The sequence below is a fragment of the Anomaloglossus baeobatrachus genome, chromosome 9, assembly GCF_048569485.1.
Source record: "Anomaloglossus baeobatrachus isolate aAnoBae1 chromosome 9, aAnoBae1.hap1, whole genome shotgun sequence".
Taxonomy (NCBI): Eukaryota; Metazoa; Chordata; class Amphibia; order Anura; family Aromobatidae; genus Anomaloglossus; species Anomaloglossus baeobatrachus.
In genome coordinates, this window is record NC_134361.1 from 176439815 (window position 1) to 176728172 (window position 288358).

Here is a 288358-nt window from a genome sequence, read left to right on the forward strand (position 1 = left end):
AGACCCCGGCTGACCAAGTGCTACAGGGGAGCATTGCACACAATGGGGGTCAGTGGAACCTGCCGGTGGAACAGTATCACATGCAGGAAAAGCAGCATAGAAAGCCTGTGTTGCTTTTTTGCTGCTGTATTCTAGTCATCTATGCAATGTACAGCATACAAGCATAAACACTTCAGCACATGCAATACAAGCAGCATAGAAAGCCTGTGCCTTGGCACCCTTGCTTTTTTGCTGCTGTTGTCCAGCCATCTAGGAGAATATAGCCCAGAGTAGCGACCGTACAGTGCAATGTATAGCATACAAGCATATATACAAATGAACACTTCAGCACATGCAGTACAAGCAGCCTATAAAGCCTGTGCCTTGGCACCCATGCTTTTTTGCTGCTGTTGTCCAGCCCTCTAGGAGAATATAGCCAAGAGTAGCGACCGTACAGTGCAATGTATAGCATACAAGCATAAGTACAAATGAACACTTCAGCCATGCAATACAAGCAGCCTAGAAAACCTGTGCCTTAGCACCCTTGCGTTTTTGCTGCTGTTATCTCGCCATCTAGAAGGGCATATAGCCAAAGATAGCGACCTACAGTGCAGTGTATAGCATACAAGCATAAAATACAAATGGACACTTCGGTATTTAGTGGGGTCAGCACTTCAGGTGCTGCTTACCGCCCGCCTATAACGCGGGTGTGTGGTCGCCAGAGCCCTGTGTTGGTTGCCCAGAGCATGTCTCCGTTCCCCAGCTCGGACTGCGTGCAGGAATGGCTTCCGGCGTCCTTCTCCAGCTCGTGTGACGAGGGGCGGGCCGTGGGCGTGCCCCAGACAAGAGCGGGAAACTGGCGTCCCACTGTGTCCAGTGAAGGGGGCTGGAGAATGCAAAGCAGACTCCAGCCCTCGGCGCTGACTGTCTGTACAGCGTCCCGCCTCTCCCCTGACTGGCAGGGCTGGAGGCGGGAACGAAACGAAAACTAGGCCGCAAAGCCGGGGACTCGAGTAATAAGCGCGGCCGTCCATGTGCACGGCCAGCGCGGAAGTCCCCGGCGCACCACAAGTCCCAGCCGCGCCACAATGTAAAAAACACCCAGCAACGGCCGGCGCGGCAGTTCCCAATACATAAAGTCACTCAGCAAAGCTGTAGTGACTAATAGCACGAGCGCTCTGCGCTGTTGCCCCCGGCGCACTAACACTCCCAGCAATGCTGGTGTGTGTGTGCGCGCTTGCCCGGGGACACAGAGTACCTTAATGTAGCAGGGCCTGTCCCTGACGATACTCAGCTCCATATCCAGCAGGTTCTCTGGGTCTGTGGATGGAGCCCGGTCTCAGTGCCTGGAGACCTGTAAGATCCCACTTCACCCAGAGCCCTGAGGGGGGATGGGGAAGGAAAACAGCATGTGGGCTCCAGCCTCCGTACCCGCAATGGGTACCTCAACCTTACAAACCGCAAGTGGGGTGAGAAGGGAGCATGCTGGGGACCCCATATGGGCCCACTTTTCTTCCATCCGACATAGTCAGCAGCTGCTGCTGACTAAACAGTGGAGCTATGCGTGGATGTCTGACCTCCTTCGCACAAAGCAGAAAACTGGTGAGCCAGTGATCCCACTGGGGGTGTATAGCCAGAAGGGGAGGGGCCTTACACTTTTTAGTGTAATGCTTTGTGTGGCCTCCGGAGGCAGTAGCTATACACCCAATCGTCTGGGTCTCCCAATGGAGCGCCGAAGAAAAAATAATTGCTAAAATTCTGATATTTTCACAAATAAATGCACAAAAAAAAAAAAAAAGAAGGACCTAAATTTATCAATAACAAAGTACAATGTGTCATGGATAAATAATCTCAAGATCACAGGGATCCGTTGAAGTGTTCCAGAGTTATCACCTCAAAGTGACACTGGTCAGAAATGTGTCCTGATCAGTACGGTCAAAATTGGCTCCGTCACTAAGGCCTCTTTCACACGTCAGTGAAAAACACACACGTTTTTCACTGACGTGTTAAAGGTGTGTATGTCCCTCCGTGTGCCGTAATTTTGGCACACGTGTGATCTCCATGTGGTATCTGTGATAATACACAAAGATCAGGTACTTATATTCACCTGTCCCCGTTGCTGATGTCTCCGGCCGCCACTGTCTCCCCTCTGCAGCTGCTTCCGGGTCAGCTATGCAGTGAATATGCATGAGCATAATTAGCTGGCCTGGAAGCAGCAGACAGCAGCGGCTGGAGACAGCGTCGCTGGAGACAGGTGAGTTTTAAAAGCTTTTTATTTTAAATCTATGTGTTTTTCTGGTACGTGTTTCACAGATGACACCATAGTGTGGTCCGAAGCACATCAGTGATGCCAGAAAAAAACGGACTTGTCTCATTGCGTGTACGCCGCACGAAAACACATCAGTGAGAAAGCACTGATGTGTGAGCAGACTCATTGATTTTAATGAGTCTGCGTATGTCTGTGATTCTGGTATGTATAAAAACTGCAATATAAGTACCAGAATCACTGACGTGTGAAGGGGGCCTAAGGGGGTAAATGTGGCCTCAGTGTAAAAGCTGAAATTTTGCTTGAATGCTGGAACGTCTTGTAATTCTACTACAACCTTCAGTTTGATGCCATCACTCCATGCTTCCATTGAGTAGCGTCTGTCCCTTTTTTGGTTGCGATTGACCCGTCTAGGATCTAACGTTACCCCATTTCACAGTCACAAAATAAGCCATTTGCATATTATAGATAATTTCCAAAACCTTTATTACAAATGATTCATATTTTATACAGTCCTCAACAAGAACAATTTCAGATGTTTTTTAACTTTAACCACAGAAAAGATCGATCATACATTATCACGGTGTATTGCACATGGGCAGATTTGCTCCTTCAATCTATACATTGGCTATCCTTGATTTTCTATTGAAATCAAGATTAATTTGGATGTGACCAGACTGAACTGTTATGTCCCAACGGGGTAATGAGTTCCATTCCTTTTCAAGTCCTCCATTTATTTTTTTTCTTAACATTCAAACTATTTATTCCTCATGGATGTTAAAGAGTTTGGCTACTTCATTCAAGTCGGCATGATGCTCGCCATCCTTTATTATCTGAAAAGTCAATCAGAAAGACACACAATGAAGACAGATGAATGATCCAGTGTATATATTGTACTGTGTGCAATAAATAAGAGTATTCTGGTGGAGATTCACAGGGAGGTACATCTCATTTGAAAAAATACAAGTGCTGGCTGGTAAAGCGGAGTGGTGGGAATATGCAGGCCTACCACGAGGCAGAGAAGAGGCCAGAATAGGAGGATTTTTTGAGACATTTTAGGAGTGCAATAATTACCGTATATACTGGCGTATAAGACGACTTTTTACCCCCTTAAAATAATGGCTACAGTGGGGGTCGTCTTATATGCCGGATATACAGCATTATATCATATATGCGAGGATCGAGCTTTCAATTGCATCGGCATTGCAGGTGCCGATACAATTGAGAGCAATGATGAGAGAGTGAGCGGCGCGCTCTCTCTCTTATCATTCTCCCCGCTGTGACTGTCGGCGTTCTTCTGACAGCTCTGCAGCGAGCGCGGTGACGTCATCACTGCGCGCCTGCTGAGAGCTCAGCGAGCGACAGCAATGGACGATGCGCCGAGGAGACCGGATCAGCGGGGGAACGAGAAGTGAGCCGCCCCTCTACTGACACTGGGCTCCCCTGACTCACAGGCCGGCCACTACACAGCGGCACTAGTACACATAGGGGCCCGGCAGCCGCTCTGCGTCTATGTGTAGTGCTGCTGTGTAGTGGCCGAACTGTGAGTCAGGGGAGCCCAGTGTCAGTAGAGGGGCCCCTGACCTGGAGAGGCCACCAGCCATGTCTGAGCTGCAGGAGTGCTAGTCCTGACCTGCACAGCAGACGGAATCTCCATCCTGCAGGACCTGCGATGATGTCACGCCCATGTGACTGTGGGAGGAGACACAGGATGCCGGGCAGAAAGCAAGAGAACTGAATCCTGAAGGAGATTTGGACACATGACTGGTAATAAGAAAAGAGGGGACATGAGGGTGAGGGGGGCTGCAGGGTGAGGGGCATATGAGGGCTGCAGACTGACAGAAGCATGTGAAGGGGTGCAGAGTGTTTGAGAGGGGTAAGTTGGGGTACAGGCAGGGTGAGATATGTGAGCAGGGTGTGTGAGATATGGGGGTGTATTGTGTGTGATATGGGGGGTGCAGGCTGTATGGGAAGCAGGGTATGTGACATATGGGGGTGTAGTGTGTGAGATCTGGGGGATGCAGGCTGTATGGGAACCAGTGTGTGTGTGTGGGATATGGGGGGTGCAGGCCGTATGGGGAGCAGTGTGTGTGTGATATGGGGGGTGCAGGCTGTATGGGAAGCAGGGTATGTGACATATGGGGGTGTAGTGTGTGAGATCTGGGGGGTGCAGGCTGTATGGGAAGCAGTGTGTGTGTGTGTGTGTGTGTGTGTGATATGGGGGGTGCAGGCCGTATGGGGAGCAGTGTGTGTGTGATATGGGGGGTGCAGGCTGTATGGGAAGCAGGGTGTGAGAGATATGGGGGTGTAGGCTGTATGGGAAGCAGGGTGTGTGAGATATGGGGGTGTAGTGTGTGTGATATGGGGGTGCAGGCTGTATGGGGAGCAGGGTATGCGACATATGGGGGTGTAGTGAGGATTTTGAAGGCTTTTAAAGGGAAACTGTCATGCCAGCAAGACCTGTTACAATATCGCAGCTTACAGTTATGATCACCAGGCACTTGCTCTCTTGTTTGTTTTGCAAAGTTTTAGCTTTACCGTACATGTTTCAAACAACCTTATGTTTATAAGTGACAGTTTTGCTGCTATATACAGTACCTGCATGTCATATGCATTTGAATTAAAATTAACATGTTGCAATCAAAGCAGACTTTTTTTCATTTGGGAGCGGGGTAGTCTTATACAGTGAGTATATCCCAAATTCTATATTTTTAGGGCAGAAGTTGGGGGTCGTTTTATACACCCAGTCGTCTTATACGCCGGCATATACGGTATGCAGAATCGCATGTCCCTCGGCTTTCAGGCAGGAGGGCGGATAGATAGTGAAGGCTGTACTGAACCAGAGATCAGAAGAAAGGCTATGCTCATAAGGCTATGCTCATGAAGAGATTTTGGTGAGTTTTTGATGTTGCAGATTTTCTGCATCTATTAAGTATCTTGCATATTAAAGGGGTGGTTCACCCATATTTTTTATTGTCTAGTTCGATATTATATTGAGAAACAATGTTTCTCTCAAATACCTTCTGTTGGCAATAGTGCCTGTGAGAGGCGCTATTGCAGACCGCTCGCTGTTCCCCGCTCCAGTGACGTCATGTCAAGTTCCGCACACATCACATCCCTGCGGTCGGCTGCAGTCTTCCTGACTCACTGAGCTGTGGGCGGTGTTTCACCGCTATCACAGCACAGTGTGTCTCCTGCTTGCAGCGTTCTGCTGTGAGGGAGGAGGGAGCAGATGAGCTGTGACGAGCGGTGCACCACCGCTCACAGCTCAGTGAGTCAGGAAGACTGCAGCCGACCACAGGGATGTGACGTGTGCGGAACTTGACGTGACGTCACCGGAGCGGGGGAACAGCGGTATGCAATAGCGCCTCTCATGGGCACTATTGCCAACATAAGGTATTTGAGAGAAATATTGTTTCTCAATATAATATTGAACTAGACAAAAAATATGGGTGAACCACCCCTTTAATTATATTTTTTTCATTGCATTTTTGATGTTGTAGTTTATGTCTCTTTAGTATATGACATTTGAGCACAAGTCATGGGGTGGATGGTAAGCTAAAGAATTGCTTGTGGTCTGGTGATGGAAGCAGTTGATCTGCAAGTGTGCTGTGTGATGAAGCGAGATTGGCAGATATTTTTAGTGGGCTGGCTCAGTGGAGAAAAGTCTGGTCAGGGTCTGGCAAATGTCGCTTATTATTTACCCCTGAAATAGACTGGAGTGGGCAAAATAAACAAGGGTGAAGCAAAGTGAAGACTCAAGAAATAGCAACATAGAAAGACTGCCTATAGTATGGCAGATGGGTTGAATGTTGTTCTGAATGTCTCTTACAAAATGTTATGACCGTCGTTCCCGGATGGCAGGCAAAAGGGAAAAAAAAAAAGTCCAAATGCTTTCAGTCTTACCTTGCGTGCGATCGGCATGCGGTTGAAGACGTTCCACAGCACAATGCCGACCACCACATTATCTCGGAGGTAGAAGACGACTCCCTTTCCATAGGAATCTCCCTGCTGTGCTGGAGCGGGTAGCGAAGGAGCCGCCGCTGCGCTGTCACTCACTGCTGGTATCGCACCCTGATCATCACTCTCCGAGCGGATCCCAGTGCCTAGGTCATATATAGGGACAGTCTTGTAATATAATCAACTATGCACTCTAATACATACTAATGTATATAACCAGCAACAGATAAAAGTATTACAGAAAACAATGCCCTCAGCATCAGACAGGGGTGGGCTGGGGCAGAGGGCAAATAACTCCCCCGGGCCGGTCACTCCGCAGCGGATAAGGGCCACCTACTGCTTCAGCAAGTGCCGCACCGTGTTCCTGCCTGAGACGTGCCTACGCATCAGGCGTGCCTACGCATCAGGCGTGCCTACGCATCAGGCGTGCCTACGCATTAGGTGTGCCTACACAGCACGATGTTCATGGCCATGTCCTGTCATGTAAAGCACCTGAATGAAGGAGACTCCAGGCTGTTTTCTCTACAATCCAGGACCTATGTAGTGCTCAGTTCCTCTCCTCCCTCCACCTGTGCTGTGATAGGTAGATAGAAGGCAAGAACCTGTGCTTAGGTCCACGGTAAAAAGAAGGGAATTTTGTTTACTTACCGTAAATTCCTTTTCTTCTAGCTCCTATTGGGAGACCCAGACAATTGGGTGTATAGCTTCTGCCTCCGGAGGCCACACAAAGTATTACACTTTAAAAAGTGTAACCCCTCCCCTCTGCCTATACACCCTCCCGTGCATCACGGGCCCATCAGTTTTGGTGCCAAAGCAGGAAGGAGGAAACTTATAAATTGGTCTAAGGTAAATTCAATCCGAAGGATGTTCGGAGAACTGAAACCATGAACCAAAAGAACAATTCAACATGAACAACATGTGTACACAAAAGAACAACAGCCCGAAGGGAACAGGGGTGGGTGCTGGGTCTCCCAATAGGAGCTAGAAGAAAAGGAATTTACGGTAAGTAAACAAAATTCCCTTCTTCTTTGTCGCTCCATTGGGAGACCCAGACAATTGGGACGTCCAAAAGCAGTCCCTGGGTGGGTAAAGAATACCTCGATAAAAAGAGCCGAAAAACGGCCCCCTCTTACAGGTGGGCAACCGCCGCCTGAAGGACTCGCCTACCTAGGCTGGCATCTGCCGAAGCATAGGCATGCACCTGATAGTGTTTCGTGAAAGTGTGCAGACTAGACCAGGTAGCTGCCTGACACACCTGCTGAGCCGTAGCCTGGTGCCGCAATGCCCAGGACGCACCTACGGCTCTGGTAGAATGGGCTTTCAGCCCTGAAGGAATCGGAAGCCCAGACGAACGGTAGGCTTCAAGAATTGGTTCCTTGATCCACCGAGCCAAGGTTGACTTGGAAGCCTGCGACCCCTTACGCTGGCCAGCGACAAGGACAAAGAGCGCATCAGAACGGCGCAGGGGCGCCGTGCGAGAAATGTAGAGCCTGAGTGCTCTCACGAGATCTAACAAGTGCAAATCCTTTTCACATTGGTGAACTGGATGAGGGCAAAAAGAAGGTAAGGAGATATCCTGATTGAGATGAAAAGGGGATACCACCTTAGGGAGAAATTCCGGGACCGGACGCAGAACCACCTTATCCTGGTGAAACACTAGGAAGGGGGCTTTGCATGACAGTGCTGCTAGCTCAGACACTCTCCGAAGTGATGTGACTGCCACTAGGAAGGCCACCTTCTGCGAAAGGCGTGATAGAGAGACATCCCGCATCGGCTCGAAAGGTGGTTTCTGAAGAGCCGTTAGCACCCTGTTAAGATCCCAGGGTTCTAGCGGACGCTTGTAAGGTGGGACTATGTGGCAAACCCCCTGCAGGAACGTGTGGACCTGCGGAAGCCTGGCTAGACGCTTTTGAAAAAACACGGAAAGCGCCGATACTTGTCCCTTGAGAGAGCCGAGAGACAAACCCTTGTCCATTCCGGATTGAAGGAAAGAAAGAAAAGTGGGCAAGGCAAACGGCCAGGGAGTAAAACCCTGATCAGAGCACCAGGATAAGAAGATCCTCCAAGTCCTGTGGTAGATCTTGGCGGACGTTGGTTTCCTGGCCTGTCTCATAGTGGCAATGACCTCTTGAGATAACCCTGAGGACGCTAGGAGCCAGGACTCAATGGCCACACAGTCAGGTTGAGGGCCGCAGAATTCAGATGGAAAAATGGCCCTTGAGACAGCAAGTCTGGTCGGTCTGGGAGTGCCCACGGTTGACCCACCGTGAGGTGCCACAGATCCGGGTACCACGACCTCCTCGGCCAGTCTGGAGCGATGAGGATGGCGCGGCGGCAGTCGGACCTGATCTTGCGTAACACTCTGGGCAGCAGTGCCAGAGGAGGAAATACATAAGGCAGTCGAAACTGCGACCAATCCTAAACTAATGCGTCTGCCGCCAGAGCTCTGTGATCTTGAGACCGTGCCATGAATGCCGGGACTTTGTTGTTGTGCCGAGACGCCATTAGGTCGACGTACGGCGTTCCCCAGCGGCAACAGATCTCTTGAAACACGTCCGGGTGAAGAGACCATTCCCCTGCGTCCATGCCCTGGCGACTGAGAAAGTCTGCTTCCCAGTTTTCTACGCTCGGGATGTGAACTGCGGAGATGGTGGAGGCTGTGGCTTCCGCCCACAGCAGAATCCGCCGAACTTCTTGGAAGGCTTGACGACTGCGTGTGCCGCCCTGGTGGTTGATGTACGCAACCGCCGTGGCGTTGTCCGACTGTATTCGTATCTGCCTGCCCTCCAGCCACCGCTGGAACGCCTTTAGGGCTAGATACACTGCCCTTATCTCCAGAACATTGATCTGAAGGGAGGACTCTGTCGGAGTCCAGGTTCCCTGAGCCCTGTGGTGGAGGAAGACCGCTCCCCACCCTGACAGACTCGCGTCCGTCGTGACCACAGCCCAGGATGGGGGCAGGAAGGATTTTCCCTTCGACAAAGAAGTGGGAAGAAGCCACCACTGAAGAGAGGTTTTGGCTGCCCGTGAAAGGGAGACGTTCCTGTCTAGGGACGTCGACCTCCTGTCCCATTTGCGGAGAATGTCCCATTGAAGTGGACGCAGATGAAACTGCGCAAAGGGAACTGCCTCCATTGCTGCCACCATCTTCCCTAGGAAGTGCATGAGGCGCCTCTGTGACCGCATTAATCTCAGACAGACAAGCTGAGATAGCTTGGAGTGCCCACACGGCTGCGAATGCCGGAGCAAAAGACGCGCCTATGGCTTCATAGATGGATTTCATCAGGAGCTCTAATTGCCTGTCAGTGGCATCCTTGAGCGATGAACCATCTGCCACTGATACTACGGATCTAGCCGCCAGTCTAGAGACTGGAGGATCCACCTTGGGACACTGAGCCCAACCCTTAACTACGTCAGGGGGGGGAAGGGGTAACGTGTGTCATTAAGGCGCTTAGTAAAGCGCTTGTCCGGAAATGCTCGGTGCTTCTGGACAGCATCTCTGAAGTTAGAGTGATCGAAAAACGCACTCCGTGTACGTTTGGGAAACCTAAACTGGTGTTTCTCCTGCTGTGAAGCAGACTCCTCTATAGGTGGAGTTGGAGGAGAAAGTTCTAGCACCTGGTTGATGGACGCTATAAGATCATTTACTATGGCGTCCCCTTCAGGTGTATCAATATTGAGAGCAACGTCAGGGTCAGAGCCCTGAGTTGCGACCTCCGCTTCATCCTCCAGAGAGTCCTCATGCTGAGACCCTGAGCAGCGTGATGAAGTTGAGGAAGGTTCCCAGCGAGCCCGCTTAGCCGGTCTGGGACTGCGGTCCGTGTCGGAGTCCTCACCGTGGGACCTAGGTGTCACCCCAGGAGCACTTTGCTGCGCCGACCGAGGGGGGCCTGGGGGCGATGAGCTCACAGTGCCCTGGGCCTGTGTTACCGGTCTGGACTGCAAGGCTTCTAGTATCTTAGCAGACCATCTGTCCATAGACTGAGCCATGGATTGTGAAAGCGACTCAGAGTTTCTCAGCCAAAACTGCAAACTCTGTCCCTGCCACCTGGACAGTGGAAGCCGGTGGTTCTACCTGAGCCGAGGGTCCCACCAGTGCCTGAGGCTCCGGCTGAGTGAGTGCCACAGGGGCCGAACATTGCACACAATGAGGGTAGGTGGAACCTGCAGGTAACATAGCCGCACAAGAGGTACAGGTTGCAAAATAAGCCTGTGCCTTGGCACCCTTGCTCTTTGCGGACGACATGCTGTTGTCTCCTCTTAGAGTAATCAGTGAGGGTATATAGCCAAAAGCAATAATGCGGCCGAACAGAGAAAATGTATACAATATATCTATATATATATACACTTCGGCACCCAAGGGGGCCAGCACCTGGTAACCGGTGCGGCTTACCGACCGCCCAAAGCGGTTGTGTGTCCACCAGATTCCCTGCCTGGGCCTCCCAGAGCTGTGGAGCTCGTTCTGAAGTCCTCCACCGGCAGAAGTGATTATAACAATGGCTGCCAGCGTTCTTAGGAGAGGAGGGAGCCGTGGGCGTGACTAATAAAGTGCGGGAATCTGGTGCCCCACAGTGCTCAGTGAGGGGGGAGGAGGATACCTAAGTATGCTCCAGCCCTCACTGCCGACGTCCAGTCGAGCATCCCGCCCTTACCCCTGACTGGCAGGCCCGGGGGCGGGAGTTATGGTACTAGGCCGCAGAAGCCGGGGACTAAATTTAATAACGCGGCCGGCAAACAGGCGCGGTCGGCGCGGTAGTCCCGGCGTCACAAAAAACACAGCAGCCGCTGCAGCGTCTGTTACACAGGCGCTCCATGCGCCGTCCCCAAGGGGACACAGAGTACCTCTTAGAAGCAGGGCCTGTCCCTGATGATACCCAGTCTCCTGTCCGTCAGATTCCCCCAGGGGCTGCGGAGGGAGCCCGGTCCCAGTGCATGGTGACCGGTTAGGATCCCACTTCTCCCAGAGCCTCTAAGGGATGGGGAAGGAAAACGGCATGTGGCTCCAGCCTTTGTACCCGCAATGGGTACCTCAACCTTAACAGCACCGCCGACCTTAGTGGGGTGAGAAGGGAGCATGCCGGGGGCCCTGTGGGGGGCCCTCTTTTCTTCCATCCGATAAATCAGCAGCTGCTGCTGAATAAAATGTGGAGCTTGCGTGAATGTGTGCCTCCTTCAACACAAAGCATAAAAACTGATGGGCCCGTGATGCACGGGAGGGTGTATAGGCAGAGTGGAGGGGTTACACTTTTTAAAGTGTAATACTTTGTGTGGCCTCCGGAGGCAGAAGCTATACACCCAATTGTCTGGGTCTCCCAATGGAGCGACAAAGAAAAATAAATACTGGAAAACCCCTTTAATAGCATGCAGAGGTTAATCTGGATGCTTTTTACTGATACCATTTTGGGGTATATATAATGTTTGCAATAACCAAAAAAACTAATTCTGGTGTTTTGATTATTTTCTCGTTACGCCGTTTACTGATCAGATTAATTCACTTTATATGTTGACAGATCGGGCATTTCTGAACATGGCGATACCAAATATATGTATATTTTTTATTATCGTTTTATGTTTAATGAGGCAGATTTGAACATTTATATTTACATTTTTTTTTTAAACTTTTTTTGTTTAAACTTTATTGTTTTCACTACTCTTCTTAGGGGACTTAAAGCTGCGATCATCCGATCCCTTGTTCTGTAAAGAACATCAGTATCGCTATACACAGCAGAAATCTCGATCTCCTATGGATGTCGCTCACAGCCGGCGTTCACAGGAAGATTGTGATAACAGACAGAGGGGTCATAAGCTGTCATGACAAACCCATTCACACCTTGTGATCATGTGACAGGGCCGCCATTAGTGGTGGGATTAGTGACACGATTCCTGGCAGTGTGTGTTAAGGTGGCTTTACACACTACAACATTGCAAACGACATCGCTGTAACGTCACCGGTTTTGTGACGTAATAGCGACCTCCCCAGCGACATTGCAGTGTGTGAAACACATCAGCGACCTGGCCCCTGCTGTGAAGTTGCTGATCGCTACAAATCATTCAGGACCATTCTTAGGTCCTTTGTTTCCTGCTGTGCAGCATGATCGCTAGAAAGTCTCAGTGTGTAAAGGGGACTTAAAACACTGGAAACGAGTGATGTGTCACAATATCTGTCAATCACTATTCTCTGTCAGTCGGTCTCTCCCTCTCGGTTTCTATTCTCTCTCTGTTGGTCCGTCACTATCTCTGTCCCTCTCTCACAGTCTGTCGGTCATTTTCCTCTCCTCTCTCATACTCACCGATCCCCGGCGCTGCACGGCACTCACACTGCTGCGGCGGCTTTTACTATTTTGAAAAAGCCGGCCGCTCATTAAACAATTTCGTATTCCCTACTTTCCCCACCCACAGGCGCCTATGATTGGTTGCAGTGAGACACGCCCCCACGCTGAGTGACAGGTGTCTCACTGCACCCAATCACAGCAGCCGGTGGGCGTGTCTATACAGTGCAGTGAAATAAATAATTAAATAATTAAAAAAAAACGGCGTGCGGTCCCCCCCAATTTTAATACCAGCCAGATAAAGCCATACTGCTGAAAGCTGGTATTCTCAGGATGAGGAGCCCCACGTTATTGGAAGCCCCCCAGCCTAACAATATCAGTCAGCAGCCGCCCAGAATTGCCGCATACATTATATGCGACAGTTCTGGGACTGTACCCGGCTCTTCCCGATTTGCCCTGGTGCGTTGGCAAATCGGGGTAATAAGAAGTTATTGGCAGCCCATAGCTGCCAATAAGTTTTAGTGTCAAGGGAGGAATTTGCATTGAAGACTGCTAATGGAGTCCTCATTTGGGATATCCAGAGACGGCGCCGTATTGCCATATATCAGTGCCAATATATATATATCCATGTATATAAGACAAAGAACACAGACATGCTCTCTTTTCAGCCAGCATCACCCACTGAGCTCGTATATTACGATAGATCCAATTATACAGTAAGTAAGCATAAATAACCTTGAAACTAACGAAGGAGTGTGTTCACTCCCCAATTTCTCTCATCCCTCCTGCCCTCCCGTACATTCCTTTTGTGTGAACATTACTGATAAGAGTTTATAGCTTCACATTCTGGTTTCATCATCTTTAGTTAACTCCTTCATAATTATACAACTTTGAATTATACTATAGGTCTGTGCAATTGCTACACAGACAGACAGATAATTTTGCATCTACATCTACATTTTGATTTAGTTATATACACAGATATTCTTATTACGTTTGAACAAACAAGCTATAGCTCAGTGCCACCTCCACATTAGATTAATCATGTCAGGCGTCTCCCCGAGATACCTTCCATGATTAATCTGTAAATTACAGTAAATAAACACACACACACACACACACCTGAAAAAATCATTTATTAGAAATAAAAAACACAAACACATTCCCTCATCACCAATTTAATCAGCCCCAAAAAGCCCTCCATGTCCGGCGTAATCCACGGACCTCCAGCGTCGCTTCCAGCTGTGCTGCATGGAGGTGACAGGAGCAGCAGAAGACACCGCCGCTCCTGTCACCTCCACGCAGCAATTGAGGTGAGTAGCGCGATCTGCTGAGGTGTCACTGAGGTTATCCGCTGTCACTGGATCCAGCGTTGGATGCAGCGGTGGCCGCGGGTAACCTCAGTGACAGCTCAGCTGATCGCGCTACTCACCGCCGCTCCAGTCAGCTCCACGCAGCAACTGAGGTGAGTAGCGCGATCAGCTGAGCTGTCACTGAGGTTACCCGCGGCCACCGCTGCATCCACCGCTGGATCCAGTGACAGCGGGTAACCTCAGTGACAGCTCAGCTGATCGCGCGGCTGTCTTCATTAGCTGCGTGGAGGTGACAGGAGCGGCGGTGTCTTCTGTAGCTCCTGTCACCTGCATGCAGCAGAGCTGGATGCAACGCTGGAGGTCCGTGGATTACGCCGGACAAGGAGGGCTTTTTGGGGCTGATTAAATTGGTGATGAAGGAATGTGTTTGTGTTTTTTATTTCTAATAAATGATTTTTTCAGTTGTGTGTGTTTATTTACTGTAATTTACAGATTAATCATGGAAGGTTTCTTGGGGAGACGCCTGACATGATTAATCTAGGATTTAGTGGCAGCTATGGGCTGCCAATAACTCCTTATTACCCCGATTTGCCAACGCACCAGGGCAAATCGGGAAGAGCCGGGTACAGTCCCAGAACTGTCGCATCTAATGTATGCGTCAATTCTGGGCGGCTGCTGACTGATATTGTTAGGCGGGGGGGCTCACCATAACGTGGGGCTGCACAGTATAGACACGCCCACCGGCTGCTGTGATTGGGTGCAGTGAGACACCTGTCACTCAGCGTGGGGGCGTGTCTCACTGCAAGCAATCATAGGCGCCTGTGGGCAGGGAAAGTAGGGAATACGAAATTGTTTAATGAGCGGCCGGCTTTTTCAAAATAGTAAAAGCCGCCGCAGCAGTGTGAATGTCGTGCAGTGCCACGCCAGAGATCGGGGATCGGTGAGTATGAGAGAGGGGGGGAAACTGACCGACAGACTGTGAGAGAGGGACAGAGATAGTGACGGACCGACAGAGAGAGAATAGAGACCGAGAGGGAGAGACCGACTGACAGAGAATAGTGATTGACAGATATTGTGACACATCACTCGTTTCCAGTGTTTGACAAGCTAGGTCGTTCTGCAGGTCCGGATCGCTGTTGCGTCGTTGGCCAGGTTTGCCTGTTTGAGAGCTCACCAGAGACTTTGTAGCGATCCCGGCCAGGTTGGGATCGCTGGTGGGATCGCTGAAAGTCTCAGTGTGTAAAGGGGCCTTTAAATGTCAGAGACTGATAATGACACGAACGAGAGTCTAAAATGCATTTTTTGGGATTGTTTTGCATGTGTTTTTAATACCTTCTTTGCTTTGTCGAACGATTTGTGATTTTTAATATGATCTAAGAAGTCTGAATGGCAGATTCCCCTCTTTCCTATGGATGAATCTCATACGGACGAGCACGGTTTAGTTTGCGCACAGCTTCCTGGATGGGTGAACTGATATTTTTTTTTTTTTTTTTTTTACTTTAATACTTGGAACCCATCCATACAATGTAAAATGCAATGTATCAACCAGAACTTGTCCTACAGAAAAAAAGCAAGCCCTCATGTGGCTAAGATGATGGCAGAAAAAAAAAAAAGTTATGGCTATTGGAAGGGGAAGAAAAAAAATTAAAAATGTAAAACCAAAAATTGGCTGCGAAGGTGAAAAGTTCTAGATTCACTATTTTGTGTTTATATTTTGACTCCTTACCGCTTTCCTCGGCCGCTCTTTTCGGGGTGTCTTTCTCTGTTGCTTTGGCAAACACTCCAACTGTAGGAAGCGCACTGTCCACAATGCCAATGGCTTCATAGCCAACTTCAGGGCCCAGGTCGCTCCTGAACGAGGACAATATTGTAAATCTCAAGATTGTTTTTTACTAAAATATTCAATAAAATGTAATGTTTTTTGGGTAAGGAAGCAGTCTGAAAATGATCTATGAGACCACATCGCTCACGCTAATGTTCCCTATAAATACAGGGCTTTACAGGCTGGATTGGCGCTGTTTATGGTAATCATACAAAATGTTTTAGCAGTACTTAAAGAGGTTGTCCACTACTTTTATATTGATGGCCTATCCTTAGGATTAGTCATCAATGTCTGATCGGCCGGGGTCCGGCATTTTGCACCACCACCGATCAACTGTTTTCGGTCCTGGCGGCGGCAGCAAGCGGCTGGCAATGCACAGTTCCCCGAGCTGCCCCGTCTTCTGATAGCAGCCATGGTCGGGTGCCGCCCATCCTCCTCCTATTTAGATCAATTGCAGGTGGATGTGCAGGACACGGCCATGGCCACTGAGAGGCATCAACCGGCTGCATTGTAAATGGCCAGTGTGTTTTGCAGAAGCGTTGGTACTCTGCAATGTGAAGTTGGTTGGGACCTGTGGTTCCACGGATTGCATTACATGCAGAGTCATGGAGGTGTGCTGGGAACGGTGTGTGAAGCTGGTTAAACACTCCTTACCACCTGTGGGTGTGTTTCCAAGGGTTAAAGCAATCCTGTATTTCTGAGACTGGGTCAGTGTGTGTGTGCTGCAGAGGGTGAGAGGAGAAGCAGGATGTTTGCTCTGCTAAAGAGACGCTTCTGGAGAAGGTATGGGCTGGAAAGTCCATGTATAAAGCCTGGCCGGAGCCAGGGGGAATTCTACCAGGGTCCTGGAAGGACACGGCCCTGCTGCAGCACATGGTGAGGCGATGTGGGGAGTGTGCTGCGACTCCTAAATAGATATCCGCAGGAGAAGGGGGTTAGGAGCTGACTGGGTGTCAGCAAGTGAAGACTGCCATATTTGTCTATGCTCAGATACAGCTGAGAGGTCAGTGAGTAAAGGCTGTGATGCTGGAACTGGGACGCGGTGTGTATGAAGCCTTGCAGATATACTCAGTATTGGAACAGACTGGGGAGAGTGGCATGTTCCTGTAATCGTGTTGAAATGAACTATAACAGCGACTAATGACGTGCTTGAATAAACCGCATGGACTGTTTAAGTGACAAAGTGCTCCTGTGTCCCTCAATCCCGCTGCCAGACATGTGGCCCAATACATTTGGGGCACAGGTTATCACACCACTATCAGAAAACGGGGCAGATCCGGAACGGAGCATTTCCAGCCTCCACCAGAACCGAGAGCAGCTGATTGTCGGAGGAGCGGGGTGTTGGCCCTCGACCGATCAGACATTGGTGACCTACCCTAAGCATAAACCATCAGTGTAGAAGTAAAGTACAACATCTCTAAGTAGATCATCCAAAAGTCATTAAGAAAATGTAACATAAATAGTAACAAAAAAAAATATGCCCCATCACTGTGGTCTCCCACCAGTTATCTTCCCCTGAACACATTTCCTCCGTGCTGCTCACCAGAACATGGATTGATGCCAGTAAGGTTTAGCAGCTCCGGTCATGTTTTCTCCTGCAAGACGTCCGCTCACTACCGCATGATCGTGGTGCTCCACTCTCCTCCTGCCGAGCTTTATGTCATAGAAGCAGGCAGCGTCCCCGGCCTATAAAATATATAGAAACAAAGCCCACCGTAAACTAGCAAGGAAATCGATGTGCATAATACCACAGCGCTACGACTAACAAAGGGCCCATCGTAATCTCTTTTTAATAAGGAATTGGAGGATCTCTTTGATCTGTTTTGGGCTATGTTCACATCATGTTTGGGTAACAGGTTTGCAACTATCTGAAGCCCTGAAAAAAAAAAAAAAAAAAAAGGAATTTGGACAGAACTCCCGATGGCAGCCATCACTAAGAAACATTCAAGTTGTGTACATCCAGCCTCCATTTCGGCAGTATCTGCCTTTTTCGGGTGGGCAGTAAAGCATAGTCGATCATGATTTTGTGCCCGCCTTAAATTTAACATCCTGTTCAGATTTACCAACTTCTGCTTAAGAAGCGAACCAATGATGTACGTGATGTGACAAATCAAGGATAGGTTGTTCGGTGTGCATTGCTCTCAACAGCAACTGCTGAGAATGATGATCTTTTGGAGAGATGAGAAGATCATTTCACCCAACGAACGAGCGTTTTGATCATTCATCAAGTGAGCAACAGCCTTTTTAAACCACAGGATTATCACAAAACGATAATCCCTAGGAACGCTCATTTCACGAACACCATGCAATGTAAATGCATCTTAGCTACTTTCCAATCGCCCAAAGACTTAACCTTTTCCTATCCTGAGTCCCTCCGGTGGGGGGGACATTCCAAAAAAGAGAATTTTGTTTACTTACCGTAAATTCTTTTTCTTATAGTTCCGTATTGGGAGACCCAGACCATGGGTGTTTAGCTTCTGCCTCCGGAGGATACACAAAGTACTACACTAAAAAGTGTAGCTCCTCCCTCTGAGCTTATACACCCCCTGGTGAGCAGACCCAGCCAGTTTAGTGCAAAGCTGAAGGAGAATAGCCACCCACAAGTAGAACAGAGCAAGAGCCGGAACAACCGGAGACTCTGTCCACGACAACAGCCGGTGAGAACACGCGGAACAAGAAAAAATTGCCAACAGGCAACAGGGAGGGTGCTGGGTCTCCCAATACGGAACTATAAGAATAAGAATTTACGGTAAGTAAACAAAATTCTCTTTTTCTTTATCGTTCCTTTGGGAGACCCAGACCATGGGACGTTCCAAAGCAGTCCCTGGGTGGGAAATAAACCGAACAAAGTAAGAAGTAGGCAGAACCTAACTTCACAAATGGGCGACAGCCGCCTGAAGGATGAGTCTGCCCAAGCTCGCATCTGCCGAAGCATGAGCATGCACTTGGTAGTGCTTCGAAAAGGTATGCAGGCTAGTCCAAGTGGCAGCCTGACAGACTTGTTGAGCCGTAGCCTGGTGCCTAAAAGCCCAAGAGGCACCGACAGCTATGGTCGAATGTGCCTTGATCCCCGGCGGGGGAGGCACCTGAGTACTCTGGTAGGCGTCCGAAATGGTCGATCTAATCCAACGGGCTAAGGTCGGCTTAGAAGCAGAGAGACCCTTGCGCCGACCTGTGGTTAGCACAAAAAGAGAAGTGCACCGCCTAAGTGCAGCGGTGCGAGACATATAGATCCGGAGAGCACGCACCAGATCCAGAGTATGCAGCGCTTTTTCAAAGCGATGAACAGGAGCCGGACAAAAGGAAGGTAGGGTAATTTCCTGGTTAAGGTGGAAAGGAGAGACCACCTTAGGAAGAAAGTCCGGAGTCGGACGGAGAACCACCTTGTCTTGATGAAAAACCAAAAAAGGTGACTCCGAAGAGAGTGCAGCCAAATCAGAGACTCTCCTGAGGGAAGTAATGGCCACCAGAAAGGCCACTTTCTGTGAAAGACGATACAAGGAAACTTCCCTAAGAGGCTCAAAGGAGGGTTTCTGCAAAACCGTGAGAACCAAATTAAGGTCCCAGGGATCCAAGGGCCGCCGGTAAGGCGGAATGATGTGAGACGCGCCCTGCATGAAGGTGCAGACCTGAGCCAGCCGAGCGAGACGCCGCTGGAACAGAACAGACAGAGCTGAGACTTGTCCCTTGAGAGAGTTGAGGGACAGACCTAGCTGCAGACCGGACTGTAGAAAATACAGAAGGGTCGGCAAGGAGAAAGGCCAAGGAGGATGGTCGGTAGAGCGACACCAGGATAGGAAAATTCTCCAAGTCCTGTGATAGATCTTAGCGGAGGAAGACTTACGGGCCCGAGTCATAGTGGAGATGACTTCAGGAGGAATACCAGAAGCCGGCAAAATCCAGGACTCAAGAGCCACACCGTCAATTTGAGAGCCGCAGAATTCAGGCGGAAAAACGGACCTTGCGAGAGAAGGTCTGGACGGTCCGGGAGATGCCACGGCATCTCTACGGGCAGATGGAGCAGGTCTGGATACCAAGCTCGCCTGGGCCAGTCCGGTGCAATGAGGATGACTCGACGGCCCTCCATTCTGATCTTGCGCAGGACTCTGGGCAAGAGAGCTAGAGGGGGAAACACGTAGGACAGACGAAACTGGGACCAGTCTTGAACCAGAGCGTCCGCGGCGAATGCCTGAGGATCGTGGGAGCGCGCCACGTAAACAGGAACTTTGTTGTTGTGACGGGATGCCATTAGGTCCACGTCCAGAGTGCCCCATTTGCGGAAGATTGACTGAAACACTGCCGGGTGCAGGGACCACTCGCCACCGTCCACGGTTTGACGGCTGAGATAATCTGCCTCCCAGTTTTCCACGCCTGGGATGTGGACTGCGGATATGGTGGACTTGGAGTCCTCCACCCATTGAAGGATGCGTTGTACCTCCAACATTGCCAGGCGGCTGCGTGTCCCGCCTTGGTGATTGATGTAGGCAACCGCTGTCGCGTTGTCTGACTGGACTCGAATGTGCTTGCCCGCCAACAGGTGGTGAAAAGCTAGAAGAGCTAGAAGCACGGCTCTGGTTTCCAGCACATTGATTGAAAGGACTGACTCGGACGGAGTCCAAGTGCCCTGCGCTCTGTGGTGGAGACATACCGCTCCCCAGCCGGATAGACTGGCATCCGTGGTGAGGATCACCCAGGACGAGTCCAGGAAGGAGCGCCCCTGGGACAGAGAGAGGGGCCGAAGCCACCACTGAAGAGAGCTCCTGGTCTGTGGCGACAGAGCGACCAGCCTGTGTAAGGAGGAAGGCCGCTTGTCCCAACAGCGAAGAATGTCCAGCTGCAGGGGGCGCAGATGGAACTGGGCAAAGGGGACAGCTTCCATTGACGCCACCATTTGACCCAGCACCTGCATCAGACGCCTGAGGGTATAACGGCGGGGCCTCAGCAGAGAGCGCACTGCCAGTTGGAGGGACTGCTGTTTGACTAAAGGCAACTTCACAAGTGCCGGCAAAGTCTCGAACTGCATCCCTAGGTACGTGAGACTCTGGGTCGGAGTCAGTGTGGATTTGGGAAGATTGACCAGCCACCCGAATTGGGCTAGAGTGGCGAGAGTGAGCGAGACACTCCGCTGACAGTCTGCGCTGGATGAAGCCTTGACTAGAAGGTCGTCCAGGTAAGGAATCACTGCCAACCCCTGTAGGTGCAGAACCGCAATCACTGCAGCCATGACCTTGGTGAATACCCGAGGGGCTGTGGCCAACCCGAAGGGGAGAGCCACAAATTGGAAATGATCTTCTCCGATTGCAAAACGTAACCAACGCTGGTGTGAGACTGCAATTGGCACATGCAGATAGGCATCTCTGATGTCGATGGACGCCAGGAAATCCCCTTGGGTCATTGAGGCAATGACTGATCGCAGAGACTCCATGCGAAAGTGCCGCACCTGAACATGCTTGTTGAGAAGCTTGAGATCCAGGATGGGCCGGAAAGTACCGTCCTTTTTGGGGACTAGGAAGAGATTTGAGCAGAAACCTCTGAACCGTTCCCGGGCGGGCACCGGTACAATTACTCCGTTGGCCTGCAAGGATGCCACGGCCTGTGAGAAGGCGGCGGCCTTGGAGCAGGGGGGGGGGGGTTGAGAGAAAAAATCTGTTTGGCGGACTGGAAGAAAATTCTATCCTGTAGCCGTGGGAGATGATATCTCTCACCCACTGATCGGAGACGTGTTGAAACCAAGCGTCGCCAAAGTGGGTGAGCCTGCCACCAACCAAGGACGTTGCTGGAGCGGGCAGATAGTCACGAGGAGGCTGCCTTAGTGGCAGCACCTCCTGCCGTCTTCTGTGGACGCGCTTTTGGGCGCCAGTTGGATTTCTGGTCCTTGGCTGAGTTAGTGGACGAGGCCAAAGGCTTAGAGGACGACCAGTTGGAGGAACGAAAGGAGCGAAACCTCGACTGATTCCTACCCTGGACAGGTTTCCTGGTCTTGGTTTGTGGCATGGAAGTACTCTTCCCGCCAGTAGCTTCCTTAATAATTTCATCCAGCTGTTCTCCGAACAGCCGGGACCCAACAAAAGGGAGCCCAGGAAGGTACTTCTTAGAAAAAGCATCTGCCTTCCACTCTCGAAGCCACAAGATCCTGCGGATAGCGAGGGAATTAGCCGAAGCCACCGCAGTGCGGTGAGAAGCCTCCAGCATGGCAGACATGGCATAGGATGAAAAAGCTGAAGCTTGGGAAGTCAAGGCAACCATTTCGGGCATAGATTCCCTGGAGAGGGAATGCATCTCCTCTAGAGAAGCAGATATGGCTTTGAGAGCCCACACTGCTGCAAAAGTCGGGGAAAACGAGGACCCCGCCACTTCATATACGTATTTGGCAAGAAGGTCAATCTGGCGGTCAGTGGAATCCTTAAGGGAGGTGCCATCAGCCACCGGAACAACAGTCCGGGCTGAGAGCCTAGACACCGGGGGGTCTACCTTTGGGGACTGAGCCCACTCCTTGACCACCTCAGGTGGAAAGGGAAAACGGTCATCAGAACCGCGCTTTGGGAAGCGTTTGTCAGGGCTTGGACACAGCGGCCTGAAAACTGGAGTGGTTAAAGAACACACTCTTTGCCCTCTTAGGCGAGGTAAACTGGTGCTTTTCTGCCAGAGAGGGTTGCTCCTCTGATACTGGCGGATTAAGATCCAGAACAGAATTAATGGAAGCAATCAAGTCACTAAGATCTGAGTCACTTTCGGACAGATCAATGGGGTACATGGAGTTAGCCTCCGAGCCCCCTGTAAAGGCATCCTCCTCATCCTGCGAGTCCGCTCTTGAATCAGAGCCGCGGGAGGAGGAGGGAGAGGGAACCCTACGTCTCTTCTTAGGAGGACGGGGTCTGGGACCTGATGATGAATCCTTTGTGAGCTCCGGTCCTGAGAGAGCCCTAGCAGCAGAGGCACCCTGTGAGGGGGGCTGATGCATATTCAGCAAAGTCCTGGACAGAAGTCCCATGGACTCAGCAAAAGACTGGGAGATAGCCCTAGAAAAGGATTCTACCCAGGCCGGGGGCTCAGCCACAGGAGCAGGAGCAGCCTGAGAGACCACTGGGGGAGAGACTCCAGGCTGTGGCACCGCCAAGGTAGAGCAGGCATCACAATGTGGATAGGTGCTCGGTTCAGGCAGCAGGAGCTTACATGCAGCGCATACAGAGTAAAGCTTTGGAGCCTTGCTCCTCGTGTGAGACATGCTGCTGGAGTGGGGGCTCTGCCAGAGAATGAACCCCAGAGAGTATATACAGAGGTCCACAACCAGAGCCGGTTGTGGCTTACCAGACCGCTGTGCTGTGCAGAGCGGTGTTGTGTGCCCTCCAGATCCCGAAGCCCGGACCCCCAAACACAGCACCTCAGCAGGGATGCAGAACGCAGACCAACGCTGAGAGAACTCTGAGAAAATGGCCGCCGGAGTGAAGAGAGGGGGCGGGACTTGCATGAAGAGCGGGATCTGGAGAGCCATAGAGACCTACAGGGGAGGAGACACGCACAGCAGTGGGGAGTGTCCCTCCCCTGTGCAGAACGGCCGCCGGGAGGAGCCGCGCTGTCCCTCTGCATGAGTGACATGCGAGGGCAGTGAAACGAAACTAGGCCTCCGGCGAAGCCGGGGCCTAAATTTGAGCGGCGAGGCCGACGCGCAGGCACCATCGGTGCGGTTCTCAGGCGACAGCTAGAGAACCCGCCGGAAATGTCAGAAAATACAATAAGCACACTCTCCCCCAACAATAAAGCACAGGGACCCCCAAATATAAACGTCTCAGGTACTTAGCTGCTGAGACGCAGGGCCATGTCCCTGGGGATGAGTGCTCTGGTCCAGCAGGGTCCTGAAGGGCTGCGGATGGAGACCGGTCTCCTGCCAGGCATGGAGACCGTGCTGGCTCCCACTTCAAGCCAGAGCCCAGGAGGGATGGTGAAGGAGCACGGCATGTAAGGCTCCAGCCTAGGAAATCAACCTTACAACACCGCCGACACAGTGGGGTGAGAAGGGACATGCCGGGGGTCCAGACGTGGACCCACAGTTCTTCAAACTCATTCCAAAAGGGAAAAATCATATGAGAATGCATGTGTGGATGTATGCCTCCTGAACACAAAGCGATAAACTGGCTGGGTCTGCTCACCAGGGGGTGTATAAGCTCAGAGGGAGGAGCTACACTTTTTAGTGTAGTACTTTGTGTGTCCTCCGGAGGCAGAAGCTGAACACCCATGGTCTGGGTCTCCCAAAGGAACGATAAAGAAAATTCTGTTACGCTCCTTTGTCCCCTGTCAGGGGACATCAATAATTCATACGCATTTTACTGTCCCAAGTCCCTTCTAGCGGGCCACTGAGTGGAAAATCCCTTTTCTAAGAATACCAAGCAGGACTTTGCGCATAGTGCTATTTTTGGCAGCCAATGATTTCAATGGGTAGAACAGGAAATTTTATTGGATAGGAAAAGGTTAAAATATTTGAGTAATCTGCATTATAATCTGTAGTAATGTTCTAAGCCATCACGGCACAATGTAACAGGAAGCCAAATTAGGAGACCCAATCATCTACAGCTATTCAATTCAGCTAGGGCCCGAATTTCCCCTGTAACTGGGGCCAATATATAAAAGCCCAAGTTGCAGGAGAAATAAGGTTTGTTTTTTTAAACAAACAGTATTTAAATGTTGACAAAGGTCTTTATGAGCTTACAGGGCACAGTGTGTGATGTAAATTAAAAACAAATAAAAAGCTGGGTGAAAATAAAAACACTGCCAATTAAAAATACTGTTACTAGCCACACACACACACACCTCGTAAGAAAGAAAAAATTGAAACATCTTCAACATATAAAACTAATTCTTATAAAAAGAAGAACAAATTTTAAAATGTATTTGTACAAAAAATTATATATAATTATATATATATATATAATTATATATATATATATAATTATATTATATATATATATATATATATATATATATATATATATATAATACAAAAATTAGAGCCTGCGTATCACAAAACATTTACTTTGGAGATTTTTTTGGGAGGGGGTGATTGATATTTGATTGAATTCTCTTCCATATGACGTTCTAATTATCGCGGTCTGGAAATTCAGTTTAAGGAAATTTGTCACCTCCAAAACACTAAACCACTGAAGCTGGTATGCCACTACCACAGTGCTCCTGTCTGCAGCTCGGTATCATACTGCAGACAAGAGCGAGCAATGGGAGAAAGTGTAGTTTAAAGGGCTCAGGAGAAACAGATTAAGAATCATGGAGCGCACATACACGCCAATGATTATCCTTGTCAATGGAGATTAATCAACGTAGACGGAGTGGATAGATTGGTGTTCGTTTCGGACAAAAATCGGCCTGTGTAAAAGGACCCAAACATAAAATGCACAGCAAAAAGCTGTACTGTAGCACCTCTGGCACAGAACTTTGGATCTAAAGTATGGGGCACTGACACAAGTGGGAGAATTGTTTAGTAAAAACCATAGACAATCAACTCCCTTAGAATAATCTCAATACTTGCCCTTTGCATATAGGAGAAGCATAACATTTTTAAGCTTTAAAGGGTCAGTCCAGCTCGGCTCACTTCTGCATTTAGAGGTGTGTGGAGCCGGCAATCTCCCCACTACTGATACTTATTGAGACGGGCACCCATCCCAGCAGGCAGCTGTAGACTTGACATTACCCGAAATGCTCACCTCTAAATGCAAAAAAGTGTGTCGAGCTGGACTAACCTTTTAAAAGTGACATTTCTAAATATGTTTTTTTTGGTTAAAACAAAACAAAAAGAAGGGAATTTTATTTACTTACCGTAAATTCCTTTTCTTCTAGCTCCTATTGGGAGACCCAGACAATTGGGTGTATAGCTTCTGCCTCCGGAGGCCACACTTTAAAAAGTGTAACCCCTCCCCTCTGCCTATACACCCTCCCGTGGATCACGGGCTCCTCAGTTTTGGTGCAAAAGCAGGAAGGAGAAAACTTATAAATTGGTCTAGGGTAAATTCAATCCGAAGGATGTTCGGAGAACTGAAAACCATGAACCAAAAGAACAATTCAACATGAACAACATGTGTACACAAAAGAACAACCAGCCCGAAGGGAACAGGGGCGGGTGCTGGGTCTCCCAATAGGAGCTAGAAGAAAAGGAATTTACGGTAAGTAAACAAAATTCCCTTCTTCTTTGTCGCTCCATTGGGAGACCCAGACAATTGGGATGTCCAAGAGCAGTCCATGGGTGGGTAAAAGAATACCTCAATAAAAAGAGCCGAAACGGCCCCCTATTACAGGTGGGCAACCGCCGCCTGAAGGACTCGCCTACCTAGACTGGCATCTGCCGAAGCATAGGTATGCACTTGATAGTGCTTCGTGAAAGTGTGCAGACTAGACCACGTAGCTGCCTGACACACCTGCTGAGCCGTAGCCCGATGCCGCAATGCCCAGGACGCACCCACGGCTCTGGTAGAATGGGCTTTCAGCCCTGAAGGAAGCGGAAGCCCAGAAGAACGGTAGGCTTCGAGAATCGGTTCCTTGATCCACCGAGCCAAGGTTGACTTGGAAGCCTGCGAACCCTTACGCTGGCCAGCGACAAGGACAAAGAGCGCATCTGAACGACGCAGGGGCGCCGTGCGAGACACGTAGAGCCGGAGTGCTCTCACCAGATCCAAAGAGTGCAAATCCTTTTCACATTGGTGAATTGGATTAGGGCAAAATGAAGGCAAGGAGATATCCTGATTGAGATGAAAAGGGGATACCACCTTAGGGAGAAATTCCGGGACCGGACGCAGAACCACCTTATCCTGGTGAAACACCAGGAAGGGGGCTTTGCATGACAGCGCTGCAAGCTCAGACACTCTCCGGAGTGATGTAACTGCCACTAGAAAGGCCACCTTCTGCGAAAGTCGTGATAAAGAGACATCCCACAGCGGCTCGAAAGGTGGTTTCTGAAGAGCCGTTAGCACCCTGTTAAGATACCAGGGTTCTAGCGGACGCTTGTAAGGTGGGACTATGTGGCAAATTCCCTGCAGGAACGTGCGGACCTGCGGAAGCCTGGCTAGGCGCTTTTGACAAAATACGGAGAGCGCCGATACTTGGCCCTTGAGAGAGCCGAGAGACAAACCCTTGTCCATTCCGGATTGAAGGAATGAAAGAAAAGTGGGTAAGGCAAACGGCCATGGAGGAAAACCGTTATCAGAGCACCAGGATAAGAAGATTTGCCAAGACCTGTAATAGATCTTGGCGGACGTTGGCTTCCTGGCCTGTCTCATGGTGGCAATGACATCCTGAGATAACCCTGAAGACGCTAGGAGCCAGGACTCAATGGCCACACAGTCAGGTTGAGGGCCACAGAATTCAGATGGAAAAATGGGCCTTGTGACAGCAAGTCTGGGCGGTCTGGAAGCGCCCACGGTTGACCCACCGTGAGATGCCACAGATCCGGGTACCACAACTGCCTCGGCCAGTCTGGAGCGACGAGAATGGCGCGACGGCAGTCGGACCTGATCTTGCGTAACACCCTGGGCAACAGTGCCAGAGGAGGAAACACATAAGGCAGTCGAAACAGCGACCAATCCTGAACTAACGCGTCCGCCGCCAGAGCTCTGTGATCCTGAGACCGTGCCATGAATGCCGGCACTTTGTTGTTGTGCCGTGACGCCATGAGATCGACGTCCGGCGTTCCCCAGCGGCAACAGATCTCTCGAAACACTTCTGGGTGCAGAGACCATTCCCCCGCATCCATGCCCTGACGACTGAGAAAATCTGCTTCCCAGTTTTCTACGCCCGGGATGTGAACTGCGGAGATGGTGGAGGCCGTGGCTTCCACCCACTGCAGAATCCGCCGGACTTTGTAGGACCGCCACGACGGATGCCATGACTTTGGTGAAAACCCGTGGGGCTGTCGCCAGGCCGAAAGGCAATGCCACGAACTGAAGGTGTTCGTCCCCGATGGCGAAACGCAAGAAGCGTTGATGTTCGGGTGCGATTGGCACGTGGAGATAAGCATCCTTGATGTCGATCGATGCTAGGAAGTCTCCTTGTGACATCGAGGCGATGACCGAGCGAAGAGATTCCATCCGAAACCGTCTGGTTCTCACATGTCTGTTGAGCAGCTTGAGGTCCAGAACGGGACGGAATGATCCGTCCTTTTTTGGCACCACGAACAAGTTGGAGTAAAAGCCGCGACCACGTTCCTGAAGTGGAACGGGGGTCACAACTCCTTCTGTCTTCAGAGCGTCCACTGCCTGAAAAGGTGCGTCGGCCTGAGCGGGGGGCGGAGAGGTTCTGAAGAAACGAGCCGCAGGACGAGAGCTGAACTCTATCCTGTAACCGTGAGACAGAATGTCTCTCACCCATCGGTCTTGAACATGTGGCCACCAGGCGTCGCCAAAGCGGGAGAGCCTGCCACCGACCGAGGATGCGGCTAGGGGATGCCGAGAGTCATGAGGCCGCCTTGGAGGCAGTGCCTCCTGCGGCCTTTTGGGGGCATGACTTGGACCGCCACGCATAGGAGTTCCTCTGGCCTTTCTCCGGCCTGCTGGACGAAGAGGATTGGGGCTTGGCGGAGGGACGAAAGGACCGAAATCTCGATTGTATTTTCCGTTGCTGAGGTCTCTTAGGTTTGGACTGGGGTAAGGAGGAGTCCTTTCCCTTGGATTCCTTAATAATCTCATCCAATCGTTCGCCAAACAAGCGTTCGCCAGAAAACGGCAAACCGGTTAAGAACCTCTTGGAGGCAGAGTCTGCCTTCCATTCGCGCAGCCACATGGCCCTGCGGACTGCCACAGAGTTAGCGGATGCCCCAGCTGTACGGCTAGCAGAGTCTAGGACTGCGTTCATGGCGTAGGAAGAAAAAGCTGACGCTTGAGAAGTCAAAGACGCAACCTGCGGAGCAGAATTACGTGTGACAGCATTAATCTCAGCCAGACAAGCTGAGATAGCTTGGAGTGCCCACACGGCTGCAAAGGCCGGGGCAAAAGACGCGCCCGTGGCCTCATAGATGGACTTCACCAGGAGCTCTATCTGCCTGTCAGTGGCATCCTTTAGCAATGAGCCATCTGCAACCGATACCACAGATCTAGCCGCCAATCTAGAGACTGGAGGATCCACCTTGGGACATTGAGCCCAACCCTTAACGACTTCAGAGGGGAAGGGGTAACGCGTGTCAGTGAGGCGCTTAGTAAAGCGCTTGTCCGGAACCGCTCTGGGCTTCTGGACAGCGTCTCTGAAGTTAGAGTGATCGAAAAACGCACTACGTGTACGTTTGGGGAACCGAAACTGGTGTTTCTCCTGCTGAGACGCCGACTCCTCTACAGGGGGAGGCGGGGGTGAGAGATCCAACACCTGGTTGATGGACGAGATAAGATCATTCACTAAGGCGTCCCCTTCAGGTGTATCAAGGTTAAGGGCGACGTCAGGGTCAGAGCCCTGAGCTGCGACATCCGCCTTGTCCTCCAGAGAGTCCTCAAGCTGGGAACCCGAGCTGAAGAAGTCGGGAAAGATTCCCAGCGAGCCTGCTTACCCGGTCTAGGACTGTGGTCCGGGCAGGAGTCCTCCACGTGGGACCTATGGCCCAACCTGGGAGCGCGCTGCGGCGCAGAACGAGAGGGGCCTGGAGGCGACGATCCAACAGGGGCTGGGGCCTGTGTAAGGACCGGTCTGGACTGCAAAGCTTCTAGCAGCTTGGCAGACCATTTGTCCATAGACTGAGCCATGGATTGTGAAAGTGACTCAGAGTTTCTCAGCAAAAGAGGCGAACTCTGTCCCTGCCGCCTGGACAGGGGGAGCAGGGGGGTCTACATGAGCCAAGGGGCCCACTAGTGACCGAGGCTCCGGCTGAGCAAGCGAAACAGGGGTCGAGCATTGCTCACAGTGAGGGTAGGTGGAACCCGCAGGTAACATAGCCCCACAAGAGGTACAGGCCGCAAAAAAACCCTGTGCCTTAACAGCTTTGCTCCTTGTGGACGACATGCTGTTGTCTCCTAGGAGAATGATCATTGAGGATATATGGGCAAAAAAAAGGTATACAGCCCGACCGAACAGAAATATATATATAAATATGTATCTATTCCGGCACCCTAGAGGGGACCAGCACCGGGTGACCGGTGTGGCTTACCGACCGCTAACAAGCGGCGTGTGTGTGTCCTCCAGATTCCCTGCCTTAGGTCCCCCGGAGCTGCAGAGCTGTTCCTGAGAATCCTCCACCGGCAGAATGCCCAAAAAATGGCTGCCGGAGCTCTCAGGGGAGGAGTGGAGCCGTGGGCGGCGCCAGGAAAGTGCGGGAATCTGGGGTCCCCACAGTGATCAGTGAGGGGGGAGGAAAAATGCAGGATGCTCCAGCCCTCACATCTGACGTCAGGTCGGCAGTCCCGCCCTTACCCCTGACAGGCAGGCCCGGGGGCGGGATTTTTGCGACTAGGCCGCGATGAAGCCGGGGACTAAATTTGAGACCGTGCCCGACAAGCAGGCACGGTCGGCGCGGAAGTCCACCGGCCTTCTCAATTCAGCAGCTGCCGCAGCGTCCGGGAAGAAGGTGCGCTCCCTGCACAGTCCCCAATGGGGACACAGAGTACCTTAGAGTTGCAGGGCCCAGTCCCTGAGGTTGAATAGACTCCGGTCCGGCAGATTCCCACAGGGGCTGCGGAGGGAGCACGGTCCCAGTAAATGGATGACCGCTCAGGATCCCACTTCTCCCAGAGCCGCTAAGGGATGGTGAAGGAGACGGCATGAGGCTTCGGCCTTTGTACCCGCAATGGGTACCTCAACCTTAACAACACCGCCGACGTAGTGGGGTGAGAAGGGAACATGCCGGGGGCCCCGTGGAGGCCCTCTTTTCTTCCAACCGACATAACTAATATGAGAATGCATGAGTGGATGTGTGCCTCCTTCCACACAAAGCATAAAACTGAGGAGCCCGTGATCCACGGGAGGGTGTATAGGCAGAGGGGAGGGGTTACACTTTTTAAAGTGTAATACTTTGTGTGGCCTCCGGAGGCAGAAGCTATACACCCAATTGTCTGGGTCTCCCAATGGAGCGACAAAGAAAAATAAAATAAAATACAAAACAATAATAAAACATAAAACAAAGTATAAAACAAAATCTAAAACAATAATATAAAATAAAACTAAAAATATAAAATAATATAAAACAATAAAATATATAATAAAAATCTAAAAAACAATACTAAAATCTAAAATAATAGTAAAACTAAATAAAATGTAGAACAATATAAAACAATCTAAAAACAATAATAAAATAATACAATCTAATATATATATATATATATATATATATATTATAATAATAAAATTAACAAAATATAAAACAATATAAAACAATACTAAAATATATAATAAAATCTAAAATAAAAATATATTAAAAAAATCAAAAATAAAATCTAAAGTATAAAACAATAAAATAAAAAATAAACAAAGATGAATAATAATAATGAAATAAACTATAGAAGGTGAAGAAACAAAGACCTTTTCATAGTCCTATACATAATTTTAGTGGAGTAACAAAAAAAACCCCAGCATCCCAGAGACCACATAAAGGAGAAAAAGACTGCACTCAATGCCATTCACGGTTATATAAAAGGAACGTCACACAAATCATACTCACCACCCACACATTGTTGCGCGCCTGTAGCTCTGCATTAACCCTGTACCCTCCAAAATCCCCATCCAGCTCCAGACCAGCCGATTTTGCCAATTCAGTGTTCGGTTCCAGACCGACTGCTGCCACAATGTGATCCGTTTCAACCTAGAGAAGGAAAGAAAAGCTTCACGAGTCTGATAAAGTATATAAAAGCTCAGATATGAAAGAAGGGAATTTTGTTACTTACCGTAAATTCCTTTTCTTCTAGCTCCTATTGGGAGACCCAGACGATTGGGGTGTATAGCTACTGCCTCCGGAGGCCACACAAAGCATTACACTAAAAAGTGTAAGGCCCCTCCCCTTCTGGCTATACACCCCCAGTGGGATCACTGGCTCACCAGTTTTAGTGCAAAAGCAAGAAGGAGGAAAGCCAATAACTGGTTTAAACAAATTCACTCCGAAGTAACATCGGAGAACTGAAAACCATTCAACATGAACAACATGTGTACCCGAAAACAACCAAAAATCCCGAAGGACAACAGGGCGGGTGCTGGGTCTCCCAATAGGAGCTAGAAGAAAAGGAATTTACGGTAAGTAACAAAATTCCCTTCTTCTTCGGCGCTCCATTGGGAGACCCAGACGATTGGGACGTCCAAAAGCTGTCCCTGGGTGGGTAAAGAAATACCTCATGTTAGAGCTGCAAGACAGCCTTCCCCTACAGGGAGGCAACTGCCGCCTGCAGGACTCTTCTACCTAGGCTGGCATCCGCCGAAGCATAGGTATGCACCTGATAATGTTTGGTGAAAGTGTGCAGACTCGACCAGGTAGCTGCCTGGCACACCTGTTGAGCCGTAGCCTGGTGCCGTAATGCCCAGGACGCACCTACGGCTCTGGTAGAATGGGCCTTCAGCCCTGATGGAACCGGAAGCCCAGTAGAACGGTAGGCTTCAAGGATTGGTTCCTTGATCCATTGAGCCAGGGTGGATGTTGCAGCCTGCGATCCCTTGCGCTGACCAGTGACAAGGACAAAGAGTGCATCCGAGCGGCGCAGGAGCGCCGTGCGGGAATGTAGATTCTGGGTGCTCTACACCAGATCCAACAATGCAAAGCCATTACATATCGATGAAATGGATAAAAGGAAGGTAAGGAGATATCCTGATTGTGATAAAAAGGGGATACCACCTTAGGGAGAAACTCTGGGATCGGACGCAGCACTACCTTATCTTGGTGAACACCAGGAAGGGAGCTTTGGATGATCGCGCTGCTAGTTCGGACACTCTCCGAAAAGACGTGACCGCTACCAGAAAGGCCACTTTCTGTGAAAGTCGAGAAAGTGAAAACAACCCTCAGAGGCTCGAAGGGCGGCTCCTAGAGAGCAATTAATACCCTGTGCAGATCCCATGGGTCTGACGGCCTCTTGTACGGAGGGACAATGTGATAACCCCCCTGCAGGAACGTGCGTACCTGAGGAAGTCGTACTAGGCGCTTCTGAAAGAATACCGACAGCGCTGCGACTTGTCCTTTAAGGGAGCCGAGCGACAAACCTTTTCCCAATCCAGATGCAGGAAGGGGGGAAAAAGGAGACAATGCAAATGGCCAGGGAGACACTCCCTAAGCAGAGCACCAAGATAAGAATAACTTCCACGTCTTGTGGTAGATTTTGGCAGACGTCGGCTTCCTAGCCCGTCTCATGGTGGCAATGACGTCTTGAGATAATCCTGAAGACGCTAGGATCTCGGACTCGATGGCCACACAGTCCGGATCAGGGCCGTAGAATTCAGTGGAAAGAACGGCCCTTGGGACAGTAAGTCTGGCCGGTCTGAGAGTGCCCACGGTTGGCCGACCGTGAGATGCCACAGATCCAGGACCACGACCTCCTCGGTCAGTCTGGGACGACGAGGATGGCGCGGCGGCAAGCGGAGCTGAGCTTGCGTAGCACTCTGGGCAACAGTGCCAGAGTAGGAAACACATAGGGTAGCTGGAACTGCGACCAATCCTGAACTAGGGCGCCTGCCGCCAGAGCTCTTTGCTCGTGAGACCGCGCCATGAAAATCGGGACCTTGTTGTTGTGCCGAGACGCCATTAGGTCGACGTCCGGCATCCTCCAGCGGCTACAGATTTCCTGACACCATACTGGGTGCAGAGGCCATTCCCCTGCGTCCATGCCCAGGCGACTGAGGAAGTCTGCTTCCCAATTTTCTACGCCCGGGATGTGAACTGCGGATATGGTGGATGCTCTGTCCCCCACCCACATCAGAATCCGCCGGATTGCCTGGTAGGCTTGGCGATGCGTGTTCCGCCTTGGTGGGCGATGTCTGCCACCGCTGTGGAATTGTCCGACTGAATTCGGATCTGTTTTCCTTCCAGCCACTGCTGGAAGGCTTGCAGGGCAAGATGCACTGCCCAGATTTCCAGAACATTGATCTGAAGGATGGACTCCTCTGGAGAGAGTCCTTGACCGTCTGAGAAGGGAAACGTTCCTTTCTAGGGACGTCGACTCCCCAACCCATTGGCAAAGCATGTCCCATTGAAGTGGACGCAGATGAAACTGCGCGAAAGTGACTGCCTCTGCATGAGGCGTCTTAAGGGGTGTGACTGGCCTTGAAGGAGAGACTGCACCCCCGTCTGTAGTGAACGCTGCTTGTCCAGCGGAAGCTTCACTATCGCTGAGGGAGTGTGAAACTCCATGCCCAGATATGTCAGCGATTGGGTCGGTGCCCGATGTAACCTTGAAAAGTTGATGATCCACCCGAAACTCTGGAGAGTCTCCAGCGCCACGTTCAGGCTGTGTCGGCATGCCTCTTGAGAGGGTGCCTTGACAAGTGGATCGTCCAGTAAGGATCACAGAGTGACCCTGAGAGTGCAGGACTGCTCCCACTGCTGCCCTGAACTTGGTGAAAACCCGTAGGGCTGTCGCCAGACCGAAGGGCAGTGGTACGCACTGAAGATGCTCGTCTTCAATAACGAAACGTAGCAAACGCTGGTGCTCTGGAGCAATCGGCACGTGGAGATAAGCATCCTGATGTCTATTGATGCTAGGAAATCTCCTTGAGACATTGAGGCAATGACGGAGCGGAGGGTTACATCCGGAACCGCCTGGCCTTCACGTGCTTGGTGAGCAGTTTTAGGTCCAGAACGGAACGGAAAAAGCCACCCTTTTTTGGCACCCCAATAAGATTGGAGGAAAAAACCGTGTCTTGTTCCTGGAGAGGAACAGGGATTACCACTCCTTCTGCCTGCAGAAGAGCATCGGCTCGGTGGGGGGAGGGGGGGGGGGGGGGGGGGGAGTTCTGAAGAATCGAGCCGGAGGACAAGAACAGAGCTCTATCCTGTACACGTGAGACACAATGTCTCTCACCCACCGGTCTGTGACCTGTGGCAGCTAAATGTACCCAGAAGCGGGAGATTCTGCCACCAACCGCGGATGCGGGGAGAGAGAGCTGAAATACATGAGGAGATCGCCTTGGTAGCGGTTCCTCCTGCTGCCTTCCTTGGGCGTGAATGAGCCCGGCCGGAATCTGAGCCCCTCTGAGCCTTTTGAGCCCTTTTAGACGAGGACAATTGGGACTTGCCCGAGCCTGGGAAGGACCAACCTCGACTGTCCCCTCAGGACAGCATTACTAGGGTAAGTCGCAATGCAGACATTGCGAGGTTAAGGACACCACCTGCGGCACAGATGTACATGTGCTCAAGACCAGCTGCGCAAGACCAGCTGAAATAGGTTAGGGTGCCCATACGGCTGCGAATGCCGGAGCAACCGACACGCTGATAGCTTCACAGACAGATTTCAACCAGAGGTCTATCTGTCTGTCAATGGCATCTTTAAGTGAATTCCCATCTCCACTGCAACTATGGATCTAGCCGCAAGCCTGGAGATTGGGGGATCCACCTTTGGACCCTGGGTCCAGGGCTGTACCACATCAGGGTAAAGGGATAACGTGCATCCTTAATACGTTTGGAGAAAACGTTTATCTGGTAAGCGTGGTGTTTCTGAACTGCGTCTCTGAAGTCAGCGTGGTCAGAAAAAGTACTCAATCTACGCATGAGTACTGAAAAAGGATTTCTCCTGCTGTGAAGCTGACTCCTCCACTGGGGGAGCTGAGGGAGAAACATGCAACATTCCATTGATGGACGCTATAAGATCATTCACTATGGCGTCACCATCCGGTGTATCCGGATTGAGAGCGGTGTCAGGACCAATGCCCTGATCAGCTACGTCTGCCTCATCATACAGAGAGTCGTCCTGCTGGGACCTTGACCAGTGATGAAGCCGAGTGTCGCACCCAGCGAGCTAGCTTAGGCTGTCTGGGACTGCCGTCCGTGTCAGAGCCTTCACCCTGGAATGCCTGGGACCCCCCCGGAGCACTGAGTACGTTCCAAATGAGGGTGGCCAGGGAGCATTAATCAAGATTGCCCATGGCCTGTCTGGACTGCAAAGTCTCCATCCCATGACAATCTCCGTCCCTGTCCCTGGACAGGGTTCACAGGTGGTTCCTTTGGCCACCTCTAGTAGAGACCCCGGCTGACCAAGTGCTACAGGGGAGCATTGCACACAATGGGGGTCAGTGGAACCTGCCGGTGGAACAGTATCACATGCAGGAAAAGCAGCATAGAAAGCCTGTGTTGCTTTTTTGCTGCTGTATTCTAGTCATCTATGCAATGTACAGCATACAAGCATAAACACTTCAGCACATGCAATACAAGCAGCATAGAAAGCCTGTGCCTTGGCACCCTTGCTTTTTTGCTGCTGTTGTCCAGCCATCTAGGAGAATATAGCCCAGAGTAGCGACCGTACAGTGCAATGTATAGCATACAAGCATATATACAAATGAACACTTCAGCACATGCAGTACAAGCAGCCTATAAAGCCTGTGCCTTGGCACCCATGCTTTTTTGCTGCTGTTGTCCAGCCCTCTAGGAGAATATAGCCAAGAGTAGCGACCGTACAGTGCAATGTATAGCATACAAGCATAAGTACAAATGAACACTTCAGCCATGCAATACAAGCAGCCTAGAAAACCTGTGCCTTAGCACCCTTGCGTTTTTGCTGCTGTTATCTCGCCATCTAGAAGGGCATATAGCCAAAGATAGCGACCTACAGTGCAGTGTATAGCATACAAGCATAAAATACAAATGGACACTTCGGTATTTAGTGGGGTCAGCACTTCAGGTGCTGCTTACCGCCCGCCTATAACGCGGGTGTGTGGTCGCCAGAGCCCTGTGCTGGTTGCCCAGAGCATGTCTCCGTTCCCCAGCTCGGACTGCGTGCAGGAATGGCTGCCGGCGTCCTTCTCCAGCTCGTGTGACGAGGGGCGGGCCGTGGGCGTGCCCCAGACAAGAGCGGGAAACTGGCGTCCCACTGTGTCCAGTGAAGGGGGCTGGAGAATGCAAAGCAGACTCCAGCCCTCGGCGCTGACTGTCTGTACAGCGTCCCGCCTCTCCCCTGACTGGCAGGGCTGGAGGCGGGAACGAAACGAAAACTAGGCCGCAAAGCCGGGGACTCGAGTAATAAGCGCGGCCGTCCATGTGCACGGCCAGCGCGGAAGTCCCCGGCGCACCACAAGTCCCAGCCGCGCCACAATGTAAAAAACACCCAGCAACGGCCGGCGCGGCAGTTCCCAATACATAAAGTCACTCAGCAAAGCTGTAGTGACTAATAGCACGAGCGCTCTGCGCTGTTGCCCCCGGCGCACTAACACTCCCAGCAATGCTGGTGTGTGTGTGCGCGCTTGCCCGGGGACACAGAGTACCTTAATGTAGCAGGGCCTGTCCCTGACGATACTCAGCTCCATATCCAGCAGGTTCTCTGGGTCTGTGGATGGAGCCCGGTCTCAGTGCCTGGAGACCGGTAAGATCCCACTTCACCCAGAGCCCTGAGGGGGGATGGGGAAGGAAAACAGCATGTGGGCTCCAGCCTCCGTACCCGCAATGGGTACCTCAACCTTACAAACCGCAAGTGGGGTGAGAAGGGAGCATGCTGGGGACCCCATATGGGCCCACTTTTCTTCCATCCGACATAGTCAGCAGCTGCTGCTGACTAAACAGTGGAGCTATGCGTGGATGTCTGACCTCCTTCGCACAAAGCAGAAAACTGGTGAGCCAGTGATCCCACTGGGGGTGTATAGCCAGAAGGGGAGGGGCCTTACACTTTTTAGTGTAATGCTTTGTGTGGCCTCCGGAGGCAGTAGCTATACACCCCAATCGTCTGGGTCTCCCAATGGAGCGCCGAAGAAATGGTAGATTGTGTGTATATATCTAGTATACTTAACACTAGAAGTCCCATAAATTTCGAGCTCTATGGGTTCCAAAGGTAGAAATGTTAAATGACCCCTCTCTGGGACTTCTAGCGTTAAAAGGGGTCTCACGTTCATAAAGTGCTTGTAAAACTTTGCTATATACTCCCTACTAAGAATGCTATGAATTCTCAAGAACAGAGGGATGTTTAATTCTTTAGTTTACAGCTTGTAATCTAGGTTATCAGCCAGCTTTGCAGGCAAGCAGCAAGTGTTTGCAGGCTGTTGGCTATACAGCTTGTAAGTGCTGCTCTGAAGTTGGCCAGATGGGTGGACTCTGACGTCCGCGGAGCTCCTGTACTGCAGAGACGTAGCAGCATTGCAGAGCGTACAGTGCTGCCCATCCGTGCTGCCATGCTCCTAGTCTGACCGGTCAATCATCAGGACCATCAGGAGTGCACTGGCCCCTTCCCCTGACAAGCAGGATATACAAATATTGAAATGATTGCAAAGTATCTTCATACATAAGAATCAGCAACACACATCACTCCAGCTGTTGTGAAGCTCCAGCTCCAGCCATGCCAGAAGCTGTAAACACATGCCTGGAGTTGTCTTTCGGAAGAGCTGGCTTTCTGCAAGTTACTGACCCATCTTAGGGACTGTTCATGTTTGTATTCACTACATTCACTGTACAAAGTCAGGGTGCTGGCATGTATATATTGCACGGAGGAGTGAGGAATTTCATACAGTGGTATCTGTCACCCATAGAATGCAACGGCTACAAAATCTATGCCAAGCAGTATACTTCGTAACCAAAGTCCACAGGATGGAATAGTGTCTCATACAATATTATATATATATATATATATATACACACACACACACACACACACACTTTAGTATGCTGAGAAATACTGGCCACAGAAATGCCAAAAGGGACAGACATTTGGCCTATGTGCAGCTTGTGTAACCCTAGGAACATGTTTGGATTAGGGCTATAACTATAGAGATTACTAGGGGGAAGATTGATGAATGAGTGTTTCTAGAGGCGCTCGTTTCCAGATGATCAAGCAGTGTAAACAGATGGCCGATCACACATTGAATGAGCAAATGGGTGGGTACAGTGCCTGGAGTCAACACCCCCCCTTTCCCTGCACCCTCCCACACATTTCATAGTGCAGTGGTCTCAAAGACGCTACCTGTAGCGGGCGGCCCCTGATCCTTCTTGCGGCGCACAGGCTCATGGCCCCCCTTGATGATCGCTGCCTGTGCTGGGAGCCTGTGCAGTCAGCGCTTTATATCAGATGACAGATTTCCGGGCGCTGCGCAGTTGCGAGCTCTGTATACAGCTACTGCAATGATTAGCTGCTGGCCAATCAGAGGCCAGCAGCAGATCACTGGAGAAGCTGTACAGAGAGCTCATCCCTGCACAGCGCCCAGAAATCGGTCATCTGATATAAAGCTCTGTCAGCAGTGGCCCCTGCACTGGCATCAAGGGGGCTGCGGGCAGCAAGAAGCAAACAGGACACCAAGGGAACAGAGGACAGGTGAGGAGAATTTGTCTTTGTTTTTTTGTGTGTGTGAAGAATGGCAGACTAGGAGGCAATTCTACAGGAGAGAGCATTGCTACAAGAAGAGGACCAGGAAAGGGGACATTATTACAGGATGAGCAGAAGGATATGTACATTACTGCAGGATGGGCACAAGGATGGGGCACATTACTATATGATGGGCACAATATTACAGGATGGGGCATATTACTATAGGATAGGCACAATACTACTGGATGGGCACAAGGATGGGGCATATTACTATAGGATGCGCACAATACTACAGGCTAGGCACAAAAATGGGGCACATTATTACAGGATGGGGGCATTACTATAGGATTGGCACAAGGAACTACATTATATGTGCCCATATTGTCCTCTGTAGTAATGGGCCCATATTGTCCTCTGCTAAAGGTCTGTTCTGGGCAGAATACTGACAGCCAATGAGTGTGCAGAGGGCGGGGCTGGACAATGAGGCTGGGCGGTGCCAGCTCTGACTGTGAAGTTTGGCAACCAAGCACAGGAAAAGAAGGGAATTTTGTTTACTTACCGTAAATTCCTTTTCTTCTAGCTCCTATTGGGAGACCCAGACAATTGGGTGTATAGCTTCTGCCTCCGGAGGCCACACAAAGTATTACACTTTAAAAAGTGTAACCCCTCCCCTCTGCCTATACACCCTCCCGTGCATCACGGGCTCCTCAGTTTTGGTGCAAAAGCAGGAAGGAGGAAACTTATAAATTGGTCTAAGGTAAATTTACTCCGAAGGATGTTCGGAGAACTGAAAACCATGAACCAAGAGAACCATTCAACATGAACAACATGTGTACACAAAAGAACAAACAGCCCGAAGGGAACAGGGGCGGGTGCTGGGTCTCCCAATAGGAGCTAGAAGAAAAGGAATTTACGGTAAGTAAACAAAATTCCCTTCTTTGTCGCTCCATTGGGAGACCCAGACAATTGGGACGTCCAAAAGCAGTCCCTGGGTGGGTAAAAGAATACCTCGATAAAAAGAGCCGAAAACGACCCCCTCTTACAGGTGGGCAACCGCCGCCTGAAGGACTCGCCTACCTAGACTGGCGTCTGCCGAAGCATAGGTATGCACCTGATAGTGTTTCGTGAAAGTGTGAAAACTAGACCACGTAGCTGCCTGACACACCTGCTGAGCCGTAGCCCGGTGCCGCAATGCCCAGGACGCACCCACGGCTCTGGTAGAATGGGCTTTCAGCCCCAAAGGAAGCGGAAGCCCAGAAGAACAGTAGGCTTCAAGAATCGGTTCCTTGATCCACCGAGCCAAGGTTGACTTGGAAGCCTGCGAACCCTTACGCTGGCCAGCGACAAGGACAAAGAACGCATCTGAACGGCGCAGGGGCGCCGTGCGAGACACGTAGAGCCGGAGTGCTCTCACCATATCTAATGAGTGCAAATCCTTTTCACATTGGTGAATTGGATTAGGGCAAAATGAAGGTAAGGAGATATCCTGATTGAGATGAAAAGGAGATACCACCTTAGGGAGAAATTCCGGAACAGGACGCAGAACCACCTTATCCTGGTGAAAAACCAGGAAGGGGGCTTTGCATGACAGCGCTGCCAGCTCCGACACTCTACGGAGCGATGTAACTGCCACTAGAAATGCCACCTTCTGCGAAAGACGTGATAAAGAGACATCCCGCAGCGGCTCGAAAGGTGGTTTCTGAAGAGCCGTTAGCACCCTGTTAAGGTCCCAGGGTTCCAGCGGGCGCTTGTAAGGTGGGACTATGTGGCAAACTCCCTGCAGGAACGTACGGACCTGCGGAAGCCTGGCTAGACGCTTTTGAAAAAATACGGATAGCGCCGATACTTGTCCCTTGAGAGAGCCGAGAGACAAACCCTTGTCCATTCCAGATTGAAGGAATGAAAGAAAAGTGGGTAAGGCAAAGGGCCAGGGAGTAAAACCATTATCAGAGCACCAGGATAAGAAGATCCTCCAAGACCTGTAATAGATCTTGGCAGACGTTGGTTTCCTGGCCTGTCTCATGGTGGCAATGACATCTTGAGATAACCCTGAGGACGCTAGGAGCCAGGACTCAATGGCCACACAGTCAGGTTGAGGGCCACAGAATTCAGATGGAAAAGAATGGAATTTTGTTTACTTACCGTAAATTCCTTTTCTTCTAGCTCTAATTGGGAGACCCAGACAATTGGGTGTATAGGCTATGCCTCCGGAGGCCGCACAAAGTATTACACTCAAAAGTGTTAAGCCCCTCCCCTTCTGCCTATACACCCCCCGTGCTCCCACGGGCTCCTCAGTTTTGGTGCAAAAGCAAGAAGGAGGAAAAGATTATAAACTGGTGTAAAGTAGATTCAATCCGAAGGAATATCGGAGAACTGAAACCAAACAACATGAACAACATGTGTACACAAAAAAACAGGGGCGGGTGCTGGGTCTCCCAATTAGAGCTAGAAGAAAAGGAATTTACGGTAAGTAAACAAAATTCCCTTCTTCTTTGTCGCTCTATTGGGAGACCCAGACAATTGGGATGTCCAAAAGCAATCCCTGGGTGGGTAAAATAATACCTCGTAATAGAGCCGTAAAACGGCCTCTTCCTACAGGTGGGCAACCGCCGCCTGAAGGACTCATCTACCTAGGCTGGCATCCGCCGAAGCATAGGTATGCCCCTGATAGTGTTTCGTGAAAGTGTGCAGGCTCGACCAGGTAGCCGCCTGACACACCTGCTGACCCGTAGCCTGGTGCCTCAAAGCCCAGGACGCGCCCCCGGCTCTGGTAGAATGGGCCGAGAGCCCTGAGGGAACCGGCAGCCCGGTAAGCTTCGAGAATTGGTTCCTTGATCCACCGGGCCAGGGTTGATTTGGAAGTCTGTGACCCTTTACGCTGGCCAGCGACAAGGACAAAGAGTGCATCCGAGCGGCGCAGGGGCGCCGTACGAGAAATGTACAGCCTGAGTGCTCTCACCAGATCTAACCAGTGCAAATCCTTTTCACATTGGTGAACTGGATGATGACAAAAAGAGGGTAAGGAGATATCCTGATTGAGATGAAAGGGGGGTACCACCCTTGGGAGAAATTCCAGAACCGGACGCAGAACCACCTTGTCCTGGTGAACACCAGGAAAGGGGCTTTGCACGACAACATTGCTAGCTCAGACACTCTCCGAAGTGAAGTGACTGCTACTAGGAAAATCACTTTCTGCGAAAGGCGTGAGAAAGAAATATCCCTTATTGGATCGAATGGTGGTTTCTGAAGAACCATCAGCACCCCGTTCAGATCCCAGGGTTCTAACGGCCGCTTGTAAGGAGGAACGATATGACAAACCCCCTGCAGGAACGTGCGTACCTGTGGAAGTCTGGCTAGGCGCTACTGGAAAAAACACAGAGAGCGCTGAGACTTGTCCCTTAAGGGAGCCGAGCGACAAACCCTTTTCCAGTCCAGATTGAAGGAAGGACAGAAAAATGGGCAAGGCAAAAGGCCAGGGAGAAAAACCCCGAGCAGAGCACCACGACAGGAAAATTTTTCCACGTCCTGTGGTAGCTCTTGGCGGACGTTGGTTTCCTAACCTGTCTCATAGTGGCAATGACCTCTTGAGATAATCCTGAAGACGCTAGATCTAGGACTCAATGGCCACAGTGTCAGGTTGAGGGCCGCAGAATTCAAATGGAAAAACGGCCCTTGAGACAGCAAGTCTGGTCGGACTGGTAGTGCCCACGTTTGGCCTACCGTGAGATGCCACAGATCCGGGTACCACGACCTCCTCGGCCAGTCTGGAGTGACGAGGATGGCGCGGCGGCAGTCGGCCCTGATCGTGCGTAACACTCTGGGCAACAGTGCCAGCGGAGGAAACACATAAGGGAGTTGAAACTGCGACCAATTCCGAACTAAGGCGTCTGCCGCCATAGCTCTGTGATCGTGAGAGCGTGCCATGAATGCCGTGACCTTGTTGTTGTGCCGGGACGCCATTAGGTCGACGTCCGGCCTCCCTCAGCGGCAACAGATCTCCTGAAACACGCCCGGGTGAAGAGACCATTCCCCTGCGTCCATGCCCTGGCGACTGAGAAAGTCTGCTTCCCAGTTTTCGACGCCCGGGATGTGAACTGCGGAGATGGTGGAGGCCGTGGCTTCCACCCACATCAAAATCCGCCGGACTTCCTGGAAGGCTTGCCGACTGCGTGTTCCGCCTTGGTGGTTGATGTAAGCCACCACTGTGGAGTTGTCCGACTGAATTCGGATCTGCTTGCCTTCCAGCCACTGCTGGAACACTTTTTAGGGCAAGATACACTGCCCTGATCTTCAGAACATTGATCTGAAGCGAGGACTCTTGCTGAGTCCACGTACCCTGAGCCCTGTGGTGGAGAAAGACTGCTCCCCACCCTGACAGACTCGCGTCCGTCGTGACCACCTCCCAGGATGGGGGTAGGAAGGATTTCCCATGCGATAATGAAGTGGGAAGAAAGCCACCCCCTAAGGGAAGCTTTGGTTGCCTGAGAGAGGGAGACGTTCCTGTCGAGGGACGTCGGTTTCCTGTCCTATTTGCGTAGGATGTCCCAATGAAGAGGACGCGGGTGAAACTGCGCGAAAGGAACTGCCTCCATTGCTGCCACCATCTTCCCCAGGAAGTGCATGAGGCCCTTCAAGGGGTGTGCTTGACCTTGAAGGAGAGATTGCACCCCTTTCTGTAGTGAACGCTTGTTGATCAGCGGAAGCTTCACTATCGCCGATAGGGTATGAAACTCCATGCCAAGATATGTCAGCGATTGGGCTGGTGTCAGATTTGACTTTGGAAAATTGATGATCCACCCGAAACTCTGGAGAGCCCCCAGAGAAGCGTCGGGGCTGTGTTGGCATGCCTCTTGAGAGGGTGCCTTGATCAGCAGATCATCCAAGTAAGGGATCACCGAGTGACCCTGAGAGTGGAGGACCGCAACTACTGTAGCCCTGACCTTGGTGAAAACCCGTGGGGCTGTAGCCAGGCCGAACTGCAGTGCCACGAACTGCAGGTGTTCGTCTCCTATGGTGAAGCGCAAGAAGCGTTGGTGCTCTGGAGCCACCGGTACGTGGAGAAAAGCATCTTTGATATCGATCGATGCAAGGAAATCTTCTGGGGACATTGAGTCGATGACTGAGCGGAGGGTTTCCATCCGGAACCGTCTGGTCTATACGTGTTTGTTGAGCAGTTACGGGTCCAGGACAGGACGGAAAGACCCGTCCTTCTTTGTAACCACAAACAGGTTGGAGAAAAACCCGTGACCCTGTTGCTGAATAGGAACAGGGACCACCACTCCTTCTGCCTTCAGAGTGCCCAGCGCCTGCAGAAGAGCCTCGGCTCGCTCGGGAGGCGGGGATAACCTGAAGAATCGAGTCGGGGGACGAGAGGCGAACTCTAACTTGTAACCGTGAGCCAGAATGTCTCTCGCCCAACGGTCTTTTACCCTTGGCAGCCAGGAGTCGCAAAAGCGGGAAAGCCTGCCACCAACCGAGGATGCGGATTGAGGAGACCGAAAGCCATCAAGAAGCCGCTTTGGTAGCGGCACCTCCGGTGGTCTTTTTGACTTAGACCGCCATGAATCGGAGAGCCCTTGATCTATTCAGAGGCCTTTTGGACGAGGAAAATTGGGACCTGCCCGCGCCCCGAAAGAACCGAAACCTCGACTGCCCCATCCTCTGTTGGGGTATGTTCGGTTTGGGCTGGGGTAAGGATGTATCCTTTCCCTTGTATTGTTTGATGATTTCATCCAAACGTTCGCCAAACGGTCGGTCGCCAGAAATTGGCAAACTGGTTAAACGCTTTTTTGGAAGCAGAATCTGCCTTCCAGTTCCGTAGCCACAAGGCCCTGCAGAGTACCACCGAATTGGCGGAAGCAACCGCCATACGGCTCGCAGAGTCCAGGACAGCATTAATAGCGTAAGACGCAAATGCCGACGTCTGTGTGGCTGCGTCAATTTGCGCTTGACCTGCTGAGATAGCTTGTAGCACCCATACGGCTGCAAATGCTGGTGCAAAAGAAGCGCTGATAGCTTCATAGATGGATTTCAACCAGAGCTCCATCTGCCTGTGAGTGGCATCTTTGATTGATAGACGCTATAAGATCGTTCACTATGGCGTCCCCGTCAGGCGTATCAAGATTGAGAGCGGCCTCAGGATCAGAATCCTGATCAGCTGTCTCCGCTTCATCATCCAGGGATTCCCCCCGCTGAGACCCTGACCAATATGAAGATGTCGAGGGAATTTCCCAGCGAGCTCGCTTAGACGGTCAGGGGCTGGGGTCTGTATCAGAGACCTCACTCTGGGATCTATGAGACACCCCGGGGAGACCTCTGGTCCAACTGAGGTGGGCCAGGGAGCAATGATTCAACAGTGCCCCTGTGCTGAGATACCGGTCTGGATTGCTCAGTGGATCCTGCCGGCAGAGGGGTCGTACATGCGGCGCAGGCAGCATAGTAAGCCTGTGGTTTGGCGCTCCTGCCTTTTATGGGCGCCATGCTGTTGACTTCCCTGAGCAACACAATATCTATACAGAATCAACTGTGCACCATACAGTGTAAAGCATATCTTATAAACATATGATTTAAAATTACACTCCTGCACAAATGTGGCTAGCACCACAGATGCTGCATACCCCCCGCATAAAGCGGTTGTGAGGCCACCAGGGTCCCTGCCTGGGTCTGTCAGAATTTGTCCCCCTCTGCAGCATTCAAGGAGCTGACAGGAATGGCTGCCGGCTTCTGAGGAGAGGACAGTGAGGGGGGTGGAGCATGCAAAGCATGCTCCAGCCCTCAGTGCTGCTCATCCTGTGCAGCGTCCCGCCCTTCCCCTGCTTGTCAGGGCTGTGGGCGGGAGGAAGAAAGACTAGGCCGCAAAAGCCGGGGACTCGAGTAATAAACGCGGCCGCCGTAAAAGCGCGGCCGCGCGGAAGTCCCCGGCGCACTACAAGTCCCAGCCGCGCCTCAGTGTCAAAACATGGCGGCGGCGGTCAGCGCGGTAGTCTCCCTACATAAACACACTCAGCGATGCTGAGTGTGTAATGGCACGGCTGCCGGCGTCCTGAGAGAGGAGGAAGCCGTGGGCGTGACCCTTAGAAAGTGCGGGAACTGGTGCCTCACAGTGCAGTGAGGGGAGTGGAGTATGCAAAGCATGCTCCAGCCCTCACTGCAGCTCGTCTGTAAAGCGTCCCGCCCTTCCCCTGCCTGTCAGGGCTGTGGGCGGGAGGAGGAAACACTAGGCCGTACAAGCCGGGGACTCAAGTAATAAGCGCGGCTGCCATAAAAGCGCGACCGCGCGGAAGTCCCCGGCGCACTACAAGTCCCAGCCGCGCCTCAGTGTTAAAAACATGGCGGCGGCGGTAGTACGGTAGTCCCCCTACATAAACACACTCAGCGACGCTGAGTGTGTAATGGCACATTAACCCGGTCAGCGCCGCGGTCCCCGGTGCACTAGCACACCCAGCAATGCTGGAGTGTTGCTGTGCGCGGTCCCCACAGGGACACAGAGTACCTTCAAGTAGCAGGGCCATGTCCCTGAACGATACTCGGCTCCTATCCAGCAGAGTCTTAGGAGCTGTGGATGGAGCACGGTCTCAGTGCCTGGAGACCGGTAAGATCCCACTTCACCCAGAGCCCTGAGGGGGATGGGGAAGGAAAACAGCATGTGGGCTCCAGCCTCCGTACCCGCAATGGATACCTCAACCTTAACAACACCGCCGACAAGAGTGGGGTGAGAAGGGAGCATGCTGGGGGCCCTATATGGGCCCACTTTTCTTCCATCCGACATGGTCAGCAGCTGCTGCTGACCCATCTATGGAGCTGTGCGTGCGTGTCTGACCTCCTTCGCACAAAGCAAAAAACTGAGGAGCCCGTGGGAGCACGGGGGGTGTATAGGCAGAAGGGGAGGGGCTTAACACTTTTGAGTGTAATACTTTGTGCGGCCTCCGGAGGCATAGCCTATACACCCAATTGTCTGGGTCTCCCAATAGAGCGACAAAGAAACGGCCCTTGTGACAGCAAGTCTGGGCGGTCTGGGAGCGCCCACGGTTGACCCACCGTGAGATGCCACAGATCCGGGTACCACGACCGCCTCGGCCAATCTGGGGCGACGAGAATGGCGCGACGACAGTCGGACCTGATTTTGCGCAGCACTCTTGGCAGCATCGCCAGAGGAGGAAATACATAAGGCAGTCGAAACTGCGACCAATCCTGAACTAATGCGTCCGCCGCCAGAGCTCTGTGATCTTGAGACCGGGCCATGAATGCCGGGACTTTGTTGTTGTGCCGTGACGCCATGAGATCGACGTCCGGCGTTCCCCAGCGGCGACAGATCTCTCGAAACACGTCTGGGTGAAGAGACCATTCCCCCGCGTCCATGCCCTGACGACTGAGAAAATCTGCTTCCCAGTTTTCTACGCCCGGGATGTGAACTGCGGAGATGGTGGAGGCTGTGGCTTCCACCCACTGCAGAATCCGTCGGACCTCCTGGAAGGCTTGACGACTGCGAGTGCCGCCTTGGTGGTTGATGTATGCGACGGCAGTGGCGTTGTCCGACTGGATACAGATCTGCCTGCCCTCCAGCCACCGATGAAAAGCCAATAGGGCTAGATACACTGCCCTTATCTCCAGAATATTGATCTGAAGGGATGACTATCGGAGTCCAGGTTCCCTGAGCCCTGTGGTGGAGAAAAACCGCCCCCCACCCTGACAGGCTCGCGTCCGTGGTGACCACAGCCCAGGTTGGGGGTAGGAAGGATTTTCCCCGCGACAGAGAGTTGGTAAGGAGCCACCACTGAAGTGACGTCTTGGTTGCAAGGGAAAGAGAGCCGTTCCTGTCGAGGGAAGTCGACCTCCTGTCCCATTTGCGGAGAATGTCCCACTGGAGTGGCCGCAGATGGAATTGCGCGAAGGGCACTGCCTCCATCGCTGCCACCATCTTCCCCAGGAAGTGCATGAGACGCCTCAAGGGGTGTGACTGACCCCGAAGAAGAGATTGCACCCCTGCCTGCAGAGAAAGCTGTTTGTCCAGCGGTAGCATGACTACCGCTGACTGAGTATGAAACTCCATCCCGAGGTAAGTCAGTGATTGGGTCGGTGTCAACTTGGATTTTGGGAAGTTGATGATCCACCCAAACTACTGGAGAGTCGCCAGAGCGACGGTAAGGCTGTGTTGACACGCCATCTGAGAGGGTGCCCTGACCAGAAGATCGTCTAAGTAGGGAATCACCGAGTGGCCCTGAGAGTGTAGGACCGCCACAACAGATGCCATGACCTTTGTGAACACCCGTGGGGCTGTCGCCAGGCCGAAAGGCAATGCCACGAACTGAAGGTGTTCGTCCCCAATGGCGAAACGCAAAAAGCGTTGATGTTCGGGTGCGATCGGCACATGGAGATAAGCATCCTTGATGTCGATCGATGCTAGGAAGTCTCCTTGTGACATCGATGCGATGACCGAGCGGAGAGATTCCATCCGAAACCGTCTGGTACTCACATGTCTGTTGAGTAGTTTGAGGACCAGAACGGGACGGAACGAACCGTCCTTCTTTGGCACCACAAACAAGTTGGAGTAAAAGCCGCGACCATGTTCCTGGGGAGGAACAGGGATCACAACTCCTTCTGTCTTCAGAGCGTCCACCGCCTGAAAAAGTGCATCGGCCCGCGCAGGGGGCGGAGAGGTTCTGAAGAAACGAGTCGGGGGACGAGAGCTGAACTCTATCCTGTAACCGTGAGACAGAATGTCTCTCACCCATCGGTCTTGAACATGTGGCCACCAGGCGTCGCAAAAGCGGGAGAGCCTGCCACCAACCGAGGATGCGGTTCGGGGATGCCGAGAGTCATGAAGAGGCCGCCTTGGAGGCATTGCCTCCGGCGGGATTTGGGGACGTGGCTTAGCCCGCCACGTATAGGAGTTCCTCTGGCCTTTCTCCGGCCTGCTGGACGAAGAGGATTGGGGCTTGGCGGAGGGACGAAAGGACCGAAACCTCGATTGTATTTTCCGTTGCTGAGGTCTCTTCGGTTTGGACTGGGGTAAGGAGGAGTCCTTTCCCTTGGATTCCTTAATAATCTCATCCAATCGTTCACCAAACAATCGGTCGCCAGAGAACGGCAAACCGGTTAAGAACCTCTTGGAAGCCGAGTCTGCCTTCCATTCGCGCAGCCACATGGCCCTGCGGACTGCCACAGAATTGGCGGATGCCACCGCTGTACGGCTAGCAGAGTCTAGAACTGCGTTCATGGCGTAGGAAGAAAAAGCTGACGCCTGAGAAGTCAAAGACGCAACCTGCGGAGCAGAATTACGTGTGACCACGTTAATCTCGGCCAGACAAGCGGAGATAGCTTGGAGTGCCCACACGGCTGCAAAAGCCGGGGCAAAAGACGCGCCCGTGGCTTCATAGATGGATTTCACCAGGAGCTCTATCTGCCTGTCAGTGGCATCTTTTAGCGATGAGCCATCTGCAACCGATACCACAGATCTAGCCGCCAATCTAGAGACTGGAGGATCCACCTTGGGACATTGAGCCCAACCCTTAACTACGTCAGAGGGGAAGGGGTAACGTGTGTCAGTAAGGCGCTTAGTAAAGCGCTTGTCCGGAACCGCTCTGGGCTTCTGGACAGCATCTCTGAAGTTAGAGTGATCGAAAAACGCACTCCGTGTACGTTTAGGGAACCGAAACTGGTGTTTCTCCTGCTGAGAAGTCGACTCCTCTACAGGTGGCGGCGGGGGAGATATATCTAACACCTGGTTGATGGACGAGATACGGTCATTTACTATGGCGTACCCTTCAGGTGTATCAAGATTGAGAGCAACGTCAGGATCAGAGCCCTGAGCTGCGACGTCCGCCTCGTCCTCCAGAGAGTCCTCAAGCTGGGAACCCGAGCAGCGTGAAGAAGTCGGGGAAGATTCTCAACGGGCCCGCTTAGCCGGTCTGGGACTGTGGTCCGGGCAGGAGTCCTCCACGTGAGACCTAGGTCCCCCCCTGGGAATGCGCTGCGGCGCGGACAGAGAGGGGCCTGGAGGCGACGATCCAACAGGGCCCGGGGCCTGTGTAAGGACCGGTCTGGACTGTAAAGCTTCAAGCAGCTTGGCAGACCATTTGTCCATAGACTGAGCCATGGATTGTGAGAGTGACTCAGAGAGTTTCTCAGCAAAAACGGCAAACTCTGTCCCTGCCGCCTGGACAGGGGGAGCAGGGGGGTCTACCTGAGCCGAGGGTCCCACTAGTGACCGAGGTTCCGGCTGAGCAAGCAAAACAGGGGTCGAGCATTGCTCACAGTGAGGGTAGGTGGAACCCGCAGGTAACATAGCCGCACAAGAGGCACAGGTCGCAAAATAACCCTGTGCCTTGGCACCCTTGCTCCTTGTGGACGACATGCTGTTGTCTCCTAGGAGAGTGATCACTGTGGGTATATGGGAAAAGGTATATAGCCCGACCGAACAGAAATATATTATATATATATATATATATATATATATATATATATATATATATATATATATATATATATAATAACTATATATATATATATATATATATATATATATATATATATATATATATATATATATATATATATATATATATATATATATATATATATATATATATATTATATAATCTATTCCAGCACCCTAAGGGGACCAGCACCGGGTGACCGGTGTGGCTTACCGACCGCTAAAAAGCGGAGCGTGTGTCCTCCAGATTCCCTGCCTTAGGTCTCCCAGAGTTGCAGAGCTCTTTCCTGGAAATCCTCCACCGGCAGAATGCCAAAAAAATGGCTGCCGGAGCCTCTCTGGGGAGGAGTGGGGCCGTGGGCGGCGCTAGAAAAGTGCGGGAATCTGGAGTCCCCACAGTGATCAGTGAGGGGGGAGGAAACATACAGGATGCTCCGGCCCTCACATCCGACGTCAGGTCGGCAGTCCCGCCCTTACCCCTGACAGACAGGCCCGGGGGCGGGAGTTTTGCTACTAGGCCGCAATGAAGCCGGGGACTAAATTTAAGACCGCGGCCGACAAGCAGGCGCGGTCGGCGCGGAAGTCCGCCGGCCTTCACAAATAAGCAGCTGCTGCAGCGTCCGGGATGAAGGCGCTCCATGCACAGCCCCCATGGGGACACAGAGTACCTTAGTGATGCAGGGCCCGGTCCCTGAGGATAAATATAGACTCCTGTCCGGCAGATTCCCACAGGGGCTGCGGAGGGAGCACGGTCCCAGTGAATGGATGACCGCTCAGGATCCCACTTCTCCCAGAGCCGCTAAGGGATGGTGAAGGAGACGGCATGAGGCTCCGGCCTTTGTACCCGCAATGGGTACCTCAACCTTAACAGCACCGCCGACGTAGTGGGGTGAGAAGGGAACATGCCGGGGGCCCCGTGGGGGCCCACTTTTCTTCCAACCGATATAACTAAAATAAGAATGCATGAGTGGATGTGTGCCTCCTTCCACACAAAGCATAAAACTGAGGAGCCCGTGATGCACGGGAGGGTGTATAGGCAGAGGGGAGGGGTTACACTTTTTAAAGTGTAATACTTTGTGTGGCCTCCGGAGGCAGAAGCTATACACCCAATTGTCTGTGTCTCCCAATGGAGCGACAAAGAAAGTCAAGTTTGCTTGAGCTGCAGGTAAATAACGTGACTGCAGAGAATAAAGTGATAATTCAAGAGGAACAAAAAGGCATAAAAAAAATGTATATATATATATATATATATGTTATTTTAGATAACAATACAGCACAGATTTGCTTAAAAAAAATGTTGGAGTTTGTCGGATAACATCTTTAAGTAAGAAGGCTTTTAGGCACAGCTAGTAAATGTAAACAGACCCCAAGTAGTAAAGGAAGGGGAGAAGATGCAACATATTCAAGAAGTCTAATTGGATTTGGGTGAATGCTCTGATTTTGTGAGAGATCTCATGTTGTCTAGCCTCCTGGTTGGCGAGTCGCTCTAGTCTTTAGATTTTAGGGTTTGTAGTTAGTACTAAGGCTATGTTCACACTAGAAAAATGATTTTTCTTAAGAAATTTCTTAAGAAATTTCTTAAGAGTGCACCTGTGTTAAAAAACGCACCAAAAACGCACCTGCGTTTTTGCCGCGTTTTCGGTGCGTTTTTGGTGCGTTTTAGGTCCGTTTTTGGTGCGTTTTTACCGCTGGTTGCTCCCTGCGTTATTGTGCCAATTATCTATGGCAAAAAACGCAGTTAGCTGCAGAAAAGAAGTGACATGCTCATTCTTTTTCTTAAGAAAATCTACTGAAAGAATTTTCTTAAGAAAAAAACGCAGTGTGTGCACAGCTAATTTTTTTTGCCATAGGTTTTGCTGGGGAATGTCTGCAGAAAGGTTACAAGAATTTCTCAAGAAATTTCTGCAGCAAAAACGGACCAAAAACGCAGGTAAAAAACGCAGTGTGTGAACACAGCCTAAAAGCTTATCTGCAGGTAACATTACTGATGTTAAGGGCCATGGCTCTTTCAGTTTTGTCGGATTTTTCGAAGCAACTATTCCATGGTGATGACCAATAAGGCTGGAGAATGGGATCATCCTTGTCTGGCTCCGATTGAGAAGGAAGGCGGAACAGTCGATTAATACAGAGGTTAGCACTCGGTGGGAAAGCAAAAAGATTAGCTGGCGAGGGAGAGGGGGAAGGACAGCTACATTTAAGAGTAGCAGGTTGATCAGGTTTGACACAAAAGTATCACTCTGTTACTGCAGGTTTGTGCATGCTCATCTCGCACACTGCCCACTGTCAGGATCCTCTGGTGCCGGGCGATCATGTGACTGTTAGGCTATGTGTCCACGGTAGAATGTACCTGCGGATTTTTCTGCCTGAAAATCCGCGGATTTGCCGCGGATTTTGATGCGGATTTTTTTTTTTTTTTTCCCCATTCAAAACCAAAAATCCGCACCAAACAATTGACATGCTGCAGATTTTTCCGGATCAAAATCCGCGGCAAATCCGCAGCGGAAAAATCCGCAGCATGGACACAGCATTTCCAAAATGCCATTGAAATGGCTTGGAAGTGCCGCTGCTGCAGATTTTCGGGAAATCCGCGGCAAATCCGCGGCAAATCCGCGGCAAATCCGCGGCAAATCCGCGGCAAATCCGCGGCAAATCCGCAGCGTGGGCACATAGCCTTAGCGTGCAATATGCATACTTCTGGCCACATTTTGACTAGACATGTGCGACCTTGCTCAATTCACTTGTGTTGACTGAAGCCAGCACTGAAGAATCCTGACAGCATATACACTGTGTGCAATGTGAGGATTCACAAGTGTGCAGTCACAAAGGTCCAAATCTGGACAATCCCTTTAATTATCAATTTTTTTTTTTAAACGGTGTTAACGTGGTATCATTTGACGAGTCTGCATAGTAAATGGTGATGATTAGTCGGGTGGTGTTATATTCACCTTCTCTCTGGGGTATTACACCCACTTGCTCAGGGCCTATTTCTGGAAGCTAGCAGCTTCGCCCACCATTTCAGGTCAGTATTTAATAGAGATTTTGGTTTGAAACTCCCGCAGTCAATGGCGTCCTTCTATTATAAAGTGTGACATGTGAGCACAAGTTAGAGGTTTACCAGATTAAAGGGAACCAACTACTAGGATTTTGTGATATGAGATAAAGGCAGGGCCATACAGGCAGTAAGATGCTGAATCCAGGCATACCTGTTATAGAAAGATCGGATGCTTGGTTGCTGAAATATCTTTAATCAAAGTTCCAAAAAGCACTTGACTTTGATGTGTGCAATGGGCCGGGATATTGTGGGTCGAGTTCTCGGCGCTTATTTCTCCGGCTTGCCCCTTCTCTTTATTTGAATATCACACCATGATGGCTGTTGCTGGCGGCGTGTGCACACTGCCACAGTAATTATGTCTTCATTAAAACAGCACCGAAGAATGCGCATGCACGTACCACGATCTCCGGTGCCATTTTATTGAAGACACTGTGGAGAAGACTAGGAGAGTCATTGGTGCGTGTGCAATTTTTTTTTTTTTTTTTTACATCCGCATGTGTGCCGATGCCTCTCAGTCTTCACTAAAATGGAGCTGGGGATCGCTCTAGGTGCATGCGTGGACTCCGGCGCCACTTTAATGAAGACATCATTTTTCTGGCAATGCGTTCACGCCGTCAACTGTAGCACTGGTGGCATGACATTCAAATAAAGAAAAGGGGGCAAGCCAGGAGGATGCTGGAGAATGAACCCGACCCACAAAGGCCCGCCCCCGCTGCACCCGTCAATCAAACTGCAGTGCATTTCTGCAACAATGATTAAAGATATTTCAGCAACCAATCATCCAATCTTTCTATAACAGGTATGCCTGGATTCAGCATCTTACTGCCTGTATGGGACTGTCTTTACCTCATATAGCAAAATCCTGCTGGTCGGTTCCTTTATGTGAATACAGAACACTGTGGATCATCTTTAACTTCAAAATTAAGCTGACGAGAAACTTCGTAAGACAAATATAAAATAAAAAGGAAAAATAAAGACATTTAAAATCCGAATTTAACAGTGTGCTGGTATTACCTGTCTTCCATCCTTTAGAGAAATATGAAGTTTCCCACTTTTGTAGCTGACAGACTTGACGACAGCATCGGATATTACATTCACGCCCTCTAGACAGGAGATGAAGGACAAAAGGAAACAAAACATAAGAGTAAAATCTGTAATAACAAGCCTACGAGACTTTAAGGGGGTAAAGATTGTAATAAGGTGCCTATGAGACTAAGGCACACTTGTGGGGGTAAAGATTATAATAAGGTGCCTATGACACTAAAGGCTGCTTTACATGCGTCGATTTCATGTGTGATCGCACCCGCCCCCATCGTTTGTGCGGCATGGGCAATTTGTTGCCCGTGTTGCACAAAGTCAGTAACCACCGTCACACATACTTACCTCCCGAACGACCTCGATGTGGGCGGCGAACATCCACTTCCTGAAGGGGGAGGGACGTTCGGCGTCACAGCAACGTCACACAGCCGCCGACCAATAGACGCGGAGGGGCGGAGATGAGTGGGATGTAACATCCTGCCCACCTCCTTCCTTCCGCATTGCCGGCGGCCACAGGTAAGCTGCAGTTCATCGTTCCCGGGGTGTCACACGTAGCGATGTGTGCTGCCCCGGGAATAATGAACAATCAGCGCACAGAAGGAGGACCGACATTATGAAAATGAGCGACGTGTCAACGAGCAACGATAAGGTGAGTATTTTTGCTCGTTCACACTCGCTCGTAGCTGTCACACGCTATAATATGTCAAACGATGCCGGATGTGTGTCACTAACGACGTGACCCCGACAACATATCGTAAGATATATCATAGCGTGTAAAGCCCGCTTAAGGCACACTTGTGGGGTTAAAGATTGTAATAAGGTGCCTATGAGACTAAGGCACACTTGTGGGGGTAAAGATTGTTATAAGGTGTCTATGAGACTTTAAGGCACACCTATGGGGGTAAAGAGTACAAACTCACCCCTGGTAACTTTATCAGTGGTCCAATGACTTAGATACTCTGGGAGGACCTTCCCCATGTTTCCACTTTCAGGAAACATCTGTATAACTTCAAGCTTTGACTTTTGTGCTGCAAAAAAAAGAACAAAAAACAAAAAAAGGTAGTTTTTTTTATATTTTAATGATTATCTTGTAAATAATCCTATGTTCTTACAGTCATTAGAAAACTCTGCAAAAATACATATATCACACTCACCTCTCCTTCCCAGGGCACAAGCCAGTTCACTTCCCAGGAATCCACCTCCTATGATGGTAACAGAGCCAACCGAAGAAGAAAGGCGTTCCAGAGAGCGAAAATCAGAAACCTATAGGAAGACATTGTTTAGAAAATGTTAAAAACTGCCAGGAAAGATGTCTTTCAAGTTCTATATAGTGATAAGCATACCCGTCTGAATAGTGTGGTTCTCTTCTTCACCTCCTCACTAGCCCGCTCTATGGCAGGAAGGTTACGAGGGGTTCCTCCTGGAAGGGTAAAAAACAAGGATATGTGCTTTATGACTCGCGCCAAGTATTTGAGACACTCAGCGGCCTGACTGAGAAGCGGGTAGGGCTTATTTGAAATTGGGTGCGTTTAGGCTTAAAATGGTTGTGCAACAATATATGAAATATGTCCTGGCTACTAATGTCTACACATCAGCCTGCGTAGTAGAGAAATGGGAGTAGTTGTCTGCGCTGCTGAGGACCCAAGAATCCCAGTAGGAAACTGTTTCGGAGCTTAGCTTCTTCATCAGGAGAACCACAATAATACATCTATTGTAACGCGCCTGAAGAAGCAGACTAAGCTTCGAAATGCGTAGAGAACAATTTTTCCCTACTGGTTTCCTTGGATTCTCTTGATAACTTTTTATTGCATATTTTGTGAGAAGGCGCAGTGAAAAAAAAATAAAAAAAATCCGCATTTGTGATTTTTTTTTCTTGATCCCATTTAGTTTAGATTTTCATAGACCGAACTTTCATGAACATGAATATATATTACACTTATGAAAATTTAACATTTTTAGTCTCACTAGAGGACTTGGTCCAGGAATCAGGTTGCAGCATTTTGCAATATAAAGTAGTAATAATGATCTCCTATGCTAACCCTGCCTATGATTGCTTCATGGAATTACAAATATGGCTACCCATTGACAACCAGTAATTGGATTGCTGGGTGCTGGAATGGTTGTGCCACAGGATTGCACCATGTGCTCAGTTTCCTTCATTTTTATTTATTTTTTTTTTTTTTTAACATCTTACTACCTGCAGCACTTTTCAATGTGTGGAGACTCATGTCCTTGAAGGGAACTTGTCTTGTTTAAAAAAGAGAATTTTGTTTACTTACCGTAAATTCTTTTTCTTATAGTTCCGACATGGGAGACCCAGACCATGGGTGTATAGCTTCTGCCTCCGGAGGACACACAAAGTACTACACTAAAAGTGTAGCTCCTCCCTCCGAGCATATACACCCCCCCGGATGACAAATCCCACCAGTTTAGTGCAAAAGCTGAAGGAGGACATCCACCCATAAGTAGAGATAGAGTCAAACCCGGTAGAACCGGAACCTCTGTCTACAACAACAGCCGGTGAAAAACACACGGAACAAGAAAGCTGCCAACAGGCAACAGGGAGGGTGCTGGGTCTCCCATGTCAGAACTATAAGAAAAAGAATTTACGGTAAGTAAACAAAATTCTCATTTTCTTTATCGTTCCTATGGGAGACCCAGACCATGGGACGTCTCAAAGCAGTCCATGGGTGGGAAATAACAGAAACTTAGAAGTAGGCAAAACCTAACTTCACAAATGGGCGACAGCAGCCCGAAGGACGCGTCTGCCCAAGCTCGCATCTGCCGAAGCATGAGCATGCACTTGATAGTGCTTCGAAAAGGTGTGCAGACTAGACCAAGTGGCAGCCTGACAGACCTGCTGAGCCGTAGCCTGGTGCCTGAAGGCCCAAGAGGCACCGACAGCTCTGGTCGAGTGTGCCTTAATCCCCGTCGGGGGAGGCACCTGAGAACATTGGTAGGCATCGGATATGGCCGACCTAATCCAACGAGCTAGGGTCGGTTTAGAAGCCGAGAGACTCTTGCGCTGACGTGTGGTCAGCACCAAAAGAGAGGTGCACCGCCTAAGAACAGCGGTGCATGACACATAGATCCGGAGCGTCCGCACCAGATCCAGAGTAAGCAACGCTTTCTCAAAGCGATGCACAGGGCCCGGACAAAGGGAAGGCAATAAAACGTCCAGGTTAAGGTGGAAAGGAGACACCACCTTAGGGAGAAAGTCCGGAGTCGGACGGAGAACCACCTTGTCTTGGTGAAAAACCAAAAAGGGTGATCCCGAAGAGAGCGCAGCCAAATCAGAGACTCTTCTGAGAGAAATTATGGCCACCAGAAAGACCACTTTCTGTGAAAGACGAAACAACGAAACCTCCCTAAGAGGCTCAAAGGGGGGTTTCTGTAAGGCCGTGAGGACCAGATTAAGGTCTCAGGGATCCAGAGGCCGCCGGTAAGGCGGATGATGTGAGGTGCGCCCTGCATGAAGGTGCGCACCTGAGCCAGCCGAGCGAGACGCCGCTGGAACAACACTGACAGAGCCGGGACCTGTCCCTTGAGGGAATAGAGGGACAGTCCTAGCTGCAGACCGGACTGTAGAAAGGACAGGATGGTCGGCAAGGAAAAACGGCCAAGGAGCATGGCCGGAAGAACGACACCAGGACAGGAAAATTCTCCAAGTCCTGTGGTAAATCCTGGCCGAGGAAGACTTCCGAGCCTGAGTCATAGTGAAGATGACCTCGGAAGGAATGCCTGAAGCCGTAAGGATCCAGGGCTCAAGAGCCATGCCGTCAATCTGAGAGCCGCAGAATTCTGGCGGAAAACGGACCCTGTGAGAGAAGGTCTGGGCGGTCCGGGAGATGTCACGGCACCTCTAAGGACAGACGGAGCAGGTCTGGGAACCAAGCTCGCCTGGGCCAGTCTGGGGCGATGAGTACGACCCGACGGCCCTCCATTCTGATCTTGCGCAGGACTCTGGGCAAGAGAGCTAGAGGGGGAAACACGTAGGCCAGACGGAACTGGGACCAATCCTGAACCAGCACGTCCGCCGCCAAGGCCTGAGGATCGTGAGAGCGAGCCACGTAAACCGGGACCTTGTTGTTGTGCCGGGATACCATTAGATCCACTTCCGAAGTGCCCCATTTGCGGCAGAGTGACCGGAACACTGCCGGATGCAGGGCCCACTCGCCGCTGTCCACGGTTTGAGGCTGAGATAATCTGCCTCCCAGTTTTCTACGGCTGGGATGTGGACTGCGGATATGGTGGACTTGGAGTCCTCCATCCACTGAAGGATGCGTTGAATTTTCAACAGGGCTAGGCGGCTGCGAGCCCCACCCTGGGGATTGATGTAGGCAACTGCTGTCGCGTTGTCTGACTGGACTCGAATGTGCTTGCCCGCCGACAGGTGGTGAAAAACTACGAGAGCTAGGAGTACAGCCCTGATTTCCAGCACATTGATCAAGAGGGCTGATTCGGACGGAGTCCAAGTGCCCTGTGCTCGGTGGTGGAGAAACGCTGCTCCCCAGCCGGATAGACTGGCATCCGTGATGAGAATCACCCAGGACGGGGCCAGAAAGGAGCGTCCCTGGGACAGAGAGAGGGGCCGAAGCCACCACTAAAGAGAGCTCCTGGTCTGTGGCGACAGAGCCACCAGCCTGTGCAAGGAAGAGGTCCCTTGTCCCAACAGCGGAGAATGTCCAGCTGCAGGGGACGCAGATGGAACTGGCAAGGGGAACCGCTTCCATTGACGCCACCATCTGACCCAGCACCTGCATGAGGTGCCTGATGGAATGACAGCGGAGCCTCAGCAGAGAGCGAACCGCCAGATGAAAGGACTGCTGTTTGACTAAGGGCAACTGCACAAGTGCCAGCAGAGCCTCGAATTGCATCCCTAGGTACGTAAGTTCCTGGGTCGGGGTCAGAGTGGACTTTCAAGCGTGGCGAGAGTGAGCGAGACACTCCGCTGAGAGTGAGCGAGACACTCCGCTGAGAGTGAGCGAGACACTCCGCTGAGAGTGAGCGAGACACTCCGCTGAGAGTGAGCGAGACACTCCGCTGAGAGTGAGCGAGACACTCCGCTGAGAGTGAGCGAGACACTCCGCTGAGAGTGAGCGAGACACTCCGCTGAGAGTGAGCGAGACACTCCGCTGAGAGTGAGCGAGACACTCCGCTGAGAGTGAGCGAGACACTCCGCTGAGAGTGAGCGAGACACTCCGCTGAGAGTGAGCGAGACACTCCGCTGAGAGTGAGCGAGACACTGCGCTGAGAGTGAGCGAGACACTGCGCTGAGAGTGAGCGAGACACTGCGCTGAGAGTGAGCGAGACACTGCGCTGAGAGTGAGCGAGACACTGCGCTGAGAGTGAGCGAGACACTGCGCTGAGAGTGAGCGAGACACTGCGCTGAGAGTGAGCGAGACACTGCGCTGAGAGTGAGCGAGACACTGCGCTGAGAGTGAGCGAGACACTGCGCTGAGAGTGAGCGAGACACTGCGCTGAGAGTGAGCGAGACACTGCGCTGAGAGTGAGCGAGACACTGCGCTGAGAGTGAGCGAGACACTGCGCTGAGAGTGAGCGAGACACTGCGCTGAGAGTGAGCGAGACACTCCGCTGAGAGTGAGCGAGACACTCCGCTGAGAGTGAGCGAGACACTCCGCTGAGAGTGAGCGAGACACTCCGCTGAGAGTGAGCGAGACACTCCGCTGAGAGTGAGCGAGACACTCCGCTGAGAGTGAGCGAGACACTCCGCTGAGAGTGAGCGAGACACTCCGCTGAGTGAGCGAGACACTCCGCTGAGAGTGAGCGAGACACTCCGCTGAGAGTGAGCGAGACACTCCGCTGAGAGTGAGCGAGACACTCCGCTGAGAGTGAGCGAGACACTCCGCTGAGAGTGAGCGAGACACTCCGCTGAGAGTGAGCGAGACACTCCGCTGAGAGTGAGCGAGACACTCCGCTGAGAGTGAGCGAGACACTCCGCTGAGAGTGAGCGAGACACTCCGCTGAGAGTGAGCGAGACACTCCGCTGAGAGTGAGCGAGACACTCCGCTGAGAGTGAGCGAGACACTCCGCTGAGAGTGAGCGAGACACTCCGCTGAGAGTGAGCGAGACACTCCGCTGACAGTCTGCACTGGATGAAGCCTTGACTAGAAGGTCGTCCAGGTAAGGAATCACTACCAACCCCTGGAGGTGCAGAACCGCAACCACTGCTGCCATGACCTTGGCGAATACACGAGGGGCCGTGGCTAACCCGAAGGGGAGAGCCACGAATTGGAAATGTTCCTCTCCGATTACAAAACGTAGCCAACGCTGGTGTGAAACTGCGATTGGCACATGCAGATAGCATCCATCGACAGAGATGTCTAAGAAATCTCCTTGGGTCATTGACTGATCGCAGAGATTCCATGCAAAAATGCCGCACCTGAACATGCTTGTTGAGAAGCTTGAGATCCAGGTCGGAAAGTACCGTCCTTTTCGGGGACTAAGAAGAGATTTGAGTAGAAATCCCAGAACCGTTCCCAGTCGGGAACTGGTACAATTACTCCATTGGCCTGCAAGAATGCCACGGCCTGTGAGAAGGCGGCGGCCTTGGAGCAGGGGGGAGTTGACAGAAAAAAATCTGTTTGGCGGGCTGGATAGAATTCCATTCTGTAGCCGTGGGAGATGGTAACCCACACCCACTGATCGAAGACGTGTTGACACCACATGTCGCCCAAGAGGGAGAGCCTGCCACCGACCAAGGACGTTACTGGCGCGGCCAGATAATCAAGAGGAGGCTGCCTTGGTGGCAGCAGCTCCTGCGGACCTCTGAGGACGCGGCTTCATGCGCCAGTTGGTTTACGGACCTTGGCTGAGTTAGTGGACGAGGCCGAGGGCTTAGAGGACGACCAGTTAGAGGAACGAAAGGAACGAAACCTCGACTGGTTCCTGCCCTGGACAGGTTTCCTGGGTTTGTGGCATGGAAGTACTCTTCCTGCCAAAAGCTTCCTTAATAATTTCATCCAGTTGTTCACCGAATAGACTGGTCCCAGAAAGGGAGTCCAGCAAGGAACTTCTTAAGAAGCATCTGCCTTCCACTCTCGAAGCCACAGGAGCCTGCGAATAGCGAGGGAAGTAGCCGAGGCCACCGCAGTGCGGTGACAGTCTCCAGCATGGCAGACATGGCATAGGATGAAAAAACTGAAGCCTGGAAGATAAGGCAATCATGTCGGGCATAAAGTCCCTGGTGAGGGAATGCATCTTCTCCAGAGAAGCAGAGATGGCTTTGAGAGCCCGCACTGCTGCAAAAGATGGGGAGAACGAAGCCCCTGCCGCCTCATATATTGGCCAGAAGGACAACCTGGCGGACAGTGGGATCCTTAGAGATTACTGATACAACTGTCCGGGCTGAAAGACTAGACACCGGAGGGTCCACCTATGGTGAATGAGCCCACTCCTTGACCACCACTTGTGGAAGGGGGAAACAGTCATCAGAACCACGCTTTGGGAAGCGTCTGTCAGGACAGGCTCTGGGTTTGGTCACAGTGGCCTGAAAACTGGAGTGAATAAGGAACACACTCCCCGTCTTCTTAGGCAAGGTATACTGATGCTTTTCTGCCAGAGAGGGGAGCTCCCCTGATACAGGCGGATTGAGGTCCAGTACAAATATAATGGACGCAATCAAATCATTAGCATCTGCGTCACTTACGGACAGATCAATGGGGTACATGGAAAAGCATCCGAGCCCCCAGTAAAGGCATCCTCCTTGTCCTGCGAGTCGGCTCGTGAACCAGAGCCGCGGGGCGAGGAAGGAAGGGGGACCCTGCGTCTCCATTTTAGGAGGACGGGGTCTGAGACCAGATGAAGAATCCTCTGTGAGCTTTGCTGAGCGAGCCGTAGCAGCAGAAGCGCCCTGGGAAGGGGGCTGATGCATGCTTAGCAGTGTCCGGGACAGCTGTCCCCTGGAGAGAGGGATTCTACCCAAGCCGGGGGTTCAGCCACCGGAGCCGGAGCAGCCGGAGGGACCACTGGGGATGAGCCTCCAGGCTGAGGCACCACTATGTTAGAGCAGGCATCACAATGTGGTTATGTGCTCGGTACAGACAGTACGAGTCTACATGCAGTGCATATTAAGAACAGCCTTGCAGCTTTGCTCTGATGTGAGACATGCTGCAGAAGTGGGGGCTCTGGCCAGAATGACCCCCAGCAGAGTATATAAACAGAGTATATAAGCAGCAGCACAACCAGAGGTTGTGGCTTGCCAGACCCTTTAACATAGGGACATATCTGTGCCCTCCAGATCCCCCAGCCCAGGCCCCCATTTGTCACAATATCGTTATGCAGACATTGAGAACGCTGAGAAAATGGCGCAGAGAGCGAGGAGAGGGGGCGGTGCCTACTCTGAGAGCTGGATCCGGAGGGCCAATGAGGTATACAGGGGAGGGAATCTTTCCTCAGTGAGGAGTGTCCCTTCCCTGTGCTGAACAGCCGCTGGGCGGAGCCGCACTGTCCCTCTGCATGACTGACATGCAGGGGCAGTGAAATCGAAACTAGGCCTCAGGCGAAGCCGGGGCCTAGATTTAAACATGCGGCCAGCGTGCAGGCACCATCGGCGCGGTTCTCCAGTGAAAACTGGAGAACCGGCCGGAAATGTTAACACAGACATATAACACACTCTCCCCCACAAATAAAGTACAAGGGACCCCTGGAAAGACCACTTTCTGTGGTAATAACATCTCAGTACTTAGCTTGTGAGACGCAGGTGCCAGGTCCCTGGGGGGTGACCGCTCCGTCCGGCAGGATTCTGAAGGGCTGCGGATGGAGACCGGTCTCCTGCAAAGCAGCGAGAACCGTGATGGCTCCCACTTCAAGCCAGAGCTTCAGGGGATGGTGAAGGAGCGCGGCATGAAAGGGCTCCAGCCCTGAAATCAACCTTAACAGCACCGCCGACACAGTGGGGTGAGAAGGGACATGCCGGGAGTCCAGATTGGACCCGCTTTTCTTCCAAATCTTTGATCAAAAATCAGAGAATGCATGTGTGTGTGTGACCTCCTGAACACAAAGCATTGAACTGGTTGGATTTGTCATCCGGGGGGGTGTATATGCTAGTACTTTGTGTGTCCTCCGGAGGCAGAAGCTATACACCCATGGTCTGGGTCTCCCATAGGAACGATAAAGAAAATGCTATTAACCTACAGATATAGGATTAAGCTTCAGGTTAATAGCATTCTGCTCCTGGCTCACACATACACATTGAACCCTGCTGCCGGGAGGATATTACTGTTAATCCTCCCGGCAGCAATGCTATTTCAGTCATGGAGGCGGGGCCGCCGCAGGTTCAGTCACTGTTTTGTGTATGGAGAGCAGCAGCTGTAACCACACCCCTTGCACTGACTGACAGTGGGTTATAATGCTGAGTGGCTGTCAATCAGTGCGTGGGCGCGGTTACAGCTGCCACCCTCCATACACAGAGCAGTGACTGAACTAGCGCCAGCGCCACCATGACCGAAACCCAAATGCTGCCAGGATGATTACAGTTCACTTTCCTCCGGGCAATGTGCATACATCGGGCAAGTTCAGAATGCTATTAACCTGCAGATTAACCCCATATCTTCAAGTTAATAACATTATATCCATGTGACAAGTTCCCTTTAATTTCCAAACCAAATGCTCCAGAATAATCCATAATAGTGGAGGCATATTATATACATAGGGATATCTTCGTATAAATGCATCTTAATGCAACACTGACAATATTTTTAGATTTTTATTAAAGGGACTCTTGCACCAGGTTTTTACTCCTTCATCCGAGAGCAGCATAATGTAGAGACAGACCCCGATTCCAGCGATGTGTCACTTACTGAGCTGTTTTCTGTCATTTTGATGAAATCAATGTTCTCTCTGCTGCAGATCTAGCAGTTATACAGAGCTCATGAATATGCTGGACTACTTGCAGAACGCCAAGTAGTCCTGTAATGATAATCACCTGCTAATTAAATAGGGATTTTATCAAAACTACACTTAGCAGCGCAGTAAGTGACACATCGCTGGAATCAAGATCTCTGTCTCTACATTATGCTGCTCTCAGATTAGGTGGCAAAAACTTGGTAACAGATTCTCTTTAAGTAATAAAAACAAAAAAATCTCGGAGATCCATAAACATTACCTGTGGCGATCAAGCACTTGTCATATGAGATTTGGGTTCCGTCATCCAGTTTCACCTTGTTCTCTCGGACATCCAAGTGTACTACCTAAACAAATATTAGAGACGTCAGAAATCTTTTTTAATTACTGTACAATTCAGTTCACCTACTCTTATCATTCGAGGATGCGAGGGGTCTTTTATGGACCAGAAGGGGCTTGGGAAACATCGAAAAAGTAAGCAATGGCGGAAGAACCTAGAAGACTAAACCTACCTAGAAGACTAAACCTAAAAGTTTTTGTCCACCCTAAAACCCCTTTGAAATAACAAAATTAACCATCCCAATAGTATATGAACATTATTATTTGTATTCTTCTCCAAATGATATTGTTCTTACCTTTTTCCCTGTAACAACTGAAACGCCCCCATGCTCCGCAGACATCAATTCTTCTGGAGCCACATAGAAGGACGGGGGTTGGAAAAAGATACTGTACAGAAGATAGCAAACTTTTAGTACGCTACCATCTCATACATTAATTGCATGTGATCGAATAAGCTAAAATATTCTTCTTCTAACCTCCTTTCTTTCCCGTTCCATTGCTTAAAGCGCAGAGTATCCGTAACATCAGGGTCGTCTGAAAACCAGAGTTCTTTGGAAAGAGGCGGTCGCATATAAGGAGGGTCCAACTCATCTGATACAATCAGAACCTTAAAAATAAAATTAAAAAAAAGAAGAAGATTTTGGGTACTCACTGTAAAATCACTCTTTGAGCTTTCATTGGAGGACACAGGAAACCATGGGTGTATGCTGCTGTCACTAGGCAAAAAAATTAGCTCCTCCTCAGGAGGTTACACCCCAACTAGAACCAGGTGGTAGGAGAAGCAATAGTAAGGCAAGAACAGATCAAGGTCAAAACAAGTAGTTAAACAACACAAAAGGGAGGGTACTGTGTCCCCCCAATGAAGGTTCCGAGAAAGATTTTTACGGCGAGTACCCAAAATCTTTTCTCCATCGCTTCATTGGGGGACACAAGAAACGATTAGACATCCTAAGGCAGTCCTGGGGGGGAGCGGGGGGGGGGGGGTCGTGAGAAAGGAGCCAGGCTCACGCATAGTTAGAATGAGCCGTGGCCCCGAATGGGAACTGTCTATCCCTTACTTAAAATGCTTCCAAGATGGCAGATTGGGTTCATAAAGCCATGGTGGCCTTGGTGGCGAGTAGCCCCATGTGACGGCCATCAAGAATCATGAACAGGGAATCCAAACATCTGAAAGATACTGTCCTGGAAAGAGTTGGATAGCTTTGATGAGATCCAGATTGAGTAAGGATCGCTCCAGAGGATGAGGAGACTGGCAGAACAAAAGGAAGAACGATATCTTCGTTAAGGTGGAAAGTAGAAACCACCCTAGGAAGAAATAGAAAGAAAGGATGCCAGAGGACGTAAAACAACCTTGTTCTGATCGACAATGAGAAAGAGAAGATGAATCAGCAAGTTCTGCAACTCATCTGAGGAGGTGATCACCACCAAGATAAAAGTGTTCAACTTGGTTATTTTCAAACCAGAAAATGTACAGTACAGTTCAAAAGACAATTTTGTCTTTTCCATGAAAAATCATACTTTTATTTATCAAATGAGTTGCATAATGCATAGAAAATATAGTCCAGAAATAATGATTTTTACTTGAAATAATAATTTTCTCCTTCACACTTTGCTTTCGGCACAGAATACTCCTTTGCAGCAATTCCAGCTTTGCAGAGCTTTGGCATTCTGTTAATTTGCGGAGGTAATCTGGAGATATGTCACCCCATGCTTCCCTCCTCCTTCTACCAGTTGGATTGGCTTGATGGGCACTTTTTGCGTACCTTACGGTCAAGCTGCTCCCACAACAGCTCAATAGGGTTGAGATCTGGTGACTGGGCTGGACACTCCATTACAGATAGAATACCAGCTGCTGCTTCTGCCCTAAATAGTTCATGCATAATTTGGAGGTGTGCTTGGGTCATTGTCCTGTTGTAGGATGAAATTTGCTCCAATCAAGCGCTGTCCACAGGGTATGGCATGGCATTGCAAAATGAAGTGATGGCCTTCCTTATTCAAAATCCCTTTCACATTGTACAAATATCTCACTTTACCAGCAGCAAAGCAACCCCAGACCATCACTTTACTTCCACCATGCTTGACAGATGGCATCAGGCAATCTTCCAGCATCTTTTCAGTTCTTCTGCGTCTCACAAATGTTCTTCTATGTGATCCAAACACCTCAATCTTCGATTCGTCTGTCCATAACACTTTTTTCCAATCTTCCTCTGTCCAATGTATGTGTTCTTTTGCCCATATTAATCTTTTCCTTTTATTAGCCAGTCTCACATATGGCTTTTTCTTTGCCACTCTGCCATGAAGGCCAGCATCCCGGAGTCGCCTCTTCACTTTAGATGTTGACACTGGCGTTTTGCGGGTACTATTTAATGAAGCTGCCAGTTGAGGAGCTGTGAGGAGTCGATTTCTCAAACTAGAGACTCTAATATACTTGCCTTGTTGCTCATTTGTGCAGCGCGGCCTCCCACTTCTCTTTCTACTCTGGTTAGAGCCTGTTTGTGCTCTCTTCTGAAGGGAACAGTACACACCGTTGTAGGAAACCTTTAGTTTCTTGGCAATTTCTCGCATGGAATATCCTTGATTTCTAAGAACAAGAATAGACTGTCGTTTTTCATATGAAAGTTCTCTTTTTCTGGCCATTTTGAGAGTTTAATGAAACCAACAAATGTAATGTTCTATATTCTCAACTAGCTCAAAAGGAAGGTCAATTTTATAGCTTCTCTAATCAGCAAAACTGTTTTCAGCTGTGCTAACATACTTGCACAAGTGTTTTCAAGGGATTTCTAAACATTCATTAGCCTTCTAACACAGCAAACACAATGTACCATTAGAACACTGGAGTGGTGGTTGTTGGAAATGGGCCTCTATACAACAAAACTAGATATGGCATTCAAAACCAGACGTTTGCAGCTAGAATAGTCATTTACCACATTAACAATGTATAGAGTGTATTTCTGTTTAATTTAATGTTAGCTTCATTAAAAAAAAATGTGCTTTTCTTTCAAAAATAAGGAAATATCTAAGTGACCCTAAACTTTTGAAGTGTAGTGCAGGCCTTCCATGTGCAATGGTAGATATGGGAGAAAGAGGGCTTCCTCACTGTGATCATGGTCTGAATGACCTGATCGGAAAAATCTCGTCTTTAAAACTGCAGATTGAATAGCCATGCTGTTAAATTGAGAGACTGTGAATTCTAGTGGAAGAGTGGAAACTGGGAAAGAAGATCTGGAAGCATCTAAGGAAGGTCTGCAAGTAGATTGATCATTTCTACGTAGCAGGCTCTTCTGGGCCAGTCTGTAACTACGAGGATGACTGGGAATCATTCCACCTTGACCTTCTTGATGATCTTGGTTATCAGAGGCAAAGGGGGAAAGGGATATGGAAATTAAAACTGGTACCATGGAATTGCTAAAGCATCAAAATCGAAAGCGAAAGGGTGGCGGGATTAAGACATAAATCAAGGGACCTGGTTGTTTCTTCTGGACGCCATAAGATCTACAACCGGTGTGCCCCATCTCTGACAGATCTGGTCGAAGACTGCTGAGTTTAGAGATTATTCACCTGCTTAGAGGTCATCACAACTTAAGAAGTTGACAGCCCAGTTGTCCACTCTGGGGTTGTGATCTGCTGAGAATGCTATGGCATTGTCGCACTGAATCTGGATTGTGTGGTTCGAGAGAAGGCCCTGCCAATAATAGAGAAAAAGAAATATGGTTCCAAGTACTAAAATGTTGATGAGAAGAGAGGATTCTTAAACCTTCTAGCCGCCCTGAACTGTGTAGATCCAAAACACAGCCCCCAGGAGAGAAGGCTGGCATCCATCATCACGATATCCTGCATATAGGGAGGAATGATCTCCAGCAGTGAATAACAGGGGAGAGAGGCAACCAGCTTAAGGACCGTCAAACCCGGGGAGGAAGGAGGACGAGTTGGTCCTGATATGATGTTGTCCTATTCCATAAAGACAGGAGCGCAAGCTGAAGAGGACGGGTCTGAAACTCTGCAAGTGGGACTGCTTCCATTGCAGCTACCATCTTCCCCAAAACGGTCATGCAGAACCGAAGCGTATCCCCTGTAACAGCGGTGAAATCTTTTATTCTGTAAGGAAGAATCTTGCACGTGCAATATCCAACAGCATTCCTAGAAAAATCAGATACTGGGCCGGGATCAGAGACTATTTTGATCTGTTGATGAGCCAGCCGAGTTGGGTTATGTTGTCGAGATTGATATAAAGACTCTCAGAAGAGGCTACAAAAAAGGAAGCCTTGATCTAAAGGTCACCAGGTAAGGGATGACTACAATTTCCCTCGTTCGGAGAATGGACATGATCGCAGCCATGACCTTGGTGAAGACTCAGAGCCGTGGCTAAGCCACAGGAAACAGCTGCAAACTAAAAGTGAAAGATTTCCAATTGCAAAGCAGAGAAATCTCTATTATGCTGGAAAATTGGAAATATGAAGGTAAGCATCTTGGATGTCCACTGAACAGCGAAACAATGCTGGCTCCATTGAGGCCATCACAGAGCGAAGGGACTCCATTCTGAAATGCCATAGGCGGACGCACTTATTTAGGCATTTGAGATCCAGGATGGGTCGGACAGTGTCATCCTTCTTCATGGCTACAAACAAGTTTGAAAAAAATCCTGAAAAATGTCTGATGACCAGAGAGAAGAGATGGTCTTGAAAAACTCATGAACCAATGAGGGGTCCCTTGATGAGGAGGACTCAAATAAGTTGGACCAAGGGAGAGAGGAGAACTTTTTGGTAGGCAGAAGAGACTACCTGCCCAAAACAGGCATCTTCGTCCCGAAACAGAAGTAGATGACAACATACCCTGAGAAGTTCCTCAGATCGAAGCATACTGTCATGTGAAGAAAAGTCTCTGAGATCTATATGTTGCCGATCTACTTTGATACCCGTGTGACCTCCAGGAAGGTGATAGTCTAAAAGAGGGTCTTTTTCTTTCCTGTCAGCGGGAATTCCCAGAAGATGACAATTGACGGAAACAGCTAAACTGAAGAGTCAGTCTTCTGGAAGGGGGGAGCTTGGGCTTTCCTTGGGTAAGTGATGTGCTCTTCCCCTTGCTGGTGTCTGAAATTATTTTTTCCAACTGGGTTCCAAAAAGCTGGGAACCCTGGAATGGAAGGCTGGTGAGAGACCATTTGGAGGCCACATCAGTGTTCCATGCCTTAAGCCAAAGGGACCGGCGGATGGCCATGATATTGCTGGACACAAAGGCCGACCACCTGGCAGTGTCTATGGAAGCAGAGAAGAGATATTTTCCTGCGTGTGCCAACTACACAGAACCGCTAGTTCGTCAGGTGGGGCCCCAGATAGAATACCTGACATAATAGTTTAGCCCAAACAGAAAGTGATTTTGACATCCAAGCAGAAACAAGGGCCGGGCTGAGTGTGGATCCTGCAGGTTCAAATGCAGATTTGGCTAGGGGCTCATTACGTCTGTTGGTAGGAATCCTTGAGTGAGGCACAGTCAGGAAGGGAAAGCACTGTATTGGTGAAAAGGAGGGAGACCGGAGGATCCACCACTGAAGACTTAGTGCATTTCCTGAACAGGTCAGGAGAAAAGCGGTACAGAATATCCATTCAGCCCCTTTTTTTGAAACAGTTTCTTGAGATGCTCCCATTCCCTGCAGAAGACCTCGTCCAACTCTTTGTGGTTAGAAAACACTCAAGGAGTTTGCTTGGCTCCCTGAAAGGATACAACCTGCTCAGGGGATCGTCTCCCTTTATGTTTAAGATCTGATTCACTGCAAGAACCAGACTATTCACTACGTTACATTGTTTGGAAAGCTGTTTGGAGCCTAGATCCAAATCAGACTCCGGAAGAGGATCTGTTTATTGAACAGCCTGTGGTGCAGGAGAGGAAAACAGATATGGAAGCCATCCTGGAGGAGGTGGAAGGAGCGGGAGACTTAGAAGAGGATTTCTTACGCGATCTGCCATGCTGGAGTGTATGGGCTGGAAAGCCCATTTGCCCTGAGAAGCAATTGGAGCCCCAGAAGCAGATGAAGAAATAGTCAGATGCTCAATGACCAAGACCAAAGTCTGGGAAACCTTGGATTAAGTTTGCCACTGACTAATAGCGCTGTGGCTCACTCAGGACGTGCAGGCGAGCTCTCACTGTGGGCAATGGGAGGCTCTTGTCAGTCCGATATAGAGGGATACTGCAAACGGAACAGCAGACAGCTGTGGGCTGACCTGTTGGCAAACGTTTCCTACAGGATGAGCAGATGAAATGCAAGACTACAGGGGGTTGGAAGGCAAGAGTGATTCTCCTAAAGATTAGGAAAAGATTTCTGATAAGGAAAAGAAGGGAATTTTGTTTACTTACCGTAAATTCCTTTTCTTCTAGCTCCAATTGGGAGACCCAGACAATTGGGTGTATAGCTACTGCCTCCGGAGGCCACACAAAGCATTACACTTAAAAGTGTAAGGCCCCTCCCCTTCTGCCTATACACCCCCCGTGGGATCACGGGCTCCTCAGTTTTAGTGCAAAAGCAAGAAGGAGGAAAGCCAATAACTGGTTTAAGAACAAATTCAATCCGAAGGAACCTCGGAGAACCGAAACCATTCAACATGAACAACATGTGTACCCGAAAAAACAAAAATCCCTAAGCAAACAGGGCGGGTGCTGGGTCTCCCAATTGGAGCTAGAAGAAAAGGAATTTACGGTAAGTAAACAAAATTCCCTTCTTCTTTGGCGCTCCATTGGGAGACCCAGACAATTGGGACGTCCAAAAGCAGTCCCTGGGTGGGTATAATAACCCCTCGTGATAGGACCGTAAAAACAGTCCTTCCCTACAGGTGGGCAGCCGCCGCCTGAAGGACTTGTCTACCTAGGCTGGCGTCCGCCGAAGCGTAGGTATGCACCTGATAGTGTTTGGTAAAAGTGTGCAGACTCGACCAGGTAGCCGCCTGGCACACCTGCTGAGCCGTAGCCTGGTGCCGTAATGCCCAGGACGCACCCACGGCTCTGGTAGAATGGGCCTTCAGCCCTGAGGGAACCGGAAGCCCAGCAGAACGGTAGGCTTCAAGAATTGGTTCCTTGATCCACCGAGCCAGGGTGGATTTGGAAGCTTGCGACCCTTTGCGCTGACCAGCAACAAGGACAAAGAGTGCATCCGAGCGGCGCAAGGGCGCCGTTCGGGAAATGTAGATCCTGAGTGCTCTCACGAGATCCAACAAATGCAAATCCTTTTCACATTGATGAACTGGATGAGGGCACAAAGAAGGCAAGGAGATATCCTGATTGAGATGAAAGGGGGATACCACCTTAGGGAGAAACTCCGGAATCGGGCGCAGAACCACCTTGTCCTGGTGAATCACCAGGAAGGGAGATTTGCATGACAGCGCTGCTAGCTCGGACACTCTCCGGAGAGACGTGATCGCTACTAGAAAAGCCACTTTTTGTGAAAGGCGAGAAAGGGAAACATCCCTCATAGGCTCGAAAGGCGGCTTCTGAAGAACAATTAGAACCCTGTTCAGATCCCAGGGCTCTAACGGCCGCTTGTAAGGAGGGACGATATGACAGACCCCTTGCAGGAACGTGCGTACCTGAGGAAGTCGTGCCAGGCGCTTCTGAAAAAATACAGATAGCGCTGAGACTTGCCCCTTGAGGGAGCTGAGCGACAAACCTTTTTCCAAACCGGATTGCAGGAAGGAAAGAAAAATGGGCAATGCAAATGGCCAGGGAGAAACTCCCTGAGCAGCGCACCAAGATAAGAAAATTTTCCACGTCCTGTGGTTTATCTTGGCGGAGGTAGGCTTTCTAGCCTGTCTCATGGTGGCAATGACCTCTTGAGACAATCCTGAACACGCTAGGATCCAGGACTCAATGGCCACACAGTCAGGTTCAGGGCCGCAGAATTCTGATGGAAAAACGGCCCTTGAGACAGCAAGTCTGGTCGGTCTGGTAGTGCCCACGGTTGGCCTACCGCGAGATGCCACAGATCCGGGTACCACGACCTCCTTGGCCAGTCTGGAGCGACGAGGATGGCGCGGCGGCAGTCGGACCTGATCTTGCGCAGCACTCTGGGCAACAGAGCCAGAGGTGGAAACACATAAGGAAGCCGGAACTGCGACCAGTCTTGAACTAAGGCGTCTGCCGCCAGAGCTCGGTGATCGTGAGACCGTGCCATGAAAGCTGGGACCTTGTTGTTGTGCCGAGACGCCATTAGGTCGACATCCGGCATCCCCCAGCGGCGACAGATCTCCTGAAACACGTCCGGGTGAAGAGACCATTCCCCTGCGTCCATACCCTGGCGACTGAGGAAGTCTGCTTCCCAGTTGTCCACGCCTGGGATGTGAACTGCGGATATGGTGGAAGCCGTGTCTTCCACCCATGTCAGAATCCGCCGGACTTCCTGGAAGGCTTGCCGACTGCGAGTTCCTCCTTGGTGGTTGATGTATGCCACCGCTGTGGAGTTGTCCGACTGAATACGGATCTGCTTGCCTTCCAGCCACTGCTGGAAGGCTTGTAGGGCAAGATACACTGCTCTGATCTCCAGAACATTGATCTGAAGGGTGGACTCTTGCTGAGTCCACGTACCTTGAGCCCTGTGGTGGAGAAAAACTGCTCCCCACCCTGACAGACTCGCATCTGTCGTCACCACCGCCCAAGATGGGGGTAGGAAGGATTTCCCTTTCGACAATGAGGTGGGAAGCAGCCACCATCGAAGAGAATCCTTGGCCACCTGAGAAAGGGAGACGTTCCTGTCGAGGGACTTCGACTTCCCGTCCCATTGGCGGAGAATGTCCCATTGCAGTGGGCGCAGATGAAACTGCGCGAAAGGGACTGCCTCTATTGCTGCAACCATCTTCCCTAGGAAGTGCATGAGGCGCCTCAAGGGGTGTGACTGGCCTTGAAGGAGAGATTGCACCCCTGTCTGTAGTGAACGCTGTTTGACAAGCGGAAGCTTCACTATCGCTGAGAGAGTATGAAACTCCATGCCAAGATATGTTATCGACTGGGTCGGGGTTAGATTTGACTTGGAAAAGTTGATGATCCACCCGAAACCCTGTAGGGTCTCAAGCGCAACGTTCAGGCTGTGTTGGCATGCCTCTTGAGAAGGCGCCTTGACAAGCAGATCGTCTAAGTAAGGGATCACAGAGTGTCCCTGAGAGTGCAGGACTGCAACTACAGCTGCCATGACTTTGGTGAAGACCCGTGGGGCTGTCGCCAGACCAAAAGGTAGGGCTACGAACTGAAGGTGTTCGTCTCCTATAACGAAGCGCAGAAAACGCTGATGCTCTGGAGCAATCGGTCCGTGGAGATAAGCATCCTTGATGTCTATTGATGCTAGGAAATCTCCTTGAGACATTGCGGCGATGACGGAGCGGAGGGATTCCATCCGGAACCGTCTGGTTCTCACATGGTTGTTGAGAAGTTTTAGGTCCAGAACGGGACGGAAAGACCCGTCCTTTTTTGGTACCACAAACAAATTGGAGTAAAAACCTTGACCTTGCTCCTGAAGAGGAACAGGGATCACCACTCCTTCCGCCTTTAGAGTGCACACCGCCTGCAGAAGAGCATCGGCTCGGTCGGGAGGCGGAGACGTTCTGAAGAATCGAGTTGGAGGACGAGAACTGAACTCTATCCTGTACCCGTGAGACAGAATGTCTCTCACCCAACGGTCTTGGACCTGTGGCAGCCAAATGTCGCCAAAGCGGGAGAGCCTGCCACCGACCGAGGATGCGGAGGGAGGAGGCCGAAAGTCATGAGGAAGCCGCCTTTGTAGCGGGTCTTCCGGCTGTCTTTTTTGGGCGTGACTGAGCCCGCCAAGAATCTGAACTCCTCTGATCCTTTTGAGTCCTTTTGGACGAGGAGAATTGGGACCTGCCCGAGCCTCGAAAGGACCGAAACCCCGACTGTCCCCTCCTCTGTTGGGGTTTGTTTTGTCTGGGCTGAGGTAAGGATGAATCCTTACCCTTGGACTGTTTAATGATTTCATCCAAACGCTCACCAAACAGTCGGTCACCAGAAAATGGCAAACTGGTTAAGCATTTTTTGGAAGCAGAATCTGCTTTCCATTCCCTTAACCACAAGGCTCTGCGTAAAACCACGGAGTTGGCGGACGCCACTTCCGTACGGCTCGTAGAGTCCAGAACAGCATTAATCGCGTAAGACGCGAATGCAGACATCTGAGAGGTTAAGGATGCCACCTGCGGAACAGATGTACGTGTGACCGTGTCAATCTGTGTAAGACCAGCTGAAATAGCTTGGAGTGCCCAAACGGCTGCGAATGCAGGAGCAAACGACGCGCCGATAGCCTCATAGATGGATTTCAACCAGAGCTCCATCTGTCTGTCAGTGGCATCTTTAAGTGCAGCCCCATCCTCCACTGCAACTATGGATCTAGCTGCAAGCCTGGAGATTGGGGGATCCACCTTGGGACACTGGGTCCAGCTCTTGACCACGTCAGGAGGAAAGGGATAACGTGTATCCTTAAGCCGTTTGGAGAAACGCTTATCTGGATGAGCGTGGTGTTTCTGGACTGACTCTTTAAAATCCGAGTGGTCCAGAAAAGTACTTAATTTACGCTTGGGATACCTGAAATGGAATTTCTCCTGCTGTGAAGCTGACTCCTCCACTGGAGGAGCTGGGGGAGAAATATCCAACATTTTGTTGATGGACGCGATAAGATCATTCACTATGGCGTCACCATCCGGTGTATCCAGATTGAGAGCGGTCTCAGGATCAGAATCCTGATCAGCTACCTCCGCCTCATCACACAGCGAATCCTCCTGCTGGGACCCTGACCAGTGTGACGAAGTAGAAGGCCGCTCATAGCGAGCACGCTTAGGCTGTCTGGGACTGTCGTCCGTGTCAGAGCCGTCACCCTGGGATGCATGGGACACCCCCGGAGCCCGGAGCTGTTCCAACTGAGGGGGACCAGGGAACAATGAATGAACAGTGCCCATGGTCTGAGTTACTGGTCTAGACTGCAAAGTTTCTAGAATCTTAGTCATAGTCACAGACAAACTATCAGCAAAAATTGCAAACTCTGTCCCCGTCACCTGGACAGTATTCACAGGTGGATCTCCCTGGGACACCTCCAACAGAGGCTCCGGCCGAGCAAGTGGCACAGGGGCCGAGCACTGCACACAATGGGGGTCAGTGGAACCTGCCGGTAGAACAGCCTCACAGGCGGTACAAGCAGCATAGAAAGCCTGTGCCTTGGCACCCCTGTTTTTTGCGGACGACATGCTGTATTCTCCACTGAGCAATCTAGGAGGGTATATAGCCAAGAATCACCAGCGACCGTTTAGTGCAATGTATAGCATGCAAGCATAAAAATACAATTGTACACTTCGGCACTAGTGGGGTCAGCACCGGAGTGCCGCTTACCGCCCGCTAAAAGCGGGTGTGTGGTCGCCAGAATCCCGTGCCTGGGTCTCCCAGAACTTGTCTCCCCTCTCCAGCTCAGACTGCATTCAGGAATGGCTGCCAGCGTTCTGTGAAGAGGGGCGGACCGTGGGTGTGCCTCAGACAAAGTGCGGGAAACTGGCGTCCCACTGTGCTCAATGTGAGGGCTGGAGTATGTAAAACAGAGTCCAGCCCTCGGCGCTGACGTTCTGTACAGCGTCCCGCCCTTCCCCTGACTGGTAGGCCTGGGGGCGGGAACGAAAGGAAACTAGGCCGCAAAAGCCGGGGACTCTAGTAATAAGCGCGGCCGTCAAATATGCACGGCCAGCGCGGAAGTCCCCGGCGCACCACAAGTCCCAGCCGCGCCGCAGTAAAAACTGCTAGGAGCGGCCGGCGCGGCAGTTCCCCACACAATAACTCCTCAGCAAGCTGTAGGAAGTGTGGCACAATCGCAGCGCTGCTGTCCCCGGCGCACTATCACACCCAGCAATGCTGCGGTGTGCGCGCGGTCTGTACGGGGACACAGAGTACCTTGACGTAGCAGGGCCTGTCCCTGACGATACTCCGCTCCATATCCAGCAGATTCCCCAGGGGCTGTGGATGGAGCACGGTCCCTTGTGCCTGGAGACCGGTAAAATCCCACTTCACCCAGAGCCCTAAGGGGGATGGGGAAGGATGCAGCATGTGGGCTCCAGCCTCCGTACCCGCAATGGGTACCTCAACCTTAACAAACACCGCCGACAAAAGTGGGGTGAGAAGGGAGCATGCTGGGGACCCTAGTATGGGTCCTCTTTTCTTCCATCCGACATAGTCAGCAGCTGCTGCTGACTAAACAGTGGAGCTATGCGTGGATGTCTGACCTCCTTCGCACAAAGCTTGAAAACTGAGGAGCCCGTGATCCCACGGGGGGTGTATAGGCAGAAGGGGAGGGGCCTTACACTTTTAAGTGTAATGCTTTGTGTGGCCTCCGGAGGCAGTAGCTATACACCCAATTGTCTGGGTCTCCCAATGGAGCGCCAAAGAAAGAAGGGGGGATGGGGTAGCGAAAACCCAAAAATGATAGAGCATACCCAGTTCCTGAAATGTAGAAGAAACTGCTGAGAAACCGTGAGGGACGATCCTGAAGATAAGAGGAGACCAGGAGACTGGAACTAAAATGGCGATGATAGAGGAGGAAGTGGGCATGGAGAACGCTGATCGCGAGCGCAAAAATTGGCTTGGAGAGAGGAAGGCTTTGATAGTCCAAGGAGGGGTGGGCAGGAACGAAAAAGGAAGCAGACAGCCCACACATGCATCATTGCAGGACGTTGCTGACTAGGCCTCAATGCAACAAGGGCCTAAATTATCAGGTATATCCGCCAGAGGTAGCGGGCCAGTGCGGTGATAACTGGAAAAGGTAGGATGGGCCTGAAAATGGAGCCTGTTGGTGTTCAATGAAACTAGAACCCCCTCACTGATGGAAGTACCCTGGAAGAAGAGCGAAAGTACCTTCTCCTGAAGGTGAAATTCAGCTCTTTCTTCACAGACTTGGAAGATGATCTTCAGGAGCCCCGTGGAGGGGAGTCTCTGGTACGGGTCTGTCTTCCCTCCCTGTGACATCTCACTCAGGTGGGCAAGTGGTGCTGTAAATAGAAGGCAAGGACCGTCCGCCTGGATGCCACTAAACACCGAAGTGTTAGGGGTAAAGGTCCTGCTGGACAGACCAGAGAGGGTATGATGTGGATGAGACCACACTGTTCTCCCGGTCTCTTAGAGGGTGACAGAATGGCTCTCCCACTCTGTTTATCCAATCACAAGCAAAGCATGAAAAATAAAAAAAAAAGCGAGAAATGAAACGAAAACAACAAATCAAGGTAGAAACAGTTCCAAGGGGAACAGTGTCTGCCTCCTACAGACACTTATCAGCTTGATTTCAGTTGGTGGGTGTAACTTGCTGAGGAGGGGTTAATTTTTTGCCTTGTGGTAGCAGCATACACCCATGGTCTCCTGTGTCCCTTAAATGAAGCGACAGAGAAAATAAAGTTAATACATAAAATATCACAGCCAAAAATCCAGAAAACGTCTACTTAAAAGGTACATGCTCACCTTAGCACCGGGATCTCTTGCACGTATGGATCGCGCTGCAGCAAATGAAGCGGTACCTCCACCAATAAGAAGGAACGGTATATGGGTCGGCAAAGCAGCAGCGGGTAAAGCTTTTTGGGTTTCTTTATTTAAAAACAAAAAAACTAAATGTCAAAACAGACAAATAATAAAATGCAACATTCGACACAAGTGCTGCACCCCAATTCCTTACCTTGTTTATCCGCACTAACTTGTCTGGATTCTACTTTTCGGCATAAAAGAAAACAATTAGCAAAATATGAGATTATTATTGGCAAAAAGAAAGAAAAACGGAGCTAAATATATAACGTATGCACACATCACTTACCGCTGCTACCTGAACTACCCTGATTTTCTGCAGGAAGAAAAAAAGAAAAAATATATGAAGACGAGCAGACGAGACATATCACATCCTTGCACGTAAAGGGCTAGTACAATCTTAAGTATTTATGGCATGTAGATAGGATATGCTATAAATGCCTGAATGGTGAGGGTGTCATTGGTGGGATGTTCATTTGGAGAATAGGGGTGCTATGATCACAAATCGTGCACACTCCTTCCAACTGAGCAAGCAGCTTTGAAGTGATTCGAGTGGATGAAAATCTGTGTTTAGAAATCTCCAGACCCCATTGTTGGTTAGGGTAGTCCCCAAACCTACCATGAATTGGCCAGAGATGATATTTCAAGATTTCAGAATATCAATGAAGATGGGCAAGCGTGGGTCAGACAGGGACCAAAAAACAGCCACATAGGAGCAGCAAGGGACGGGTATGGAGAGTATTAATAGGAACTTGTCATGTCCAGAAATGCTATTTACTAGCAGATGTAGAGTTCATATGCAGGCAAATAAAACTGCAATGATGACTGGAAGAGAGCAGCTGCAGGGAGGATACAAGTTCATTTTTTCCCTGTAGCTGCTGCTCCAATAAGACCTTTAGGCTTTCCACACTATTTACCTGCAGATTAACACAGGTAAATTCCATTTCTGGACATGACAGCCTTTTGATATATTATACTGTGGTTCGTAAAAAAAATAAAATAATTGATTCTGAATAAACCCCCTTTAAATTTAAGGGATTGTTCAATACTTACATATTGATGACCTACTCTTTGGATAGCTGGGTGGGGATCTGACACCAGGCACCCCAGTGATCAGCTGTAACCACAGCCGGATGTGCACAGTGTATGGAGCAGAACACCCCAGTTCTGTACAACTTAGTGGCTGCTGTTGGGTACTGTATATAAGTTCTTATTGAAGAAAATAGAAGCCGGTCTGCAATAACTGGGAGCAGCCAATAAACTATGGTTTCCCTTTCTGTACACCGTAAATCCGGCCATGATATGATCAGTAGGGTGACCTGGTGTCAGGTCAATCTTCTAGTGATAGTGGTGACAGCTAATGGATGGGTTCCAAAAGCTGGACCTCCACCGATATTATATAGGCAATGCCAAGGATAGGTCATCAATGTCAAAGTAGTTGACAACACAAATATATTAGCCGGTGACCTCTACTGACCTATGTTTTCTCTAATGGACTTGATAGATGAGATCCGGTCATTAAATCGGGATTTATCTCTGTGTAACGTTCTGTATAGCTGGAGAAGGAAGATGCAAGTTAGATAAAACTACAGAGAAGGTTTTATATCAAACATACTTTATATAAAGTTCAGGATACTATAGAAGATCTGATATTTTGGTTCTTGGAAAGTATAATGATACAGAAGACAACTCAATAAAAATATATGAGAGCCTTGTTCTGGATCTCATAGACTTGTATTCAGCACTTATGAAGTAATGTCTGAGCACAAGATGGCGCTGCAGGACCAAAGTGGTGTCGGTAGAAAATGAAGATGTGGAGGGTGAGAATAAGACAGGGGGCTTAGATGTAATGCACCCTATTACCGCTAAAAAACAAAACTGCTGGAGTGCAGCGCCACTCTTAACTCAATGTGATGCTCTCAGGAACTCTATTGGATAAGGTGGAGATTTCAAAGGGATCCTGTCAGGTCCAATATGCACCCAGAATCATGAGCAGTTCTGGGTGCATATTGCTAATCCCTGCCTAACTGTTCCTGTATACACTAGCATAGATAAAAAGATCTTTAGAAAAAGTATTTCTAAAGATCATTTATGATATGCTAATGAGCGCAGGGACTAGTCCCAAGAGCATTATTTCCCCCGACTAGTCCACCGTCACAGGAACGTGCTACCAGATTATTTAATGCCCACTGCCCAGCGTCATCAGCGGTGACGTGCGTACCTGTGTCCATTGTCACCGACTCAGACGCCGGGTTTAAGGTCAGTGCGCATGATCAGAAGTCCTGGCACTTCCAGCTCACTATGAAGCCGGGAGTACACGTCCCAGCTTCAGAGAGGTCTAGTCCTAGTACCGGGACTTCTGATCATGCGCACTGAGCCTAAACCCGGTGTCTGTGGCGGTGACAATGGACACAAGTACACGCGTCACTGCAGATGACGCTGGGCAATGAATAGCATTTTAGTACAACCTCTGTGGGCGTGTTAATTTATAAAGAGGATGGAATGAGTGCAGGAACTAACTAGTCCCTGCGCTCATTAGCATATCATAAAGGACCTTTAGAAATACTTATTTCTAAAGATCTCTTTATGTATGTTCCTACATTCTGGGACGGTTAGGCAGGGATTAATAATATGCACCCAGAACTGCTCGTGGTTCTGGATACATATTGCACCTGACAGGTTCCCTTTAAGTCCATGCTCTTAAGCCATTTATTTTCTAATGTTTAAAGGGGGTTTTCCCATCTTGCACATTTATGGCCGATCCATAGATAGATGCAGACCCCACCAATGGCCCTATTGGAGCGGTGGTAGGAATTCCCATACAGGTGAATAGGAGATCTGACTGATCAGATTGTAGTTTATAGCCATGGATCAGGATACTCTTCCTAGATGGTGTCAGTTGTTTGTGGTTTTAAACTGACAATAATAAACCATAATAGACCCTGGATATTCCGTCATCTGACACTGCTGCGCTGCAATGTCCATTTTGATCATTACTGAACTCTTCTCTATAGCTTATAAAACAGTGTATATACATCGCTAATCTTCTGTGTCCATCATCAGTTTTTTTCTTTTTGATACAACCAACCTTAAGAGGGAACCTGTTGGCTGCCCTAACCGTTTAACCGCTACCATGTCTGTAAGGACGCCGTCAGCGCACTACCCAGGGAAGCAGCGGGGCCACACATCTCCATCAGCACACTGCCCAGGGAAGCAGCGGGGTCGCACATCTCCATCAGCACACTGCCCAGGGAAGCAGCGGGGCCGCACATCTCCATCAGCGCACTGCCCAGAGAAGCAGCGGGGCCACACATCTCCATCAGCGCACTGCCCAGGGAAGCAGCGGGGCCGCACATCTCCATCAGCACACTGCCCAGGGAAGCAGCGGGGCCACACATCTCCATCAGCACACTGCCCAGGGAAGCAGCGGGGTCGCACATCTCCATCAGCACACTGCCCAGGGAAGCAGCGGGGCCGCACATCTCCATCAGCGCACTGCCCAGAGAAGCAGCGGGGCCACACATCTCCATCAGCGCACTGCCCAGGGAAGCAGCGGGGCCGCACATCTCCATCAGCACACTGCCCAGGGAAGCAGCGGGGCCACACATCTCCATCAGCACACTGCCCAGGGAAGCAGCGGGGCCGCACATCTCCATCAGCGCACTGCCCAGGGAAGCAGCAGGGCCACACATCTCCATCAGCACAATGCCCAGGGAAGCAGCAGGGCCGCACATCTCCATCAGCGCACTGCCCAGGGAAGCAGCTGGGCCACACATCTCCATCAGCACACTGCCCAGGGAAGCAGCGGGGCCACACATCTCCATCAGCGCACTGCCCAGGGAAGCAGCGGGGCCACACATCTCCATCAGCACACTGCCCAGGGAAGCAGCGGGGCCACACATCTCCATCAGCGCACTGCCCAGGGAAGCAGCTGGGCCACACATCTCCATCAGCGCAATGCCCAGGGAAGCAGCAGGGCCGCACATCTCCATCAGCGCACTGCCCAGGGAAGCAGCTGGGCCGCACATCTCCATCAGCGCAATGCCCAGGGAAGCAGCAGGGCCGCACATCTCCATCAGCGCACTGCCCAGGGAAGCAGCAGGGCCGCACATCTCCATCAGCGCACTGCCCAGGGAAGCAGCGGGGCCACACATCTCCATCAGCACACTGCCCAGGGAAGCAGCAGGGCCGCACATCTCCATCAGCGCACTGCCCAGGGAAGCAGCGGGGCCACACATCTCCATCAGCACAATGCCCAGGGAAGCAGCAGGGCCGCACATCTCCATCAGCGCACTGCCCAGGGAAGCAGCTGGGCCACACATCTCCATCAGCACACTGCCCAGGGAAGCAGCTGGGCCACACATCTCCATCAGCACACTGCCCAGGGAAGCAGCGGGGCCACACATCTCCATCAGCACACTGCCCAGGGAAGCAGCGGGGCCACACATCTCCATCAGCACACTGCCCAGGGAAGCAGCTGGGCCGCACATCTCCATCAGCACACTGCCCAGGGAAGCAGCTGGGCCGCACATCTCCATCAGCACACTGCCCAGGGAAGCAGCGGGGCCACACATCTCCATCAGCACACTGCCCAGGGAAGCAGCAGGGCCGCACATCTCCATCAGCACACTGCCCAGGGAAGCAGCGGGGCCACACATCTCCATCAGCACAATGCCCAGGGAAGCAGCGGGGCCACACATCTCCATCAGCACAATGCCCAGGGAAGCAGCGGGGCCACACATCTCCATCAGCACAATGCCCAGGGAAGCAGCTGGGCCACACATCTCCATCAGCACACTGCCCAGGGAAGCAGCGGGGCCACACATCTCCATCAGCACACTGCCCAGGGAAGCAGCGGGGCCACACATCTCCATCACCACACTGCCCAGGGAAGCAGCTGGGCCGCACATCTCCATCAGCACACTGCCCAGGGAAGCAGCTGGGCCACACATCTCCATCACCACACTGCCCAGGGAAGCAGCTGGGCCGCACATCTCCATCAGCACACTGCCCAGGGAAGCAGCTGGGCCACACATCTCCATCAGCACACTGCCCAGGGAAGCAGCAGGGCCGCACATCTCCATCAGCACACTGCCCAGGGAAGCAGCGGGGCCGCACATCTCCATCAGCGCACTGCCCAGGGAAGCAGCGGGGCCACACATCTCCATCAGCACACTGCCCAGGGAAGCAGCGGGGCCACACATCTTCATCAGCACACTGCCCAGGGAAGCAGCAGGGCCGCACATCTCCATCAGCACACTGCCCAGGGAAGCAGCGGGGCCGCACATCTCCATCAGCGCACTGCCCAGGGAAGCAGCGGGGCCACACATCTCCATCAGCACACTGCCCAGGGAAGCAGCGGGGCCACACATCTCCATCAGCACACTGCCCAGGGAAGCAGCAGGGCCGCACATCTCCATCAGCACACTGCCCAGGGAAGCAGCGGGGCCGCACATCTCCATCAGCACACTGCCCAGGGAAGCAGCGGGGCCACACATCTCCATCAGCACAATGCCCAGGGAAGCAGCGGGGCCACACATCTCCATCAGCACAATGCCCAGGGAAGCAGCGGGGCCACACATCTCCATCAGCACACTGCCCAGGGAAGCAGCGGGGCCACACATCTCCATCAGCACACTGCCCAGGGAAGCAGCGGGGCCGCACATCTCCATCAGCGCACTGCCCAGGGAAGCAGCGGGGCCGCACATCTCCATCAGCACACTGCCCAGGGAAGCAGCTGGGCCACACATCTCCATCAGCACACTGCCCAGGGAAGCAGCAGGGCCGCACATCTCCATCAGCACACTGCCCAGGGAAGCAGCGGGGCCGCACATCTCCATCAGCACACTGCCCAGGGAAGCAGCGGGGCCACACATCTCCATCAGCACACTGCCCAGGGAAGCAGCAGGGCCGCACATCTCCATCAGCACACTGCCCAGGGAAGCAGCGGGGCCGCACATCTCCATCAGCACACTGCCCAGGGAAGCAGCGGGGCCACACATCTCCATCAGCACAATGCCCAGGGAAGCAGTGGGGCCACACATCTCCATCAGCACAATGCCCAGGGAAGCAGCGGGGCCACACATCTCCATCAGCACACTGCCCAGGGAAGCAGCGGGGCCACACATCTCCATCAGCACACTGCCCAGGGAAGCAGCGGGGCCGCACATCTCCATCAGCGCACTGCCCAGGGAAGCAGCGGGGCCGCACATCTCCATCAGCACACTGCCCAGGGAAGCAGCGGGGCCACACATCTCCATCAGCACAATGCCCAGGGAAGCAGCGGGGCCGCACATCTCCATCAGCACACTGCCCAGGGAAGCAGCGGGGCCATACATCTCCATCAGCACACTGCCCAGGGAAGCAGCGGGGCCACACATCTCCATCAGCGCACTGCCCAGGGAAGCAGCGGGGCTGCAGTGGCAGTTTAGGGAGTCTAATGCAGTTGCCAGGTTCTCTTTAAGCACATCACATATTAACCCTCCCATTATCCACCATTTTCATACTTACATATATTCCCCCTCCTAGTGTAGCGACTGCCACAAATATTCCATACGCAGCCTTTCCAGGGGACGGGACGTTGGAGAGGTTCCCGGAGTTCCTTAATACCTGATTGTAGGGGGAGGTGAAGCGCTGTAACAAGCAGTCTGGAAGAAGAGGAGACGGGTTAGAAAGAGTCCAGAGCGACCAAGAAACGCCCAACATTTCCAGACCAAACAATCAGCATCTTCTGTAAGTTTGGGCCCGATTTACATTCATCCTCTATGAAATTTACAGCTATAAAAACAATCTGAGGATCGATACTGAAGCAATATTAAAATCTAAAAGGGTTTCTCGTCTGTTTCTGTACCTCCTGTAGACGCTAATGGAGAACTAGTGGGTAATTACACAGGGCGCTGCCTGCAGTGTCTCCAGACTCGCCTCCCATCGAGCACATTGGGGAAGTTAGTGGTCAGCAATTACACAAGGCTCTGCCTGCAGTGTCTCCAGACTCGCCTCCCATCGAGCACATTGGGGAAGTTAGTGGTCAGCAATTACACAAGGCTCTGCCTGCAGTGTCTGCAGACCCGCCTCCCATCGAGCACATTGGGGAAGTTAGTGGTCAGCAATTACACAAGGCTCTGCCTGCAGTGTCTGCAGACCTGCCTCCCATCGAGCACATTGGGGAAGTTAGTGGTCAGCAATTACACAAGGCTCTGCCTGCAGTGTCTGCAGACCTGCCTCCCATCGAGCACATTGGGGAAGTTAGTGGTCAGCAATTACACAAGGCTCTGCCTGCAGTGTCTGCAGACCCGCCTCCCATCGAGCACATTGGGGAAGTTAGTGGTCAGCAATTACACAAGGCTCTGCCTGCAGTGTCTGCAGACCCGCCTCCCATCGAGCACATTGGGGAAGTTAGTGGTCAGCAATTACACAAGGCTCTGCCTGCAGTGTCTGCAGACCCGCCTCCCATCGAGCACATTGGGGAAGTTAGTGGTCAGCAATTACACAAGGCTCTGCCTGCAGTGTCTGCAGACCTGCCTCCCATTGAGCACATTGGGAGCATCTTTGGTGGATAATTGCACAGGGAGCTGCCTGCAGCGTCTCCAGACTCGCCTCCAATGGCACATATTGTGGATGTCAGTGGTCAGCAGCTGCCTGCAGAGTCTCCAAATGCGCTTCACATCGAACACATCGGAGGCGTCATTGGTCAAAAACTACACATGAATCTGCCTGCAGTGTCTCTGGACTTGCCTCCCATTGAGCATATTGGGAGCATCATTGGTGGATAATTACACAGGGAGCTGCCTGCAGCGTCTCCAGACTCGCCTCCCATCGAACACATGGGGATATAATTGGTGTGTAATTACACAAGCAGCTGCCTGCAGTGTGTCCGGACTTGCCTTCCATCAATCATATTGAGGGAGTCATTGGTCTCTCTTTACACATGGATCTGGCTGCAGCGTCTCTGGACTTGCCTCCCATCGAACACATCGGGGGCATCATTGGTGGATAATTACACGTGGATCTGCCTGCAGCAGGAGCCCCCGGCCCTCCACGGTCCCTCGGGAGACCCCGGCCCTCCACGGTCCCTCGGGAGACCCGTGTGACAAAAGCAGCGGTCAGCACAGCGCACTACGGCTCCACTCTCTTTGGGACCGCCGCAGATTGTTGAGTGCTGCACTCAGTTGATCATCGGCACTCCCATAAAAACGAATGGGGCAGCGGGGCGCTGGATCGACCACTGCTGCTTTCACAAGGGCCTGGGTCTCAGATATCGGGGGGCATCACAGAGGTCGTGCCCCATGGAGAGGAATAACTTCCAAAATTAAGAATACCCCTTTAAGAATAAAAAAAAAAACGAGCCCAATGCTATTTTAAGTATTTTTGGCCTCCATTTGTGCCGGTATTAATAAGTCTCCCATGTATTAATGTCTCCCTATTAGAGTCACAGGCTGCACTGGTTAGGAGCGGCCCTATGACAACACTGCTGGTCTCAGCTTGTCCCACACCACACTGCACTATCAGCAGCTGGCACTGCACATGAAGGGCACACACAGGGCACAGCCCCCGCTGACACATAACACAGCGGCTCTGCTGCAGGCGCCATCTCCCCTGCACTCACTGCCAGTCGTCTGTAGCTTCTGCCCGCTCTGCCGCCCGGCATTGCCCGCTCTCAGCCCGAGGACGACCGCTCTGGACAGCGCCATGACAGAACCTTAGTGTGGTGACGTCACGGCCCTGCTCTAAGCGTTCCGGCAGGAGAGGGGCGGAGTCAGAAGCCCCGGCGGCCATGTTTAGTAAGGGCAAAGAGATTTCCAAAACTGTTCCATATATTCGCTTCTTATAATGCGGTGGGCGCAGACTCCTCGCGGCTCTCCCCTCCTCAGCAGTTGTGTGGAATAAAGTAACTCAAGCGGCCGGGCTTCCCGGCAGGGAGCGGGGAGTGCTGGAAGGTCAAGAGAAGGGGCTGCACAATGTGGCGGCTCCTGTGCAGGAAGGCGCCGTGCGGCTCAGTGCTGCACATGGTCAGGGCCGGCTATGGAGGAGAGAGCGGCGCTGCGCTCCTCACCACCCCCATATTCTATGTGAACGCGGCCCCGCACCTCGGACACGTGTACTCCGCACTGCTGGCTGACGTGCAGCACCGGTACTCCGCTCTGTGCGGCCGGGACACGCGGCTCAGCACCGGTAAGACATGGGGCGAGTGGGTACCCCCATATCTGCAGCACGTGCTAACCCCCCCAACAGTCCGGTAAAACCCCCAGGTGAGGCTGCTGCAGAGGGACAGCTTCAGGGTCTAAGGCACTTCTCACCTTTGTATGGACAATCGTGACATACTGGTCTGGTGATGGGGGCTCTGCATACAGGTGATGGGGATCTCCATATACTGGTGATGGGGCTCTGCATACTGGTGATGGGGCTCTGCATACTGGTGATGGGGCTCTGCATGCAGGTGATGGGGCTCTGCATACTGGCGATGGGGCTCTGCATACAGGTGATGGGGCTGTGCATACTGGTGATGGGGCTGTGCATACTGGTGATGGGGCTCTGCATACTGGTGATGGGGCTGTGCATACTGGTGATGGGGCTGTGCATACTGGTGATGGGGCTGTGCATACTGGTGATGGGGCTCTGCATACAGGTGATGGGGATCTCCATATACAGGTGATGGGGCTGTGCATACTGGTGATGGGGCTCTGCATACAGGTGATGGGGATCTCCATATACTGGTGATGGGGATCTCCATATACAGGTGATGGGGCTGTGCATACTGGTGATGGGGCTGTGCATACTGGTGATGGGGCTGTGCATACTGGTGATGGGGCTCTGCATACAGGTGATGGGGCTCTGCATACAGGTGATGGGGCTGTGCATACAGGTGATGGGGCTGTGCATACAGGTGATGGGGCTGTGCATACAGGTGATGGGGCTGTGCATACAGGTGATGGGGCTCTGCATACAGGTGATGGGGATCTCCATATACTGGTGATGGGGATCTCCATATACTGGTGATGGGGATCTCCATATACAGGTGATGGGGCTGTGCATACTGGTGATGGGGCTCTGCATACTGGTGATGGGGCTCTGCATACTGGTGATGGGGCTCTGCATACTGGTGATGGGGCTCTGCATACTGGTGATGGGGCTCTGCATACTGGTGATGGGGCCGTGCATACAGGTGATGGGGCCGTGCATACAGGTGATGGGGCCGTGCATACAGGTGATGGGGCCCTGCATACAGGTGATGGGGCCCTGCATACAGGTGATGGGGCCCTGCATACAGGTGATGGGGCCCTGCATACAGGTGATGGGGCCCTGCATACAGGTGATGGGGCTGTGCATACAGGTGATGGTTCTCCATATACAGGTGATGGGGCTCTGCATACAGGTGATGGGGCTGTGCATACAGGTGATGGGGCTGTGCATACAGGTGATGGGGCTCTGCATACTGGTGATGGGGATCTCCATATACTGGTGATGGGGATCTCCATATACTGGTGATGGGGATCTCCATATACTGGTGATGGGGATCTCCATATACTGGTGATGGGGATCTCCATATACTGGTGATGGGGATCTCCATATACTGGTGATGGGGATCTCCATATACTGGTGATGGGGATCTCCATATACTGGTGATGGGGATCTCCATATACAGGTGATGGGGATCTCCATATACAGGTGATGGGGCTGTGCATACTGGTGATGGGGCCGTGCATACTGGTGATGGGGCCGTGCATACTGGTGATGGGGCCGTGCATACTGGTGATGGGGCCGTGCATACTGGTGATGGGGCCGTGCATACTGGTGATGGGGCCGTGCATACAGGTGATGGGGCCCTGCATACAGGTGATGGGGCCCTGCATACAGGTGATGGGGCCCTGCATACAGGTGATGGGGCCCTGCATACAGGTGATGGGGCCCTGCATACAGGTGATGGGGCCCTGCATACAGGTGATGGGGCCCTGCATACAGGTGATGGGGCCCTGCATACAGGTGATGGGGCCCTGCATACAGGTGATGGGGCTCTGCATACAGGTGATGGGGCTCTGCATACAGGTGATGGGGCTCTGCATACAGGTGATGGGGCTCTGCATACTGGTGATGGGGCTCTGCATACTGGTGATGGGGCTCTGCATACAGGCGATGGGGCTCTGCATACAGGCGATGGGGCTCTGCATACAGGCGATGGGGCTCTGCATACAGGCGATGGGGCTCTGCATACAGGCGATGGGGCTCTGCATACAGGTGATATGGTTCTCCGTATACTGGGGATGGGGCCCTGTTGGACGCAGGGGATGGGGCCCTGTTGGACGCAGGGGATGGGGCCCTGTTGGACGCAGGGGATGAGGCCCTGTTGGACGCAGGGGATGATGGTGCGCTGGGGATGGCATTCTGTGCATCAGTGATGGATAGGGGCCCTTAGCATGGTCGTCATTTAGACATAAGGCAAGGATGGGCCATCAGTGTCCCAATGTTTTTTTTTTTTGTTTAATGAATATATAGGTAAAGCTCACAACATCCTCATTAAACATGTCCGTATGGCTCTAATATCAGGCAGAGGCCAACAGAGTGTACTGATCTGTCAATATACTGTCTGAAACGGGTGGAATGTTGTAGGTTACGCCGATCCGCGGGTGCCAGTGGAAGAACATGTACTTTATCACAGAGGCCATAGCATGGCATCCATTAAAGAGATTTGCCATGAGCTTTTCTGTAGCTACGTATGGCATATGTGTTAAACGTGTCATTATCGTCTATGGCTGGCAGATGCCCACAGTGGCATCCATCAATGATAGGTGTAAAGGGGTTTCCCACTACTTAGGGGACATGGACATTTAGGCTATGTGCGCACTAGGCCGTTTTACCCGCGGTTTTGCTGCAGAAATTTCTTGAGAAATGTTTGTAATCTTCCTGCAGACATTTCCGAGCAAAACCTATGGGAAAAAAAAATAGCTGTGCGCACACTGCGTTTTTTTCTCAAGAAAATTCTTTGTGAAGAATTTCTTGAGAAAATGTGCATGTCACTTCTTTTGCGCATGTAGCTGCGGTATATCCCCGGTATTTCACTCCATTCACTGTAATGTAATCGCGAAATACCGGGGGTATACCGCAGGTAGCAAATGATGTGCGGTATACCCCCGGTATAGCCGCGATTTACCTGCGGTAATGCACATCGCTGCCTGCGGTTTTGCAGAAAGTGATGTCATTATGACAGAAGAGGAAGCGGAGCAGAGTAAACACAGACGTCACACTGCCTGGACGCCGCACAGAAGCGCTTCCGTGTGACCTCCAGGTGCCCGTGCAGTCTGTGTCCCGCTCCGGCCCCGCGGCTGCCTGCACTGCTGTGTGTCAGTGTCTGCCCGCAGTATCAGCAGCTTGTCACGCTGCAGCTCAGGCAGACACTGACACACAGCAGTACGTGCAGCCGCGGGGATGACGATCGCTGCTGTCAGGAGGTGAGATGAGATCATTACCTGCGGTGACGATCTCCTGCCGTCACTGCTGTCTATGCCAGTCTCACGAGCGGCCCGAGACTGTCACTAGCGGTGACGTCACGGGCTCTCGCGATACTGCTGACAACGCGGCGGGCATAGAAGTCAGTGACAGCGCTGATGGCAGGACTACAGGAGATCATCACAGCAGGTAATGATCTCATCTAACCTCCTGACAGCAGTGCTCGTCATCCCCTGCAGTGACCTGGGCTGACCCATTGATGTTAGCTCAGGTCACTGCATTGCTCTCCCTGCCAATGGGCAACATTCTCTTTTTCATGGACTGGGACATTGACTATGGTATGGATCGCCATGGGACCCCCCCCTTATTGGATTACGCCGGACCAGGATTTGATTGTTCTTGTCAATAAATTGGTGAAAGAGGGAATGTGGGGAGTGTTTATTTTCCAAATAAAACTTTTTTTGTTGTCTATTTTATATTTCTTACTGACTGGGTTGGTGATGTCAGGTATCTGATAGACGCCTGACATCACGAACCCCAGGGCTTGATGCCAGGTGACATTACACATCTGGCATCAAGCCCATATATTACCCCGTTTGCCACCGCACTAGGGCAACGGGATGAGTTGGGGCGAAGCGCCAGGATTGGCACGTCTAATGGATGCGCCACTTCTGGGGCGGCTGCAGTCTGCTATTTTTAGGCTGGGGAGTGTCCAATAACAGTGGACCTCCCTAGTCTGAGAATATCAGACCCCAGCTGTCCGCTTTACCTTGGCTGGTGATCCAATTTGGGGGGGACCCCCACGTTTTTTGTTTTAAATTATTTATTTAATGTAAAATAATAGCAGCGTGGGGTGCCCTCTGTTTTGGATTACCAGCCAAGGTGAAGCTGCCATCTGTGGTTTGCAGGCTGCAGCCGTCTGCTTTACCCTAGCTGGCTACAAAAATAGGGGGAACCCCCACGTCATTTTTTTATTTATTTATTTTTTGGCTAAATACAAGGCTAAGCACCCTTTAGTGCCACATGAAAGTCACTAAAGGGTGCCAGCTTAGAATATGCAGGGGGGTGGGACATTATATAGGTCTTTCTCATCTATCTATCTATCTATCTATCTATTCATCTATCCATCTTTCCCTCTATCCATTATCTGTCTATCTATCGATTATCTATATTATTTATTTCTGTTCAGCATAAAAAAAACCGCAGGGACCAACCTGCGGAAAAACCGAGGCAAAAACGCATGCGTTTTTCCCACGGATTTGGTGCGGGTTTTTACCGCCGGTGCGGTAATATTCAACTCCCAGAAGTTTCTCAAGAAATTTTCTTGAGAAAAATCACTTTTCTAGTGCGCACATAGCGTTAGGTAAGTTTTCTGAGTAAATACGAAAAGCTTAGATTTGCCTCCTGCACTTATGCCGTTAGATACAAAGAGAGAAGTCACTGGAGAAGGATATCGTGGGCAGAAGAATAGAAGGACCAAGGTGAAGAGGAAGACCAGCAACCCGATGGCTTGATACTATCAAGGTAACGGCAGAGAAGACACTGGTGGACCTATCTAGGCGAAGAAGACCCTGGTGGACCTATCTAGGGTTGCACAAAATCAATCTTCCTACAAAGCATTCATCCACAAGTCGCCATGGCCCGAGATCGAGCTGAAGACTGTTAAATAATAATAATATTGACTATCGAGAATGCTACATCCATTAGGGGCCACTAGACATCTAGTCCTCTCTGAAGAAGCTTTTTGCATTGTCGAATTATAAAATTACGTTGTTCAGGCAATCTCCATGTCATCCTTTACCCATTGGACTTCAATAATTACAGTTTCTTACTCTCTTGGCATATTTTGATTTAAACCATCTTGACTTACCCATTTTGAAAGCGCCCAGATGGAGGCCATTGGGTGTTCATGCACATCAGACATATTGCTTGATTGAAATATTACTTTGGGCCGAAAATTGAACCAAACTTGAACATGGCTTGGGTTCTCTTTTTGTTATTGCGTATGATAACTGATGGAGAATTTAGTGTTTATTCTTGATATGTTTGTGTTTTACAGGAACTGATGAACATGGCATCAAGGTGCAGCAAACTGCCACTGCTTTGGGTTTGGACCCATCAAACCTCTGTGCCGCGGTTTCCCAGCAGTTCCGCAAAATGTTTGACACAATGGGCATCTCTTACACGGACTTTGTGCGCACAACTGAGGTTCGTCATTCACAAGCAGTGTGTCACTTCTGGAAGAAGCTGGAAGAGAGAGGGTATATCTACAAGGGGACATACCAGGGATGGTATTGCACCTCTGATGAAGCCTTCCTAAGTGAGGAGCAAACCATGGAGAGCAGAGATGGAGAAGGCAACATCTTCAGAGTGTCAGCAGAAAGTGGACATCAGGTATTTGAGAAAGATGGAGATTTTGGTGGAGACATGGTATGAGTGTAGGTCCTACTTTCAAGACTAGCAACTATCTTAGACCCGTATGAATGTGTCCTATGTCATACACACTCGCCGGTCCCGCGCAGGCGCACTACAATACTTTGATCTGCCCTGCTCAGGTCAGATCAAAGTGCACTTGCGCAGGACCTCAATGCCGGCGAGTTTGGATGACGTGGGAAACATCATGCACTTCGGCTTCAAAAGAAGGATGACAAAGATGGCCGAAAGAGAAGGCACCGGAGAATAGAGACGCCCATATGGCCTAACTCCACTGCAGCGACCGTTTAGGTAAGTGTTTTTTACGTTCTACACAGCGGCCTGGGCTCTTATATACAGCATTCTAACATGCTGTATATAAGAGCCAACTGGTGGTGGCCGCAGCTTATAGGCCCCAAATCTAGTGACAGATTCCCTTTAATCACATGTTACTAGATGTCCAAATGTTTATTCCTACACATCCTTGTGCAATGGGCATCTGCGTCGTATGTTTTGTGGCCTTCCACTGGATCTATACTGTAGTATCATAGGCTGGATTGAGTCATGCTTGTCTCTGCACATCAGTGTCTTCTGGTTGTCAGAGTGAGCCTACAGACTGAGAAAGTGTAATGTTCATGGAGTGAGCAAGGGGTAAGTGGATCCACTGGGTCAAAGGCACCAGTCACTAATCTGGAGGAGCTTACCTGCATGGCTACCGAGTCTTTGCTAAAGCCACTAGAGGTGTGGAGATAGGTTAACACACTGGTAGGTAGCCGATAAGGGCACCCCAGAGGATCACGGTACCCTGGCAGCTGGTGCCTTGTATATTTATACAAATAGACTCTGATAGTAGAGCAGCAGCAGCCGCCAGTTTCGCAGGTTCGGCCAAGATGGGTAGATGCAGCAGCACCCGAGATGGGTAGATGCAGCTGCAGTGACCAGTATCGTAGGAGTAGCCGATGTGGACAGTAGCTAGTAGCAATAGTAGGTGTGGGTAGATGCAACAGCAGAGTCGTCATGCACTGGAACACAGAAGAACATCAGCAGAGCAGTACTCAGTGCAATAACATCAACAACAGCACAAAGGGACCTGAGAACTAGCAATGTTGGGAACATATTGTCCAGGCACCTCCCTTAAGGGGAAGGTCTCTTAAATGCCTCATGTATCTCAACCATAGGCCAAGAGGTACTTCTAGGTTAGGGCATACTGACCCTTTTTAAGTAAGGGGGCTGTGCGTGCACCCTAAGGACACTCCCAGGAGACCTGTGCTGCATGCGCAGGCCCCAGGAGTTGGCAGCAGGAGCCGAGGACAGGACAGTCATCGCTGGGAAGGTGAGAGTGCTGGTGTAACCTCCGGGGGAGGGGGGGGCAGGACAGTGTGGGGACACCAGTATGGGTTTTGCAGAAAGTAGTAGAAGCCCGACCAAAATGTTATCCCGATGATGTGTAACTTGGCTGGTGAGAAACAGCTGCAACCTATGTTAGAAAATTAACACTCAAGTAGGAAGAGCTTACGGGAGACTATAAAAACTGTGTCTATACTGGACCTGACCACTTATTGTACCTTTTGTTTGATTTTTACGTATTTACACCTATTTTAACATCCCTCTCTTCTTCATTTAGGTACATTGGATGAGTGAAGAAAATTACATGTTCAGACTTTCCCATCTGCGCTCTGAACTCCTTTCTTGGCTTCAGACAGAACCTATTTACCCGGCTCCATTTCTTCGTATTGTTCAACAGTGGCTAGAGGAGGACTTACCGGATCTTTCTGTGTCTCGTCAACGTTCTCGTGTATCATGGGGCATCCCTGTCCCTTCCGACTCCTCTCATACAATCTATGTATGGCTGGATGCCTTGATCAACTACTTAACTGTGGCTGGATTTCCAGACCAAAATTTAGCTACCTGGGGGCCGTCAACCCATTTGCTTGGTAAAGATATTTTACGCTTTCACGCCGTATACTGGCCGGCTTTCTTGATAGCAGCCGGCCTTCCCCCACCCAAAAAATTACTTGTCCACTCCCACTGGACGTGTAATGGGGTCAAGATGTCAAAGAGCCTTCAGAACGTTGTGGATCCTATGGAATGCATTAGGCGGTATACTAGGGATGGGCTGCGGTATTTCCTGCTCCGCCATGGTGCGCCCGAGCGAGACTGTGACTTTACGCACCATATTGCTTGCAAACTGCTAAACTCTGAGCTTGCGGATGCACTGGGTGGACTGTTGAACCGCTGCACTGCACACACAATAAATCCAGAGCAATGTTGGCCACATTACCAGTGCACAAGTGTACCGCCTTCCTCACAGAATGATTTGAACAGACTGTTGGGTACTGTTAAAGAGCTGCCTGGACTGGTGGATCAGTACATGGATAGATTTCAAGCAAACAAAGCCTTGGAGGCCATCGACAGCAGCGTACGGTGCTCAAATGCCTTCTTCCAGAGCCAGGCCCCATGGAAGTTGTATAAGGGAGGAGATGACGCTAAGGCATGGGGACAGTCCGTTCTGTACCTTACCCTTGAGTCGTTAAGACTTTACGCCACTCTTCTTCAGCCTGCGGTTCCAGGTCTGGCCAAAACCATACTGGATCGGCTCAGGGTTCCTAACGTATCCAGAACTCTAAAAGGGAATCGTTTCTTTGTGGCAACTTCGGGGGACAAATGTGACTTTCAGGGTCGGACATTGGGTTCAGAATGTGGTCTCCTGTATCGGAGACTGGAGGTGGAGCAGAAATAATGGCGACGTCCACAAGGGTTCAAATAGAAATGTAAAAAAAGGTAATTCTGAGAATTTCAGAAGGAACCTCTTGCTACATGGGGAAAAAAGGAAGGTGTGACGTGTTTACGTTCCATCTACAACCCATAAATATTCTTATTACAGAGTAATTTCTTATGATTGTATATGAACCCCTGAATTGTAACACGCTGCGCAATATGTTGGCGCTATATAAAGATTATTATGCTCTAAACGTCACCAGTTAATACGTAAATCTAAATTATTAAATTTTATTAAGGTTTTTCAGCCATCTCATTATCATTAGAGACCGGATTACAATGAAAAATAATACCTAGAAACTTGATTTATACTATTTTAATTAAAAATAACCTGTCTCTTTAACCGCTTCCCAATGTTGGAGGTTCTAGTACATCCTACGCGGAGTGTGTGTCACGGGTGACAGTCATGTGGTTTCTAGCAGTAGACTGTCTGTGCAAAGTGGTCCCTGACTTTCTATTGTTCCTGTTGTTAGTATTCATTCTACTAGGCAGTTTTCCTGCTGGATACATCTCTCCCCCTTTGGGATCCAATGGAGCTCTTTCACTCCAGCTGCTGATTATCAGTATTCCTATTGAGAGTATTTAAACACATCTTTCCTGGACTGGTGATATTATTCAGTTCATACAAGCTCTGGTTGCAAGCAGGTGGCTTGCTCTCATCGATGGTATTGTTGCTGAACTTCTACCTGAGTCTTCTGTGGATAACCAAACTATTGAAATACCCTTAAAAATAACCTTTTTTAACAATATTCTAAAATCACACCATGTGAGAACATAGGTCTACAAAAGACACATAAATATCACTTATTCAAAATACTATGCAGGGTGTCACTTGCCAGCCTCCGTGGCAAGGCAGGGATAGCCTAGGGAATCCGTCCTGGGCCCTGACACCCTCAACAGTGTGCTTTTAGAATATTGTTAATAAATGTTATTTTTAAGGGTATTTCAATAGTTTGGTGTTTCAATATCCTTTTACTTTTAATTTTTTCATTTCTCATGCACTTTTCCCTGTGTGCCCTTTTTTGTGTCTTCCTTTAGCATTTAGTGGGTTGACAAAGAGCTTATCCCACCCGTTCCCTATTTAGGGTCCAGCACTAGGGCTATCTAGGGTCAGGTATCCAGCTCGGCACATAGGTGCAGAACCTACCTAGAGTGGTGAGGGACCAGTGGTAGGTTTGGCCAGGGGTCACAATCTCCCACTTCCCTAGATGCAGGTATCCCCTTCCCATTCGACATTCGCTTGGTACTCCCCCATACCTAGCGTGACAGTGATAAATGATGAGGGATCCTAGGGACCAGCGGTAGGGTTGGTCAGGGGTCACAATCTCCTCCTTCCCTAGACTCAGGGGTTGCCTTCCTTTCTGTCCTTTCGTCGCTTGCTTGGTACTTCCCCGTTCCTAGCGTGATAGTGTGAATATATGGAGCTGGCTCAGCAGCTGAGACTGCTCCATAAAAAAAAAGGGTGCCAGCTGTTTCCTACAGCCTGCACTTAAGTTATGTGCACACAGTCTTTTTCTCCGGCATACCCACCAAGTTCTTCCAAGCAGAAAACTTTCAGGAAAATGTCTGGCGTTTTTCCTGAAGCGTCTTTTTTTTGGTATCTTTGTGGCGACATTGCCTCTCCTTTTTGTTCTCTGTGAAAAATTGTGAGCAGCTTCTAAGCAGAAGGCGCCTGAAGAGTGAGCAGGATACTTCATTTAATATATTCGACAGCTCAAATTAACTAAGTGATTACCACAGTAACATGAACTACTTTATCTGCAACACCTTATTCGAGAGCCATCAAATTACCTCACACATAAGCTTCTTATACTAAGAATGTCCTTTGTTGCATATAGCAACCAATCACAGCTGCTATTTACCCATAGCAAAATAGAAGCAGAGCTGTGATTGGCTGCTATAGGCCACCTGATAAATATCCAAGCTAACTGTCAAAACAGCCAATATATTGCCTCATATAGCGCAAAAAGGATATTTGCTGATATTAATTATTTGAACTTTATTGAATAGGCACTCCTATTATTACAACGCGTTTCAGCAGAGTTGCTTTCATCAGGTAAAATAGTCCTATTTTACCTGATGAAAGCAACTCTGCTGAAACGCGTTGTAATAATAGGAGTGCCTATTCAATAAAGTTCAAATAATTAATATCAGCAAATATCCTTTTTGCGCTATATTAGACCGAAAGAATTATCCATTTACCCCCTCCCTGTTGGGAATCGGTATTAGCAGCAAAGGACCTGCTGACATATCAAAAAATCCAGCTGGTTAGCTGGAGGAGAGAGGAACAAGAACCTGATTTCCATGGTGCCGGTGGAAATCAGTAGCCGACAACGATACCCACAATCTGGATGTTGGAAGCCTGGACATAGGATCTGTTCGGAGGAACTCCAGACTGATTAGCCTTCACTGAAGTTGTGCGGGGGCGCACAACCAACAAAGGTGAGCAATTCTAATTTTTTAAAACGCTAAAAGGATTCCACGGGTGCTTCTCATAGTGCGCTTGTTTTATTATCTATTTAAATATATTGCCTCAGACATCCATATAGTTTGTGTGTCTCTTTATATGTGTGTGTGTGTGTGTGTGTGTGTGTGTGTGTCTCTATCCATAATATGAGTCTATAATAACCGATCCATTCCCAGCTCCACTGACTTTAATTTAAGCAGGTTTTTTGGCAAATAACTAAATTTTCCCCTCACAACATAGTCTATGACTTTCCGAGTCAAATGAGGTGTCTGTGCAAAACTTCGTGATTGTAAATGTGACAGTGTTGATTCCTTTAGTGCTCAGGACAAGGATGAATTCTCACCGCCACACAATTAGAGAAAAAAGGATGGATCTACCTGTGGCCAAACATTTTTGTAACTCAGACCACAGCATCATGGACATGAAATTGCTGGTATTGAAAGGAAACTTCAAGTCCCAGAGAGACAGGAGACTATGGGAGTACAAACTTATGATGACCTTTGACACATTCAGAGAAGGAATGAATGTGTCTCATGGATTCATGTCTTTTTACATCAGTTAAAAGATGTGCTCCTCTGACCATCCGAGCGTGTCACAGCCCTGGACCAGACCCTTATCAAAGGACAATAAAACTTTCACACTGAACTGCAGCAGTATTTATGGCTAGAACAGCTTGTCCCCCTGCCATAGAGATAGTTCTGTTTCATATAACTTGTTCTTTTTTTTTTTTTTTTTTTTTTTTTTTACTGCACTATTCTAAGTCCTGTTGTGTATAAATACGTGACTCTTCAGATTTTGTGTTATACCATGCCTGATGAAGAGACCTGAGTAGTCTCGAAAGCTTGCAATTATTACCATCTTTTCAGTTAGCCATTAAAAGGTATCAACCACTGAGGACTCTCTGTTCTTTTAAACAATTTTTTTGATTCCTTTAGTGGACATTCATACATATACCTACAAAATGTATACAACTGCACACTGAAATGCGAACAATGAATAAGGGAACTCTGGCATTGCATGACTGCTATAGGAATATTTTGGGAAAAAAAGAGATATAGCTTAGGTCTTGGCCAATGCATGTGAGCCCAGTAACCAACGGCAAGGTGACCTCGGTACACCGGGAACCTAACCTGTAATAATTCTGGACAACGGAATTATTGGGAAACACATAAAATTTGTAGATGACACTAAGATAGGAGTAGCCAACACTAGAGAGGAAAGAGATCGTATTCAAAAGGATCTGGACACACTGGAACAATGAGCTGAGGAGAACAGGTTGGTGTTTAACAGGGACAATTGCAAAGTGCTACATCTGGGTAAAAAAATGTAAAAAGCGTATATAGTATGGGAGGAATAAAAGTAGGTGATAGCAACGGGGAAAAGGACTTGGGCATAATAGTGGATCCCAGATTCAACATGAGCCAACAATGCGGAGCTGCGACTAAAAAGGCCAAGAAAATTCTGAGATGTATCAAGACAAGCATTGAATCTAGATCAAGAGAGGTTATTATTCCCCTATACTCTGCCCTAGTCAGACCTCACCTGGAATACTGTGTACAGCTCTGGCGCCCCAATTCAAGAAAGACATCGATATATTGGAGCAAGTCCACAGAAGAGCAACCAAGATGGTAGAAGGTCTGCAAACCATGTCATATGAAGATCGGCTAAAGGAACTAAAGAGAAGGCTGAGAGGAGACTTAATAGCGGTCTACAAATATCTGAAAGGCAGTCACAATGCAGAGGGAACTACCCTATTTTCATTAGCACAAGAAAGTACAAGAAGCAATGGGATGAAACTAAAAGGAAGGAGATTCAGATTAGACATTAGGAAAAACTTTCTGACAGTGAGGGCAGTCGGAGTGGAACAGGCGACCACGGGAGGTAGTGAGCTCTCCATCAATGGAAATCTTCAAGCGGAAACTGGATAAACCTATAGCTGGGATGATTTAGGAAAGCCTGCACTCGCAGGGGGTTGGACCTGAGGTCCCTTCCAATTCTACCATTCTATAATTCTTCATGCCACTATCTGGGTTGAAAACCTCCATGTCTGGGCAGCTAGACTAAAAACCTAACTTGAAATGCTATTATCTGGGTTAAAACCGGGCTCACATGCATTGGCCAATACATGTGCTAAATCTCTTTTTTTTTTTTTTTTTTCTTCAAATATAGCAGTAATCAAGTAGCAGAGTTCCCTTATTCATTGTTAGCATTTCAGTGTGCAGTTATATACGTTTTGTAGTCGTGTTTTCAGCTAGCACCTGTTCACACTTGTTGAATATGCGGGGTCAGTCTTTAGTATATTTATAGTGCACCTCTTTCTGATTGAGCACTCCACCCTACGACCAGCCTGTGTTCGCTCCTCTTTATAGCTGAAATCTAGCTGCCCAGACATGGAGGTTTTAAAGGCAGATAGATGCATTTTCAAGTTAGGTTTTTAGTCTAGCTGACCAGACATGGAGTGTTCAACCCAGAGAAGAGGCATTACAGGTTAGGTTCCCAGTATACAGAGATCACCTTGCCATTGGTTACTGGGCTCACATGCATTGGCCAATACATAAGCTAAATATATATTTTTTCCAAATATTCCTATAGCAGTAAGGCCGAGGCCACACTGGGACTAATGCGATCCTAGCATGACACTCAGCTCGCGCTGGCAGCACAGAAGGAGCCGAGTGTCATGCAAGTGTCACTGCGACTGAGGTCCACTCATGCGATCGGACCTCAGCTGCGGAGGACGGGCCAGCACTTAGGAGGGGCGGGATTCATCTCCCTCTCTCCTCCGTTGCTGGCTATTGCCATTCTCGCACTGCACTCGCAAGTACACCGGTATACTGTGAATGCAGTGTAATCTTTCTCTCGCCCCATACACTTGAATGGGTGCAAGAGAGAGTCTCGCATTACAGTTGCGGCATGCTGCAATTGTTTTCTTGGTCCGATTGGGGCTGAGAAAATAATCAATCACTCATGTGCGCTGACACACAGGCTAGAATTGGTCCGAGGGGAATGCGATGTTTTATCGCACTCCATTCTTTCTGATTTTCATGCCGTGTGTCTTAGGCCTAATGCAACACCAGAGTTCTCTTATTTATTGTTACGATTTCAGTGTGCAGTTGTATACGTTTTGTAGTTGTGTTTTTAGCCATCACCTGTTCACACCTGTTGGATGTGCAGGTCAGTCTTTTTGTATATTTACATACCTACATATACACACACTCCAGATTTATATATTAGATGTGTTTGGACTTTTGCAGCCATGTCTATGAAAATAAAAAATTAAATAACCCATACAGTAAATGTAACGCCAGAGTTGCCTTTTACAGACATACCTCTCTTGAGCAGAGAGATATTTTGTAGAATCTAGTTAAGTCATTTATTTACATTTCTTATATTCTGAAACAAAGAAACACCTGAAAGACATTTCATACAAGAAAGATTCTTAGTTTTTACACAGTTAAAAAAAATATTTTACAAACATATACTCTTCGAGGTGCGGCCATACAACCGCAGGTCCAGGATGTACAAATTCATACAGGATCACTGGCCAGAGAGATTACTCATATTGTGACATGACGGCTCTGTATATCAGTATGGACGACTCCTGCACAATCAGCAGACTGCAATCATAGATAGATTATAAAAAAAAAAAACTATGAAAAACCATTCTTCTTGATCTGAAAAACCTCTAAGTCTATAAAAAGTAATGATGCTGATGCCCTTGGTTTAGAGTTCTAGAACTGATGTTTTGCAGACTTTACATTACGGTCACTTTCTTCTCTTGTCCTGTTCTTTCTTCTCGTATTCTTTTGGTCTTTTTAATCCATTGTCTGTGTGTCTGTCTTCCGGTAACTTGTGTCTATCCGCTCCGCTATGATGGGCGCTCTGCCTGTCGTAACGTGGCGGATTAGAAATACTTTTTGAACCAGTCTCTGTTGGGGAAGCTTTCCGGTTATCCCTGGAGTCGGGGTGATTAGTATTGTATTTTTCATAGCCCGGATCGTCACGTTCTTGTTTAATTGCCTTGGTGGCTTTTCCGCTGCTTCTTTCAGTTGAGCGGTCTTTGCTCGTCTTTTTCCGTTTTTTCTTTTTCTCTGTTAAGACACCAAGAAAAAAATACCTTAAATCACAACTTATGTGGCTAAATGGTAACACTTTTTGGGCCTTTTATCTTAAAAAAAAAAAAAAGTTTATATATTTTAGGTAAAACCAGTACAGACCTTTGTTTTCAGTCAGGAGGGCGGCCTTTTGTAGGAATCAGGCATGTCACTTACGTAACAGGCAGCGGGTCCTTTACCAGAACATCTCTACTGAGCTCCACCCATTAGTCACAAAGTCCTGGATAGACCAATGCTGATCTCCGGAGCTCAGCTGGTCTATATGGGACCTGTATGATGTCACGATCATGTGACCATAATGGGCGGATCCAGGCAGAGTAGTTCTGGTGAAGGATCTGTTAATAATCAATTACACTTCAAGGAGCGTAACGAAGTTAAAAAAATATTTTTGCTAAAGTGTATATAAATTTGATAGTACACATGAAAATAATATAAATTTATTTATTTTTTTATATTTTTATATCTAAAATCTATATATAGAATTGCCTTATTCTGTCTGTCTGTCTTGCTCCAAAATTGTGTCCTTACGGTGTCAAACAGCGGATTGGCCGCTGGCCTCGCCATAGCCCCGCCCCCCCGCACGGATTGGCCGCTCGCCTCGGCTCCTCCCCCCGCACGGATTGGCAGCTCTCCTCGCCTCGGCTCCGCCCCCCCGCACGGATTGGCCGCTCGCCCAGGCTCAGCCCCCCACACGGAATGGCTTCTCGCCCCGAGGTGAGCGCATCAAGGTCCTGCAGCGGCGGAACACACACACACACACACACACACATAAGAACAGACACACACACACACACACACACACACATCAGATCACAGCCGATTCCATGCGCTCTGCCTGCAGCTCCTGCCATAGACAGAGCAGGAGCTGCCGGCAAAGCGCACGGAAGAAGTGACATGTCACTTCTTAGAACGCAGCGCTTCGGGCAGCAGCCGAAGCGCTGCGCTCTAAGACGCCATGTGCGCACGGCCCCTGCACAATCTCCATAGACTGTGCAGGGGACGCAGGACGTATGCAGTTACGCTGCGCTACAAAGCGCAGCGTAACTGCATGTATTTACGCACCGTGCGCACATAGCCTCACTCTCTCACACACATCAGATCGCATCCACGTCCTGCAGCGGCGGAACACACGCACGCACGCACACACACACACACACACACACACATCAGATCACACTCACCTCACACACACATCAGATCGCATCCACACACTCACAACATCCCGTGATATCGCTTGCTTCTCGGCGGCGATATTGTGCTGTGATCTTCCAGGATCTGCCGGAGGATCACATGGCCAGAAGCATGTGGTATCTCCGGATGTTGTGATTGTGTCAGCGCGTATGTGCGATATCGTCAGTGTGTGTGTGAGTGTATGCGATCGGATGTGTGTGAGTGAGTGTATGCGATCGGATGTGTGTGTGTGAGTGTATGCGATCGGATGTGTGTGAGTGTGTGAGTGTATGCGATCGGATCTGTGAGTGTCGGCAGAGGAGCACGGCGTGCAGCACAGCTGCTGGGACCGCCCACCGGTGGGCACAGGGAGAAGTGGGGTGTGTGTGAGTGTATGCGATCAGATGTGTGCGTGTTTACTGTCTGATGTGTGACTGTGGAGCACGATGGGGAGTGTGCAGCATGGGGGATGGAGCACGATTGGGAGTGTGCAGCATGGGGGATGGAGCACGATGGGGGGTGCGCAGCATGGGGGATGGAGCACGATGGGGAGTGCGCAGCATAGGGGATGGAGCACGATGGGGAGGGCGCAGCATGGGGGATGGAGCACGATGGGGAGTGTGCAGCATGGGGGATGGAGCACGATGGGGAGTGCGCAGCATGGGGGATGGAGCACGATGGGGGGTGCGCAGCATGGGGGATGGAGCACGATGGGGAGTGCGCAGCATGAGGGATGGAGCACGTTTGGGAGTGCGCAGCATAGGGGATGGAGCACGATGGGGAATGCGCAGCATGGGGGATGGAGCACGATGGGGAATGCGCAGCATGGGGGATGCACACCTCCCCCCAAAACACACACACTGCCACACACGCACTGCACAACACATCACACACACACTGGGAACCACAAACACTGCCCTACACAGACACCCACACACACAACGCCGCACACACCCAACACCCAACACACAAACACCGCAGCACACACAAATATACGCACATACCGCACAACACACACATTGCACAAAACATACCTCCCCCAAAACACACACACACACCCACACAAACCGCGCAACACACATACACAACGATACACAGCGCTCCACAAATAACGACACACAACGCAACACACAAACAACACCGCTCTCACCCCCCGCCACACCCAGACAACACCCAGAACATGTACAGCGCCCTACACAACACACAACAACATCTATATATAACACAAAAATCATACATTAACTACACAATACGTAAATTTTAGAATACCCGATGCGTAGAATCGGGCCACCTTCTAGTCTATATATAATTGCCTTATTCTGTCTGTCTGTCTGTCTTGCATCAAAATTGTGTCCTTACGGTGACACAAAGCTGATTGGCCGCTGGGCTCGCCATGGCCCCGCCCCCCCGCACGGATTGGCAGCTCGCCAAGGCTCCGCCCGCACACGGATTGGCCTCTCGCCCCGGCACCCTGCACGCAATGGCAACTCGGCCACGCCCCGCCCCCCTCACGCAATGCACGGTCGCTCTGGCCCCGCCCCCCGCACGCATTCCCCGAACCAACACGGAGCCACGACTCCCAGGTGAGTACTGTACCCCCGGGAGCCCACATCAGCGTACGCCGCCAACCCAGCCGACACATACCCTCGCATTGCTGGGGTTGCCGCCGTATGCTGGTGTGGGCTCCCGTGCGAGCGGGGGACGGGATACGCTGCTAACCATGGTAGCATAGTTACCAGCGCATCAAGGTCCTGCAGCGGCGGAACAAACACACGCACACACATAACAACACACACACACACACACACACACACATCAGATCACACTCACTCTTACACACACATCAGATCGCATCCACACACTCACAACATCCCGTGATATCGCTTGCTTCTCGGCGGCGATATTGTGCTGTGATCTTCCAGGATCTGCCGGAGGATCACATGGCCAGAAGCATGTGGTATCTCCGGATGTTGTGATTGTGTCAGCGCGTATGTGCGATATAGTCAGTGTGTGTGTGAGTGTATGCGATCGGGTGTGTGAGTGTATGCGATCGGATGAGTGTGTGAGTGTATGCGATCGGATGTGTGTGTGTGTGAGTGTATGCGATCGGATATGTGTGAGTGTGTGTGTGTGTGAGTGTATGCGATCGGATGTGTGTGAGTGTGTGTGTGAGTGTATGCGATCGGATGTGTGTGAGTGTGTGTGTGTGAGTGTATGCGATCGGATCTGTGAGTGTCGGCAGAGGAGCACGGCGTGCAGCACAGCTGCTGGGACCGCCCACCGGTGGGCACAGGGAGAAGTGGGGTGTGTGTGTGAGTGTATGCGATCAGATGTGTGCGTGTTTACTGTCTGATGTGTGACTGTGGAGCACGATGGGGAATGCGCAGCATGGGGGATGGAGAACGATGGGGAATGCGCAGCATGGGGGATGGAGCACGATGGGGGTGCACACCTCCCCCCAAAAAACACACACACACTGCCACACACGCACTGCACAACACACCACACACACACTGGGAACCACAAACACTGCCCTACACAGACACCCACACACACAACACCCAACACACAAACACCGCAGCACACACAAATATACGCACATACCGCACAACACACACATTGCACAAAACATACCTCCCCCCAAAACACACACACACACACCCACACAAACCGCGCAACACACACACACACAGCGCTCCACAAATAACGACACACAACGCAACACACAAACAACACCGCTCTCACCCCCCGCCACACCCAGACAACACCCAGAACATGTATAGCGCCCTACACAAACACTTGGTAACTACACACAACAACATATATATATATATATATATATATATATATATATATATATATATATATATATATATATATATATAACAAAAATCATACATGAACTACACAATACGTAAATTCTAGAATACCCGATGCGTAGAATCGGGCCACCTTCTAGTATATATAATTGCCTTATTCTGTCTGTCTGTCTGTCTTGCTCCAAAATTGTGTCCTTACGGTGACAAACAGCGGATTGGCCGCTTGCCTCGGCTCCGCCCCCCCCCCCGCACGGATTGGCCGTTCGCCCAGGCTCCGCCCCCCACACGGATTGGCCTCTTGCCCCGACACCCTGCACGCATTGGCAACTCGGCCACGCCCCGCCCCCCTCACGCATTGCACGCTCGCTCTGGCCCTGCCCCCTGCACGCATTCCCTGAAATGACACGAGCCCCGACTCCCAGGTGAGTGCTGTACCCCCGGGAGCCCACATCAGCGTACGCCACCAACCCAGCCGACACATACCCTCCCATTGCTGGGGTTGCCTGCGTACGCTGGTGTGGGCTCCCGTGCGAGCGGGGGGCGGGGTACACTGGTAACCATGTAATATTGTGTAGCATGGTTACCAGCGTACACCGGCTCCCAGGTGAGCGCATCAAGGTCCTGCAGCGGCGGAACACACACACACGCACACACATAAGAACAGACACACACACACACATCAGATCACACTCACTCTCACACACACATCAGATCGCATCCACACACTCACAACATCCCGTGATATCGCTTACTTCTCGGCGGTGATCCTGTGTGTGCAGTGACCTTCCAGGACCTGCCGGAGGATCACATGGCCAGAAGCATGTGGTATCTCCGGATGTTGTGAGTGTGTGAGCGCGTATGTGCGATATCGTCAGTGTGTGTGCGCGTGTATGCGATAGGATGTGTGCGTGTCGGCAGAAGGCAGAGGAGCATGGCGTGCAGCACAGCTGCTGGGACCGCCCACCGGAGGGCACAGGCAGAAGTGGGGTGTGAGTGTATGCGATCAGATGTGTGCGTGTATACTGTCTGATGTGTGACTGTGGAGCACGATGGGGGGTGCACAGCATGGGGGATGGAGCACGATGGGGGGTGCGCAGCATGGGGGATGGAGCACGATGGGGAGTGCGCAGCATGGGGGATGGAGCACGATGGGGAGTGCGTAGCATGGGGGATGGAGCACGTTTGGGAGTGCGCAGCATGGGGGATGGAGCACGTTTGGGAGTGCGCAGCATGGGGGATGGAGCACGATGGGGAATGCGCTGCATGGGGGATGGAGCACGATGGGGGATGTGCAGCATGGGGGAGTGTGCAGCATGGGGGATGGAGCACGATGGGGGGTGCGCAGCATGGGGGATGGAGCACGATGGGGGGTGCACACCTCCCCCCAAAACACACACACACACCGCCACACACGCACTGCACAACACACCACACACACACTGGGAACCGCAAACACCGCCCTACACAGACACCCACACACAGACGCCGCACACACACAAATATACGCACATGCCGCACAACACACACATTGCACAAAACATACCCACACCCCACACCCACACAAACCACGCAACACACACACAAACGCTACAGACGCACAGCGCTCCACAAACAACGCAACACACACAACGCAACACACAAACAACACCGCCACACCCAGACAACACCCAGAACATTTACAGCGCCCTACACAAACACTTGGTAACTACACACAACAACATCTATCTATATATATATATATATATATATATATATAACACAAAAATCATACATTAACTACACAATACGTAAATTCTAGAATACCCGATGCGTAGAATCGGGCCACCTTCTAGTATATATATATATTTTTTTTATTATTCTGCTAAGGAATCTGCATCATTTATTTTAAATTAACGGATTTAATCTGTATTCATTGAATACCGGTTGCTACATTATCAGGCTAGGAGATGGCAGTTGGTGCTCGTAACATGCTATGCAGAACTGTAGATGTCTAGAAGCAGAATGTCTGTGTCGGCCTGAAGCTCCTCCCACCTCCATCAAATTTTAAAATCAACTGTCATCTCCTGTCTCAGTCTCTTTGCATGTAATCAATACAGATTTTATTCCTGAATAGTGATGGGCGGACTTACAGATAACCAGGACCGGCAGGTCTAACCGGGTTAAAAAAAAAATAAAAAAATCCTGGTTCTGGTCCAGGATTGGTCCCTGTTATTTGGTCGGATGCTTGTCCCCATATAAGTCTATGGGAACCAGAATTTGGGGATTAAAAATGGTGGTAGAAAGGGTAAGGGGATGGGACCTGACGCTTCATACTCCAGCACTGCTGTAACTGCGGCTGCTTGTACTTCTTCCAGGGCCACTCATTATTGCTTATGCATATGCACTTCTTCCCCGGGCCACCTGGCATCTGTGATTGGTCGCAATCAGACGCGGCCCCGGCCTGTGTGACAGCGTCTGACTGCAACCAGAGGCGCTGTCTGTGGGTCACTATCGTGGTGTAAAAATAAATACAATTTTGGTGTACGGCCCCCCCATTTTATGATACCCAGCAGAAATACAGCATACGGCTGCAGCCCCCAGCCAAGTGCTACTGTACGCTGCTTTTTAAAAGTTATTTAAATTAATAATTTAAACAAACTGTGTGCTGTCCACCCAATTTTGATACCCAGCCCTGATAAAGCCCGACAGCTGGGGGTTAATATTCTCGGGCTGAGGAGACCCATGCTCATTGGGCCACCCCAGCCAAAAAATAGCCTGCAGCCGCCAAGAATTGCCATATCCATTAGATGTGACAGTCCTGGCGCTTTACCTGGCTCTTCCTGATTGCCCTGGTGCGGTGATAATTGGGGTAATAAGGGGTTAATGTCAGCTCACAGCTGCCACTAAGCTCTAAATTAGTAATGGGAGGCTTCTATGGAGACCCCCTATTACTAATCTGTAAGTGAAAAGAATTTAAACCGGTGGAGGATCCCCCTGCTGTTACTGCAAATGACCTGAGTCACCGCTGATCCTGCGGCTCGCTTAGTCTCTGCCTGAACTTCACAGTGGGCAGGCATGTTATATGGCTGCCCGGTGTGAATTCAGATGTAACAGAGCTAAAATTGTTGTGGGACCTTGTGTGGATTACGCCTAACCTCCAGGGGTGTTTTGGGGTTAATAAAGTGGTGAAAGAGTCCTTTTTTGTCTTATTTCAAATAAAGCTGCTTATTTTCATGTGAACAATTGATTTCTGAAATAACACTAACACCGACAGTTACTTTAAGTATAATGGTGCTTTTCCCACATCCTTCTACCAGTGACACTCCTTTGATACCTTTCTTTGGCCTCTGCAGTTCTTCTGTATCTTCCTCTGATGGAGATGGGGAGGGAGTCCTAGCGCCACAGCCGCCCTCCCTTAATTGTCGTGTCACGTCATCAATATCTTCACCGTCCTTAGGTGGCCGATAATTGGAGACATGATCCACACGAATTGTTCGTCCTCTCAGCTAGCAGAAAAAAAAAAAAAAGCAAAATAAATAATAAAAGTTTACATTTTACAAACTACACCTCTTAATGAAATCATCTAGGTGTGCAGTGAGCATACGGACACCACATGATTCGCAAAATGTTACACCATTGGGCAGTGAAGAAAAAATAACATCTGTACCATTAAAATGTTCTTTTAGCCTCAGATTTTACATTTTCAATTAGAAATGTAGTATAGTTCTTCTGATCTAGTCATGTCTCTTGCCTCATGTGCAGGGCATTACTCAACTGTCACTTTGAGTGGACATAACCATGGATATCCAAGCTGCAATGCCCTGCACATGAGGTAAGAGACATGGCTGTATCAGGTGATCTATACTACACTTCTAATTGGAGGTATTTGTTAATATTATTATGGCTAGTATGTATTGGGATAGGATGGTGGAGAGGTACAGACATACCTTTCTTGAACAGAGATATATTTTGTAGAATCTAGTTAGTCCTTTATTTACATTTCTTATATTCTGATACAAAGAAACACCAGAAACCTTTTAAATTATACCCCCTGGTAATTCATGTAGTGAGGATTTTTGACTCCAAGGGCGTTATCCAGAAACAAGCAGCAATAGATGTTGCAGAGTAAGAATGGAAATCTGCTATTGTAGTGCCCAGTACATTGTAGTGCCCAGTACATTGTAGTGCCCGTATTTTCTGCCCAGCTTGAGCTTTTGGAGACCTGCACCCTGTAAACGAAGCGTGCTTCCTCACTACAGAAATGACAAATATGTGGACGCTAACTGGTTTAGGCACATTGTGGGACTCAAAAAGGGGAGGGGCATTGGATTTCGGAGAGCAGATTTTTACTGGATTTCTTTTGGAAAGGGGGACACCATGTTTACAGAGGATTTGTGAAACCTGAGACATGAAAGCCCCCTATATTTGTGTTAAAGGGAACCTGTCGGCAGATTTGGGGTCTATAAGCTGCAGCCACCACCAGTGGGCTCTTATATACACCATTCGAACATGCTGTATATAAAAGCTCAGGCCGCTGTGTAGAACATAAAAATCACTTTATAATACTTACCTATACGGTCGCTGTGGTGGAGTTGGGTCATATGGGCGTCTCCGTTGTCTGGTTCCAGCGCCTCCTCTTTCGGCTGGGATGTCACGTATACAGTAGAAGGGAGAGACGGAGCCGAGGTCGAGAATACTGTTCAGAGGCTGGGGGGAGTCAAAGTAGCATATAAAGGGGGCTTTACACGCAACAACGCTAATGAAATGTCATTGGGGTCACAAAATTCGTGACGCACATCCGGCCTCGTTAGCGACGTCGTTGCGTGTGAAATGCAGGAACGACCGGTAACGATCAAAAAATACTCACCACATCGTTGTCCAGTCGTTCCTTTCCCGATTATCGTTGCTGCTGCAGGTACGATGTTGTTCGTCGTTCCTGTGGCAGCACACATCGCTACGTGTGACACCGCGGGAACGAGGAACTACATCATACCTGCGGCCCAATGAGGAAGGAAGGAGGTAGGCGGGATGTTATGTCCCGCTCATCTCCACCCCTCAGCTTCTATTGGGCGGCCGCTGTGTGACGCCGCACTAATCTCCCCCTTAGAAAGGAGGCGGTTCGCCGGCCACAGCGACGTCGCTAGGCAGGTAAGTATAGTGTGACGGGTGTTAGCGATGTTGTGCGCCACGGGCAGCGATTTGCCCGTGAGGCACAACCGACGGGGGCAGGTACGCTCACTAGCGATATCCCTGCATGTAAAGCCCGCTTAAGGATGGGACAACTACAGATAACTACAGACTGGAACAGGGAGTCAGGAAACGAGGGACAGACAAACAGAGGAGGGCACGGGTCAGGACTAGGTAGCAGGGAGGCCGGACAGATCAGGTTAACTCATGGGAGCCAGGCACACACGCTGCAGAGCAGGAACTATTACTGGCATGGTTCTGGAGGTGCAGCGTCAGGATATAGCTGCTTGTCCTCCGAAACAAGGCAGAATGGAACCCCTCCAATGACCTGTAACCCTTAGATAGGATACCAGCAATGGCTCAGCTGTGGCTGAGCCAGGCATGGATCATCATGTGGGAACTGACACCTGTGCATGACGTGCTGTGTCAGTCATCGGTCGTTAAGTGGTTAAATGAATTACGTAAAATTTACCACGAACAAAGTAAAATCTGTCTTAAAGTAAAAACAACAAAGAAAAGACCTCAAAATCACTGGGGTATGTTGAAATATTCTAATTATTGCCACGTCAGATTTCAAACATTTGGCTTGGTCACTAAAGGGTTAAACATTGAATTAGGGTTTTTCTATTTAATGCCGTTAGCTATACAATCTGCCTTTACTAACATGTGACAGAACGGCTCGGGGTCCTGTAATAGGAAGACACCAGTGTAACAGGTCAGTTCATAATATTTATTCCGTCCTAATAAATCCACAATAAATTATAAGAGTTATTACTGAAAAGTGGAAGTGATTAGGAAGCTCGGCCACAACGTGGAGACTGGGTAACGTTACAGAGCGGATTTGCCAAGTGCTGAGGAGCAGAGGACAAAAAAGTGGCAAGGCTCTGCTGACTCCATAACTGCAGAGTCCAAACCTCCCTGGGTATTAGGTTAAGAAGCAATGTGCGCAAGGAGCCTCATGAGATGGGTTTCCATGGCCGAGCCGCTGTATGCAGCCTTACATCACCAAGCACAATGCCAAATGTCGGATACAGTGATGTAAATCTGTCATCTCTGTACTGCACGCTCCCCGAGGAAGACTATCGCACGAAACGTGCGTCGGGGTGTGCGGCAAGCAGGATAAGTGACCAACATTAAGGTATAGAATTTTTCCTATTTAACCCTTCATTTTTAGTTCACAGTCTACCACATGTACGGGACACTTAATAGTAATATTTCTGATCCACTCTAACATATCACTATCTTTATATTTTTTTATGTTAAACAATAAGTTATTATTGAATAATAATTAATGGTCTGGCACTGTGCACTTTATTTTCCTGTAATATTGCCATACTTAAAAAGGGAATGTTCTTGTCCATTAATTGTATTTTAATGAGATAATTGGATTTTAATATATTTCATAAATAAATTTTAGCTTTTAATCATAATATTGTCGTGATGATCACTATCCTCTTCCTTTGAGTCCCGAGGTGACTCAGGATTGGGGATCTTTTGATGCTTATTTCTATATGGTGATTTTCTGCGGAATTTTTTGATTCTTCATCTCTGTACTCAGTTGCAGTGGAAATATTTGGTGGAGCGATGGATCACACTTCTCTATGTGGCATCTGATGGCCAAGTTTGGGTTTAGTGAATGCGTGGAAAACGTTGCCTCCCTGATTGCACTGTGCCCGCTGTAAACTTTGGTTGAGGAGGATAATACTAAGGTCTCGATTTCAGGGCCCTGCCCAGGACTCTCAGTTGAAGTGAAGGGAAATGCTAATGCCTCCGCACAAGACACTTAGGCTGTGTCCGCACTTTGCAGTTCTATACTGCAGTGTGTAAGTCCCTGCGTATGCGTCTCAGAACACAGCCGAAAAAGCTGCGTTCTGAGACGCATTCGGCAGAACGCAAAGTGCGGACATTCCTGGAGAAGTCATGCGTTCTGGATGTGTGCTCTGCCATAGACAAAGTGGGAAAAGCATCCTGAATGCACATTTTTCACAGTACGCACCCACTCGGCTCTGCAGTATCCCCATAGACTTGCAGCAGAGCCGAGTGGGACCGCACTGTCACGGCTAGCTGAACTTCACCCAACTTCATTGTGATCGTGCGGCTCTGTGCGTGTGCCGCGGCTTGATTTGCGGTCACACGTGAAAAACTCACCTGTGATCACAAATCCCCTGAGTGACTGCAGTGAGCTGCGCGATCAGCTGTGCTTTCACTCAGGTTACTCGCGGCCACCGCTGCAGTCCTCCACCTGAGAGTGGTGGCCGCGAGTAACCTCAGTGACAGCACAGCTGATCGCGCGACTCACTTCAGTAGCTGCATGGAGCTCACAGGAGCGGAGGTCTTCTACTACTGCTCTTGTCAGCTTCCGATGTAGCAGAGCTGAAAGCGTCGTGGGACTTTGCGTGGATTACATCGGACATGGAGGTGTTTTTGAGGGATTAATAAAGTGGTAAAGAGGGTGTTATTTTGTCTTTCATTTCAAATAAATGATTTTTTGGATGTGTGTGTTTTATTCCTTTAACTTACAGATTCATCATGGAAGGTATCTCAGGGAGACGCCTGCCATGATTAACCTAGGACTTAGGGGCAGCTATGGGCTGCTGCCATTAACTCCTTATCACCCCGTTTGCCACCACACCAGGGCAATTCAGGATGAGCCGGTAAAGTCCCGGGACTGTCGCATCTAATGGATGTGGCAATTCCAGGTGGCTGCTGGCTGATATTGTTAGGCTGGGGAACTCCCCATCCTGAGAATACCAGCCTTCAGCCGTTTGGCTTTACCCTGGCTGGTTTCCAAATGGGGGGGGACTGCACTTCGTTTTTTTTAATTATTTATTTATTTTACTGCTTGATATAGACACGCCCACCGGTGGCTGTGATTGGTTGCAGTGAGACAGCGGTCACTCAGCGTGGGGGCGTGTCTGACTGCAACCAATCATAGGCGCCGGTGGGCGGGGGAAGCAGGGAATACGTAATGGATTAATGAGCGGCCGGCATTTTCAAAAGAGAAGAAGCCGCCACAGTGTGAACGCCGTGCAGCGCCACGCCCGTGATCGTGGATCGGTAAGTATGAGAGTGGGGGGGGAGGGAGAGACCGACATGGACAGAGAGAGAGATAGACAGAGAGAGAGAGACCGACCGACAGACCAACCGACAGAGAGAGACCTGCGTTTGTTACGTTAAATAAAAACATGTGGATCGCAACAATAAAGGCAATGCAAGTGCACTGCTTCACATTTTGGCAGCAATTTACTTCAAATCATTGATTTCAATGGGTGTAGAACGCAGCCAAAATGGCAAAAACAATTGACATGCTGCTTCTTTGAACGCATGGTTTTTGCAACAACATTATGCAAATTAAAACGCTGCGCTTGGAAACGCAAAGTGTGGTCTGAAAAAATCACCATTTTCCATTGACTTTGCTGGAAAATCAAAATGCATGCCTTTTGGCATGAAAATGCTGCAGTTCAAAACGGACCTAAAAAGCAGCTGAAACGCAGGTGGAAACGCAAAGTGCAGACACAGCTTTAATGCTTCTAACATTAAAGGAACATTTTAGTGAAGGCCTTTTTTCTGTAACTCAGTCCATAAAGACAAAGTTGGTGGATTTTGCTGCGAAAAAACATGATAGGAACGAACAAGATGTGCTCATATACAGGATCACCCCCAAAAAATAATGAGTTAGAAAAATAATATATATGGAAAAGTAGCAAATATTTCAATTAAGCTTCAGCCCTTAAGAAAGCGACATGGTGTTGGTGGCAATACGCGTGGGGCAGGTATGCCCCCAATTGCTGCTGTATAAGCCCTTTGATTCATTTCATCATGGTTCAGCAACGTCTTTGGCTCCTTATTTTGAGACTTTTTAAGCTAGGCACGATAGGATCTAGGTCACACCAGCCTATCCAGAAACAGATTTGATACATTTTGTATTATATATAGCATTTTCTTATCTCTATATTAAACTAACCTGTTTCCCTTGCTGAATACTCAGTGTTTATATAGTAAGACATTGTGGTCCGTTTTACTAGCTGTGCAAATTGGCACATCTTCACAATAGCCTTGCTTTTGGTATTTTTTCTGCTGTTACCATGTTTTTTTTTATTTATCCATGCTAATGTGTTTCGCATGTGTTATCTGATTGAATTGTTTGGCCTTTCCATCCACACTCACCATAGGGATGGCTTTGGATGTTTATTGATGGATACATCTGTCAATCTTTTAAATATTTTTAATGTATTTGGTCCTTTGTCCCCTTTTGGTCTTTTTCAATAAATATTTGCTACTCTTCCATATACAGTGGAACTTTGGTTTATGAAAACAATCCGCTCTGGAGGTGTGCTTGTAAACCAAGTTACTCGTCTAGCAAGAAGGGAATTTTGTTTACTTACCGTAAATTCCTTTTCTTCTAGCTCCTATTGGGAGACCCAGACAATTGGGTGTATAGCTTCTGCCTCCGGAGGCCACACAAAGTATTACACTTTAAAAAGTGTAACCCCTCCCCTCTGCCTATACACCCTCCCGTGCATCACGGGCTCCTCAGTTTTGGTGCAAAAGCAGGAAGGAGGAAACTTATAAATTGGTCTAGGGTAAATTCAATCCGAAGGATGTTCGAAGAACTGAACCATTAACCAAAAGAACAATTCAACATGAACAACATGTGTACACAAAAGAACAACCAGCCCGAAGGGAACAGGGGCGGGTGCTGGGTCTCCCAATAGGAGCTAGAAGAAAAGGAATTTACGGTAAGTAAACAAAATTCCCTTCTTCTTTGTCGCTCCATTGGGAGACCCAGACAATTGGGACGTCCAAAAGCAGTCCCTGGGTGGGTAAAAGAATACCTCAATAAAAAGAGCCGAAAAAACGGCCCCCTCTTACAGGTGGGCAACCGCCGCCTGAAGGACTCGCCTACCTAGACTGGCGTCTGCCGAAGCATAGGCATGCACTTGATAGTGTTTCGTGAAAGTGTGCAGACTAGACCACGTAGCTGCCTGACACACCTGCTGAGCCGTAGCCCGGTGCCGCAATGCCCAGGACGCACCCACGGCTCTGGTAGAATGGGCTTTCAGCCCTGAAGGAAGCGGAAGCCCAGAAGAACGGTAGGCTTCGAGAATCGGTTCCTTGATCCACCGAGCCAAGGTTGACTTGGAAGCCTGGGAACCCTTACGCTGGCCAGCGACAAGGACAAAGAGCGCATCTGAACGACGCAGGGGCGCCGTGCGAGACACGTAGAGCCGGAGTGCTCTCACCAGATCCAAAGAGTGCAAATCCTTTTCACATTGGTGAATTGGATTAGGGCAAAATGAAGGCAAGGAGATATCCTGATTGAGATGAAAAGGGGATACCACCTTAGGGAGAAATTCCGGGACCAGACGCAGAACCACCTTATCCTGGTGAAACACCAGGAAGGGGGCTTTGCATGACAGCGCTGCCAGCTCAGACACTCTCCGGAGTGATGTGACTGCCACTAGAAAGGCCACCTTCTGCGAAAGACGTGATAGAGAGACATCCCGCAGCGGCTCGCAAGGTGGTTTCTGAAGAGCCGTTAGCACCCTGTTAAGATCCCAGGGTTCCAGCGGACGCTTGTAAGGTGGGACTATGTGGCAAACTCCCTGCAGGAACGTGCGGACCTGCGGAAGCCTGGCTAGGCGCTTTTGAAAAAATACGGAGAGCGCCGATACTTGGCCCTTGAGAGAGCCGAGAGACAACCCCTGCCTGCAGAGAAAGCTGTTTGTCCTGCGGTAGCTTGACTACCGCTGGCTGTGTATGAAACTCCATCCCGAGGTAAGTCAGTGATTGGGTCGGTGTCAACTTGGATTTCGGGAAGTTGATGATCCACCCGAACTGCTGGAGAGTCGCCAGAGCGACGGTAAGGCTTTGTTGACACGCCACCCGAGAAGGGGCCCTGACTAGGAGATCGTCTAAGTAGGGGATCACCGAGTGGCCCTGAGAGTGCAGGACCGCCACGACGGATGCCATGACTTTGGTGAAAACCCGTACGGCTGTCGCCAGGCCGAAAGGCAATGCCACGAACTGAAGGTGTTCGTCCCCGATGGCGAAACGCAAGAAACGTTGATGTTTGGGTGCGATCGGCACGTGGAGATAAGCATCCTTGATGTCGATCGATGCTAGGAAGTCTCCTTGTGACATCGAGGCGATGACCGAGCGGAGAGATTCCATCCGAAACCGTCTGGTTCTCACATGTCTGTTGAGTAGCTTGAGGTCCAGAACGGGACGGAATGATCCGTCCTTTTTTGGCACCACGAACAAGTTGAAGTAAAAGCCGCGACCACGTTCCTGAAGGGGAACGGGGATCACAACACCTTCTGTCTTCAGAGCGTCCACTGCCTGAAACAGTGAGTCGGCCTGAGCGGGGGGCGGAGAGGTTCTGAAGAAACGAGCCGCAGGACGAGAGCTGAACTCTATCCTGTAACCGTGAGACAGAATGTCTCTCACCCATCGGTCTTGAACATGTGGCCACCAGGCGTCGCCAAAGCGGGAGAGCCTGCCACCGACCGAAGATGCGGCTAGGGGAGGCCGAGAGTCATGAGGAGGCCGCCTTGGAGGCAGTGCCTCCTGCGGCCTTTTGGGGGCGTGACTTGGACCGCCACGCATAGGAGTTCCTCTGGCCTTTCTCCGGCCTGCTGGACGAAGAGGATTGGGGCTTGGCGGAGGGACGAAAGGACCGAAACCTCGATTGGATCTTTCTCTGCTGAGGTCTCTTAGGTTTGGACTGGGGTAAGGAGGAGTCCTTTCCCTTGGATTCCTTAATAATCTCATCCAATCGTTCACCAAACAAGCGGTCGCCAGAAAACGGCAAACCGGTTAAGAACCTCTTGGAGGCCGAGTCTGCCTTCCATTCGCGCAGCCACATGGCCCTGCGGACTGCCACAGAGTTAGCGGATGCAACAGCTGTACGGCTAGCAGAGTCCAGGACTGCGTTCATGGCGTAGGATGAAAAGGCTGACGCTTGAGAGGTCAAAGACGCAACTTGCGGAGCAGAATTACGTGTGACAGCATTAATCTCAGCCAGACAAGCCGAGATAGCTTGGAGTGCCCACACGGCTGCAAAGGCTGGGACAAAAGACGCGCCCGTGGCCTCATAGATGGACTTCACCAGGAGCTCTATCTGCCTGTCAGTGGCATCCTTTAGCGATTAGCCATCTGCAACCGATACCACGGATCTAGCCGCCAATCTAGAGACTGGAGGATCCACCTTGGGACAGTGAGCCCAACCCTTAACGACTTCAGAGGGGAAGGGGTAACGCGTGTCAGTGAGGCGCTTAGTAAAGCGCTTGTCCGGAACCGCTCTGGGCTTCTGGACAGCATCTCTGAAGTTAGAGTGATCGAAAAACGCACTACGTGTACGTTTGGGGAACCGAAACTGGTGTTTCTCCTGCTGAGACGCCGACTCCTCTACAGTAGGAGGCGGGGGAGAGAGATCCAACACCTGGTTGATGGACGAGATAAGATCATTCACTAAGGCGTCCCCTTCAGGTGTATCAAGGTTAAGGGCGACGTCAGGGTCAGAGCCCTGAGCTGCGACGTCCGCCTCTTCCTCCAGAGAGTCCTCAAGCTGGGAACCCGAGCAGCGTGAGGAAATTGGGGAAGATTCCCAGCCAGCCCGCTTAGCCGGTCTAGGACTGTGGTCCGGGCAGGAGTCCTCCACCTGAGACCTAGGGCCCAACCTGGGAGCGCGCTGCGGCGCGGACCGAGAGGGGCCTGGAGGCGACGATCCAACAGGGGCCGGGGCCTGTGAAAGGACCGGTCTGGACTGCAAAGCTTCTAGCAGCTTCGCAGACCATTTGTCCATAGACTGAGCCATGGATTGTGAAAGTGACTCAGAGAGTTTCTCAGCAAAAGAGGCGAATCCCTGCCGCCTGCTCAGGGGGAGCAGGGGGGTCTACATGAGCCGAGGGGCCCACCAGTGCCCGAGGCTCCGGCTGAGCAAGCGAGGCAGGAGTCGAGCATTGCTCACAGTGAGGGTAGGTGGAACCCGCAGGTAACATAGCCCCACAAGAGGTACAGGCCGCGAAATAAACCTGTGCCTTAGTAGCTTTGCTCCTTGTGGACGACATGCTGTTGTCTCTTAGGAGAGTGACCACTGAGGGTATATGGGAAAAGGGTATACAGCCTGACCGAACAGAATTTACGGTAAGTAAACAAAATTCCCTTCTTCTTTGTCGCTCTATTGGGAGACCCAGACAATTGGGATGTCCAAAAGCAATCCCTGGGTGGGTAAAATAATACCTCGTAATAGAGCCGTAAAACGGCCCCTTTCTACAGGTGGGCAACCGCCGCCTGAAGGACTCGTCTGCCTATGCTGGCATCCGCCGAAGCATAGGTATGCACCTGACAGTGTTTCGTGAAAGTGTGGAGGCTGGACCAGGTATCCGCCTGACACACAAGCTGAGCCGTAGCCTGGTGCCTCAAGCCCAGGACGCATCCACCGCTCTGGTAGAATGGACCTTCAGCCCTGAGGGAACCGTAAGCCCAGCAGAACGATAAGCTAGAGAATTGGTTCCTTGAACCACCGAGCCAGTCTTGATTTGGAAGCCTGTAACCCTTTACGCTGGCTAGCGACAAGGACAAGAGTGCTTCCGAGCGGCGCAGGGACGCCGTACGATCGATGAAGAGTCTGAGTGCTCTCACCAGATCTAATCAAGTGCAAATCCTTTTCACATTGGTGAACTGGATGAAGACAAACAGAGGGTACGGATACCCTGATTGAGATGAAAGGGGGGATTCCACCTTAGGGAGAAATTCCGGAACCGGACGCAGAACCCCTTGACCTGGTGAGACACCGGGAAGGGGACTTTTCACGACAATGCTGCCCCGACAGACACTCTCCGAAGTGAAGTGACTGCTCCTAGGAAAACCACTTTCTGCGAAAGGCGTGAGAGAGAAAAATCCCTCATAGGCTCGAATGGTGGTTTCTGCAGAACCATCATCACCCTGTTCAAATCACAGGGTTCTAACAGTCGTTTGTAAGGAAGGACTAAGCGGCAAACCCCCTGCAGGAACGTGCGTACCTGAGGTAGTCTTGCTAGGCGCTTCTGAAAAAAATACAGAGAGCGCTGAGATTTGTCCGTTAAGGGAACCGAGCGACAACCTTTTTCCAACCGAATTGCAGGAAGGAAAGAAAGTAGCCAAGGCAATTGGCCAGGGAGAAACTCCCTGAGCAGAGGACCAAGATAAGAATATCTTCCACGTTCTGTGGTAGATCTTGGCAGATGTGTGTTTTCTGGCCTGTCTCATAGTGGTAATGACCCCTTGAGATAACCCTGCAGATGCTAGGATCCAGGACTCAATGGCCACTCCATCAGGTTGAGGGTCACAGAATTCTGAAGGAAAAAACGACCCTTGAGACAGCAAGTCTGGTCGGTCTGATAGTTCCCCCGGTTGGCCTACCGTGAGATGCCACAGATCCGGGTACCACGACCTCGTTGGCCATTTTGGAGCGACGAGGATGGCGCGGCGGCAGTCGGACCTGATCTTGCGTAACACTCTGGGCAACAGTGCCAGAGGTGGGAACGCATAAGGGAGTTGAAACTGCGACCAATCCTGAACGAAGGCGTCTGCCGCCAAAGCTCTGTGATCGTGAGACCGCGCCATGAATGCCGGGACCTTGTTGTTGTGCTGAGACGCCATTAGGTCGACGTCCGGCATCCCCCAGCGGCAACAGATCTCCTGAAACACGTCCGGGTGAAGGGACCATTCCCCTGCATCCATGCCCTGGCGACTGAGAAAGTCTGCTTCCCAGTTTTCTACGCTCGGGATGTGAACTGCGGATATGGTGGGTGCTGTGGCTTCCACCCATAGCAGAATCCGCCGGACTTCCTGGAAGGCTTGCCGACTGCGTGTCCCACCTTGGTGGTTGATGTAAGCCACCGCTGTGGAGTTGTCCGACTGAATTCGGATCTGCCTGCCTTCCAGCCACTGTTGGAACGCTTTTAGGGCAAGATACACTGCCCTGATCTCCAGAACATTGATCTGAAGTGAGGACTCTTACTGAGTCCACGTACCCTGAGCCCTGTGGTGGAGAAAGATCGCTCCCCACCCTGACAGACTCGCGTCCGTCGTGACCACCGCCCAGGATGGGGTTAGGCAAGATTTCCCTTTCGATAATGAGTTGGGAAGAAGCCACCACCTGAAGGGAAGCTTTGGTTGCTTGAGAGAGGTAGACGTTCCTGTCTATGGACGTCGGCATCCTGTCCCACTTGCGTAGGATGTCCCATTGAAGAGGACGCAGGTGAAACTGCGCGAAAGGGACTGCTTCTATTGCTGCCACCATCTTCCCCAGGAAGTGCATGAGGCGCCTCAAGGGGTGTGACCGACCTTGAAGGAGTGATTGTACCCCTGTCTGTAGTGACCGCTGTTTGTCCAGCGGAAGCTTCACTATCGCTGGAAGAGTAAGAAACTCCATGCCAAGATATGTCAGCGATTGGACCGGTGTCAGATTTGACTTTGGAAAATTGATGATCCACCCGAAACTCTGGAGAATCTCCAGAGTAACGTTGAGGCTGTGTTGGCATGCCTCTTGAGAGGGTGCCTTGACCAGCAGATCGTCTAAGTAGGGTATCACTGAGTGACCCTGAGAGTGGAGGACCGCAACTACTGTAGCCATGACCTTGGTGAAAACCCTTGGGTCTGTCGCCAGGCCGAACGGCAGTGCCGCGAACTGAAGGTGTTCGTCTCCTATGGCGAAGCGCAGGAAGCGCTGATGCTCTGGAGCAATTGGTACGTGGAGATAAGCATCCTGATATCGATCGATGCTAGGAAATCTCCTTGGAACATTGAGGCGATGACGGAGCGGAGGGATTCCATCCGGAACCGCCTGGTCCTTACGTGTTTGTTGAATAGTTTTAGGTCCAAAACAGGACAGAAGGACCCGTCCTTCTTTGGAACCACAAACAGGTTGGAGTAGAAACCGTGACCCTGTTGCTGAAGAGGAACCGGGACCACCACTCCTTCTGCCTTCAGAATGCCCACCGCCTGCAGCAGAGCCTTGGCTCGCTCGGGAGGCGGAGATGTTCTGAAGAATCGAGTCGGAGGACGAGAGCTGAACTCTATCCTGTAACCGTGAGACAAAATGTCTCTCACCCAACGGTCTTTTACTTGTGGCAGCCAGGTGTCGCAAAAGCGGGAGAGCCTGCCACCGACCGAGGATGCGGTGTGAGGAGGCCGTAAGTCATGAGGAAGCCGCTTTGGTAGTGGCGCCTCCGGCGGTCTTTTTAGGGCGTGATTTAGACCGCCACGCGTCGGAGTTCCTCTGATCCTTCTGAGGCCTTTTGGACGAGGAGAATTGGACCTGCCTGCGCCCCGCAAGGACCGAAACCTCGACTGTCCCCTCCTCTGTTGGGGTATGATCGGTTTAGCCTGAGGAAAGGATGTATCCTTTCCCTTGGATTGTTTGATGATTTCATCCAGTCGCTCACCAAACAAGCGGTCGCCAGAGAATGGCAAACTGGTTAGGCACTTTTTTGGAAGCAGAATCTGCCTTCCATTCCCGCAACCACAAGGCTCTGCGTATTACCACTGAATTGTCGGACGCAACCGCCTTCTGGCTCGCCGAGTCCAGGACAGCATTATGGCGTATGACGCAAACGCTGACGTTTGAGATGTTAAAGACGCAGCCTGCGACGCAGACATGCGTGTGACTGCCTCAATTTGCGCTTGAGCCGCTGAGACCGCTTGGAGCGCCCAGACGGCTGCGAAAGCTGGAGCAAAGACACGGCAATAGCTTCATAGATGGATTCCAACCAGAGCTCCATCTGTCTGTCAGTGGCATCTTTGAGTGAAGCCATATCTTCCACTGCAACTAAGGATTTAGCCGCTGGAGATAGGAGGTCCACATTGGAACACTGAACCCAGCCCTTGACAACGTCAAAAGGGAAGAGATAACGTGTATCCTTAAGGCAAAAACGATATCTGGAGAAGCCTGGTGGTTCTGGACTGCCTCCCTGAAGTCAGATTGATCCAGAAAGCGTACTCAATGTACGCTTGGGGAACCTGAAACGGAACTTCTCCTGCTGAGAAGCTGACTCCTCAGGCGTAGGAGCTGAGGGAGAAATAACCAACATGTGATTGATGGACGCCGTAAGATCGTTCACTACGGTGTCACAATCAGGTGTATCCAGGTAGAGAACGTTCTCAGGATCAGAATCCTGATCAGATACCTCCGCCTTATCATAGAGAGAGTCCCCATGCTGAGACCCTGAATGATGCTGTGACGTCGAGGGATGCTCCCAGCGAGGTCGCTTAGGGGGTCTGGGACTGCGGTCCGAGTCAGACCCCTCACCCTGGGATCCCTGAGACACTCCAGGAGCACCTTGTTGTACCAACTGGGGGGGGGGGGAACCAGGGGCAATGAATCAACAGAGCCCATGGTCTGAGGGAGCGGTCTGGACTGCAAGGCTTCTAGTATCTTAGCCATAGTCTCAGAAAGTCTGAAGTAGATACTGCAAACTCCGTCCCCACCACCTGGACCATTAGCAGAGACTCCGGCTGAGTAAGTTCCACAAGGGCCGTGCATTGCATACAATTGGGGTCCGTGGAACCTGCCGGCAGTATAGCCGTACATGCTGTACAGGCTGCATAGAAAACCTGTGCTTCTGCACTCTTGTTTTTCACAGACGATATGCTGTTATCTCCCCCGAACAATCAAGGAGGGTATATAGCCAAAATACAAAAGTGCGACCGAACAGTGCAATGTATAGCGTACAAGCATATATCTATATGTGCATTTCGGTACTAGTGGGGTCAGCACCACAGGTGCTGCTTACCGCCCGCACACAGCGGTTGTGTGACCACCCGAATCCCTGCCAGGGTCTTCCCAAACTTGTCTCTTTTCTCAGTCACAGAAAAAACTGACATGAATGGCTGCCGGCGTCCTGTGTAGAGGAGGAGGCCGTGGGCGTGCCCCAGAAAGTGCGGGAATCCGGTTTCACACTGTGTACAGTGAGAGGGGTGGAGTATGCAAAGCATGCTCCATCTCTCAGCGCTGCCGTGCTGTGCAGCGTCACGCCCTTACCCTGACTGGCAGGCCAGTGGGCGGTAACGAAGTGAGAGAAGGCCGCAAAAGCCGGGACTAGAGTAATAAGCGCGGCCCGGCATATAAGCCCTGGTCGGCGCGGAAGTCCCCGGCGCACCACAAGTCCCAGCCGCGCCTGAGATAAAAATGGCAGCGGCGGTTAGTGCGGCAGTCCCCCAATATTCTAACACACCCAGCACGCTGTAGTGTGCGATGGCACCAGTGCGGGCAGCGCCGCCATCCCTGGCGCACTAACACACCCAGCAGTGCTGCCGTGTGTTTGTGCGCGGTCCCCACGGGGACACAGAGTACCTCAATGTAGCAGGGCCATGTCCCTGAGGATACTCCGCTCCATGTCCAGCAGATTCCCAGGGGCTGTGGATGGAGCACGGCCTCAGTGCCTGGAGACCGATAAGATCCCACTTCACCCAGAGCCCTAAGGGGATGGGGAAGGAAAGCAGCATGTGGGCTCCAGCCTCCGTACCCGCAATGGGTACCTCAACCTTAACAAACACCGCCGACAAAAGTGGGGTGAGAAGGGAGCATGCTGGGGGCCCTAGTATGGGCCCTCTTTTCTTCCATCCGACATAGTCAGCAGCTGCTGCTGACTAAACAGTGGAGCTATGCGTGGATGTCTGACCTCCTTCGCACAAAGCATGAAAACTGAGGAGCCCGTGATCCCACGGGGGGTGTATAGGCAGAAGGGGAGGGGCCTTACACTTTTAAGTGTAATACTTTGTGTGGCCTCCGGAGGCAGTAGCTATACACCCAATTGTCTGGGTCTCCCAATAGAGCGACAAAGAAAGCAAGATTTCCCATAGGATATAATGCAAGCTCAGACAATTTGTTCCACAAATTGTTTAACACTAGAAGTCCCAGAGAGGGGTCATTTGACATTTTTACCATTGGAACCCTATGGAGCTCGAAATTCCTGGGACTTCTAGTGATAATGTCCCATCCTGGTCCCCTATTGTGCCATTCCACACATGTACAAACACACACACACACATATTATGCTCACCTTACCTACCCTAACGTTCCCTCGCCGGCCTCCTGGTTCTTGTTGTCCGCCAATACAGGATGTGTATCGAGTAACCATCATGGCCGATGCCAAAGCATCCGCTGCCAGAGCGCTGATGTCAAAGGCAGGAGCCGCTTGCCTCCGATTAGTCTGCGCACTGCCTTTGAGTAGCGGCTGACAGCGGAAGTTCCTTCATCGTCGCGATGGTTACCCGATACACATCCTGTACCAGCGAACTAAAGAACCAGGAGGCCGGCGATGGAACGGAAGGTAAGGTGAGCATGATATGTGTGTGTGCGTGCTTGTGCGGACTGCAAGAGCGGGTCAGAGCGCGGTGAAAGTACGGAACCGGAAGTGTGTGCGGTGAGTATTTGCTTGTACAGCAAAGCTTGCTCGTAAACTGAGTTATAAATTAACAACAAGCTTTGCTTGTTTAGTGAAATACTCGCTAACTGGGTTACTCGTAAACCGAGGTTCCACTGTATATTACTTTTATGACTCATTATTTTTGGGGTGATCCTGTATATGAGCACATCTTGTTCTTTGTATTCATTATAGCTTCTTTCCTGTGCTCACAGAGATCCCCAGTGGGTGGTGCCCTCTCCCCTTGTTAATACGAAAACCATGACAGGCCGCACAGAGCCCGGACCTCAACATCATCCAACACCTTTAAGATGAGATTGAACAGAGATTGCGAGCCTGGCCAAGAGTAGAAGCCATTACAGCTTTCAAAGGGAGACCAAATCCAAATTAATTCCTATGAAATTAGAATGGGACGTTATGAAGTCTACTATGCAAATATAGGAGTACAGCCAATAAAATCGCCGTCTCTCTCACCTTGATGCCATTAAGGTTATCCACAGCCAGCACTGTACTTCTCTGATCTTCATAGCATAAGAAGCAGAATCCACGGGAGCGTCCTGTCACTTTATCACGAACGAGATTAATATTTACTATTTCTCCGTATCTATACAGAAAGAAAAAAAAAAGTGTAGATTTAGAATTCCTTCATATCAATTAAAAGAAATGTTAACATGAAAACCAACTGCTAAATAAAAGTTAAAAAGACTAACGCCTCCTTGGCACAAAAGGGCGAACGAGACCATTCTGATGGGGTGTAACTCACTACCACCGGGACGTACAGGTAAAGATCGCTCAGGAGCTGGCACCAAGACTCAGATCCCAGCATTTTGTGTAAAAGCTATATTTATTGTAGAAAAGTAGTAAAACAAACATAACCCCTTCCCGCCCGCTATTGGACGTACCGGTAAGTCCGATTTTGTAATGCGTTTCCGCAAGGGACGTATCGGTACATCCTGGCGATTATACGGGCACAGGAGCTGTGCCTGCACGATTGCTGCCGGGATCTCAGTGTAAATTAAATGAAAAACATATACCGATAAACACTTATTTATGCAAAAAGAGCAATAAATAAAAAATATTCCCTATATCAATCACTGTTACCAAGCAGTAAACAGTATTAAAAGAAAAAGCAATTACTATACTGCAGGTTTATGTCCATACTGCCTCCCAAACATCACAATAAACAGCAAAACTGTTATGTGCCCGAAAAAGGTACCAAAAAAACGTCAACTTATCCCGCAAAAAAGGAGGTGAAGGGTGGGGAAGAGAAAGGAGGTGAGGGGAGGGAAAGGGTGTAGGGGAGCGTTGGGGGTGGAGAGGGGGAAGTGTGGTAGGATGGAGTTGGGGAGGAGAGGCGGGAGGAGGAGAGGCGGGAGGAGGAGAGGGGGGAGGAGGAGAGGGGGGAGGAGGAGAGGGGGGAGGAGGAGAGGGGGGAGGAGGAGAGGCGGGAGGAGGAGAGGCGGGAGGAGGAGAGGGGGGAGGAGGAGAGGGAGGAGGAGGAGAGGGAGGAGGAGAGGGGGGAGGAGAGGCGGGGGGAGGAGAGGGGGGAGGAGAGGCGGGAGGAGGAGAGGCGGGAGGAGGAGAGGCGGGAGGAGGAGAGGGGGGAGGAGAGGCGGGAGGAGGAGAGGGGGGGAGGAGTGCGGGAGGAGAGGAGAGGGGGGGAGGAGTGCGGGAGGAGAGGAGAGGGGGGGAGGAGTGCGGGAGGAGAGGAGAGGGGGGGAGGAGTGCGGGAGGAGAGGAGAGAGGGCAAAGTGCGGGAGGAGAGGAGAGAGGGCAAAGTGCGGGAGGAGAGGAGAGAGGGCAAAGTGCGGGAGGAGAGGAGAGAGGGCAAAGTGCGGGAGGAGAGGAGAGAGGGCAAAGTGCGGGAGGAGAGGAGAGAGGGCAAAGTGCGGGAGGAGAGGAGAGAGGGCAAAGTGCGGGAGGAGAGGAGAGAGGGCAAAGTGCGGGAGGAGAGGAGAGAGGGCAAAGTGCGGGAGGAGAGGAGAGAGGGCAAAGTGCGGGAGGAGAGGAGAGAGGGCAAAGTGCGGGAGGAGAGGAGAGAGGGCAAAGTGCGGGAGGAGAGGAGAGAGGGCAAAGTGCGGGAGGAGAGGAGAGAGGGCAAAGTGCGGGAGGAGAGGAGAGAGGGCAAAGTGCGGGAGGAGAGGAGAGAGGGCAAAGTGCGGGAGGAGAGGAGAGAGGGCAAAGTGCGGGAGGAGAGGAGAGAGGGCAAAGTGCGGGAGGAGAGGAGAGAGGGCAAAGTGCGGGAGGAGAGGAGAGAGGGCAAAGTGCGGGAGGAGAGAGGGCAAAGTGCGGGAGGAGAGAGGGCAAAGTGCGGGAGGAGAGAGGGCAAAGTGCGGGAGGAGAGGAGAGAGGGCAAAGTGCGGGAGGAGAGGAGAGAGGGCAAAGTGCGGGAGGAGAGAGGGCAAAGTGCGGGAGGAGAGGAGAGAGGGCAAAGTGAGGGAGGAGAGGAGAGAGGGCAAAGTGCGGGAGGAGAGGAGAGAGGGCAAAGTGCGGGAGGAGAGGAGAGAGGGCAAAGTGCGGGAGGAGAGGAGAGAGGGCAAAGTGCGGGAGGAGAGGAGAGAGGGCAAAGTGCGGGCGGGAGGAGAGAGGGCAAAGTGCGGGGCGGGAGGAGAGGAGAGAGGGCAAAGTGCGGGAGGAGAGGAGAGAGGGCAAAGTGCGGGAGGAGAGGAGAGAGGGCAAAGTGCGGGAGGAGAGGAGAGAGGGCAAAGTGCGGGAGGAGAGGAGAGAGGGCAAAGTGCGGGAGGAGAGGAGAGAGGGCAAAGTGCGGGAGGAGAGGAGAGAGGGGAAAGAGCGGGAGGAGAGGAGAGAGGGGAAAGTGCGGGAGGAGAGGAGAGAGGGGAAAGTGCGGGAGGAGAAGAGAGAGGGGAAAGTGCGGGAGGAGAGAGAGGGGAAAGTGCGGGAGGAGAGAGAGGGGAAAGTGCGGGAGGAGAGGAGAGAGGGGAAAGTGCGGGAGGAGAGGAGAGAGGGGAAAGTGCGGGAGGAGAGGAGAGAGGGGAAAGTGCGGGAGGAGAGGAGAGAGGGGAAAGTGCGGGAGGAGAGGAGAGAGGGGAAAGTGCGGGAGGAGAGAGGGGAAAGTGCGGGAGGAGAGAGGGGAAAGTGCGGGAGGAGAGAGGGGAAAGTGCGGGAGGAGCGGAGGAAGTGCGGGAGGAGCGGAGGAAGTGTGGGAGAGGACGGGGCAAAGTGCGGGAGGAGCGGAGGAAGTGTGGGAGAGGACGGGAATTGTGGGAGGGGAGGACTGGGGGTGTGAGTGGCCCTTTATTTTCTTGTGTGCTTCCTGTCCCTATAGAGGATGTGAAGGACAACCTCTGTGGTGCTGTCATTAGGGTCTTCCTGAAAAAAAGTTCATCAGTAATATTCAGGATTATGAGGAAGGGAAATCAAGAAGAACAATACAAAACTCACTGTGAGAAGACACAGATAATGTCCCCTTCCGTCAGCTCAAATGGCAGCCCACCTGAAAACAAGAAAAAGCGTTCAAACGGTTACCATAATAATAAAGGTTTCATTAAAAAGTGATTACATTTGCTGTCAATAACTGAGCTGCCGTAGCAGTTGTACTAAATGAAGGCTCCAGCCTCCGTCAATCACTGCCGTCATTTCCACGATTGTACAGATACTGACCCAGAAAGAGCCAAGCGCTGTCCTTGTAATCTTGATGCCAAGACACCGATTCTTTTACACCAAGTTTTGCCTCCCGTTGATTGAGTTCATTAATCAACTTTACTTTTGTTAGAGGACTACAAGAGAGGAAAGACAAGTTATATAACGTATGTGACATATCCGTATTTGCTGACAGATCACCGCTAAAGGTCCATTGATGCTGCACAACTATCATGTGTGAGTTTTCCTAGGATGGCTCATTTTGCAAGATCCGTGAAATCTAAAGAGGTTTGCAAGCAAAGAAGGGAATTTTGTTTACTTACCGTAAATTCCTTTTCTTCTAGCTCCAATTGGGAGACCCAGACAATTGGGTGTATAGCTTCTGCCTCCGGAGGCCACACAAAGTATTACACTTAAAAGTGTAAAGCCCCTCCCCTTCTGCCTATACACCCCCCGTGCCTCACGGGCTCCTCAGTTTTGGTGCAAAAGCAAGAAGGAGGAAAGTTATAAATTGGTTTAAAGTAAATTCAGTCCGAAGAAATTTCGGAGAACTGAAACCATTGAACATGAACAACATGTGTACACAAAGAACAACAGCCCGAAGGGAACAGGGGCGGGTGCTGGGTCTCCCAATTGGAGCTAGAAGAAAAGGAATTTACGGTAAGTAAACAAAATTCCCTTCTTCTTTGTCGCTCCATTGGGAGACCCAGACAATTGGGACGTCCAAAAGCAGTCCCTGGGTGGGTAAAGTAAACCCTCGAAATAGAGCTGTAAAACGGCCCCTTCCTACAGGTGGGCAACCGCCGCCTGAAGGACCTGCCTTCCTAGGCTGGCATCTGCCGAAGCATAGGTATGCACCTGATAGTGTTTCGTGAAAGTGTGCAGGCTCGACCAGGTAGCTGCCTGACACACCTGCTGAGCCGTAGCCTGGTGCCGCAAAGCCCAGGACGCACCCACGGCTCTGGTAGAATGGGCCCTTAGCCCTGAGGGAACCGGAAGCCCCGAAGATCGGTAAGCTTCGAGAATAGGTTCCTTGATCCACCGAGCCAGGGTTGATTTGGAAGCCTGTGACCCTTTACGCTGGCCAGCGACAAGGACAAAGAGCGCATCCGAGCGGCGCAGGGGCGCCGTACGAGAAATGTAGAATCTGAGTGCTCTCACCAGATCTAACAAGTGCAAATCCCTTTCACATTGGTGAACTGGATGAGGACAAAAAGAGGGTAAGGAGATATCCTGATTGAGATGAAAGGGGGATACCACCTTAGGGAGAAATTCCGGAACCGGACGCAGAACCACCTTGTCCTGGTGAAACACCAGGAAAGGGGCTTTGCATGACAGCGCTGCTAGCTCAGACACTCTCCGAAGTGATGTGACTGCTACTAGGAAGGCCACTTTCTGCGAAAGACGTGAGAGGGGAATATCCCTCATTGGCTCGAAAGGTGGTTTCTGAAGAGCCATCAGCACCCTGTTATTTGACTTTGGAAAATTGATGATCCACCCGACACTCTGGAAAGTCTCTAGAGCAATGCTCAGGCTGTGTTGGCATGCCACTTGAGAGGGTGCCTTGACAAGCAGATCGTCTAAGTAAGGGATCACCGAGTGTCCCTGAGAGTGCAGAACTGCTACTACTGTTGCCATGACCTTGGTGAAGACCCGTGGGGCTGTCGCCAAGCCGAAAGGCAGTGCCACGAACTGAAGGTGTTCGTCCCCTATGGCGAAACGCAGGAAGCGCTGATGCCCTGGAGCAATCGGTACGTGGAGATAAGCATCTTTGATGTCGATTGATGCTAGGAAATCTCCTTGGGACATTGAGGCGATGACGGAGCGGAGCGATTCCATCCGGAACCGCCTGGTTTTTACATGTTTGTTGAGCAGTTTTAGGTCCAGAACAGGACGGAAGGATCCGTCCTTTTTTGGCACCACGAACAAGTTGGAGTAAAAACCGTGACCCTGTTGCTGAAAAGGGACAGGGATCACCACTCCTTCTGCCTTCAGAGTGCACACCGCCTGAAGAAGAGCATCGGCTCGCTCGGGGGGCGGAGATGTTCTGAAGAACCGAGTCGGAGGACGAGAGTTGAACTCTATCCTGTAACCGTGAGACAGAATGTCTCTCACCCAACGGTCTTTTACCTGTGGCAGCCAGGCGTCGCAAAAGCGGGAAAGCCTGCCACCGACCGAGGATGCGGTGTGAGGAGGCCGAAAGTCATGAGGAGGCCGCTTTGGGAGCGGTTCCCCCGGCGGTCTTTTTAGGACGTGACTTAGACCGCCATGAATCGGAGTTCCTCTGATCCTTCTGAGGCCTTTTGGACGAGGAGAATTGAGACCTGCCCGCGGACCGAAAGGACCGAAACCTCGATTGTACCTTCCGTGGTTGAGGTCTGTTTGGTTTGGACTGGGGTAAGGATGAGTCCTTTCCCTTGGATTGTTTAATGATTTCATCCAATCGCTCACCAAACAGACGGTCGCCAGAAAATGGCAAACCGGTTAAGAACTTTTTGGAAGCAGAGTCTGCCTTCCATTCACGTAGCCACATGGCCCTGCGGACTGCCACCGAATTGGCGGATGCTACCGCCGTACGGCTCGCAGAGTCCAGGACAGCATTAATGGCGTAGGACGCAAACGCCGACGCCTGAGAGGTTAAGGACACCACTTGCGCAGCAGACGTACGCTGCATTAATCTGCGCATGACAAGCTGAGATAGCTTGGAGTGCCCATACGGCTGCGAATGCTGGAGCAAAAGACGCGCAGATAGCTTCATAGATGGATTTCAACCAGAGCTCCATCTGTCTGTCAGTGGCATCTTTGAGTGAAGCCCCATCTTCCACTGCAACTATGGATCTAGCCGCCAGTCTGGAGACTGGAGGATCCACCTTGGGACACTGAGCCCAGCCCTTGACAACGTCAGGGGGGAAGGGATAACGTGTATCCTTAAGGCGCTTGGAAAAACGCTTATCTGGACAAGCTCGGTGTTTCTGGACTGCCTCTCTGAAGTCAGAGTGATCCAGAAACGTACTCAATGTACGCTTGGGAAACCTGAAACGGAATTTCTCCTGCTGAGAAGCTGACTCCTCAATTGGAGGGGCTGGGGGAGAAATATCCAACACCTGATTGATGGTCGCTATAAGGTCATTCACTATGGCGTCACCTTCAGGTGTATCTAGGTTGAGAGCGGCCTCAGGATCAGAATCCTGATCTGCTACCTCCGCTTCATCATCCAGAGAGTCCTCATGCTGAGACCCTGAACACTGTGATGAAGTCGAGGGAATTTCCCAGCGAGCCCGCTTAGGCGGCCTGGGACTGCGGTCCGTGTCAGAGACCTCACCCTGGGACCTATGGGTCACCCCAGGAGCTCTTTGCTGCTCCAACTGAGGGGGGCCTGGGGTCAATGATTCAACAGTGCCCGTGGCCTGAGTCACCGGTCTGGACTGTAAGGCTTCTAGTATCTTAGCAGACCATTTATCCATACTCTCAGTTTGTCAGCAAATACTGCAAACTCCGTCCCTGTCACCTGGACAGTGGTAGCAGGTGGTTCCACCTGGGCCACCAGTAGCAGAGGCTCCGGCTGAGTAAGTGCCACAGGGGCCGAGCATTGCACACAATGAGGATCGGTGGAACCTGCCGGTAGTATAGCCGCACATGAGGTACAGGTTGCAAAGTAAGCCTGTGCTTTGGCACCCTTGCTTTTTGCGGACGACATGCTGTTGTCTCCTCTGAGTACAATCCAGGAGGGTATATAGCCAAAAATCAACAGTGCGACCGTACAGTGTAAATGTATAGCACATAAGCATATATATATATGTACACTTCGGCACTCAGTGGGGCCAGCACCCAGGTGCTGCTTACCGACCGCTTAAAGCGGTTGTGTGATCACCAGATTCCCTGCCTGGGCCTCCCAGAGCGGTGTTGTCTCTCCTCTCCAGCGTCAGAAGTGCTGACAGGAATGGCTGCCGGCGTTCTGTGGGGAGGAGGGGGCCGTGGGCGTGCCCTAGAAAGTGCGGGAATCTGATGCCCCACTGTGCTGAGTGAGGGGGGAGGAGGATACAAAGTATGCTCCAGCCCTCAGCGCTGACGTCCTGTGCAGCGTCCCGCCCTTCCCCTGACTGGCAGGCCTGGGGGCGGGAATATGCGATACTAGGCCGCAAAAGCCGGGGACTAAAGTTATAAGCGCGGCCGGCAAATAAGCGCGGCCGGCGCGGTAGTCCCCGGCGCACTAACACACCCAGCAGTGCTGCAGTGTGTATGGCACAAGCGCTCCATGCGCGGTCCCCCAGGGGGACACAGAGTACCTCACAGTAGCAGGGCCTTGTCCCTGACGATACCCGGCTCCTGTCCAGCAGATTCCCCAGGGGCTGCGGAGGGAGCACGGTCCCAGTGCCTGGAGACCGATTAGGATCCCACTTCACCCAGAGCCCATTAAGGGATGGGGAAGGAAAGAAGGGAATTTTGTTTACTTACCGTAAATTCCGTTTCTTCTAGCTCCAATTGGGAGACCCAGACAATTGGGTGTATAGCTATGCCTCCGGAGGCCACACAAAGTATTACACTAAAAGTGTAAATCCCCTCCCCTTCAGCCTATACACCCCCCGTACTGCTACGGGCTCATCAGTTTTGGTGCAAAAGCCAGAAGGAGGAAAAAATTATAAACTGGTTTAAAGTAAATTCAATCCGAAGGAATATCGGAGAACTGAAACCATTTAACATGAACAACATGTGTATACAAAAACAGGGGCGGGTGCTGGGTCTCCCAATTGGAGCTAGAAGAAACGGAATTTACGGTAAGTAAACAAAATTCCCTTCTTCTTTGTCGCTCCTAATTGGGAGACCCAGACAATTGGGACGTCCAAAAGCAGTCCCTGGGTGGGTACATAATACCTCATAATAGAGCCGTAACGGCTCCGTCCTACAGGTGGGCAACTGCCGCCTGAAGGACTCGCCTACCTAGGCTGGCATCTGCCGAAGCATAGGTATGCATCTGATAGTGTTTCGTGAAAGTGTGCAGGCTCGACCACGTAGTTGCCTGACACATCTGCTGAGCCGTAGCCTGGTGTCGCAAGGCCCAGGACGCTCCCACGGCCCTGGTAGAATGGGCCTTCAGTCCTGAGGGAACCGGAAGCCCCGAGGAACGGTAAGCTTCGAGAATTGGTTCCTTGATCCACCGAGCCAGGGTTGATTTGGAAGCTTGTGTCCCTTTACGCTGGCCAGCGACAAGGACAAAGAGAGCATCGGAGCGGCGCAGGGGCGCCGTACGAGAAATGTAGAGTCTGAGTGCTCTCACCAGATCTAACAAGTGCAAATCCTTTTCACATTGGTGAACTGGATGAGGACAAAACGAGGGTAAGGAGATGTCCTGATTGAGATGAAAAGTGGGCAAGGCAAATGGCCAGAGAGAAAACGCCTGAGCAGAGCACCACGACAGGAATATTTTCCACGTCCTGTGGTAGATCTTGGCGGACGTTGGTTTCCTAGCCTGTCTCATAGTGGCAATGACCTCTTGAGATAATCCTGAAGACGCTAGGATCCAGGACTCAATGGCCACACAGTCAGGTTGAGGGCCGCAGAATTCAGATGGAAAAACGGCCCTTGAGACAGCAAATCTGGTCGGTCTGGCAGTGCCCACGGTTGGCCGACCGTGAGATGCCACAGATCCGGGTACCACGACCTCCTTGGCCAGTCTGGAGCGACGAGGATGGCGCGGCGGCAGTCGGCCCTTATCTTGCGTAACACTCTGGGCAACAGAGCCAGAGGAAGAAACACATAAGGAAGCTGAAACTGCGACCAATCCTGAACTAAGGCGTCTGCCGCCAGAGCTCTGTGATCTTGAGATCGAGCCATGAATGTTGGGACCTTGTTGTTGTGCCGTGACGCCATTAGGTCGACGTCCGGCATCCCCCAGCGGCAACAGATCTCCTGAAACACGTCTGGGTGAAGGGACCATTCCCCTGCGTCCATGCCCTGGCGACTGAGAAAGTCTGCTTCCCAGTTTTCTACGCCCGGGATGTGAACTGCGGATATGGTGGATGCTGTGGCTTCCACCCACAGCAGAATCCTCCGGACTTCCTGGAAGGCTTGCCGACTGCGTGTCCCACCTTGGTGGTTGATGTAAGCCACCGCTGTGGAGTTGTCCGACTGAATTCGGATCTGCTTGCCTTCCAGCCACTGCTGGAACGCTTTTAGGGCAAGATACACTGCCCTGATCTCCAGAACATTGATCTGAAGTGAGGACTCTTGCTGAGTCCACGTACCCTGAGCCCTGTGGTGGAGGAAGACTGCTCCCCACCCTGACAGACTCGCGTCCGTCGTGACCACCGCCCAGGATGGGGGTAGGAAGGATTTCCCTTTCGATAATGAGGTGGGAAGAAGCCACCACCGAAGGGAAGCTTTGGTTGCTTGAGAGAGGGAGACGTTCCTGTCTAGGGACGTCGGCCTCCTGTCCCACTTGCGTAGGATGTCCCATTGAAGAGGACGCAGGTGAAACTGCGCGAAAGGGACTGCTTCCATTGCTGCCACCATCTTCCCCAGGAAGTGCATGAGGTGCGTCAAGGGGTGTGACCGACCTTGAAGGAGAGATTGTACCCCTGTGTGTAGTGAACGCTGTTTGTCCAGCGGAAGCTTCACTATCGCTGGAAGAGTATGAAACTCCATGCCAAGATATGTCAGTGATTGGACCGGTGTCAGATTTGACTTTGGAAAATTGATGATCCACCCGAAACTCTGGAGAATCTCCAGAGTAACGTTGAGGCTGTGTTGGCATGCCTCTTGAGAGGGTGCCTTGACCAGCAGATCGTCTAAGCAAGGTATCACTGAGTGACCCTGAGAGTGGAGGACCGCAACTACTGTAGCCATGACCTTGGTGACAACCCTTGGGGCTGTCGCCAGGCCGAACGGCAGTGCCGCGAACTGAAGGTGTTCGTCTCCTATGGCGAAGCGCAAGAAGCGCTGATGCTCTGGAGCAATTGGTACGTGGAGATAAGCATCCTTGATATCGATCGATGCTAGGAAATCTCCTTGGGACATTGAGGCGATGACGGAGCGGAGGGATTCCATCCGGAACCGCCTGGTCCTTACGTGTTTGTTGAGCAGTTTTAGGTCCAAAACAGGACGGAAGGACCCGTCCTTCTTTGGAACCACAAACAGGTTGGAGTAGAAACCGTGACCCTGTTGCTGAAGAGGAACCGGGACCACCACTCCTTCTGCCTTCAGAATGCCCACCGCCTGCAGAAGAGCCTCGGCTCGCTCGGGAGGCGGAGATGTTCTGAAGAATCGAGTCGGAGGACGAGAGCTGAACTCTATCCTGTAACCGTGAGACAAAATGTCTCTCACCCAACGGTCTTTTACTTGTGGCAGCCAGGTGTCGCAAAAGCGGGAGAGCCTGCCACCGACCGAGGATGCGGTGTGAGGAGGCCGTAAGTCATGAGGAAGCCGCCTTGGTAGCGGCACCTCCGGCGGTCTTTTTAGGGCGTGATTTAGACCGCCATGCGTCGGCGTTCCTCTGATCCTTCTGAGGCCTTTTGGACGAGGAGAATTGTGACCTGCCCGCACCCCGAAAGGACCGAAACCTCGACTGTCCCCTCCTCTGTTGGGGTGTTTTTGGTTTGGCTTGGGGCAAGGATGTTTCCTTTCCCTTGGATTGTTTGATGATTTCATCCAATCTCTCACCAAACAAACGGTCGCCAGAAAATGGCAATCCAGTTAAGCACTTTTTGGAAGCCGAATCTGCCTTCCATTCCCGCAGCCACAAGGCCCTGCGTATTACCACCGAATTGGCGGCTGCAACCGCCGTACGGGTCGCAGAGTCCAGGACAGCATTAATAGCGTAGGACGCAAATGCCGACGTTTGAGAGGTTATGGACGCCACCTGCGGCGCAGACGTACGTGAGTGCGTCAATTTGCGCCTGACCAGCTGAGATAGCTTGGAGTGCCCATACGGCTGCGAATGCTGGAGCAAAAGACGCGCCGATAGCTTCATAGATGGATTTCAACCAGAGCTCCATCTGTCTGTCAGTGGCATCCTTGAGTGAAGCTCCATCTTCCACTGCAACTATGGATCTAGCCGCCAGTCTGGAGATTGGAGGATCCACCTTGGGACACTGAGTCCAGCCCTTGACCACGTCAGGGGGAAAAGGGTAACGTGTATCCTTAAGGCGCTTGGAAAAACGCTTATCTGGATAAGCTCGGTGTTTCTGGACTGCCTCTCTGAAGTCAGAGTGGTCCAGAAACATACTCTTTGTACGCTTGGGAAACCTGAAACGGAATTTCTCCTGCTGAGAAGCTGACTCCTCCACTGGAGGAGCTGAGGGAGAAATATTCAACATTTCATTGATGGACGCAATAAGATCATTCACTATGGCGTCCCCATCAGGAGTATCAAGGTTGAGAGCGGCTTCAGGATCAGAATCCTGATCAGCTACCTCCGCTTCATCATACAGAGAGTCCTCTCGCTGAGACCCTGAACATTGTGATGATGTCGAGGGAATTTCATAGCGAGCTCGCTTAGTCGGTCTGGGGCTGCGGTCCGTGTCAGAGACCTCACCCTGGGATCCATGAGACACCCCGGGAAGACATTGCTGTTCCAACTGAGGGGAACCAGGGGACAATGATAACACAGTGCCCCTGGCTTGAGATGCCGGCCTGGACTGCAAGGCTTCTAATATCTTAGCCATAGTCTCAGAAAGTCTCAGTAAAAACTGCAAACTCCGTCCCTGTCACCTGGACAGTGTTAACAGGTGGTTCTCCCTGGGCCACCCCTAGCAGAGGCTCCGGCTGAGAAAGTGCCACAGGGGCCGAGCATTGCACACAATGAGGGTCAGTGGAACCTGCCGGCAGTATAGCCGTACATGCTGCACAGGCAGCATAGTAAGTCTGTGCCATGGCACCCTTGCTATTTGTGGACGACATGCTGTTGTCTCCTCTGAGCAATACAGGAGGGTAAATAGCCACAAATCAACAGTGCACCCTACAGTGTAAAGTATAGACTATAATCATATAAACTATAAATACACTTCTGCACTAGTGGGGCCAGCACCACAGGTGCTGCTTACCGCCTGCGCAAAGCGTTTGTGTGGGCACCAGAATTCCTGCCTGGGTCTCTTTGAGCTTGTCTCTCCTCTCCAGCGTTAGCAGAGCTGAGAGGAATGGCTGCCAGCGTCCTGGGGAGAGGAGGGAGCCGTGGGCGTGACCCAGAAAAGTGCGGGAACTGGTGCCCCACTGTGCAGAGTGAGGGGGGTGGAGTATGCAAAGCATGCTCCAGCCCTCAGTGCTGCCGACCTGTACAGCGTCCCGCCCTTCCCCTGACTGGCAGGGCTGGGGGCGGGAAAAGAATGAGACTAGGCCGCAGAAGCCGGGGACTATAGTTATAAGCGCGGCCGCCGTATAAGCGCGGTCGGCGCGGAAGTCCCCGGCGCACTAACAGTCCCAGCCGCGCCGCAGGCATAACCATGGCAGCGGCGGTCAGCGCGGCAGTCCCCCTACACAAATACACTCAGCGACGCTGAGTGTATAGTGGCACACATGCAGCCAGCGCTGCTGTCCCCGGTGCACTAGCACACCCAGCAATGCTGGAGTGTTGCTGTGCGCGGTCCCCACGGGGACACAGAGTACCTCCAAGTAGCAGGGCCATGTCCCTGAACGATACTCGGCTCCTATCCAGCAGGGTCCTCAGGAGCTGTGGATGGAGCACGGTCTCCTGTGCCTGGAGACCGATGGGATCCCACTTCACCCAGAGCCCTAATTGAGGGATGGGGAAGGAAAGCAGCATGTGGGCTCCAGCCTGCGTACCCGCAATGGATACCTCAACCTTAACAACACCGCCGACAAAAGTGGGGTGAGAAGGGAGCATGCTGGGGGCCCTGTTATGGGCCCTCTTTTCTTCCATCCGACATAGTCAGCAGCTGCTGCTGACTAAGCTGTGGAGCTATGCGTGGATGTCTGACCTCCTTCGCACAAAGCATAAAAACTGATGAGCCCGTAGCAGTACGGGGGGTGTATAGGCTGAAGGGGAGGGGATTTACACTTTTAGTGTAATACTTTGTGTGGCCTCCGGAGGCATAGCTATACACCCAATTGTCTGGGTCTCCCAATTAGGAGCGACAAAGAAACAGCATGTGGCTCCTGCCTATGTACCCGCAATGGGTACCTCAACCTTAACAGCACCGCCGAACAGAGTGGGGTGAGAAGGGAGCATGCTGGGGGCCCTGTTATGGGCCCTCTTTTCTTCTATCCGACATAGTCAGCAGCTGCTGCTGACTAAGATGTGGAGCTATGCGTGGATGTCAGCCTCCTTCGCACAAAGCATAAAAACTGAGGAGCCCGTGAGGCACGGGGGGTGTATAGGCAGAAGGGGAGGGTCTTTACACTTTTAAGTGTAATACTTTGTGTGGCCTCCGGAGGCAGAAGCTATACACCCAATTGTCTGGGTCTCCCAATGGAGCGACAAAGAAATGCATGTTTGTAGGGTGAGATGATCTTTTGAACTGCATAAGATCATCGTTCTTGGGATTGCATTGTCTTATGTAACCAGAACTCACACTGCCAAGAAAAACAGCAGTGAATGCGCAAATATTACAGATCAATCAATGCGTAATCAGCCTATGTAAGTGACAGCCAAGTATGCGGCCATGTCTAGCAGGTGAGCTCCTCGGATCTGGGACACACTGTGATCACTCCTCCTGACGCCAACTGGCAACTAAGGCCACATAAGAAAAGCACTCAACGTGTGCCCATAGCCTTTATACTGAGGTAAAAACTCACCAAATGCTCAACGTATGCCCGTGGCCTTAAGGCCCTGTGTGTACTTGAAAACGGAATTTTCTTAAGAAAATTCCGCAGGGTCTGAAAGATTACCGCACCCGCGGTAAAAAAAAACGTGGCAAACCGCACCCGAAAACCGCATGCAGTTTGCTGCGGTTTTACCGCATGCAGTTTGCTGCGGTTTTACCGCGGTATTGTTGCGGTTTTTCCGCGTGCGGGTTAGTTACATGTGTTTTAATGCATTCAATGCAAAAACGCACATTGGAAAGAAAAAAAAAAGTTCCTTCTGAGATAGATTGTAGAGGGATAGATAGAGGGATAGATAGATAGAGGGATAGATAGATAGAGGGATAGATAGATAGAGGGATAGATAGATAGAGGGATAGATAGATAGAGGGATAGATAGATAGAGGGATAGATAGATAGAGGGATAGATAGATAGAGGGATAGATAGATAGAGGGATAGATAGATAGAGGGATAGATAGATAGAGGGATAGATAGATAGAGGGATAGATAGATAGAGGGATAGATAGATAGAGGGATAGATAGATAGAGGGATAGATAGATAGAGGGATAGATAGATAGAGGGATAGATAGATAGAGGGATAGATAGATAGAGGGATAGATAGATAGAGGGATAGATAGATAGAGGGATAGATAGAGTCCCTGTGAGCACACGCTGCATTTCTCCCGAGCTGTAATTACCTCTCTGCGGTCTCGTTACGAGGCAGCATTCTGTACAGTGTCAGTCGCGGCTGGATGCAAGCATTGCAGGACGCGGATTACGCCGGAGCTGTGTGTTTCGGGGGGGGGGGGGGGGTCAATAAAGGGGTGAAACAGGGTCTTTGTGTTTTATTTAAAATAAAGGATTTTCCGGTGTGTGTGTTTTTTCACTTTACTTACGGGTTGATCATGTCCAGCTGTCTCATAGACGCTGCCATGATCAAGCCTGGACTTAAATGGCAGCGATCCGCTGCCATTTAACTCGTTATTACCTGGATTGCCACCGCATCACGGCATCTGGAAGAGCCGGGGACACTCCGGTACTGCCGCATAATGGATGCGACAGTCCCGGGGCAGCTGTGGGCTGATATTCTCGGCTGCGGGAGGGGGGGGGGGGGGACATTAACCCTGGCCCTCGTCCTCCCCAGCCTGAGAATACCGGGCCGCCGCTGTGTGCTTACCTCGGCTGGAAGGTAAAAATACAACGGAGCCCACGTTTTTTTTTTTCTATAATTCCGTTTGCTTTCTATGTGTATTCTATATGTCTGTGTGTGAGTGTGATGTGTGTGTATTGTATGTCTGTGATGTGTGTGTTTACTCTCTGCTCCGCTTCCTCTTCCTGTCATAATGACATCACTTCCCTGCAAAACACAGGGCAGCGGTGAACATTATGTCCCGAAACCGCGAAATACCGGAGGGAATAACGCAGGAAAACGCAATGAACCATACAGAATTTGCTGCCTGCGTTATTCCCTGCGGGATTTCACGATTACATTGCAGTCAATGGAGTGAAATGCCGCAGCGACGTGCGGAAAAGAAGTGACATGCAAGTGTTTTTGCTGCGGCAATGCCGCAGCAAAACATGCAGCTGTCAAGATCCGCATAGTGCGCACAGCATTTTTTTTTTCCCATAGGTTTTGCTGGTGAATCACTGCAGAGATGTTATGAACATAACATGCAGTGAAACATGCAGCAAAACCGCAGGAAATCCGCGGCAAACACCGGCAAGTGCGCATAGGGCCTAATACTGAGGTAAAAAACTCACCAAATACTCAACGTGTGCACGTGACTTTAATACTGAGGTAAAAAACTCACCAAACATTCAACGTGTGCACGTGGCCTTAATATGAAGGTAAAATAACCTCACCAAATGCTCAACATGTGCATGTGGCCTTAATACTGAGATAAAAACCTCACCAAATGCTCAACGTGCACGTGGCCTTAATATTGAGGTAAAAAACTCAACAAACACTCAATACGTGTACGTAGCCTTAAGGCTGGACTAACATGAGCATATGGCATCCAATGCAATATGCTAATGACCCCCGGCTCAGGCTCTGCTGCGAACGTAAGCCGAGTGTCATGCGACTGTGACCCAATCTAGTGATCGGGTCACAGCTGCGAAGCAGAGGGCGGACGCTGCAGAGGAGAGGGAGGGCTTAATCCCCCCATCTCCTCCATTGTCAGCCTGTGCGTATATCGCACTGCACTGGGATAAGATCCGAGTGCAGTCTGATGTATCTCTCACACCCATTCACTTGAATTGGTGGGAGAGATACGGCTCTCGCAGAAAATTACAGCATGCTGCTACTTTTCTTGCATCCAGAATCTGGACGTGAGAAAAACTGACCAACTGCTCTCCCTCATTGACTAACTTTGGTCAGAGTGCAATGCGAGATTTTCTCGCATTGCACTCATCCGATTTCAACGCTTGTGTGAGCATACCCTAATACTGAGGTAAAAAACCTCACCAAGTGCGCAACATGTGCACGTGGCCTTAATACTGAGGTAAGGCCGCGCTCACATCATATTTTGCGGCAAAACTGAATCCGTCACAAAAGCATTTCAGTTCCATTCATTTCTAATGGAATCGCGGCAAGATGCGGTCACATGAGGTTGCTTGTGTCATACACAACCGCATGTGACCGCATCTTGCCGCGATTCCATTGGAAATTAATGGAACTGAAACGCACTTGTGACGGATTCGGTTGAGGAAAAATACCGCTGATGTGAGCACTGCCTAAAAAGCTTACCAAATACTCACCGTGTGCACATGGCCTTAATACTGAGGTAAAAAAAACTCACCAAATACTGGACGTGTGCACGTGGCCTTAATACTGAGGTAAAAAAACACCACTCCACACCCAAAACAGCATAAAAAAACCATCCTATTTGTTGAAAATGTAAAAATCTCCTCCACGCTTACCTTCCATTCTCCAAACCAAGGGGCTATTTAGTAATTAAAATTGGGGCTGAGTAGACATGTTGCAAACTATTGGTGTGATTATTATTTCTGGCCATTCTAAGCCCTTTTATCATTACAGGGAATCTGCCAGCAGGTTTATGTTAGGCTACATCACACATCAGTTTTTTCCCATCAGGTACAATCCGGAAAAAAACGGGTAAACCGGATCCGGTATCGCATCCGGTTTATCCCCATAGACTTGCATTGTAACCGGATTGTACCTGATGGCTTTGCGGTGCATCCGGTTTTTTCCGGATGCGGCAAAATAAATAAATGCGGCGGCCGGATAGAACGTTCCCTGCAACATTTTTTGCTCCGGCAAAAAAAACCGCATCCGGCCGCCGCATGCGTTTTTTTCCACTGCGCATGCTCAGTAGCGTGCCGCAACCGGAAAAAAACAGACCGGCCGCATGTAAAAACTTATGCAAAGGATGCAGTGTTTTCACCGCATCCGTTGCATAGGTTTCACAGCCGGATTGAGCCGCACGGCTCAAACCGGATGTGTGAAAGTAGCCTTACCTCATCTATAGGCAGAGACCCTGATTCCAATGATGTATCACTTAGATTGGTGGCTGCAGCCATTTTGACAAGCCAAGATCTTAGATTCTGGATGTAGCAGAGCTGAGAAAGCTTTATGATAAAGCTAAGAGGCGAAGGCTCTGTGCATGTTACTTTTTTTCCTTGCAAATTTTAAATCATTACCGCAAGGGAAAACACATGGCAGCAAAGTCTATGATAATCCTGACTTCCTGTGCACATGTTGCTTCTTTTGTCCGTGCAGATTTTGTTGCAGAAAAAATCTGCAGCGTGTCAATTCTTTCTGGTTATTTTCTGAGTTTCTATAATCCCCTGCAATGGATATCTGTCACTGCTGCACTCACAGCGTTGACACTTTGCCTCACACACTATGCATACAGCATGGTCTTTGAGGTGATGCGTAGCTCAGTAACCCAGGATTGTCATGGTTACAACAAAGTGTTACCATGGCAGTGATCGGGTCCCTGTGATTGTATTACAGGGACCCAATTGCCAGGGAGAGGTGAGCGATTCCTCTCACTACCTGCTGAATGGTATTGATTGCAGCATTCAGGAGGGTAAACTGATGGGAGTGTGAAAAAATGCATGTGAAAAAACACACAAACGCTATAAAAAATGTGCGTCTTTCCTGCCAAAACATGTTTTGCATAAAATATTGACACAAAAAGCAATGTGTGCACATAATCTTAAACTAACATTGCAAGTAAACAAGAAAACACTTTGAGATAAGAGACGCAGGGCTGAATTCTCTATTTCAACCCTTCCAGCATGTTGTCTTTAGATTACATTGTAGACACCTGCTGACAGCGTCCCTTTAAAAGTTTAACATGCGTGTGAGGATTTGTGAGTAATAAACAGCGGTATTATGGGCTACATCGAGAGCCACCAAACATCATATTTGAGACCCCCACTTGCCATGTGGGCATGATCATGGTGGGTTGCAGCTGTGTGCTCTAGCCAAAAAAAAAAAAAAAAGCATAAAATTCACAAAGGATTACAAAGGCAATACGAATAGCTTTTAGATGGAGCAGTCTGCCATCATCAAAGCCTCAATGATGTGAGTGGGGGCAGCACATTATGTGGGGCCGCGCTGGAGACCACCAGGATGTGGAGAAATAAGGAGTTTACCAGTGACCCTGCTGTCTATAACAATGATGAAGATAGAAAACCGCATATGATGTGTAATTGATGCCATTGGGTAAGGTCTGGTGTCAGTACACAGCTATGAAGGCAACATGGCGGCGGCAGCAGTGCCAATGTGTGATATAACACGCTGCTGCTTCACTATACGCAGCGCGCAGTTAGCACAGTCCACACATGGAGGGCGCACACTCCGTCCGCTCAGCCCCGGAGCTCTACACGCACTGCACACGCTTCACAACACCAACTTACTTCATTTCTGAGCGTTTCCGTCGCGCACATATGACGTTCAACCCCGTCGCAAAGATGATGTCACAGGTGGGCGGAGTAAACCAGGTTCGTCGGCTGACGTATGACGTCACCATGTCACGTGAACTGGAGCGGGCTGGGGTGTAATAAACCAGGAAGACGCTAGGGGTCAGTGTGGGAGAACTTGACAGTTCCTTGCCGTGGCGCGTGTATAGTAATGTGTCCGTGCTGGCCCATCTGTGTTTTTTTTTTTTATCTCGTGGGTAGAGCACGTGTCACTCTTCTTCTCCTTCAGATTATAATTAACCCTTTCCCGAAAAGAGGTTTATTTTTACTGCATCGGTGCTCTTGTTCACACATTGCGTCTGTTCTGCGTTTTTTGCCGCAGGTTTCTAGAATCTTATTTTTTTTTTCTGCAAATTAAACCAGCAGTTGTAAAGTGCACTGTGATATCGGGGCTTCAGGTTTACGCACACAGCCTTCACTGTCCGTCCAGTAGACTACATACATCGATACTGTTGTCGCAGACATTTTTTTTAACGGTTTTGCTGCATTTTTCGGTGTTTTTTTTTTGTTTGTTTGTTTGTTTTAATAAAACACTTCAATATCAAAAAAGGCAGCATGAACTTGTATGAAAAGGGAGAGAGGTAGGCGAATCCGGAGAAGTTAGTAATGTAAAGTGACCCCTGTCCACAGGAAAGGTGAAAAGGTGGTCGGTCTGACTGCTGGACCATCACTGACCCAAAGAGCAAGGTTCTGACAGCCCCTGACTTGAGCACTTGTTGTCCCCGCACCATTATATGGAAGGCGTCTGACTGGAGTGCTGGCCATCCTTCACCATTAGAGAGAAAGCATCTGTAGCGCCCCTGAAGCCATCAGGGAACTACAAGGTACTGCATCCTCACCAGGATGCAGGACCTACCCCCAGGGACGCAGAAGACCAGTGACGGTAACAACAAAACCATTCCAGTTAATCCCTGTTTTACCCCCAAATTTCCCCATAGACCGTTGGCAGATTAGGGTTGGACCTAATGGATGGCCACTTAGGCTATGTGCGCACTAGAAATGTGAATTTTCTCAAGAAAATTTCTTGAGAAACTTCTGGGAGTGGAAGATTTCCGCACCTGCGGAAAAATCCGCGGCAAAAACGCATGCGGATTTGCCGCGGATTTACCGCGGATTTACCGCGGATTTACCGCAGGTTTGTCCCTGCAATAAATAATAAAGATAATCGATAGACAGATAATGGATAGAGGGAAAGATGGATAGATGAATAGATAGATAGATAGAGGGATAGATAGATAGATGAATAGATGAATAGATAGATAGATAGAGGGATAGATGGATAGATGGATAGATAGAGGGATAGATAGATGAATAGATAGATAGATAGATAGATAGATAGATAGAGGGATAGATGGATAGATAGATAGAGGGATAGATGGATAGATAGAGGGATAGATAGATAGATAGATAGAGGGATAGATAGATAGATAGATAGATAGATAGAGGAATAGATAGATAGATAGAGGGATAGATGGATAGATGAATAGATAGATAGATAGATAGAGAGATAGATAGAGGGATAGATAGATAGATAGATAGATAGAGGGCTAGATGGATAGATAGATAGATAGAGGGATAGATAGATAGAGGGATAGATAGATAGATAGATAGATAGATAGATAGATAGATAGATAGAGGGATAGATAGATAGATAGATAGATAGATGAGAAAAACCTATATAATGTTCCACCTCCCTGCATTTTCTAAGCTGGCACCCTTTAGTGACTTTCATGTGGCACTAAAGGGTGCTTAGCCTTGTATTTAGCCATAAAATAAATAAATAATTAAAAAAAAACGACGTGAGGTCCCCCCATATTTTGTAGCCAGCTTGGGTAAAGCAGACGGCTGCAGCCTGCAGACCACCGCTGGCAGCTTCACCTTGGCTGATAATCCAAAACAGTGGGCACCCCACGCTGTTATTTTAAATTATATAAATAATTTAAAACAAAAAACGTGCGGTCCCCCCCATATTGGATCACCAGCCAAGGTAAAGCGGACAGCTGGGGTCTGATATTCTCAGACTAGGGAGGTCCACTGTTATTGGACACTCCCCAGCCTAAAAATAGCAGGCCACAGCCGCCCCAGAAGTGGCGCATCCATTAGACGTGCCAATCCTGGCGCTTTGCCCCAGCTCATCCCGCGCCCTGGTGCGTTGGCAAACGGGGTAATATATGGGGTTGATGCCAGATGTGTAATGTCACCTGGCATCAAGCCCTGGGGTTGGTGAGGTCAGGCGTCTATCAGATACCCGACATCACCAACCCAGTCAGTAATAATTAAAAAATAGACAACAAAAAAAGTTTTATTTGAAAAAACACTCCCCACATAGCCTCTTTAACCAATTTATTGAAAAGAACAATCAATCCACGTCCGGCGTAATCCAATAGGGGGGGGGGGTCCCACGGCGATCCATACCATAGTCGCTGTCCCAGTCAATGAAGAACAGAATGTTCCCCATTGGCTGGGAGAGCAATGCAGTGACCTGAGCTAACATCAATAGGTCAGCTCAGGTCACTGCAGGGGATGACGAGCGCTGCCATCAGGAGCATAGATGAGATCATTACCTTCTGTGATCATCTCCTGTACTGCTGACGTCAGCGCTGTCACTGACTGCGTTGTCAGAAGTATCGCGAGAGCCCGTGACGTCACCGCTAGTGACAGTCTCGGGCCGCTCGTGAGACGGGCATAGACAGCGCTGACGTCAGGAGGCAGGAGATCGTCACAGCAGGTAATGATCTCACCTCCTGACAGCAGCGATCGTCATCCCCGCGGCTCCCAGCACTGCAGGGTGTCAGTGTCTGCCTGTGTCAGTGTCTGCCTGCGCTGCAGGGTGTCAGTGTCTGCCTGCGCTGCAGCGTGACAGGCTGCTGACACTGCGGGCAGACACTGACACTGCAGTGCAGGCAGCCGCGATGCTGGAGCAGGACACAGACTGGCACCTGGAGGTCGCACGGAAGTGCTTCTGTGCGGCGTCCAGGGAGTGTGACGTCTGCTCCGCTTCCTCTTCCTGGCATAATGACATCGCTTCCTGCAAAACCGCAGGCAGCGATGATCATTCCCGCAGGTAATTCGCGGCTATTCCGGGGGTATACCGCACATCATTGCTACCTGCGGAATACCCCCGGAATACCCCCGGTACCTGCGGAAATTAATGGACATGCACATTTTCTCAAGAAAGTTTCTCGAGAAAATTTTCTCAAGAAATTTTCTTGAGAAAAATCCGCACAGTGCGCACAACTATTTTTTTTTCTCATTGAATTTCATGGGAAATGTCTGCACAAAGATTGCAGACATTTCTCAAGAAATTTCCGGGGCAAATCCGCGGGTAAATCCGCAGGTAAAAAGCTCTAGTGCGCACATAGCCTAAGAGGTGGAGCTAATCCAGTCCACTAGATGATCAAGTGGGAGGGGCAGACAGTGGACAGTCAGACACGACAGAGAGTGGAGTGGAGAGAGTCGTCAGTGACGGATGGACATAGAGAGGGAGTGGAAGCACTGACAGGAGTGTAACAGTGACCTGAGGGCCAGGCGGTTAATTGCTGGTGGAGCACGGTGGAGTACTCCCGGAACCATAGCACCGATGGGGTACAGAATGCTAGGTCAGGCAAATGCTCCAGGCAGACCTGATAAAATCTGCACAGTGAGGGGACCATCCAGGACCTCACTGACCTTGAAGTTCGGGACTCCGTAGGAACGGAAGAACCGTGGAACAGGACCAGAGACTCCGACCCCATAGGGTTTACGCTACCGTCATACAGACTACCATTGAGAGACTACCAGGAGGGAACCCCCAGACGCTCCAAGCCACGGGGACCCATCAACCAGAGACAGGTGCAGGGGAGAGAAGCCACCAGGTTAGTACACCGGCACTGGGACTAAGGGAACCAGCGATCAAGACCAGCCGGCTTCTGGGACCAATTTCCATCTGGCTGTGAGTAAAGGAACCAGTTACACTGCACTCCTTGTGTGGCCTACCTTCTTTCTGCACCCATCCACATCACCTATCCTCTGGGGCCTGGCCCAGCTTGCGGAGGGCCTAACATCCAGGCTGCCACCAACACCAGCCCCAGTAGTGAAAACTGTGCAGGGGCGGCTCCATCCACATAGCCGCAAACCGCAAGTGGCGTCACGTTATAAACTTTCATTTAATCTCCCCTGTAAATATACCCCTTTTAAAAAGCGTCCCCAGGACACGGAAACGGGCAACAGCCCCCAAGTGACATCTCACCAGCAATACACCGCCCAGGACCGAGTACCCCATAACCCTGGGCGACACACATCTGACACTGGCCGTCCCCGCACCATTAGAGAGAAGGCATCTGACTAGAACGCTGGCCGTCCCCACAACATTAGAGGTAAGGTGTCTGACTAGAGCACTGGCTGCTCCAGTGCCATTAGAGGAAGGTGTCTGAATGGAATTCTCCCCATCATTAGAGGGAGGGCATCTCACTGGAGTGCTGGTTGTCCCCACTCCATTAGAGGGAAGGCACCTGACTGGAGCACTGGGCATCCCAGCAGCATTAGAATGAAGGTGCTGATTGGAACACTTTTCACCCCCGCGTCTTTAAAGGGAAGACGTCTGACTATAGCGTTAGTCACCCTTGTGCTATTAGAGAAAAGGCATATTATGATGGAGTGCTGGCTGGTCTCGCACCATTAGAGGGAAGGTGACTGGAGCACTGCCCATCCACGCATAATTACTGTATACTGAAGATGTGTGACTGCAGCACTGGCCGTCCCCATGCCATTATAGAGAGGGTTCCTAACTGGAGCACTGGTCGTCCCCGTACCATTAGAGAGAAAGTTTCTAACTGGAATACTGGCCACCCCCTCACCATTAGATAGAAGGAGTCTAACTGCAGCACTGGCCGTCCCCACACTATTAGAGGGAGGGCATATGACTGAGGGAAGGTGTATGACTGGAGCACTGGCCCTCACTGCGCCATTAGAGAGAAGGTGTCTGAACTGGCCAACCCCAAACCATTAGAGGGAAGTCATCTAACTGGAGCATTGTCCACCTCCGCTCCATTAGAGGGAAGGCATCTGACTGGAGCGCTAGTTGTCCCTGCGCCATTAGAGGGAAGGTGTCTGACTGGAGCGCTGGTTGCTATGATTTCATGTTGCTCGTAGCATTACTGCAGCCAGGGACGGCTCACTCTGAGGCCGTGGCGTGTTAGAAAAGAAATAGCTTGAAAAAACAGTCCAGGGAAAGAAAGCAGACACCTCCAAAAGAGAGAAGACAAACCCCGCAATCATACTCACCAGACTGGGACGCTGTGGAATGCGTCAAGGACCTGTGATGGAACGTACACACATCACACATACACACACACACACACACACATCCAGTGATACCGTATATTGATGTGTTCCACCGCGGGTCTTCGATGCGCTCCACCACAGGTCCTCACATTCACAGCATCCCATGTCCCCCTTTCTGCCAGATGCAGTGCGGTATCACTGGATTTGTGTCTATGTGCGTATGTGTGTGTCTGTTTTGTGTGTGTAATGTGTGTAATGTGTGTGAATGTTAGCAAGCCGGAAGCAGGAGAGGACCGCTTTGAAGAAAACAAGGACCTGCAGGGAGCACTTGCTGAGGACCTGGCAGCAATGTAGATGCCTGGGGTCTGGTAAGTATGATTCTCCTGGAGGGGTCTGCCTTTTGTGGGGGAGTAAACTTACCCCCAAACCGTGTTTCTCGCAAAATAAACCCTACCCTGAAAATAAGCCCTAGCACATTTTACAGGGCAAAAAAATAATATGAGAGTGTTTTATTTTTGGGAAAACACGGTAGCTATTTTCTTCATCGTTCCTATGGGAGACCCAGACCATGGGTGTATAGCTTCTGCCTCCGGAGGACACACAAAGTACTACACTAAAAAGTGTAGCTCCTCCCTCCGAGCATATACACCCCCTGGATAACCAAATATAGCCAGTTCAATGCTTTGTGTTCAGGAGGCACACATCCACACATGCATTCTCATCTGATTTTTGATTTTAAAGAGTTTGAAGAAAAGCGGGTCCAGGCTGGACCCCCGGCATGTCCCTTCTCACCCCACTGTGTCGGCGGTGTTGTTAAGGTTGATTTCAAGGCTGGAGCCTTACATGCCGCGCTCCTTCACCATCCCTCGGGCTCTGGCTTGAAGTGGGAGCCAGCACGGTTCTCACTGCTTTGCAGGAGACCGGTCTCCATCCACAGCCCTTTCAGGACCCTGCCGGACGGAGCACTCATCCCTCAGGGACCTGGCCCTGCGTCTCACAAGCTAAGTATTTGAGACGTTATTGTCAGGGGATCCCTTGCATCTTTATTGTTGGGGAGAGTGTGTCAGTTTACTTTGGTGACATTTCCGGCCGGTTCTCTGGTTTTCACCAGAGAACCGCGCCGAGGGTGCCTGCGCGCCGGCCGCATTGTAAAATTTAGGCCCCGGCTTCGGCTGCGGCCTACTTTCGTTTTCACTGCCCCTGCATGTCAGTCATGCAGAGGGACAGTGCGGCGCCGCCCACCGGCCGTTCAGCACAGGGGAGGACACTCCTCTCTGAGGAGATGTTTCCCTCCCCTGTATATCTCATTGGCCCTCCGGTTCCCGCTCTTGGACTAGGCCCCGCCCCCCCTCCTCACTCCGGCGCCATTTTATCAGCGTTCTCACACTGATCGGCGCTGGCTGCTGCATCTCTGCAACCTGTCTGGGGGTCCGAGCTGTGGGATCCGGAGGGCACACAAAACGGTCTGGTAAGCCACAACCTCTGGTTGTGGACCTTCTTATACACTCTCTGGGGGTCATTCTGAAGGAGTGTGTTCTTTACTGCAGAGCCCCCACCTCAGCAGCATGTCTCACACTAGGAGCAAGGCTGCAAGGCTGTACTCAATATGCACTGCATGTAAGCTCGTACTGCTTGAACCGAGCACATATCCTCATTGTGATGCCTGCTCTAACATGGTGGTGCCTCAGCCTGGAGTCTCCCCAGTGGTCCCTCCGGCTGCTCCGGCCCCGGTGGCTGAACCCCCGGCTTGGGTAGAATTGTTTTCTAAGTCTATCTCCCAGTCCTTTGCCGACTCCATGGGAGAGTTGTCCCGGACTCTGCTGAGCATGCATCAGCCCCCTTCTCAGGGCGCCTCTGCTGCTACGGCTCGCTCTGCAGAGCTCAACCGAGGGTGATGCAGATGTTAGTGATTTGATTGCGTCCATTAATTCTGTACTGGACCTCAATCCGCCAGTATCAGAGGAGCAACCCTCTCTGGCAGAAAAGCATCAGTTTACCTCGCCTAAGAGAACAAGGAGTGTGTTCTTTAACCACTCCAGTTTTCAGGCCACTGTGTCCAAGCCCAGAGCCTGTCCTGACAAACGCTTCCCAAAGCGTGGTTCTGATGACCGTTTTCCTTTTCCACCAGAGGTGGTCAAGGAGTGGGCTCACTCACCAAAGGTAGACCCTCCGGTGTCTAGACTCTCAGCCCGGACAGTTGTATCTGTGGCTGATGGCACCTCACTTAAGGATCCCACTGACCGCCAGGTTGACCTCCTGGCCAAGTCTGTCTATGAGGCGGCAGGGGCCTGGTTCTCCCCATCCTTTGCAGCAGTGTGGGCTCTCAAAGCCATCTCTGCTTCCCTAGAGGAGATGCATGCCCTCACTAGGGACTCTATGCCTGAATTGGTTGCCTTAACTTCCCAGGCTTCAGCCTTTTCAGCCTACGCCATGTCTGCCATGCTGGAGGCCTCTCACCGCACTGCGGTGGCCTCCGCCAATTCCCTCGCTATCCGCAGGATCTTGTGGCTTCGAGAGTGGAAGGCAGATGCTTCCTCAAAGAAGTACCTTGCTAGGCTCCCATTTGCTGGGTCCAGGCTGTTCGGTGAACAACTGGATGAAATTATTAAGGAGGCTACTGGCGGGAAGAGTACTTCCTTGCCACAGACTAAATCCAGGAAACCTGTCCAGGGCAGGAACCAGTCGAGGTTTCGTTCCTTTCGTTCCTCTAACTGGTCGTCCTCTAAGCCCTCGGCCTCGTCCACTAACTCAGCCAAGGACCAGAAGCCCACCTGGCGCACGAAGCCGCGTCCTCAGAAGTCCGCAGGAGCTTCTGCCACCAAGGCAGCCTCCTCTTGACTATCTGGCCGAGCCAGCAACGTCCTTGGTCGGTGGCAGGCTCTCCCACTTTGGCGACGTGTGGTTTCAACACGTCTCCGACCAGTGGGTGCGGGATATCATCTCCCACGGCTACAGGATAGAGTTCTCTTCCAGCCTGCCAAACAGATTTTTTCTGTCAACTCCCCCCTGCTCCAAGGCCGCCGCCTTCTCTCAGGCCGTGGCATCCTTGCAGGCCAACGGAGTAATTGTACCGGTTCCCGCCAGGGAACGGTTCAGAGGTTTCTACTCAAATCTCTTCCTAGTCCCCAAAAAGGACGGTTCCTTCCGGCCCATCCTGGATCTCAAGCTTCTCAACAAGCATGTTCAGGTGCGGCATTTTCGCATGGAGTCTCTGCGATCAGTCATTGCCTCAATGACCCAAGGAGATTTCCTGGCATCCATCGACATCAGAGATGCCTATCTGCATGTGCCAATTGCAGTTTCACACCAGCGTTGGCTACGTTTTGCAATCGGAAAGGAACATTTCCAATTCGTGGCTCTCCCCTTCGGGTTAGCCACGGCCCCTCGAGTATTCACCAAGGTCATGGTAGCAGTGGTTGCGGTTCTGCACCTCCAGGGGTTGGCAGTGATTCCTTACCTGGACGACCTTCTTGTCAAGGCTTCATCCAGTGCAGACTGTCAGCGGAGTGTCTCGCTCACTCTCGCCACTCTTGTTCAATTCAGGTGGCTTGTCAATCTGCCCAAGTCCACTCTGACCCCGACCCAAAAACTCACGTACCTAGGGATGCAATTCGAGACTCTGCCGGCACTTGTCAAGCTGCCCTTAGTCAAACAGCAGTCCCTCCATCTGGCGGTGCGCTCTCTGTTGAGGCCCCACCGTCATTCCATCAGGCACCTTATGCAGGTGCTTGGTCAGATGGTGGCGTCAATGGAAGCGGTTCCCTTTGCCCAGTTCCATCTGCGTCCTCTGCAGCTGGACATTCTCCGCTGTTGGGACAAGCGGACTTCTTCCTTGCACAGGTTGGTGGCTCTGTCGCCACAGACCAGGAGCTCTCTTCAGTGGTGGCTTCGGCCCCTCTCTCTGTCTCAGGGACGCTCCTTCCTGACCCCGTCCTGGGTGATCTTCACCACGGATGCCAGTCTATCCGGCTGGGGAGCAGTATTTCTCCACCACCGAGCACAGGGCACTTGGACTCCATCCGAATCAGCCCTCTCGATCAATGTGCTGGAAATCAGAGCTGTGCTCCTAGCTCTCGTAGCCTTTCACCACCTGTTGGCGGGCAAGCACATTCGAGTCCAGTCAGACAACGCGACAGCAGTTGCCTACATCAATCACCAGGGCGGGACTCGCAGCCGCCTGGCAATGTTGGAGGTTCAACGCATCCTTCAGTGGACGGAGGACTCCAAGTCCACCATATCCGCAGTCCACATCCCAGGCATGGAAAACTGGGAGGCAGATTATCTCAGCCGTCAAACCGTGGACAGCGGCGAGTGGGCTCTGCATCCGGCAGTGTTCCGGTCGATCTGCCGCAAGTGGGGCACTCCGGAAGTGGATCTAATGGCATCCCGGCACAACAACAAGGTCCCGGTTTACGTGGCTCGCTCCCATGATCCTCAGGCCTTTGCAGCGGACGCGCTGGTTCAGGATTGGTCCCAGTTCCGTCTGTCTTACGTGTTTTCCCCTCTAGCTCTCTTGCCCAGAGTCCTGCGCAAGATCAGAATGGAGGGCCGTCGGGTCATACTCATTGCTCCAGACTGGCCCAGGCGAGCTTGGTACCCAGACCTGCTCCGTCTGTCCGTAGAGGTGCCCAGACCTTCTCTCACAAGGTCCGTTTTTCCGCCAGAATTCTGCAGCTCTCAGATTGACGGCGTGGCTCTTGAGTCCTGGATCGTGACGGCTTCCAGCATTCTTCCCGAAGTCATCTCCACTATGACTCAGGCTCGGAAGTCTTCCTCGGCCAAAATTGACCACATGACTTGGAGAATTTTCCTGTCCTGGTGTCGTTCTTCCGGCCATGCCCCTTGGCCTTTTTCCTTGCCGACCATCCTGTCCTTTCTACAGTCCAGTCTGCAGCTAGGACTATCCCTCAATTCCCTTAAGGGACAGGTCTCGGCTCTGTCAGTGTTGTTCCAGCGGCGTATCGCCCGACTGGCTCAGGTGCGCACCTTCATGCAGGGCGCATCTCACATCATTCCACCTTACCGGCGGCCTTTGGATCCCTGGGACCTTAATCTGGTCCTCACGGCCTTACAGAAACCCCCCTTTGAGCCTCTTAGGGAGGTTTCTTTGTTTCGACTTTCACAGAAAGTCGTCTTTCTGGTGGCCATAACTTCTCTCAGGAGAGTCTCTGATTTGGCTGCGCTCTCTTCGGAGTCACCTTTTTTGGTTTTTCATCAAGACAAGGTGGTTCTCCGTCTGACTCCGGACTTTCTCCCTAAGGTGGTGTCTCCTTTCCACCTTAACCAGGACATTTCATTGCCTTCCTTTTGTCCGGCTCCTGTTCATCGCTTTGAGAAAGCGTTGCATACTTTAGATGTGGTGCGGGCGCTCCGGATCTATGTGTCACGCACCGCTGTTCTTAGGCGGTGCACCTCTCTTTTTGTCCTGACCACAGGTCAGCGCAAGGGTCTCTCGGCTTCTAAACCGACCCTAGCTCGTTGGATTAGGTCGGCCATATCCGATGCCTACCAGTGTACTCAGGTGCCTCCCCCGCCGGGGATCAAGGCACACTCGACCAGAGCTGTCGGTGCCTCTTGGGCTTTCAGGCACCAGGCTACGGCTCAGCAGGTCTGTCAGGCTGCCACTTGGTCTAGTCAGCACACCTTTTCGAAGCACTACCAAGTGCATGCTCATGCTTCGGCAGATGCGAGCTTGGTCAGATGCATCCTTCAGGCGGCTGTCGCCCATTTGTGAAGTTAGGTTTTGCCTACTTCTCAGTTTTCTGTTTATTTCCCACCCATGGACTGCTTTGAGACGTCCCATGGTCTGGGTCTCCCATAGGAACGATGAAGAAAAAGAGAATTTTGTTTACTTACCGTAAATTCTTTTTCTTATAGTTCCGTAATGGGAGACCCAGCACCCTCCCTGTTGCCTGTTGGCAGTTTCTTGTTCCGCGTGTTATCACCAGCTGTTGTTGTAGACAGAGGCTCCGGTTGTTCTGGTTTTTTGCTCTATCTCTACTTGTGGGTGGCTATTCTCCTTCAGCTTTTGCACTAAACTGGCTATATTTGGTTATCCAGGGGGTGTATATGCTCGGAGGGAGGAGCTACACTTTTTAGTGTAGTACTTTGTGTGTCCTCCGGAGGCAGAAGCTATACACCCATGGTCTGGGTCTCCCATTACAGAACTATAAGAAAAAGAATTTACGGTAAGTAAACAAAATTCTCTTTTTCCTTCAGAGGAAAATAAAAGCTGATATCGGGTGGAATATTCAAAAAGTAGGCAGTCATGGGTAGTGAAGAACACTGTATGATACTACATCTCAAGAATTCCTAAAAGATATAAACAGTGATGAGCACGGTATTGGGGAGCCCCCTACCACCCTACCACCTGTTTGCTCTCAGTATTTTGTCTGAGAACATGTGGAAGTTGAGGGTTTTTTAGATCTATTCACTCGGTGTTGGCGCTGTGGTGGTGACCTGGAGGCATGGAAGATTTACCCTGCAGCATGGGTCCTGTGAGACCCCTGGGACACCCCCTGCTGGTGTGGTATTGCTTTGGCAATAGCTATCGCATGGCGTTGTTCCTTTAAGTTTAGGGACCCACTAAGAGTTTCACCATAACGGTGGGCTTAACACATTCTGATCATAATGTTAACTTAGAAACCCGAGTTCAGTTTTGTAAATTTTTGCTTAGCCTCATTAGTTTCATAGTTTCATAGTTTCATAGTTTTTAAGGTTGAAGGGAGACTCTAAGTCTATCTAGTTCAACCTGTAGCCTAACATGTTGATCCAGAGGAAGGCAAAAAAACCCCAATGTGTCAAATAAGCTCCAATGGGGAAAAAAATTCCTTCCTGACTCCACATACGGCAATCAGACTAGTTCCCTGGATCAACACCCTGTCATAAAATCTAATATACATAACTGGTAATATTAAATTTTTCAAGAAAGGCATCCAGGCTCTGCTTAAATGTTAGTAGTGAATCACTCATTACAACATCATACGGCAGAGAGCTCCATAGTCTCACTGCTCGTACAGTAAAGAATCCTCATCTGTGATTATGATTAAACATTCTTTCCTCAAGACTTAGCGGATGCCCCCTGTTCCAGTCGCAGGCCTAGGTGTAAAGAGATCTTTGGAAAGGTCTCTGTACTGTCCCCTCATATATTTATACATTGTGATTAGATCCCCCTAAGCCTTTGTTTTTCCTAACTAACTAACCCCAAGTTTAATAACCTGTCTTGGTATTGCAGCCCCCCCCCATTCCTCTAATAATCTTGGTCGCTCTTCTATCTACCTGTAAGATTATGCTATTTATAACCTTCTATACTTTTGCTAACAAGAAATGCATCCATTCCTCTCTTAAATTCATTCAGTGAGTTGGCCATCACCACTTCCTCAGGAAGAGAGTTCCAGAGCCTCACTGCTCTTACCGTGAAGAACCCTCTTCTATGCTGATGTAGGAATTTTCTTTCCTCCAATCGAAAAGAATGCCCCCTTGTTCTTGTCATAGTCCTTGGTACAAACAGATCATGGGAGAGATCTCTATATGGCCCTCTGATATATTTGTACATATTTATTAGGTCTCCCCTAAGTCTTCTCTTTTCTAGAGTAAATAGACCTAATTTTGATAACCTTTCCGTGTATTGTAATGCACCCATTCCATTTATTATTTTAGTAGCCCGCCTCTGAACCCTTTCAAGTTCAGTAATGTCTTTCTTCAGCACCGGCGCCCAAAATTGCACACAATACTCCAAGTGTGGTCTGACTAGTGATTTGTACAGAGGGAGAATGATGTTTTCATCTCGTGCCCCCAGACCTCTTCTAATGCATCCCATCACCCTATTTGCTTTGGTGGCTGCTGCCTGACACTGGGCACTCCAATTTAGATTCTTATTCACTAAGATGCCTAAGTCTTTTTCCATGTCTGATTTCCCCAGCAGTTTCCCATTTAGTAAGTAATCGTAGCATCTGTTTCTCCTTCCCATGTGCATAACCTTACAGTTCAATGTATACATTTTGGATATGTGGTTTGTGGCTTTTTGTTCACTTATGTTGGATTCAATATAGTTTTGTCATGCTCAACGGGTGTAGGAAGTGTGGCAAGGTGCGCTCAGACCTGCGTGCTTTTGATGCGCAAAAAAAACACATGAAAAGGGGGGGCATTGAGGACACAAAAACAGCGGGAGGCTCTGGAACTAGTGAGAGGAGGTAGATGGGCACCTCCTAACATCACCTTCAACTGTCCCTTCTTTGCTCACCAGTCCCTATAGAGTCTCTACAACTGTTGCCAAACAGGACTGGGACCCTCAGAAGACCCTATAGTAACCCTGACTAGTGAGGGGCAGGTAAGGTTCACTAGACCTCACCGCTGCACTAACAATACACCAGAGAAGTAAAGACAAACAGAGGGAAACTTAACAACCAAAATGGTATATCATGAGCCCAGGAAACAATAACTGCAGAACCTTCCTCAAAGGCGGCCGGGACACAAATGACTTTGTATCTTCAGCAGGGAATGCTGGGATACACCACTATTTAGAGCTCAAGGGCGTGACTACTTAGTAAGTGTAGCTGATCACTCAGCAAGGAACTGCTTTGGAAAAGCTTCAATAGCAAAACTGGCACTTAACCACTTCAGTGTCAAGAGAAATGAAACCCATTTACATTTAGAGAGCCAGAATAGAGGCTCCAGTCCAAAGGCTGTCACTGGTCACAACATGCAGGGAGATGATCATGACAAGTTTCTGTAGTGTGTAAAGTTCTGCACAAATTTTCAGCCCTATAGATGAACCTGTTTATTTCAGCTGAATTGAATTCTCCTTGAAGTTTACAAAAATGAGTATTCTCCAGAATATGTTTTTTTTTGTGATTTGTTCCACAAGAATTCAGTAGACTGGAGGCCAGATGTGGCCACCATTTTGCTACACCGTAGAGGACCAAGCAAATGATTACTAAACTCTAGCACTCTCAACTTACCTGTCCGGCCGCCCCCACAGCCTGCCGTTCCATCCTCCAATCCCCTTCTTTTCCTCTTTCACATAGTTTCTTGTTTGCCTCTTCACTCCAGATTAGGATTTCCGACAGCCCTCTGACATCAGGACACGCATCACACACATTACAGCACAGCTTGCAGTTACGTCTGAAGTCCTGGAATGAAGAAGCCAAAGAGAATCCATGCGATGTTGAAAGGGGAAAAGATGAGGCTCGGAAAACTGATTGAGGCTGACTGACTGAGGCTACAGCTGGACAGGTGCACAGGTGCTGGACACGCGCCGGTGAGCTATTTGCACAGGCGTGAGATTATGGTCGGCGCTGTGCATGGCGTCACTGCGTCATCCTCGTACCCGACCTAATCCTTGTGCCTGCGCATTTAGCTCACCAGCGCACGCGAGGGCAGCTATGTTTTCTGCTCTTCCCGCGATATGGCAGAGTGAACTGCGCCTGCGCAAGCAGGCATGACTCTACACAGGCGCGAGATTTGAAAGAGCAATGTGGATGATGACGGAGGCGTCATCACGTCAATCAAGAAAGGAGGACGGCAAACAGCGGCAGGAGGGGGGAAAAGAGCCGAAAATGAGCACGCCCTTCTGAGCTACACAGGTCATTTGCATACGTAACGGTCATGTTTTATAAAGTTATTTTTGGGGTCTGCAAGGGAAGTCAGGGCACAAGGTGCACCTTCATAGAATGCAGCCCAGGCGCTGCGGAAGGTGACACTTTTAGTTTAATAGTGAAAAAATTGGTGACAGCTTCCCTTTAATTATTTTACTTTAGGGTCTAGTAAGACCCCAGAGTATAATAAAGAACTGTCACATGGAGATTTTCACTAACTTCGCCGACTGGCAGGTCTTCCTCCGATTGCTGATTCTGACACTCCGCCTAAGAGAATCTCTGGTGTCTGGGAGCAATGCAGGCAGACTCGGGCATCAACCTTCTGTGTGGTAATTCATAGGCAGTCTAGCAAGAGTTAATCTATAGCTTGTCTTAGGTGGTCTGGTGTTGTGCGGTGTCCCAGACTTTCTGGATATTGTAGATCTTGTTGCTTTGTGCGATTGAGGAGTTTATCCCAGTTGTCTTTTGTAGTTTCCTTCCTGTTCTTGTTTTCCTCCTGAATCTCTTATTTTCCTATCCTGTGTGTATATGTGTGTGTGTGTGTGTGTAAGTGTGTCAGAGTTTTGGTTATCCCTTGTCTGTCTTCATCTGTGTTTATCATCACACTCCTGCCCCGTCCTTCCTAGTGGAAGGGGGAGGAGGGAAATCAGACTAGGTCTGGTCAGGAGCAGGGCCAGGAATGTGACTCAAACATCTCCACCATTAGGAGTATCCCTGAGATTAGGGATAGCATAGGGCCAAAAGGGAGTATACTTCCAGCACCTGAAGATATATTATTTCAATTCCAGGATATTCACGGACTTGATAAAATCATTATAAATTTTATTGGTGTATAAAAATACAAATAGTTAAAAACATTGCGTCTTCTTATGCATTTCAAGCTATGCATGTAGGCAAATCACCAGGGTGTGAACACGTTATACACATTAGATGCCCAGAGAAGATTTGCCTAGATGCATGGATCAATCAATTAGAGGTGGGGTGATTTTTCTGTTTCCTGGTAGTGTGTAAAAATTGTTTTAGTCTTTTCATTTATGTTACGCTATGAGTAAGAACTCTGTTCGGCTTGAAACGCGTAAGAGATGCAATGTTTTTAACTATTTGTATTTTTATACACCAATAAAATTTATAATGATTTTATCAAGTCCGTGAATATCCTGGAATTGGAATAATATATCTTCAGGTGCTGGAAGTATACTCCTTTTTGCCTTGCAACTCCCGGGAACCGGCCAGTTGACTGTCCGTGCACTGATCTCTGATATCGGCCACAGCAAGATTAGAGGTGAGCTGATTCTGGAACATTTTTTTCTTCTTACTGTTATAACATAGGGCCCCCTAGTGTAAGGGACAGAATAGGGGCACCTATCCCTTGTTATCCAAGTCACATCGTGACTAGAGTTGAGCGCGGTTCGTGGTTCGTGGTTCTCCAGTTCGCGGCTCGAGTGATTTTGGGGCATGTTCTAGATCGAACTAGAACTCGAGCTTTTTGCAAAAGCTCGGTAGTTCTAGAAACGTTCGAGAACGGTTCTAGCAGCCAAAAAACAGCTAAATCATAGCTTGGTTTCTGCTGTAATAGTGTAAGTCACTCTGTGAATCAAACTATTATGACATTTCAGTGTATAGTGTGCGTGAACAGCGCCTTCAGATCACTGCTGTTTCTATAATGGCGATCGCCATTTTTTTTTTTTTTTTTTCTTGTCTTCCTTCCCTAAGCGCGCGCGTCTTGTGGGGCGGGCCAGCATGTCAGCCAATCCCAGACACACACACAGCTAAGTGGACTTTGAGCCAGAGAAGCAACGGCATGTGTGATAGGATCTGCATGTCACATGTCCCTGCATTATAAAACCGGACATTTTCTTCACGGACGCCATTATCTGCCTTCTGCGTCTTTGGTGTCAGACATCACTGTCGCAGCTCCGTCTTCCTGAGTCCTATAGCCGATACAGCTGTATGCGCTGCATACACAGCGTTAGACAGCTTAGGGAGAGCACTTTATAGCAGTCCTTTTAAGGGCTCCAACCGGCAGGGTCAGAGAGCCATAGGTGACAGGTCCTGCAAACAGCAACAGCGTCTGTGTAGCCCAGGTCAGGGATTTCCTACCTGCATTTCACCATTAGGAGGGAATAGAAAGGCAGTCTTCCATTCCTCTACCCAGAGCACCACAATCCTGCCACTGTACCCTCTTGTCCTCTGCACACTCCAACTGATAACTAAGCCATTATACTAGCAAACACTCAGTGTACCTAGTGGCATCCTATACGTGGCTATTGGACTTTGCTATAGTCCCACTAGTGCAAAGACATTTGCAGAGCGCGTCTGCCTGCATTGCACACTACAACTCATTCTAACCAAGCCATTATACTAGCAAACACTCAGTGTACCTAGTGGCATCCTATACGTGGCTATTGGACTTTGCTATAGTCCCACTAGTGCAAAGACATTTGCAGAGCGCGTCTGCCTGCGTTGCACACTACAACTCATTCTAACCAAGCCATTATACTAGCAAACACTCAGTGTACCTAGTGGCATCCTATACGTGGCTATTGGACTTTGCTATAGTCCCACTAGTGCAAAGACATTTGCAGAGCGCGTCTGCCTGCGTTGCACACTACAACTCATTCTAACCAAGCCATTATACTAGCAAACACTCAGTGTACCTAGTGGCATCCTATACGTGGCTATTGGACTTTGCTATAGTCCCACTAGTGCAAAGACATTTGCAGAGCGCGTCTGCCTGCGTTGCACACTACAACTCATTCTAACCAAGCCATTATACTAGCAAACACTCAGTGTACCTAGTGGCATCCTATACGTGGCTATTGGACTTTGCTATAGTCCCACTAGTGCAAAGACATTTGCAGAGCGCGTCTGCCTGCGTTGCACACTACAACTCATTCTAACCAAGCCATTATACTAGCAAACACTCAGTGTACCTAGTGGCATCCTATACGTGGCTATTGGACTTTGCTATAGTCCCACTAGTGCAAAGACATTTGCAGAGCGCGTCTGCCTGCGTTGCACACTACAACTCATTCTAACCAAGCCATTATACTAGCAAACACTCAGTGTACCTAGTGGCATCCTATACGTGGCTATTGGACTTTGCTATAGTCCCACTAGTGCAAAGACATTTGCAGAGCGCGTCTGCCTGCGTTGCACACTACAACTCATTCTAACCAAGCCATTATACTAGCAAACACTCAGTGTACCTAGTGGCATCCTATACGTGGCTATTGGACTTTGCTATAGTCCCACTAGTGCAAAGACATTTGCAGAGCGCGTCTGCCTGCGTTGCACACTACAACTCATTCTAACCAAGCCATTATACTAGCAAACACTCAGTGTACCTAGTGGCATCCTATACGTGGCTATTGGACTTTGCTATAGTCCCACTAGTGCAAAGACATTTGCAGAGCGCGTCTGCCTGCGTTGCACACTACAACTCATTCTAACCAAGCCATTATACTAGCAAACACTCAGTGTACCTAGTGGCATCCTATACGTGGCTATTGGACTTTGCTATAGTCCCACTAGTGCAAAGACATTTGCAGAGCGCGTCTGCCTGCGTTGCACACTACAACTCATTCTAACCAAGCCATTATACTAGCAAACACTCAGTGTACCTAGTGGCATCCTATACGTGGCTATTGGACTTTGCTATAGTCCCACTAGTGCAAAGACATTTGCAGCACGTCTGCCTGCGTTGCACACTCCAACTAATTATAACTAAGTTGCATTGTCAGGGATATTTATTCTTTATTATTCTGCTGTTAATAAAGCTAGACCACCACTGCAATCTTCACCACCTCTCAATTTTTACTACCACATTTTCAGTCCACAATCTTGTCGCAATCAACATGAGTGGCAAAATGACAGATGCTGGTGGAAAGGGGAAGAGGCGTGGTGGAAAAGGCAAAAAAGGTTTTGTCCGTGGGGAAGGTGGCAAAGCTCCATTATCATCTGCTGAAGATAGACCATCTACCAGCAAAAGTAAGATGTCTACTACTTACCATGGACAATCCGATGTGCTCCCTTTTTTACGGACACGAACAACAGGAAGAAAGGTAGATGATGGGCAAAAAAGGAAAATGCTTGAATGGATCTCAAGTGGTCCAACAAGTGCCCTCTCAGCCACTTCAAGTACCGCATCCAAAAAACACCAGTCCTCTGAGTTGTCATCCCAATCACACTTGATTTCTCCCAGCTCTGAAGTCTCCATCAGCCCTGCACAGTATGGTGGAACTGAGATGGCTGAGTCTGCAGAGCTGTTCAGTCACACTATAGCCTGGGAATCAGAGGTCTGCTCCCAAGCTACAGTGAGTACAGAACAGGAAATGGTCTGCAGTGATGCCCAGAACCTTTGTGACTCAGATTCAGGCCGTGAGGACCAAGTTTCTGAGCATAATGTTGACCCTTTGTCACAAACTGTAACACCTGTGGTTATAGACAATGAGGAACATACTGATGAAGATGAGACGCAGATACCCGATTGGGATGACAACTTAAATATTCCGTCAGGGCAAGAAGAGGCTCGGTCTGAGGGGGAGGGGAGTGCAAACACAACAATTGATGATGACGTTCTAGATCCCACCTACTGTCAACCCCCAGTCAGGCACTCGAGGAGGTCAACAGAGGCGGTGGAGGAGGATGCAACCGACGACGAAGTTACCTTGCGCCTTCCTGGACAGAGTCGGAGCACTGGTAGCACGTCTACAACTGCATCCTCAGCCACCACTCTGCCTATGAGCATTATTCGGGGTGGATCAACAGGTCGCATGGCCTCTAAGCCTTGCCTAGCCTGGTCCTTTTTTCACATCGAAAAAGATCGCCCAACTCATGTGATATGTAACATTTGTCATGATTCTCTTAGTAGAGGTCAAAAGCTCAGCAGTTTGACAACTTCTTCCATGAATCGTCACATTAATAAATATCATAAGTCCCGGTGGGAAGCTCACCGTGCTGCAATGCGGCCTAGCGGAGCGAACCATCCACCGCCCGCCCCTTCCACTGCATCCGCGCGCTCTTCATCTTCTAGGACTGTGGGGACAGCTGCCACACCTGTTTTTCCACGCAAAACTTCCACCACTGTAACCGCAACAGGCAGTTTGCTTGTAAGGTCGTCAGTTGGTTTGGAAGGGGAAACAAGTGAGTGTGTACAGCTCTCTCAGACATCGATAGCACCAACGTTGGATGAAGGCAACATCATGTCTCCGCCTGCACTTTCCTCACAAACCTGCATTTTTCCAGGGACACCCTACTCAACACCGTCTACACACAGCAGCCAGATCTCTGTCCCTCAGATGTGGTCAAATAAAAGGCCACTTCCTCCGACCCATGACAAAGCTAAGAGGTTGACTCTATCCCTCTGTAAGCTGTTGGCTACCGAAATGCTGCCTTTCCGCCTAGTGGACACACAGGATTTTAGAGACCTTATGTCTGTCGCTGTGCCCCAGTACCAGATGCCTAGTCGCCACTACTTCTCTAAGAAAGGTGTGCCCGCGCTACACCAGCATGTCGCACACAACATCACCGCTTCCTTGAGAAACTCTGTGTGTGAACGGGTGCATTTCACCACCGATACTTGGACCAGTAAGCATGGACAGGGACGTTACATGTCGCTGACTGGGCACTGGGTAACTATGGTGATAGATGGTGAAGGGTCTGCTGCACAAGTCTTGCCGTCCCCACGACTTGTGTGTCAATCCTCTGTCTGTCCAAGTTCCGCCACTGCTTCTGCATCCTCCACCTCATCTGGGTCCTCCACCTCCGCCCCAAGCCTGCCTGGTCAGGCCACCAGCGTTCTCACTGCGCAGAAGGAATCACGCACCCCTCATTACTATGCTGGCAGCAGAGCGCAACGGCATCAGGCGGTCTTTAGCTTGACATGTCTTGGTAATAAGAGTCACACAGCTGAGGAGTTGTGGTCAGCTTTGCGGTCCGAGTTTAATAAATGGTTGTCTCCACTCAAACTGCAGCCTGGTAAGGCCGTGTGCGACAATGCTGCAAACCTGGGTGCGGCACTTCGCCTGGGCAAGGTGACACACGTACCTTGTATGGCTCACGTGTTGAACCTTGTCGTGCAGCAATTTTTAACACACTATCCCGGCCTAGATGGCCTTCTGAACAGGGCACGAAAACTGTCAGCTCACTTCCGCCGTTCAAGCGCCGCAGCAGAGCGACTTGCATCGCTCCAGAAGTCTTTCGGCCTGCCGGTTCATCGCCTGAAATGCGATGTGGCGACACGCTGGAATTCAACTCTCCACATGTTACAGCGACTGTGGCAGCACCGCAGAGCCCTGGTGCAATACGTCATGACGTATAGCCTGGGCCAACGAGATGCAGAGGTGGGGCAGATCACCCTGATGGAGTGGTCTCAGATCAAGGACCTATGCACCCTTCTGCACAGTTTCGACATGGCGACGAATATGTTTAGCTCTGACAATGCCATTATCAGCATGACGATTCCAGTCATTTACATGCTGGAGCACACGCTAAACACTATTCGGAGTCAGGGGGTGGGACAACATGAAGGGGAGGAACTACAGGAGGATTCATATGCGCAAGGGACAACAACATCACGAAGGTCCAGACGTTCATCATCACCAACGCAGCAGGCATGGGACCATGGGGGACAGGGATCGACAAGGGCGCATAGTAGCAGGCGAAATGTTGAGCAAGGTGCAGGAGAACATGAAGAAATGGAGGACGAACTGTCCATGGACATGGAAGACTCAGCGGATGAGGGAGACCTTGGTCAAATTTCAGTTGAAAGAGGTTGGGGTCAGATGTCAGAGGAAGAAAGAACGGGTAGCACCTCTATGCCACAAACACAGCATGGACTTGGTCCGCATGGCTGCGCAAGACACATGAGTGCCTTTTTGTTGCACTACCTCCAACATGACAGTCGTATTGTCAAAATTAGAAGTGATGATGACTACTGGATTGCCACACTATTAGATCCCCGGTACAAGTCCAAATTTTGTGACATAATTCCAGCCATAGAAAGGGACGCACGTATGCAGGAGTATCAGCAGAAGCTGTTACTAGATCTTAGCTCGGCTTTTCCACCAAACAACCGTGCAGGTGCAGGGAGTGAATCTCCCAGTTGTAACTTGACAAACATGGGACGGTCTCGTCATCTTCAACAGTCTACCCGTACCAGTAGGACCTTTTCTGGTGCCGGTAACAGCAATTTTATGGAATCTTTTCATAATTTTTTTAGACCCTCTTTTGCAAGGCCACCAGAGACAACAAGTCTGACACATAGTCAACGGCTGGAGAGGATGATACAGGAGTATCTCCAAATGAACATCGATGCCATGACTGTGCAACTGGAGCCTTGCTCCTTTTGGGCTTCAAACCTACAAAAATGGCCAGAGCTCGCAACTTACGCCTTGGAGATTTTGTCGTGTCCAGCTGCCAGCGTTGTCTCTGAACGTGTATTCAGTGCTGCTGGGTGTGTGCTGACAGATAAGCGCACGCGTCTGTCCAGTGACAATGTGGACAGACTGACGTTCATCAAAATGAACAAGTCATGGATCCAGAAGGAATTTACTACCCCTGTGTCATCCTGGGGAGAGTAAATGCTTGTGGATTTGGAATGTGCTTGATGCAAATCAAAACATCCTGTTTGCAACTAGGGCCCAAGTGCTGCCACTGATGGGGTGGGTGTCTGTGTGGCCCAATTTTTGGAAAAAAGGGAGACTCCGCTTGGAGTAACCCTTGCTTGCTGTGTTTTTAAAAGAAGCCAAGATGAACAGAGCTGGGATCAGGAAAGACTTTGCTACCTACCCCGGTGTCATCCTGGGGACGGCTAAGAATAGCGTATTTTTGAATGTGCTTGATGCAAATCAAAACATCCTGTTTGCAACTAGGGCCCAAGTGCTGCCACTGATGGGGTGGGTGTCTGTGTGGCCCAATTTTTGGAAAAAAGGGAGACTCCGCTTGGAGTAACCCTTGCTTACATTGTTTTTAAAAGAAGCCAAGATGAACAAGTCATGGGTCAGCAAAGACTTTGCTACCTACCCCGGTGTCATCCTGGGGACGGCTAAGAATAGCGTATTTTTGAATGTGCTTGATGCAAATCAAAACATCCTGTTTGCAACTAGGGCCCAAGTGCTGCCACTGATGGGGTGGGTGTCTGTGTGGCCCAATTTTTGGAAAAAAGGGAGACTCCGCTTGGAGTAACCCTTGCTTGCTGTGTTTTTAAAAGAAGCCAAGATGAACAGAGCTGGGATCAGGAAAGACTTTGCTACCTACCCCGGTGTCATCCTGGGGACGGCTAAGAATAGCGTATTTTTGAATGTGCTTGATGCAAATCAAAACATCCTGTTTGCAACTAGGGCCCAAGTGCTGCCACTGATGGGGTGGGTGTCTGTGTGGCCCAATTTTTGGAAAAAAGGGAGACTCCGCTTGGAGTAACCCTTGCTTGCTGTGTTTTTAAAAGAAGCCAAGATGAACAGAGCTGGGATCAGGAAAGACTTTGCTACCTACCCCGGTGTCATCCTGGGGACGGCTAAGAATAGCGTATTTTTGAATGTGCTTGATGCAAATCAAAACATCCTGTTTGCAACTAGGGCCCAAGTGCTGCCACTGATGGGGTGGGTGTCTGTGTGGCCCAATTTTTGGAAAAAAGGGAGACTCCGCTTGGAGTAACCCTTGCTTGCTGTGTTTTTAAAAGAAGCCAAGATGAACAGAGCTGGGATCAGGAAAGACTTTGCTACCTACCCCGGTGTCATCCTGTGGACGGCTAAGAATAGCGTATTTTTGAATGTGCTTGATGCAAATCAAAACATCCTGTTTGCAACTAGGGCCCAAGTGCTGCCACTGATGGGGTGGGTGTCTGTGTGGCCCAATTTTTGGAAAAAAGGGAGACTCCGCTTGGAGTAACCCTTGCTTGCTGTGTTTTTAAAAGAAGCCAAGATGAACAGAGCTGGGATCAGGAAAGACTTTGCTACCTACCCCGGTGTCATCCTGGGGACGGTTAAGAATAGCGTATTTTTGAATGTGCTTGATGCAAATCTAGCTGTGAAGTGTACAACTGGGGCACAACTGCTGCCACTGAAGGGGTGGGTGTGTGTGGGGCCCAATTTTTGGAAAAAAGGGAGACTCCGCTTGGAGTAACCCTTGCTTGCTGTGTTTTTAAAAGAAGCCAAGATGAACAGAGCTGGGATCAGGAAAGACTTTGCTACCTACCCCGGTGTCATCCTGGGGACGGATAAGAATGGCGTATTTTTGAATGTGCTTGATGCAAATCTAGCTGTGAAGTGTACAACTGGGGCACAACTGCTGCCACTGAATGGGTGGGTGTGTGTGGGGCCCAATTTTTGGAAAAAAGGGGAGACTCCGCTTGGAGTAACCCTTGCTTACATTGTTTTTAAAAGAAGCCAAGATGAACAAGTCATGGGTCAGCAAAGACTTTGCTACCTACCCCAGTGTCATCCTGGGGACGGCTAAGAATAGCGTATTTTTGAATGTGCTTGATGCAAATCAAAACATCCTGTTTGCAACTAGGGCCCAAGTGCTGCCACTGATGGGGTGGGTGTCTGTGTGGCCCAATTTTTGGAAAAAAGGGAGACTCCGCTTGGAGTAACCCTTGCTTGCTGTGTTTTTAAAAGAAGCCAAGATGAACAGAGCTGGGATCAGGAAAGACTTTGCTACCTACCCCGGTGTCATCCTGGGGACGGCTAAGAATAGCGTATTTTTGAATGTGCTTGATGCAAATCAAAACATCCTGTTTGCAACTAGGGCCCAAGTGCTGCCACTGATGGGGTGGGTGTCTGTGTGGCCCAATTTTTGGAAAAAAGGGAGACTCCGCTTGGAGTAACCCTTGCTTGCTGTGTTTTTAAAAGAAGCCAAGATGAACAGAGCTGGGATCAGGAAAGACTTTGCTACCTACCCCGGTGTCATCCTGTGGACGGCTAAGAATAGCGTATTTTTGAATGTGCTTGATGCAAATCAAAACATCCTGTTTGCAACTAGGGCCCAAGTGCTGCCACTGATGGGGTGGGTGTCTGTGTGGCCCAATTTTTGGAAAAAAGGGAGACTCCGCTTGGAGTAACCCTTGCTTGCTGTGTTTTTAAAAGAAGCCAAGATGAACAGAGCTGGGATCAGGAAAGACTTTGCTACCTACCCCGGTGTCATCCTGGGGACGGCTAAGAATAGCGTATTTTTGAATGTGCTTGATGCAAATCAAAACATCCTGTTTGCAACTAGGGCCCAAGTGCTGCCACTGATGGGGTGGGTGTCTGTGTGGCCCAATTTTTGGAAAAAAGGGAGACTCCGCTTGGAGTAACCCTTGCTTGCTGTGTTTTTAAAAGAAGCCAAGATGAACAGAGCTGGGATCAGGAAAGACTTTGCTACCTACCCCGGTGTCATCCTGTGGACGGCTAAGAATAGCGTATTTTTGAATGTGCTTGATGCAAATCAAAACATCCTGTTTGCAACTAGGGCCCAAGTGCTGCCACTGATGGGGTGGGTGTCTGTGTGGCCCAATTTTTGGAAAAAAGGGAGACTCCGCTTGGAGTAACCCTTGCTTACATTGTTTTTAAAAGAAGCCAAGATGAACAAGTCATGGGTCAGCAAAGACTTTGCTACCTACCCCGGTGTCATCCTGGGGACGGCTAAGAATAGCGTATTTTTGAATGTGCTTGATGCAAATCAAAACATCCTGTTTGCAACTAGGGCCCAAGTGCTGCCACTGATGTGGTGGGTGTCTGTGTGGCCCAATTTTTGGAAAAAAGGGAGACTCCGCTTGGAGTAACCCTTGCTTGCTGTGTTTTTAAAAGAAGCCAAGATGAACAGAGCTGGGATCAGGAAAGACTTTGCTACCTACCCCGGTGTCATCCTGGGGACGGATAAGAATGGCGTATTTTTGAATGTGCTTGATGCAAATCTAGCTGTGAAGTGTACAACTGGGGCACAACTGCTGCCACTGAATGGGTGGGTGTGTGTGGGGCCCAATTTTTGGAAAAAAGGGGAGACTCCGCTTGGAGTAACCCTTGCTTACATTGTTTTTAAAAGAAGCCAAGATGAACAAGTCATGGGTCAGCAAAGACTTTGCTACCTACCCCAGTGTCATCCTGGGGACGGCTAAGAATAGCGTATTTTTGAATGTGCTTGATGCAAATCAAAACATCCTGTTTGCAACTAGGGCCCAAGTGCTGCCACTGATGGGGTGGGTGTCTGTGTGGCCCAATTTTTGGAAAAAAGGGAGACTCCGCTTGGAGTAACCCTTGCTTGCTGTGTTTTTAAAAGAAGCCAAGATGAACAGAGCTGGGATCAGGAAAGACTTTGCTACCTACCCCGGTGTCATCCTGTGGACGGCTAAGAATAGCGTATTTTTGAATGTGCTTGATGCAAATCAAAACATCCTGTTTGCAACTAGGGCCCAAGTGCTGCCACTGATGGGGTGGGTGTCTGTGTGGCCCAATTTTTGGAAAAAAGGGAGACTCCGCTTGGAGTAACCCTTGCTTGCTGTGTTTTTAAAAGAAGCCAAGATGAACAGAGCTGGGATCAGGAAAGACTTTGCTACCTACCCCGGTGTCATCCTGGGGACGGTTAAGAATAGCGTATTTTTGAATGTGCTTGATGCAAATCTAGCTGTGAAGTGTACAACTGGGGCACAACTGCTGCCACTGAAGGGGTGGGTGTGTGTGGGGCCCAATTTTTGGAAAAAAGGGAGACTCCGCTTGGAGTAACCCTTGCTTGCTGTGTTTTTAAAAGAAGCCAAGATGAACAGAGCTGGGATCAGGAAAGACTTTGCTACCTACCCCGGTGTCATCCTGGGGACGGATAAGAATGGCGTATTTTTGAATGTGCTTGATGCAAATCTAGCTGTGAAGTGTACAACTGGGGCACAACTGCTGCCACTGAAGGGGTGGGTGTGTGGGGCCCAATTTTTGGAAAAAAGGGAGACTCCGCTTGGAGTCACCTTGCGGTGTTTTACATGACTTTAGAAGGGCGTGCCATGCCTATATCTGTGTGTCCTCCTCTTTTTCCTTGTCCAGCTGTTTTGTTTTCGCATGAGTACATGTCCTTGTCACTTTCCCATGTGTTTGTGTTGTGTTGTGAGTTGTTTGTCACCTTTTGGACACCTTTGAGGGTGTTTTCTAGGTGTTTTACTGTGTTTGTGATTGCCTGCCATTGTTTCCTATGGGCTCGAGTTCGGTTCGTCGAACGTTCGACGAGCCGAACTCGAGCCAGACCCCCCGTTCGGCGAACCGCCTCGAGCCGAACCGGGACCGGTTCGCTCATCTCTAATCGTGACATCAACATTCAGTTTGCTGTTAATTGAGCTTCCCTGGCAAACTTGTGTTTTCTGGCAAATTCTAATGTTGCCAGATCCACTCATCTCTAATCAGCAGCCAACAGCAAAGAGAATGGAAACAACCAAGGCTGGTGACCATCTATCAAAGAATCCCATTCCAGCCACTTAGGTGGCCTCTATGGTAAGCACATGTACATCTGTATCAAGCCCGAGACTTCAATCTCCGAAGCCCCAATGCAAAATCTCTAACTGGGGCCTCCTCCCACTATTTGCATTTTTTCTAATTAGCTCATTTTTGTTTTTATTAATACAAAAACAGAAATCAACACAAAGACACACTGCTTTGCTCCTTTTGCCTAATGGAATGGTTAAACCCAGTTGTCAATTTATTCATAAAGGTTCAGGAGGAATAAGAGTAAAATCACACCATAGGGTTATAAAAAGATGTTCCAGCATTGTTGTTCCAGGGAATGTATATGATTACTAAAACATACCTGAACGAGTGGAGACAAGTCTTTTTCATCCAATTTTTTCTTCAGTAAATTGGAATTACCAGCATGTATAAGGCTACTTTCACACATCCGGCTTGAGCCCTGCGGCTCAATCCGGCTGTGCAAGCTATGCAACGGATGCGGTGAAAACACCGCATCCTTTGCATAAGTTTTTCCCATGCGGCCCGCCCGGTTTTTGCCGCTTGCGGCATGCTACTGAGCATGCGCAGTGGCAATAACCGCATGCGGCGGCCGGATGCGGTATTTGCCGCATCCGGCCGCCATAGGCATGCATTGAGAGATGCGGCGCGATGCGGGTTTTTTTGCCACACGAAAAAACGTGCCAGGCAACATTCCATCCGGCCGCCGCATCGGCTAAATCTGCCGCATGCGGCAAAAACCGGATGGAACGCAAGGCCATGCGGCACAATGCGGCACTAATTAAAGTCTATGCAGGAAAATCGCAACCGGCAGCAAAAAAAACCGGTTGCGATTTTCCTGCAAAGTGCCGGATTGTGCCGCAGAAGAAAAACCGGAGGTGTGAAAGTACCCTAATTGGGCAGATTTATGATAATTGTGATTGAGTGCTGTAGGCAATGCATGTAAATTTACTCTGCTTTCCTCCTCAGTACGTGAATGAGATTTCCTGAAACTTTAAAGCTACGTACACCTGACTGCGTGAGAATTTACTTAAAGGGAACCTCTCACCAGGTTTTTCCCTTATAAGCTGCGGCCACTGTGAAGACACAGCCCTGTAAAATTGAAATAGAAAAAGAAGGAATGTGCACCGCACTGATTACCTATTTGGGAGGTGATGTAGTAGTCCCTTTCCAAACACTATTCAGTGTGGCTCTTGCCTGATAATATGCTTGGCGTGCCGGGTATAAACAAGGATCTTTATCCTGATGTGATGGATGAAGAAGTCACCTACCGAGGGGCTATTGCCCAGCTAAAACAAGTATGTCCATAGAAAAAAGGAAGACGGGCAGCACTCTCCGGTATTATGGGACTGCTTTATTTTTCAATGCTGACAGGTGATACAGACAAGAGGGAATGGAGGGAGGGGAGCACGAGGACGACGGTACCGTTTCGCACCTCTAGGGGTGCTTTCACGGGTCCATACACCATATGTATGGACCCGTGAAAGCACCCCTAGAGGTGCGAAACAATACCGTCGTCCTCGTGCTCCCCTCCCTCCATTCCCTCTTGTCTGTATCACCTGTCAGCATTGAAAAATAAAGCAGTCCCATAATACCGGAGAGTGCTGCCTGTCTTCCTTTTTTCTACAGCCCTGTAAAATGTCTGTCAGGGGTTAATGTTCTTAATTGGCCAGACAAGAGTCTCTTTTGTGTCTTAACTAGTGTTTGTTGAGTCATTTTTTCCCCCAGGACTATCGGAGCCTTCCATTGTCTGAGAATGTGCATTGCTAAATTATTGTAACTTCCCCCAGCCTCTCTGTCTACCTACCTCAGATGAGAATTACCTATGCAGATTGAAATGCCACCCAATCAGAGCACAGCCTTATTCCACTAATCCGGTGGGACCACATTCCCTGGAATGAGTGCCCAGGAGATATAAAAAGGGAGTGTTGGAGTCACCAGCTTGTTCTTTTCCTATATGGCTGCAATCAAGGGGTTTTGATACCGGTTGGAAGACCATTACCCAGCTTAGGAACTTCGGCGCCGGCTAGGCTATCTGAAACTGGATTATATTGTGCAGCAGTACCGCCAAGGATCCTAGGGTTTGGTTACCTGGCTATAGTGGTTGCTGTGCTCGTGAAGCTTCCTACGCTTGTCACCATCCTATTCTCAGTAGGTGCCTGCCAAAATCAGGCAGCCGTGACAGAGGACGAGAGCATCCACTGACCCCTGTGTCTCCACAGCAACCACCAGTGAGCTCTTATACAGTGTTTCCACCCCATATCCTGTCCACCCCCATTAACTTGAGAACGGCGGCAGCTATAGGCATAGAAGTGGTGTCTAGGTATAGTAAAGTAGCCATGCACTACGCAATGAAATCACCTATAGCGCCATCTGGTGAAAAACAACGGAGTTAGCATTTTTATCTCGAAAACGGAACAAGATAGCGAAAAAAGTGAATTAAAAAATTGTAGGGCATCATCAATTCAATACGAATCGACACCTTGCATACAGAAATGCTATGATATGAAACCCATGACCCCCCCAAAACATTGAATGCTGGTCACGCATATGGCGCTCATTTAACTTTGATGCTCAAAGTGGCCACTTTCAGCTTCAATGCACATCTGGACTCTGGACAGCATACTGTATCTTGCTGCACGTTGTGCGATATGGTAGATAACACGTTTGCACAAGCATCTGTGATACGTCGTCGTAGGTCCTGCAATGTTGGTGGAGGGGTCGCATACACCTGCTGTTTGATGTGACCTCACAGAAAGAAGTCCAATGGGGTCAGGTCAGGTGAGTGTGGAGGCCACTCCACGCAGCCACCATACCCAATGACTTGTAGGAAGGTCTCCATGAGGTATCGCTTCACGTCCGCAGCCTTGTGAGTTTTACACGTTCTAATCATAGCATTTCTGTATGCAAGGTGTCGATTCGTATTGAATTGATGATGCCCTACAACTTTGTAATTCACTTTTTTTCTCTATCCCATTCCGTTTTCGAGATAAAAATGCTAACTCCGTGGTTTTCCACCAGGTGGCGCTATAGGTGGTTTCATTGCGTAGCACATGGCTACTTTACTATACCTATACACCACTTCTATGCCTATAGCTGCCGCCGGTCTCAAATTAATGGCGGTGGACAGGATAAGGGTGGACACACTGTATATTGCATTCGAGATTACTGTATATAAGAGCCCAGGCCGCTCTGTATAACGTAAAAAACACATTTATTATACTCACCTAGGGGGCAGTCCGCTCCGATGGCTGTCACTGCTCTCGGTCCGTTGCCTCCTCCATCTTGTGGGATCACCATCCTCTTGCCCAGCTCCATGTGCATGACACGTCCTGCGTCATTCACACAGAGACAAAAACCTACATAGAACCTCCATAATTGGTAGCCACATAATTTTTCTTCAATTTATACACGTCATTCACACAGAGGCCTCCTTTGTGATCCTGCACATGCACAGTTTGATCTGACCTGCTGGGGACAGATTAAAGTATTGTAGTGCTCATGCGCGGATGGTCTTTGACCTTTCCTCACGCCTGCACATTACAGTACTTTGCTCTGCCCTCAGCAGTACAGATCAAAGTGTGCACGCGCAGGAGCTAAGTGGAGGCCTCACTGTGAATGACGAAGGAGGCATCATGCATACGAAGATGGACAGGAGGATGGCGATCCCACAAGATGGAGGAGGCACTGGACAGAGCAGCGACACCCATCGGACCGGACTGCCCCCCAGTTGAGTATAAGAAAGGTGATTTTCATGTTCTACAGAGCGGCCTGGGCTCTTATATACAGTATTCTAGAGTGCTCTATATAAAGGCTCATTGGTGGTAGCTGCAGCTTATAAGGGAAAAACCTGGTGACAGGTTCTCTTTAAGAGAAAAACAGATGGCAAATGCATGACTTCTATAGCGGCTAATGCAGTGGATTGTCCCCTGTGGGTATGTGCACAGAAGATCCACTGCGTATTTGACCCATGGGATCGTACCCTCAAACAGTTCCATAAATCTCCCACATTGTATTAAAATAATTTGCAACTTTAAATAATGTTTATTAGATTTATTGTAACATGCTCATGTATGGTTATGTATTTTATTCATATATTTTTAGATAAGACAATACTGCTACATCACAAAAGCCAACATGTCTTTCTTTCTTTCCTTCTTTCTTTCTTTCTTTCTTTCTTTCTTTCTTTCTTTCTTTCTTTCTTTCTTCTCAATCTCAAGCCATTGCAGCTTGATGGATAAACATTATAGTCACAATTTGATTTCCTTAGAGGGAATTGTCATCTTCCCGATGTCCCCCAAACCGCCCCATTCCTTTATTCCACACTTGATATAGTTTCAAACAAGCCCCTTTTTGGTGGCTTTTTGCTTTGTATATTACCCTAAAATCGGTTTTAGAACTTGGCATGTGATTTGAGGGTTGGTGGGTGACTAGTTGTCGTATTGTTGCTTTCCCCAGACCAATTGTCCCACTAATGTTACGAATCCACTATGGGTGTGAGTAACATGATTTGCAAAAGCAGCGTCGTCCCCGATTCTTTTCAAATCTCTACTTCCCTCATGAGGTAGCTGGGTAGACACTCCCTGGCCTAATGGGTGTAATGGGTGCATCATGAATGCTTAGAGAGGCATCTATATTACAGGACTCAGCCAGCCTTTACCACCGGCTTTCTAAATCTAGAGGCCGGCTGAGTCCTATGTCACGGCTACCTCCCTGGGCACGCATGAACTCGGGGAGCGTACACCCAGCTTCAGTGCACATTGTCAAGAGTTTTGCAATGCGCAAGCGGTGACATTGCTTTTACAAATCATGTCACTCACACCCATAGGGCTTGATAACATGAGATGGAATAGTGGGATGATTACTCCGGGAAAAATAAAACAAAAAACACCTCCACGAATATTCACCCACTAACTAACATATGACTGGCTAACTTATAACAATTATTTTAGTGTAATATACCGTGAAAGAAGCCACCAAAAGGGGCTTGTTTGTAACTATATTCATAGTGGGGGTGTTTTGGGGGACATGGGGATATTGACTAATTTCCTTGAATTAATTATTTGAATTTTTTTTGCATACATTCCCAGGCAGAGCAGCAAATGTCTTATTTTTTAACATTTCCACCTACAGAGGGTGAAATAAATAATGAGCATGTCACCGGTTTTCTATCTAAATACATTTCTAAAGGTGCTATTGACATGAATTCCTCATCAGATGGCAGTAACAATCCATCCAATACACACAGGCAAAGAAATCAAACCATAGCTATCCATAAATTAAGTTATGTGTAATAACAAGAAATGACATAGGGAAAAGTATTAAACACATGAAGAAAGAGTGGTGCAAAAAGCCATGAGAAGAAGTCATGACACCAGCTGAAATCTATCAATAATTGAAAAGAAATATTTCCACTTAGTGAAAAATAATATCAGCTGGTTCAAGTGATGGCTTATAAAAAGGTGTCCTATTACCAATGTACCACACAACAAACATCTCAGGAAAAGTAAAACCAGTGAGCTGTCTCAAAACGTTTGCATCCTCGCTGATGGCATTGATTATAGAAGAATTCCTAAACTACTTAAGATTCCAGTGAGCACTGTTGGGCTTTAATCCAAAGGTGGAAAGGACATTGTTTCACCATAATCAGGCCACAATTAGGTTCTCCACACAAGATTTCAGACTGGAGTAAAAAGAATTACCAAAAGAGTTGTCCGAGAGCCAAGAACCACCTGTGGAGAGCTGCAAAAAGACATTGAATCAGCAGGTACAATTATTTCGAAGAAAACAATAAGTAATGCACTCACCCTCCATGGCCTGTGTGCACAATCACCACAGAAGACCCTATTGCTGAACCAAAATCATGTTCAACAGCGTTTAAAGTTTGTTCAACAACATTTAGACAAACCTGTGAAATACTGGAGAATATAGTCTGGTCAGATGAGACCAAAGCTGAACTCTTTGGATGCCATAATACTCACCATGTTTGGAAGCCAAAAGGCAAATCATAACAAAACACCATACCAACAGTGAAGTTTAAAGGTGGGAACATCAAGGTTTGAGGTTGTTTTTCAGAATACGACACTGGCAAACCTCATATAATTAAAGGAAGGATGAATGGACAAATGAACCGAGACATTCTTGATAACAATCTGCTGCCATCTACCAGGGTGATTAAGATGAAATGAAGGTGGACATTTCAACAAGACAATGATCCCAGACACACAGCCAAGGAAACTCCCAATTGGCTTCAGAGAAAAAATAAAGTTGCTCTAATGGACGAACCGTACACTTGACCTGAATCCAATAGACAATTTATGGAAGGAACTAAAGCTCAGAGTTCATAGAAGGAGACCACCGGACTTTCAGGATTTGAAGACTGTTTTTGTGGAAGAATGGACCAAAATCACATGTAGGCAATGCATGCGACTAGAGTCTCCATACAGGAGTCGTCTTGAAACTGTCATCAGCAACAAAGGCTTTTATTACAAACTATTAAATACATTTCAGTAAGCGTATTCAATACTTTTTCCATATATCATTTCTCATTATTTCACATAACTAAATTTATGAACATCTATGGTTTGATTTCTTTGCTTGTGTAGATTTGATGGGTTGTTACCAACATCTGGTGAGAAAGTCATGTCCATAGCACCTTTAGAAATATAGTTACTTAGAAAATTGGTGACGTATTCAATACTTATTTCACCTGCTGTAGATGTCTTGTCCACATCACCATTATAGTTCCTCAAATCGTGCACAAATAAGTGGTCAATCCTTTGAGACATCAGTCCTCAAACAACTTATCACAACTCCTCCAAGCATAAAAATGCAGGATCCCCAGGCGAGCCCATAGCCCCAGCTGAACTGGGAATCGGGAAGGAGGAATTTTGCTGCCCGAAACTTTAGTGAAAATAGTATTAGAGCACTGATCTGCAATAAAACTGGGGGGAGAAAAAGAAGACTTATTAGTAAAGGACAAACCTGTGGGTTTAAATAAATGCGTATGTCTGTATAATATTCTTCAAAAGTACAGCAAATATACACATCAAGCAAAGAAGTAGATCTAAAGCAGAAATTGCACATGTAGAAGAACTTGACTGTAGCCAAGGCATTAAAGGGGTTGTCCACTACTGTTACATTGATGGCTTATCCTAAGGGGTACTTTGCACACTACGACATCGCAAGCCGATGCTTGCGATGCCGAGTGCGATAGTCCCCGTCGCAGCAGCGATATCTTGTGATTGCTGCCGTAGCGAACATTATCGCTACGCCAGCTTCACATGCACTCACCTGCCCTGCGACGTCGCTCTGGCCGCCGAACCACCTCCTTACCTCTCGTGCGACCTCGCTGTGGGCGGCGAACGTCCACTTCCTGGAGTGGGTGGGTCGTGCGGCGTCACAGCGACGTCACCTGGCAGGCGGCCAATAGAAGCGGAGGGGCGGAGATGAGTGGGACGTAAACATCCCGCCCACCTCCTTCCTTCCACATAGCCGGCATGAGCCACGGTGACGCAGGTAAGCTGATTTTCCTCGCTCCTGCGGCTTCACACACAGCGATGGAACGAGGAACAACATCGTACCGTCGCTGCAGTGGCATTATGAAAATGTCGGACACTACACCGATGATACGATAACGACGCTTTTGCGCTCATTAATCGTATCATAAAGGATTTGCACACTACAATATCAACAGCGACGCCGGATGTGCGTCACTTTCGATTTGAGCCCACCGACATCGCACCTGCGAAATCGTAGTGTGCAAAGTACCCCTTAGGATAGATCATCAATGTCTGATTGGCCGGAGTCAGACAAGCCGCACCCCCGCCGATCAGCTCTTTTCGGTCCCGGCGGTGGTAGCAGGTAGCCGGAAATGCTCAGCTCCAGTGCTGCTCCATCTTCTGATAGCGGCCAAGGCATCCACCTCCCATTCTAATCAACAAGGTGGATATGCAGTACCTGGCTGAGGCCACTATCGGAAGACGGGGCAGCTCTGGAACTGAGCATTTCCTGCTGCCTGCTACCAAAGCGACCAAGAACAGCTCATCGGCGGGGGTGCTGCGTGTTGGACCCTGGCAGATCAGACATTGATGACATCCTAAGGATAGGCTATCATTGTAAAAGTAGTGGACAACCCCTTTAATGATTAGTGTGGTGTAATAATAGATCAAATGATCATAAATTAAAAACTTAGCTTTTGACTAGTCACATGAAGCTTTAGATCTCTGAAATATTTTTATTTCCTTTACCAAGCACTGGCATTGACTGTTGCACTGTTTGCTATGCTGTCAGCTAAGTTGTTTATGTCATTACTGGCGGGGTAATGGCCCTGAATAGCAAAGGCTTCATGTCTGGCCCTTTAGAGAATAACAGTCATTTCTGAATTACATCATTACAGATCTAGCAAAAGTTACCTTGACTCAAATGTCAGAACCCTTGAATATCATGGCACAATAACAGGTACTTCGACATCAGTCATTGCCTTGTGCAATGTTAAGTTATCTTAATCCTTGTCATGATCTGGAAGTCTTTTGTGCTCTGGTCCGTTTCCCTCTCCACTGAGCCACAGTTAGGTTTGATGACTGTCCTGGTTCTGATCATCTTTGTGTGTTTATTGCCTTTCTGCCAACAGGTGTTTCCACACTGTAATTCAGCCTGCCCTATCACCTGGCGGGTGTAACTATTTAAAGCTTCCTTTGGCTTGCATTTCCCGCTAGTGATATTTCTGAAGTGGACCCTGCTTGGAATTACAACCTTTCTGCCAAGTGCTTTTCCAGGCAGATTAGTTTTGGTTTACCTTTATAGTTTACTCTGCACCTTCCTCTGGATTTTTAAGGAGGTACGTGATACACTTGATGGCCCTCACAAAGCCCGAGTGGTCATCTTAGTCATCCAGTTAGGGTTGTTTCAGTCCGTGGAGGCGCCTTTAGGGACTGTGCAGCTAGGACTCTAATCTGTATAACAATTGGGCAGGTCAGTGTAGTAGTTTTGAGTCAAACCTTATTTTACTTTATTTCCCTCATGTGAATTACTGCACGCATAACAATCCGCTTGTGAGATAACCTTCTCTGACAAGTTAGGCTGGGGCCTCACGGTGACTACTGCGATCCGCTTGCATGACACTCGGCTCATGCTGGCAGTACAGCAGAGCTGAGTGTCATGCGTGTGTCCTTGTGACTGAGGTCCATTCGTGCGAGTGGACCTCAGCTGCGGGGATCGGGCTGGCACTCAGGAGGGGTGGGAGGGATTTATCTCCCTCTCTCCTCCGTAGCCGGCTATTGCCATTCTCGCACTGCACTAGCGGTACACCGGTGTACCGCGAGTGCAGTGCGATTTTTCTCTCGCCCCATTCACTTGAATGGGTGCGAGAGAAAGAGTCTCGCATTACACCCGCAGCATGCTGCGATTGTTTTCTCGGTCCGATTAAGGCTGAGAGAATAATCACTCATGTGTGCTGAGTTGGCTAATATTGGTCCGAGTGGAATGCGATTTTTTTATCGCCCTCCACTCGCACCGTTTTTCTCGCCGTATGGCTTAGGCCTTACCAAGATCCTTTTGATCTTGGGTAGATAAGAAAACCTCCTATCTTGGTTCTTCTTTAATTGGGTTGTCTGGGCAAATAATATCATTGACCTATTCTTTAAATGTCATCAAGATCAGATCCGTGGAGGTCCGACACCCAATCCTATTTAAGAAAATAGCGTTCCCAGCAATATTAGGCTTCATGGATTCATTAATCAGAGTGTGCTAATGCATTGTGTATATGTTTGTATACTTGCCATATAGCGCATTTGTGCACCTGTACAGTCATTTAATACTAAAGGTGTGCAGGCACTAATTTTTCTTTTTCGTAGTATTTAAGAAAATAGGACCTGAGCTTCAATACCCAAAAATGGGTAAACATTGAGCAGAGGAGAGCTATTAAGTTGCATTCAATTTTTACATCCGGCTACTGCCTTAGTCACTGAAACGAAAACTTCGAACTAAGATGGGTGGATGTAGTGCGAGTATTTATTATGCAGCTATGCATTCTGATATTTCCTATCATGTTAGAATTGCGTAAATGTATGCACAGTGCGCCTGTATTCATGAAGCCTATAAACGAAAACTTCATTCTTCCTTTGGTTACTATTGGAAAGCACATGCCTGTGTATTTTCTCCATTGTCACCAGCTCTTAATGAATTCTAGAAACTTTTAAGTGATTGTCACGTGTGACAGACAGTCATGTGGTTTCTGGCAGTAGACGGTCACAGCGTTTGGCTACAGAGAATGCTTCCTGACTTTCCATTGTTCCTGCTGTTTGTATTCATTGTACTAGGTAGCTCCTCTGCTGGGTTTTCATCTCTTCCCCTTTAGGACCGAGGGGAGCTGTCCTTCCGTCCATCTGTTGATTATCAGTCTTCCCCTTGTGCTTAAATACTCCCATCTTTCCTGGACTTGTGCTAGTGATATTATTCAGTTCATTCAAGCTCTGGTTGCAAGCAGGTGGATTGTACTCCTCTGTAGTATTGTTGCTGAAACTTTGCTGAACGTCTACCTGAGTCATATCTGGATACGTAGTTCATGCATTTCCCCTGTGTATCCTCCTTGTGTCTTCTTTAGTGTTTAGTGGGGTTGATGAAGAGCTCATGATATCCATTCCCTATTTAGGGTCCAGTACTAGGGATACCTAGGGTCAGGTATCCAGCTTGGCGCATAGGTGTGGAACCTATCTAGAGTGGTGAGGGAATCCAGGGACCAGCAGTAGGTTTGGTCAGGGGTTACGATCTCCCCCTTCCCTAGATGCAGGGTTCTCCTTCCCTTCCCTTATGCCATTTGCTTTGTACTCCCACACACCTAGCGTGAAAGTGATAGTTAGAACTGTTCTAACATTTTGGTGGCTTGACCACGATCTTTTGAAAACCCGATAAGAACTGAAAAAGGGACGTTTTTCTGAGATGTAGAAACACAAACTGAAAACAGGGTATGTCTTCCATGAACTGTCCTTCTTCAGGAGTATTTTAGAGTTTAGAATGGAGATTTTAAAAAAGTTTCTGGGCTAACCGATCCTTTCCATTCACTGATATACATGCTAATTTTCCTAGTCCACAATTATTACACATTACCTGATGCCAGAAGCAGGAGAGACATACTGCAAAATCTCAATGGCTGCTTTACTTGACAAATCCATAGCACACATACTATAAACCAAACTCCGCAAATGAGTGTAGCACTAAACACCAACACCAGGGTAGCCATTTGCCAGTCTGTAAAGAAATACAAAAGATAGTTTACAGTGGTTATCGAAACATGACAATGAACATACTTCTAAACCTATATCATTAGATTTCTTTGGTTCCATTTTTAATATCTACATTATAATATTTTTTTGTGAGCAGGGTTGATTGATGCAGCACGATTTTGTAGATTTTGTTCCATCACCCTATACCTACTGAGAGTGGGGCCATGGTTCTTGTATAACAGTGTAAATTTGGTGGCCTCCTTTAATGTAAAAATTGCTGGCAACAAAAGTGAGTACACCCCTAAAGGGTGCTTTACACACTGCGACATCGCTACCGATATATCGGGGTAACGTCGTTAGTGACGCACATCCGGCGCCGGAAGCGACATCACAGCGTGTGACACCAAGGAGCGACGATCAACGATCGAAAAATCGTTCAAACTCGGTGATCGTTGATACGTCGCTCGTTTCCTTAATATCGTTTCTGCCAAAGGTACGATGTTGTTCGTCGTTCCTGCGGCATCACACATCGCTACGTGTGACACCGCAGAAACGACGAACATCTCCTTGCCTGTGTCCACCGGCTATGCGGAAGGAAGAAGGTGGGCGGGATGTTACGTCCCGCTCATCTCCGCCCCTCCGCTTCTATTGGACGCCTGCCGTGTGACGTCGCTGTGACGCCGCACGAACCGCCCCCTTAGAAAGGAGGCGGTTCGCCAGCCAGAGCGACGTCGCAGGGCAGGTAAGTCCGTGTGACGGGTATAAGCGATGCTGTGCGCCACGGGCAGCGATTTGCCAGTGTCGCACAACCGACAGGGGCGGGTACGTTCGCTAGCTATATCAATAACGATATCGCAGCATGTAAAGTACCCTTAAGTGAAAATGGCCAAATTTTGCCACAAGTATCAATATTTTGTGTGGCCACTATTATTTTCAAGCACTGCCTTAACTCTCTTGGGCATGGAGGTCACTAGAGTTTCACAGGAGCCGCTTTATCCTCTTCCATCCTCGATGACGACATCATGGAGCTGGTGGACGTTAGAGACTTTCCGCTCCTTCACCTTCTGTTTGAGCAGGCTCCACATATGCTCAATAGGGTTTAGGTCTGGAGACATGCTTGGTCAGTCCTGCATCTTTACCCTCAGTTTCTTTAGCTAGGCACAGGTGGTTTTGGAGATGTATTTATGGTTGTTATCATGATGGAATACTGCCTTGCGGACCAGTTTCTGTAGAGAGGGAACCACACTCTGCTTTAGTATGCCACTGTACATGTTGGCATTCGTGGTTCCCTCAATAAACTGTAGCTTCCCACAGCCAGCAGCACTCATGCAGCCCCAAACCATGACCTTCCCACCACCATGCCTGACTGTAGGGAGGACACACTTGTCTTTGTACTCCTCACCCAGTTGCCGCCACACACACTTGACACCGTCTGAACCAAATATTTTTATCTTGGCCTCATCAGACCACAGGACATGGTTCCAGTAATCCATGTCCTTAGTCTGATTGTCTTCAGCAAACTGTTTGGCTTTCTTGTGCAACATTTTTGGTAGAGACTTCCTTCTGGGACAACAGCCATGCAAACCAATTTGATGCAGTGTGTGGTATATGGTCTGAGCACTGGCAGGCGGATCTTCCACCCCTGTAACATCTGCATCAATGCTGGCAGCACTCATATGTCTATTTTGAAAAGACAACCTCTGGATATGACGCTGAGCACATGCACTCAACTTCTGTGGTTGACAATGGTAAGGCTTGTTGTGAATGGAACCTGTCTTGTTAAACCGCAGTATGGTCTTCGCCACCGTGCTGCAGCTCAGTTTCAGGGTGTTGGCAATCTTCGTATAGGCTCGGCCATCTTTATGTAGAGCAACAATTCTTTTTTTCAGATCCTGTAATGCTGCCACCAGGGGGAGCCAGAGCTCTGTAGCATAATACACTACACAGAGCAATGAGAACCAGGAAGTGAATTCACAGCGTTCTCATGCATTACCTCAAAGCACAGCTGAGAAGCAGAGCTGCAGAGCATGCAAGGAATAGTCACACAGGCTGGGTCAAACACCGTACGGGCAAAAGCAGGACCGGAGGGACGACCAAAGCGGAGTCAAAGTCAGGCCAAGGTCAGTACCGAGGAAGCAACCGAGTGGGGAAATAGGAGAGGGGACAGAGGACAGGAGGGACGACCAGGGGATGGAACACAGACAAGGGCACGGGGGCACAGGAACAGAGAAGATCAGGATATCACTCACAGGACCAGCAATCACAGGCAAAGCAGTGCTAAGCTTATAGCCGGCACTGGTTCACTGGAAATGCCAGCTTTTAAGGCATCCAGGGTCTGGAAGTGAGGCTCGAGAGAAGGCTCCGCCCCCTAGCCATGTGAACAGGGAGGCAAACCATGACAGATCCTCAGAGAATTATTTTCCACGAGGTGCCATGTTGAGTTTCCAGTGTGTGGGCAATAACACCAAATGTAACACACCTGCCCCCATTCAGACCTGAGACCTTGTAACACTAATGAATCACATGACACTGGGGAGGGCAAAATGACTAATTGGGCACAATTTGGTCATTTTCACTTAGGGGAATATCTACTTTTGTTGCCAGCGATTAAGGCTAAGTTCACATTTCCGCTAAAATGTATCAGTCGAAATCCGCCGCTATGGTAAACAACGGAATCCATTTAGCGGATTCCGTTGTGTCCCATAGACTTGCATTAGTGGCGGATTGCGACTGATGACCCTGCGTTGCGTCCGCTGCGTCGCGGTCCATCGTTTTTTGACTGACCGCCGGGCGGGGAGCAACGCAGAATGTAACGTTTTTCGGGCCGTCGAAAACAACGCACCACGCAGAAATCCGTCGCCATCCGTCACACTTGCAATGTATGTCTGTGGTGCTGGATTCCGTCGTAATCCGTTTTACGACGGAATACAGCGCTGGATTCCGTCATGCTCTACTGAGCATGCCCAGCATGTTTGGCCCGCCCACTGGGCTGTCCCAAACACAAACGGATCATGACTGATCCGTCAAAAAACGGACGCACGGCGGATGTAACGGACGCAACTGACCCGTTTTTTCACAGGATTCCTGTGAAAGGAATCCTGTGAAAAACACATCAGTTGCATCAGTTGACATCTAAAAAACAACTGATCCGTTGCTGACGGACCTGACGGATTGAAAACAACGGAAGTGTGAACTTAGCCTTAGGCTAAGTTCACATTTCCGTTGTTTTGTATCAGTCACATGCGTCGCTTGACGCATGTGACTGATGCGCTGTTCAACGCTGTACAACGGATGACAAAGAACAGAATTCTTTGTCGGATTCCGTTGTGTGCGGGGGGCGGAGTTCGGGGGGGGGGGGGAGCCGAGCGGGGCCGTGGCACTGAGTGTGTGAGTGAGTGTGTGAGTGAGTGTGTGTGTGTGTGTGTGTGCATACACATGCTGAATGCGGGCGGGGGCGGAGCCGAGCGGGGGGCGGGGCCAGGCGCTGAGGATGTCAGTGGAAGTGCTGCGGTCTGCATGGCTGGGGACAGGTGAGTGCATGTGTGAGTGTGTGTGCATGCATGTATGTATGTATGTATGTGTGTGCACATGCGGAGTGCGGGAGCGGGCGGAGCCGAGCGGGGGGCGGGGCCAGATGAGGGTGTCAGTGGCAGTGCTTGTCTGCATGGCTGGGGACAGGTGTGTGTGTGTGTACATACATGTGCGGAGTGCGGGAGGGGGCGGGGCCGAGCGGGGAAGTGTCGGCCTCCCTGCACACGTAACCAGCCTAAATATCGGGTAACAGCAAAGCACCCGATGTTTACCTTGGTTACCCGATATTTACCTTGGTTACGGGCCTACACCGCTTAGCGCTGGCTCCTTGCACCGTAACCAGGGTAAATATCGGGTAACCAACCAAAGCTGGTGACGTGTGCAGGGTGCCAGAGAGCATGCGCAGCGAAATCCGACGGATCTCGCTGCTCAAAAAACGTTACATGCTGCGTTCCTCCCGCCCGGCGGTCAGTCGTTCCACGACTGATCAGTCGGGCGGAGGGTGCAACGCAGCATCATAAGTCACAATCCGCTGCTCATACAAGTCTATGGGAGCAGCGGAATCCGCTAAACGGATTCCGTTGTTTACAAGAGCAGCGGATTGTGACTGATACATTTTAGCGGAAATGTGAACTTAGCCTTAGACATTAATGGCTGTGTGCTGAGTTATTTAGGCTAATCTCACACATCCGTTTTTTGCTGTCAGGCACGATCTGGCAAATACCGGATAAAACAGATCCGGCACCGGATGCGATTTTATCCTCATTGAATTATATTAGCACCGGATTGTGCCTGATACCCTTACGTTATATCCGGCGTGCGCCGGATCCGATGAAATTTCTGCGTCCGGCTGCCGGAAAGGATGCACAAGGGAACTTTTTTGTCACCAGCAAAAAACCGCACCGCGCCGGATCCGGCGCCATGTGGCGTATTGTAATATGAAAGCCTATGAGTGCTGGATCTGTCATAATGCGGCAAAAAACGCATTCCACCGACAGATCCGTTTTTTTTAACTGAGCATGCTCAGATGTGTAAATTTCGTTCTGGTTAGAAAATCTCTCTCTCTCTCTCTGTCGATGTTGGTCGGTCAGTGTCTCCCTCTCAAACCCTCTCTCATACGCACCGATCACCAACGCGGCGTGACACTGCACAGCTGTCACAAGGCTCCCCCGGTTTCTCCTGCTTTGAAAATGCCAGCCGCTCATTATTCCATCTCGTATTCCCTGCTTCCCCCACCCACCGGCGCCTATGATTGGTTGCAGTCAGATGAGCCCCCACACTGAGTGACAGCTGTCTCCCTGCAACCAATCACAGCCGCCGGTGGGCGGGTCTATATCGTGCAGTACTATAATTAAATAATTATAATAAAAAAAAAAACGCCATGCGGTCCCCCCAATTTTGATACCAGCCAAAGAAAAGCCACACAGCTGAAGGCTGGTATTCTGAGGATGGGGAGCTCCACGTAATGGGAGCCCCCCAGCCTAAAAATATCAGCCAGCAGCCACCCGGAATTGCCGCATCCATTAGATGCGACAGTCCTGGGACTCTACCCGGCTCATCCCAAATTGCCCTGGTGAGGTGGCAATCGGGGTAATAAGGAGTTTATGGCAGCCCATAGCTGACATTAAGTCCTAGCTTAGTGATGGCAGGCATCTATGAGACAACCCCCATCACTAAACTGTAGTGAAAGTAAATAAACACAAACACCGAAAAATCATTTATTTGGAATAAAAGACAACAAAACACCCTCTTTCACCACTTTATTAATCCCAAATACCCCTCCAGGTCCGGCGTAATCCACATGAGGTCCCACGACACTTTCAACTCTGAAGCTGACAGGAGCGGCCAACACCGCTGCTTGCTGTGAGCTCCACAGAGCAACTGAAGTGAGTCGCGCTGTCAGCGGTGATGTCACTCAGGTTTCCTGTGGCCACAGCTGGATTCTCGGTACAAACTGCTACAACGGATCCATTTTTTTACCAGATCTGTCGCATCAGTTTTACCACAATCTGCATCGGTTCCGTTGCATCAGACACATACCGGATTGTGCCTGACGGCAAAAACCGGATGTGTGAAAGTGGCCGTAGATGATACCAAATGTACACTGTTATACAAGCTGCACACTGACTTCTTTATATTGTATCAAAGTGTAAGATCTTCAGTGTTGCCCCATGAAAACATACACTGACGAGCAAAAGGGTAACAATGTTTTGAGCTTTTGATTTTAAGGCTCCATATCTCGCCATCCACTACAGCTTTGAGCGTGAGACGACTTTCATTTTATAGACAATCATCTTGGCTATCTCATACATAAATCTGACTTGCAGTTATTTAGCATATGATTAGTTATGAAGATTCTTGTCATGTCACTGCATTGTTACTGTTCTGCACCTAAACAGAAGGGGAAAAACATATCATGAAGGGGAATGAGTAGGGGTTGTCCTTTAATTTTACAATTTACTTAAGGCAGAGGTCTCAAACAAGTGGCCCGCAGGCCGCTTGCAGTCCCTAAGGCTGCTTGTTGCGGCCCGCAGACCCCGTGATGATTGCGGTGATATGCCAGGGGTCGGCGCCGACAGGACTTCACTACAGTTAAATCATTTGCGGTGCCGTGCAAAGGAGCTGTCTACACTATACCAATGGCTGCGCGCCAATCAGATGAGGTGATGTCGCTGTGTGACGTCACCTTGCATCTGATTGACCGGCGGCAACCATTGGTATAATGCACACAGCTCCTCTGTGCATCACTGCAAATGATCCAACTGTAGTAAAGTCCTGCCTGCGGCGATCCCCGACATAGGGCCTTAACAAGCAGTTAAGGTACGTGCCCACGATCAGTACCCACTGCGTCCTGGACACAGCGGGTCCTGACCTGCGGGGCCTCTAGTCTCCTCAGCAGGAGACCGCAGCTGCCTATGCCCGCGATCAGGGTTCGGAGCGCTGCGGTCTCTCGCTGTGTTCTCCCTAGGAAAGATGGAAACAATTGACATGCTGCAGCCTCTGAAAGACGCACCGCAGGTCAGTGTTTGCTGCGGGAAAAACAAGCACAGTGGGCACGGGATTTCCAGAAATCCCGTCCATTTTGTTTGCACTATACATCACAGTGTTTTGGACGCAGCTGAAGCATGCTACATCCAAAACTGTGCAAACACTGACCGTGGGCACACAGCCTAATAAGTGGGAACGTAGGAAAGGTGAGCAGAATTATTTTTGCATATTACTAAAGGATAGGCACAATACTTCAGGGCACAATGATGAGCCCAATACTACAGGACACAAGGATGGGCACAATTCTACAGGGCACAATGATGGGCACAATATTACAGGGCACAAGGATAGGCACAATTCTACAGGGCACAAGGATGAGTCCAATACTACAGGGCACAAGGATGGGCACAATACTACAAGGATGAGAACAATACTACTGGGCACAAGGATGAGTCCAATACTACAGGACACAAGGATGGGCACAATACTACAGGATGGGCACAATACTACAGGGCACAAGGATGAACCCAATACTACAACAAGGCACAAGAATGGGCACAATATTACAGGGCACAAGGATGGACTCAATAATACAGGGCACAAGGATGGGCACGATTCTACAGGGCACAAGGATGGGCAAAATACTACAGGATGGGCACAATACTACAGGGCACAAGGATGGGCACAATACTACAGAGCACAAGGATAATCCCAATACTACAGGGAACAAGGATGGGCACAATATTACAAGGATGAAAACCATACTACTGGGCACAAGGATGAGCACAATACTACAGGGCACAAGGATGGGCACAATACTACAGGGCACAAGGATGAACCCAATACTACAGGGCACAAGGATGGGCACAATACTACAGAGCACAAAGATGGGCACAATACTACAGGGCACAAGGATGGGCACAATACTACAGGGCACAAAGATGGGCAAAATACTACAGGGAAGAAGGATGGGCACAATACTACAGGATGGGCATAATACTATAGGGCACAAGGATGAGCACAATACTACAGGATGGGCATAACACTATAGGGCACACGGATGGGCACAATACTACAGGATGGGCATAACACTATAGGGCACAAGGATGGGCACAATACTACAGGATGGACATAATACTATAGGGCATAAGGATGGGCACAATACTACAGGATGGGCAGAATACTACAGGGCACAAGGATGAACACAATACTACAGGGCACCTCTGCTTTGTTTTCTGATTACGTACTTGCCTGCCTGATTCTGTCCCTGTTTTGCATTTCCCGGTGTGACCCTGCCTGACTACTACTCTCATCTGGACTACAGCCTACTACTGGTAGTGATCACTGGGGCCCTGTGTAATTCCAAATCCCTGTATAGGGGTTAAAGGGTTTCAGGTTCTTGGGGTCCTGCTTTGTCAGCAGCTTTCCTCTAGTCTTTCCATTACAGCCAGTCTGAGTTTGTGGATCCAGGCAGGTGTTACACTAAAATTGTCACTTTGTCCTGCAAACAATGTGGTCCCTATCAATTTTTTTCTATTTGCTGCTCATACACCTAGCCGAGTTTGAAACCCCTGACTTAAGGCCTCATTCAGACATCCGTTTATTTGTGTACGAGTGGTGTACATATTTTTCATGGATAGCACTCGTACCTACAATTGTGAATGGGGTCATTCACATTGGTTATTTTCCGACCATTGAGCGATCTGTCGAAAATTGCACAAACATGTTCAATTTTTATCAGTGTGTCTTATCAAAATCACCAATAAAAGTCTATGAGTCCGTGAATATAATCGAACAGCACTCGGATGTCATCCAATTGCGGTCTGATTTTCATGCTAGGAAATTAATAGAAAGATAGGATTTTTTTCCCCCATGTACGAGAAAAAGTGATGATACCCAAACTAAACTCTCATAACACACAGATGAAACTTTGACTGTCCAGAAGTCACAAGCTCCCAATACAAGTCTATGAGAGCCAGAATGAGGCTCTCATAGACTTATATTGAGTTTTGATCTCCAGCTGCTCCATGAAACACTGGAGGTCACAAATCACAGGAAATCGACCGGAGTGAGGCTGGAAACAGATGAAGACACCGGAAAGTGAGTATAAGACCTGGGACAGGGGACTTAGATTTAAAGAACCACTCCAGCTGTGAAATAACAAAGAGGCTCTTATGCCCCTAAAAATGTGTAATAATATTTCTTCTGGTTAGTCAGTGATGCTTCTAAAACGCAAACTTTTAATACAAAATGTACTTCCCGTCTGCTCACATTTACTCATGTTAATTTTTACATAAGACCCAGTTTTTCTCGTACTTACCGCTGTGCAAAACAGATCTGCAGTGCCACGCATCCAATTGTTTATTGCATACTTCCCACAGAGATAGAGAAAAATGCTTGGAGGTCACCCAGGCAGGACTAACAAGAGCCACCACATCCAAAGCCAGCGCCAGGAATCCACATAGCAGAACAATCAATGTAAAATGCCTGGGAGGCATCGCCGGAGGTAGGGCAGACCTCTCTTGGGGCATCGCAAGAACGGTGAAAAATTAAATTCGGAATTAAAACCTAGAGTACTCGGATTTCCAATGTCATCTACTCATTTTCCCTCAATTCAGTCTCACTGGTAACTTCTACACAACCATATAGCACAAAATGTTATGTATCCCGTCTCCTGTACTCCTAAGTCATCACATGATGCTGACACCATAAGCCCACAAAACAATGCACTACACAATTGGGAAATGTGACCGTGTGACCTTCAGCATAGACCTCTCTGGATTTAACCAGAAGGCAATGATGTTCAGATCAAATCTTGACTTACATTAATGCTGTTCTGCACATACTGCATGTGAAGAACACCATTAATGTACAGTGCCTTGTGAAATTATTCATTTCCCTTGAATTTTTCAACCTTTTCCCACATTTCAGGCTTCAAACATAAAGATAAAAATTTTAATGTTATGGTGAAGAATCAACAACAAGTGGACACAATTGTGAAGTTGAACAACATTTATTGCTTATTTTAAACTTTTTTAAAAAATAAATAACTGAAAAGTGAAGCGTGCAATATTTATCCCCTTTACTTTCAGTGCAGCAAACTCACTCTAGATGTTCATTGAGGATGTCTGAATGATCCAATGTTGTCCTAAATGACTGATGATGATAAATATAATCCTCCTGTGTGTAATCAAGTCTCCGTATAAATGCTGCTCTGTGATAGTCTCAGGGTTCTGTTTAAAGCGCAGATAGCATCATGAAGACCAAGGAACACAACAGGCAGGTCAGTGATACTGTTGTGGAGAAGTTTAAAGCTGGAGTTGGTTACTAAAAAGATTTTCAAAACTTTAAACATCTCAAGGAGCACTGTGCAAGCGATCATATTGAAATGGAAGGAGTAGCATACCACTGCAAATCTACCAAGACCCTGCCGTCCATCCAAACTTTCATCTCAAACAAGACGACTGATCAGAGATTCAGCCAAGAGGCCCATGATCACTCTGGATGAACTGCAGAGATCTACAGCTGAGGTGGGAGAGTCTGTCCATAGGACAACAATCAGTCGTACACTGCACAAATCTGGCCTTTATGGAAGAGTGGCAAGAAGAGAAAGCCATTTCTCAAAGATATCCATAAAAAGTGTTGTTTAAAGTTTACCACAAGCCACCTGGGAGACACACCAAACATGTAGAACAAGGTGCTCTGGTCAGATGAAACCAAAATCGAACTATCTGAGCACAATGCCAAACGATATGTTTGGCGTAAAAGCAACACAGCTCATCACCCTGAACACACCATCCCCACTGTCAAACATGGTGGTGGCAGCATCATGGTTTGGGCCTGCTTTTCTTCAGCAGGGACAGGGAAGATGGTTAAAATTGATGGGAAGATGGATGGAGCCAAATAAAGGCCCATTCTTGAAGAAAACCTGTTGGAGTCTGTAAAAGACCCGAGACTGGGACGGAGATTTGTCTTCCAACAAGACAATGATCAAAACATAAAGCAAAATCTACAATGGAATGATTGACAAATAAATGTATCCAGGTGTTAGAATGGCCAAGTCACAGTCCAGACCTGAATCCAATCGAGAATCTGTGGAAAGAGCTGAAAACTGCTGTTCACAAACACTCTCCATCCAACCTCACTCATCTCCAGCTGTTTGCAAAGGAAGAATTGGCAAGAATTTCAGTCTCTCGATGTGCGAAACTGATAGAGACATACCCCAAGCGACTTGCAGCTGTAATCACAGCAAAAGGTGGCGCTACAAAGTATTAACTTAAAAAGGACGAATAATATTGCACGCCCCAATTTTCAGTTATTTATTTTTTTAAACAGTTTAAAATAAGCAATAAATATTTAAACAACATCTGAAAACCAAAGGTTGGGAATATCTTTGATGGTCATAAAAGACCACCATAACCCCAACAATGGACAAATAAATTACCAATCACTGGTAGAGACTCAGCAAATATATTGAAAAAAAACCCATAGAACCGAGTCACAACACTACCTTAATGCAAAAATTATATGTCTTTATTAATACATCAATAAAAGGACAGAAATTAAAATTAAATAAACAGGACAGAAGGTGCTGGTAAGGATACAAAATGCAGGAGTTAGCACCCACTTGCTGGCAATGTGCAAAAACACACACACATATATATATTGTGACGTAGCGACCACCAACATGGTAAATGGTCGCTATATGTCACAGTGGAGAAGGTATCTGCGATATCTAGACGAAAAAGGTTGCTATGGGACTTGTAGTCCACAAAGGCTTCTTGCTACACATAAGGGTCAGGTTCCCTTTAACCCCTTCACGACCATGGACGGATCTTTCCGTCATGGATCGTGTCCCGGTAATCCCCGCCCCCTGCCGCGGGCAGGCGGCGTGGATCGGCACACATATCAGCTGTTTTCAACAGCTGACATGTGTGCCTACATGTTCCGAGTGGAATCGCATTCCACCCGGAACATTAACCCCTTAGATCTCGCTGCCAAAGTCTGGCAGCGAGATCTATATGCGCGCGGCCATCTTTTTTTCTTACCGCCGCCCCCTCCGGACGTCACGTGAGTGATCACGTGACGTTCGGGGGTTGCCATCGTAGCACAGGGTCATGTGATGACACCTGGTGCTAAGAAGTTTCACTTTCATTCTTCCTCGGCACGGAGCAGAGGAAGAAAGAAAGTGACTGAATCTGCTGATTACAGCGGTATAGCTGTGATCAGCAGATAGCGATCAGCAATCGGATTGCTGATCGCTATAGCCCCCTAGGGGGACTAGTAAAATAAAATAAAAAAAGTAAAAAAAAAGTTTTAAAAAATTAAAAAAAAAACAAAAAACCTAAAAGTTCAAATCACCCCCCTTTCCCCCCATTGAAAATTAAAGGGTTAAAAAATAAATAAATATACACATATTTGGTATCGCCGCGTTCAGAAATGCCCGATCTATCAAAATATAAAATCAATTAATCTGATTGGTAAACGGCGTAGTGGCAAAAAAATTCCAAACGCCAAAATTACGTTTTTTGGTCGCCGCAAGTTTTACGCAAAATGCAATAACAGGCGATCAAAACGTAGCATCTGCGCAAAAATGCTACCATTAGAAACATCAGCTCGAGACGCAAAAAATAAGCCGTCACTGAGCCATAGATCCCAAAAAATAAGAACGCTACGTGTTTTGGAAAATGGCGCAAAACGTGCGCCACTTTTATTGGACAAACTTGTGAATTTTTTTTAACCCCTTAGATACAAGTAAACCTATACATGTTTGGTGTCTACAAACTCGCACCGACCTCAGGTATCATACCCAAACATCAGTTTTACCATATAGTGAACACCGTGAATAAAACATCCCAAAAACTATTGTGCCATCACACTTTTTTTGCAATTTTTCCACACTTGGAATTTTTTTGCTGCTTTCCAGTACACCATATGGTAAAACTTATGGTTTCATTTAAAAGTACAACTTGTCCCGCAAAAAACAAGCCCTCATATGGCAAGATTGACGGAAAAATAAAAAAGTTACGGCTCTCGGAAGAAGGGGAGCAAAAAACAAAAACGCAAAAACGGAAAGTGCCCCGGGGCTGAAGGGGTTAATAATCCCAAGGTGCTCTGTAGGGCTGAGATTCACAGACCTCCACCTGTGGGTGTGGCTCGAGGGGTTAAAGCAATCCAGTCTCAGAACCTGGGTGGAGTGTGTCTAGGGCAGTCTAGATAGAGACTAGCTCTAGACTTCCAGCGTGTGTGCTGGGAGAGAGTGAGAGCAGAGCCGAGAACTCTGCAGGGAGCAACCTGTGTGGAGGCTGAGCACAGGACTCCGTTATTAAGACTGAGGTGAGTGCAGCCAGACGAGGGCTGTAAGGTCGAGCCTCTCCTGGAGGAGACCCAGACCCAGTGGTCTGCAGAGGGGCCCTGGGGCCGCGAGGGAACCTCAGCTAGAGGTGTCTGCTGGCAGGGGCCAGAGAGTAAGGAAAGTGGATAACTTCCACTATGAACTTGTAATAGAGTCTGCTCTGTAAGCTGCAGAGCCGGAAGCCTGGAAAAGCTCCAGGCCGGCGTGGGGCGCTTATAAGTTTGTGGACCCTCCTGGAACAGCCGAACGGGGCATCGTAAGACAGTCTCCTACGGCAAGGGGTGCCTGTGTGACGGGGACCCGTATGGACGGTGCATAACCCGGCTGTGTTCCGGATGAATTTACATGTACAGCAAGGACAATAAAGCTGTTTGGATCGGACTATTTGAGTCACGGCGTCTTTGTAGTCCTGGGGGACCCCCACCCCGCTACATTATGGTGGAGAATGCGGGCATGCAGCCTGGTTGCTAGGGGCAACGGCATAGGACATATTCCTGTGGATACGGACTGCTTGCTGTGGATCGGCGGGTCCACGAAAATTTTTTGAAGCGGTTTGCGGTGGATCGGCGGGTCCACGAAAATTGTCTGCGCACTCAAGCAGCTGGCGGTGGATCGGCGGGTCCACGAACAAGGACAGCGTGCTCCAGCTGCTGGCGGTGAATCAGTGGGTCTGCAGTGGAGAGAGACCAGTGACTGGAGGTTCCAGGCCAGCCGGAATTGCGAGGCCCTGCTTGGTGAGCAGTGATACACCACAGGCTGGAGACCCTGGTTGTACGGGCGGTACAACCCGGAAAGGTTAATGGTTCTCTAACCCCTCTTTGACCACCGGGTATTACCCATTGGAGCGCCCCTCCTGTTCCTCTTCTCGTTGCAGCATGGAGGAGCTCCTGAACCAGCTGCTACAGAGTCAGCAGCACCAACAGCGTGGGCCAGGAGGTCCAGCGACAGCAGTGGGGGCTGAAAGCCAGAAAGAGGGAATGGTCCCTGTGGACATTGTGGAACAGCAGGAGCTGTCAGAGTGTAGCGATGTCGCAGCCATGAACCAGTTTGAGCGTTCCCTTCGGGGGCCAGTATGGACACTGGGTGCCCAGGGAGATAAGGGCGAACGGTGTGAACTGGGGGCTAAGGACATTGCATGGAAACCCCAAAAGGGGGCAGAGTCCCAAAAAGGGGTGGTTGCCCAAAAGGGGGCGGAATCCCAAAAAGGGGTGGTTGCCCAAAAGGGGGCGGAGTCCCAAAAAGGGGTGGTTGCCCAAAAGGGGGCAGAGTCCCAAAAAGGGGTGGTTGCCCAAAAGGGGGCGGAGTCCCGGAACGGGGTGGTTGCCCAAAAGGGGGCGGAGGCCCGGAACGGGGTAGTTACCCAACAGGGGGCAGGACCCCAGAAAGCGGTGGTGACCCACAAGGGGGTGGAGCATTCAAAATCCGAACAGAGGGACTATAGCAAGGGGCAATGGGATTTTCCTTACCTATGTCCTACCTGCGGTATAGGCTATCCATCCGATGTGAGGCCACAGAAGTGCTCAGTGGACTTGAATGGGCTAAGTGTGTCTGGTCTGTTAGACCCGGGTAGCCAGTTGACCTTAGTGAGACCCATGTCCGATTTCCATTTTTTGGTGGGTAGGACAATAGAAGGACATTGTGTGCATGGGACCACTAAAGAATATCCTCTGGCCAGGGTGATGATTCAGACGGCCAAACGTATGGGGCGCCCTGATGTGGGTGTAGCTCCGGATCTGCTATATCCGGTTGTCTTAGGACAGGACTTTGAGTTCTTTCGGGACTTATGGAAAACAGAGGCCGGGACCGATTGCACAGGAATAAGTCGGCTCCCGTCTACGGAAGCCTCTTTTCCGCAAGAGGTTATACAGGTTCCCGGTGGGACATTGAGGTACACTGAGGAGGAGGTACCTCCACGGAAGGACAGTCCTGAGTTAGGGGTGACCAAAGATAATGGGGGACATGCCCAACTTAGCGACATGACCGTTAAAGTAACCAATGGTAGTGTGACCGTTGAAAACGGGAGAGCTCCAGACAAGGGGTCCGACACCTGGTTAAGTGGGGACGTGGTAGTCCAGAACACCAGGGGGAGTGACGATGACTCCAGAATAGACACTGACGTTACTAAAGTGACAAATGAGTACAGTGACAGACTGATGAGCAAAGAGGGGAAATCCTCCTCCAGTCGCCGAAGGCGCAACAGGCGCAGAAGGGCGAAGCAAGCTACAACCTCAGAAAATAAGGACCAGGTAGAGACAGTGTCGTGTATGTCTGCCCACAGTGCTGATTCCCTTCCAGAATCTGAGTGTACAGAGAAGGTTAAGAAAGGCACGTTGCCGATAGCAACCGCTAATGTAGAGTCGGACAGCAAAATCATGCAAAAGAAAGATGTGTCTGTGCTGGAACTGACACATTGTAACGACGGAATTCAGCAGGGTGAAATTGCAGGGAAAGAACCGACCAAAGGAGTAATGGCGGTGTCTTCTATAATTTCCAAGCATGAATCTGGTGGTCTGTCGGATGAAGGCGCTGTAGGAGATGACATACTACAGAGTAATCTAGGAGAAGTAAACCTAGACAGTGTTGACGGAGCACAAATCCATAAAGGTCCTGGTGAGCGGACCGGTAAGCTACCCAGTGGTGAAGTGTTGAATGTTGAAAATGGTGCCAAGATTCTGGGAAGAACAGAGTACCGTGCTGAAGGGCGTGACACCCTGGCCGAGGGTGACACTGCAGAGACCCAAGAGGAAGTTGGAGGGAATGCAGTGAAGTCCCAAGACACGGCTGGTGCTGAAAAAATTGAAAGAGCCTCTGAGGAAGAGGTGAAAATCGGACGAAAGGTCTCATCAGGAGCTGAGAACCTGACTGACTCCGTGGGTAAGACCAAGAATATGGAGGAAGACAAGAGACCTCAGGACCAGTCTAGTGTCCTTAACAGTGAAGGAAGCAAACCAGTCTTCAAGTGCTGGATAGACGTGCCGGAAGACTTAAGAGAAGCCTGTGCCAGTGAGAGGGTGCATGAGAGATTCCAGAAGGCAGTAGGGGCCTGTAAAGTGTACTTTGCCATAGAGTCTAATCAGTTGGTGGTGTGCTCTTTTAGCGACGTCACAAAGAGACCAGTGGCCCTCCTAAGTGACTTGCACCTCCGGTGTCTTCGTACGAAGTGGCTCATCACTGCCAGGAAGGATGCAGACGCTTGGCGCAGCTGACCACAGGGTTTCACGAGGTGGTGGTTGTGAAGACAACATTGATCGGGCTGGCATTGAGAGCGCTAAGAAATAACGTTAAGCAAGCCAGGGAGGTTCCAGGGGTTACAGCTGTACACTTCGAAAAAGACAGCGGAACCTTCCGTATCTATGGAAAAACTGCAGAAGCGGTGAAGACAGCTCGACGGTTATTGGAGTTTGTTGAAGAGAGCATTCAAGTGCCCAAAGAGATGGTTATGAGGCTTATTGGACGACATGGAAGAGCCATGCAGGAGATGGTTGATAAGACCGGCGTGACGAGAGTAAGAATTGATATTCATAATGAAGCCAGGATACCCTGTGAAGTCGGTATGGTTCCCGGTGCCATTGCGGGAACGACGGAGTGTGTTGCAGATATGCGAGTCCTCCTAGAATACCGCCTGGGGTACTTGGATGACTTACAACAGTTGAATTTAGAAAGACAGAGAATTGCGAACCAACTCCGCCAAGTTGGTGTGGGATGGCGACCATATAGGGGCTATGGCCCAGAAGAGAAAGGTAGCCCGCCCGATAAACGGGTTACCTCAGGGGGCGAAAGAAAGTCTGTTGATAAAATGAGCCGGGGTCACAGAGGACCCGGATATTTGTCAGGCTATAGTATGGACTCTGAAGGGTCTCCGTCCTGCGAGACACAATCCGAAGGACTGAATGGAAGGAGGGCTGTATCATTAGCCAAAGACGCTGACAAGAAAGTACGCTATCCGAGACCCAGACGAAGATGCCCGGGAAGAAGAGCCCACGAGAGATCTATGAACGGCTCATGCGGAGGTCCTAGTTATGGCGTCTCTTCTATCATCTCCCCGCGGAGGCCCCTCGATAGTGAGGCCCCTAGTGGTCAGGTTAGCTCAGGGACTGACAGGACGATGGTGCCAACTAAAGGAGAATCTCCCTCCTGCACTGGCCTTGGGCGACAGCCTTGGTGGGATGGGTGTGGCCGGGGACCGTGTCTGAATAGTGGGTTTCCTGCGCAGGGTTTGGTGACAGACGGTCCGGCGAGACCAGAAGCTCGAGGGGGGGCCTGAAGGGCCCTCTTGCCTGTTAGCGCACTGTGGCCCGGATGCCCTGTCTCCGGGCCCCTGTAGGGTATTGAGTGTTCAACCCTACAAGTTTGAACAGAGGGGGGGGGGATATGTGACGTAGCGACCACCAACGTGGTAAATGGTCGCTATATGTCACAGTGGAGAAGGTATCTGTGATATCTAGACGAAAAAGGTTGCTATGGGACTTGAAGTCCACAAAGGCTTCTTGCTACACATAAGGGTCAGGTTCCCTTTAATAATCCCAAGGTGCTCTGCAGGGCTGAGATTCACAGACCTCCACCTGTGGGTGTGGCTCGAGGGGTTAAAGCAATCCAGTCTCAGAACCTGGGGTGGAGTGTGTCTAGGGCAGTCTGGATAGAGACTAGCTCTAGACTTCCAGCGTGTGTGCTGGGAGAGAGTGAGAGCAGAGCCGAGAACTCTGCAGGGAGCAACCTGTGTGGAGGCTGAGCACAGGACTCCGTTATTAAAGAAGTTGTCCAGTTACCAAAACTGTTTTTTTTTTTTTCTGATAAATCTTGCTAATATGTGCCCCTCAACACATCTATTATGTTTTTTCAGCAAAATTACCTTTCATTGTGCACTAGCAGCACATGCTCATTGCTGGCTCCAGCTCTGATGGGGTTAATCTCTCCTCTGACTTCCTGTGTTCCGTTCCTACAAGTCCCAGAATTCTTTGTGGCTCTAGGGCGGTGTCTGGCTTATCTAACACACCCATTGTGTCTAATACACCCACTCTGCTCCCACCCAAACCCTCCTCCCTGCCTCTTCCCAGTGGATGTGCACTGAGATCAATCATACAGAGACAGCAGCAGCTCTACACAGCCAGGGGAAGAAAGTGTGTGTGCGCGTATATACAGTGTATGTGTGTATATACAGTGTGTGCGCGTATATACAGTGTGTGTGTGTGTATATACAGTGTATGTGTGTATATATATATAGTGTGTGAGTGAGTGTGTATGTGTGTGTGTATGTCATACTCACCTGTCTGCAGGGTCCCGGTGCCATGCCTGCTTCCAGCCCCTGTCTCGGTCCCGCCGCTTCGGCTGTGTGCAGTCTCCCCGGTGCATGCACGAAGCTTGCAGGACCTGGCCGTGGATCACCTGATGCAGTCACCTGACGCATCAGCTGATCGTAGTCTCGCCGGCTTTTTCGCGCCCGGCCGGCTATCAGCTGATCCTGCCGTCAGGGGACTTCATCAGCTGATTACCGGCAGCTGCTGCAGCGATCGGACGGGATCAGACTCCTGTCCAATCGATCGCTCCTGGAGCTGCCGGTAATCAGCACAGCACATAAGTGAGTATTATTTTTTTTTTTCTACTGATGCATCTGCTGATTGTATAATCGGCTTTTATACAATCAGCCGATGTGTTATGTGATTCAGGCACTTGATCCTGACACATCATCTGATCGCTTTGCCTTCCAGCAAACCGATCAGATGATATTGGATCCGGATTGGACGGCGCGGGACCCTAACCCAGGATTACTGCGGAGGGGGGTTTATTTCAATAAAGATGTGTTATGTTTTATTTCTAATAAAAATATTTTTCTGTGTTGTGTTTTTTTTTTATCTTTATCATTACTAGAAATTCATGGTGGCCATGTCTAATATTGGCGTGACACCATGAATTTCGGGCTTAGGGCTAGCTGATAATATACAGCTAGCCCTAACTCCATTATTACCCGGCTAGCCACCCGGCATCAGGGCAGCTGGAAGAGTTGGATACAGCGCCAGAAGATGGCGCTTCTATGAAAGCGCCATTTTCTGGGGTGGCTGCGGACTGCAATTCGCAGTGGGGGTGCCCAGACAGCTTGGGCACCCTTCACCGTGGATTCCAATCCCCAGCTGCCTAGTTGTACCCGGCTGGACACCAAAATTAGGCGAAGCTCACGTCATTTTTTTTTAAATTATTTCATGAAATTCATGAAATAATGAAAAAAAAAAAAGGGCTTCTCTATATTTTTGGTTCCCAGCCGGGTACAACTAGGCAGCTGGGGGTTGGGGGCAGCCCGTACCTGCCTGCTGTACCCGGCTAGCATACAAAAATATGGCGAAGCCCACGTCATTTTTTTTTTCTTTTTGGGTAAAAAACTGCATACAGTCCTGGATGGATGATGCTGAGCCTTGTAGTTCTGCAGCTGCTGTCTGCTCTCCTGCATACAATGAACATTTTGAATAAGGAAATGACATCAGACCTTTTTTATTTTTTTCATCAACAATCTTTAATGGCATTGTGCACTGATTAAAAACGCAGTGAGCAAAAAAAGGCACCAAATCGCGGCAAAAACGTGACATGCAGCACCGCAGGTGACAGAGCAGAGCAAGTTGGTGACATGCTCTGCTCTGACACATAGTGTGCTGCATGTCACTGTATCCACTCTGGGCATATTTTTGTATGCTAGCCAGGTACAGCAGGCAGCTACGGGCTGCCCCCAACCCCCAGCTGCCTAGTTGTACCCGGCTGGGAACCAAAAATATAGAGAAGCCCTTTTTTTTTTTTTTATTTCATGAATTTCATGAAATAATTTAAAAAAAAAATGACATGGGCTTCGCCGAATTTTTGAGTCCAGCCAGGTACAACTAGGCAGCTGGGGATTGGAATCCGCAGTGAAGGGTGCCCAAACTTTCTGGGCCCCCCGCTGCGAATTGCAGTCCACAGCCGCCCCAGAAAATGGCGCTTTCATAGAAGCGCCATCTTCTGGCGCTGTATCCAACTCTTCCAGTGGCCCTGGTGGCAGGTGGCACGCTGGGGTAATAAGGGGTTAATACCAGCTATGTTTTACCCGCTGGTATAAAGCCCGAGATTCTTAATGTCAGGCCAAGGTTGACCTGGCCATTAAGAATCTCCAATAAAGGGTTTAAAAAAAAAAGACCACACAGAGAAAAATACTTTATTAGAAATAAATACACAGACACGGTAGGGACTCCATGTTTATTACTCCCTCTCACCCCTCCACGATGGAGAGATTTCTGTACTGACCATGCCAGGAGAGAGCGAGGGAAAAGAGAGAGAGCGAGGGGGGGAGTAAAAGAGAGCGAGCAGGGGGGGGGAAAGAGCGAGCGGGGGGAAAACAGAGCGAGGGGGGGGAGAAGAGAGCGAGGGGGGGAGAAGAGAGCGAGGGGGAGGAAAAGAGAGCGAGGGGGAGGAAAAGAGAGCGAGGGGGAGGAGAAGAAAGCGAGGGGGGGAGGAGAAGAAAGCGAGGGGGGGGAGGAGAAGAAAGCGAGGGGGGAGGAGAAGAAAGCGAGGGGGGGGGGAGGAGAAGAAAGCGAGGGGGGGGAGGAAAAGAGAGCGAGCGGGGGGGAAAAAGAGCGAGCGGGGGGGAAAAAGAGCGAGCGGGGGGAGAAGAGAGCGAGGGGGGGAAAGAGAGCGAGGGGGGAGGAAAAGAGAGCGAGGGGGGAGGAAAAGAGAGCGAGGGGGAGGAAAAGAGAGCGAGGGGGGAGGAAAAGAGAGCGAGGGGGGAGGAAAAGAGAGCGAGGGGGGAGGAGAAGAGAGCGAGGGGGAGGAGAAGAAAGCGAGGGGGGGAGGAAAAGAGAGCGAGGGAGGAGGAAAAGAGAGCGAGGGGGAGGAGAAGAGAGCGAGGGGGAGGAGAAGAAAGCGAGGGGGGGAGGAAAAGAGAGCGAGGGAGGAGGAAAAGAGAGCGGGGGGGGAGAGCGAGCGGGGGGGAAAGAGAGCGAGGGGGGGAGAAGAGAGCGAGGGGGGGAGAAGAGAGCGAGGGGGGAGGAAAAGAGAGCGAGGGGGGAGGAAAAGAGAGCGAGGGGGGAGGAAAAGAGAGCGAGGGGGGAGGAAAAGAGAGCGAGGGGGGAGGAGAAGAAAGCGAGGGGGGAGGAAAAGAGAGCGAGGGGGTGAGGAAAAGAGAGCGAGCGGGGGGGGAAAGAGAGTGAGGGGGGAGGAAAAGAGAGCGAGGGGGGAGGAAAAGAGAGCGAGGGGGAGGAGAAGAGAGCGAGGGGGAGGAGAAGAAAGCGAGGGGGGGAGGAAAAGAGAGCGAGGGAGGAGGAAAAGAGAGCGAGCGGGGGGGGAAGAGAGCGAGGGGGGAGGAAAAGAGAGCGAGGGGGGGAGGAGAAGAAAGCGAGAGGGGGAGGAAAAGAGAGCGAGGGGGGGAGGAAAAGAGAGCGAGGGGGGAGGAAAAGAGAGCGAGCGGGGGAGGAAAAGAGAGCGAGCGGGGGGGGAAAGAGAGCAAGGGGGGGGAAAGAGAGCGAGCGGGGGGGAGAAGAGAGCGAGGGGGGAGGAAAAGAGAGCGCAGGGGGGAGGAAAAGAGAGCGCAGGGGGAGGAAAAGAGAGCGCAGGGGGGAGGAAAAGAGAGCGCAGGGGGGAGGAAAAGAGAGCGCAGGGGGGAGGAAAAGAGAGCGAGGGGGGAGGAAAAGAAAGCGCGGGGGGAGGAAAAGAGAGCGAGGGGGGAAGAGAGCGAGGGAAAAGAGAGGGGAGAGGAGAGAGGGATAAGAGGGGGGCAGAGAAGAGGGGGAAGAGGGGAGGGGGAGAAGAGTGGGGGGAGAGAAGAGAGTGGGGAAAGAACAGGGGGGGGGCAGAGGTGCTCTGTCACCAACTGTCTCCACTCTGTGACTTGTGGTGCAGGTGACAGAGTGCAGACAGTTGGTCCCATGCAGCAGGACAGATGGCAGAGCACAGCGGTGACATGCCTGTCAGTGTCTTGCTGCTGGGAGGAGCACACGATCACACTGCCCGACACCGGCCGCTCTCCTGACATCGCAGCAGTGGAGCCTGGAGTGGAGCGCAGCGGCAAACTACAGGACCCAGGAAGCCGGTGATGAAACGGAAGGTACACTATATTATGTTATATTATATGCTCACCTTACCTTCCGTTCCATCGCAGGTCTCCTGGGTCTTGTAGTTCGCCGCAAGGATGTCGCGATGTACCCGGGAACTACAAGAACCATGAGACCGGCAGTGGAACGGAAGGTAAGGTGAGCATAATACTGTATATGTGTGCGTGCGTGTGTGTTTGTGTGTGTTTGTGCGTCCATGTGTGCGTTTGTGTGGACTGCAAGAGCGGGTTAGAGCACAGTGGATGTACGGAACCGGAAGTGTGTGCGGTGAGGAATTCGCTCGTACAGCAAAGCTTTCTCGTAAAGCGGGTTACAAATTTACAGAAAGCTTTGCTTGTTAAGCGAAATTCTCGTTAAGTGGGTTACTCGTTAAGCGAGGTACCACTGTAGTTGCTTTTCATGAAAGCTTTATTATTATATTGGACATTGTTTCTAACTGTTTTACCGACCCCTATATATATACAATATATATATATATATATATATATATATATATATATATATGTGTGTTTTTGCACATTGCCAGCAAGTGGATGCTAACGCCTACATTTTGTATCCTTATCAGCACCTTCTGTCCTGTTTATTTAATTTCTGTCCTTTTATTGATGTATTAATAAAGACATAATTTTTGCATTAAGGTAGTATTGTGACTCGTTTCTATGTTTTTTTCAAGCAATAAATATTGTTCAACTTCACAATTGTGTCCCACTTTGTTGTTGATTCTTCACCATAACATTATAATTTTTATCCTTATGTTTGAAGCCTGAAATGTGGGAAAAGGTTGAAAAATTCAGAAGGGCCGAATACTTTTGCAAGGCACTGTATCTGCAGAACAGCATTAATGTATCTGCAGAACAGCATTAATGTTCCATGAGATGAATTATTTGTACTAGTTTTTATGTTTAATCTCTTTTTTTATTGAAAAATTAAGGTTGGTTACAATAAGCAGGGCTGCAGACCAAGGCAAACCCCCAAATAGAGACAAAACAAAAAAAAACAAGAATGCAATGAAACATGAAAGGCTTTGCATGGTTGCAGCCATATACAGTTTGTTACAATAAAGAACATTTAACAACATTTATATCATTCTGTCTTGAACCATTATAAAAGTATAAAATCCATAAACTATACCATAAACAGCAAAGATTTACCATTCATACCATAGAGGCACATAATGGTCAGTCGAAGGAAAAAAAATAAAGAGAGAAAGAAAGAGGGAAGTAGACAAAGTGAATGATGACGGGGAAAAGGATCATGGGGAAGGGCAAGAAAGGGACGGGAATAACTAGCAGGAAAAATCTAGGTAGAGTCTCAACTCGCCCCAAAGAGGGACCTGAAGTCCGGAGAATCCAAAAACATGACCCAGGGACTCCAGATCTTAATAAATTTTTCAGCAGCGTCCTGAATTTCAGCAGTGAGACTCTCCATTCTGTAAAGGGAGGCCATCTCCTCAAGCCACTCATCCAAGGCGGGGGCACGGGTTGACCTCCAGTGTCTGGGGATCACGGCTCGGGCAGCCGCTAGGCAAAACCGCAATAGTCCCATTTTCTGAGATTTCACAGACCCCGGTAGGATAGATAAGAGAGCGATTTGTGGAGAACCAGAGAGGGCCTCCCCACTAATGCTATTGTATGCCGAGAAGACCCCACTCCAAAAAGGCTTAATGAGGCTACAGCTCCACCATATATGCAACATATCCCCCCTCTCGTGATTACACCGCCAACATCTGTCTGACACTGAAGGGAAGATTGCGTGTAGGGCATGAGGGCAGCGGTACCAGCGGGTGAGAATTTTATAACCCTTTTCCTGGACCGAACAAGCCCTAGAAAATTTGTGAGTGAAAAGAAAAGCAGTCCTCCATTCCTCAACCTGGATAGTCACGCCCAAGTCTCTACTCCATCCCCTCACAAATTTGAGCTCATCCACATCCCCCTTCTGGATCAAAAGGTTATAGATAAGGGACAGGGTATGTCCCGGAGCCTCTTTGAAAAGAAAGAGCTTTTCAAACGAGGAGGGGGGGGGGAAGCATAAAGTGCCTCCCGGCCTGATCCGGTCAAGAAAGACCTGATCTGGAAGTATTCAAACCAGGGTATGGCCCCTCCCAAGGCAGAGGCAGAGAGCAAGTCGTATGTGGGCAATGGGGATCCCTGGAGTATGTGAAAGAAGCGCTCGTCCCCGCTCCTCCTCCGGCACAGGAAAACATCGGCCCCAACTGCCGGGGCAAAATCTGGGTTTGAAAAGATAGGGGAGAGGGGACCAGGGGACCGCGCCCCCTGGACAGACGACCCCGTTTGGTTTCTAAATCCCACGTCCTCAATGTCACCCTCAAGAGATCAGCCTCAGAGAGAGGCTGGCCCCTGGAGCCCGAGCTAATCCAAGGGAGGTAACACAAGGGGATCTCGTGGTCCATTTCTTCTAGGCTTACCCACTGCTTTGTGGCCCCATGATATTGCCAATATAGTAATCGCATCAGTAGAGCTGCTTTATGATAGAGTTTAAGGTTGGGCAATCCAGCCCCCCCCTGGCTTTTAAGTCTGCAAAGGGTAGTGAAGCCTATCCTCGGGCGCTTACCTCACCACACGAAGCGCGAGATAACTGACTGCAGGCTGGAGAAAAAGGCCGCAGGAGGAACCAAGGGGACCGTCTGGAACAAGTACAAAAAGCGAGGCAAATGTCCATTTTGATAACATTTATTCGTCCAAACCAGGATAGTCTTTTACTATTGTATGAGGTAAGATCCTTTCTTGTTCTGTTGAGAAGGGGAAGGTAGTTAAGCTGATATAGTTTTGAGAGATCCATGGGGACTGTTATCCCTAAGTAAGTAATGGCGGAGTCCTGCCACTTGAAGGGGAAATTTTTCTTGATATGATCCACCTCCGCATCAGGGAGAGATATGTTTAATGCCTCGGATTTGGAGTAATTGACCTTAAAGTTGCTGAGGTGACTGAATTTTTCAAACTCTTGAATAAGTGAGGGGAAGGAAAGGCGAGGCTGTGAAATGAACAGAAGTAGATCATCTGCGTAAAGAGCTGCCTTGCATTCCCTACCCCCCACCCCTATCCCGTGGATACTGGAATTGTTTCTGATGGCCACGGCAAGGTGTTCCATAACCAGGACATAAAGTAGGGGGGAAAGGGGGCACCCCTGACGTGTACCATTATGTATTGCAATTGGTGATGAGAGAAACCCATTGACTTTGACCCTGGCAGAGGGATTCCTATAAAGGGAAAAGACCCTTTCAATGAATTTGTCTCCCAGTCCCACCTGCCGCAGAGAGGACATCACAAACTCCCAGCTGACTCTATCAAAGGCCTTCTCTGCATCAATGGAGAGAAGGCACGTAGGGAGACCTCTGGCCTTAGCCCGCGCCATAAGAATAAGGGTTTTGTTGGTATTGTCCCTGGCCTCACGACCCAATACAAAGCCAACCTGATCAGTGTGAATAATACCGGGAAGAAGTGGAGCCAGTCTATTGGCGAGAGCCTTGGCAAAAAATTTGATGTCAGCATTGATGAGGGAGATGGGTCTGTAGTTAGAGACAGATGAATGATCCTTGCCCGGTTTGGGTAGAACACTAATATGTGCTTCTAGGGACTGGGCGACAAAGGGGGAGTCTCCAGATACAGAGCCAAAAACCCTCGTGAGGACAGGGACAATTTGGTCACCAAATATCTTATAAAATTTGGAAGTAAATCCGTCCGGACCCAGACTCCTACCATTCGGGGAGGCTTTAATTATGGCGAGGATCTCTTCTGTGGAAAAGTCCTCTTCCAAGGCTACCGCATCCCTTTCAGAGATCCGAGGAAGTGCAGTTTGCTGCACATATTCGTTAACTTTACGCTGGAAAGATTGTGGCGGCATATCTCTAAACTGCCCCTTCAAATTATAGAGGTCATCATAGAACGGACGGAACAGGTTTGCAATTTGGATGGGATCTTGGGTCGGGGCCCCCCCTGGTCTGGATTTTTGGAACATGGCCAATAGCATTTCTGGGGTGCAGAAAATGAGCCAAGGCTCTCCCACACTTGTCTGAATGCTCATATAAATATCGACTTAACTTGGCCCTTTGTCTCCTGTACCTTTGATCGAGAAGGTCCCTCAGCCCCTCCCTAGCCTTTGTGAGGTCCGCATAAACCGTGGCGGAAAGGGATTGCTTGTGTGCGGCTTCCAAAGAGGCAATTTGCTGTAGGAGCTCTGTGATAAGGGAAGACCTCTCCTTCAATCTAGAGCCATGTTTAATTAATAAACCTCGAACTACACACTTTAGCGCCTCCCATTGTGTCTGAAGAGGAGTCGGGTCGCTGGCATGATTTTCCAAGAATTCAGATATGTGGCTCCGTATTTCACTACAGCACAATTGATCATTAAGCAAATTTTCATTGAGGCGCCAAGTCCATGGGCGCTGTGAGCTATTTGGAGGAGTGAAGTGAGCAAAGACCGGGGCGTGATTGGAGAGAGAAAGGTTCCCAATAGACGCTCCAACCTGCCACGTCAGGACATATTGGCTCAGGAGGATCATGTCGAGGCGGCTATATGATGAATGGGCTGGGGAGTAGTAGGAGTAATCTTTTGTGGTGGGGTATAGGGCACGCCATACATTCCACCAACTGCATATTTTGAATGTCACGTTTAAGGGCCTTAAGTTTTCTGCGTGGTATAAAATGACGCCCTGATGAGGTGTCTATGTCTGGGTCCAGTGTGAGGTTAAAGTCTCCACCAGCTACTAACACGCCCTCAGAAAATTCAGCCAGACGGGACAGAATAGAAGCGCAGGCCCGAGAGGGATCCCTGTTGGGGAGATACCAGTTGGCAATTGTATATACGGTGGAGCCAATGTATAATTTCAGAAAAAGAAACCTACCTCCGGGGTCGGCCAAGGAATCCACAATCGTGTGGGTCAAAGACCTGTGAAGGGTAATAGAGACCCCCCCAGACCTGGAAGCCGGGTTGGGGCTGTGGAACCAGGAGGTGTAGTTCCTGTCCTTCAGTGCAGGGAGATGGCCTTCCTTGAAGTGAGTCTCCTGCAACATAAGTATGTGCATCCGTTTTTTGTGCATTCAAATAAAATTTGCGATCTCTTCCGAGGCGAGTTGAGACCCCTGGTGTTGTAAGAGGCAACATTAATCTGCGCCATTGCTCCACGATATGAGGTATTTAGCCTAGGGACGGGGGAGGCAAGGAGGGTGGGAGAGAGAAAAGAGGGATGAGAGAGGAAAGGGAGGGAGATTGGATTCAAAGGAGGAGGAGAGAGCAGGAAACAAACAAAGGGAAAGAAGGAAGGATTAGAGGTTAAATGAGAGGAGGATCGAGGAGGTAGAGATAGAGTAGAACACTAAAAAGATGTGGACTAATGGGCTCAGTCCACTAGCTGGGATAAAGAAGTTAAACGTCCTAAAGACGTTGGACCCCTGTGGGGGGCTAGGCTTTCTACCAAGGGGAGAGGGGCCCCCCTTGCTGCCACGGATTAAGGTGTTCAATACAGAACTGAAAGCCCACTAGCCATGGCCCAGAAGCAGAATTGAGAGAGAAAGCATAGAGAAAGGGAGAATCAGGAGAAAGACATCTTGTCAAGATTCGAATCTGGGTCCCCAAGTTTATGGGCCAGGGGGACCTCAAGGTGGACTCCCCGGGCTCATACTGCATAAGAGTCTCCACACACCAGCAGAGCATACAGCCTAAAAGAAAAAGTTAATCGACATCAGTGAAAATCAGGCAAATGTAGAACGCCACAACCTCAATTGGCAAAACTGAAAAATGAAAAGTCCCTGAGATAGAACCCCCCCCCCCATAACTCAGGAAAACAACCAGATTTATACGGAACCGAGAAGCAGGGATTCTTTTCACGAAAGTTCATCTATCTCATTGACGGTGGTCTCTGGAACGGTGTCGCGGCGGGCCTCCCTCGGGCTCCAGTGGGATACCCGGCCCAGTCCATGATCTCAATTCGCGGGATGCGGAGGGCCGCTGTGAAGGAATCAATGTCCCAAGGGGAACGAAGAATATGCATTTGGCCGTCATGTCGTACCTGCAGGCGGAACGGGAATCCCCAGCTGTAAGTGAGGTTGTGTGCCCTAAGCAGATCCAGAAGTGGTCTTAGGGCTCGTCTCCTCTGAAGGGTAAGGCGGGATAGGTCCGGCAGGATCTGGAGCTTGACCTTTTGGAAGAGAGCTGAGGCGCCGTCTCTGAGCTTTTGCTGGATGGCCTCTTTTTGCACGTAGTGATGGATCCTGCAAATGATGTCCCGGGGACGGTTAGGGTCAGACGATCTGGGCCCCAAAGCTCTGTGAGCCCTATCCAGCTCTATCTCATTAGCAGGGGGAGCAGCCAGAATTTTGTTAAACACTCGTTGTAGAACCCGTGGGAGATCTCTGGAGTCTACCTCCTCAGGAAGGCCTCGGATTCTGAGGTTATTACGGCGGCCTCGATTCTCGGCATCATCTAATGCTTCTGTGAGATAGTGTATTTGCTGAGCGTGCGCATCTAGACTTTGCTGGTGAGAGAAAACGTCGCTCTGGATGGATTGTATTTTATTGGCTTGAGACTGGACCTGGCTATCAATTTTCTGCACATTGGCGCGTAAAGTAGAGAGTTCTGCGTGGTACGCTTTTTCAAGCCTTGCTACAATCATGTCCATGTCTTCCCTAGAGGGGATGGTATTGATGCGGGCTCGGAGGTCTTTTAATTCGGACAGGACTTCCATCCCCTGGGAAGTCAAGACAGGTGAGGCACATGAATTATCAGCATCAGTACAGCTTGCTGTGGTAGCCTGGTGTAAGTGGTTGCCCCCTGCTGCTGATGCCCGAGACTCTGCACTGGAGGGGGAGGGGGCACAGCAGGGCTATTTATCAGGATCATTTCCCCAAGACTCTCACCCTCCCATCCCCCACTGGTACCTTGTGCTTCTGAGTCCAGGATAAGTGGGTTAGACGCTGCTAAACTGCTTTGAGCCTGGATAGCAGTGCACAGTAAAGGGCCAGGAGAGAGGTGGAGGAGGGGAACAGTAGCAGGAGCTGGTGTTTGCTGTTTGTCCCGAGGCTGTGCAGTGTCCTGTCCATTATCAAAACTCCCCAGGGGGCTGTTACATGTCTGCTGGGGCTGTGGATCTCTGAGGCCCCCTCCTGGAGTACTGATCTCATCCTCACTGCAAGGGGGAGGAGGGGCAAGGAGGATCACTGGAGCTGACAGGTTCATACCTTCTCCAAGGGCTGCATTCCCGTGCTGGGTGTCCAAGGAGGGCAGAGACTGGGGTATACCTGAACCTCCTACTGTGTCTCCCGACCGAGCTGATCCCCTGGTGGAAATTCCCTCGCTGCGGGACCGCAGGTGGCAATCAGTGGACCTGCTGCGGGTCTGTGGAGCCTCACCCAGGCTGTATGCTGCCTTGTGGCTGTGAAGGCTGGCAGCCATATTTGGTGGAGCTTGTCTGGAGGAAGCTTCTGAGGCCCTGGGGAAAAAACGTTGTATGCCACTGCTTGCTGTCTGAGCTTCAGAGGACCGATGCCTGACCGATCTCCCTCTCATTCTGTGGCTCATATTCCAGGGCCAGGGACCTGGGGTGCTGTATAGTCAGTCGGCTCTTATCCAGGGCAGGTTAGGGAGCCGAGATGAAGTGTGTCCTGACTCCTCCATAGCCAGGCAACGCCCCCCCTATTTGTACTAGTTTTTAGACTGAATTAATCTGTTTAACCTAAAACACATCTATCTATCTAGATGTTTCCGACTGTAGAAGATGGCAGCGTTTGGCTACACAAGCTGCTCTCTGACTCTCCCATTTTCCCTACTTAGGCTGTTAAACGATGCTGAAGTTGGTTTCTTATTCGTCCAGTTTCTTATTCGGGGCTGAAGTTGGTTTCTTATTCGTCAATTTCTTATTCGGCAATTTAGTTTTTTCAGTTTTTTATGCATTTAATAACAAAAATAACACATGACAATAATAAAATACAATGCAATGATGCGCCCTAATATAAATACACTCAAAATCGGCTGCAAAAATTATAAAACTGGCCAAAAAATGGGCATCAAAAAGGGCACCAAAGTATGTTAGTGAAAGGGTTAAATGGCTTTGGGCCACTGATCTAACACCAGAATTGCATATCTAGTGAAGCCTCTAATCAAACTGAAGTGACGCCAGCCTGGCCCAAAGGGGTTCTGGGCATCAAAACTGACATCAAAGTGGGCACACAGCCAATTTTCACAGATTTGAATAAGTAACTGGTGTTTTTGAAGGGTTAAATGGCTTTGGGCCACTGATCTCACACGACATTTACATACCTAGTGATGCCACACATCAAATTCAGATCACTCCAGCCTGGCCCAAACAGGTTCTGGGCATCAGAACTGGCATCAAAGTGGGCAAAAACCCAGTTTTCACAGATTTGAATAAGTAACTGGTGTTTTTGATGGGTTAAATGGCTTTCGGCCACTGATCTCACAACACATTTACATACCTAGTGATGCCACACATCAAATTCAGATCACTCCAGCCTGGCCCAAACAGGTTCTGGGCATCAGAACTGGCATCAAAGTGTGCAAAACCCCAGTTTTACAGATTTGAATAAGTAACTGGTGTTTTTGAGGGGTTAAATGGCTTTGGGCCACTGATCTCACACCACATTTACATACCTAGTGATGCCACACATCAAATTCAGTATGGGGAGATAAGGTATGCACACCAGTGACTATGGAAGGGGAATACATGTAATAGCAGAAACTGCTGTGTGAATACTGACATGAAAAATTCAATAGCTATATGTAAGAATGAAATGTGAAAAATGGAACCTGCATTACTGCCATGAATATATGAATAAAGAGAAATTTAGCTACTGAATTGATCAATGCAATAGAGCCCCAACACTACGCCAAAGTATTTCTCTACGTTGGGGTCCCTAGCTTGTATGTGTCCTCTCATGCAGTTAAAAAACTTACCGTGTATGGGAAGCTGAGACCCAGGCTATATATACGATGTGGATTGGCAATAGGTGTGTATGGGGAGGGTTCACAAACGAAAAACTACTAACATTAAGGAATAACGTTTGGAACTCCATTCTATGTCTGAACTGGGTGCAAAAAACCTAAAAAACATCACTATGGGGAGATAAGGTATGCACACCAGTGACTATGGAAGGGGAATACATGTAATAGCAGAAACTGCTGTGTGAATACTGACATGAAAAATTCAATAGCTATTTGTAAGAATGAAATGTGAAAAATGGAACCTGCATTACTGCCATGAATATATGAATAAAGAGAAATTTAGCTACTGAATTGATCAATGCTTTGGACCACTGATCTCACACCACATTTACATACCTAGTGATGCCACACATCAAATTCAGATCACTCCAGCCTGGCCCAAACAGGTTCTGGGCATCAGAACTGGCATCAAAGTGTGCAAAACCCCAGTTTTACAGATTTGAATTAGTAACTGGTGTTTTTGAGGGGTTAAATGGCTTTGGACCACTGATCTCACACCACATTTACATACCTAGTGATGCCACACATCAAATTCAGATCACTCCAGCCTGGCCCAAACAGGTTTTGGGCATCAGAACTGGCATCAAAGTGGGCAAAACCCCAGTTTTCACAGATTTGAATAAGTAACTGGTGTTTTTGAGGTGTTAAATGGATTTGGGCCACTGATCTCACACCACATTTACATACCTAGTGATGCCACACATCAAATTCAGATCACTCCAGCCTGGCCCAAACAGGTTCTGGGCATCAGAACTGGCATCAAAGTGGGCAAAAACCCAGTTTTCACAGATTTGAATAAGTAACTGATGTTTTTGAGGGGTTAAATGGCTTTGGGCCACTGATCTCACACCACATTTACATACCTAGTGATGCCACACATCAAATTCAGATCACTCCAGCCTGGCCCAAACAGGTTCTGGGCATCAGAACTGGCATCAAATTGGGCAATCCCCCAGTTTTCACAGATTTGAATAAGTAACTGGTGTTTTTGAAGGGTTAAATGGCTTTGGGCCACTGATCTCACACCACATTTACATACCTAGTGATGCCACACATCAAATTCAGATCACTCCAGCCTGGCCCAAACAGGTTCTGGGCATCAGAACTGGCATCAAAGTGGGCAGACAGCCAATTTTCACAGATTTGAATAAGTAACTGGTGTTTTTGAGGGGTTAAATGGCTTTGGGCCACTAAATCTCACACCACATTTACATACCTAGTGATGCCACACATCAAATTCAGATAACTCCAGCCTGGCCCAAACAGGTTCTGGGCATCAGAACTGGCATCAAAGTGTGCAAAACCCCAGTTTTACAGATTTGAATTAGTAACTGGTGTTTTTGAGGGGTTAAATGGCTTTGGGCCACTGATCTCACACCACATTTACATACCTAGTGATGCCACACATCAAATTCAGATCACTCCAGCCTGGCCCAAACAGGTTCTGGGCATCAGAACTGGCATCAAAGTGGGCAAAACCCCAGTTTTCACAGATTTGAATAAGTAACTGGTGTTTTTGAGGTGTTAAATGGATTTGGGCCACTGATCTCACACCACATTTACATACCTATTGATGCCACACATCAAATTCAGATCACTCCAGCCTGGCCCAAACAGGTTCTGGGCATCAGAACTGGCATCAAAGTGGGCAAAACCCCAGTTTTACAGATTTGAATAAGTAACTGGTGTTTTTGAGGGGTTAAATGGCTTTGGGCCACTGATCTCACACCACATTTACATACCTAGTGATGCCACACATCAAATTCAGATCACTCCAGCCTGGCCCAAACAGGTTCTGGGCATCAGAACTGGCATCAAATTGGGCAATCCCCCAGTTTTCACAGATTTGAATAAGTAACTGGTGTTTTTGAGGGGTTAAATGGCTTTGGGCCACTGATCTCACACCACATTTACATACCTAGTGATGCCAAAAATCAAATTCAGATCACTCCAGCCTGGCCCAAACAGGTTCTGGGCATCAGAACTGGCATCAAATTGGGCAATCCCCCAGTTTTCACAGATTTGAATAAGTAACTGGTGTTTTTGAGGGGTTAAATGGCTTTGGGCCACTGATCTCACACCACATTTACATACCTAGTGATGCCACACATCAAATTCAGATCACTCCAGCCTGGCCCAAACAGGTTCTGGGCATCAGAACTGGCATCAAAGTGGGCAAAACCCCAGTTTTACAGATTTGAATAAGTAACTGGTGTTTTTTACAGGATTACATTACCTTTTGCCACTGGTCTTATCGAACTAGCACAGTCAAGATACAACACATAGGTGCAGGGAAACGACAGCCACCATCAACCCATCCAGGGAGAACACCGCAGCCGGCTGCGGGCCCCGTCCATCCAGTCGTTTGGTTTACCAGAGACTCTGTCAATCTGAGTGAGTACACCAGTGCCATCCGGCACCCCACCGCGCTGCACCGCAACACTGCACCCTGCAAACACCTGCTACGGAACTCTCCCTCTCTCTCTCCCTCTCTCACCGGGCCCCGGGACCCACAGCCCCTACCCACGGAGGGGTTAACACCTAGCTGCTCCCCGCCATCACTCCCGGGAGACCCGTCACCAGCAGCGGTGGTGCCCACCATCACCACAACCCGTGGGTGGCGTCACAAAGTCTATACACATCCACCCCGCAAACCAAACTCCCCTTTTCACTCGTTGGCGAGGAGCGCTGCTCGAGCCCCAGGTCCGGCCCGATCAAGCCACCGAGGAGAAGACACTGGATCCGAGCGCGATCTCCCCGAGCAGCCCCCACGACGGGGAACCGGCCCCCGCCCCCGACACAACATATCAATTATTTCTGCATTTTTGCCAGTGTTTTTCACCCATGCAATGCATTTAAAAAAAAGCAGCAACAAAAACGCTGCAAAAAACGCATGCGTTTTTTTACCACGGGAGCGTTTTTAGTGGCCAAAATCGCACAAACTTTGCATCTTTGTGGTCCCACAAAAACACATTTTGTGCACATAGCCTTACGGTCTGAAGAGTTAAAGTGGTGTCACAAATGCATTTTTTGCAATCAGGTACAAATTTGGTTTGTGAGCTAATACTAGATCCAGCAGCGATCAGTTTAAGGTCTAGTTTTTGCTTAAAAAATTATTCTGTAAGGCTGGATCAGGCAAATGCCGGATCTGTCAGTATCTGAGTAACTCAAAAACGTAACGTCTTGTTTTTTTACCTCTGCAAAAAAAAAAATATGGATGGATCCGGCATGATATGACATGAGCTAAAATGGATGTCTATGAGAATTTCTCTCATACTAATGAATGGGCAATATCTGCAAAAAAAATTCTTCCAAAAATATCTATTTTATGCAGCATTATTCCTGCCAAGAAATTGTTGTTGTCATTTAGTGTGAGACGTCCTCAGACGTTGTGACTGTACCCATGTACATACAAGGGAAAGAACCACACTGACACTGTAGAGTATTAAGGCTGAGCTCTCTGTTTATTTCTATATTGTCCTTCTACTATATGGATATTTTTTGGACATACTTTGTAGCAACAGAATTGGCTCAAGTCATCTCTTACATATGTACTAATATTAACATATACATCTTTATTTCCTAAAAATTTGGTATCATCTACTTTACACAACAAACATCTTTATGCTCTGATTAATACAAATGTTTTATAATTTTGTAAATAACATAACAGCCATATGTGCAAATAAATTTAATTTTATCACATTTATATTTTTTCTTAGTTATTCGGTGTATCATCATTTTGCCTCACAAAAATAATATGTCCAGGTGTAACGCCAGGTTTTAAAATAGTTTTCAACAATTGTGGAGTCGCATGTTTTAAGGCCCCGTCACACTAAGCAACATCGCTAGCAACATCGCTGGTAACGAACAACTTTTGTGACGTTGCTAGCGATGTTGCTGTGTGTGACATCCAGCAACAACCTGGCCCCTGCTGTGAGGTCGTTGGTTGTTGCTGAATGTCCTGGGCCATTTTTTAGTTGTTGCTGTCCTGCTGTGAAGCACAGATCGCTGTGTGTGACAGCGACAGAGCAACAACTAATGTGCAGTGAGCAGGAGCCGGCTTCTGCGGAGGCTGGTAACTAATGTAAACATCGGGTAACCAAGAAGCCCTGTCCTTGGTTACCCGATATTTACCTTTGATACCAGTCTCCTGCTCTCACTTCCTGTGCTGCCGGCTCCTGCTCTGTGCACAGATAGCTGCAGCACACATCAGGCAATTAACCCGATGTGTGCTGTAACTAGGAGAGCAATGAGCCAGCACTAAGCAGTGTGCGCTGCTCCCTGCTCTGTGCACATTTAGCTGCAGCACACATGGGGTTAATTAACCTGATGTGTGCTGTAACTAGGAGACTGGGGGCTGGTCACTGGTTGCTGGTGAGCTCACCAGCAACTCATGTAGCCACGCTCCAGCGATCCCTGCCAGGTCAGGTTGCTGGTGGGATCGCTGGAGCGTCGCAGTGTGACAGCTCACCAGCAACCTCCTAGCAACTTACCAGCGATCCCTATCGTTGTTGGGATCGCTGGTAAGTTGCTTAGTGTGACTGGACCTTTACACCATCCCCTGGCCTTAAGTGTTCAGCCATTCCATCATAAAACGTCCACTGACGATCATCATCCATGCAGTGGAAGCACAAAATGATCTCCTGTGTTGTAGGTGACTGCTACAGGGTTGTACCTTTAAAAAAAGTAAATAAAAATACACAAATATATTAATAATTGCAAATTCCCATAATGGCTTATTCACATGGATACTTTAAGTCTATTGCATGCTGGTGCAGGCACAAAGTAAAGTTTGATCCATAGGGAGCACCATACTGCATTTTATTTCCACAGATTGATAGTTTGTGTGTATGGGGCCTTCTAACTTTTGAAAATGGCAATGAAGGTACGACCTTTACAATTGGAAATAATCTTCCTTCATCTAACCAGACACGATACAATCCTTAGGCTACTTTCACACATCAGTTTTCTGCATTCAGGCACAATCCTTTTTTTTCCTGATCCAAAGGATCCGGCAAAAAAATGTAAAACCGTATCCACCGGATCCGGTTTTTAACGGATCCGTTATGCCGGATGCGTACAAAACCAGATCCGGTGGATACGGTTTGCATCCGTTTTTGCATCCGGTTTGTCCTTTTTTTTGAAGGATCAGCTTTTTTAATTAATTTTGTGCATGCGCAGTGTACAAAAACGGATCCGGTAGCCGCATCCATTTTATCCCCATAGATTTGCATTGTTACCGGATTGTACCTGATGGCTTTGCGTTGCATCTGTTTATATCCGGATGCGGCAAAATTTATCAAAGCGGCGGCCGGAGGCAACGTGTCTTGCAACGTTTTTTTGTCCGGCAAAAAAAACCGCATCGCGCCGGATCCGGCGCAATACGGCATGCTTTACAATGAAAGCCTATGGACGGCGGATCCGGCGCAATGCGGTAAAAAATGGATTTTTTTTGCCGGATCCTTTGGATCAGGAAAAAAAAGGATTGTGCCTGAATGCAGAAAACTGATGTGTGAAAGTAGCCTAAGGATTGTATCGTGTCTGGTTAGATGAAGGAAGATTATTTCCAATTGTAAAGGTCGTACCTTCATTGCCATTTTCAAAAGTTAGAAGGCCCCATACACACAAACTATCAATCTGTGGAAATAAAATGCAGTATGGTGCTCCCTATGGATCAAACTTTACTTTGTGCCTGCACCAGCATGCAATAGACTTAAAGTATCCATGTGAATAAGCCATTATGGGAATTTGCAATTATTAATATATTTGTGTATTTTTATTTACTTTTTTTAAAGGTACAACCCTGTAGCAGTCACCTACAACACAGGAGATCATTTTGTGCTTCCACTGCATGGATGATGATCGACAGTGGACGTTTTATGATGGAATGGCTGAACACTTAAGGCCAGGGGATGGTGTAAAACATGCGACTCCACAATTGTTGAAAACTATTTTAAAACCTGGCGTTACACCTGGACATATTATTTTTGTGAGGCAAAATGATGATACACCGAATAACTAAGAAAAAATATAAATGTGATAAAATTAAATTTATTTGCACATATGGCTGTTATGTTATTTACAAAATTATAAAACATTTGTATTAATCAGAGCATAAAGATGTTTGTTGTGTAAAGTAGATGATACCAAATTTTTAGGAAATAAAGATGTATATGTTAATATTAGTACATATGTAAGAGATGACTTGAGCCAATTCTGTTGCTACAAAGTATGTCCAAAAAATATCCATATAGTAGAAGGACAATATAGAAATAAACAGAGAGCTCAGCCTTAATACTCTGCAGGGGTCTCAAACACGCGGCCCCCGGGCCGCATGCGGCCCGCCTGTCTAATTTATGCGGCCCGCAGACACCTGATATTTTCCCTCCACTGCCTCCAGTCATTTAGCCAGTCGCATTTTCACACTGCAGCCGCGGCCGGCCGCACTTCCGCATTGGAGACGCCGCAAAGGGAGAAGCAATCGAATGCGGCACTCAATCGAATGTCAGGGCGAACCAATCGACGGCGGCGTTCACAACTCGAGCTCAGCAGTGCGACTCGAGCAGCGCTGACGTCAGCTGCTTTGCCGGCGGGTGCAGCAGAAGGAACAAGAACATAGGGCACGTTAGAACGTTTGTGGTGTCTGTTTTTGCGTGCGCGCGTGTGTGTGTATGTGTGGATGATGATGATGATGATGATGTGTGTGTATATATGTGTGTATGATGATGACTGTGTGTGTGTATGATGATGGCTGTGTATGTGTGTGTGTGTATGATGATGGCTGTGTGTGTGTGTGTGTGTATGATGATGGCTGTGTGTGTGTGTGTGTGTATGATGATGGCTGTGTGTGTGTGTGTATGATGATGGCTGTGTGTGTGTGTGTATGATGATGGCTGTGTGTGTGTGTGTATGATGATGGCTGTGTGTGTGTGTATGATGATGGCTGTGTGTGTGTGTATGATGATGGCTGTGTGTGTGTGTATGATGATGGCTGTGTGTGTGTGTCTATGATGATGGCTGTGTGTGTGTGTGTGTGTGTGTGCGTGTGTATGATGATGGCTGTGTGTGTGTATGATGATGGTTGTGTGTGTGTATGATGACGGCTGTGTGTGTGTGTGTATGATGATGGCTGTGTGTGTGGATGATGATGAGAGTGTGTTTCTGTCTATGTGTGTATGTGTGTTTATGATGGCTGTGTGTGTGTGTGGATGATGATGACTGTGTGTGTATGATGATGGCTGTGTATGTGTGTGTGTGTATGATGATGGCTGTGTGTGTGTATGATGATGGCTGTGTGTGTGTATGATGATGGCTGTGTGTGTGTGTATGATGATGGCTGTGTGTGTGTGTATGATGATGGCTGTGTGTGTGTGTATGATGATGGCTGTGTGTGTGTGTATGATGATGGCTGTGTGTGTGTATGATGATGGCTGTGTGTGTGTGTATGATGATGGCTGTGTGTGTGTATGATGATGGCTGTGTGTGTGTGTGTGTATGATGGCTGTGTGTGTGTGTCTATGATGATGGCTGTGTGTGTGTGTGTGTGTGCGTGTGTATGATGATGGCTGTGTGTGTGTATGATGATGGCTGTGTGTGTGGATGATGATGACAGTGTGTGTCTGTCTATGTGTGTATGTGTGTTTATGATGGCTGTGTGTGTGTGTGGATGATGATGACTGTGTGTGTGTGTGTGTGTGTGTGTGTGTGTATGTATATGTGTGTATGATGATGGCTGTGTGTGTGGATGATGATGACTGTGTGTGTCTGTCTATGTGTGTATGTGTGTGTATGATGGCTGTGTGTGTGTATGATGATGGCTGTGTGTGTATGATGATGGCTGTGTGTGTGTGTGTGTGTATGATGATGGCTGTGTGTGTGTGTGTGTGTGTATGATGATGTGTGTGTGTGTGTGTGTGTGTGTGTGTATGATGATGGCTGTGTGTGTATGATGATGGCTGTGTGTGTGTATGATGATGGCTGTGTGTGTGTATATGTGTGTGTATGATGATGACTGTGTGTATGATGATTGCTGTGTGTGTGGATGATGATGATGATGGCTGTATGTGTGTGTGTGTATGATGATGATGGCTGTGTGTGTGTGGATGATGATGATGGCTGTATATGTGTGTGTGGATGATGATGATAATTGTGTGTGTGTGGATGATGATGACTGTGTGTGTATGATGATGGCTGTGTGTGTGTATGATGATGGCTGTGTGTGTATGATGATGGCTGTGTGTGTGTGTATGATGATGGCTGTGTGTGTGTGTATGATGATGGCTGTGTGTGTGTGTGTGTGTGTGTGTATGATGATGGCTGTGTGTGTGTGTGTATGATGATGGCTGTGTGTGTGTGTATGATGATGGCTGTGTGTGTGTGTGTGTGTGTGTATGATGATGGCTGTGTGTGTGTGTGTGTATGATGATGGCTGTGTGTGTGTGTATGATGATGGCTGTGTGTGTGTGTATGATGATGGCTGTGTGTGTATGATGGCTGTGTGTGTATGATGGCTGTGTGTGTATGATGGCTGTGTGTGTGTGTATGATGGCTGTGTGTGTGTGTATGATGGCTGTGTGTGTGTGTGTGTATGATGATGGCTGTGTGTGTGTATGATGATGTGTGTGTGTGTGTGTATGATGATGGCTGTGTGTGTGTATGATGATGGCTGTGTGTGTGTGTATGATGGCTGTGTGTGTGTGTGTATGATGATGGCTGTGTGTGTGTGTGTGTGTATGATGATGTGTGTGTGTGTGTATGATGATGGCTGTGTGTGTGTATGATGATGGCTGTGTGTGTGTGTGTGTGTGTGTATGATGATGACTGTGTGTATGATGATGGCTGTGTGTGTGGATGATGATGATGGCTGTATGTGTGTGTGGATGATGATGATGATTGTGTGTGTATGATGATGGCTGTGTGTGTGTGTATGATGATGGCTGTGTGTGTGTGTGTATGATGATGGCTGTGTGTGTGTGTATGATGATGGCTGTGTGTGTGTGTATGATGATGGCTGTGTGTGTGTGTATGATGATGGCTGTGTGTGTGTGTGTATGATGGCTGTGTGTGTGTGTATGATGATGTGTGTGTGTGTATGATGATGGCTGTGTGTGTGTATGATGATGGCTGTGTGTGTGTATGATGATGGCTGTGTGTGTGTGTGTGTGTGTGTGTATGATGATGGCTGTGTATGATGATGGCTGTGTGTGTGGATGATGATGATGATGGCTGTATGTGTGTGTGGATGATGATGATGATTGTGTGTGTGGATGATGATGACTGTGTGTATGATGATGGCTGTGTGTGTGTGGATGATGATGACTGTGTGTGTATGATGATGGCTGTGTGTGTGTGTATGATGATGGCTGTGTGTGTATGATGTTGGCTGTGTGTGTGTGTATGATGATGGCTGTGTGTGTGTATGATGATGGCTGTGTGTGTGTGTGTGTATGATGATGGCTCTGTGTGTGTGTGTGGATGATGATGATGATTGTGTGTGTGGATGATGATGACTGTGTGTGTATGATGATGGCTGTGTGTGTGGATGATGATGGCTGTATGTGTGTGTGGATGATGATGATGGCTGTGTGTGTTGATGATGATGGCTGTATGTGTGTGTGTGGATGATGATTGTGTATTTTGTGTGGATGATGATGATGGCTGTGTGTGTGTGGATGATGATGATGGCTGTGTGTTGATGATGATGATGGTAGCTGTGTGTGTATGATGATGATAAAAATGATTTTGATGATGATGGTGACTGGAAGACCGGAAAATATTACTTTCGGTCTCAGCCTTCTTGTCGGTCTGGACAGACGCTCATCTGTTCAGCGCGATGAAGCTGAGCTGACATTGACTGTGGACTACGTCAGAGGGAAGCTTTTTTTTTTTTTTTCTAAAAAAGATGGAGTCCCTAAATGTGTTTTTTGTTTAATTTCTAATAAAAAATATTTTTCTCTCTGTTGTGTTTTTTTTACTGTTTACTAGAAATTCATGGTGGTCACATCTAATTTGACATGACGCCATGAATTTCGGGTTTACTACCAGCTGAGAATACAAAGCTGGTATTAACCCCATTATTACCCAGTGTGCCACTGCCACCAGGGACGCTGGAAGAGCCAGGTAAAGCACCTGGAAATGGCGCTGTGATGAATGCGCCATTTCCAGGGGCGGTTGTGGGCTGCGATTTTCAGCGTGGGGGCCCCAAAATGCTTAGGCCTTACCACGCTGAGAATCCCAGCCCTCAGCTCTCTGGTTTTACCTGGCTGGTGATGAAAATATGTCGGGAACCCACGCATTTTTTTTTCCCCATTATTTAATTAAAAAACAATTGGGCTTCCCTGTATTTTGATTGGCAGCTAAGGTAAAGCCAGGCAGCTGGGGGTGGCAGCCCGTAGCTGTCCGCTTTATCTGCGCTGAGAATCAAAAATACTGCAGAGCGCTATGTCATTTTTTTAATGTATTTATTTTTACACTGTGTGTGACAGACCCAACAGCCAATCACGGATGCTGTGACAGAATCAGTGTCTGTGCTTGGCTGTTGGAATAACCTGGAATCTGCTTATACATTTTGATGCTGATGCCAATCACAGATGCCCATTCTCTTTGACAAATAATATAAAAAAAAATGACGTTTCGCTTCACGGTATTTTTTTTTAGCTTTTTTTGGCTAAACAACATTCCAAAAAATCAATATAAGAGAATCAGAAAAAATTGCACACAAGATACTGACTATAGGAACCAAGTGGAAGTTTTAAGACAACGTTTTTTGGAGAAGGAATATCCTAAATCCTTGATCCAGAAGGCTTTTAATGAATCCTCTTGTCTGAGACAGGCAGATCTCATAAAGCCAAAAAGAGGCACCCACCTCCCGCTCAGAACTCGTGGGGCACAAAAAACCATGGTAACACAAAAGGAACAGGATTGGAGTTTAAACCTAATCACCACATATAGCAGTGACAATTTAGCAATAAGGAATATTTTACTGAAACATTGGGGGATTTTGCAGAGTGACCCCTTTCTCAAATCCGTAATACCCTCCACTCCGGGAATTACCTTCAGGCGTGCCCCTACGTTAAAAAATATATTAGCACCAAGCAGATTAAAATCAAAAGCAGCACAGTCCGAATCCCATACTCTAGCAGGCTCATACAGATGTGGTTCTAGTAAATGCCTATGCTGCAAAAGCATTTGCCATGGCAGGACCTCCTTCTACTCCTCCAATGGCGTTGAATCATTTAAAATAAAGGATAGACTGTCATGTCAATCAAGCTATATTGTATATTTAATAGAATGTTCTTGTGGTAAATTGTATGTTGGCAGGACAAGTCAAGCCCTACATAATAGGCTAAATTCACACCGTCACAATATAAGATCTGGCTATCTCTTACATGGTCTGTCCAAACATTGTACGATCCAACATAATAAAAGTTTGGACTTCAAGATTACTCCCATTGAGCAGGTTGGTCCTTTGGTGCATAATAGACCAGAGGCACTTAGTCGCAAAGAGACCTTCTGGATACATAAACTCAATACCTTAAACCCATTTGGTCTGAATGAAATAGCGGATCTTTTTTATTATAAAAAAAAAAAATTTTTTTGTACTAGGTTCCATTGATTGTATATTCATCTATAAATGTATATTATTTATCATTTATTATCGATATTCATATTGAAATTATATATTTTTCATGTCCATCAGTATATGGGTTTTATCATATATGTATTTATTTTTAACATTTTAATTGTTCATCCCTGTAATAGTATTTAACTAATAAGACCCAGCCTTGAATGTAATGAACCCCTGCATGACCATTTTTTATTATTTTTTATTATTTTTTATTGTTTTTAATGTTTTTTATGGTCAGTATTAATATTGATAATAATAATATCTATATCTATATATTTTCAAAGGTCCACATAATTTATATTTTCAAAGGTCCACATAATTTTTATTCATAATTTTTATTCATAATTTCTAAAGGTTTATCCTAGCGCGTTTCTATGCATTACAGGCATAATTCTTATTCCTTTTTACAAATTTGTAATTTTATGTAGTTAACCATATTACTATGTGAGACATTTCTTTTTCCACGACTCTGATAACCCAGACAAGTAATGTCTGTTTCACATATTTTCAATTCATTATTTTTCTGTACCGATTTTTCCAAAAAATTCTGCTGTACCGTTTTGCTTTGGTTTTTGTGCATCCACACATGCACTTTCTTCTAGTCCCTATGACTTGAACTTGCTTTGTTCTATTTCCATGGATAGTCAATTCAGTGTTTTACAACTGGTCTCTTTGAATACACGGCTTTTCTCCCTTCAAGTAGATAACACGAGCAAATTGCACTCTTCCTTATCAGCTCCTCACTGTGACACATATAGTAATCCCCTAAAACTAACTCACTTTTTAATCGGTCAGCCTTTAGAGGAAAGAATGTTCACTAACCCCTGTCATATAACCCAGTGCTCAAACTTCTTGAGTTCGGGGATCACATATAATATACACATCTAGCATGTGGCATGTCTTGAACAATTAAGTGGATTATTTATCTCCTTTGTTTGGGCAATTAAAACATTTGTATGTGTTTTAATTTGCAGCAGTGTATACTTTGTCTTTGTAATCTGAAGCGAAGCCTGTCTTTTTCTCAGGCTCCGCTACTCTGTGTCACTTTCACTGTGTTTTCCCGCATGCGCACTCCTTTAGTTCCCACAGTCTGAACTTATTTCACCCCTTGCTCTCATTGGGAACTTGCTCTGTGTCTTTGCACAAGCGCCCTTCACGTACCTTTGCTTTCCAGGAATTCCTCTAACACTTTGAGCTTATAATTTTTAAACGTAATGCACACTCTCCACAGAATCAATGAATTCAGAAATATTTCTTTCCCTTACAAATAAATAGTTGTCAGAGACATGGATGTGCACTAATCACTCAGTACTCAACAGAGTGAACTTTTTGAGTTCGAGAATCACAATAAGCACACGCACCTGTCATCATATGGATGCGCTCTGAAAAACCAAACAGCACACATTTTCATGTATTTTTGGGTCAATGTTCTCCCATTTTAAAAATCCATGTTACATTTACATTTATATTTTATTTATTATATACTTATTTCCTTCAATGCTCCGTTATATGCTTTGTACTCAGTAACAAATACTCCTCCTCTGTATTTTTCACGTGCCTATGAGTCACTCCGTTACCATGAGAGCATTGACGTCATAGCTGGTAGCATGGCGTATTGAACTCCTCTATAAGTAACTGGCCTGTGTACTATGCATGTATTCTCTTTTTCCCTGATGAAGGAGACGGCTTATGTCTCTGAAACGCGTTGGATGCTGTAATAAAGAAAGAGTTTTTTAATATAAACTACATCCTGGCAACAGTGGCTTCTTAGCGCGGCTAAAACCCGATTCTCACATATATATATATATATATATATATGCATTTTTTTCACTAAGTCTTCACGGGGCTGCTGCTGGAACCACGCGGACACTCATATGCTTTACAAGGGGTTGTGACTGGCACAACCGCTCCAGGTGAGTGTATCTTTCTACATCCTTACACGGTTAATACCGGGTAAAACCCTATTTGCGCCTTTTTTTCCCCCCTTTCAGCACTTATTCAAATCTGTGAAAATTGGCTGTGTGCCCATTTTGATGCCAGTTCTGATGCCCAGAACCTGTTTGGGCCAGGCTGGAGTGATCTGAATTTGATGTGTGGCATCACTAGGTATGTAAATGTGGTGTGAGATCAGTGGCCCAAAGGCATTTAACCCCTCAAAAACATCAGTTACTTATTCAAATCTGAGAAAACTGGGTTTTTGCCCATTTTGATGCCAGTTCTGATGCCCAGAACCTGTTTGGGCCAGGCTGGAGTGATCTGAATTTGATGTGTGGCATCACTAGGTATGTAGATGTGGTGTGAGATCAGTGGCCCAAAGGCATTTAACCCCTCAAAAACATCAGTTACTTATTCAAATCTGAGAAAACTGGGTTTTTGCCCATTTTGATTCCAGTTCTGATGCCCAGAACCTGTTTGGGCCAGGCTGGAGTGATCTGAATTTGATGTGTGGCATCACTAGGTATGTAAATGTGGTGTGAGATCAGTGGCCCAAAGCCATTTAACACCTCAAAAACACCAGTTACTTATTCAAATCTGTGAAAATTGGCTGTGTGCCCACTTTGATGCCAGTTCTGATGCCCAGAACCTGTTTGGGCCAGGCTGGAGTGATCTGAATTTGATGTGTGGCATCACTGGGTATGTAAATGTGGTGTGAGATCAGTGGCCCAAAGCCATTTAACCCCTCAAAAACACCAGTTACTTATTCAAATCTGTGAAAATTGGCTGTGTGCCCATTTTGATGCCAGTTCTGATGCCCAGAACCTGTTTGGGCCAGGCTGGAGTGATCTGAATTTGATGTGTGGCATCACTAGGTATGTAAATGTGGTGTGAGATCAGTGGCCCAAAGGCATTTAACCCCTCAAAAACATCAGTTACTTATTCAAATCTGAGAAAACTGGGTTTTTGCCCATTTTGATGCCAGTTCTGATGCCCAGAACCTGTTTGGGCCAGGCTGGAGTGATCTGAATTTGATGTGTGGCATCACTAGGTACCGTATTTTTCGGACCATAAGACGCACTTTTTTCCCCCCAAATGTTGGGGGAAAGTGGGGGGTGCGTCTTATGGTCTGAATGTGGCTGCGGGGAATGTGGGTGCTGCGGTGGAGCGGGTCATCGGGGGCACGAGCAGGCTGTAGCAGCCTGCCGTGACCACGTGGACCCGCTCATTTAATATGCACGCCCATCCCCCGCCCATCATCCCTCAGCGCTGAAGCCGGCGCTGACAGGTGGGCGGGATGATGGGCGGGGGATAAACAGCCGGCTCGCATGATCACCCCTGGCAACTACGGCCTGGAGTGATCATGTGCGGCTGTATTCACTGCACCCCGTGCATCATCATCAGCGCGGGGAGCAGTGAATCAGTGTACAGTACTCACCGTTCCCCTGCAGCATCGCTCGTCCTCCCGTCTGTGTCAGCGGCAGCGCCGCTGATTGGAGCCGTCCCCATTGCCCTGCTGGATCGCGATCATCTCCTGTGTTTGTGCCGGCGGCTGAGTGGAGACTAGCGGCGCGCACAGCGATGACGTCAACGCTGTGCGCACGTGTCCACACGCAGCCTCCGGGACACTGGCACAGACACAGGAGATGATCGCGATGCAGCAGGGTAATAGGGACGGCTCCAATCAGCGCTGCCGCTGACACAGACGGGAGGACGAGCGTGTAAAATGATTAAAATTAATACATCTAGTTATCAAATATTTCATAGTAAGACATATACGTTCATAGTTCTGTTTATGTTGTAGGGCATAGGTTATTAATAAAGTTTATAAGGGTAAATATGCCCATATAGAATACTTGAGTGCTGAGCATGGAGGGATATATTTAAATCCTTCCCGAAGCTTCTCGAAGCTTCTAGAAGCTTACGTAATATGGAACTATATTCAACTGTGTTACACTAGAATGCCCTATATGGTTTGAACAGCTGGTATATAATACACGATGGAGGGGGCTACTGGGCGCTCTCCACACTGCCTGCGGTGAGAAGACTCCAGTGCTGCAAGATATGACACGTTGTCCAGGCTAAGAGATGACATCCCCAGCATTGCCGTTCAGGAGCCAAAGAGAGATGGGTAAAGACTTCCCATTGTTCAATATGGACTAAATGAACTCTTTTTACATAAGCTATCAAAGTATATTATTTTTTTCCTTTCTGTAACTGAACCTTGGCAACCATTTTTAAATAGATAAAATACATTTATTTTTTACATTTTTGAGGTCTTTTCTTTCATGCGGCTTTACGTATTTGAAGAAAAATATATTTAAGAGTATATTTTTTAACATTTGGCGAGTCAGCTATTCGTGATTTTTTATATATATATTTTTTTGTTGTTCCTTCACTTTGCATAAGGGGGGTCGAAGTTATCAAAGTCATAAGTATTTTAAGTATCTCCTGCAAAGGATCAGGAATCAACAATTTATAAAAATCACGTAGAACCTAGGAAATACGTATAAGTCAAGTTGCATGAATGTTTTTTTTTTTTTTTTTAAATGAACTTTAAAGTCTTTACAAAGTTACAGGAGTTAACTTTCGACGTATTTTTGAGCAAGAAAGATAAAGTCAGTCCATAAGAAGTATTGGACGTGTTGAATAAGGTGGATCAAGTCTTACAGGATCATCCATCAGATCATCTGATCATTTCAGGTAAGAAAATGGATTTTATCTCTTCATATGTGAAGCAAAGTAAACTTCAGTTCACTTATCCAGATATTTCTAATGTAGAAGAGATTTGGTTACGCTTTTATGAGGAGTGTGAACTTGAGAATTCACGTATAGAATGTGCAAGGTCTTTTAATAGAGAGAAACAGAAAATCAGAAATGTCTGTCATTTAGTCTATGATTTTCACAAGTTAATCGTAGAAAAGTGTAAAAATGGTGGAAATAGACAACCTGAATTGTCAGGAGAGTCAGTGACAGAGAGATCCAAAGACTGCTTAGAACCTGGAATGTCAGTCAGTGATATGGTGAATTCTGACTGTAATGTTGGCTGTAATTTTGTAAATCAGAATTTTGATAATGGCGGCAGACACGTGCTACGTAATCAAGGTGCCTTTCAAGATACTGAGAAAGAAGCAGGAAATGACGTAGTGAAGCCAGAAGGGGGAGGAGCCAGAATGGGACACGTGCAGAAAAGACACGTGGAGAGAGAAAATGGCGACGATCAGTTTCTAAAAATAGAACAGGCTAAGTTAGGGATTACACTTAGAAAAAATTTATTGGACATATGCAAATTAATTCCCGCATATAATCCTAAAATACATGTTTGCAGAAATTCAGAGGTTTTTGAAGGTTCCATCGAGAAGTTAAATTTAACCAATAGTGAGACGAATCAGTTATTCTGTATGTGGTTACCTCAGCATTTTTTTAGACAATTGGCATTAAAAAAGTCTTCTGACAATGAGACATTTGATTGTTCAAATGATAACGACATCATAAGGCTGAAAAATCTCATATTCTGTACAAGGAATGAATCTGATCCAAACTATGAGATGTTGAAGGAATTACAAATTGAACAGAATGAGAGTACGTTCTCATTTATGTCCGTTTTTGAACGTTTATATAGGGCGGTTATTCCAAATGTCAGATTGGATGGAATGATACGTTTATTCATCAAGAAATTTAATTTCCTTGACAATGCAGCCTGTGCGGTGGCATTAAATAAAAAGTCCCTATTCGAATGTACGACATTTATCGATTTTGTTAGAAATCGCCAAAGTCAATCAAAACAGAAATTAATTAATTCTGAAAAACCAACACAAAAAAGGGTGAGTTTTTGTGAAAAACCAACAGTGTCTCCCAGATCCAAATATTTTTGTGACAAAATTTATGAAATTCGCAGGAAATTTCATGTGAATTATAAGTCATACACCCCCCCTCTTTCCTTGTCACCTTCAATGAAAGAGAAAATTGTCACAAAATCTGATACCGATTATCTCAGACAAGCGATTTTTAAAAGCCCTGAAAGACAGAAACAGGTGTCTTGTGCGGATTCTCTCCCCTGGTCACTAGTGAAAGAAAAAAAGTCGTCCAGAGAATTTGATAGGCAGCGACAGCTGGGTGGTTTTCCAGAGAAAGATATTTTTCCTCATTTAAGGAAAAAAATTGAGTTACAAAATAACTTCAATTCCAATTTTCTGGAAATTACTGTAATAAATCGAATCTTGCAAAAATTGAGGTTTGGTTTTTAGCTGGATAAAAGGGGATTTCTGGATAAATTAATTTTGCTATTTGATAATCATAATTTTTCATATACAGTGAATATATTTATATATTAGAAGTAGTGATAGTAAATCAAGGTCATATTTTCATTTAGTCAAATGATAGTTTAATGTTATAAATTTAATAATTTGATCTCTGTATATGAATAATAATATTTAAAATAAAATAATAAGAGAAAGTAACGGATTTTAAGTGTTTCATTTTTATCATAAATACGATAATAATTTTATTCTTTTATTTCCCTCAGAATTTATCAGTAAAACAGATTGATGAAGTATTAACTTTTTATTTTTACATATGTTCTTGTCTTCAATCAGGTAACATATATTTTCTTGTGTAAGGTTAATTCGCGAAAGCATGATTGAATAATAATTATTATTTTCTCAGGTACCAATGGTCAGAGAAGTATACTTGAACGTTTTTTTTTATGAATATATATATCTCCTTTAGAGTTATTAGAAATGTAATCTGAGCTTTGGAATGTAGTAAAACTGCTTGCTGTCTTGGAATGGTGTTCCTTGCACGTGACCAGAGCATGACTTGATACTAAAAGCTAAAAATAAATGTTTGTTCCATGGTCATATGTACAGTGTGTAATACATTGGAATTTGTTTTTTTTCGAGAAGTACTTCAAATTAGTAACATAATCTTTGAAATGCGCATAGAATAATTGGGAATACAGGGATTTGAGTCCGTCAATGTTTTTATGTGAAAGTATGTTACAGTCTTGTGTGCATAGATGTGTCAATGAATGATTGATTGTTTGAGCAGCTGCTAAAGTCAAAGTATTTGGATCCAGAGAGAAAAAAAAAAGAGAATTTTTGTTTTAACTTAGAAGTTATAAGATATGTATGTATACTATATAGAATAAATAAGTTATAGTACATAAGGAATTTATACAAGATATATATTTTAATTCTTAGATATAGTTCTTTAGTATAGAGATATTAGGATTTTTTATTAAGGGTTTATTCTGAATAGTTACATTCTAGAATAAGGTTATAACGTTTTGATTTTTTTATATCTTTTTGTGTTAGTCACTTCTTTTACTGATACACAGATTGGTAATCATTTTTTCTTTTCAAATATGGAAGTGATATTGATAATATGGTCTTGAAGATATACCACACAAATTTTAATTTAATTTAATCTAAACATATTAATTTTTATAATATCATATTTCATGATATTGAAAGGGGGAGGTTTGGTCTCAATCACACACATTTATATTTGATAAATATATGTGTTTACAGGATACTTTAATAATTAATATTTCAAGTACAAAGGAAGAATTGGAAAAAAAAAATATATATTTGAAGTATATCATAATGCATTTATATACTAAGAGAAGTGTATTATTTGCAAGGTTACATGACTTAATTATTTTTATTGGTTATTGATAGGCTTGGTAATTTTATAAGATACTGGTAACATTAAGGTTATGTATTATTAAAGACATAGGTGTTATATACATAGAAGGCCTTATTTTTATTTCAAGTTTTATTTTTATTCTGATTTTCATTTTTCTTTTTATTCCTATTTTTTATATTAATTATTTTAATATTCACATTTTTAAATTAAAATCTTAATTCTACAATTTTATTTTTTTCTTCAGATTTTACATATCTCAATTGAGAAAACACTTCAATATTTAGTTCAGTAATATCTAATATAAGAATATTACTTTATTAAATATGAATCGTATGAAAAGGGGAAAAGTTCCATTTTTTTTTTGGAAGAAAAGATACTTCCTTCATCAATACATACAATTGTTTACTTTCTGGTAATACATTATTTTTATATTAGTATGTTAACACATTAAGGGTGAAATATTACTTATAGTTACACATTTTCTTATAGTAGGTTATTTAATAAATAATAGACAAATCAAATAAATTAAATTAGAGTAATAAAGATGGAAGATTAAGGTACATCTAGGTTTACCTTCCTATATTTACAAATAATATATATTATATTTTTAATCAATAATAATTTATAATAGGTATTATTGTGTTTTGATGGTATCATCCAGTCTTTTCTAAAAGGTTATTTGCTTTGATTTATAATTTACAAATGATCTAACTAAAAGCCACATTGTTGCTTTCATATTTATAATATGATACATGTTATAGGTACACATTATATTGTTTCATACTTTATATTATATTTTGGTTACATTCAACACATTGCCACCTATGGGTTTGGAAGGGTAATGCACCAATGACAAAAAAGGTCATTACAAGAAAATACTATTGTCTATACCATTATGCAATATTTTATCATTCTGAGTATCAATTATATTAATACTTTTACGATAATAATAATAATGACATGGTATTATAGTATTAGAGTTATGGTACGCTGTGACATTTATTAGTGATAGTTATTGCCATATTTGGTATCTAGATTAGGGAATGAATCAGTCTTCAATCAAGATTAGAGAAGATAAAAAGACTTTATATTTTTCCTAAAGTTAAAAGGGATTTTGCAAAAAGGTCCAAAAGGTAACGTCTCAAATAAGACTGTGTAACATACAAAATACACTTACTGTGCTTGCATCTCAGAAACACAATAGTCCTATGATTTCAGGATGGACAATGACACATGGTCTGTGCATTAAGACCTCCCTAAAGTTACTAAGAAGAGCAATGACGTGTTAAAGTTAACCCCTGTCGTGCTGACCAAGAACGTCTTAACATCTGTTATTCGACAACAGGCAGCATGGAGGATAAAAGGTGACTAATGTAAATTGCACTGCACAGACATCAAAGACTTTTGCTATTCTTCTTCTACACTCATGAACTGTGGTTTATCAACATTGGCTATGGACTTTGTAATAAAGAATAAAGTTTATGGACTTTGATCTAACAATGATAAACGCAATACGGGACTCTACTAAATCGGTAACCATTCATTTTTATCAAAGGATTTATTTCTAAGAGACTGTGTTTATGCCGGATTACATCGGAGATAAGAAGACATCAACTCAGAGGACATCATATGGTGACCGGATTTGGTTTTTGCATTTCTTTTTAGGTCTAGCGAAGTATAGTTATATACATTTTTATATGATTGATCAGTCACAGCCTGTCATAACATAAATCCACATTATTATATTATTGAATTTACAAATTAATTATTCTTCATCATTATTATTGATATTAATCCATTATCGCCAAATAAGGAAAGAAGATTTGTTGTTTTAATGATGTATTAATTAATTTTCGGGGTTGCTCCACCCACTTCAAGGGGGAATTGTAAAATGATTAAAATTAATACATCTAGTTATCAAATATTTCATAGTAAGACATATACGTTCATAGTTCTGTTTATGTTGTAGGGCATAGGTTATTAATAAAGTTTATAAGGGTAAATATGCCCATATAGAATACTTGAGTGCTGAGCATGGAGGGATATATTTAAATCCTTCCCGAAGCTTCTCGAAGCTTCTAGAAGCTTACGTAATATGGAACTATATTCAACTGTGTTACACTAGAATGCCCTATATGGTTTGAACAGCTGGTATATAATACACGATGGAGGGGGCTACTGGGCGCTCTCCACACTGCCTGCGGTGAGAAGACTCCAGTGCTGCAAGATATGACACGTTGTCCAGGCTAAGAGATGACATCCCCAGCATTGCCGTTCAGGAGCCAAAGAGAGATGGGTAAAGACTTCCCATTGTTCAATATGGACTAAATGAACTCTTTTTACATAAGCTATCAAAGTATATTATTTTTTTCCTTTCTGTAACTGAACCTTGGCAACCATTTTTAAATAGATAAAATACATTTATTTTTTACATTTTTGAGGTCTTTTCTTTCATGCGGCTTTACGTATTTGAAGAAAAATATATTTAAGAGTATATTTTTTAACAGAGCGATGCTGCAGGGAGTGAGGTAAAGTGAGGTGAGTATGAACGTTTATTTTTTTTTATGTGCCACAGGATGCGGCCATACACCAGGATGGGGGCATATTATGAGCCGGATGGGGGCATATTATGAGCCGGATGGGGGCATATTATGAGCCAGATGGGGGCATATTATGAGCCAGATGGGGGCATATTATGAGCCGGATGGGGGCATATTATGAGCCGGATGGGGGCATATTATGAGCCAGATGGGGGCATATTATGAGCCAGATGGGGGCATATTATGAGCCGGATGGGGGCATATTATGAGCCGGATGGGGGCATATTATGAGCCGGATGGGGGCATATTATGAGCCAGATGGGGGCATATTATGAGCCAGATGGGGGCATATTATGAACCAGATGGGGCCATATGCCATGAAGGGTTATATAGCAGGATGCGGCCACATGCCAGTATATAGCAGGATGCGGCCATATGGCAGGATTACGGTATATAGCAGCATGAGGGACATATACTGTTTATACCAGGCAGGGAGGATCATTACCAGGATGCGGCACCTTAGTAGAGAATTTGGGGACATTACCCCCATAACAGTGTCAGCAGCAGATCCTCGCCCCATAACAGTGTGTCATGACCACATTTTTTGCTTAAAATTTTATTTTCCTATTTTCCTCCTCTAAAACCAGGGTGCATCTTATAGTCCGAAAAATACGGTATGTAAATGTGGTGTGAGATCAGTGGCCCAAAGCCATTTAACCCCTCAAAAACACCAGTTACTTATTCAAATCTGTAAAACTGGAGTTTTGCACACTTTGATGCCAGTTCTGATGCCCAGAACCTGTTTGGGCCAGGCTGGAGTGATCTGAATTTGATGTGTGGCATCACTAGGTATGTAAATGTGGTGTGAGATCAGTGGCCCAAAGGCATTTAACCCCTCAAAAACATCAGTTACTTATTCAAATCTGTGAAAACTGGGTTTTTGTCCACTTTGATGCCAGTTCTGATGCCCAGAACCTGTTTGGGCCAGGCTGGAGTGATCTGAATTTGATGTGTGTCATCACTAGGTATGTAAATGTGGTGTGAGATCAGTGGCCCAAAGCCATTTAACTCCTCAAAAACACCAGTTACTTATTCAAATCTGTGAAAATTGGCTGTGTGCCCACTTTGATGCCAGTTCTGATGCCCAGAACCTGTTTGGGCCAGGCTGGAGTGATCTGAATTTGATGTGTGGCATCACTAGGTATGTAAATGTGGTGTGAGATCAGTAGCCCAAAGCCATTTAACCCCTCAAAAACATCAGTTACTTATTCAAATCTGTGAAAACTGGGTTTTTGCCCACTTTGATGCCAGTTCTGATGCCCAGAACCTGTTTGGGCCAGGCTGGAGTGATCCGAATTTGATGTGTGGCATCACTAGGTATGTAAATGTGGTGTGAGATCAGTGGCCCAAAGCCATTTAACCCCTCAAAAACACCAGTTACTTATTCAAATCTGTGAAAACTGGGTTTTTGCCCACTTTGATGCCAGTTCTGATGCCCAGAGCCTGTTTAGGCTAGGCTGGAGTGATCTGAATTTGATGTGTGGCATCACTAGGTATGTAAGTGTGGTGTGAGATCAGTGGCCCAAAGCCATTTAACCCCTCAAAAACACCAGTTACTTATTCAAATCTGTAAAACTGGGGTTTTGCCCACTTTGATGCCAGTTCTGATGCCCAGAACCTGTTTGGGCCAGGCTGGAGTGATCCGAATTTGATGTGTGGCATCACTAGGTATGTAAATGTGGTGTGAGATCAGTGGCCCAAAGCCATTTAACCCCTCAAAAACACCAGTTACTTATTCAAATCTGTAAAACTGGGGTTTTGCCCACTTTGATGCCAGTTCTGATGCCCAGAGCCTGTTTGGGCTAGGCTGGAGTGATCTGAATTTGATGTGTGGCATCACTAGGTATGTAAGTGTGGTGTGAGATCAGTGGCCCAAAGCCATTTAACCCCTCAAAAACACCAGTTACTTATTCAAATCTGTAAAACTGGGGTTTTGCCCACTTTGATGCCAGTTCTGATGCCCAGAACCTGTTTGGGCCAGGCTGGAGTGATCTGAATTTGATGTGTGGCATCACTAGATATGTAAATGTGGTGTGAAATCAGTGGCCCAAAGCCATTTAACCCCTCAAAAACACCAGTTACTTATTCAAATCTGTGAAAATTGGCTGTGTGCCCACTTTGATGCCAGTTCTGATGCCCAGAACCTGTTTGGGCCAGGCTGGAGTGATCTGAATTTGATGTGTGGCATCACTAGGTATGTAAATGTGGTGTGAGATCAGTGGCCCAAAGGCATTTAACCCTTCAAAAACATCAGTTACTTATTCAAATCTGTGAAAACTGGGTTTTTGCCCACTTTGATGCCAGTTCTGATGCCCAGAACCTGTTTGGGCCAGGCTGGAGTGATCTGAATTTGATGTGTGGCATCACTAGGTATGTAACTGTGGTGTGAGATCAGAGGCCCAAAGCCATTTAACCCCTCAAAAACACCAGTTACTTATTCAAATCTGTGAAAATTGGCTGTGTGCCCACTTTGATGCCAGTTCTGATGCCCAGAACCTGTTTGGGCCAGGCTGGAGTGATCTGAATTTGATGTGTGGCATCACTAGGTATGTAAATGTGGTGTGAGATCAGTGGCCCAAAGCCATTTAACCCCTCAAAAACACCAGTTACTTATTCAAATCTGTAAAACTGGGGTTTTGCCCACTTTGATGCCAGTTCTGATGCCCAGAACCTGTTTGGGCCAGGCTGGAGTGATCTGAATTTGATGTGTGGCATCACTAGGTATGTAACTGTGGTGTGAGATCAGTGGCCCAAAGCCATTTAACCCCTCAAAAACACCAGTTACTTATTCAAATCTGTGAAAATGGCTGTGTGCCCACTTTGATGCCAGTTCTGATGCCCAGAACCTGTTTGGGCCAGGCTGGAGTGATCTGAATTTGATGTGTGTCATCACTAGGTATGTAACTGTGGTGTGAGATCAGTGGCCCAAAGCCATTTAACCCCTCAAAAACACCAGTTACTTATTCAAATCTGTGAAAATTGGCTGTGTGCCCACTTTGATGCCAGTTCTGATGCCCAGAACCTGTTTGGGCCAGGCTGGAGTGATCTGAATTTGATGTGTGGCATCACTAGGTATGTAAATGTGGTGTGAGATCAGTGGCCCAAAGGCATTTAACCCTTCAAAAACATCAGTTACTTATTCAAATCTGTGAGAACTGGGTTTTTGCCCACTTTGATGCCAGTTCTGATGCCCAGAACCTGTTTGGGCCAGGCTGGAGTGATCTGAATTTGATGTGTGGCATCACTAGGTATGTAACTGTGGTGTGAGATCAGTGGCCCAAAGCCATTTAACCCCTCAAAAACACCAGTTACTTATTCAAATCTGTGAAAATTGGCTGTGTGCCCACTTTGATGCCAGTTCTGATGCCCAGAACCCCTTTGGGCCAGGCTGGAGTCACTTGAGTTTGATTAGAGGCATCACTAGATATGCAATTCTGGTGTTAGATCAGTGGCCCAAAGCCATTTAACCCTTTCACTAACATACTTTGGTGCCCACTTTGATGCCCATTTTTATGCCAGTTGTATAATTTTTGCAGCTGATTTTGAGTGTATTTATATTAGGGCACATCAGTGCATTGTATTTTATCATTGTCATGTGTTATTTTTGTTGTTAAATGCATAAAAAACTGAAAAAACTAAATTGCCGAATAAGAAACTGACGAATAAGAAACCAACTTCAGCCCCGAATAAGAAACTGGACGAATAAGAAACCAACTTCAGCATTGTGGCTGTTAAGCTGTTAATCTCTAGCACTTCCCTTTGTGTGTTTAAATACCCTCATTTCCCCTTGCTCTGCTGGTGATAGGTCTAATACCCTTAACAAGTCTTCAGTGCAAGCAGTTGGCTTGTATTCATCTGGAGAAACTTTGTTGTTGTTGCAGGTCCTCTTCCTGAGTCATCTGGAAATAATTGTTTTCTTCCACCCTGTTTGTGATCACTGTGTCTTCTTTAGAGCTTAGTTGAGTTGACTAAGCGCTCATCGCATCTGTTCCCTACTTGTGGCCTATTTCACGGTCAGCCAGGGTCAGCGCATAGGTGCGGAACTTATCTAGGGTGGTGAGGGAGACAGGGGCCAGCAGTAGGTTTGGTCAGTGGGTCACTAACTCCCCCTTGCCTAGACACAGGGTTTCCCCTCCCTTTCGTCATTTGCTTGGTACTTCCCCGTATCTAGCGTGACACTTTCACTAAAGTAATGGGTAAAAGCTCTGAAAATCTGTATTCAGTGAAGATAGATTTTCCCATTACAGAGCTAGGAGATGACATTTGGTGTTTCTAATATTTTATGTAAGGAGGTTAAGGAGAATCTAGAAAGAGGCATTCTGCTGTAAGTTCTCCATAGATGTCACAATAACTATGGAATAGCAGGGAACCAGGACTCTAAAGCTGTCCCTCAAGTTAGGGGGCCCTATGCCATCTCTAATGTCAGGGATACTCCTGATGGTGGAGAGGTCTGAGTCTCCTTCCTGGCGCTGCTCCTGACCACTCTGTCACACAGCATGCACAAATAAAGGTAAACACAACAAGAGGTTCAGGAGGAAAAAGAAGAGCAGGAAGAAAGCAACAGGGGTAAACTCCCCAACCGCAGGAAGCAAAGACCAGTAAGTCTGGGATAACACACCTCACAGACCAACATAAAAATTATAGCTGGCATAGGTGGAAGGTTTCAACCAGCATAGATAGGAGGGGAGATGCGATAGGTCTCACCACACATGTGACCAAAGGATCAAGTAGACCAGCATAGATTAAATCTTGCTAGCTTGCCTATGAATCAGCACACTGCAGATCGATGCCCGAGTCTGCCTGTGTCCATCCCAGACACCAGAGAAACCATTGGGCAGAGTGTCAGAATCTGCAATGTGAACAGGGCCCGACACTGCCATGATAGTCGGCAAAGTTAGTAGAAAACTCTGTTACAATAGAACTTTATGAGAACCAACTGTTATCACCTATCTCAGTAATAGGAAAAATCCACAGCTCAGCCAAATTGGGCAGAGCTGGGGCGAGACCACGCATGATGCCACAGCTCGTCTAATTCATGATGAGCTGTGGAATTCTTTACATGAGAAGTAATCGGCATGAACAATATGTATAACTGGCACCCGGGATGTAAGGCCAAGGAATCCGGCAGCAGAAGTGAAGACTGCCCTAGTTAGTTTGCCACAGAGGAGCAGACTAGATGCTAGACCAGGGCAGAATCTTTTTGCTCTTTTCTATTGGTCATATATAAGGCTATATTCACTTGCCTAGTAATCATCTGATAGAATGGATCCAGTAGGAATCCATTGGAAAAAAGTTGTGCAAACACATCTTTTTTGTCCATTTTGAAAAAATTGTTTTTTGCAGTGTCCATTTTTTTTTTAACATGGGAGTCTATGGAAAACGGATTAGTACACTGATTGCTATATATCTTCAATTTGAAATTTATTTAGAAAAATAAAATCTGATTCTTTTCAAATGCAAGAAAAACAGATGGCTGAATATATACACACTGTAAAATGGCCACCACATTAGCTACCACACTGTATAATGGCCCCCTCACACCACACCAGTAGTATAACTAGAGTCCGATGGGCCCCGGTGCAAAATTTGGACCTGCCCCCTCCCTTGTAGTGTTCTAAATCATCCTATAAAGAAATATGTGCTGCTCTGCCTCCCCCTTCATTATGTAGTAATGTCCCCCATCTATACTAATGTCTCTTATCCTGAGCCACTTCCTGGTATATATGTCCCCATCCTGGGCCCATCATGTTATATATGTTCCTCATCCTGGTATATATGTTTTTCATCCTGGTATATACTTTCCCCCATCCTAGGACCATCATGGTATACATGTTCCCCATACTCGGCTCCTTCCTGGTACATATGTTCCCCATCCTGGTTTATTCTATCCCCCATTCTGGGTCCCTTCCTGATTTATATGTCCCCCTTCCTGGGCTTCCAGGTATATATACCGCACATCCTGGGCCCCATTCTGATAAATATGTCCCACATCCTGAGCCCCTTACAGGTATATATCCCTCAATCTGGGTCCCATTCTGATAAATATGTCCCCCATCCTGTGCCCCTTCTTGGTATATATATATGTACCTCATCCTTGGCTCCTTCCAGGTATGTACTGTATGTCCCCAAAGATACTTCAAGAAGCCCTCAGAAATGGATGGAAACAAAGTGCTGGAGAGTTCTGAAGGGGCAGCAATGAGTCCAGATCTAAATCCCATTGAACACCTGTGGAGAGATCTTAAAATTGCTTTTGAGAGAAGGCGAACTTCACATAAAACAATTTCAAGGGTGCCAACACTTTTGTCCATGACTGTATGTCCCCCATCCTGGTATATATGTCCCCACGCTGCTACATGTGTACCCCATCCTGGTGTATATATGTCCCCCATCCTGGGCCTATACAGGCATATATGTTCCCATTCTGGTTTATCTGTCCCTACCCTGGGCCCATCCTGGTAATATCTGTCATCCATCCTGATATATATGTCTCCATCATGGTATAGCTTTCCCCATCCTGGGCTATCCTGGTAATATCTGTCATCCATCCTGTTATATCTGTTCCCCATCATGGTATATATGTTCCCACCCTGCTATATATGCCCCCCATCCTGGGCCCACCTAGTCATATATGTTCCTGTCGTGGGCGGAGGAGGGGACGCCGCGCTCTCCCACTGCTGCTCGGGTCCGGCTGCCGGATCCCGGGGACTCTAGCGGCGCTCCTCGCCCGTGAGTGAAAGGGGATTTTGGGTGTGGGGATTGGTTATTGTCCGTGACGCCACCCACGGTTGTGGTGATTTGTTGACACCACCGCTGCTCTGTATGGGGATCCCGGGAAGGATGGTATGGAGCAGCCAGTTGTTGTGTTGCCCCTCCGTGGGTAGGGGTTGGTGATCCCGGGGCCCAGTGATTAGGTGGGTGATGCAGGGCTTGGTGGGCGCAGGGACGCGGGGGCAGCGCTGTGCCTTGCGGCACTGTGGTACTCACTCAGCCTGAGACGTTGACACAGTTTTCGGTAAAACACACGGCTGGAAAGACGGTTCCCACGGACGGCTGCACTTGCTTTCTCCAGTAGGTGACGGTGACGGTCCCTCTGTCCTGCACCTAAGTTGATGATGGTTGCGATGGGTTCCCACCGGTAACCCGCTCCCCGGCTTGGATATGGGCCGGAGGAGCCCTACTTTGCCCGCAGGCGCTGGCCCTGAGAAACTGGTGCCCTGGCGGTGGCGGTGTCTCTCTGTAACGGTCGGACTGTTGCCTTCAATCGGGACTTGGTTGTTTGGAGACAGACGTCCCCTTCACTGACGGATTTGGCAAATTATGGCGACTCCTAGCCTTGCCGGGATCCGAGAGGCCCCTGCCCTGGTGCTGACTGTTCCTCGTATACTGCTCCAGACCGCCGGGCTACTACCCGTCCGCGGTCCTTCCAGCAACCTCCGAGCAGTCACCCCTGCGGACTATCACCGCCGTCTGCTGACCTTGCTGTCACTGTCCGGGGCACACAGCCGGACCAACTTCAGGCTTTACTACTGTCACTTCAGCTTCTCTCTTTAGCTCCACTACTGCTTCCTTCTACTTCACTAACTGTTCTCTACTCTAGCCCTCAGCTAGACTTCAACTCCTCTCACTTCCTCCTCCAAACTCTATCCGCCTGGTTCCTCCCGCCTCCAGGGCTGTGTACTCCTCGGTGGGCGGAGCCAACCACCTGGCCCACCCCCTGGTGTGAACATCAGCCCCTGGAGGAAGGCAACAAGGATTTTGGTAGCTTGGGTGTTCCTAACTGGGGTGTAGGGTGTGGTGGTGTGATGACCTGTGACCCCTGGCTTGCCCAGGGCGTCACATTCCCTCTTAGCAAAATGCAGACCGTCCGCGGGCTGCCCGTCCAACACCGGTTTTATTTTCTGAAAAATATGTAAAAAGGTAAACGGTAACATAATATAAATCATAACATCATCCCACAACGGGAGGCACATTTCTTAAGGCTCTGTGCGCACTGGGAAATGAAATTTCCTTGAGAAAATTCCGTATGCTCTCAAAGATTACCGCACCCGCGGTAAAAAACCGCGGGAAACCGCACCCGAAAACCGCATGCGGTTTGCCGCGGTTTGCTGCGGTTTTACCGCAGTATTATTCGCGGCATTGCCGCGGTTTTTCCGCGTGCGGGTTGGGATGTGCTTTATTGCATTCAATGCAATAAAGCACATTGAAAAAAAAAAAAAAAAAGTCATTTCATTCTGAGATAGTAGATAGATAGATAGATAAAGAGACAGAAGAATAGATAGATAGATAGATAGAGGGATAGATAGATAGATAGATAGACAGATAGATAGAGGGATAGATAGATGACAGATCGCTGCATTTCCCACGGTCGGCAGTGAGTTCACATTACCGGCCGTGGGAAATGACCGGTAATTACCTCTGCTGTATTCAGCCTGTGTCTGTGACAGTCGCGGCTGGATGTCAGCAGTGCAGGACGCAGGAGCCGGAGCTGTGGATTATGCCGGAGCGGTGGATTACGCCGGAGCTTTGGTGCGGGAGGGGTTAATAAAATGGTGAACGAGGCTTGTTGGTTTTATTTAAAATAAAGGATTTTTCGGTGTCTGTGTTTATTCACTTTACTTACGGGTTGATCATGTCAGCTGTCACATAGACGCTGCCATGATCAAGCCTGGGGTTAATGGCGGTGGTCCCCCATCACCATTAACCCCTTGTTATATTACCCTGACCGCCACTGCTACACGGCGGCAGGAAGAGCCGAGGACACTCCCGGTGCTGCCGCATAATGGATGCGACAGTGCTGGGGCAGCTGCGGCTGATATTCTCGGCTGCGGGAGGGGGAGTGAGGCGGGGGACATTATCCCTGCCCCTCTCCCTCCCCAGCCTGAGAATACCGGGCCGCCGCTGTGTGCTTACCTCGGCTGGAAGGTAAATATGCAGCGGAGCCCACGTTCCTTTTTTTCTATATTTCCGTTTTCTTTCTATGTGTGTTCTATGTGTCTGTGTCTATGTGTTCTATGTCTATGTGTGTTCTATGTCTGTGATCTGTGTGTGTTTACTCTCTGCACGGCTTCCTCTTCCTGTAATGACATCACTTCCCTGCAAAACCGCAAGCAAGTGATGTACATTACCGGAGGTAAACCGCGAAATACCGCAGGGAATAACGCAGGAAAACGCAGTGAACCGCACAGAATTTGCTGCCTGCGTTATTCCCTGCGGGATTTCACGATTACATTGGAGTCAATGGAGTGAAATCCCGCAGCGATGTGCGGAAAAGAAGTGACATGCACTTGTTTTTGCTGCGGGATTCCCGCAGCAAAACATGCAGCTGTCAAATTCCGCCCAGTGCGCACAGGATTTTTTTTCTCCATAGGATTTGCTGGTGATTCACTGCAGAGATGTTATGAACATTTTCTGCAGCGAAACATGCAGCAAATCCGCGGAAAATCCGCGGCAAAATCCGGTAAGTGCGCACATAGCCTAAACGTTGCAAAACGGTTTACGGTTACGGTCTCCGCTCTCTCCCACCCAAGCAACCTGGCCCTGATGCTGCCCCTAAAACCCAGGCAGCACCCCTTGACCCAAGTCCAGCACAAGTTACCCGAGCGGGATCTGTCCTTCCCCTCCAGAGGGTAGCCACCGGTTCCTGTGGTGGCTGGGCCCCAGCCTGCTCTGCTGAGGGCCCTCCCTCCAACCTGCCTCTCCGGAGGCGGCAACTGCGGAAACGGTAACGGTAAAACAACTTATTTACAAGCCACTAACGTTTGTGGTTGCCCTGCAAGTTCACGGGCTTGTCCATGAGCAGTTCCTCATGCAACTTTTTAAACGATCCCCACGGGGACAACGGTGCCGGCAACGGCCGGTTTCCTCAATCACGGTAGAATCAGGTGACTTTCACGGTAATCATTTTCTCTTATCATGGTTAAACTTTCAAACAAACAACTCAGTGGTGGTCCCAACGGGGACTGGACAACGGTGCTCCGCTGCCCTTACTGTGCACTTTCGTCCTCCTCACCCGGCTCTGGGTGGAAGAACACGGGCACTAGCCCCTCCAAGGCATAGCAAGCACGGTGAGGAAGGGCCGCCCGATACCCATTATTTCCACTCCGGGGAACATAGGTGGCTTCCGCGCCATGCAGAGCGACGACTCCTTCATCCTCTTCCGACACGGGCTCGGTGTCAGGCCCGGAATCGCTATCATCGGCCTCTGCACCAGACGGGTGGCTACCAGCTGCCATAGCCTCCAGGCTGGCTACTCTCTCGGCCACAGTCACGGAGGGGTGTACGCCCGACGGGCCAGGCGCAGTACGGTGCACGGGTAAGGAGGACGGAGGTGGCGTGGGGCCAGGGGCAGACCGGGTCCCTCAGCCGCAGCGGCCGGTCCCTCGGGGACATAGGGGCATGGGTCACTCACCAGCTCCTCCATCATGGCCTCCATTCCATATACTCGTGCAACCGCAGCTACGTTCTCCACCTCCGCGGTCCACTGTTCCATCAGCCTGCAGATCTGGCTCCGGTAGTGGCGGCAGATCCCTGCCGCTCGGGCCCTCAGCCATGCCGCTGTTCCGGGCACCAGCTCGGTAGCCTCCGCATAACTAGGTGGGGCGGACATTTCTTGCCAGGGTCGGCGGACTGTGGGGGGTCCCAGCGTTTCTGCTTGTACCGCCACCTTCACATGCGTCCAGCCGCCATCGCGTCCCCCTTAGCTTCTTTCCAGCCCCTCCTCTCTCGGGGCGGGGTTTTGGCCTTCGCGCCTCTGCTACTCGAGAAGACGCTCAAGCGGGAACTCTTCGCGCCAAAGATGGCGACTTCTGAAATTTTTCAGCCGGATACCTCCGGCGGTCACAAGGCGCACCTCTACCCAACGGCAGAGCGGTAAGATCCTGTTCGTGACGCCAAGTTGTCGCGAGCGGAGGCGGGGACGCCGCGCTCTCCCACTGCTGCTCGGGTCCGGCTGCCGCGGCTGCTGCGGCCTGCTGCTGCTCGGTGGCTCGAGCGATGGGCCGGATCCCGGGGACTCTAGCGGCGCTCCTCGCCCGTGAGTGAAAGGGGATTTTGGGTGTGGGGATTGGTTATTGTCCGTGACGCCACCCACGGTTGTGGTGATTTGTTGACACCACCGCTGCTCTGTATGGGGATCCCGGGAAGGATGGTATGGAGCAGCCAGTTGTTGTGTTGCCCCTCCGTGGGTAGGGGTTGGTGATCCCGGGGCCCAGTGATTAGGTGGGTGATGCAGGGCTTGGTGGGCGCAGGGACGCGGGGGCAGCGCTGTGCCTTGCGGCACTGTGGTACTCACTCAGCCTGAGACGTTGACACAGTTTTCGGTAAAACACACGGCTGGAAAGACGGTTCCCACGGACGGCTGCACTTGCTTTCCCCAGTAGGTGACGGTGACGGTCCCTCTGTCCTACACCTAAGTTGATGATGGTTGCGATGGGTTCCCACCGGTAACCCGCTCCCCGGCTTGGATATGGGCCGGAGGAGCCCTACTTTGCCCGCAGGCGCTGGCCCTGAGAAACTGGTGCCCTGGCGGTGTCTCTCTGTAACGGTCGGACTGTTGCCTTCAATCGGGACTTGGTTGTTTGGAGACAGACGTCCCCTTCACTGACGGATTTGGCAAATTATGGCGACTCCTAGCCTTGCCGGGATCCGAGAGGCCCCTGCCCTGGTGCTGACTGTTCCTCGTATACTGCTCCAGACCGCCGGGCCACTACCCATCCGCGGTCCTTCCAGCAACCTCCGAGCAGTCACCCCTGCGGACTATCACCGCCATCTGCTGACCTTGCTGTCACTGTCCGGGGCACACAGCCGGACCAACTTCAGGCTTTACTACTGTCACTTCAGCTTCTCTCTTTAGCTCCACTACTGCTTCCTTCTACTTCACTAACTGTTCTCTACTCTAGCCCTCAGCTAGACTTAAACTCCTCTCACTTCCTCCTCCAAACTCTATCCGCCTGGTTCCTCCCGCCTCCAGGGCTGTGTACTCCTTGGTGGGCGGAGCCAACCGCCTGGCCCACCCCCTGGTGTGAACATCAGCCCCTGGAGGAAGGCAACAAGGATTTTGGTAGCTTGGGTGTTCCTAACTGGGATGTAGGGTGTGGTGGTGTGATGACCTGTGACCCCTGGCTTGCCCAGGGCGTCACATTCCTATTCTGGTTTATCACTCCCTATCTTGGGCCCATCCTGGTAATATCTATCATCAATCCTGGTATATATGTCCCCATCATAGTATACATCTCCATCGTGATATAGATGTTCCCCGTTCTGCATAAAAAAAAAAAAAAAAACATCCTACACTCACCTAATCTTAGGTCCTGAAGGCTCCAACGTGGTCAGATCATCGCACTGTCATCACACACAGGACATTAGAGTCCGGTACTGGGCGATGATCTTGCGGCGTTTCGGCTCTAACATCCTGTGCGTACGTGGGTGCCATCATCGTGCTGTTCTGTAGACTGCAAGCTTAAAGAGCCCTACGGTCTACAGAACAAAGAGCAGCAGTGCTGGGAGATCGTGTCTCCCTGCTCTATTGTGGAGATTAATTATTTTGGCGCTGCACACGTCGATGCAGTTAAAAGTGGCAGTAGCTCCTCTTATCATGAGGTCCTGGGAAACTGCACCTTTTGCCCCCACCCCAATATCTACGCTACTCCATCAGAGTTAATAATTGTGACAGAGCTGTTGCAGGAATCTCTGCATTCACACATTCCAGAATCATTTATTGTTTTGCTGGTGTCACCCTAGTTGGCAGTTGCTTGTTTTTTGTCACTAAAGCAGGGAGATTGAACTTTTTTCTATTCTTTCACTCTTAGCAATGGTTCAGTTAAAATCAGAAGAAACTCTGAAGTACAATGTCAGTCTTCTGTTTTATTTTATACAGAAACCAGGATGGGGGACATATATACCAAGATGGGGGACATATATACCAGGATGGGAACATATATACCAGGATAGGGGACATATATATCAGGATAGAGGGCAATATATACCAGGATGGGGGACATATATACCAGGATGGGAACATATATACCAGGATGGGGGACATATATAATCAGGATAGAGGACAATATATACCAGGATGGGGGACATATATATCAGGATAGAGGACAATATATACCAGGATGGGGAGGATATACAGTTAGGTCCAGAAATATTTGGACAGTGACACAATTTTTGTTATTTTAGCTGTTTACAAAAACATGTTCAGAAATACAATTATATATATAATATGGGCTGAAAGTGCACACTCCCAGCTGCAATATGAGAGTTTTCACATCCAAATCGGAGAAAGGGTTTAGGAATCATAGCTCTGTAATGCATAGCCTCCTCTTTTTAAAGGGACCAAAAGTAATTGGACAAGGGACTCTAAGGGCTGCAATTAACTCTGAAGGCGTCTCCCTCGTTAACCTGTAATCAATGAAGTAGTTAAAAGGTCTGGGGTTGATTACAGGTGTGTGGTTTTGCATTTGGAAGTTGTTGCTGTGACCAGACAACATGCGGTCTAAGGAACTCTCAATTGAGGTGAAGCAGAACATCCTGAGGCTGAAAAAAAAGAAAAAATCTATCAGAGAGATAGCAGACATGCTTGGAGTAGCAAAATCAACAGTCGGGTACATTCTGAGAAAAAAGGAATTGACTGGTGAGCTTGGGAACTCAAAAAGGCCTGGGCGTCCACGGATGACAACAGTGGTGGATGATCGCCGCATACTTTCTTTGGTGAAGAAGAACCCGTTCACAACATCAACTGAAGTCCAGAACACTCTCAGTGAAGTAGGTGTATCTGTCTCTAAGTCAACAGTAAAGAGAAGACTCCATGAAAGTAAATACAAAGGGTTCACATCTAGATGCAAACCATTCATCAATTCCAAAAATAGACAGGCCAGAGTTAAATTTGCTGAAAAACACCTCATGAAGCCAGCTGAGTTCTGGAAAATAAGAATTATTCTTACCGATAATTCGGTTTCTAGGACCTTCCACGACAGCATAGGAGGTTGTCTCTCCACGCCCTAATTGGGACAGGAAGTTCAAGAGGTTTAAAAGGACCCTCCCACCTCCCACAGCCAGTGTCTTACAAAGAATCCATAGCATATGAGAAGTACTACACATTCAGGAATATATGAATACATAGGGGAGGGAATTACCTGCTGTCGTGGAAGGTCCTAGAAACCGAATTATCGGTAAGAATAATTCTTATTTCTCTAGTCCCTTCCACGACAGCATAGGAGAAATACCAAAGAATTGATACCTAGGGGGGGACCACAGCCTGCAGGACTTTCCTGCCAAAGGCCAAATCCCTGTTGGAATCCAGATCCAGACGATAATGCTTCGTGAAAGTATGGAGCGAAGACCACGTAGCCGCCTTGCAGATCTGCTCAGGGGAGGCCCCTGCCCGTTCGGCCCAGGAGACAGAGGTAGCCCTGGTGGAGTGCGCCGTGAATCCAGTAGGTGGAGAGAGATGCTGAGCGAGGTATGCATCTCTAATTGCCCGCACAATCCAGTTGGCGACGGTACTCTTAGCCACCTTCTTGCCCTTATTGCGGCCAAAGGGCTGGATGAACAGGTTAGAATCAAGGCGCCAAGAAGCAGTAACCTCTAGGTAGTGCAACACTATCCGACGGACATCCAAAGAATGAAACACTTCCTCACCCGGAGTCCGAGGATTCTGACAGAAGGAAGGCAGGACGATGGACTGCGAACGGTGAAAATCCGAAACCACCTTGGGAAGGAAGGAAGGGTCCAGCTGAAAAACAATGCTGTCATCTCTGATGGTCAGGTAAGGTTCCCTAACAGACAAAGCCTGAAGTTCGCCGACTCTGCGAGCAGATGTAATAGCCACAAGAAAAGCAGTCTTGTGAGAAAGGGAACGAATGTTACAAGAGCACAGAGGTTCAAACGGAGACTGAGATAGTCCTGTAAGGACCACATTGAGATCCCAGCGAGGCGTCAGGACCCTCTGACGTGGACAGAGTCTACTAGCGGACACAAAGAACCGACGGATCCAACGATGATCTGCCAGAGCCGTGTCAAAGACTGCACTGAGTGCTGACACCTGAACTTTCAGGGTGCTAGGCCTAAGACCTAAGTCTAAACCACTCTGGAGAAAGTCCAGAATCTGCGCAATATTAGGCCGAAGAGGGTCAGGAGGCCGAGAACCACACCAGGAGGAAAATCTCTTCCAGATTTTGTTGTATATACTATTAGTCACAGGTTTACGGTTCTTCTGTAGCGTAGCCACAACTTTGTCAGAAAGCCCTTGGGCCTTCAGTGCCCGGGCCTCAGAAGCCAGGCAGCCAAGTTGAGTTTCTGGGGAGCCGGATGGAAAATCGGACCCTGGGACAGTAAGCTGGGGTCCGAACCTAAGAGGACTGGGCCGTCGATTCCTAGCGTCATGACCAGGCTGTACCAACTCCTCCGGGGCCACAGAGGGGCTACCAGTATAGTTGGGACCCCCTCGTCTCTGATCTTCCTCAGGGCCCGTGCGAGAAGAGGAAGAGGGGGGAACGCGTAAGCGAGGCGAAAGGACCAACTGTGGCAGAAAGCGTCTACCCCTAACGCCTCGTCCCTTGGGTTCAGGGAGAAATATGTTGCGACCTTGCGATTCCCTGCCGAGGCAAAGAGGTCCACCTCTGGTGCACCCCACCTTGCCACTAGAGAGCAGAACACCGCCTGATCCAGGCTCCATTCCCCTGGATGAACATCCCGACGACTCAGGAAATCCGCCTGAAGATTGAGGGAGCCCTTCAGATGGACCGCAGAAAGGGAGAGCAGAGATTGTTCTGCCCATTGAAAGATTCGGGAGGATACTGACTTCAGGGCGCCTGAGCGTGTACTGCCCTGATGGCGGAGATGTGCCACTGTTGTGACATTGTCTGAATATACCAGGACGTGAGAGTCCCGGACGAGGTCCAGAGCCGCAAGGAGGGCTTCCCTGACTGCCCTGAGCTCCCTGTAGTTGGAGGATTGGGAGCTGACGTAAGGACTCCAGACCCCTTGAAATGGGGAATTTGCCACCATTGCCCCCCATCCTCGTAGGCTGGCATCTGTGGTCAGTGTAACCAGGGGTTTCTGAGTCCAGGCAACCCCCACCTGCAGGTTGGCGGGACTCAGCCACCAGAGAAGGGATGAGGAGACGGACTCCGAGAGGCGAAACCTTCTGTTTAGGGATGACGGGAGTCTGTCCCAATGTGCCAGGATATGATCCTGGAGACACCGAGAATGGGCCTGAGCCCACCTGACTGAAGGAATTCAGGATGTCATGGAACCCAGAGCTGACATAGCCGCTCGAAGCTTCGGGCGAGCCTGCCTGCGAAGCTTTGATATTTTGGCTAACAGAGCTATCCTGTGGCCCTCTGGGAGAAAAGATGCCTGTCGGAGTCCAGCAGCACTCCGAGAAACTGCCGAGTGGAGGAGGGGGTTAACTGTGATTTTTTGAGATTGGGAATCCATCCCAGAGACCGAAGGATTCCCAAAGACCTTTCCACATGGCTCCGGAGGGTTGGAGCAGATGGAGCCATGAGAAGAAAGTCGTCCAAATATGGAACCAGACAGATACCCTGCAACCTTATGAAGGCGACCACCTCTGCCATGATCTTGGAAAAGATCCTTGGAGCTGAGGAGATCCCGAAGGGAAGTACATTGAATTGGAAATGAAGTACTTCCTCCCCGTGAAGCACCGCAAACCTGAGGTATTGCCTGTGTCCCGGATGGACGGGTACATGGAAGTAGGCGTCTTTCAGATCTATAGAGGCCATCTGATGGTGTAGACCTATCAGGGGAATAGCTGATTTCACCGACTCCATCTTGAACCGCCGGTACCTGACCTGACGGTTTAGACGTTTTAAATTGATAATTATACGGACGTCGCCGGATGGCTTCTTGACCAGGAAGAGACGGGAGTAGTGTCCTACCCCTTCTTCCTGACTCGGGACTGGGGAAACGACCCCCGAGTGCACTAGCTCTATAATCTTTGTGTACAACAGAGCCTGTGAACCCGGTGACGCCAGCGCCGTGACTCGGAGACCCGGAAGAGGGGGGGGAATGAATTCTATGAGAAGACCGTCCGAGATGATCTTCAGAACCCATTGGCAAGTGGTTATGGACTGCCACTGGGGAAGAAACGCTGAGAGTCTTCCCCCCACCCGGGCCGAGTCACTGTTTGTCCTGCTGAGGACGTTGCTGATGGGGAGGGATGAGGATGTTTCTCCCTCTACCTTTGGGATAGCTCCACCTGCCAGCCTTCCTTTTCCCTCTGGGCTGGGAGGCCTGAGGCATCGAGGGACGAAAGGACCGCTTCCTGTTAGGTCTAGGATCGGGCAAGGCCTTACGATCGGTCGCCTTGTCCAGGATATCATCCAGGGCAGGCCCAAACACTAAATCCCCTTTAAACGGAAGTGAACAAAGCCTCATTTTGGAGGTGGAGTCTCCGCTCCAGGCCTTAAGCCAGAGGGCACGTCGGGCAGAGTTAGAAAGCACCGAGGTCCTGGCTGCCAGGCGGACAGATTCCACCGAGGTATCTGCCAGAAAACAGGTAGCCTTCCTAAGCAAGGGAAGGGATTCCAGTAATTCCTCCCTAGGGGTCCCTTGGGAAATATGAGCCTCCAACTGGTCTAACCACCTAATTAGGGACCTGGATACGCAGGTGGAGGCAATGTTGGCTTGAATAGAGGAAGACGATGCCTCCCAGGACCGCTTCATCAGGCCCTCTACCTTCCTATCCATCTGATCCTTCAGTTGGGAAGTATCCTCAAAGGGAAGAGCCGTTTGCTTAGCCACCCTAGCCACCTGAACGTCTACTCTTGGGACCTCCCAATGTAGTCCCGAAGGTTCCAGAGGAAACCGGCGTCTAAGGTCGCTCCGTACCCGCCTCTCAGGAAATTCCCATTCCTGAGAGACAATATCCAAAACATTGGCATGAACTGGGAATCCCAACTGTTTGACTGACTTCAGGCCAGCAAACATTTCGTCCTGGATTGAAGGAAGAGACTGCACTTCCTCTAAACCCATAGTGCTCCGAACTGCCCCAATAAGATCCCCCAACTCTTCCGAGTGAAATAGAAAGGACTGGTCAGACCCCCCAGATGGAAATCCTTCATCAGGACCCTCAGAGGTGGAATCAGCGTCCTCCTGATCAGATGGGGTCGACAGGAGTCTCCTCTTTTTTGGAGGAGAGGGTCCAGGAGCAGGGCCAGGAGCAGGGTCAGGAGCAGGGCCAGGAACAGGAAGGGAGGCCAGAGAGGCCCTAATCTCCTGTTTCATCATGGACCGCAACTCATCTATCAGAGATGGTTGTTCGGCCCTAATAATCTGCTCCGTACATTGCTGGCAAAGCTTTTTATCCCATACTGCAGGGAGCTTCTTTATACAGATAGGACATTTTTTAATTTTTCCACTCTGTCAGGTCTATCAGGCTTATCGGACTTGTCAGCTTTTTCTGACTTCTCAGGCTTCTCTGATTTTTCATTTCTGTCAGTTTTCTTGGTGGCCTTGTCCTCCTAGAAAACACAGACCATAGAGCCATAAATCATCTGATGAGACCTATGTCCGAGGGACCATTCCCCTCCATACTCACAGTAGCAGGGGGCACACTGGGTTCTGCAGATGCAGCTGCAGCGGAAGACATGACAGGGAGCACGGTTGCTTACCATGATCTGATGTCTTCGTGGCAGCCCTTATGCAAAAGGGCCTGCCCCCCCAGTGACGGTGCACGTTCCCCGCCTCCCGCATCCGGTCCTGGGCAGGCCGTGTCACCGTCGGCGTGCCTCCACGCTGCCTCCGCAAACCGGAAGCGCTCGACCGGAAGTCCGCAAGACCGGAAGTCCCGCCCCCGGGAGCACCTCCGGATCGCTCCGGCAGCGTGCATGCGGGAAGCGGCCGGCGGCTCAGGGAGGACGCCGGCCGGGGAGCTCAACAGCCTGCATCACCCCTCAGGAGGATCCGGAAGGCTGGAGCAGCGGTCCCCCACAGCGTGAGGGAACAGCAAGGGAGGAGCGGTGAAGGCCCGACCGATGCTGTCCGGCTTAAGGTAACAGGGGAAGAAGGAAAAAGAAAAAAAAAAAAAAAATATACTGTAGTTCGCCGGCCACCACAGCATAGGAGAAAAAACAAAACCTCTCCATGCCCCATGGGGACAGGAAAGACATTGGCTGTGGGAGGTGGGAGGGTCCTTTTAAACCTCTTGAACTTCCTGTCCCAATTAGGGCGTGGAGAGACAACCTCCTATGCTGTCGTGGAAGGGACTAGAGAAAGTAATCTATGGACAGATGAGACAAAGATCAACCTGTACCAGAATGATGGGAAGAAAAAAGTTTGGAGAAGAAAGGGAACGGCACATGATCCAAGGCACACCACATCCTCTGTAAAACATGGTGGAGGCAACGTGATGGCATGGGCATGCATGGCTTTCAATGGCACTGGGTCACTTGTGTTTATTGATGACATAACAGCAGACAAGAGTAGCCGGATGAATTCTGAAGTGTACCTGGATATACTTTCAGCCCAGATTCAGCCAAATGCCGCAAAGTTGATCGGACGGCGCTTCATAGTACAGATGGACACTGACCCCAAGCATACAGCCAAAGCTACCCAGGAGTTCATGAGTGCAAAAAAGTGGAACATTCTGCAATGGCCAAGTCAATCACCAGATCTTAACCCAATTGAGCATGCATTTCACTTGCTCAAATCCAGACTTAAGACGGAAAGACCCACAAACAAGCAAGACCTGAAGGCTGCGGCTGTAAAGGCCTGGCAAAGCATTAAGAAGGAGGAAACCCAGCGTTTGGTGATGTCCATGGGTTCCAGACTTAAGGCAGTGATTGCCTCCAAAGGATTCGCAACAAAATATTGAAAATAAAAATATTTTGTTTGGGTTTGGTTTATTTGTCCAATTACTTTTGACCTCCTAAAATGTGGAGTGTTTGTAAAGAAATGTGACAATTCCTACAATTTCTATCAGATATTTTTGTTCAAACCTTCAAATTAAACGTTACAATCTGCACTTGAATTCTGTTGTAGAGGTTTCATTTCAAATCCAATGTGGTGGCATGCAGAGCCCAACTCGCGAAAATTGTGTCACTGTCCAAATATTTCTGGACCTAACTGTATGTGGTGCCCCAGCGGTCTGGTTGCCACAGTAGTGTTGTCCCACAAAGATCAATACTAAGCCTGGAAGCAAGAGGGGGGAGTCCCATGGCCAGTAATTACCTACAAACAATGCAGTTCCTACTCAGGTCAGCAGGGGGAGCTCTGTCCTGGGGGAGGAGTTAGTGAGGAAAAACGGTTATAACCAGTCAGTTTTCGTCAGAGTGAGTTTTCAGTCAGAGAGAAAAGTGGCAGTTGAGAGCAGACGGCTGAGGAGAGAGGAGCTTGAGTGATGAGCTGGAGTAGTGCGGACATGCAAGCTGGGGTCTGGGGCTAAGATAGCTCAGCCCAGAAAAGCGAGGTCTGCAGAGAGGCACAGGAGGAAGATTCTGGGGAGAGCGGAGCTGAACCGGCTCGCCTCAGAAGAAAACGCCACAAACCGGACACCTGAGTCCGTGGTTACCAGGGTGCTTGAGGCCCGGTAACGGAATCCAAAGGGCAGGAGGACTGCAGGTCTCCTGGCCCCAAAACAACCCGAAGGTACAGCCGCACATCAGGGACTCTGAGTCGTTGCCATAAGAGCGGCACCAGTGAATGCCCGCGCAGCCTACCATACGGGTAACAGGTAGTACTACAAGTCCCAGCATAGAGGGCCTCTGTTGGACTAACGCAGCGGGGTCCTGTAGAAAAGACGAAAGGCGTAGGGAGAAGGCCTCAATACTCACCTGGCCAGGGAGATACCCCCCAACTGCTTCCAGGCCGACCGGATCGCTACCACCATCTGTACCGGTCTGCCAGGACTTCACCGGTTGTGAAAGAGTAAAAGGAAGGAGGTAAAGAAACTAGTGTGTTGGTCCATTATTATCCGTATCCCAACCCCGCACTCTGAAGTTCACCGGGTTCCCAAAATAGACTTTGCAACCGTGCCCCGGGGTCTCGCTCCATCTGTGGGGAGCACAATCACCTCAGCTGCACCATCGCCAACTGCCCCGGGGAACCCGCAGAGCAGCGGCGGCCCACATAGCCGCAAAACCACAGGTGGCGTAACGAATTTTACCTAATATTAACTATAACTCCCTTCATCATCATCTCCCCTTATTATTAAAAGACACCGCAAGGGTCACGGAACCGGATCTCTGCCACCGCTGTACCCCCAGTCCTGGGCGAGTGTGTCATATATACCAGGATGGGGGACAATTATGCCAAGATGGGGACATATTTACCAGAATGGAGGATATATATATATACCAATATGGGGGACATATATACCAGGATGGGGGACATATATACCAGGATGGGGACATATTAGAGATGTGTCGGTCGCGAACGATCCGACACAAAGATCCGGCACCCTGTTGTGACTGACAGGAACCGGATCCCCAAAGAGAGACACTGAAATCTCTAAACGGCTCTTTTTGCCGCTGAAACCCCGCCCACCCGTGGCTAAACCCCACCCACTCAACAATCTAATTGGTCCCTTGTAAGTGGGTGGGGTTTAGCCACGGGTGGGCGGGGTTTCAGCGGCGTCACTATAATCTTAAATATGTGTTCACCTGGGGTGAACACATATTTAATAAGGAGCCGAGAATGATGCGAATGAGCCGTCTCTTTTTGGTGAGCAGAGCCATGGGAACCGGATCACCAAAAAGAGCCGGACTGCCCATCACTAGGACATATATACCTGGATGTAGCCAAGGATGGGGATATCTATACCAGGATGGGGGACATATATACCAAGATAGGGGACAATATATACCAGGATGGGGAGGATATATACCAGGATGGGGAAATATTTACTAGAATTGGGGACATATATACCAGGATGGGGGACAATATATACCAAGATGGGGACATATATACCTGGATGTAATCAGGGATGGGGATATCTTTACCAGGATGGGGGACATATATACCTGGATGGGGGGCATATATACCAGGAAGGAACCCAGCATAGGGAGCATATATTTCTGGAAGGGGCCCAAGATGGGGGGCATATATACCACAGAGGGGTCCAAGATGGGTTCATAATATATACTAGATGGGGACATATATACTTGGAAGTAGCCCAAGATGGGGAAAATATGTAACAGGATTGGGGACATGTATACCAGGATGTGGCCCATGGTGAGACATTATTTACTACATAAATGAAGGTGGAGGGGGGCACCAGGTCCAAATTTTTGCGGAGCCCATCGGAATTTACACCACTATATGACTGCCATCTGCGTGGTGGAGATGTGATAAAGGCCTAGGTCCTCACACTGTGGCAGATACTGGCGCCATCTCCTGCCCTGAGCGGGGCTGTACACGCCGCGCCATCCCAGCCTGCACAGAGAGCACATGGCGCAGGCAGAGCAGGGCGCAGAGACACGGCGCAGAGGCGGAAGGGGCGGCTCCTCCTCCTCCCCCTCACTATATCGCGCTGCCTCTCCTGCGCTTCCTCCTCAGTCACCGCGTGGAGAGAGAGGGGCAGAGATCAGTCATGGCGGCTGAGACGGGTAAGCCTCATGCTGCAGCCCCGATGATCAGCTCCGGGTGTAGCGCCGTCACCGGCCCCGATGAGGATGATCCCCGCAGTAATGAGTGCTCTTATCATTACAGGGTCCAGGAAGTCCAAGAAGCGCAAGAGTCAGACGCCGGGGGAGATCGCGGTGAGTGCGGGCGGGAGCGGCTCCTCCGGGAATGACGGTTTACTTTTGCAGCTAGAGCGATCTGCTTTCCGTTTCCCGCCGACTGTCCGGTGCGCGGAGCACGTGGTGCGGCCTGCGGGAGCCCGGGTCTGCAGCGCCACGTGTCTGCGCGGCGGTAACGGGCGGGGATATATTTATACACGTGTAATATCTTATTTAAATGTGGAATCGTCAGTCTTGGGCCTAAAAGGGGCTGTCCACAAGTAATGCCTCTGCAGGGACAGGAGTCCTCTGTAGTGACAGTTTCCTGCATGTGCAGGGCTTTATAGAGGGGACGTTCCCTGATCTCTGGGGTCTCGGCTGCAGGAACCTGCTCCTATCCGCAGAATCCGGGCACTGCTGGGCTTACTGAGGCTGGAGTCACTCATGAGGATGGGATCACACAGCATGGACGTCAGGCTTCAGACTGGAGCGGGTCAGCTGCATAACATGCATACTGTGTATGATAATATTGCCTATGGGGCCGCAGCGCACGCTCCCGCCCGCAGCCCCGGCCGCTATGCCCTGTGGGGCCGCGGCGCACGCTCCCGCCCACAGCCCCGGCCGCTATTCCCTGTGGGGCCGCGGCGCACGCTCCCGCCCACGGCCCCGGCCGCTATTCCCTGTGGGGCCGCGGCGCATGCTCACGGCCCCGGCCGCTATTCCCTATGGGGCCACGGCGCACGCTCCCGCCCACAGCCCCGGCCGCTATTCCCTGTGGGGCCGCGGCGCACGCTCCCGCCCACAGCCCCGGCCGCTATTCCCTATGGGGCCGCGGCGCACGCTCCCGCCCACGGCCCCGGCCGCTATTCCCTATGGGGCCGCGGCGCACGCTCCCGCCCACGGCCCCGGCCGCTATTCCCTATGGGGCCGCGGCGCACGCTCCCGCCCACGGCCCCGGCCGCTATTCCCTATGGGGCCGCGGCGCACGCTCCCGCCCACGGCCCCGGCCGCTATTCCCTATGGGGCCGCGGCGCACGCTCCCGCCCACGGCCCCGGCCGCTATTCCCTATGGGGCCGCGGCGCACGCTCCCGCCCACGGCCCCGGCCGCTATTCCCTATGGGGCCGCGGCGCACGCTCCCGCCCACGGCCCCGGCCGCTATTCCCTGTGGGGCCGCGGCGCACGCTCCCGCCCACGGCCGCTATTCCCCGTGGGGCCGCTATTCTCCGTGGCGCACGCTCTTGCCTGCCTCTCCAGCCATTATTCCCTGTGGGGCCGCAGTTGGCCTTTTCTGTCAGCCCTGCAGAAAATTAATGGTGATGTTGGGTGTCTACCACTTTATAATTGGGCTATAACCTCCCTAGTCTGCTGATCGATGGTGGTCTTGACAGACACACCCCTGGAGACCTCTAAGCTGTTAATCATCCTGTTAATAGGGGCTTATTTGTGTGATAACCCCTTCATAACCTTGGATGTATATTTACCGTACACTGTGGGTTGTTCCTCCCTTTTATGCGGGCGCTCACACAGAGCCTGCATGTGTTGGATGATCTGAACTGCCATCATCTGCCTCTAATAGGTGCGGGTGGATTGGAGATCATCTGAGCCTATTAATCTGTTGACTCTGACAACAGGACTTACACACTGGTGGGGAGCTCTTCGTTCCCTGTCCCCGTGATGTGATTGTGGGGTGCTGACAGGCTGTCATGACAGTTTGGGGGGGGTTCAGCTGATGACCCCCTGCCACTGTCATTACGTAGTTCACCCCTTTAAAGTCTTTTCGGCTCTGACTGGTCAGTGGGGAAAACCAATGTCCATGAGAATATGGGGGGTGTCCCTGAAGTTGGTCGTCACCTAAAGATGTGACGTAAGGTAGCGGTATGTTTAATGGAGGGGAACTTTAATGCAGGGTCTGATTTCTCTACAGTCAAGCAATGAACTATGGGTAAAAAATAAAGTATGGGGACTGTTGGTGACCCAGGTTCAGGCACAATGTTGTCCCTGTGGTAAGTACTGAGGTCCTGGGTTCAAAGCCAACCAATGGGCAGTGACTTTAATCCCTTCTATAGGGAGCTTTGGTTGTGAGCCCCCTATGGGGACAGTGCTGACTAGGTCTATAAAATAAACTTTCTTCAGCGCTCTATTGGGAGACCCAGACGATTGGGGTATAGCTACTGCCCTCCGGAGGCCACACAAAGCACTACACTAAAAAGTGCAAGGCCCCTCCCCTTCTGGCTATACCCCCCCGTGATATCACGGGTTCTCCAGTTTTAGCTTTGTGTGCGAAGGAGGTCAGACATCCATGCATAGCTCCACAGATTTTAGTCAGCAGCAGCTGCTGACTATGTCGGATGGAAGAAAAGAGGGCCCATGTAGGGCCCCCAGCATGCTCCCTTCTCACCCGTGGATGGTGTTGTAAGGTTGAGGTACTTATTGCTAGTACAGAGGCTGGAGCCCACATGCTGTTTTCCTTCCCCATCCCCATGAGGGGCTCTGGGTGAAGTGGGATCTTACCGGTCTCCAGGCACAGAGACCGAGCTCCATCCACAGACCCAAAAGAACCTGCTGGATATGGAGCTGAGTATCGTCAGGGACAGGGCCCTGCTACATCAAGGTACTCTGTGTTCCCATGCACATCGCGCCCACACACACCAGCATTGCTGGGAGTGTTAGTGCGCCGGGGACAACAGCGCGGAGCGCTGGTGCTATTATTCACTGCAGCTTTGCTGAGTGAATTTATGTATTGAAAACGGCCGCGCCGGCCGCTGCTGGTTGTTTTTTACATTGTGGCGCGGCTGGGACTTGTGGTGCGCCGGGGGACTTCGGCGTCGGCCGTGCACATAGGACGGCCGCGCTTATTACTAGAGTCCCCGGCTTTGCGGCCTAGTTTTCGTTTCGTTCCCGCCCCAGCCCTGCCAGTCAGAGGAGGGGCGGGACGCTGTACAGTAGCTCAGCGCAGGGAGCTGGAGTCTGCTTTGCATTCTCCAGCCCCCTCTCACTGAACACAGTGAGACGCCGGGTTCCCGCTCTTGGCTGGGGCTCGCCCACGGCCCGCCCCTCTGCACAGGACGGGGAAGAGAAGCCGGCAGCCATTATGGTTTCCACTCTGGGAGAACGGAACCAGTCACAGGTTTTTGGGCGACCTCGCACCCGCTCTTGTGCGGGCGGTAAGCAGTACTGACACCACTAATGCTGAAGTGGGCTTTTGGGCTGTGTGCTGATATGCTATGCACTGTACTGTACTGTCGCTATTCTGGGCAACAGCAGCAAATAAGCAATGCTGCTGAGGCACAAGCTTTCAATGCTTCTTCGTTTGCATGTGCTGCAGTGTTTACTGTCAGATTGGGCAACAGCAGCAGTAGAGCAATTTGTGCTAAGGCACGAGCTTTCAATGCTGCTTCGCTTGCATGTGCTGCACGGTTTATTGTTATGCTATACATTCACTGTATGTCGCTATTCTTGGCTAATGCGCCCAGATAAACAGACAAAAGCAGCAGTAGAGCAATGGTGCTACGGCACAAGTTTTCAATGCTGCTTGACTTGCATTGGCTGCAGTGTTTACTGTCATGCTTGTATGCTATACATTCACTGTATGTCGCTATCCTTGGCTAATGTTCCCGGATAAATAGACAACAGCAGCAGAAAGGCTAGGGTGCTAACGCGCAAGCTTTCAATGCTGCTTGGATTGCATGGGCTGCAGTGTTTACTGTCATGCCCGTATGCTATACATTCACTGTATGTCGCTATCCTTGTCTCATGCTCCTAGATAAATAGACAACAGCAGCAGAAGAGCAAATGTGCCAAGCCACAAGTTTTCAATGCTGCGTGTACTACATGTACTGAAGTGTTTATTTGTACTTCATGCTTGTATGACTATTCACTGTACGGTCGCTATCCTCGGCTAGGCTCTTAGATAGCTAGACAACAACAGCAGAAAAAGACAAGTTGCCAATGCACGGGCTTTCTATGCTGCTTGTACTGCATATCATACGGTTTCAGGACCCCCAGTGCGTGCAATTGCTCAACCGGGGTCTCTGCTATATGTGGCCAAAGGAACCACCTGTGATCTCTGTCCAGAGACAGGGACGAAGTTGCAGTTTTTCCGCTGATATATTGTCTGTGACTGACATCTTACAGACTTTGCACCCCAAGCAGACCGTGGGCAATATGGTTGCAATGACCCTGGCCGCCCTGATCTGGAGCATCTCAAGGCGCCAGAGTGATTCCAGGCATCCCAGAGAGCAGGCATCCGACACGGTCGACAGTCCCAGATGGCCTAAGCGGGCTCGCTGGCATTAGCCCTCGACTACATCACTGGGCAAGGTCCCAGCTGGAGTACTCTCTGTACGATGAGGCAGACGTAGCTGTTCAGGACTCTGTTCCTGAGACCGCTCTCAATCCGGATACACCGGATGGTGACGCTATAGTGAATAATCTTATTGCGTCCATCAACGAAAGGTTGGGTATTTCTCCCTCAACTCCTCCAGTGGAGGGGTCAGCTTCACAGCAAGAGAAATCTCTATATATTGAGTACTTGTTTAGCACTCTGACTCCAGAGACGCAGTCCAGAAACGACACGCTTATCACGATAAGCGTTTCTCCGACCGTATTAATGAGACACGTGTCGCTCCCCCTGACGTGGTCAAGCGCTAGACCCAGTATCCAAATGTGGATCCCCCAATCTCCATGCTTGCAGCTAGATCTATAGTTGTAGTGGTGGATAGGACTTCACTTCAAAATGCCATTGACAGGCAGATTGGCCTCTGGTTGCAATCTGTCTATGAAGCTATCGGCAGGTCGGCTGCTCCGGCAGTCGCAGCCGTGAAGGCACTCCAAGCTATTTCAGCTAGTATTGCGCAGAGGGTCGCTGTCACAGGTACTCTCGGTCCCAGCAGCGTCTTTAACTCGCAATGTCGGCATGGCGAATCATGCTGTTATTGCTGTCCGAGACTCTACGAGCCGGACGTCAGTGGCATCCGCCAACTCCGTGTTTTTACGCAGAGGCTAGTAGTTGAGAGATTGGAACAGAGGCTGCTTCCAACGAAGTGCTTAAACAGGTTGCCTTTATCTAGTGATAGTCTGTTGGTAAGGGTTGAATGAAATCATTCAACTATCCAAGACGACTCAAAAAGCCCAGAAGGGCATAGATTCCTAGCGGGCTCAATTCACGCCCGGGGAAGGCAGCCGGAGGATCCGCTACCAAAGCGTTTTCCTCATAATTTTCAGCCCTCTCACTCCGCAACCGCGGGGGGGCAGACTCCCCCGCTTTAGCGGCATTTACCTACCGCAGGTTAAGGGCCTGTGAGTGAGAGTCAGTTTGTTTTCAAACTACCGCACCGACCGAGCCGAGGCTCTTCTGCAGGCGGAAAGAGCGGTAATCCCTGTTCCTCTTCAGGAACCAGATACGCATTTTGCCCCGACCTGGTCGTGGTGCCAAAATAGGACGGCTCCTTCCGTCCCGTTCTGGACTTTATACTGCTTAACGAGCACGTGAAAACCAGGCGGTTCCGGATGGCATCACTCCGCTCCGTCATTGCCTCTCTGTCTCAAGGAGTTTTCCTAGCTTCAATAGACATCAGGATGCTTATCTACACGTGCCGATTGCTCCGAGGCACCGGCGTTGGCTACGATTCGTTATTAAAGACGAGAATATTTCGTTTCGTAGCCATACCCTTTGGCTGGCGACAGCCCCACGGGTGTTCACCAAGTTCGTGGCAGCAGAGGGAGCAGTCCCGCGCTCTCACGGTCACTCTGTGATCCTTTACTTGGGCAATCTACTGGTCAAGGCACTCTCCTTTACAAGCATGCCAACACAACCTGAACATGGCGCTGGACCCTTCCCAGAGTTTCGGGTGGGTCTTCAACTTTTCAAGGTTGAACCCAATCGCTGGCATCTCCTGGAGAGTTTTCACACTCTCTCAGCGATAGTGAAGCTTCCGCTGGACAAACAGCGTTCACTACAGACGAGGGGACAGTCTCTCCTTCAAGGAGGCGCCTCATCCAGAGGCGAGTTTTAGCTTTTCCAGACGGTCAAAGACCATCTTCAGAGGAGTCCACTCTTCAACTCAGTGGTCTGGAGCTCTGGGCAGTGTATCTTGCACTGCAAGCCTTCCTGCAGTGGCTGGAATGCAAATAGATCCGAATTCAGTCGGACTATCCACAGCGGTGGCATACACCAACCACCAAGGCGGACTACGCAGTCGACAAGACTCCCAAGAGGTCCGGCGGATTCTGCTATGGGTAGAAGACAGAGCATACACCATATCAGCTGTTCACATCCCGGGCGTACGACACTAGGAAGCAGACTTCCTCAGTCGCCAGGGCGTGGACGCAGGGGAATGGGCTCTGCACCCGTTTGTTTGCAAGAATTCTGTAGACGCAGGATGAAGACGGACGTCGACGTCATGGCTTCTCGGCAACGACAAGGTCCCGATTTTCATGACGCGGTCTTACGATCAAAGAGCTCTGGCGACAGGCGCCTTGGCTCAGGATTGGTCACAGTTCCAGCTACCGATTGCTGCCACACCATCCTCGTCGCCCCAGACTGGCCGGGGAGGTCGTGGTACCGTGATCTGTGGCATCTCACCGTCGGTCGACCGTGAGCACGACGTCATTGCCACCATGAGACGGGCTAGCCAGCCGCGGTCTGCCAAGATCTACCACAACTCGTGGAAGATATTCTTATCTTAGTGTTCTGCTCAGGGAGGGTCTCCCTGGCCATCGGCATTGCCTACTTTGCCTTCCCTCCTGCAATCTGGTTGGGAAAGAGGTTGGTCGCTCGGCTCCCTTTAAGGGCAAGTCTCGGCACTATCCGTGTTCTTTTCAGAAGCGTCTAGCACGTCTTCCTAAGGTGCGCACGTTACTACAGGGGGTTTGTCATATTGTGCCCCCGTACAAGCGGCCGTTAGATCCATGGGATCTGAACAGGGTACTAGTTGCTCTCCAGAAGCCGCATTTCGAGCCTCTGAGGGAAGTTTCCCTTTCGCGCCTGTCACAGAAAGTGGCCTTTCTGGTTGCGATCACGTCGCTTCGGCGAGTGTCTAAGCTGGCGGCTCTGTCATTCAAGGCTCCCTTCCTAGTGTTCCACCAGGACAAGGTAGTGCTGCGCCCTATTCAGGAGTTTCTCCCTAAGGTTGTATCCGCGTTTCTTCTTATTCGGGATATACCCTTTCCTTCCTTTTGTTCTCATCCGGTTCTCCGGTATGAAAAGGATTTACAGTTGTTAGTTCTGGTGAGAGCACTCAGAATCTACATTTCCCGCACGGCGCCCATGCGCCGCTCTGATGCATTTTTTGTCCTTGTCGCTGGTACGCGCAAGGGGTTGCAGGTTTCTAAAGCCACCATGGCTCGATGGATCAAAGAACCAATTCTTGAAGACTACCGTTCTGCGGGGCTTCCGGTTCCTTCAGGGCTGAAGGTCCATTCTACCAGAGCCGTAGGTGCGTTCTGGGCATTACGACACCAGGCTACGGCTCCACAGGTGTGCCAGGCAGATACCTGGTCGAGCCTGCACATTTTTCACCAAACATTATCAGGTGCATACCTATGCTTCGGCGGACGCCAGCCTAGGTAGAAGAGCCCTGCAGGTGGCAGTGGCTTCCCCATAGGGGAGGGCTGTCTTGCAGCTCTAACATGAGGTATTTCTTTACCCACCCAGGGACAGCTTTTGGACGTCCCAATCGTCTGGGTCTCCCAATAGAGCGCTGAAGAAGAAGGGAATTTTGTTACTTACCGTAAATTCCTTTTCTTCTAGCTCTTATTGGGAGACCCAGCACCCGCCCTGTTGTCCTTCGGGATTTTTTTGTTGTTTGCGGGTACACATGTTGTTCATGTTGAACGGTTTTTCAGTTCTCCGATGTTACTCGGAGTTAATTTGTTTAAACCAGTTATTGGCTTTCCTCCTTCTTGCTTTGGCACTAAAACTGGAGAACCCGTGATATCACGGGGGGGTATAGCCAGAAGGGGAGGGGCCTTGCACTTTTTAGTGTAGTGCTTTGTGTGGCCTCCGGAGGGCAGTAGCTATACCCCAATCGTCTGGGTCTCCCAATAAGAGCTAGAAGAAAAGGAATTTACGGTAAGTAACAAAATTCCCTTCATCAGAACAAATTAAAGTGCTTTCCACTCTTAAAAGGTCCGGCACATTCCTTCCTGACACCCTCTACTGTAAATGTACAATCCCTAGAGAGCCTGGGGTGGGGGCAGGACAGCTCTGCTACATGGCTAAATCTAAAAGCTCTGTGACAGAACGGCTGCAGCCAGTAATCTAAGTGATACATGATTGGATTCAGAATCTTTTCCTACATTTTGCGAAAAAAAACCTGGAAACCACCAACAATAACTATATGCAAAAGCATAAAAATTGTATATCTTTTACATAAATTACACAATGTCTCAACAAATGGCACCCCTCATGGGCAGAGTACTATATTGGGAACACTTAGCTGCCCCCCCATATAAATAAGTTAATGTAATAGTAACACCAGACCAAAGACTACCAAAATGCAGTACTACTTCATTATTAACAATATACAAATGAAACACAAGTGTCAAAATCAAGCAGGTGTTATATCACATTATATATGCATAATCATGGTCCCATAGTAGACGAATCATACCTACAAACGATGAGCAAAGAGTATGTCGGCGTCCCCCACACCCAACGCACGTTTCGCATGAAAGTGGAACCCCTTTTTAATGTAGTGTTGAAGTTGTACACATAGAGTTTTAAGAAAATAAAAAAAAAAAATTAAAGCCACAGTACTACAAGCGGCATATGTGATGAATGACACCGTGACCAATGAATTAAAGCCTAGTTCAAGTACATTGTACAGAACTGTCTTCTCTCCCCTACAGGATATACAGCATGAAGAAAGCTTCTTGATACAGCCAGAGTCCAAAATCGCCCAACTGGATACATCTCAGTGGCCGCTACTCCTAAAGGTCAGTAGCTTTACCCCAGTTGTTCCCTGGTGTAATGACCAGTTGGGCTTGGTAACACTGAGCAGAGTCTGTGCACATATGGTAAAAGGACATGATACCCTGTCTAGGCCACAGACCGTCAGTGTATACAGTATATGTTGTATAGCGGTAGGAAATGGCTCCTAGATCAGGGTTACTGTGTCGGGTGTAACCTTTGTCCGCTCAGTAGATTACATCTACAATGCTAAAATTATATACAATACCAGGCAAGATGGTGCATGATTTGGGAGCAGCAGCTTGATCTTTCATGCAGTTTGAGTGACTTGAGCTCACACTGACTGCACAGCTTTACCTGCAGGAAAGTTCAAGCTGCTTCTAGAACATAAAGACCCTGACAATGCAGAATCGTATTGGGTACATTTTTTTTTTTTTTTTTTTTTTTTTTTAACCTTGTTTTTATGTCTTTACTAATCTTTGTATTCTTTTGGCAGAACTTTGATAAGCTCAATGTGCGGACAACGCACTACACTCCCATCCCGTCCGGATCAAACCCATTGAAGAGGGACATCACAGAGTATATTAAGTAAGTGATCAGGTACGTACACTGAGCGCCACTCTTGTCTATGGACTGTGAAGCAGAGTCCGTGTGCACAGAGGCGAGCTGCAGATTGGATAAAGCCTGTGGACAACAGTGGTGCTCCTATTAAGGGGGATGTTTTTGTCCCCTTTCCCTCCCACTGATTGGACTGAAAAGAGTTGATGCACAAGAGCCTTTTAACTTTCTAATGGATCCAGTATTTGCTTGGGGGCTCTGGCCCGGCCCACTATGGGGGGGCTCTGGCCCGGCCCACTATGGGGGGGCTCTGGCCCGGCCCACTATGGGGGGGCTCTGGCCCGGCCCACTATGGGGGGGCTCTGGCCCGGCCCACTATGGGGGGGCTCTGGCCCGGCCCACTATGGGGGGGCTCTGGCCCGGCCCACTATGGGGGGGCTCTGGCCCGGCCCACTATGGGGGGGCTCTGGCCCGGCCCACTATGGGGGGGCTCTGGCCCGGCCCACTATGGGGGGGCTCTGGCCCGGCCCACTATGGGGGGGCTCTGGCCCGGCCCACTATGGGGGGGCTCTGGCCCGGCCCACTATGGGGGGGCTCTGGCCCGGCCCACTATGGGGGGGCTCTGGCCCGGCCCACTATGGGGGGGCTCTGGTGTATGAACCCTTGTAGATATGGCTATGGCCTATACTAGCTAAAGGGATCCTGTATGTCCTCGCATTGTAGAAGACCAACATGTAAGGTGTCAGACCTATTTTTCTCTTTACGTACATGTGGAATGATCCTTAGTTTCTCCTCTCTTCAGAACAGGTTTTATTAATCTGGATAAACCCGCTAACCCGTCCTCACATGAGGTGGTCGCATGGATTCGTCGTATTTTAAGGGTCGAGAAAACCGGTCACAGCGGCACGTTGGATCCTAAAGTCACAGGTTGCCTCATTGTATGTATCGACCGCGCCACTCGACTGGTGAAGTCACAGCAGAGTGCGGGTGGGTAGTCTCGTCTTGTTCTACTCATCCTATGTGTGCGCTCTAATGTGTACAATGCTGATGCCCATACTTCTATTTTTGTCTTGTAGGGAAGGAATATGTCGGTATTGTCCGTCTACATAATGCGATCGAGAACGAGATGCAACTGTCCAGGGTAAGGGTCTCCCCCGGCAGGGTCCGGTCATGTTGCGCTCCCTCCAGCTTACATGATGACACAGTTTATCCATTCTCTGATCCTTGGTCGCTCTCTGATGCACATGCTTTCCTGTACTGGAGTCTTGTGTGCTCGAAACACCGCTGGGGCTGGTGACCTGCGTCCTGCAGCGTGACCGGCCCCTGGTGCTACGAGCAGGAGATTATTGACGAAGGTCAAGAAGAGGCTTTGCTGTCTGATAAACTTGTATTTCTGGGTATTTATACTGCATTGCTGTATATAGAATATATTGATTTTTTTTTTTTTTGTTTTTCCATCCCATGCAGGCTCTTGAAACCCTCACTGGCGCACTGTTCCAGAGGCCACCATTAATAGCCGCTGTCAAGAGGCAACTACGTGTGAGAACGATCTACGAAAGCAAACTCGTAGAGTATGACCCAGAGCGTCGGCTGGGTGAGTAACGAGCTAAAGATGGGGATTTGTGGCTGTAAAGGACTGTCACGTAACAATAGCCCCTAGTTTTATTACATCCACGTTTGGAGCAGGCTCTGTAGCTGAGACCGCTGCAAACATGGCAGGTGCCTGCTATCTTATGGCAGGGTCTTCTGGTAACAGCTGTGATCTTGGCACAGATCCCTAACGTCTAGGTGCTGCTGTCAATCATTGGCAAATGGCGTCTGCGCACATCAACCAAACCAGTCGCCCTTGGTTTTTTTTTTTTTCCTTCAAAAGTTCAGTATATGGCAAAATGGTTGCATTGCTCCTCTGGGTAATCAAATTGTCTCTTCAGTGCGGAAGGAGATTAACGCTAGGGCCACCTATTGGAGGTAACAGGCCTTTTGACTTTTAGGATTGCTAACAAGCCTTTTCATGACTTTGGTTTTATGACAGATCAGAACCTCAATTTGCAGACACGGTGTTTTGGGGTGATTGTCCCTCGTCAGTGGAAAGTATGAAGTCTGGTCTGGCTGAATGAGAACCACTGACTGACAGATTGGTTTTTCAGTCTCCAAGGACAACATTTTCCCCTTAAACCCCACTATATGTTCTCATTCAGCCAGATCAGATCTCATACTTTTCACTGACGAGGGACAATCATCCCAAAACGGTGTCTGCAAATTGAGATTCTAATCTGGCATAAATCCTAAGTCCTATGAAAAGGCTCGTTAAAGGGCCGCATTTGGCTTTTAGGATTGCTACTTCCAATAGGTGACGCTAGAGTTAGTCTCCTTGTTCCCTGAAGAGACAATATGGTAAAATGGTGTCATTTATTGCAACTTACCATAATTTTTGTTTTATAAGACTCACCCTAAATTTATGGAGTGGGAGAAGGGGATTCGTCTGTTAATCTGGTTGTATAGCAGGTCACTGGAGGCAGTGGTGAAGTAGTGCAGTGGGTGTGAGTCAGGAACATCCAAAAACTGTCAGCGGTGCGGGCTTTAAACAAATTTCACCTGGAGTTTTTGTGTGCGTAATTTGAGTTATCTGCTTAAAGACTAGCCAAGATCCTCATTGCCACGCACTGCATCCGGGCGCCACTTTCCTTAAATCCGCTGCTTAGCGATCAGTGGGCTGGAGGCAGCGTGTGCGCAGATGAGATCTTGAGCTGAGAGCTCAATCTGCGCATGCGCCATTATTTGAAGCACTGACATTTTTAGGGTGTCCCCTGCCTCACTGCCTGCAGCATTACCTCTGCCTCCTGCTACCCCTCTCCACCACTCCCCGGTTAGCTACATTCGGCTTATAAGAAGCACCCCTCGTTTTTCTTCCAAATTTTTGGCCGAAAAGTGCATCTAATGATCCAAAAAATACAGTATTCCACAAATAAAACCTCTTAATTACCAGTGGGTCAATGGCATAATAAGCTCTATAGTTCTTAAAGTAAGGGGGTAAAAATGGCCTGCTCCAGAAGGGGTTAAAGGGCAGCGCAAGGCATGAGCCATGGGATGTATGTGGACTCTCAAGAACTTCATGTGATGCTGACATGTATCTATCACCCAATAACTGATAGCTCTTGTTGAGATAGATGGATAGATATATCTATCTATTTTTATTGACCTGCTGTAACGATGGCCCTTTTATCCCGCAGGCATATTTTGGGTGAGCTGTGAAGCCGGCACGTATATCCGAACTTTATGCGTCCACATCGGTCTGCTTCTCGGGGTTGGTGGTCAGATGCAGGAACTTCGCAGGGTCCGTTCGGGTGTCATGGGAGAGAAGGTAAGGGACTGATGGTATACGACTCACCCACCCCCAAAGCGTTGAGTTCAACCACAGGCTTCTCCCTGCGGTCTGGTAGTTAGCTTTGGGACATTATTAAGCTCACAGGACTTTATGGCACATTGTGTCTTGTCCTTTGAGCTGACAATTGATTTCTGTATAATATTGCCTATGTCGACTTAATTCTTTAATTTTTTTTTTTTCATTCTAGGACCATCTTGTCACAATGCATGACGTATTGGATGCTCAATGGCAGTATGACAACAATAAAGACGAAAGCTACCTCCGTAGGGTCATCTTCCCATTAGAGAAGCTGCTGGTGTCTCATAAAAGATTGGTTATGAAGGACAGTGCAGTAAGTCGGCTTTTTACTTTGCACCTGGCAACACTACTTCCGCAATCTGAACAGTAGCCAATTTATGGTTTTACTTTCTTTTTAAAGGTTAACGCTATATGTTATGGGGCAAAGATCATGCTCCCTGGTCTTCTGAGGTATGAAGATGGCATTGAAATCAACCAGGATATTGTGGTCATCACAACCAAGGGAGAAGCTATCTGCATTGGTAAGATGACCCCACTGTAGTTGCTGCTTCAGTGTTTTTAAATCTTTCAGTCCTGAACTCTCAGAATTTCTCAAAATGGCTTAATGTTCTTCTTGATACCAAGCCAGCTTCCAAAAGCTTTCGCCAGACTGCACGTGCAGATTCTCTCTGCCTGCTGCCGTTCCGGAGCAAGCTCTGCACTGATAAGCTAATCCCATAGCTGTTTCTTCAGGAAACTGCCCTGGCACTTGCTGGACTTTCGTGGCTGTCTTGAAGCCTTCACAGCAATGGAACCTCTTTTGAAGTTCTTGATGACCTGACAAATGGTTTATTTAGGGGCAATCTTACAAGTGGCAAGGTCCTTGCCTGTAAAGTTTATTTATTTTTTTTTTCTTTTCAACAAAATAACTATTTAAAGCGCCAGTTTGCAATTTTATCTGATTCCCTTTCCTAACAATCTAGAGCTAATGCAAATGGCCATTAAACCTGATGAGGCAAAGTTTCTGACAACCAAAATTTGTCAGTGTCAAAACTTAACTCCTTCCTATTTCAGGAAAATCACATATACAGTAGACTAAGCAGCAGTAGACTAAAATCTAGTAAGAGCCTATCTTTGTAAATTTAAGCATCTAATGAGTATGCGCAGAGGTTTAAGTGTGAAACCACTTGTTGTGAATGGTGAATCCTGTGTCATACTGCCTATGATGATGATGAGAAACAGTTTGCCAATATAAAGTGAGGATAGGATCTGATCAGTATGCTCAATACATAACAATCACCCTGTCTTTTTCAGCCACTGCCCTTATGACTACAGCAGTAATATCTACATGTGACCATGGTGTTGTGGCAAAGATTAAACGTGTTATTATGGAGCGGGACACCTATCCGCGGAAATGGGGCCTTGGTCCGAAGGTAAGACTACTCCTAATCGGTGGCTGATGTCCATAGATGAGCCAGATGATGCATGCTAGATTTGTGAACTTTGTAATGATGACTCTACATCTATCACCCTATGACTGATGGCTCTTGCTGCCTTTTCGTATTGGCCCAACAATTTTTCAATCTGGACACAAGTTGATTTTTGCATTTTCTGACACTTTCCAGGCAAGTCAGAAGAAAATGATGATTCAGAAAGGCATGCTAGACAAGCACGGGAAACCCAACGAGAACACGCCAGCGGGCTGGAGCCAAGGCTATGTAGACTACAGGTGACGGCGGTACCTTGTATACTACCCCCTTCTCCCCACCCTTCATGTATCCAGTGCATTAATCGTCGGGTCTGTCCTGCAGCTCAGCACAGAAGAAAGTGACTCCTGCGGAAGAGAAGACTGTGACGGGCGCAGAAGTGGAGACCCCGGCAAAGGTGAGTGTGCATTACCCTTACATGCAGGAAGTTATCCCCTTTTTGCCGGCCCATGGTATTATAGGGGAGTCGCCCTGCAAAATAAACCGCCTGTTCCTGAGCAAAGATGCAGCGTGCGCCTTCTGTTCTGGGATATAGCGGACACATGACAGTTTGTATTGCTCTGCTTTATAGCACTTTAGGCTTACTCTATTTTGTTTTTGTGCAGAGGAAGCATGTGAGCGAGTCAGAAAGTGACACCGCAACACCAGTGTCCTCCAAAAAGATAAAGGTAAGAATTGGGACCATAATTTGTTTAAACCAAAAAACTGCATCAGAGAAAAGTGTGAACAGGTGCCAACTGCTAAAATTACACAATACAAGGATACAGCAGCAGCACTGTAAGCGCCAAGACATGTGCAAACATGGAAAACATAAAATTTTAAATATACTTAATGGGAACCTGTCAGGCGGGTGAATTCTTGCGCATTCCCTCTCGCCCCGCAGTTCCCTCGCCTATTACGGGCAGAGCCAAAAAGATAGATGCGGGTGATGTTGTCCACATCTCCAGGCGAAATCTCACGCCTGTGCAGCAAACTGATATACAAATAGCTGATAACAATTATCATTCTGGTGGATGAGGGCTGAATGTAAGGATCATGATTTAAGTCTAGCTGTTCTCTCCACAGAAGAAAACCGAGAGCAGTAGTGACGGTGAAAGTGCCTTAAAACCAAAGAAGAAGAAAAAAAAGAAGCACCAGGAGGAAGAGGAAGTGACGGAAGAAGCACCACAAGTAAGTACTATTCATCCTTGGGCCCCCGTGTTGGATGTCTACAGAAAGTGAATCTGGTCTCTTGCCCTTGATGGACAAACTAACAAGTCTATGTTCCATATTATAGGCCCATATTAAGGAAGATTTCCCCCTATTTAACTTGATGCACTCAGAGGACACTATAGTGGACTTGGCAAGATTTGTGTTTATTTAAACTATTATTTATTTATTTTTTTTTCCCTTTCTAGTTGACAAAAAGCATGAAAAAGAAGAAAAAGAAACATAAAGAAGATTCCGAATAAAAATGTAAATTTCTACTCAGTGGTGGAGAGCGAGGCTCCGGCTACTGCAATACTTTGTCCTGTTTTAAGGATTGTATAGACTTTATATATTTTTTTTTTTTTTTTTTTCCCTCCTACATGAATTGTACATGAATTGATACTAAATGGTGACTGTTTTTAGGGTGGTGCCAAAAAATGAAATATCCCATGGATGTTTTTGGAAAAATCTTCTTTTTGTTAAACTTATTTTTTTTTTTTTCTTCCTAATAAACATTCATTTTTACAATGTGTGCATCAGGTTTCTTGCTTCAGTGACCTGCAGGGGGTGGTAATGGGTTTCCTTTGTTCAGTAATCAGCAGGGGGTGCTCTGGCAATGGCTCCCAGTCTGCAGCCCTAAACCATGCCTATTTATTGGCCAGGCTCAGATGGTGTATACTGGTGCGAAGGGTAGACATTTTAGGTCCAGTCATTAACCCCTTAGCGATCTATGACGTACTGGGTACGTCATGGCTCCCTGGTACTTAAAGACCCATGACATACCCAGTATGTCATGGTGAAATCGCAGCTCCGGTGGCTGCGATTGGTATACAAAAACCTTAGATTCGGGGAGGAGGGGACCTCTGCCTGACCTCAGGAGGGGTGGTGCCTCCTCCCCGGACCTACGGAGGCTGTGGTTTCTTCAGCGCTCTATTGGGAGACCCAGACGATTGGGGTATAGCTACTGCCTCCGGAGGCCACACAAAGCACTACACTAAAAAGTGCAAGGCCCCTCCCCTTCTGGCTATACCCCCCCCCGTGGTATCACGGGTTCTCCAGTTTTTCAAGCTTTGTGCGAAGGAGGTCAGACATCCATGCATAGCTCCACAGATTTTAGTCAGCAGTAGCTGCTGACTATTTCGGATGGAAGAAAAGAGGGCCCATATAGGGCCCCCAGCATGCTCCCTTCTCACCCGTTGATGGTGTTGTAAGGTTGAGGTACCTATTGCTGGTACGGAGGCTGGAGCCCCACATGCTGCTTTCCTTCCACATCCCCCTGGGGGGCTCTGAGGAAGTGGGATCCTGCCGGCCTCAAAGCTCTGACGCCGGGCTCCATCCACAGACCCATTTGAACCTGCTGGATACGGAGCTGGAGTACCGTTCAGGGACATGGCCCTGCACCATTACAGGTACTCTGTGTCCCCGTACACACAGGCACAGCACACTCCAGACTTGCTGGGTGTGCTAGTGCGCCGGGGGACAGTAAAGGGTTACAGTCACTGCAGCTTTGCTGAGTGACTTTGTGTATTGGGAACTACCGCGCCGGACGCTCCGGGAGCGGCGGCGCGGCTGGGACTTGTAGTTCGCCGGGGACTGGGCGCCGACCGCGCTTTTACGGCGGCGGCGCTTATAAATCCAGTCCCCGGCTTCTGCGGCCTAGTGCCGCTTCGTTCCCGCCCCCTCCCTGTCACTCAGGGAAGGGGACAGACGCTGAGCAATCAGCAGCGCCGAGGGCTGGAGCCTTATTTACATGCTCCAGCCCTCTCACTGCACACTGTCGGACGCCGGATTCCCGCTCTGACTTGGGGCACGCCCACGGCCCGCCCCTCCTCACACGAGCTGGGGAAGACGCCGGCAGCCATTACTGCAGTCCGAGCTCGGACTTTCGGCAACCAGGCAGGACGGTGGCGACCATACACCCGCTTATAGGCGGGCGGTAAGCGGCACACATAGTGCTGACCCCAATATATACTGCAGTGTGTACATGTGTATTTTAACTGCATAGGTCGCTATATGCCCGCTTGGAGAGCGACACATCAGCAGCAGGAAAGCAGGTGTGCTAAGGCACAGGCTTTCTAGGCTGCTTGTATTGCACGTACTGAAGTGTTCATTTGTGTTTATGCTTGTATGCTATACACTGCACTGTACAGTCGCTAGTCTTAGCTATATTCTCCTGGAATGGCTAGACTACAGCAGCAGAAAACCAAGGGTGCTGGGGCACAGGTTTTTTTCTATGCTGCTTGTATTGCATGGGCTGCAGTGTGCATTTGTACTTGTGCTTGTATGCTATACATTGCACTGTATGGTCACTCTTCTGGGCTATATTCCCCTAGATGACTAGTCTACAGCAGCAGAAGAGCAGAGGTGCCAGGGCACAGGCTTCTATGCTGCTTGTATTGCTTGTGCTGCAGTGTTCATTTGTACTTTATGCTTGTATGCTATACATTGCACTGTACGGTCACCAATCTTGGCTATATACTTCTAGATGGCTAGTCGGCAGCGGCAAAAAAGCAACACAGATTTTCAGTGCTGTTTTTACTACATGGGATGCTGTTCATGACACCGTCCCATTGTGTGCATGCTCCCCTGTAGCACTTCGTCTGCCGGGGTCTCTAGCACTTCGTCTGCCGGGGTCTCTACTAGTCGTGGCCAAAGAAACCAACTGTCATCCCTGTCCAAGGACAGGGACGGAGTTGCAGTTTCGACAGATATATTGTCATAAGATAGAGACTTGCAGTCCAGACAGGCCATGGGCAATCTTCCTGACCAACCTCATTTGGAACGGGGGGGTCCCAGGAGGACTCTCTGTATGATAAGGCAGCTCTCCAGGACTTTGATCCTGACATCGCTATCAATCCGGATACACCGGATGGTAACGCCATACGGAATGATCCTATAGCGTCCATCAATGGAAGGTTGGATCTTTCTCCCTCAGCTCCCCCAGTGGAGGAGTCAGCTTCACAGCAGGAGAAGTCCCTTTTCAGTATCTCAAACGGATATTGAGTATTTTTCTGGCCACGCTGACTTCAGAGAAGCAGTCCAGAAACACCACGCTTACCAGATAAGCGTCTTCTCCAAACGTTTTTAAGATACACGTTATCCCTTTTCCCCTGACGTGGTCAAGCGCTGGACCCAGGGTCCAAAGGTGGATTCTCCAATCTCCAGGCTTGCGTCTAGAGCCATAGTTGCACTGGAGATGGGGCTTCACTTAAAGATGCCATTCACAGACAGATGGACTCTGGTTGAAATCTGTCTAGGAGGCTATCGGCGTGTCGGTTGCTCCGGCATTCACAGCCGTATAGGCAACCTAACCTTTTCAGCTGTTCTTGCGCAGCTGGCCTTGAGCACATGTACATTTGTACCGCAGAGGCGTCCGTAACTCCGCAATGTCTGCACTGCGACTTACCCTATTAATGCTGTCCTAAAAGTACAGTTGAGGTTTCGGTCCTTCCCAAGCTCGGGCAGGTCCCAATTGTCCTCGTGCAAAAGGGCTACAAAACCTCAGACGGGCTCAGATTCCGGCCGGGCTCAATCACGCCCAAGGAAGGCAGCCGGAGGAACCGCTACCAAGGCGGTCTCCTCATGACTCTCAGCTCTCTCTCTCTCTCTCCGCATCCGCGGTTGATGGCAGACTCCCCCGCCTTTGGCGACATTTAGCTGCCACAGGTCACAGACCGGTGGGTGACGGACATTGTGCTCACGTGCACAGGACAGTGTTCTGTTCTCGTCCTCCGACTCCATTCTTCAGAACGGCCCCACCTCCCCACCGAGCAGATGCCCTGCTGCAGGCGGTGGACGCTCTAAGAGCAGAAGGAGTGGTGATCCCTGTCCCCCCTCAGGAACGAGGGCGAGGGTTTGTACTCCAATCTCTTTGTGGCTCCAAAAAAGGACGGCTCCTTCCGTCCTGTTCTGGACCTAAAACTGCTCAATAAGCATGCGAACGCCAGGCGGTTCCGGATGGAATCCCTCCGATCCGTCATTACCTCAATGTCTCGAGGAGACTTCCTTGCCTCAACAGACATCAAAGATGCCTATCTCCACGTGCCAATTGCTACGGAGCACCAACGTTTTCTACGTTTTGTGATAGGAGACGACCATCTTCAGTTCGTAGCTCTGCCATTCGGTCTGGCGACAGCCCCACGGGTGTTCACCAAGGTCATGGCAGCAGTGGTAGCAGTCTTGCACTCTCAGGGACACCCGGTGATCCCTTACTTGGACGATCTACTCGTCAAAGCACCCTCCCTCGAGGCATGACAACGCAGCCTGAATGTTACGCTGGAGACTCTCCAGACTTTCGGGTGGATCATCAATTTGGCAAGGTCAAATCGGTCACCGACTCAATCACTAACGTATCTCGGCATGGAGTTCACACTCTATCAGCGATAGTGAAGCTTCCGCTGAACAAGCAGCGTTCACTGCAAACAGAGGTGCAGTCTCTCCTTCAAGGCCAGTCGCACCCCTTAAGGCGCCTCATGCACTTCCTAGGGAAGATGGTGGCAGCCATGGAGGCAGTTCCCTTTGCGCAGTTTCATCTGCGCCAACTGCAAGGGGACATTCTCCGCCAATGGGACGGGCAGTCAACCTCCCTGGACAGGAAAGTCTCCCTTTCCCAGACGGCCAAGGACTCTCTGCAATGGTGGCTTATTCCCACCTCATTGTCACAGTGAAGATCCTTCCTACCCCCATCCTGGGCAGTGGTCACGACAGATACGAGTCTGTCAGGGTGGGGAGCAGTTTGTCTCCGCCACAGGGCTCAGGGGACGTGGACTCAGCAGGAGTCCACCCTTCAGATCAATGTTCTGGAAATCGGGGCAGGGTATCTTACCCTACTAGCTTTCCAGCAGTGGCTAGAAAGAGAGCAGATCCGAATCCAGTCGGACAACTCCACAGCGGTGGCATACATCAACCACCAAGGAGGGACGCGCAGTCGGCAAGCCTTCCAGGAAGTCCGGCGAATCCTCATGTGGGTGGAGGACACAGCATCCACCATATCCGCAGTTCACATCCCGGGCGTAGAAAACTGGGAAGCAGACTTCCTCAGTCGCCAGGGTATGGACGCAGGGGAATGGTCCCTTCACCCGGACGTGTTTCAGGGAATCTGTCGCCGCTGGGGGGTGCCGGACGTCGACCTAATGGCGTCTCGGCACAACAACAAGGTCCCGGCATTTATGGCACGATCGCGCGATCACAGAGCTCTGGCGGCAGACGCCTTAGTGCAAGATTGGTCGCAGTTCCGGCTCACATATGTGTTTCCACCTCTGGCACTCTTGCCCAGAGTACTGCGCAAAAAATCAGATCCGATTGCAGCCGCGTCATACTCGTCGCCCCAGACTGGCCGAGGAGATCGTGGTACCCGGATCTGTGGCATCTCACGGTCGGCCGACCGTGGTCACTACCAGGCTGGCCAGACTTACTGTCCCAAGGGCCGTTTTTCCATCGGAATTCTGCGGCCCTGAACCTGACTGTGTGGCCATTGAGTCCTGGATCCTAGCGTCTTCAGGATTATCCCAAGGGGTCGTTGCCACCATGAAACAGGCTAGGAAGTCCACCTCTGCTAAGATCTACCACAGAACGTGGAAGATTTTCTTAACCTGGTGCTCGGCTCAGTGAGTGTCTCCCTGGCCATTTGCATTGCCTACTTTTCTTTCCTTCCTGCAATCGGGGTTAGAAAAGGGCTTGTCGCTCGGCTTCCTTAAGGGGGCAGTCTCGGCACTATCCGTGTTTTTTCAGAAGCGTCTAGCACGTCTTTCTAAGGTGCGCACGTTCCTACAGGGGGTCTGTCATATCGTACCCCCGTACAAGCGGCCGTTAGATCCATGGGATCTCAACAGGGTATTAGTTGCTCTCCAGAAGCCGCCTTTCGAGCCTCTGAAGGAAGTTTCCTTTCTCGCCTGTCACAGAAGGTGGCGTTTCTCGTTGCGATCACATCGCTTCGGCGAGTGTCTGAGCTGGCAGCTCTGTCATCCAAGGCTCCCTTCCTGGTGTTCCACCAGGACAAGGTAGTGCTGCGCCCCATTCCGGAGTTTCTCCCTAAGGTCGTATCCTCGTTTCATCTTAATCAGGATATATCCTTGCCTTCCTTTTGTCCTCATCCGGTTCACCGGTATGAAAAGGACTTACGTTTGTTAGATCTGGTGAGAGCACTCAGACTCTACATTTCCCGCACGGCGCCCATGCGCCGTTCCGATGCACTTTTTGTCCTTGTCGCTGGTCCGCGCAAGGGGTTGCAGGCTTCTAAAGCCACCCTGGCTCGATGGATCAAAGAACCAATTCTAGAGGCCTACCGTTCTGCGGGGCTTCCGGTTCCTTCAGGGCTAAAAGCCCACTCAACCAGAGCCGTGGGTGCGTCCTGGGCATTACGACACCAGGCTTCGGCTCAACAAGTGTACCAGGCAGCTACCTGGTCCAGTCTGCACACTTTCACCAAGCATTATCAGGTGCATACCTATGCTTCGGCGGATGCCAGCTTAGGTAGAAGAGTCCTGCAGGCGGCAGTGACACCCCCGTAGGGGAGGGCTGTTTTGCAGCCCTAACATGAGGTATTTCTTTACCCACCCAGGGACAGCTTTTGGACGTCCCAATCGTCTGGGTCTCCCAATAGAGCGCTGAAGAAGAAGGGAATTTTGTTACTTACCGTAAATTCCTTTTCTTCTAGCTCTTATTGGGAGACCCAGCACCCGCCCTGTTGTCCTTCGGGATGTTTTTGTTGTTTGCGGGTACACATGTTGTTCATGTTGAACGGTTTTTCAGTTCTCCGATGTTACTCGGAGTTAATTTGTTTAAACCAGTTATTGGCTTTCCTCCTTCTTGCTTTGGCACTAAAACTGGAGAACCCGTGATACCACGGGGGGGTATAGCCAGAAGGGGAGGGGCCTTGCACTTTTTAGTGTAGTGCTTTGTGTGGCCTCCGGAGGCAGTAGCTATACCCCAATCGTCTGGGTCTCCCAATAAGAGCTAGAAGAAAAGGAATTTACGGTAAGTAACAAAATTCCCTTCTTTCTGAGCGGCGTTCGTCAGCCAATCACAGCCACTGTAATGTTGTCAGCCACTGAAAATGGCTGAAACATCGAAATCCAGAAATGATCAATCCAGCTATAGCACTGATCATTGGCTGGTGCTGGGTGAACTTTGCTTCACCTTCCCCCAGCTCTGATTGGAGAGACCGGCCTTGTGACCGATCTCTCCAATCACTGTGGATCTGGGGCCAGTGACCTGTAGGTGACCACTCCCCTCAGCTTCACTACATCCGTGGAAGCTGAGAGAGCTATCCCTGCATGTACCATTTTTGGTAAGTGCCCCTGCTGCCCCGATCAGCCGCCACTGCCCCTTTAAGCCGCAGCAGCAGTCACCGCCCCCCCCCCTTCATCCGCCACCGCTCTCCCCATCAGCCGCTGCCCTCCTCCCTGATCTGCTGCCCTCTCGCCCTCCCCAATCTGCATCTGCTACCCCCTCCATCTGCAGATCCCTCTCCCCTCTCCTCCATCTGCTGCCCCCTCTCGCATCCACCGCCGCTCCACCAATCTGCTGCTAACCCCCCCGAAAAAATATCTGCTGGCTCATCGACTTACCTCCATCTCTCCTGTGATCCTGCTGCTGTTCCGATCATCCCATAAATATTGTTCGTTCGTGGCTCTTCTAACTATCACCAATCTCACCGCCCTCTCTAAAAATTAGAAATTGCTCAAACTTTGAAACGCTATAACTTCCTCCCCAAAAAAAAATTGTGCTGATGTAAAGTAGACATGTGGGAAATGTTTATTAATTTGTCATGTCTTGCTGGTTTGAGCATAAAAATTCAGATTTTGCATAATTAAACTTTTCACCTAATTTCCTTGTTTGTTGTGTTTTTTTTTTTTTTTTTGTTCTCCCCCCCCCCCCCTCTCTTCACAAACGCTAAAAATATTGTCCGAAATTTACCACTTACATGAAGCTAAATATGTCACAAAAAACAATCTCAGAATCGCTGGGATCCATTGAAACGTTCCAGAGTTCTAACCTCGTAAATTGCCACTGGTCAAAATTGCAAAAAAATGGCCTGGTCATCAAGGTGAAAAGAGGCTGGGTCTGAAGGGGTTAAACAGATTGGCTAGAATTGGGTCGTTAGGGTATGTGTGCGTATTGCATGGTTACACTGCGTTCTGCACCGCAGCGTAACTGCATGCGTCCTGCGTTTCCTGCACAGTCTATGGAGATTGTGCAGGAGCCGTGCGCATGTGGCATGTTAGAACGCAGCGCTTCGGCTGCTGCCCGAATCGCTGCGTTCTAAGAAGTGATATGTCACTACTTCCGTGCGGTTTGCATGCTGTCTATAGGGAGAGGCAGCATGCAGAGCGCACGAATCTGCCGGCACCATGCGCTTCAGAACGGAGCTTTTCAGCTGCGCTCTGAAGCGCTCCTTTCTTTGTCACTCCTAATTGGGAGACCCAGACAATTGGGTGTATAGCTACTGCCTCCGGAGGCCACACAAAGTATTACACTTAAAAGTGTAAGGCCCCTCCCCTTCTGGCTATACACCCCCCCGTGGGATCACGGGCTCCTCAGTTTTATGCTTTGTGCGAAGGAGGTCAGACATGCACGCATAGCTCCACTGTTTAGTCAGCAGCAGATGCTGACTATGTCGGATGGAAGAAAAGAGGGCCCATACGGGGGCCCCCAGCATGCTCCCTTCTCACCCCACTTGCGGTCGGCGGTGTTAAGGTTGAGGTACCCATTGCGGGTACGGAGGCTGGAGCCCACATGCTGATTCCTTCCCCATCCCCATTAGGGCTCTGGGTGAAGTGGGACTTGACCGGTCTCCGGGCACTGAGACCGTGCTCCATCCACAGCCCCTGGAGGATCTGCTGGATACGGAGCGGAGTTTCCTCAGGGACAGGACCCTGCTTCATTAAGGTACTCCGTGTCCCCGTGCTTACCGCACGCACACTGCAGCATTGCTGGGTGTGTTAGTGCGCCGGGGTAAACAGCTCTGCTGAGTGAGGAGACTTAGTACGATCGGCCGATCCGGCCGCTGGGGTCAGTGTTTACTGCGTCGCGGCTGGGATTTGTGGTGCGCCGGGGACTTCCGCGCTGGCCGTGCATATATGACGGCCGCGCTAGATTACTACAGTCCCCGGCTTATGCGGCCTAGTTCGTATCGTTCCCGCCCCCAGACCTGCCAGTCAGGAGGAGGGCGGGACGCTGTACAGACCAGCAGCGCTAAGAGCTGGAGTCTGTTTTACATACTCCAGCCCTCACACTAGGCACAGTGGGACGCAGTTTCCCGCACTTTTGTTTGTGACGCCCACGGTCCGCCCCTCTTCACAGGACGCCGGCAGCCATTCCTGCCTGCACGCTGAGCTGCAGAGGGGAGGCTGGGAGACCCAGACAAGGGATTCTACGACCTCACACCCGCTTTTCAGCGGGCGGTAAGCAGCCCTCAAGGGCTCTCCCCCACTTGTGCCATAGTGTACTTGGTATTTTGTGCTGGCAATACTTTACACTGTACGGTCGCTGGTGATTTTCTGCTATATACCCTCCTTAGATTTCTCAAGGAGACAACAGCATGTCGTCCGCAAAAAGCAAAAGTGCCAAGGCACGGACTTTATATGCTGCCTGTACCGCATGTGGGGCTGCTCTACCGGCAGGTTCCACTGACCCCCATTGTGTGCAGTGCTCGGCCCCTGTGGCAATTGCTCAGCCGGGGCCTCTGCTAGAGGTGACCCAGGGAGAACCACCTGTGAATGCTGTCCAGGTGACAGGGACGGAGTTTGCAGCTTTTGCTGACAGATTGTCTATGACTATGTCTAAAATTCTTGAAACATTGCAGTCTAGACCAGTAACTCAGACCATGGGCACTGTTGGTTCATTGCCCCCTGGTCCCCCTCAGCTGGAACACTTCCTAGCTCCGGGGGTGTCACATGCACCCCAGGGTGACGGCTCTGACTCGGACGACAGTCCCAGACAACCTAAGCGGGCTCGCTATGAGCGACCCTCAACTTCATCACACAGGTCAGGGTCCCAGCGGGACGACTCTCTGTGTGATGAGGCGGATGTAACTGATCAGGATTCTGATACTGGGGCCGCTCTCAATCTAGATACCCCGGATGGTGACGCCATAGTGAATGATCTTATAGCGTCCATCAATAAGATGTTAGATATTTCTCCACAAGTTCCTCCTGCGGAGGAGGCAGCTTCACAGCAGGAGAAATTCCATTTCAGGTATCCCAAGCGTAAATTAAGCACTTTTCTGGACCACTCTGACTTTAGAGACGCAATCCAGAAACACCACGCTTATCCAGATAAGCGTTTCTCCAAACGGCTTAAAGATACGCGCTATCCTTTTCCCCCTGACGTGGTCAAGGGCTGGACACAGTGTCCCAAGGTGGTGTCACAAACCACCGGGGGGGTCACTCAGAAATCCCCCGCGCTGGCTACCAGTACGTCACAATCGGGGGGTAACAAGTGGGGGTCACCCCTCCTTTATACCTCCCGACCGACAGACAGAGCACGTGACGCGCTCTCTAGCGCCCCTCTTATAGTCAGGCCAATTATGGAATTGCCCGACAATAAGCAAGGAGGCCGCTATACTACTTATGCCGATTATTGAAGGGTCCCCGGTGAGAGTAGGGTATATATTCCCCCGACCTCCGCGGGCGGAATATATAAAATCTCCCCGAATCTCACTGGCCTCCCCACAATAATCCTTGGCACAACTCGCTGCCACCAACCGCTTCACGGTAACTATTAGCCGAACACACAGACGTGGGATTCAAGATCGAGATAACAGAACAGCCCAAGATTAATTATATAATTTAATCAGCCTAAAGCACACTAGAAACTACAATATATACAATAGGGAATCTACAGAATATACATAGGTCAGAGTACAGTTACAATCAAAGCATGGGTTACAAACAGGCATACACAGTTCCAGCAGTTACCTTGTTGCGTCTGGCCACAGGGGGGCGCTGTACCCAGGTTTCTAGGATCCTTCCCACAGATGTTTCCTACACGTGCCCCCAGCGAAAAGAACACTGGAAAATGGCCGAAGTAGGGTTATCAACCTGGGCAAATCCAGGTCCCCTCCTACCTTAGTGACCTCAGAGGGAGCACTGCTCCACCCCTGGCTTGAGTTATGGACAATCCACAACATGGAATATGGGCCATAACTTTGCCTGGGAGCGTCGTAGGCGGACGCCAATGCTCTCATTGTGACAGTTATGAATTTAGCTACAGAACGAGGGGACTCATGACCTGTCTGCCAGTTCCCCATTGGCTGATATCACGCCTGGGGCATTTCCCAATGTCCTGCTCCCATAAAAAGGGTGTGCCGGCATCGTCCGCATGCGGAGACACCATTTTTATGGTTGCCATATTTATCGGAAATATGGCTTGCGAGATATGAACCATTTTTTACTGGAGTCGTTCTGTCTGGCTATTTCCATAGCCTTGCTAACTAGCTAGCAGCCCCCACTACAGGGTCACGGCAGGGAGTCATCCTGTGTCCATTGTCCCTAAGCCACCTAATTTCCATATCACAGGACATGGCCATGGAGGTGTAAGTGGAACACTGAGAACAAGAAGGGAGGGGGCACTGCCAGGGAGTGATGAGGGATTATGACTGGAGTCATAATTCATCTTCATATCCCGGGATTTGCCTCACACCTCCCCCCTTTTGAGGGCGCTAGGGGGCAGCACACTCCGGTGTTCCCCCGTGCGCCCGTCCGCGACCTCTCCTTGTCGGGACAGCCCGTCTGCGTTACCGTGGTCACGGCCCCTTTTGTGGCGAATGGTGAAGTTGTATTGCTGGAGCGCAAGGCTCCATCGCAACAATCGCCCATTCGTCCCAGAGACGGTGTGCAACCAGCTGAGGGGATTGTGGTCCGTCTCCACGATGAAGTGGCGCCCGTATAGATAGGGTTGCAGACGCTGCAGGGCCCACACTATGGCCAGGCACTCCTTCTCCATCGTGGAATAGGCAACTTCCCTTGGTAACAGCTTCCTGCTCAGGTACAAGACTGGGTGCTCTTGGCTCGCAGAGTCCACCTGGCTGAGCACCGCACCGAGGCCGAAGTCACTGGCGTCGGTCTGTACTACAAACGGCCGCGTGAAGTCGGCTGCCTGTAGCACGGGCGGGCTGGACAGGGCGTCCTTTAGGGCCCGGAAGGCTGTCTCGCAGTCCATTGTCCAATCGACTGCAGAGGGCAGCTTCTTCTTGGTGAGGTCCGTCAAGGGCTTTGCCAGGCTACTATAGCATGGAACAAACCTCCTATAGTACCCAGCGGTCCCCAAGAAGGACATCACCTGCTTCTTGGTCCTGGGGGTGGGCCAGGATGCGATGGCCTCCACTTTCTCAGGCTCGGGCTTCAGTGTTCCCCCGCCTACCCGGTGACCGAGGTACTGGACCTCGCTCATGGCCAGCTGACACTTGCCCGGCTTGATGGTCAAACCTGCCCGGTGGACCCGCCTGAGCACCTGTGCTAGATGCTCTAGGTGATCTTCCCAGGTGGGACTGAAGACGGCAATGTCATCCAGGTACGCGGCCGCGTACCCTTCAAGTCCCTTGAGCAGGGTGTTGACCATCCGCTGGAAAGTGGCAGGGGCATTCCTCATCCCGAATGGCATCACCGTGGACTCGTACAGTCCAAATGGGGTAATAAAGGCAGAGCGTTCCCTGGCCTTGCGAGTCAGGGGGATCTGCCAATATCCCCGGCTCAGGTCCATGATGGTCAGGTACTGAGCCCCGGCCAACTGATCGAGCAGGTCATCGATGCGTGGCATTGGGTACGCATCGGCGACCGTGACAGCATTGAGCCCCCTGTAGTCCACGCAGAACCGAGTGGTTCGGTCCTTCTTAGGGACGAGGACTACAGGCGAGGCCCAAGCGCTGTTGGATGCCTGGATCACCCCCAGCTTCAGCATCTCGTCAATCTCCTGGCGCATGTGTTGCTGCACCTCCAGGGAGACCCAATATGCTGAACGCCGGATCGGGGGATGATCCCCAGTGTCCACGGGATGGACAGCCAAGTCAGTCCTTCCGGGCTGGTTGGTAAACAACCCCCGGAAGGGGAGGAGGGTGGCCCACAGCTGGGACCGTTGGTCCTCCAAGAGCTGGTGGCCAACCTCCACATCCTCAATGGATCCGCCGGCCCTAACCTGGGCTAGCATATCCAAGAGGGTTTCCGCTTCTCCCTCCTCGGGCAGGTTGCACACGGGGAGCGCACACGCCTCCCGCTCATGATGTGCCTTCATCATGTTCACATGGAAGGGCTTCCGCCTTCCACGGGCAGGGTCCAGGGTGACCAGGTACGTCACAGGGTTGAGCTGCTGGTACACGAGGTATGGGCCTTCCCAGGCTGCCTGAAGCTTGTCCTGTGGTACGGGGACCAGTACCCACACCTTTTGACCCACTTGGTAGGTCCTCTCACAAGCGTTCTGGTCGTACCAACGCTTCTGATCGGCCTGGGCTTGAGCCATATTGTCGTGTACCAGTTGCGTCAAGGCCTGCATTTTGTCCCGGAAGCGCATGACATACTCGATAACCGACACTCCAGGGGTGGCCAAATCCCCTTCCCAAGCCTCTTTCACCAGAGCCAGGGGGCCCCGCACACGTCGCCCGTACAGGAGC

At 49.4% G+C, this 288358-nt stretch overlaps 4 protein-coding genes, 1 long non-coding RNA gene and 1 other non-coding gene across 9 annotated transcripts; 3 read left to right on the forward strand and 3 right to left on the reverse strand.

Moving 5' to 3' along the window:
• Window positions 1-2707: 2707 nt before the first annotated feature.
• On the reverse strand, window positions 2708-86952 carry AIFM1 (apoptosis inducing factor mitochondria associated 1). Of its 2 annotated transcripts, none has more exons than XM_075322810.1 (18): window positions 86844-86952; window positions 84749-84885; window positions 79716-79794; window positions 78528-78554; window positions 78393-78422; window positions 78182-78303; window positions 65191-65321; window positions 65011-65101; window positions 64638-64722; window positions 55855-55931; window positions 55666-55774; window positions 55432-55539; window positions 54488-54576; window positions 31238-31378; window positions 17153-17295; window positions 15514-15638; window positions 6152-6351; window positions 2708-3078 (listed from the first exon to the last, which is right to left on the reverse strand). In XM_075322810.1, the coding sequence occupies exons 1-18, from the start codon at window positions 86926-86928 to the stop codon at window positions 3007-3009; spliced, it is 1851 nt and encodes a 616-aa protein (XP_075178925.1). In that variant the 5' UTR covers window positions 86929-86952; the 3' UTR covers window positions 2708-3006. The 2 variants fall into 2 exon arrangements, with proteins under 2 accessions (XP_075178925.1, XP_075178924.1); XM_075322809.1 differs by having other exon boundaries at window positions 78393-78425.
• Window positions 86953-87054: 102 nt separating this feature from the next.
• Window positions 87055-96182, forward strand: MARS2 (methionyl-tRNA synthetase 2, mitochondrial). Of its 2 annotated transcripts, none has more exons than XM_075322812.1 (3): window positions 87055-87409; window positions 92739-93073; window positions 94716-96182. In XM_075322812.1, the coding sequence occupies exons 1-3, from the start codon at window positions 87196-87198 to the stop codon at window positions 95829-95831; spliced, it is 1665 nt and encodes a 554-aa protein (XP_075178927.1). In that variant the 5' UTR covers window positions 87055-87195; the 3' UTR covers window positions 95832-96182. The 2 variants fall into 2 exon arrangements, with proteins under 2 accessions (XP_075178927.1, XP_075178928.1); XM_075322813.1 differs by having other exon boundaries at window positions 87399-87486.
• A 5461-nt stretch (window positions 96183-101643) lies between these two features.
• Window positions 101644-145432, reverse strand: RBMX2 (RNA binding motif protein X-linked 2). Its single transcript, XM_075322814.1, has 6 exons — window positions 145259-145432; window positions 129636-129751; window positions 129417-129468; window positions 126489-126618; window positions 109751-109922; window positions 101644-102424 (listed from the first exon to the last, which is right to left on the reverse strand). Exons 1-6 carry the CDS (start codon window positions 145369-145371, stop codon window positions 102099-102101), a joined length of 909 nt encoding a protein of 302 aa, XP_075178929.1. The 5' UTR covers window positions 145372-145432; the 3' UTR covers window positions 101644-102098.
• Window positions 145433-179315: 33883 nt separating this feature from the next.
• On the reverse strand, window positions 179316-248907 carry LOC142250629 (uncharacterized). The gene is made up of 3 exons (XR_012725240.1): window positions 248838-248907; window positions 183705-183845; window positions 179316-179542 (listed from the first exon to the last, which is right to left on the reverse strand). It is a non-coding gene; the product is annotated as an uncharacterized LOC142250629 (long non-coding RNA).
• A 10135-nt stretch (window positions 248908-259042) lies between these two features.
• Window positions 259043-275280, forward strand: DKC1 (dyskerin pseudouridine synthase 1). Of its 2 annotated transcripts, XM_075324078.1 has the most exons (16): window positions 259043-259110; window positions 259214-259263; window positions 268077-268163; window positions 268634-268725; window positions 269498-269682; window positions 269772-269836; window positions 270163-270289; window positions 271926-272056; window positions 272268-272411; window positions 272499-272619; window positions 273392-273510; window positions 273703-273806; window positions 273889-273961; window positions 274170-274232; window positions 274630-274734; window positions 274962-275280. In XM_075324078.1, exons 1-16 carry the CDS (start codon window positions 259095-259097, stop codon window positions 275013-275015), a joined length of 1536 nt encoding a protein of 511 aa, XP_075180193.1. In that variant the 5' UTR covers window positions 259043-259094; the 3' UTR covers window positions 275016-275280. The 2 variants fall into 2 exon arrangements, with proteins under 2 accessions (XP_075180193.1, XP_075180194.1); XM_075324079.1 differs by lacking the exons at window positions 273889-273961; window positions 274170-274232; window positions 274630-274734; window positions 274962-275280 and having other exon boundaries at window positions 273703-273810.
• Window positions 273551-273623, forward strand: LOC142253830 (small nucleolar RNA SNORD83). The gene has a single exon (XR_012726861.1). It is a non-coding gene; the product is annotated as a small nucleolar RNA SNORD83 (small nucleolar RNA).
• Window positions 275281-288358: the final 13078 nt, after the last annotated feature.

Coding starts and splice junctions, on each gene's coding strand:
- AIFM1 (XM_075322809.1), bottom strand. CDS start 86,928: ATGGCGCTGTCCAGAGCGGTCGTCCTCGGGCTGAGAGCGGGCAATGCC. Junction 79,795..84,748: donor CACTAGGAGGGGGAATATAT/GTAAGTATGAAA, acceptor TTCCTTCTCCAG/CTATACAGAACGTTACACAG. Junction 65,102..65,190: donor TGGAACGGGAAAGAAAGGAG/GTTAGAAGAAGA, acceptor TCTTCTGTACAG/TATCTTTTTCCAACCCCCGT.
- MARS2 (XM_075322812.1), top strand. CDS start 87,196: ATGTGGCGGCTCCTGTGCAGGAAGGCGCCGTGCGGCTCAGTGCTGCAC. Junction 87,410..92,738: donor GGACACGCGGCTCAGCACCG/GTAAGACATGGG, acceptor TGTGTTTTACAG/GAACTGATGAACATGGCATC. Junction 93,074..94,715: donor CAGCAGAAAGTGGACATCAG/GTATTTGAGAAA, acceptor TTCTTCATTTAG/GTACATTGGATGAGTGAAGA.
- RBMX2 (XM_075322814.1), bottom strand. CDS start 145,371: ATGGTGACGTCATACGTCAGCCGACGAACCTGGTTTACTCCGCCCACC. Junction 129,469..129,635: donor CAGCGCTTGGCTCTTTCTGG/GTCAGTATCTGT, acceptor TCTTGTTTTCAG/GTGGGCTGCCATTTGAGCTG. Junction 126,619..129,416: donor ATTATCTGTGTCTTCTCACA/GTGAGTTTTGTA, acceptor CTTTCTGTATAG/ATACGGAGAAATAGTAAATA.
- DKC1 (XM_075324078.1), top strand. Junction 273,807..273,888: donor CAAGGCTATGTAGACTACAG/GTGACGGCGGTA, acceptor TCTGTCCTGCAG/CTCAGCACAGAAGAAAGTGA. Junction 274,735..274,961: donor TGACGGAAGAAGCACCACAA/GTAAGTACTATT, acceptor TTCCCTTTCTAG/TTGACAAAAAGCATGAAAAA.